Source organism: Drosophila grimshawi, unplaced genomic scaffold (assembly GCF_018153295.1).
Source record: "Drosophila grimshawi isolate 15287-2541.00 unplaced genomic scaffold, ASM1815329v1 contig_311, whole genome shotgun sequence".
In the NCBI taxonomy this organism is placed as follows: domain Eukaryota; kingdom Metazoa; phylum Arthropoda; class Insecta; order Diptera; family Drosophilidae; genus Drosophila; species Drosophila grimshawi.
The window spans coordinates 18,274,162-18,548,940 of record NW_025063098.1 but is presented as its reverse complement, the minus strand read 5'-3'; the positions used below and the strand labels follow the sequence as shown (position 1 = coordinate 18,548,940).

At 39.9% G+C, this 274,779-nt stretch overlaps 47 protein-coding genes and 1 non-coding gene across 69 annotated transcripts in view; 21 read left to right on the top strand and 27 right to left on the bottom strand.

Moving 5' to 3' along the window:
• The window catches only part of LOC6567571 (sodium/calcium exchanger 3), a 44,212-nt gene extending 41,800 nt beyond the window's left edge, over positions 1-2,412 (top strand). For 6 of the 9 annotated variants that reach the window (XM_043215223.1, XM_032740292.2, XM_032740295.2 and 3 more), the window contains 5 exons: positions 123-222; positions 278-400; positions 623-781; positions 846-1,017; positions 1,100-1,494. In XM_043215223.1, coding sequence (XP_043071158.1) covers positions 123-222; positions 278-400; positions 623-781; positions 846-1,017; positions 1,100-1,304 — 759 coding nt within the window. In that variant the 3' untranslated portion in view covers positions 1,305-1,494. Of the gene's footprint in view, positions 1-122; positions 223-277; positions 401-622; positions 782-845; positions 1,018-1,099 lie in introns of all 9 variants that reach the window. The other 3 variants (XM_032740298.2, XM_032740296.2, XM_032740297.2) reach the window with 2 other exon arrangements.
• A 2,124-nt stretch (positions 2,413-4,536) lies between these two features.
• On the top strand, positions 4,537-5,396 carry LOC6567573. Its single transcript, XM_001993760.3, has 2 exons — positions 4,537-4,793; positions 4,882-5,396. Exons 1-2 carry the CDS (start codon positions 4,636-4,638, stop codon positions 5,129-5,131), a joined length of 408 nt encoding a protein of 135 aa, XP_001993796.1. The 5' UTR covers positions 4,537-4,635; the 3' UTR covers positions 5,132-5,396.
• Positions 5,397-6,691: 1,295 nt separating this feature from the next.
• LOC6567574 lies at positions 6,692-7,312 on the top strand. The gene is made up of 3 exons (XM_001993761.2): positions 6,692-6,825; positions 6,880-7,089; positions 7,153-7,312. Exons 1-3 carry the CDS (start codon positions 6,693-6,695, stop codon positions 7,278-7,280), a joined length of 471 nt encoding a protein of 156 aa, XP_001993797.1. The 5' UTR covers position 6,692; the 3' UTR covers positions 7,281-7,312.
• A 375-nt stretch (positions 7,313-7,687) lies between these two features.
• Positions 7,688-8,374, top strand: LOC6567496. Its single transcript, XM_032740013.1, has 2 exons — positions 7,688-8,075; positions 8,143-8,374. The coding sequence occupies exons 1-2, from the start codon at positions 7,739-7,741 to the stop codon at positions 8,199-8,201; spliced, it is 396 nt and encodes a 131-aa protein (XP_032595904.1). The 5' UTR covers positions 7,688-7,738; the 3' UTR covers positions 8,202-8,374.
• A 511-nt stretch (positions 8,375-8,885) lies between these two features.
• Positions 8,886-9,495, top strand: LOC116805758. Its single transcript, XM_032739777.2, has 2 exons — positions 8,886-8,983; positions 9,060-9,495. Exons 1-2 carry the CDS (start codon positions 8,950-8,952, stop codon positions 9,431-9,433), a joined length of 408 nt encoding a protein of 135 aa, XP_032595668.1. The 5' UTR covers positions 8,886-8,949; the 3' UTR covers positions 9,434-9,495.
• A 7,873-nt stretch (positions 9,496-17,368) lies between these two features.
• Positions 17,369-18,034, bottom strand: LOC6567497 (RUS family member 1). Its single transcript, XM_001993763.2, has one exon. It carries the CDS (start codon positions 17,982-17,984, stop codon positions 17,484-17,486), a length of 501 nt encoding a protein of 166 aa, XP_001993799.1. The 5' UTR covers positions 17,985-18,034; the 3' UTR covers positions 17,369-17,483.
• Positions 18,035-18,956: 922 nt separating this feature from the next.
• Positions 18,957-21,916, bottom strand: LOC6567498 (chorion peroxidase). Its single transcript, XM_001993764.3, has 4 exons — positions 21,699-21,916; positions 19,561-21,450; positions 19,327-19,496; positions 18,957-19,272 (listed from the first exon to the last, which is right to left on the bottom strand). Exons 1-4 carry the CDS (start codon positions 21,854-21,856, stop codon positions 18,989-18,991), a joined length of 2,502 nt encoding a protein of 833 aa, XP_001993800.1. The 5' UTR covers positions 21,857-21,916; the 3' UTR covers positions 18,957-18,988.
• Positions 21,917-22,036: 120 nt separating this feature from the next.
• Positions 22,037-26,367, bottom strand: LOC6567499 (nuclear pore complex protein Nup133). The gene is made up of 9 exons (XM_001993765.3): positions 26,101-26,367; positions 25,865-26,042; positions 25,257-25,763; positions 24,881-25,193; positions 24,189-24,816; positions 23,929-24,133; positions 23,200-23,869; positions 22,602-23,143; positions 22,037-22,537 (listed from the first exon to the last, which is right to left on the bottom strand). The coding sequence occupies exons 1-9, from the start codon at positions 26,268-26,270 to the stop codon at positions 22,163-22,165; spliced, it is 3,588 nt and encodes a 1,195-aa protein (XP_001993801.1). The 5' UTR covers positions 26,271-26,367; the 3' UTR covers positions 22,037-22,162.
• Positions 26,368-26,665: 298 nt separating this feature from the next.
• Positions 26,666-29,849, top strand: LOC6567500 (wolframin). The gene is made up of 4 exons (XM_001993766.2): positions 26,666-26,856; positions 26,918-27,016; positions 27,071-28,659; positions 28,895-29,849. Exons 1-4 carry the CDS (start codon positions 26,793-26,795, stop codon positions 29,768-29,770), a joined length of 2,628 nt encoding a protein of 875 aa, XP_001993802.1. The 5' UTR covers positions 26,666-26,792; the 3' UTR covers positions 29,771-29,849.
• Positions 29,850-29,915: 66 nt separating this feature from the next.
• On the bottom strand, positions 29,916-30,488 carry LOC6567501. The gene has a single exon (XM_001993767.2). It carries the CDS (start codon positions 30,408-30,410, stop codon positions 29,958-29,960), a length of 453 nt encoding a protein of 150 aa, XP_001993803.1. The 5' UTR covers positions 30,411-30,488; the 3' UTR covers positions 29,916-29,957.
• A 256-nt stretch (positions 30,489-30,744) lies between these two features.
• LOC6567502 (glutamate--cysteine ligase regulatory subunit) lies at positions 30,745-32,111 on the top strand. The gene has a single exon (XM_032740138.1). It carries the CDS (start codon positions 30,901-30,903, stop codon positions 31,825-31,827), a length of 927 nt encoding a protein of 308 aa, XP_032596029.1. The 5' UTR covers positions 30,745-30,900; the 3' UTR covers positions 31,828-32,111.
• Positions 32,112-36,671: 4,560 nt separating this feature from the next.
• Positions 36,672-75,641, bottom strand: LOC6567503. 3 transcript variants are annotated; one of them, XM_032740123.2, is made up of 12 exons: positions 75,480-75,641; positions 69,110-69,282; positions 67,316-67,697; positions 66,471-66,821; positions 57,002-57,381; positions 42,179-42,257; positions 41,640-41,743; positions 41,406-41,543; positions 41,122-41,346; positions 40,811-41,017; positions 39,800-40,010; positions 36,672-39,725 (listed from the first exon to the last, which is right to left on the bottom strand). In XM_032740123.2, exons 1-12 carry the CDS (start codon positions 75,620-75,622, stop codon positions 37,205-37,207), a joined length of 4,914 nt encoding a protein of 1,637 aa, XP_032596014.1. In that variant the 5' UTR covers positions 75,623-75,641; the 3' UTR covers positions 36,672-37,204. The 3 variants fall into 3 exon arrangements, with proteins under 3 accessions (XP_032596014.1, XP_032596013.2, XP_032596012.2); XM_032740122.2 differs by lacking the exons at positions 57,002-57,381; positions 66,471-66,821; positions 67,316-67,697; positions 69,110-69,282; positions 75,480-75,641 and adding exons at positions 42,384-42,992; positions 45,357-46,102; XM_032740121.2 differs by lacking the exons at positions 57,002-57,381; positions 66,471-66,821; positions 67,316-67,697; positions 69,110-69,282; positions 75,480-75,641 and adding exons at positions 42,384-42,992; positions 44,161-44,384.
• Positions 75,642-96,473: 20,832 nt separating this feature from the next.
• On the top strand, positions 96,474-97,732 carry LOC6567395 (protein FAM50 homolog). Its single transcript, XM_001993772.2, has one exon. The coding sequence runs from the start codon at positions 96,595-96,597 to the stop codon at positions 97,678-97,680; it is 1,086 nt and encodes a 361-aa protein (XP_001993808.1). The 5' UTR covers positions 96,474-96,594; the 3' UTR covers positions 97,681-97,732.
• A 224-nt stretch (positions 97,733-97,956) lies between these two features.
• On the top strand, positions 97,957-103,711 carry LOC6567396 (N-acetyl-D-glucosamine kinase). Its single transcript, XM_001993773.2, has 5 exons — positions 97,957-98,053; positions 98,731-98,821; positions 101,763-101,973; positions 102,046-102,271; positions 102,461-103,711. The coding sequence occupies exons 2-5, from the start codon at positions 98,796-98,798 to the stop codon at positions 103,045-103,047; spliced, it is 1,050 nt and encodes a 349-aa protein (XP_001993809.1). The 5' UTR covers positions 97,957-98,053; positions 98,731-98,795; the 3' UTR covers positions 103,048-103,711.
• On the bottom strand, positions 99,330-100,868 carry LOC6567397 (serine--tRNA ligase, mitochondrial). The gene has a single exon (XM_001993774.2). It carries the CDS (start codon positions 100,703-100,705, stop codon positions 99,395-99,397), a length of 1,311 nt encoding a protein of 436 aa, XP_001993810.1. The 5' UTR covers positions 100,706-100,868; the 3' UTR covers positions 99,330-99,394.
• On the bottom strand, positions 103,173-108,581 carry LOC6567398 (cytoplasmic FMR1-interacting protein). The gene is made up of 10 exons (XM_001993775.3): positions 108,241-108,581; positions 106,219-108,050; positions 105,982-106,155; positions 105,796-105,914; positions 105,614-105,726; positions 105,333-105,532; positions 104,741-105,276; positions 104,589-104,683; positions 104,123-104,509; positions 103,173-104,058 (listed from the first exon to the last, which is right to left on the bottom strand). The coding sequence occupies exons 1-10, from the start codon at positions 108,445-108,447 to the stop codon at positions 103,846-103,848; spliced, it is 3,876 nt and encodes a 1,291-aa protein (XP_001993811.1). The 5' UTR covers positions 108,448-108,581; the 3' UTR covers positions 103,173-103,845.
• A 183-nt stretch (positions 108,582-108,764) lies between these two features.
• LOC6567399 (39 kDa FK506-binding nuclear protein) lies at positions 108,765-110,415 on the top strand. Its single transcript, XM_001993776.2, has 3 exons — positions 108,765-108,890; positions 109,097-109,315; positions 109,390-110,415. The coding sequence occupies exons 1-3, from the start codon at positions 108,875-108,877 to the stop codon at positions 110,250-110,252; spliced, it is 1,098 nt and encodes a 365-aa protein (XP_001993812.1). The 5' UTR covers positions 108,765-108,874; the 3' UTR covers positions 110,253-110,415.
• On the bottom strand, positions 110,405-111,297 carry LOC6567400 (39S ribosomal protein L9, mitochondrial). The gene is made up of 2 exons (XM_001993777.2): positions 111,194-111,297; positions 110,405-111,131 (listed from the first exon to the last, which is right to left on the bottom strand). Exons 1-2 carry the CDS (start codon positions 111,263-111,265, stop codon positions 110,442-110,444), a joined length of 762 nt encoding a protein of 253 aa, XP_001993813.1. The 5' UTR covers positions 111,266-111,297; the 3' UTR covers positions 110,405-110,441.
• Positions 111,298-111,439: 142 nt separating this feature from the next.
• Positions 111,440-113,170, bottom strand: LOC6567282 (melanization protease 1). 2 transcript variants are annotated; one of them, XM_032739778.2, is made up of 5 exons: positions 112,943-113,170; positions 112,632-112,792; positions 112,357-112,576; positions 111,721-112,296; positions 111,440-111,657 (listed from the first exon to the last, which is right to left on the bottom strand). In XM_032739778.2, the coding sequence occupies exons 1-5, from the start codon at positions 113,052-113,054 to the stop codon at positions 111,509-111,511; spliced, it is 1,218 nt and encodes a 405-aa protein (XP_032595669.1). In that variant the 5' UTR covers positions 113,055-113,170; the 3' UTR covers positions 111,440-111,508. The 2 variants fall into 2 exon arrangements, with proteins under 2 accessions (XP_032595669.1, XP_001993814.1); XM_001993778.3 differs by having other exon boundaries at positions 112,997-113,169.
• Positions 113,171-113,537: 367 nt separating this feature from the next.
• Positions 113,538-115,357, bottom strand: LOC6567283 (melanization protease 1). The gene is made up of 5 exons (XM_001993779.3): positions 115,206-115,357; positions 114,768-114,931; positions 114,466-114,694; positions 113,825-114,394; positions 113,538-113,758 (listed from the first exon to the last, which is right to left on the bottom strand). The coding sequence occupies exons 1-5, from the start codon at positions 115,261-115,263 to the stop codon at positions 113,607-113,609; spliced, it is 1,173 nt and encodes a 390-aa protein (XP_001993815.2). The 5' UTR covers positions 115,264-115,357; the 3' UTR covers positions 113,538-113,606.
• A 12,389-nt stretch (positions 115,358-127,746) lies between these two features.
• LOC6567284 (complexin) lies at positions 127,747-155,537 on the bottom strand. 7 transcript variants are annotated; one of them, XM_032739734.2, is made up of 8 exons: positions 155,522-155,537; positions 154,641-154,810; positions 150,540-150,852; positions 146,961-147,129; positions 142,901-142,915; positions 130,719-130,876; positions 130,261-130,393; positions 127,747-127,839 (listed from the first exon to the last, which is right to left on the bottom strand). In XM_032739734.2, exons 4-8 carry the CDS (start codon positions 147,013-147,015, stop codon positions 127,766-127,768), a joined length of 435 nt encoding a protein of 144 aa, XP_032595625.1. In that variant the 5' UTR covers positions 147,016-147,129; positions 150,540-150,852; positions 154,641-154,810; positions 155,522-155,537; the 3' UTR covers positions 127,747-127,765. The 7 variants fall into 7 exon arrangements, with proteins under 7 accessions (XP_032595625.1, XP_001993816.1, XP_032595626.1 ...); XM_001993780.2 differs by lacking the exons at positions 142,901-142,915; positions 155,522-155,537 and having other exon boundaries at positions 130,719-130,885; positions 154,641-154,807; XM_032739735.1 differs by lacking the exons at positions 142,901-142,915; positions 154,641-154,810; positions 155,522-155,537 and adding an exon at positions 152,272-152,357 and having other exon boundaries at positions 130,719-130,885.
• On the top strand, positions 131,618-134,757 carry LOC6567285. Its single transcript, XM_001993781.3, has 2 exons — positions 131,618-132,733; positions 133,422-134,757. Exons 1-2 carry the CDS (start codon positions 131,854-131,856, stop codon positions 134,312-134,314), a joined length of 1,773 nt encoding a protein of 590 aa, XP_001993817.1. The 5' UTR covers positions 131,618-131,853; the 3' UTR covers positions 134,315-134,757.
• LOC6571687 (ankyrin repeat and SOCS box protein 13) lies at positions 154,358-161,293 on the top strand. Its single transcript, XM_043215224.1, has 5 exons — positions 154,358-154,400; positions 159,047-159,348; positions 159,783-160,028; positions 160,122-160,326; positions 160,423-161,293. Exons 1-5 carry the CDS (start codon positions 154,358-154,360, stop codon positions 160,704-160,706), a joined length of 1,080 nt encoding a protein of 359 aa, XP_043071159.1. The 3' UTR covers positions 160,707-161,293.
• A 641-nt stretch (positions 161,294-161,934) lies between these two features.
• On the bottom strand, positions 161,935-163,550 carry LOC6567287. Its single transcript, XM_001993783.3, has 2 exons — positions 163,298-163,550; positions 161,935-162,962 (listed from the first exon to the last, which is right to left on the bottom strand). The coding sequence occupies exons 1-2, from the start codon at positions 163,512-163,514 to the stop codon at positions 162,004-162,006; spliced, it is 1,176 nt and encodes a 391-aa protein (XP_001993819.1). The 5' UTR covers positions 163,515-163,550; the 3' UTR covers positions 161,935-162,003.
• Positions 163,551-163,760: 210 nt separating this feature from the next.
• On the bottom strand, positions 163,761-165,542 carry LOC6567288 (omega-amidase NIT2). The gene is made up of 5 exons (XM_001993784.3): positions 165,408-165,542; positions 165,003-165,343; positions 164,763-164,943; positions 164,135-164,368; positions 163,761-164,067 (listed from the first exon to the last, which is right to left on the bottom strand). Exons 1-5 carry the CDS (start codon positions 165,415-165,417, stop codon positions 163,970-163,972), a joined length of 864 nt encoding a protein of 287 aa, XP_001993820.1. The 5' UTR covers positions 165,418-165,542; the 3' UTR covers positions 163,761-163,969.
• Positions 165,543-166,402: 860 nt separating this feature from the next.
• Positions 166,403-168,446, bottom strand: LOC6567289 (odorant receptor 82a). Its single transcript, XM_032740251.1, has 6 exons — positions 168,143-168,446; positions 167,843-168,044; positions 166,928-167,267; positions 166,756-166,860; positions 166,536-166,688; positions 166,403-166,453 (listed from the first exon to the last, which is right to left on the bottom strand). The coding sequence occupies exons 1-6, from the start codon at positions 168,444-168,446 to the stop codon at positions 166,403-166,405; spliced, it is 1,155 nt and encodes a 384-aa protein (XP_032596142.1).
• A 1,239-nt stretch (positions 168,447-169,685) lies between these two features.
• Positions 169,686-170,679, bottom strand: LOC6567290 (keratin, type I cytoskeletal 10). The gene is made up of 2 exons (XM_001993786.2): positions 170,610-170,679; positions 169,686-170,537 (listed from the first exon to the last, which is right to left on the bottom strand). The coding sequence occupies exons 1-2, from the start codon at positions 170,622-170,624 to the stop codon at positions 169,689-169,691; spliced, it is 864 nt and encodes a 287-aa protein (XP_001993822.1). The 5' UTR covers positions 170,625-170,679; the 3' UTR covers positions 169,686-169,688.
• Positions 170,680-174,992: 4,313 nt separating this feature from the next.
• LOC6567316 (mediator of RNA polymerase II transcription subunit 15) lies at positions 174,993-176,691 on the top strand. Its single transcript, XM_001993787.2, has 3 exons — positions 174,993-175,064; positions 175,140-175,779; positions 176,389-176,691. The coding sequence occupies exons 1-3, from the start codon at positions 175,050-175,052 to the stop codon at positions 176,598-176,600; spliced, it is 867 nt and encodes a 288-aa protein (XP_001993823.1). The 5' UTR covers positions 174,993-175,049; the 3' UTR covers positions 176,601-176,691.
• A 1,429-nt stretch (positions 176,692-178,120) lies between these two features.
• LOC6567317 (keratin, type I cytoskeletal 10) lies at positions 178,121-179,339 on the bottom strand. The gene is made up of 2 exons (XM_001993788.2): positions 179,302-179,339; positions 178,121-179,236 (listed from the first exon to the last, which is right to left on the bottom strand). Exons 1-2 carry the CDS (start codon positions 179,323-179,325, stop codon positions 178,121-178,123), a joined length of 1,140 nt encoding a protein of 379 aa, XP_001993824.1. The 5' UTR covers positions 179,326-179,339.
• Positions 179,340-180,722: 1,383 nt separating this feature from the next.
• LOC6567318 lies at positions 180,723-181,408 on the bottom strand. Its single transcript, XM_001993789.2, has 2 exons — positions 181,388-181,408; positions 180,723-181,331 (listed from the first exon to the last, which is right to left on the bottom strand). The coding sequence occupies exons 1-2, from the start codon at positions 181,400-181,402 to the stop codon at positions 180,723-180,725; spliced, it is 624 nt and encodes a 207-aa protein (XP_001993825.1). The 5' UTR covers positions 181,403-181,408.
• Positions 181,409-183,735: 2,327 nt separating this feature from the next.
• LOC6567319 lies at positions 183,736-183,962 on the top strand. The gene has a single exon (XM_032740347.1). It carries the CDS (start codon positions 183,750-183,752, stop codon positions 183,960-183,962), a length of 213 nt encoding a protein of 70 aa, XP_032596238.1. The 5' UTR covers positions 183,736-183,749.
• A 145-nt stretch (positions 183,963-184,107) lies between these two features.
• On the top strand, positions 184,108-185,977 carry LOC6567320 (serine protease snake). Its single transcript, XM_001993791.3, has 5 exons — positions 184,108-184,444; positions 184,561-184,676; positions 184,740-184,849; positions 184,948-185,112; positions 185,499-185,977. Exons 1-5 carry the CDS (start codon positions 184,108-184,110, stop codon positions 185,935-185,937), a joined length of 1,167 nt encoding a protein of 388 aa, XP_001993827.1. The 3' UTR covers positions 185,938-185,977.
• Positions 185,978-186,169: 192 nt separating this feature from the next.
• Positions 186,170-193,674, bottom strand: LOC6567321 (gelsolin). Its single transcript, XM_001993792.3, has 8 exons — positions 193,561-193,674; positions 191,124-191,407; positions 190,476-190,671; positions 189,381-189,455; positions 188,736-188,931; positions 186,965-188,676; positions 186,627-186,752; positions 186,170-186,374 (listed from the first exon to the last, which is right to left on the bottom strand). The coding sequence occupies exons 2-8, from the start codon at positions 191,165-191,167 to the stop codon at positions 186,315-186,317; spliced, it is 2,409 nt and encodes an 802-aa protein (XP_001993828.1). The 5' UTR covers positions 191,168-191,407; positions 193,561-193,674; the 3' UTR covers positions 186,170-186,314.
• A 405-nt stretch (positions 193,675-194,079) lies between these two features.
• On the bottom strand, positions 194,080-196,285 carry LOC116805781 (ATP-dependent RNA helicase abstrakt). Its single transcript, XM_032740095.2, has one exon. The coding sequence runs from the start codon at positions 196,238-196,240 to the stop codon at positions 194,381-194,383; it is 1,860 nt and encodes a 619-aa protein (XP_032595986.1). The 5' UTR covers positions 196,241-196,285; the 3' UTR covers positions 194,080-194,380.
• Positions 196,286-196,557: 272 nt separating this feature from the next.
• LOC6567322 (pre-mRNA-splicing factor RBM22) lies at positions 196,558-198,067 on the top strand. The gene has a single exon (XM_001993793.2). It carries the CDS (start codon positions 196,712-196,714, stop codon positions 197,981-197,983), a length of 1,272 nt encoding a protein of 423 aa, XP_001993829.1. The 5' UTR covers positions 196,558-196,711; the 3' UTR covers positions 197,984-198,067.
• A 263-nt stretch (positions 198,068-198,330) lies between these two features.
• On the bottom strand, positions 198,331-201,350 carry LOC6567323 (protein VAC14 homolog). The gene is made up of 9 exons (XM_001993794.2): positions 201,195-201,350; positions 200,977-201,127; positions 200,652-200,882; positions 200,118-200,583; positions 199,736-200,062; positions 199,396-199,504; positions 199,031-199,327; positions 198,717-198,959; positions 198,331-198,652 (listed from the first exon to the last, which is right to left on the bottom strand). Exons 1-9 carry the CDS (start codon positions 201,290-201,292, stop codon positions 198,511-198,513), a joined length of 2,064 nt encoding a protein of 687 aa, XP_001993830.1. The 5' UTR covers positions 201,293-201,350; the 3' UTR covers positions 198,331-198,510.
• A 161-nt stretch (positions 201,351-201,511) lies between these two features.
• LOC6567348 (protein dalmatian) lies at positions 201,512-205,027 on the bottom strand. The gene is made up of 3 exons (XM_001993795.2): positions 204,165-205,027; positions 202,497-204,109; positions 201,512-202,230 (listed from the first exon to the last, which is right to left on the bottom strand). Exons 1-3 carry the CDS (start codon positions 204,910-204,912, stop codon positions 201,964-201,966), a joined length of 2,628 nt encoding a protein of 875 aa, XP_001993831.2. The 5' UTR covers positions 204,913-205,027; the 3' UTR covers positions 201,512-201,963.
• Positions 202,294-202,458, bottom strand: LOC116805809. The gene has a single exon (XR_004365412.1).
• A 1,147-nt stretch (positions 205,028-206,174) lies between the features above and the next one.
• On the top strand, positions 206,175-209,956 carry LOC6567349 (ubiquitin thioesterase trabid). The gene is made up of 8 exons (XM_001993796.3): positions 206,175-206,432; positions 206,498-207,179; positions 207,731-207,953; positions 208,016-208,742; positions 208,812-209,056; positions 209,125-209,336; positions 209,401-209,549; positions 209,643-209,956. Exons 1-8 carry the CDS (start codon positions 206,305-206,307, stop codon positions 209,719-209,721), a joined length of 2,445 nt encoding a protein of 814 aa, XP_001993832.1. The 5' UTR covers positions 206,175-206,304; the 3' UTR covers positions 209,722-209,956.
• An 815-nt stretch (positions 209,957-210,771) lies between these two features.
• On the top strand, positions 210,772-223,443 carry LOC6567350 (actin-binding LIM protein 3). Of its 4 annotated transcripts, none has more exons than XM_001993797.3 (10): positions 210,772-211,310; positions 218,089-219,092; positions 219,346-219,402; positions 219,896-220,446; positions 220,552-220,725; positions 220,800-220,939; positions 221,053-221,141; positions 221,951-222,017; positions 222,089-222,330; positions 222,402-223,443. In XM_001993797.3, exons 1-10 carry the CDS (start codon positions 211,307-211,309, stop codon positions 222,513-222,515), a joined length of 2,442 nt encoding a protein of 813 aa, XP_001993833.1. In that variant the 5' UTR covers positions 210,772-211,306; the 3' UTR covers positions 222,516-223,443. The 4 variants fall into 4 exon arrangements, with proteins under 4 accessions (XP_001993833.1, XP_032596265.1, XP_032596263.1 ...); XM_032740372.2 differs by lacking the exon at positions 210,772-211,310 and adding an exon at positions 217,651-217,675; XM_032740374.2 differs by lacking the exon at positions 219,346-219,402.
• A 49-nt stretch (positions 223,444-223,492) lies between these two features.
• LOC6567351 lies at positions 223,493-224,655 on the bottom strand. The gene is made up of 3 exons (XM_001993798.3): positions 224,479-224,655; positions 224,191-224,346; positions 223,493-224,133 (listed from the first exon to the last, which is right to left on the bottom strand). Exons 1-3 carry the CDS (start codon positions 224,599-224,601, stop codon positions 223,666-223,668), a joined length of 747 nt encoding a protein of 248 aa, XP_001993834.1. The 5' UTR covers positions 224,602-224,655; the 3' UTR covers positions 223,493-223,665.
• Positions 224,656-224,826: 171 nt separating this feature from the next.
• On the bottom strand, positions 224,827-225,543 carry LOC6567352 (glutathione S-transferase D1). The gene has a single exon (XM_001993799.2). The coding sequence runs from the start codon at positions 225,535-225,537 to the stop codon at positions 224,899-224,901; it is 639 nt and encodes a 212-aa protein (XP_001993835.1). The 5' UTR covers positions 225,538-225,543; the 3' UTR covers positions 224,827-224,898.
• A 783-nt stretch (positions 225,544-226,326) lies between these two features.
• On the top strand, positions 226,327-230,143 carry LOC6567353 (protein O-GlcNAcase). The gene is made up of 6 exons (XM_001993800.3): positions 226,327-226,647; positions 226,709-227,468; positions 227,526-228,246; positions 228,303-228,388; positions 228,449-228,876; positions 228,946-230,143. Exons 1-6 carry the CDS (start codon positions 226,395-226,397, stop codon positions 229,749-229,751), a joined length of 3,054 nt encoding a protein of 1,017 aa, XP_001993836.2. The 5' UTR covers positions 226,327-226,394; the 3' UTR covers positions 229,752-230,143.
• Positions 230,112-230,918, bottom strand: LOC6567354 (ATP synthase subunit C lysine N-methyltransferase). Its single transcript, XM_001993801.3, has 2 exons — positions 230,542-230,918; positions 230,112-230,483 (listed from the first exon to the last, which is right to left on the bottom strand). The coding sequence occupies exons 1-2, from the start codon at positions 230,807-230,809 to the stop codon at positions 230,137-230,139; spliced, it is 615 nt and encodes a 204-aa protein (XP_001993837.1). The 5' UTR covers positions 230,810-230,918; the 3' UTR covers positions 230,112-230,136.
• Positions 230,919-231,211: 293 nt separating this feature from the next.
• Positions 231,212-238,171, top strand: LOC6567340 (negative elongation factor A). The gene is made up of 7 exons (XM_001993802.3): positions 231,212-231,567; positions 232,386-232,640; positions 232,715-234,295; positions 234,426-235,622; positions 236,560-236,994; positions 237,060-237,215; positions 237,287-238,171. Exons 1-7 carry the CDS (start codon positions 231,358-231,360, stop codon positions 237,416-237,418), a joined length of 3,966 nt encoding a protein of 1,321 aa, XP_001993838.1. The 5' UTR covers positions 231,212-231,357; the 3' UTR covers positions 237,419-238,171.
• A 640-nt stretch (positions 238,172-238,811) lies between these two features.
• LOC6567341 (mycosubtilin synthase subunit C) lies at positions 238,812-246,944 on the bottom strand. The gene is made up of 7 exons (XM_001993803.3): positions 246,652-246,944; positions 241,480-242,575; positions 240,931-241,098; positions 240,102-240,873; positions 239,644-239,734; positions 239,401-239,576; positions 238,812-239,330 (listed from the first exon to the last, which is right to left on the bottom strand). The coding sequence occupies exons 2-7, from the start codon at positions 242,573-242,575 to the stop codon at positions 239,003-239,005; spliced, it is 2,631 nt and encodes an 876-aa protein (XP_001993839.1). The 5' UTR covers positions 246,652-246,944; the 3' UTR covers positions 238,812-239,002.
• Positions 246,945-264,503: 17,559 nt separating this feature from the next.
• Positions 264,504-271,552, top strand: LOC6567342 (growth hormone secretagogue receptor type 1). 2 transcript variants are annotated; one of them, XM_032740014.2, is made up of 4 exons: positions 264,504-265,022; positions 265,613-265,775; positions 265,855-266,035; positions 270,399-271,552. In XM_032740014.2, exons 1-4 carry the CDS (start codon positions 264,933-264,935, stop codon positions 271,369-271,371), a joined length of 1,407 nt encoding a protein of 468 aa, XP_032595905.1. In that variant the 5' UTR covers positions 264,504-264,932; the 3' UTR covers positions 271,372-271,552. The 2 variants fall into 2 exon arrangements, with proteins under 2 accessions (XP_032595905.1, XP_001993840.1); XM_001993804.3 differs by lacking the exon at positions 270,399-271,552 and adding an exon at positions 268,149-269,820.
• Positions 271,553-271,658: 106 nt separating this feature from the next.
• Positions 271,659-274,779, bottom strand: part of LOC6567344 (ras-related protein Rab-1A) — a 3,165-nt gene continuing 44 nt past the window's right edge. The window contains exons 1-5 of the mRNA XM_001993806.3: positions 274,506-274,779; positions 273,293-273,413; positions 273,188-273,235; positions 272,890-273,117; positions 271,659-272,806 (exon numbers count right to left, since the gene is read on the bottom strand). The exon at positions 274,506-274,779 is cut by the window's right edge and continues 44 nt beyond it. Of these exons, the coding sequence (XP_001993842.1) occupies positions 272,609-272,806; positions 272,890-273,117; positions 273,188-273,235; positions 273,293-273,413; positions 274,506-274,528 (618 nt within the window). The 5' untranslated portion in view covers positions 274,529-274,779 and the 3' untranslated portion in view covers positions 271,659-272,608. The remainder of the gene's footprint in view (positions 272,807-272,889; positions 273,118-273,187; positions 273,236-273,292; positions 273,414-274,505) is intronic.

Genomic DNA, 274,779 nt, shown 5'->3' with positions numbered 1-274,779 from the left:
CTGTCTGTCTGTCTGTCTGTCTGCCTGTCTCTCTGTCTGCACATGGGGGCGTATACTTGATATGCATAACAGTACCTTTTAAGGAAAATGGGCTAACGCTAAATGGCAATTGTATTCCATAGGCTACTGTGGACAAGCTCGTAGCCAGGGCCAATGTATCAGCTGTGCTGGGGACCTCCTCCTGGAAGGAACAGTTCAAGGATGCGCTCACCGTGGTGCCAGGTAAGCCGTCATTTAATAGAATTATCCAAAACCCATACGCTACAATCATTTGCAGCTGATGAGAGTGAAATAGATAACGACGATGATGGTGAAGAGGATGTTCCCAAATGCTTCGACTATATCAGCCATTTCGTTTGCCTATTCTGGAAGGTCTTATTTGCATTTGTGCCGCCCACAGGTAATTTTCAAAATAAAATATTAAAAAAATGTCGAAAAGTTTATCATTTTTTTACGTGCTTTTATTATTTTTTCTCTTGAACCTTTTTTATAGTGTTTTATGGAATATTCTTTAAATAATATAAACTAAATTTTCTAACACTAAAAGGAGATTTATAGTGTCATAAATATTTTAACTATTTTTATTTATAACAAACTAAACTTTTATTATTTTTTTTGACAGATATATGCGGTGGTTATGTCACCTTCGTAGTTTCAATCACCGTCATTGGCGCTCTCACTGCCCTTATTGGAGATGCAGCCACCTATTTTGGCTGTGTGCTCAATATCAAGGACTCTGTTACGGCCATTTGCTTTGTGGCCCTGGGCACCAGTATACCAGGTAGCCAGTTAATTGAAGTTAGCTTTAAGCCGTTTAGATACTGATCAGTTTATTTGTGTCTCAGATACATTTGCCAGCATCATTGCCGCCAAGCAGGACGATACCGCCGATAATTGCATCGGAAATGTGACTGGCAGCAATGCGGTCAACGTGTTCCTGGGCATTGGACTGGCGTGGTCCATTGCATCAATCTATCACATGGCCCATGGCACAACCTTCAATGTGGAACCGGGCACGTAAGTTCCATCCAGATGATGATGATGATGATGATATCGTTTCGCCTTATCCACAAACTTACCAATTGTATTCATCCCGTAGCATTGGCTTCGCGGTGGCGCTTTTCTGTTGCCAGGCAATCCTTGCCGTTTGCGTGATGATGTATCGGAGATTTAACAAAAATATTCGTTGCGAACTTGGTGGACCCGTTACTGCGAAATGGATACATGCATCGATTTTGTTCGCCCTGTGGGTTATGTATCTGCTCATGAGCACACTGGAGGCTTACGATGTCATTTTGATTTAAGCAGCTTTCCCCCACACCCTGCAGAATATATATCTATAAAAGAAACAATTTTTTAAAACAATGAAAATACACACACACAACCACAAACACACACACACATTTTTAATAGCTGTAGCGAAGCTGTAACAATAATCAAATTGCATAAGCGAAAGTTTTATTTATAAACAGATTGAGCTATATTATAATAACATATATTTAATGCTATATGCTGTATGTGTAAACAAATATTTATGTATGTTATTATGATATATAAATATTGATATAGTTATGTAAAATTTATGTTAATATTAAAAATTATAATGTTTAATTAGTTTCTAGATGTGGCTTTTTTTAAAGGAGTTTAATTCAATTATATTATATTGATTAGATAATTAATGCTTATATGTAAATACAAGAAAGGCTGCCAGGGCTCAGCAAACAAGCAACGTGATCATTCATAATTATTACATAAATACATGCATACATATATACATATATATATTATGTCATTTACAATATACGATATATACAACATACGATATTTACGATATTTACGAATTGTGTATGTGTTATATCATTCTTAATTGCAATTTAAGTCATTATTATTATTATCATTGTTGTTTGTTATAGCTGTACTTAATATCTATTTATATATATATACATACATATAACTGATAAATTGTCTCTCCATTAATTGTCACAATCAGCCATTGTTAATTTAATACATGTGTAAGCCCTAGAGAACTGCTATTCTTTAAATATAAAACAACAAAAACCAAAACAAATTTCAGCTCACGAGCTAGCTACTTATTACAACAGGAACTATAACTAGTCAACCGCACTTTTAGACAAAAAACAACTGTTTCCACTGCATATGTAGAGAGCAAACTAAATTTAAACTCAACTAAAACTAATACACAACACAACTCAAACTCCGACCAATCGAAAAGCGGCACTTTTAGTACGACCATCAGTGTTATTTACACTGCACTACATGAAATCTACTTACTTGAAAGACTTTCTCTTTACTTTGTCACCTATTGAAATGATAGATAATTAAAAAACAACAAGAAGAATTAAAGGATTAAGACATAACACCAAAAGTTTGTTAAACGAATGTATTTTTTGTATGATGTTATTCTATTTTTTAATAAAACAAAAACAAAAAAACATTTTGAATTAATACCAAAATAAAATACCCAATAATCAAAAACTAAATACTTAAACTTAGGATCATAGAACAACAAAAACAACTTTATGGAAAAATGCGCCAAATCTATATACCCAATATGATAAATATCGAATACGATTAAGTTATGAAATAGTCGAGAAATGTATTTAATGAAATTACATCTATCAATTTTTGCTGTAAGATCCGAAAATTAAATTGAATTTTTCAATTATTTCAATTATGTGGTTTTGTTTTCGAATATTTACCCATTCACAAACCGAAAGAAAATATAATACGAACAAGAACGATTTTCCTATGAATTCCGTATATTCAGAATATAAATGCAGTTAACAGGCGACTCAGTAAAGTCGTTCCAGAATCAGGTTAATGTTGTTGAAGCAAATCAAATAGAGTGTAGAAGTGTGGCATAGAATAGTCCAAAAGTAATAATGAAAGCAGATTAAACAATTAATTATGTAGTCTTATCATACATACACTACACATAAGGCATACATTCATATATATATTTGATTAACTCCAAGGCAAAGGCAAATAAAAACGAGTAAAGTGCTTCCGATATAGAATTTAGGTACGTACTTCTATAGAGTTAGAGCAGCATCTAATTTAATGATGATGATGATCGCTGAGCAAGAAAGAGTTCAATAAGCGTATGATATAAACATAACCAATACAGATTTATAATCTAATATTTTTTATTTTTATAATTTTCCCTAATTTACTAATCTTAGTTTTATTTTATATTTCAGTTAATTGGGGCATAAGAAATTTGTAATAGCTAAGCAGAGATATTGAATATTTAATATTGAATATTTAATATATAATTAATCATTTTGATGTTTGTTAAGATGTATTTTGGATTCAAACTTTTCATTACATTTTTATAAAAAAAAAAAATAGTATATACATATATTCTAGCTAATAATAATAATATTAATGACAGCCGCACTTTAAATACAGAATAAAATACGCGATAGTTAAAAATATCTAGTATTAGCATAAAACTAAATAAATAAAAAAAAACGATGTGCCGCTTAAATACAGAAAACCTTTACTACAATTCACAATAAACATAATAATAACTATTCATAGTATTAGTACGCACCAGGGTTCCAAAAATAAACGAGAACAATGAAAATTCCCAGACATAGTCAAAGTCGATGGCCAAATAAAAGAACCCTGGCTAAAGCATCTATATACACACATACTATCCATAATCGTATTTATGCACTTTATTTATAATGAACTTGGTGTTTAGCTACAATATTTACAGTATATAGGATAATTTTTAGGGAATCCCTCAGCATTATTCAGAAAACCCAAGCCCAAAAGTGTTAAGTACATACTTACTACCTATAAGTATATGTATTTCCAAGCATGTTAACCCCAAACAAAATAAAATGAAAATAAAAATTAATAATAAAAAAAAAAAAAAAACAATTACATATGTCTTCAACTCAAAATTGTGCTTTGTAAGTAGAACGTTGTATTCTTTATCTGCGTCTGTTTGGCTCTTATCTGTGGGGTTTGTCACTGGAAACTGGGCGACAATTACCGGGTAACTGCTATTATGCAATCATCGGCAGCTGCAGGCCATCCGAAAAGACAAGTACGACTAAAACACTCGGAGAAAAATGCTAACCTAAACACAATCAAACAAAATCAAGTACAAGTACAGAATATTCATTAAATATATTTTGTCCTTAACTTAAATTCGCATTTCTTGATATTTTTAATAAAAAAAGGAAATTAATATTGACTGAAGAACTTTTAAAATTAACAGCCTTCATACTAAGTTTTCTTTAAAAAAAAACTCACCGCTTTTTCTGTGTGTACGATAACAGAAATCAGTGCTAAAAGCTGGAGGCGGAAGATGAGCGACTCTGACAACGACAGCAACAGCAACAACAACAGCAACAACAATGCAACAATCGAGATAAAGTTGTTTACAGGAATCTGGAAAAATTCAACAAAAAGGCAAACAATAAAAATAAAACAATAAAACTTGCGACGCACTGAAAGCTAATTTCAGTTGAAACAAAGCGAAAGCCAAACCAGACGCCAATTTCAATTGTCCGCAAGCGGAGCAGAGCAGCAGGTCGTCCACTCAGTGGAGTGTTTGTAATCCCTGGTCTCAGACAGACAAATCGTGAGAGGAGGAAAATGTCCTGCGATGAGAGTACTGCGCTGCTGTCGACTCGAAAGCAAATACAAACACAACAACAACAGCTGCAGCAAGGACATCATCAAGAGGCGCACATCATTGTCGTGCCGCTGGGCAAGGATCCAAAGGATTATGAGCCCATTTTCACAACTGCTGAGTAAACGCTTTACTGTCGCATTTCATTAAATAATAACTTCATAACAGAGCCATCCCCCCGCCATTTTTATACACACATTTTTCGACAGCTACTCGTATGGACTGAGTCTGGAAGAACTGCTGCCCTTCGGGCGGGATCCCTGGTGGCAGAAAGTGCGCCGTTTGTGCTTTGGCTGCCTCTGGCTGACATTTACGCTGACCCTTTTAGCATCCTTGTACCTGGCTTATTTCCATGACGATGCCATTATCTGTCGGCAAAATAAACTGATGATTGCCACCACAGTGCCACCTCCACTTGCCCTCGTCAGCAATGTCACCTTACTGATGGCTGCCACCTAAAAGATTGCAGTAATCTCTGCACGAAGTGGAGCTGGAACATTCAACTATGGATGCTGCAATCGCGCGCATTGGATTACATCAGCCATCGGCATAGCTTAGACTCTTTACTTGATTAAGGCTTCCCCCAACACAGCTGGTGACTAACGCGATAAGCTGACTGCGCGCAGAAGGGAGACGAGCTACACGAATTGACTGACATAAGGCTTATCGCGACTTTCGACCTATTTATAAATATTGTAAATATGCAGATCAATTATATACATATGTAGGTATTTAAAGTACATATACGTATTAAAATAATGTTTTTTTAATTTTAATTATGTAATTATCATCGAGCTCCTATTTTCATTAAAATTAAATTTAAAATCTTGTTCATACTTTAACTGTATCTGTTAAGCGTATAAATCATTATTCATTGATAGCATATGCAAGAGTAGATAATAAACATAATGCATATTTATTGGCTTTTCAGTTATTCAGCTGAAAATAAGTTTGTCGAAAAAGTTATTGCATACTTTTGGTCCGCGCACAGGAGAATCGTTTGTTAATACATGCTGCATACTTTTAGGGATGTCAAGAAAATATGGGTTGCTTGTAATAAAAGCTGTTTCTTGGCTACAGATTCTCAAAGTTTATAGTGTGTTGCCCTCACAACGACCAACTCTATCAAACTGCATTGAAAGTTTATGGGCTCACTGAAGGACCCAAACTCTTGGAAAAACTTTACTCGCGGGGTGCTCGGGTATATGTGGAAAATATAAGGTATATTTTGACGTCTTTTGGCCAGTTGGTTGCTCTGGTCAAAAATTGTCTGACACAGCTTGGATCTACAAGGAACTAAAAGTGTTGAAAGCAAATTTCTGTTTAAAAAAGTCCTGTTATATTAAATGTTTTTAGAACTTTAGTCCATTTTATTGTTTTACTTAAATCGACAGGCCAATGACTTTTTGTGACTCAAAGGTCAACCGGATAGTCCTTGAAATGACCAAGTCACGCGCAATTTTTTATGTCTCTAACTTTTACTAACCTACACCCTTTTGTAATTTTTTTTCTCGAATCATGGAAATCCTCGAATACCAATCAATAATTACTTTTCTTTTCAATTAAGATATATGAGTTTTTTAGGATTGTGGTTGAACTACAATTCATCATTTTAAATTGCTCTAATATTGGTTGACAAATTATTCAGACACTTAACCCATTTCAATATATTGTTTCCCATTAATTAATCTTGAGTGTTTATAGTAAAAACAAATGGGATAAAGTTATGATTTTAACGATTTTGTAAATTCAACATATTTTATTTGAATGATTTGATAGTCGATACTAGGGATGCCTGTTTTATTTCCAAAACTAAAAACCACCCCAATATGCATTTTTGTTGCTATGGAAAAATATTTCCAAAGCAAATGCATAATTTGTTTAAGTTCAGTACACAATTCTCATCCACCAGGACAACATCAAAATGGATCCCATAAAGATTATTGGTCGAGTGTATGTTCAATTGATATTCATTCTAAAGATAAATAATGATTTGTATCATGTTCTATAAAGTAAGGAGATGGTTCGCATGGAACACAAATCACGTAGCAGTTATCCCCATGTTTGGACCAAAATTGATGAGAGCGAAAACAATAAGTTCTATCATCAAGATGAGCTGGAGAACCAGCTAAAGCAGAAACTAAAAATAGAAGGTATGCTAATTAAAAGACTTTATGCTACAGCTAAATTCAATTTCGATGTTTTAGATGTGCCAGACAGTAAAGACTCACCCCACGCCATTTCACCGGAAATGCACAAAAACCTTTTGGAAATCTGCCGATGTGGTCGTCCTAGGCGTGGCATCCATCTGGGCAAGTGTCTACAGCGAGCCCTCAATCCGAACATAGGCGAGAAGGATAAGCAGTCAGAAGAAACAGAAGCTTTAACTCCAACTAGTATGCCACGCACTTCAAACTGTAAATTACAACGGCCACCTCCCATTTTATACACTTTGAGCTCTTTATATCTTCTCGTTTTAGCTAGCATTGGTTGGAGAACTGCTTCATATCGTAAACTAGAACAGTCGATGCAGTATGCATCCCCAACACACTCTATGCCCGGTCCGCGCATAACTGCCGCACCATACAATACCATTATCATAGGCTAAGCTATAATTTCCTACTTTTACTTACTACACTGTGCAACAAATTAAACAATATATTCTGCAGCTAAATCACAAATAAATATTTTTCAACATATTTTCGTGCAACTGGGTTTTGCGCTTTGCCAAAATAATAGAAAAATAATATATCCGCATATACAATATTTATTTTGAATATATCTTTTTTCTTCTGCATAGTGTAATCATAATAAACTGGTGATTTCCCAGCACACTTTTAAGCCCGAGCTAATCAGTTTTGTTTGTTATCGCAAAAAACAACTTAATAAACTTTCCGACTGATCGAACTGGATTTACCACAAAATCAGCGATCAAAACCTGTTATATGAAATCATCTGTCTACTTATGTATCAATTTATATAGACTTATAGTTGTGCACTAGCTTGACTTAGTCTTATTGCAACCCCAGAGCCCTTCGCACCCAAATACGGATACATTTTTAAGAGATGCAGTGCAATATGCAATCATTGTTGTTTACGGCATGCGTGATTATCACCAGTGATCTGCTTGTATCGGCCCAAGATGAACTAATATTCTCAGCGACAAGAAGGCCAAGTGTGCCAGTTACGGGGCCACCAGCGCGTCGCAATTGGGTGCTCGTCAACAATATGCCAGTGATGGCAACTGTCTCACCCTTTGTCGACGCACCACAGCCAACAAGAGAGTTCCTCAATTGCTTTGGCAGTTGCCCAACAACTTCAGAGTATAATCCGATCTGTGCCAGCAATCGACAATTGTATCTCAACGAACAGAAGTTTAACTGTGCTCGCTTCTGTGGTGCCGGTAAGTTCTGTTTGCGATATATATATATATATATATATATATTGATGACTCTATTTTACTTATTTAGATATACAAATTGTGCGACGAAGCAGCTGCGAAGGTCTTTTTCCTATGCAACGCGGCTGAAATACATATGTAAAATATATTTATTTTATGATACAAATATGAAATGTTTAAATCTAGCATGACATCAGTTTTTTGAGGTTTAGAAAAAAACAATTTCTTAATTAATAAACAAAAGCGAGGTAGCTGCGAAAGACCAACCATTGGATTCACTCGACACAGCTCGCAAAAAGTGATTACCTACCTTTATAATTCAAAGCAACTCTGTGATTGACATGTGCGTGCGACCTGGCCAAGATTATATATACCCAATGTCATCGGACACGTCTTCTTATGCCTGTGACGTATATACACTGCTACATCTTCCCACCTCATCATTAAAAAAAAACCCAGTGATGATAAGAGCACACATTTTGTCACCACTTTATTTATATATAAATAAACATGTCTAACATGTTCTAGTCGGGAATACTCACCATAAAGTACCCTGTAACTACAGCATCTTAGCACCAGAGTATACGACTGAGATGCTCAAAAAAAAAATTAATGAATAAATAAAAATGAAATATTTTAATCTTAATACATAAGAACAAATAAATAAAATGCCGGCAAAAAATCAAAATTTATAAGTGGTCTTCTCAGACATTTCTTTTTCATACTTTCCTCAGCCGTTTTTATATAGAGAATACGAACATCTTATTACAAAGCCTGATAAGAGACGGTACTCTCTGCTGCTGCGTTTAGTTGTATTTCGAATTTCAAAGCGAACACCCCACAAAGCCCTGCGAAAATTGCGAAATACGCCGTCAAGATGCTGAAATCTTATCAGTTGGTTCTCGGAATAGGTTAGCTTAATTATTATCAGCACTTGTTATTTCATCTGGTATTCGCATATGACATCTCGCATCGATTTTATTGTAGCTCTGGTCTTTGCCTGCTTCAACCTTGAAACTAGTTCTTTTGCACGAAATTTCAACGCTATTCATCACCGTCAAAATTCGACTTATATGAAGCCAGCCGTCAACTATCAGCCTGGACCAGGATTCAATAATACCAGACCCAATTATGGCGCGTACAACTTGCAGCCGCTGCAGAGCAGTCCGCCGCAAGGATTCCAATACCAGTCACCATTAGCTCCACAACCTGGCTCTGGCTACAATAACAATAACAATATCTTCGCTCCTCAGCCAGTCTATGGCGGCGTTTTTCCAAACGGTACTGCACGGTTTAATCAGACTCAGGCTGGTCGGCCGAATGGCACCTATCCCTACATGAATCTCTTTAAATTTTGGTAGACCACCTTTCCTATACCAAAAGTAAAGCACATTAGTTGAATAAATAACACAAATTGAGTTCATTTTTTCAAACAATCAAATTTTATTCAGCAGATAATCCGTTTGTATGAGCATCTGGATTATCTGGATCATCGTTTTTAGTTTGCTTTCCGGTATTCCAGGAACGAATAAATATTATTATAAATGTAGAAGTGTGATGATTGCTTCCGTTCGAATGGGTTTGTTAAGTTAAGGGTGCAGTCTACTCATGTTAATTAAATACTAGGACGACGAATGCGAATATGTATATACATATACATATAATATATATAGAATGTAGATGCCAGTTGGACAGATAATAATGCAGGTATATCAGCCTTGAACGCATGAACTTGTATAAATGATGCACCTTGTAGGAATACAGACGATGATCGTTAAGAGAAACAAAATCTTCCGATGAGGCTCCCTCGCCGCGGTCAAAGTATCCCACGCTGCCGGCAGGAACTCCCACGCCGCAGTCATGAACTCCCACGACGCAGTCAGGAACTCCCACGCCGCTGTCAGGATCTCCCACGCTGCAGTCAGAAACCCCCGCGGCAGTCAGGATGTCCCACGCAGCCGTCAGCTACTTCCACGTCGAAGCTTTGGTTTTCCCACGCAGCTGTCAGGAGGTCCGATCCCTCGCCGAAGTTAGATGATTCCCCCGCCGCCGTCAAGTGACTCCCACGACGCCGTCATCGCTTTTGCCCCTTGCCCTGCTTGAAATCCTTGGAATGTCCCTAGCGCCCTCGCCTAACCGAAGCCCTAACAAATCCCACGATGAAAACAAGCGAATCCCACGTTGATAACATGCAAATCTCCCGCGCCGCCGTCCCAATTTGGTATCCCATGATGCCGCCTATGCGTAGTCCCTCGCTGCCGTCAACTCTCGGTATCCCACGCAGCCGTCAATTCTAGGTAATCCCACGCAGCCGTCAATTCAGTAGAAAATGTGATTCAAGTGATGCCCAAATATTCGAAAGTAACTCGAGAAAATCTTTTTGGAATCCTGAAGAAAACTCTAATCGCCAAACACGTCAAGACGTCTCAGTAGAAAGTTCGAAATCAATGGCCCCATCATCGGCCAGGTAGTAGTAGTAGTGGAGAAGGAGGTGTAGTAGTAGAAGATAAACAAAACCCGAGCAGATTGAGATCCTATCCTATCGCTTTGCCACCAGGCCCATCTCATCATCAAAAGCAGGGAGGAAATGTGTGTTGTAAATTATTGTTGCAAATGCGAAGCGTTGTCCCACAACGAGAACGACAAACTAATCCATTAATGTGTGCGTGTTTGATCCTAGCCAGCGTACGAAGAGCAAAACAAGTGGTTCTGGTCGATTGGTTCGTGCGTGCGTGCGAGCGTGTTGATGAAAATGATGTTTTCTTGAATATGTTAGTAGTAAAGTCGTTGTGCCTTGCAGTAGTAGTAGTAGTAGTAGAGTAGTAGTAGTTCTGCAGATCGGTTGATCTGCCTATATTCTTCCCGACTGGTTACAAATGCCACAAAAGAACGCTCTCAACAAGTGGTTGTGATGAATTGTGACGATACTCTAAGCGATCGAAGTCTCTTTCCAGTTCATATGCAGATTTTGTTTTTGATAATGAAGCGTCGCAAGCCATTACGGATGATTATATGGCCTGAAGTAGATGACCCCACCAAGGAAGCGCTCCGACATCAGAGAAGTCGAAAAATCGCCGAACATGGGAGTTGGTGGATTCATGAACCAGGCGACCAGAGTGTTTGCTCAGGTGAAGATAGTTGTGCCATTTTAACGATGGATATCATTGTGTTTCCGCTGCCTGTAGAGGACCACCAGCAGCGAAAGCCCCAGAAGAAGATCAATACCCAAAGGTCATGGATGGCCCGGCTCAAAGATGGAGTATTTCTCATTCAAATCGCCCGTTCTCGCTCACGTTTCAAAGGGTTGGACATCACACAATGGGGAGTTCGTCCGTCACCATGCCTGGCCTGCTACGTGTCTTAAGCCATACAGATATTTGTACATGTCACAGGTTTTACAATAATCAAAAAAATACAATCGAATCTTACAAAATAACACGCCTTGCGCTTATACAATTTTGACATAGTAGATTTGGAACATGGGTTACAGAGTAGGTGTATGGTACTAATATACATTCTTGATTGCCTAAGGCCCAAAAGGCCAGAAAGGACTGCCGCCTCTGTACATAACAAACTTAGATAGAAAAATAAACAGAAACAAAAAAAAAATAAAATGTTTACATATAGGAGAAGTAGCGCGTATCTCATGGATTCCCTTTGAGATCAACTTGACGTGCAGAAACCGACAGATACGTGTCGTAACTGTCCGTCCAGGTCGGCTAGGCTAGGCTGAAAGTGAGTGACGAAAGTTACCTGAAAAGCGTTACATAACACCAACAACAACAACATGGATTGGATAACGATGACAACGAGGGAATCGATCAGCTATCAGCTGTTAGAAATCGGATGTCTTGAACCTCTCGCGCGCTGTTGGCATGGATTGCCCTGCCTGCCTGCTGTCTGTTTGCCGTCAGCTGCCTCTTGCTGTATATCGTATTGGGTTCCCTTTACGATTTGGATTTAGGACGCTTTGCTTGCCTTACTTGCTGATCTTGTAATGCCAGAAGTTAATCACATGCATGGAGAGCATAGAGCACGTAGCACGTAGCACGGAGCTTGGAGAGCATGGTGTGTGCGTGTGTGTTTGCCTGTCTCAAGTGTGTGTTTGTGTGTGTGGTGTTGTGTGTGTGTGCGTTGCTGCAGTACCACCTCGCAATTGATTCCCTATTGCGGAATGATGAACGTTGCACCAGGAGTTAAGCGCTCAACTGGCAAAAGTGAAGCATAGGTAGCGTTGCGCTGGACTAGCGGCACTGCTAGCTTCTGCTTCATATCGGCATCGAACACTAATCGCATTTGATTCCCTTTGCGATGGATTTGATTTGGTTTGATTTGATTACACACTGTTCTCGATCTGTGCCAAGGCTAAGAAGTGAGAGGATTTGAGTGGATAATTTGCAAACAGAAATGTGTTAAATCAATTGCATTGATAGAAATACCACCGCTGTGTCATCATCTGTGTAACTGTTGCACAGGATATATAGCTGGCTTGCTGTCTGGCTAGATGGATGGATGGATAGCTGTCTGGCTGGTTGGCTGTCTGATTGGTCGTCGTCGGGGATGCTTGAACACTAATCGCATTTGGTTCCCTTTTGCGATAAACGACGAGCATGCTCTATGTGTAAACATACATTCTCTGGTTGCACACACACACAGAAAAACGCCGAGAGTTGAAGAGAGTGGAGTGGAGCGGAGCAGAGTAGAGTAGTAGTAATAGTAGTGGTAGCTTGCGACGACGACGCTTGGATGCCCGTAGCGTACTTGCAGGCAGCTGCCCGATAACAACGACAACACATCAGCTCGCCTCTTAGTGCGGATGCTGGTGTTTGTGTGGTGTGGCGGGTCTCGGTCCAAACGCGTTTGTTTCCCTTTAGCGCGGACCGAGCGCATATTTCTATGCGGTGCAATGCATTACGTGCTGGACTGAGCTGAACCAGCTTGGCTTGGCTTGGTCTGGCGGCCTGGCCTGGCCTGGCCGAGCTAGGCTTGGTGATGCCACAGATTTGATTGATTGATAGATAGAGAAATATAGAGAGAGAGAGAGCAACAGCCGAGGTCGTCTCTGTTTGCTCATCATCAGTGATCGATCGTGAGTTAGTGCTTTGACCGCCGCCGAGTGGTGCAGGGCTGACCTCTTCATGTGGTGCAAAAAGCTTGGCATGCCATATTCATGTTGCAACAGCAGCTAACGTTTTTCTGGAATGTAAAAACGTTAAGTGTACTTTGCAACGGATGATCACTCGTTGTACTCGCGCATTTGCAATTCAGAGCAGCTATCGCTGGCTGGCAGGTGGTGGTGGTGGTGTTGTTGTTGTGGTGCTGTGGCATTACTGTAGGAGATTTCACTACCTGTGGATCAGTGGTTATGGATGGACTTGATGTATCGTTCTTGATTCCCTTTAACGATTTTGCAGTGTGACACACGCTCGTTGCTGATTGCCGCTGCTTGCTTGATGGGAGGAGAAGAGAGAAAAACGTTTCCGTGCCCAGATCGGACCGGAATACGTGATTCGCAGGCAGTGCACAGAGTTATGTAGCAGAGAGAGATAAGGAAATGTCTCGCACGATGTCATGTGACCGTCTTTTCGCATTTATGTTTAGCTGTAAAACAGGTTTAAGCAAGTCAAGGCGTATTCAGTGTTTGGCTGACCTTTAACGTTTATCGAGATATTCGACCGTTTCTCACAAAATCGATGCGATCAGATCAGATCAATTGCGAGCGATGTTAACAAGTGTCGTGTTGTTGTTGTTATTGCTTTCAAGTTGGCATTTGATTCCCATTGCCTCAAGAAATTTTGCTACATGTACTCGGGGGTCATTTGCAGTGTCTTGTGAACTGTAATAGATATATTATCCTTAGAGAAAAATAACTGTAAACTGGTTGGGAATGGAAAGAGTGGGAGTAAAATTCAGTAGAAAACTTCCTTCCTAGGGGAGTTCCAAGTATTGGAGGATTGGATGTCTGCGCCGAGACGTTCTCTAGTTGTCTAGTTAAGCTATTGGCAGGCACATTCAACTGCGGTCATTTTTATATAGCTACAAGATACGAAAAGAAATATGTTTTTTGTTCCAGGCATATCGAATAATTTACATGAATATTTTATCGATTGGGGGGATGCCTCTCTCTTAAATGGCGCTTCCTCGCTGCCTATCAATATTTTCCGATCAAAGAATTTCCAATATGCGCAGGCACCGCTCAACTGCATCATATTGCTATAAAAATAGGGGAAAAACGAAGAAAGAAAATATGGCAAAGCTCATATAATTTACGTAAGTTTCCTAGGATCCTCGAGAACATTATGCCATTAGCCCATGATAATAAATCCACCTCTCGTTGTCGATTCGAGTTAGTTATTTGGGCAAGTAGCCAGATCTCATCAATGTTTTGTCTTAAACCCATATGTATGTACGGACATATCTTATGCATCTAGAAGAATATAGAATTTCCAGATTGAAGGTGATATATAAAGAGTTACTTTATGCGACGCGATCTCCGTGAATGTTTCTGAATATAGTTTCATTATTGCAGCTCTTTTCAATAGTAGATTAGACGACAATTGTGTGCATCATTTACTTGTGCCTCTAGTATCTTTCTTTGGCTCACAATAGCAACGTGCTAGTGCTAAAAGACAATATGAAACAGAAAACAAACAATATTGTCCAAAGTTAAGTATTAACAAATTAAGTTACGCTTTCGTTTTCGTTTGAGTAGAGTTTCTATCTTGACTCGTATCCCTTTTGCGTGTGTTCTGATATTGGTCGAGTTCTCTAAAATTGCAAAAATATGAAGAGAGAAAAGAATGCTGGATTCGATATCTCGATCCGATCTCGCTTGTTTCTTGATCTCTTTCTTGCTGATGCGCGCAGGCACCGCTCAACTGCGTCGCATCGCTAAAAAATATAAACAAAAAATTGTCTTTGTCCTAAGCTACAGGGTATAACTTTACGTGAGGAGTTCGTTCTCAGTGTGTGTCGTTGATCGATCATCCCATCCAAGTTCCCATCACCCCGACTGGGCGAGGGCGTTGTAAATTAAGAATGTATGCTTCGTGGGCTTCCTTTGGATTATGAGCCAGACGCTCACAGGCACCGTTCAACTGTGATGCATCGCTACAAAAAGATTGAAGCCCACGTATTTATGCAATAAAGAGAATATCAAACTTGTAAGCTTGTTCCTTCAAAACGGGGATGTGCTTGCTTGCTGCGAGTAGACAGACAGTAGATGAATTCCAAGGTATTGCCTAAAGACCTTCCAAACAGATTTCATCTAGCAATCTCTAGAAATGTGTGCAGCAACTGTTTCGCTAAAATCATACATAGATGTGTTTTATACATAAAAAAAAAACAAACAAAAAAACAATATCGAGAATCTGGAGCTCTAAAAAGAAAGCATCCTCTCCGCATTCCTTTTTGGTAGGTAGTATACTGTAATTCAAGCGTTAATTAACGAGCAAAATTCCAATACGGCTTACGTGCCACCCGCCGATAAAAATGAAGTGGAGTGGAGACGACAAAAGGACGTAAACGTAGATGATGTCGACGAAGTTGCTGATCAAATTATTAAGCTTAGAAAAATTCCACAGCGTCGCGCAGGCACATTCAACTGCGAAATTGTTGCTGCTGCTGCTGATGTTGTTTGTTGATTTCATTCTCCTTTTCTGTTGCTGTAAATCTGTTTTGAAAAAGTAATTGGTTTTTGCGTTCGCAGCTGATATACGAATACCGCGTGTATGCAGAAGAGATGTCTGTGTGGATGGATAGGTTGGTTGGTTGGGTGCCGTCAGCAAAACAACTGCTAACCGCATTTTATGTAGAGTAGAGTAGGTAGAGTGATTGTGGTGGTGGTGGTTGGTAGTAGTAGTAGTAGTTGGCACAGGCATTTTTAAAGCGCACACACGTTTGCTGTTGAGCTGAAGCTGCTGCTGCTGCTGCCGCGCGCAATTTCCGCCTTGTCCCCAAATTTATATTTGTCAGCACTGCACTGCATCTGGCATTTCATATTATTTGTTCATTTTTTTCTTTTTTTGATTGAGACTTGGTGGTTTTTGCTGCTGCTGCTGCTGCCGCTGCTAAACTGCTGCTTCGGCGAACTGTGTAGGATATGTCGGCTGGCGTTGCAAACTCGCTGCCTATTTGTGTGTGGTGTTGCAGAAGACGGACAGACGTGAAGACTCACTCAGTGGATATTATTTAAAAACATAAAATCTTTGATGGCGACGATCGACATGTCGCAATTGGATGATGTGAAGAAGGATTATCGATCATTTCATTGTGTTTCGATATCATCATGATGATGTTCTGTTCTTGATGGATGCTGTTTGTGGCTGCTGTTATTGCTGTTTGCCAAATGTTCCGTTCCTCCTCATCGTTGCCATTAACGTTTCGAGGAGCAGGAAAACTGCAAAACAAATTCTGTTATAGAAAAATTTATAAATACGACAAGGGGATGTGTGTTGTGGTGATTCGAGTAAATAATAAAGGCAACACTGATTCAAAAATTACATTTAGTTTTATTTATGTTAACATACAATTTTCAGTTCTGTGTATTTTTGTTTTTCAAGTTCTTTTTTATATATACAATGCTCGCTTTTTGCGACTACAATCTAATGATGTTAATGATAATCAAAAAAAGTTCTTCTATTATTAATTCTTGAGTCTCTTTCGATTCAATATGAATCACTGTATTTTTCGTTTCTTTGCTGATTAAATATTTCATACAATGACGAAAATAGAAATAGCAGACATGGTTATCCAAGGTTTATCCGCTTATGCACGTATGCATACACGTACGAAAGCAACAAACAAAGGCAAAATGCATACATACATATAAATGCATGAATGTACATGCGCGAGAGTGAGTCACTTGCCACAGAAAATAACGTTGTCACTCTCGCACCAGCGGCCATCTGCGCATGTAGATATACACAACACATGCAAGATGGCGTCGCTTACATATCTACACACACACACATATCTACGTACGTGCTTTTCGTCATTGTGAAATCTTTTTCACTATGAAATATTTAATTTGTCTACTTTCAGCAAAAAGACAAACTAAAAAAATGAACTATAGCGTTAGAAGTTAATAATGATAAATTTACAAACCGAGTGTGAATTTTTTCCGGAACCAAAGGCTTCTTTTTTCTGGTGAGCGTTGATAGACAGAGACAGCGTCAGCGCCATTGACTCACACCACCCGCTTTATACGAAGGCCATTTGCTCATCCTGATCATTTATCACACTCTTCTTCACAGCCTCTTCACATTTTTCTTTACAATTACGTTTTGCGACTGCAAATGAGAAATTTCTTGCGTAATAAAACTAATTTAACAAACAAATCAAAATAGGAAATGAGAAAGAAACAGTTATGCTCAAATATTGAAGTGTCAAAATACGGTTGTCTCTTTCAGGCTAACTGCTGACAGCAATTGCGCAGCTGCTTTGTTTGTTGCTGTTGTAATTGTTGCTGCTCCCATTGTTCGTTCCGTTGTTGTTGTTGCTTTTGCTGCTGCTCAAACTGCTCAGAAAATTATCGAGGCCACTCAGTTCGTTTCTCCACAAATTATTTTCAATATTGCGTCGCTCAAATTCGGCAGTCTTTTCCGCATTACCATCACAATTATTATGCTGATATTTTTCATCCGCATCACTCGCACAATGCGTTCTGCCATGTGGTGTTAATTTTGTTTGTATGTCGAGCCAACGACTGAATCGTTCCTGTTGTTTCCTGCGCAATTCGTGCTCGGCATGAAAAAGCGCCGTTGACAAAATGGCGTTGACACGTAGGCTGCCAGAGCCACGCATTTTACGGCGCATTTGTACACGTTTCATGCGAAAATTACGCACCCAATATGTTAACGTTTTGGGCTGATCGATGCCGTCAACAGCAGACTCATCGTAATAAGCAACCATTTTCGTATGACGCTATATTAAATGACTTTCTTCAGTATATACACACACAAACACACCTTTGCTGCTCCTCAAACGTTGACATGCGCGCACACAATCTGGTTGTGTAACATTCCAGACACTGAACTTATTGTTAGACTAGCACGTCTACACGGCGCGACTTTTCAAAGGCAAATGGTGGAAAATGCGAGAATGACGCTGTATTTATGACTGCGCTCGCAGCAGCGAAACGTATTGCTACGCGACGCGAGCAAATGTAGTACCTGCGTTAATCCCTTTTATGAACAGCTGCAAACGTCGAGGGTAGCAAAACCGAGTTCACAAGAAACTTGTTACTAGGTAAAAACCCTATGTGCGAGCAATTTCGTTTATTGCTACCTGAATGTTTCTTTTCAAAGAATAAGTAAATTGCACCCTATAAAATTATGCAGCAGGCAGAATTACTCTCATTTTGAAGAGCTGCCAACTCATGAAAATGAACATGGTGAAAAGCAGATTAACGAAGACTCTTGCTTATCGATAGAAATTCGAGCAAGTTCGTGCATGTTCGTTATTTATTGAACTGTCTGTCAACTGAATTGTTGGTTTAGGAGAATGGGCTCCAATTCAAATGTATATGACAATTAAGTAAGTACCAGAAGGGAAACGATTTAAAGTACAGTTTACTCAAGTCTTTGAAAATTTTCGCTATGGCTGCGCTGATATTTGGAGATGAATGTCGATTCGAATGTCTTGCATTTTTATTTACCTTCTGAGTTTTTGTGCAAAAAAAGCAGTTTCAAATCCTGGCACAACCTATCGAAAAATCAGTTCAGCGTCCCTCTCAGAGCTCCAACTATCGATATGTGACAGAGTCAGTAGCGCGCCAACAAACAGCCCTGTTCTTGGCTTTAATTACACAAACGGATATCCGATTCAAGCTATCATATACATCATATCATGTATAAGTAATTTTGATAGTTGCAAGTTGTGGATCGATCGGGGGTATTTATTATTTATAAATGTAGCTACAGTCTTTCATGATTGATCGTTGCTTTTATATTATTATTATGCATCAGCCGCACCAATGACATTGCCTGACTAAAGCCCGCCCTGTGCAGTTGGGGCTCCATTATCGCCTCCGACCAGGGCTGAAAGTCAAATTGAAAGCCCTCCAAATTCGTGCAGTTTACATGGCGATTGTCATCTCCTTGCTGGCGTTCCATAAGATGTGGACGCACCTGTTGAATGTTATCGGAATTGCGACAAATGATGGCAGCCAAGCTGCTCTTGTAGATTTCATCCAGTTGTGCTGTGTGATATATAATTTTTAGAAACTACAGGGTATATTTTTTATCTTGCCTACTTTTTGTGAATCTCTGTGGTCCTATTTTACGCTCATACCAAAAGGAATCGCCAAGTTTGAGGCGTATAAATTGATCAGAAACCAAACAGCTGAGCAGCGGACCAAAGATGGCGCCCTCTAGCGGCGGCTCACTGAGTGCACCCGTATAGAGGTCCACATCCTGTGGCGAACTGAGGTGTGAAAACGAATTGAAATAAATAAATATACATGTAAGACATTAAGGGAATTACTCACGCATATATTTGTCTGATGGACTCCAGAGTTGAGTTGTCGACGGCTCGTGCCATCTGCTCCCAGGTATCCACTGGTGGCAGACGACAGTGGCGCCTGAAAACCGGATATGCGGGAATACCCTGATCGCGACCTCGTTGAATATTCAGCGAAACCAAGTCCAGGCCACAAATGGGCAGCCGGTCCTCGGTAGTGCCCTCGAATAACTTCTGGGTGATCTCCAGCGAAAAGAAGGGATCCACACGGAGCACCGGCGTATTCGAGGCTGTCTGCAGGGCGTGATCGATGCCATGGCGTACCCACAGCGAGAACGGATTGAAGAGCATCTTGTGCAGCTCAATGGACTCGGGTGTGCTGTGGTCCCTGGACACATTGAACAGACCCGGCAGCAGCGTGTGGGCAAATCGGAAAGCGGCCGCCGCAAAGCAATTGGCAATGTTGGGATTCACCTCTGGATCGTATGTGTCCGGTGCGTGTGGCTGTCCACGGGCAGGCAGCAAACCCTTCGCCTCGCTCAGATTGCGACCCAGGAGCACGGGCAAAAATTCATTGTAGGTAATATGGGCTATTTGGGCGGCGAGTATTTTCCGGGCCTCCTGATAGACATGCTCATCATCCCAGTCTGGATTAATCGCGTTCAATCCACGTGCCAGATAATTGTGATGCCTTGCCCACAGCAGATGCATGGAGGTGAGCAGCAGATTCTCATTGGCCCGATCATCGCCCGACTCGAAACAGTATTTACCCTGACGCGTCATCTGGAGACGATTGCAGCCATCCTCCGGATTCGAGGAGATGGGCAACAGTTCCCTCCCATCATCGGTGAGAAACATGCGCAGCGTACCATTGATGTAGCTCCTCAGCTGGCGCTGCCGCTGCTCCAAATTGCCATAGACAACCGAGCCATCAATGAAAGCCGTCGCCTGATTGAACTGTTCACGTGGTCCAAATCTTCCAGTTGGAGCTGGAGCTGAGCGCACAAAATTCATGCAGCTCAGATTGTACTGCTTGTAGTATGGATCATCCGCGAGTATCTGGACGGGAAAGCATTCCGGATGCTGTTGTTGCGTCTTGGCCACACAGCAATCAATGGATTCACCCTCCTGCGAGGTGGTCAGCGACGTGGCCGTAATATCATGGTCCAGGAACTGTCCAAAAACCGCTAGCATCACAGTGAAATTCGAATCTGTTTCGTAGCTGGTACGATGAATGCTCAACGAGACTTGACGCGCCGGCGGCAATTTACCCACATGACTAATCCGTGGCGCTGCAATGCCATCGGCATAGTCTGGTGCCACCATGCGGCGATAGGGCACCATGGAGGCGCCATAGGTGCGCGGATGCAGCTTGTTGTTGCAGACACCTGTGCTCCGCCTGAAACGCTCATTGAAATCACAATCCAAACGGAGCACGGTGGGATCCAAAAGCACTATGGGTGGACCAAGTCCAATATTGCTGCGTCCCGGCTGCTTGGTATAGTTAAATCTCTGGGCAATGTTAAGCGTCGCATGGTTCTCCACATAGCCACGACGCGCCAACTTGCGGGCCTCCGGATTGGTGCTCAGCGAACGATAGTGCCGAAATTGGGGCGTATCAAAGGCACTCGGCTGCAGTCCCTCCTCGAGTATCTCACGATCGCCCAGCGCCTTGATGCCCGCACTCACCGCCTGGGCACCTTCATTGGGATCCAGCGTCGCTTGGCGCAGCGCCCAATCCGTCTCCGGCTCATCGGGTATGGGTTTCTTGATGGCGGCCAGTGTCTGCCACAACGACGGCGCATCCGTTTCGTTCGTGGCAAAAAAGTAGCTGGGACCATCATCATCGCCACTGCTTCCAGTGTAGCCACTGCCACTTAACCACAGCGCCAGGAGCAAGGCGGCAATTACAATCACGCTGTGATCAAAGAAATGAAATTAATTTGTGGCTTAGCGATTTAAGCAGCTATCAAATGACAAACTCCACCACAGAGATTAACTGTGTGCCACCCATATACATTTTTTCTTATGAGAGAAACTTAATATAGTAAATCCGATGTGGCAACAAAACATATATATAAATATATGTGTGTAAGAAAAGGGAAAGCACTTCGAACACGAATTCCAAAAAGAAACTCAGTTATTTAATTATCTCCTTGGACTCACATAAATGTGATGGTGATGCAGCACTGGAACTGTTTCATTTTGGAGCGTCGGGCTCGCGGTGAGACACCGCCCGGAAAGACATAGCTGGGCCCCTGGTAGGGCGGCAAAACAACGTAGCCGGAGCTGCTGGCGGTCAGCGGCGTTGTTTCGTCCGTCATGATCAAAACACAACTGATGCGACGGCAGGTCGGAGTGCAGCCGCTGGTTAAAGCCAGTGACAACACTTGGCGGGCTTCTGCTCCACTCGCCACACTCGAGATACTTTCGCTAGCAGAAATAGCAAACAGCAACTACAAACAGCAACTACAAACAGCAACTGCAAACAGCAACAAAGCAACTTAGTTTATAATATTTTATAATGCGTGCGACAGCAGGCAACAAAGCTGACAACTGTCCAAGACAAGAGACAAAGTTCAGTCGTTGGTTGTTAATCTAAGAGTATGTTTTAATAATTCTCCACATTTTTACAGCTCCATGTCTTCTGTTTGTTTGAACAAATCGCCGACATACTCGTAGGCGAGTTTCAGTAAATATTGAAATGTCTGCTGTTGCGGCAGATCGCCCAGTTCCATGCTCTCCAAAAAATCCTCCATGGGCGGCAGGAAGCCGTCGGTATCTTGGCCAATTAGCTGGGAGATTTCGATGATTTTAAAGAACAGCAGATTGTGTATATAATTAACCGCATTGTTGGCATCGTAATCTGTCCAGTTGTCGCGTCGAATGGCTGCACACCAAATCTTGTGTCGCAAGTCATATGCCTGATCCACGTAGTTGAGCAACTCCAAGGCCTTGCGGAACTCGACTTCGGTCGCTGAGTCGTTCTCCTCCGCAATGAACAACTGCAACGCAAAACCAGTCTTAACAAGTTATATATTATGATCGATGTAAATCGAGATTACTCACATTAATGATTTCCTCCACTTTGAGCACCTTTTGATCGTTGGCATCAAAGCCAAAACTTTGCAGCACATTGTGAGCCAAATAGGATTGGTATTCAATGATAGCCAGTTCGGAATTGATTTTCTCGACTTGTGCCGACAAATCGGCATCAGGCGCCGCAAGTGCAGACAATTTTGAGAGCGATAACATAGATTTTTTGCGTGCCACAAATTCCGATTCACCTTGGGCCAGATCGAAGAGCACTTTGGCGGCGCGCTCATGGTTGCCGTTGAATATGAGCTGAATCCAACCGAGTGATGGATGATCGCGCATGAATTGCGCCAATGCCGGCTGGTTTGACTTGAATCGTTCAAATACCTCACCATGTCGATTCTGACGCAAATGCCAATTGATGGCAAACTGTGAGAAATCGTGCTCCTCGTATTTGCGTGTGAATTCATCCAGTCGTTCATTATCCTGCGTCTCATCGCAGATGACCACCAGACTCTGAAAGTCCAAATACTTTTCGGCTAGCCGAGATGCGCACTCGTACTGCTGATCCTTAACTGCAAGGGGAGCAATCAATGGATATGCTTTTGGCTCATGTTTCTGAACTACTCACTTAGTACTGAGATTAGTTCGCGTCGCTGGGATTCGAACTGTTGCTGCAGCACCTGAAACTTTTCCGTGCCGCGCACACTATCCAGATAGTTCTTGCGTCCCTCCAGCACCATGTCCATCAGTTCCAGTATCTGCTGATAGAGCACATGCTTCAGCTCCGACTCGGTGACGCATTGCGCCCCATAACGCACCGTGATGTCGATGAGGCGGACGAGCGAATCGTGGCAACCAGCGCTGCCCACTGTCGCTGTCCAGGGCTGATTCTCGCATGAATTGGCGGGCGGCTTAAAGCTACTAGCATTCTGCTCCCGATGTCTCAGCACTGGCCCCAGTGTGCCGAGCACAATAGTGTTGATGTCGGCTATAAACTGGGCCACCATTGCTGTGGTGCGATCTTGGGATGCAATCCGATCGTCGGCCATGTCTGCGAGTGCCATATAGATGCACTGAAACTTGCACAGCTTCACGTAGAATATATCCTGGGCGGTCAGGCTCTCATAGGGCTTCTCATCCCAGTGGGCGACAGTGAAATCGATGACCTCATCAATCAGTTTGGGCATTTTAGATTGCAGCGCCCGCAAAGCTGTGGCAGCCACAATCTTTTCGCTTATATCGGCCAGAATGTAGGATGTATGCTTGAGCACATTACTGCCACAGGGTATGGCATTCAACTGTAAAAATTAAGAATATTAGATATTTATATATATTAAGGATATATCAAAGTGTAAACCTTCTCCCAGAGTGCACTAAAGTGCAGAAAATCAATAAAGTGCTGGAAGGCGATGCCCTTGTCGCGCAGCTGATGGATGATCTGCATTGAGTGGGAGCTGCCCAGCGCATATCGCTCGCCATCGTACTCCTCAATGGCTGACTGCCAGCGCGGATCCCCGATGGGCAGATCCTCAGCCAAATCTTCGGCAATAGTGATGACAATTCTGAAAATTATTATTAAATCCATGTCTTTGGTATTAACGTAAATAAATATTTAACCTGTCCAGCTTGTAGGCATCCAGGGGAGCACCCTTTGGATCGCTCTCTGCAATGCTATCCATTACATCGGCGAGAACTGTTTTGACCATTTGATTGTTGCGTTTCAGGCGATACAAGAATGCGGCCTTAAGTTGGCCGACACCATTGTTGAAATCCGCATAGACCTCATCCGGATCCAGCTGATACATGGGCAAGCAATTGGAGTTTTCCTGCGACATACTTTGATTGGCCACATTGAAACTGGCATCGAACGGAAAATATACATCGCTCGGGTTCAGGTTGCTCAGGTTCATCATATCGAAGGGTTCAAAGTTGCCCGGCGTGATGCCGACGAGGCCATGTGTGCGGCTGAAGAAAAGCGGTATTCGATTGCACATGGCGGCGCTAAGGATGCGATCCTCATGCAAATGGAACTCCACCTTCTCCATTTCATTTTCGCCGGTTGGCAATAAATTTACCAAGCCCAGCGGATAAACCACTTTCGGCGTATACAGATACAAATTCGAGGCACCAACCATGATGCGCACGCTGAGGCATTCCTGCACCGTTTTGGCACTGTAGAACTTTTGCAGCTTGAGCGGCGTCAAGCAATCCAGCAGCATGCGTTCTGGACCAGCGCTGGCCACCACTACAAAAAAAACAATCAAATTAGTCTCTGATTAGGAAAGAGTTGTTGCTAGTTGTAAGCTTACTTATGGCGTAGTTCATCTGGGGCGCATGCCCATGATTGACTGCACCCACTAGCATATAGTGATAGTTATTGGCCACATGATAGTCCATGAAATGCAATTCGACATCGACGTTCTCGTTGGGCGTGCGCACATTCCAGAAATTCAAGAGTAGCATCTCACGCATTTTACGCAACAGCTCCACCTCCTCGTAGATTAGCTGCTCGGTGTTGCCCTTGTTGGAGAGAAGCCAACGCTGGAGTCCGCGATCTGAGAGCACGGTGACAATACTTTCGCCATTCTTTGTGTTGCTCTCACAGCACATGCCAACTAATAACTACACGAGGAGCAGACGAACATTAATTGGCTGCTGATGATGCAAAAGAATTATGTTTCTCACCTGATCCCTATCGCCACCGTTGTTCATACCGATTAGCATGGATGCCACTCGCTTGCCAAAGCCGCCCAGTAAACTAGTCGCTGGCTTAATGGTCTTGTGGTGCAGCGTATAGCGACCCTTGCTGAGGCCCACGCGCAGGAACACCAACGTACACGTGGAGGTGACAGCAAGATAACCCTGCTGCGTGGGCAAATTCAACAGCTGGACAAACTCCTGCCCCGTCAGTATGGACAGATCCACCGAATTGTTATCGTGCGCTATCGATGCCCAGTAGCGTACGTCTCCAGTCGCAGAGACCGCAATGCAGGAAGCCATCGCTTGACTGTCCTCCGTCTGGAAAACGCTAACCAATTCGCTCTTGTGCCCAATATCGCTGTGGGGCAGCGTCAGCTCGCGACATTGTGCCGACGTCGCTCCTCGTTTACCCAGCCGGGGCGGCGAGTTTGCCTGGCCAGCGCCGCTTTTATTTCTGTACTGCCAAATCAGTAAGCGACGACCTTGAACAACCTGATATACAACAAGGACATTCATACAAATAAACCCATATAAACTAATTGAATACTTTACACAATTAGATGAACAACAGAATATGTGTTGATATTGCTTACCCATGCGTAGCCATTTTGTGCAATCTTGGCTGAAACCGTGTTGCCCATGGTTCCAGTAAAAGTCAACGCTTCGTTTACGGCAACTGGCAGAGGATTGCCAAAGATCTCGACGACATTGTAATCTGATCGGATGCCCGGTATGGACTGTGATGTGGAGCGTCCCGACAAGCTAAGGCGACTACAGAAGTATATGCATTTATTATTGAAAATAGTAAAGGATTTATTGCATATCTCACCTATTACTCAGCCCAGTTTTCTTTAAGGCTCCTGGCGAGGCGCCTAGATTAGGGTTCCCTCCAAAAAACGATTTGCGTGTGCTGTCTGCCGTTGCCGACGTGCTGAAGCGACGCAGGTTTGGTGACTCCCTCGCTTTGTTAAACAACTGCTTCTGCATGTTTCGATCCATTTTGACTTAAATAAGTTAAGCAATTCGAATTATAAACAAAAAAAACACATGTACACTGAACAAATTACGCCGGGTAGCGATTGTCGCGAGCTATCGATAACTGCAACTGATAACTAGCAAGCGATAGTTCTCAACGATAACAGTCGAGCGCGCTTGCAAATTGAAGCCAGTGTTGTCAAAATTTAAATAAATGCGATTGGCAAAATGCGTGCGCAAGAAGGCAAAAAATTAAATAAAAAGCTTAATTCTGAATGACTTGATTTGGACTAACAATATGCTCTGGTTACACCCATAAAGTAATTTTTGCAAACATTTCCCAACATAGCTATTTCAAAGCCAAAATGCCAACACTGATAGAATCCATTTGAACGAATAAGTTCCTTCGTTCGTTCGTTCATTCGTTCCTTTTGAGTTTGGTCGTTGCACAGAATGAACTCCAAATGATTTGGTGCAACTCTAAATTGCACTCTAAAGCGTAAACAATCAGCAGAATCAGCAGCCTTTTGCAATTTGTTGCTCTCGATGGCCACCTGGACACAAAACGCACCGACAGGTGTCAGCAAAAGGCGGCGCTGGAATCTCGAAGGTAATCCAAGCTGTTTTAGCTATTTATAGAGCTCTTTGTGTATGTTTCGTGTGTTTTGCAGACCGAGCCTCACTGAACAAATTGAAGGAACACATTGCCGAAGAGGGATGCCCTCAAGTGCAGTATGATTTGGGCAAGAAGCTGCTGGAGAATGCCATCGGTATGTAAATGTCAAGCAGAAAGAATTCATTTGACATCTCTAACCTACACACAGAGCCCAACGTAGCCAATGAGAGCCAGAAGGCGGTGCATTGGCTGGTCAGCGCTGCTCAGCAGGGACACGAGGAGGCACAGCGTCTGCTGCGCAAATGCTACAATGCCGGCAATGGCATTACAGCCGAGAATGCGGATGAGGTGCGGAGCTGTCTGGCCATGACGCCCGGCGAGCGCGCAGCCCGCAAAGCGGCCCGTGAACTCTTCGCTTGCCTGTCGAATGGCAATGAGCATATTACGCCCAAGCAGCTGGAGCGAAAGATGCGACGCATTTATAATTTGCAACGGAAGCGTAGGCGTCGTGGCGCTGGTGCTGCGGATGCTGCTTACTCCTCGTCCAACACGGATGAGGAGAGCAGCGAGTGCGAGAGAGAGGCACTCGAGGATGCTGCGACCATTGGGCGAGCGAATGTGGAGCGACGTCGCTTCATTACCGAGGCGCATCTCGTCTCGGCTGCCTCCAATTACAGTGCCGGACGCATGCCGCAAGTTAATGAGACACTGACGCTGTCCGTGCCACATCCACAGAGTCTCGATCATGTGCCATGTTTCTATCGCCTGATCTTTCATCCGTTGGTCTTCTTCACGCTACTTTATCATCGCTTGATCAATTTGGTTGTCGCCCTGCCCGCCATGCTGCCGCTCAGCGTGCGCTGCAGCCTGCTGGTGTTGCTCTCCTGGTGGAGCACCATCGAGGACAGTGAACGTCATATGTTGCCCATTATTGGCTATTATTTGAGTTTGAGCGTCATGCTGTGGGCCACGTGCCGCATGCTGAAGACCAAGCAACAGTTCGTGGACTTTCGCATCTGGTCCGGTTTGTTTCTCCGATACGGGGACCACAACATTGAGGCGGAGATCTCGGAGCAGCGTTTCCTGCGCAACAATATGAAACCGTATTTGTATTACTTTTGTGCCTTCATCTGCAATCTGATTGTCTACCCACTGGTCACCGATGCCTGGCTGCCTCACTCGGAGCTGACAATTATCTCGGGTGCCTGCACCTTCATTTCCCTCGGCGTCTTCATGTACTCCTCATCCCAATTGCTTCCCGATTGGCTGATCGTTGTCTCCTTTGCCGTCAATGTGCTCGCCAAATATCCATATGAACTGGATGAGGTTGTGTCCACCCACTGGCGTTTCCTGGATTTGCGTGTGCCCACCTTCTCCTCCTTTGTCATTGGCAACGGCATCGAATTCTGCCTGAACTGTCGCACGGCCCTCTACCTGCTGATACCCATCCTGCTCGTGTTGGTGGCCAAGCGTTCCAGCTGGCATGGCGTCTACACCTATCTGATACCACACTGCGTCACGCTCAGCTGGCTGCAGGTGTGCATTGTCACCTCCCAGAGTGCCACAGTCTTTGGAGCCATGCGTGCCGCTTTGGGTTTGGCTGGCATCGTCCTTTTCCTGCCCCTCTTTGGCATTGTGGCGCTGCTTGTTCCCGTGTTCGTTGCCATCGATAGCATCGGTCTGACCAGCGAGCATCTGCGCTGGGGCACCACTGCCATCGTTTGCGCTCTGGTGGTGCTCCTCTCCTGCGTCATGGCTGTCAACCGTGCCACCCAGAAGTACATCACCATGTTGCAAGTAAGTTCGACAGATTATAATTGATAATTATTAAATTGATATCTACAAATGATGCAGCTTACTCAGGAAATATTTAGTTATTTTATTCCAATAATTGCTGTTATTTTTAAACATTTCTAAAAGTCTCTTTTCGCAAGCTATAAGTTGGAATAGTCTAGATTTGAAACAAACCCAAAAAACGAAATTTTTAATTTTAAAATATTCTAACTAAATATTTATTAACTTCTGCTTCCAGCTGCTTATTGGCCTGACCACGGCCTGTCTGCTGGTCTTTCCCTACATGACGTCTAGTTTCAAGGATACGCCACGCTTTAATGCCATGCCCACCGTTCTGTCCAGCCCAACTGTCGGCATGCACTCCATGCCAGATGCGCTGCAATGGGAACGCTTCTACGAGCTGTGCGCGCATCCCGTGCAGGAGCAGCCAAATAAGATTAAAGCCCAACTGCGTTGCTCCCATCTCAATGGCATGTATGTGTCGTGGGAGGGCAGGGTGAAGCATGTGCAGATTGCACGCGTCTCGAATATGCTGGAGGATATCGTCGCCAACTATCTGCCCACATGGCTGGGCAAACTGTTGCGCTGTGTGCACGGAGAGAACATTGCCCAGCGCTTCAAATGTGATCCGCAGCAGGAGACGCACTGCGTCGAATGGCAACGTGTGATTAAGACGCTCAGTGCTCAAATGGGCCAGTGTACGCTGCAGCGCTGGAATCGCTACGAATACGAGCTGCTCGTCCAGGTGGCTGCCACAGGGAGTCTGCTCGGTCGCTCTGTCGCTTCGGATGTGGTGCTGCGTGCCCACCATGACTTTGGCAACTTTACACAGTTGCTGCATCGAGGCGATCGCGTTCTATTCTATGGCACATTGCACAATTCCCGCCAACTGGCGAACAATGTGCGGGAGCACTATGTCCTCGGCTCCAGTGCGCCACCTCAGGTGGAGCTAAAGACGATTGAGTGTGTGGACTGCAAATCGCCCGATTTGGGCACAGTTAGCATTCACCGGACTGTGTTGACGTCTCCAGTGGATGCACGCATGCAGGATCTGATGCGAGGCATTAAATATCTCCTAAATGCACTGCTCAGTCCCTTGATTACATTCAAATAGATGCCTCTAGCTCCTCAAAATGATATTACTTAAGAAATACAAATACAGATACAGTTTAATTGTTAAAACTACAGTTTAATTCAATTTGATTGACTTCACTTAATCGATGAGAATAATTGAATTATCTTTGGATTTAAGTTTAGCTAATAAGGGATGCTTGCTTTCATAAGTTATCCGGGAGCAAATCCTAGTTAAGAAGCTCATCCATCTGCAGCGCAAGGAGCTCATCACTCTCGAAGTTGGGCAGATCAGTGTGGGAAATGGGAAATGCTGAATCATTGATATATTCGTTTGGCGACGGTGTTCTTGATAAGAAATTCGATTTGTTCTCCACATCTAAGTGCAAGTCAATCTTGCACGTAACCAAGAATTGGGCGGATATGTTGATGTCCACCGAATTTGTGGGATGAAACTCGCAAGGCTCAGAGCAAGCAAATAGTTTGGGCGAATTAATCAGCAACTGAACGCCAGCTAATAAAAGTTTGCGATGTGTTGGATTGTCGATGCCCAGCATTATGAGATCACTGTTGATGATTTGTTGACACTGCTCAATGGTAATGTAGCCGCGCTCTAGAAAGCAATGCATATACTTCTCCATGGTGAGAAAAACAAGCCATTCGCGCACCTGTTTGGAACACATTATTTCTGCTGAAATTAACGATCGATAATTTTTTTGGTTTGCCAACTGTCCCGTTGCAGGAGGCGCGCAATTCAATTTTCCGATAGTTTGTTCTGCGATAAAATGAGCTAGTTCCAGTGTTGATAATCGCTCTTTCATTAATAACAAAATTCATTCTAAGAATTGTCGCTAAGGTACCAAAAATGGTTAAGAGTTTACTCAATTATTAATAATTAAAATTGACTTAACTAAATGAATTTATTTGATTTGCCATGCAAAGAATTTGACGATGTTTATGGTTTCGAAACGTATCGATGATGCGATATATCGATTGTTTTGATGCAGCACTAGTGCAAGGCGTATTTAAGTGCCGTTGCTCACGATGTTCGAGGCAAAATAGAAACACTGGCCGACGAGTGCGATTGTCGGGGCCATATTCATAAGTCACAAGTCGTCACTTATCTACTGGATTACAACTGGAAAAGCGGGCGGAGATATAAGCAACAGCAGTATGATACCAACAATAACGAAAAACTACCAGAACGTGGTAATTAGTACGGGCAACATCATCAACAACGAACTGGGCCAACGCCAATCGAACGAGGAGCTCTACGATGGCCTGCAAAAAACGCTGCACGATGACCCAAAATCATCGACGTCCGACAGCGTTGTGGTCGAAATTGACAAGCTGCATGGCCGCGTGCTGTGCGCGACACAGGAGCTAAACAGCAAACTGACGGAGAATGGACGCAATGAGATTAGCATCGGTGCAAAGATATTCCTTAACAAGAACTCCACGGAGAGTGTGAATGAAGCGCTGGAAGCGCTGCTTAACATACTCAATGTGACACATGTGGACAACGTGGTGTTGGCCTATCATCCGAACGTTGCCAGCGCAACGCCATTGGCCACAACAACGCCACGTTCGCCCTGTGCAGAGGCAGCCGCCGCCGCCGCCGCGGTTAGTAGTGGAGGTGCCCCCAGCAGCAACAGCAGCAGCGTCACCGATTCGGCCAACAGCTGGAGTGCACGTAATGGTGACCAGGGCATCTCCGACCTGAAGATACTCTATAAGGGCCTTGAGCGGTATGCGCTCAAACAACAAATCAAACAGTTGGGCATTGCGGATCTGGATGCCAAAGCGCTCGCCGAGATATACAAAACATCGGAGGTGGCGCCATCCATCGCACAAGTGAATCTGGCCGCCTGCTGTGTGGTCCCCGTGGAATTGCAGGAATTCTGTCGTGATCATGAGCTGGTCCTCAACACACACAGTGATCCCGAACTGTTGCTGCCCGAGGAACGGTTCTCCTTCCTGGCGCCCGGCTATACAATCGATTGGTCACTGCGCTACCAGGTCTATGTCCGTTGTCGTGGTGTTCTCACTGCCAAGGGTTACATTGTTGGTGCCTCCAAGCCGAGCCGAGCCAATAATTGAGCACGTAAATCGCGCTGGCCATCAAAAGCTGAGCTGAATTTTCTAGTGTATAGTTTATGCACATATACATTATATGTGTGTAGTGGCTGTATATGTCTGTATGTATGTATGTGCTACTGTACTTATTGTTTGTTATACAAAACCCTAGATGAGAACAGAAAGTCACCCGTAATTAATTATACTACATATATTTAATGTGCGCTCTTTGAAACGATTTGATTGTGAACAGTTTTTTTCTGCTATACTATTTTTTCGAGAGAAAATAAACAGTCTCTGAAACAAACTAATTACATTGTTAATGACTATTCGCCTATTCCTATTCCCATTATCGACCATTTTCAGCTTGTGGTCAGCATGCATGGTAAGTATAAATAATTGAGGCGGAATTTTGTAACCGGTTTGTGTGCGGCCTGTAAATCAAGTATACGTCAGTTAGTTGATGTACCACATGTAATATATATTCATATATATATATATATATATCTATACAAAACGATGAATACTCGCTAAGAGCTATTTCGGTGTAGAAATTAATTAATGCATTTAAATTTAAAAAAACAAATGATAATATCAAGTAAACGGCCTACAACCGGTTTTTCGTCGCAGAGGATGGAGGGGGGGATGATGGAGGGTGTCTCCAGGCACGACCACAAATCTCTAATTTCTTTGATTAGTGTTTCAAAAATTTATGTTGACATATAAAAAGATGAACGATTAAAATTTGTTAATTTTAGATTAAGTAAGAATGCCAATTTAAATTTAAACAATCAATGCTATAAATATCGAGAGAACACTGTAGCATACCAAAAAAACAAACATGTATTTATGTATGTACATAAGAAACAACAACAACGACAACACTTTAGCATTTGTGAGTAATTTAGTATAATCGATCGCTTCACTTGATCTCTGCTTTCTTTGAAAGTCAGACATGAGCCATGCCTAGGCATATGTCTGGAATAGTTTGACTGCAGAGAGAATCACGTGGCTGAGCTGATACTGTTGGCTTGTCATTAATTTAAATTAATAATCGTAATCGCGCGATTTGTTTATTGCAGTGGCACAGCGGGATTAGGCATGCAGCACAGCACATACAAGTGCAGGAATTTTGAATATATTGCCCACTTGATGCTATCTTGCTGCGGCAGGAAGTGCAAATGAGAAAATATTTCAAGTGTCTCCGAATATGAATACGTAACGTATAATAATAACAATCTTTCAAATGATTTATTTGTACCTTAATCAGTAACAAGCACTTGAACTTTATGGCCATGCCATATATATAAGCATGAGTGTAGCACATTTTATCTGTCGTTATAGCTTCCCAGAAATGTACCCAAATATATACGCATATACATACATGTACATGTGCATGTATTTATGTGCGGCATTTAATTTGTAATTAGGCACAAGTGGACAAGTCATTTGACCAATCAAGCAAAAGCCTTTATTGGCTTTGGTAAATATGCAAATTATTATTGTCCACTTGTGGTGAAATTCAGTTAATTAAAAGATATGCAGCAGTACACATACAAATCCACCTACGAACATTTCTCTATTATTAAATATCCCGCAAACAAAACAAAAAAAACTCGAAAAATATGTGTGTGTCTGAAAACAAAACGAATATCGAAAACAATCATCGGCAGCAGAACAGCGACTGCGAAGTCGTCGTGACTTGCGTTTCTAGCCATTAGGTGTGAGCGAGATAGGCATATAGCGTGCGAATGAGTCAGACAACATAAATACATACACGCACACACTAACACATAGTGATCTTCCTGTGCATCTTTGTGTGGGTGTATGTGTGTTCCAGTTTAGTTCCAGTCGAAGGGTCTGGAAAACGTTTGGGGCAATTTCGTCACTGTTGTTCGATGGAAACAATGACGCACGATGACAAGTGAAAAAGTTCCCAAGGAAATTATTAGATAAAATGCCATGCGTGATGCATAGGGTATTGAGTCTGAAGTGCTATGTATATATATATATATATATATATATATATATATACATATATGTATATGTGCATGTATGTGTGTGTTATCAGCTAATTTGTGATATGAAGTAATTAGTCCCCTATCAGTTCGCAGTTGTGTGTGTGACGATGAGCCACAATTTGAGATTTGCAAACGCATAAGGTGAATTTCATTTCAATCAATTCTAGATTAAATGTCTGTCGACATCTCAACGAGCGTATGCATATTATTATTATTGATGATGTTAAGAATATTCTTACTAAGTATTAATATTGATTATGTGATTAGTATTACACAAATTATATATACATGAATGTAAATCACACACAAATCACTCATAAAAAATTATATGGGCTGGAATAAGAATCTAGTAGTAAATCACTGCTAAATCAAAATCACCCTAATATATAAATAAATAAAAAGAATCATTTTCTAAATAATTACCTAATAATTAATTAATAAATATTCCATTTCAATATTTTTCCTACTTCTATTTCCTATTCGAAATTTTCAGAAACGCAATTTTATTTCGGAGTGTAGAGTTGCGATATAGAATCTTGACAAATCCCTCATGCTTATCTTGAATCTCGAGTCATTTCTCAAACTATTTCGAGACATAAAATTTACCTTAAGCTAACATATACCCCCCCAAGTGGTAATCACACTAACAAATATGGTTGTTTTTGAAATGACACCATAACAGTTGTTAAGTCTTTATTTAAATTAATTGAATAAGTATTCATCTTGTCTGTTTTTTTTTCTGTTTCCTTTTGTATTCACATTTCGATCAATATTATATCTTAGCTAAACCATCTGTTTCTTCTCAGATATAATTTAAATGGCTGTTTTGCGTTTTGCGTTGTTTTTTTCTTTTTCATTTTGTTGTTGTACATAGTTAACAGACACCAAAAATACACACGGAATCGTTTAGGATTGTATTTGTATAACAACATGCAGTTAATGTGGAGTTACACTTGATAAGAACTTTTCTATCTTATACATTATACGCGAATTTACTACGAGTGTGAGTTTTTCTGTGTGTGTAATTTTTTTTGTGGGAATTTTTCTTTAGTCTAAAGACATTTTCATCTATACTACTAACATTTATCATACATTATAATTAGTATGTGTATGTGTATGTGTGTGTGAGTATGCTCGTGTATGCGACCTTTAACATCTTAATTAAATAGTTACAATTAGATTGCGTCATAAACATATATATATATATATATATATCTTCTCACCATATCATATAGCAAATGCATCAAATAATACTCTGTAAAAGTTGGTCTCTCAACGAAACCAAACCCGATCTACTCTTTTATTTTATTTTTTTTGGGGGACGGACGGCGACTTGTTCGACAATTTAATTTACCGATTGTTTAATGCCTCGCACTAAATAACAACAATAACTAAATACACTAACATAATTATTTAATTCGTTGTTTTAGTCAGGTCTGAAATGAGCATTGTTTGGGTAGGCGGAGGGGGGAGGGGCGTGGCTTAAGCTATTTCCTAGCTATGTTCGTTGCCTCTGGGATTTTTTTTTATCGGTAGAACCCATAATAAAAAAGTTTATCAAAAATTTTCCTGACATTTTCAAATCGAATAAATATTTACAATTACAAAAAGCAAACAAAATCTTCTACACATCCTTTTGTTGTTGTGTTGGTCGTAGTCTCATCATAAGTGATTCAAGTATTAATATTATAATTAATTAATGGACTCTTTTTCATTTAATTCTATTATGTTATTTTCTTTTTAATTAACTTTGCCGTCTAATGTAAGTTTTGCTCGTCTATCGTTGTTATGTCCTCTAGCTACATAGAACATCATTTTGAAAGGGGAAAGGGAAAATTTGACGTTTAGCTTACAGTAAAGACATAGATTCGAAGAATTTCAGCTAGTTTACACATACAGTATGTAAGATTACAGGGTATATATGTATATAGATAAGTAATAGACATTTACCACTTTGCACACACATGGATAGCAAAGTTGACTACCGAAATATCGGTAATTTTTTGGGTATTTAGTGTGTCAGTTTTATGGATCGGGTTGAATAACGCTGATATATGCGTATAGCTAGGGGCACGTTTGAACTTACTAGAACAAGCAACGGAATTGTATTTCAAGAACCAAATTCATTCACATGCTTAGCTCAAAACATTTGTGGACTAGTTTTACAAACAACATTTTCGATTGCAAGGTTTTTGCATGTTTTCTACTACAATTGAAATACAACAATGTAATTTTGTTATCTGTGTTTTGTTCTCTGTCTATTTTTTGTTTTTTGTTGTCAACAATTAATTGTGCCAATATATTTTTCAAAAATATTTGCATTCTATTATTCAGTTTTTAGTTTACATCTAGAAAACTATGCGAATTGTTACAGCTAAAATATATATATATATATATATGCTATATAGTATTTGTATAATCCGATTGGAATTGGTAATATATATACATATATATATATATATAATGAAGAACACATACATACACACATCGAGAGAGTTACACTTAAGATTTGTATATTGACATTTGTTCAATTCATAATTTATAATAATTTTTGTTCGATTCAACATTAAGATTGGTTTATTAAAAAATCCGTGCGCCTAAAAATGCCACAAAATACAATCAAAACATTTTGTTTGCTAAACTACAAAAATACATACATATATATCAATAATATATATATATATATATATCGTACAATAAAGTACATAAACTATATTTAATATATGCATTATAATATTGGTGTAATTTGTTGCACTTATAATTAACCGTCTTCTAAAACAACTAACAACAATTATGTCCTCTATTTACATATGTTTGGGTATATATGTATGTGTATCTATGTGTGTGTGTCTGCGTGTGTGTGTTTGTATATAAAGTAAAAACTATTCAAAATATAATACCATTTCATTGCGATTTCATATCATTATCTTTCCATCATATTTTTAACATACATATGTAAGTAATTCAGTCTAATTTGGGGAATTGGTCGTCAAACTTGGCTGGGAACCGCGAAGAGTCCCATAAAGCAAGAACCAAATCAAGAAGCCAACAATATTTGTGTGTGTGTGTGTGTGTGTAGGGGAGTAACGGAAACTTGTTGTTGCAAGAATATTTCATGCACAGTAGTCGCTACTAATTATAAATGCCAAATCTGTTTCTTATTGAAATCGAATTTTTGAATTTCAAATTTCGATTTTTCGAGCAGATATCGTTTAATTTACTACATTATAGGAAAGCAAAGTAGGAATAAGTAATTTCGGAATTCGAATAATATTTTGAAATTATTATAAATCGTATCTTTTATGAGGAATTTCTCAGAATTCAGAAGTGTTCTCATTTTCGAGCGACTACTGTACACAAGCCTATTCTCAAGTTGTAGCTTAAATCAGATGTGATTTGCGATTGGAGTGCTCGATGGCAGCCAGAAGCTCGTGCTTCTGTCGCACATAGAGGCGACCCTTCTTCCAGGGACTCTGCAGCTGGAGCGGCTTAAAGTCGTCGCGCAGACAACGCTCTCGGGCGCCAATGACGGCGACGAGGCAAAAGTTGTCCAGCATATCGGCACTGTAGATGGGTCCTTTGCTGCCCTTCAGCACGGCAGCCATGTTCAGTTGCTTCACCACAAGATTGATCACCTCGCGCGCCGTCGTCTTGGGCGTCACGTGCAACTTGAGACTGGTGCCGCTGGCCAAACCCGTGTTGTAAGCGGTATACACTTGAATGATGCCGGCACCAGTGACGGTGCCGGTGGCGCTCTGCTCTGCATTGAGGCTGGAACAGCTGGCGGTGTCCTCCTCGCTGCTCTGATGCGCCAGACTCTTCGTTGAGGATGCCTTCGAGGTGCTCGCGACCGGTTCGCTGCCCAGTGGCTTCAGCTCCGGCTGGAGAGCCGACAGAGAGCTCTTCAGATAGAGTCCACCCTCGCGAAGATTGGCACTGGATGCCGCCTTCACCTTATACTCCGCAGCTGGTTTGAGTGGCTTGTGCTCCAGATCGGTGGCAAAGGCACCGCTGCCCGTTCTCAGCGACACACTGGAGCCGGCCAGATACGGCACAGAGCTGGAGCTATGCACGGTGATCAGCGGCGTGGGTATCGAGCCAATGTGGGAGACAGTGCGCTTACGCTGCACCGTCGCCGCCTGTGAATGACGCAGTGCATCCGCCAACGTATCATCGGAGCGGGAGGGTGGCAGAGCGAACACACTACTGCTGCCATCTGAAGCCGAATCAGCGACGGAGTAGAAACTGCGTGCGGTGTAAGCGGAGCTGACAGAATCGCCGCTATTCTTGCGCAGCGAGACATCCGAGCAAGTGGAGCCGGCATACTCGCTGCCAGCCACGTGGAGCAACTGTTGTTGCTGCTGCTGCTGCAGCTGCTGCTGTTGTTGTTGCTCCTGTTGGTCTTGTTGTTGTGGTAGCTGTTTATCACCTGCATCCAGCGGCGATGGCTGCGCTAAGCTTGGAGTCACGACACCATGTCCCAGATTCGTTTCGGACTTGGAATGCTCCGGTTTGCCGTGCCTGCTCTTATCCTCATTGGCACCTGGTCCCGGCCAGCTGCCACGGCCCGATTTACTAAACTTGCTGTCGCGCAACGGCAGCTGCAGCAGCTGCTGAGTGGACTCCTCGTGACGCAGCTGGGCAAACTCGAGAATTTCGCGCATGGGCAGAGCTGGCTGGGCGTTCTTATTGCGGGCATAGGCCACCACATCCATCAGCCAGCGGACGCTCTTCCATACCAGCGTCAGGTTCGTGCTCAGATCCTGTAGCGTGGCCAGACGCTCCTTGGCCGCCTGCAGCTCACTGCTGGAGAAGGCCTCACGATGCGAGTGCGTCGCCAGCGCCGTGTCTAACTCCAGGATGCAGGAGAGCCGCGCATACTTGTGCACAATGGCCGGCTGGTAGGTGCGCAGATGGATCATCTCGAAGGCCTGGATGCTCAGGCTGGCGAGATCGTCACGCTGCAGCAGCAACTCCGACTGGCCGGGCACGGCGCACGAGGATTCCACGGATGGACAGACAATGAGGAAGCTAATGTCGCGACTGTGCTCGATGACCTCCACGTCATAGAGGCGATGTGTGGCCGCATCTGTGGACTTAATGCTCATGGCAGCAAGCAGCTTGTGCATCGCCGTACTGAGATCGTATAGGAAGAGTCGTTGCACCTCCGTCGTTGACCTATTCCCATTGCCATCGCCGGCTGTATTAAAATCGAGAGGAAGACGCAGTGGATCGGCGGCGTAGCGGGCCTGATGCAGCACCTGCCACTCCTCGGCGGTAATGTGACTATTCTCGCGCACCTTGCAGTGGGGCAGCACATTGGGCGTCTTCACCGGCACAACCACCTGGATCTGATCCATCGAGCACTGCATCTTGAGGTATCCCAAATACAGACCGGGCTCCAGACGTTGCAGCGCCGCCTGCTGATAATGCAACTGATCGCCAATGCTCGAGATGAGCAGCTCGTTCATGTTGCAATCCTCGTGCAGTGTGCCCAGCTTCTTTTGCAGCTTGCTGACTGGCAGCCAGCGTGAGTTGAGTATGGAGACAGCCTTCTGGCTCTTCACCGATTGAATGCAGGTCAGCACCACAGTGCCCTGGGCATCCCGCAACGGTTTATAATACAGCTGGCCGAGATCACTGATGCCCAGTGCCGATTGCATCTGGCAGACAGCCGACAGCAGCTTGGTACGAAAGTGCACCGGCGATGTTAAATTCCTCTCCATATCCGAGCGCAACGATTTGACATCGTCCCACGTACAGGCCACTTTCATCAGCCAATAGTAGTCCATGTGCAAAGCACTCGGATACGATTCATCGATCTCGATGACGGGCGGAAAGTCCTCGCTGGTCACCAGCACCTTGTCATCGCAGTGCACAATGCACGAGAAGTAAATGCCGCTGTGCAACAGATTGATATATATATAAATATATTATGTATATGTATAAGAATTAAAAGGGATATACTGTCTCACCGTCGCAGCGTCTTCTGGAACTTGGAGGTGACCGAGAATAGCTGCTTGATGGTGGTCTTCTTCTTGGGATTGCGTCGCTGCACGTTGCCCGGATCCAGTGTCAGCTCCGAAACATCTGCAGGTCGAGCCAAACGCACAGCGGTAAACAGATTGTCCAGTATACACTGCCGGCCAGAGAAACGATCCTCGCGATTATCCAAGTCACGCCAAGCTAAGCAGGGAAGTCGAGAAATTAATTATAGAGTTTCAAATTATAGAAAGTAAGTACGAGTGCTAATAGAGACTAGGAGATACCCTAAACTATATACTGAAAATGCTTCCTGATATTAATTAGATCTGAGTATGAGAATATGTTCTGGACCATTCACAAAGTCGACTCGGCTGTTGTTGCTATTCAAGTGTATAAAACTTTATGGGATCCCTCTGCTTGTTACCTTCTTTTGCACAATTTTTAATTTACACTCATTAATTTTGAAGCTGAAATAATTGCAATCGCAGATTATCCATTAAAGTTCACATGAGTACACATAAATAAATCCAAAATTTACTCTAAAGTAACATTAAATTTATTTTAAAAGGCTTCTTAGAAGAAAGAACTTTTAACTTCAATTAAATACTCAAAACATAAAAGCTTCAAATCAAATTCTCGTTGCATTAAATAATAAACGAAGATATATCGGCTATCAATGCATACTCAATGTGGTCAGACATATTTCTATAATAAATATTACAATTACTAACAAGCCAGTTTATCAGGACTATGAATACCACATTTAGATTTAGATTTTATTAAATCCTCAATTGCATTAAGAGCTCTAAATTGCTATTAATTTCTCAGCATCAACATCCTGCAATCAATAATGCAGTATTCACATAGCTGGCAAATTTCAGTGAGTCAAAGAGTCAACATTAAATATTTAAGCCTTGGGCTAAAACAACTGGCTTTCTAAATATTTTAGGGCATCTGCTCGGATCCCTTTTCACCCCTCACGCGCATTTTTTGTTACTCACTTGAGGGCACAACGCTGGCGGGCACTGAATTGCGATAGCCGCCCCAGCCCTTGACATTGCCACAGGCGGCGCGTAGGAAGTAGCGTCGTCCCTGGGTGAGGCCAGCAATGTGACACTGGGCACCCATGGTGCCATGGAAACTAATCCACTCGAGCAGCTCCCGCTCGCCGACCACATTGTTAAAGTCCGCGCGTGTTGACCATTGAACTGTGGCAAATGACGAAACGAACATGTCAACACAACACAAGCTACACATATAAGTGGGCAAGTCTCGTGGGACCACAAAACTGCGCCCGGGCCCGGTGGTTTACCTTTAAATTTTGTGCCAATGGCGCCCTCGAAGGGTTCGAGTATTTGCAAGCTGATGGAATTGTCGCCGGTGACATCGACCACAACGGAGGCGGGCGCATCTGGTGGTCGCGCCTGATCCCAGCCAAGGAGCATGCGTCGCAGCCCCTTGACACGACGCTCCCAGATGCCAATCTGCTTGTCCACCTCGTTGCCCGTGCAACCAGTCACCGATGAGCCCGTATTGCCTGCAACGGAACCACTTAAGAATTTGTCCCAATTATGACTAAAGTGAGTGGCTACAAACCAATTATGATGCTGGATATGGAGGGCCGCGATGTGAAGACGGGCGCACATAGTCCCTCCTGTCCGCTGAGATCGTGGATGCGTGACTCGGCATCTTTGAGCAGGCCGTTCAGCTTGGTGCCAATACTATCAACGGAAACTGCAGACCACAAATTGACAACGATTAGCAATCATATATATATATATATGTATAGTGTATATATCTAGAGCTGTACAATATGCAAATGCCGCTTACACTGTGATCCCTCCAGGGCGCCATGCTGCAGCAGCATTTTTGTCATGGAGCGATTGTTGCTCAACACGGCCACATCCAAAGCTGAGAGCCCATCCGTATTGATGCTGTGGATAAATTGACAGATGTTAGAATTAGGACCAACAGCGCTATAGATATAGATTACTACAGTGATCGATAGATATAAAGATATATATTCAGATATATATAGATATAGATTACTACAACGAGCAAGAAGAAATCTGACTGGGTTTTCCCTTCTGAAGTTGTACAAGAGCACTTTTAAATAATTGATTACATCTCTAAACTATTACAATCATAAAATATAGCCTAGCAAGAAAGAATCTTAATGTTTCTTAGACTAAGATCAAAGAACCAGACAATTAATGACAGATCTCTGAGAAAGCCTTGGTTAGATTAATGGAACTTCTTGGAATAACATTTAATTGAACCTTCAGCCTTCTTCTACTCTACCTTAGAAACCCTACAAACTCAAAGCCCGCATCGCCTATCCTAACTTAAAAGAACATTCCTTAACTCACCTATTGACGTCCACATCGGTGGATTCGAGTATGGTGCGTGCCTTGTCCAGATGTCCCTGTTCGACGGCCGAAAAGAGAGCTGTGAAAGAAGTAAAAGAAACCATTATTAATACCCAAATAATCAGAATTTTATATAGTTAGGAATAAGTTTTCAATGGTAAAGCGAGCAGCGAGCAGCGCAACGATGACGACGACGTGTGCCTACCATGCAAGTGGAGATTGCTTTGGGTGAGCTTGTCTAGCTGGGCCTGGGCCAGCTTCAGCTGCTTCTTGGACATTTTGCTGACACGCGGATGCTGTGTATTCCCAGCGATCTTGGAGCGCAACTGCACCGGCTGTCGATGCACCGAAAGCACATTGCTCGATCTGTTCTCATCGATGGGTGAATGTCCACGTAGGTCAACCTCCTCGTCGGGTGAATCGTGATCCTCGTGCTCGTCGCGCAGCTTAGCATTCTTGGGCTGTGAGTGGCGCGAGATGCGCAATTGTGAACCGGAATTGAGCTGGTTGTTTGGCGGCACTTGCTGCTTCTGCTGCTGTTGCTGCTGCGACTGTGGCAAGAGGAATTCCATCTCTCGCAGATCGTGGCTGTGGCATGAAATGGCAGTGCGTAGCTTGGCTACTGCCGCATGCTGTGTCAGCTGCTCCGACCAGCGAAAGGTGCTGCTTGGCGGCGATAGCAACGCGGCTGGATAGTGACTGGAATAGTTATCCTGATTGTTGTTCTCCTTGCAGTTATTCCCTTGATCCTTAACGCGCAATTGAACCGGCTCAAAGAACTCACTTTCACGCGTTGGCGACGGCAAAATATTGTCTGTGTTTGGGGTAGGTATTGGGTTGGGGAATAGGAAAGGGAATGAGAAATCATAGAAATCGAATTAAATAAAAAGGGATAAATGAAATGCGTTTTAATACAAATGAAAAGTTAAATAGATAGTTTGCATAAGTAAGCATAAGTAATATTTACAAATGTAATTAACCAACTAAAGCCCGATGTAAACGATTTATATTTAGATATATATATATATACATATATATATATATGTAGATTTTTTGTTTGTAGTTATTTATGTGGTGGATATGCTGAATAATTGCAAGCAATTGCAATTAATTAAATATTATTCACAAATCCGCTTAAATTCGTCATTGTTTGCCTGTTGCCTTTTGCTTTGTATGTGGAATGACCAAAAGCCAATTAAATTAATTATGCACAACGATTCAGCGATGTGTTATATAAGTAAATATGTGTGTGTGTGTGTGTATGTGTGTGTGAGTGTGTTACGTGTGTAATGAGTGCGTGCCATGCACTAAAGCATCGCTAGATTAGATCGCAGCCAGGCAGCGTTGCCCTAACCTAAGCGGCCAACCACCTAACTAACTAAACAATCCACCCAACCACACTCAGAAAAAAATATATGTATTAGCATTAGGAAAATCGCCATAGAATTAAATTTTATCCAAAAACTAAAGGTGTTCAACATTTTCAAAATATCATATAAATTAAAATAATTATTTCTTAACTGTTGACTACTTAATGGGGCAATAGATTTCTAAATGATGGATAAATTATAAAAAGTTGAAATGCTTTAGTTATACAAAAACAAACACATTTCTTTAAAGAAAAATATAACTGATACTAAAAATATATTTTGAAAATTATAAACACCTCTAATTTCTTTCTTTCATACTGCTTTATAACTTATAAATTAACAAGACACAGAAATGTAGTCTTCAAAAAAAGACGTGCGATTTTTGGCGATTTTTTGTCTTAAATACCAGGTACATGATATATTTCTCTGAGTGCACCCACCCGCAGCTGTTAATTACTGCCCCTCTGCCCACAAACCATTTAATTAGCTATGAGCGATTTTGGAGGCCAGGTCTTAATTGGCCCACATACATGTACACAAGTACAGCGGGCAGATGTACATGTATGTGGGTGGGCGGATGGAGTGAGTGGATGCTTCGGCTACTCCGCTTACCATCGATGGCATAATGACCGCGAGGCTGCAACTTTTTCGTTGCTGCCGCTGCCGCTGCCCTCGCCGTTGCCGTTGCCGACGCTGGCGTCTTTAGCTGGCAGAATTTGGTGAGCTCGTTGAGCGTGTGAAACGATTTCTGGCGTATGAACTGCCCCGGGGAGCGCAGGCAGCTGCCCATCTGCAGCTTCTGCTGCTGCGGCATGGAGGCGGCTGGACTCTTTTTGTTGTCTTTGTTGTTGTTGTTGTTGCTATCATTGCTGCTGCTGTGGTAGCATCTGCAACATTACATGAACACGTGCGAATAATTTCCAATTTGTGCATTTAAGCTCAAAATAAGCTAACCACAACTACAACTACTACTTGAATCCCTTTCCCTTTCCCCAAATATATATATACATATGTATATATATATATGATATGTGTGTTGTAATTATGAAAGCGTAATTGTAATTTTAGCCATTTAGGTTATTAGTTGGCCATATGACCAAGCTGACGTTACTGATGTCCTTGCTTAGCCATGATATATGGCCATAATCAAAATACGAGCATTCATTTTAATTAATTGAGGAAACTATATTATTTAATTGAGTTTCAGTTTAATCGTGGCTAATACACAAATTGACATTCAAATTGAGTTATTTTTGTGTGTATTGTTTTGCTATTATTTTTATACATTTAGAGAGTTTGGCGGGTAGGCAAAATAGTAATATGCCTTCTTCAATGAGTAACTGAGTGTAAATCCCCCTGCAAGGATATAAAAGGGTATAATCTTAATTGTAAATCGAGCGTTTCTCAGTTTAAGGCGACTCGAAACGAGAGAATACATTATGTTAATCTAAAAGAGCAAAATGTTAACAAGCGCTCCTTTTGATGTCATCAAATTCCAAGGACAACCCTTGAATAAAAACTTATTCTCAGAATCTCAAGCGGTTGAAAACTGGCCTGACTGCCCGGCCCAGAGTTCAGTGACCCAGTTTTGGGCAATCGAAAACAAAATAGAAGCACAATAAAAAAAAACAACTAAAAAACTGGAGGCGGCAATAATAAAAAAAAAAAACAAATCAAAATCAAAATGTTGAAGATTCACAGCCTATAAAATTGAGCACTCGATGGGAAATCCACGCTTATTTATCACTGCATAAATATGAATAGAATGGGTATTCACATTATTGGAATGGGTATTCACAAACACCTACGACTGTTTAAATAGGGCATCGGTTTCCTGATGGTTGCCGTTCGCATGCGTGTTGTGCCATAGATGCCTTGGTGGGCGTGCCGTGTGATATCGGCCAGAACTGGATCACAGCTGGTCACATTTGGTGACTCACTGGTCAGGGTGCGCTCCAGATCCGAGTCGAGTGTGGCTTGTGGCGCCAGCTGCGACCGCTGACACAAGCTCTCCGGTATTTGCAACAGCTTGCACGCCTTGCGCGGCAACGTTGCACCCACTGGCAGCGAGGACATCAGCTGCTCAATGCCCAGCACCTGATCCGCAGCAGAATGTGACTGCTGCTGCATGGTCTGCTTGCGCAGTGGCACAAATTTGCCCTTCACTTTGGTCGTAACGACGGCAACGGCTTCGATTTCGTGCCAAAAACGCAACGCTTTCACTGCCTTCGATTTGTCGAGCCGTCTGCTGCTGCTGCTGCTGTGGCAGTTGCTGCTGCTGCTGTTGATGTTGCGACTGCGCGAATGCAAATGGGCGCGCAGCTTAAAGGGTGACTGCAGCGGCAGCGCGGGGCTGTGCAGTTTGCTCTTGAGACGCCGCAGCGAGGCACGCACCGAATGCGAGCGACGCAGAGACGGCAACTCATCCTCCTCATCAACATCATCATCATCATCATCATCAAAATGAGGGCCGTTCTCTCTGCTGTTCTCCGATTGCTGCTTCTGCTCCTTGAGCTTGGTATAAGTGCTCAATGCTCTGCGTCGCTCCATTTATCGTTCTTCTCTGTCCTTTTTTTTTTTTGGTTTATTGCTTTTTTTATATAATGAATTTCATGTTTTCAAAAATCACACGTTTTATTTAGTAGTTTATTGCAGGATTCTCTGTTGTGCGCGTCACTCTTTCAAAATGCAAACTGAGACAGCATCGAGATGTGATTCCATTCCCAACCACCCGTAGGGGTCGTACACTGTTCTCTCTCTCTCTCTCTCTTTGGCCCTGTCTCTCTCTCTCTCTCCGATCTGTTTTTGGCTCAACCTTTTACACTTGGAAAAAACAGAAAATGTTGTACTCAAATAATGTAAAATATTCTTAGATCAGAGAATGATATTCTTAATTTCAAGTTTGTTTTTGTAGTCTCGAAAGATGTGCAATTTGAGTCTGTATTTGATAACTTGCAGTGAGATATTATTTTTGTAATATATAGATTTCGAAATCAAGCACAAATTGAGGTGACCATGTTGCTATGAATTCTTCTCCTTAAATTTAGAGCTCTGCTTCTCTGAGTGTATAACTTAGCTATGTACAGCGCTGTACATAAATTTCAGCCAGAGGGTTAACATCAGTTAGGTAGCTCAATCCAGTCTCTCTCTCTCATTTCTCTCTCTCTCTCTCTCGCTCCTTCTCTCTTTCTCTTTTTTCATCCCTAATTGAGTTTCCGCTCAGGCAATGTGTTTCAGGGACTTGATCTTCGTTCTGCATGCCGATCTTCGTTCTCGCATTTTCAAATTTATATTTAGACCAGATCAAGTACTCGAGTACCTGCGTTCGCTCCTTTTCAAAGGAATTCCTGTTTTGGGCAACGTCGTCTGTCTGCGCCTCGAACGCGTTAAACCATTACGACGGCATTTCCGAAATCGTAAACCAAACAAATCAGTTGCCTGCCCGCCAGCCTGTTAAATTGTTCTTCTTGTAGGGTTTGTTGTAGGTGTTCTTGTAGGGTTTGTTGTAGGTGTTGTTGTAGGAGTTGTTGTTGTCGTTGTTGTCCTCAAGTTGTGCGTTGATTTATTGAGCGTGCCGTGCTCTGTCAACAGCTGTGCAGACTGGATTGGGAAACATTCGACTCACTGTAATGGCAATTTGGTAATTGGCATTCAAGGTGGATGGTGCAAATTTGAAGTGAGTTTTTCCCAGCCGCCTAATTAGACCCAAGCCATACAAACGATGGCTAATTGGAATGATTTAAATTTATGTTATCCTTGCAGATGGCGCAATATCGATTACACAGAGTTTGTTTGTTTTATTTGAAGCTATATTGACAAAGGTTACATTATTAATAACATTTGTGTTTGCTGTAGTTTCAATTCAATTACTTTGTTTTCTTTGAAATTGAAGCTATTATTTTTTGCACGTGCATTTTACTGGTAGTTAGCGAGCGCAATTTATTTATATATATTCCACTGAACCACAGACCACAGACAATTGTTTGTTTTATCAATATCAGTTTATCTAATCTAAATATATAATACAGTTTGTCCGGGGACTGTCTGAATGATTGATGACAAATTCAACCTCAAAGCTGTCCAAGCGACGCGGTTGAAATTTGAATTAAGGCTTTCATTTAGAATGTGTCCGAATATTGGAAAAAATGAAACTCCAATTCCTCACTAAGCAAAAATAAATATTTTTTATACCCTTTTTTATATCTTCTTGAAGAAAATAAACAGACAAGTCGATCTAGCCATGTCCGTCTGTATCTTCAAATATTGAAATAACTTCAAGTTTAATTTATGTGATCAATAACTCTATCCAACTCAAAAATATGTTAAATATGTAATTTGGCAATTTAACTGAAATCTGTGCTTAAGTTGATTTAATATATGCAGCTGCTGTGGACAGGGTATTTTCTAGTCTTTCTCGACTAGAGCATTCTTACTTGCACAATTCCCGAAACTCATTCACATTTCCAACAACTCATTCACACATTGCTGTCTATTTCCCATAATTTGGTGCCTTTTTTAACAGTTCCCAAACCGGTTGCCCTGAATACATGGGTTTGTCAAATGGGTCCATTCACTTGCTAATTTTGGACATTGTCTCATCGTCTAGCATGCTTAACTACTAACTGACTAACTAAACAGACAACAACTAATAAATGTATGTTTAGGCAATAATATGTTTAGCACAAAATGAATTGATGCGGCACATTTTTTTTTTTAATCCACATGCTTTTGTCCGAGGTCAGTGATGGCTGCCATCAGCATGAATGTGAATTCGAGCTCGAAAATTGTGGTTGTGACGCATTCGGTTGGATCGTTTTGGATCTAATAAGCGGAGCAGAGTCAACAACTGAATCACGAGTTGCATAGAAATCAACGAACATGAGATGTTCACAAACTGATTATATGAATAATTTACGATAATTAAGATCTGAAACGAGGCAAGCTGACCTTGAAGCTAATAAGTCAGACAAAAAAAATGGGGGACCTTAACTGAAATAATTTATACCTAACCCATAATAACCTCATCGAAACTTTTTTCATTAGAAATATGATTTTGTATAAGCTTTGCAGAAAATAAAAGATATGATGTAAGTGGACTTTCCTGGAAATGCAACCTGGATTTTATATTCCATATGGTAGTTATTTTGAGGGTAATTTTGACTTTATGTGCGATTTGTTTTTGTATTAGCTGAAGTTTTAAAGAGCTTTTATCAGCTTTGCTCTTAGTTTGTTGTTTATGGTTTATGGTTTAACGCGAAATATGGTCAAAAATTAATATTGTTATAAAAAAAAAGGGCAGTTAATTAGTTAAGCTCGTTTACAGCTTAGCCGCCCGCTCCACAAAAGGCCATAACTCTAAACTCAGTGTCGCCGTCCCGACACGTTCCTAATAAAGCCTAAGCCATTCGACAGATATTATCACAGTCAACTTGACCCGCACCAAGAAGCAAGAACCAAGAACCTCAAGCCCTACAAAGCTGTCAATTGCGAGCGTGCAATAAATAAAAATTACTGGTCCATAACGTTATAGAGATACAAGTTTTTGTCTAGTCGAGAGAGCGCTGGACTAGCCAGATACCCATCAGACTGGCAAAATGGAAATATGTATACAATATAACAACATATCACCTATATAAACTGCTATATATAGTATTAAAGTTGTTTGATGACCTCATTTTATTATTCAGGTCAAGTGTTCATTTTATATACTCCTAAGTATATTTAAACCTATTTACAAGGTGAACATTCCTTAAAATTTCCCAAGAAAAGTGATCCTTTTTAATTTGTATTTCAATTATACAATTGTTGTGAAATCTTCACAAAATATAGATAAAATGCTTGGAATGACAATATAAAGCGCATTTTATTATATTAATGATTTTTGACTCATTTCAATCAATTTTGAGTTGGACATAGAGCAATTTGCCTTATTTAATTTATGTTCTGCCAAATGTCATCCATTTCTTGTGTGTCATCTTACAGGGTATGGTGTAAGAAAGCCCTTTTCTCTATTCTTGATAAGTTTGCAATTGCACGATAATAAAATTTATGAAGCTACGCAGCGCTAAATTGCCAGAGCCCTACATAAATCAGAGCAGCGACTCGCCTGCTAGTCAGAGGTCAACTCATGGCGGGGGCGTGCCCAACCCGGGAGGGGGTGGTGGGGGTGTGGTATGGTGCACACAAAAACAACTTAATCCACTTAATAGAGGCGACAACAGACACTGTCAGGCAGCCGCAGTCTGGCGACGATTGCAGGTCCTTGTGCTGGCCACTCAGGCGTAAGCGCACACACATACACACACACACATAGAAAAAGGGGCACCGCACGGAGACGCCTACATTTTATCGGAGGGTGTCCCATCTGACGGTGTCGGGTCGCATTAAGTTATGCCGATTTTATCTGACATTTCGTGCTGTCATAATTGTCAAATCTACCACACATTAAAACCCACGGACGAGCGACGACTTCATTTAAATAAATTTGTCGCATCCTCAATAAAATCACACCCAAAATGGCAACAAGTCTGAAAGCACTCTCTCTCAGTTCACTGGCTACGGACACTCTGTCTCCGACTGCCAGCAAAAAGCATATTTTATGTCTTTTGTAAAATATAAAATCGCATTATGAGTGCGGCTGCGGATAGCCACCCTCTCTCGCTACATCCCTCCTCCCACAACCCCTTCACCAAACCATTGCGTACTCCAGCGGAAATGCCAATTGAATTTAAGTAACCAGACATTATGAATATCTCAATATTGTGGAGCATTCCGTTGCAAGTTAAATAGCAAGACTAGAGGGGGGTGGGGGGCAGAGAGAGAGAGAGAGAGAGAGGGGTGGGGTTCAGTGATAAATCATTTTCTTTTTGCTTGACCTTTGCCGCACAATCAGTCGCGTCGTCTTGGTCGTATTTAATGGCACTCTGTTTACTTCTCTGTTGGTTTACTCGATTCTATTGGTTTACACTGCCAAATCACAGAACTGATGTATTCATATTAATCAGATATGCAAATTACTGATTCGTCACCCCAACCCAAAATGGAAATGCACCAATGAAAACATTGGAGAAAATTAAAGACGAAAAAGGCGTATGTAAATTGCTAAAGATTAAATACCCTTGCTAGTTGTAGTTAACTTAAGTAAACTTGATCGATGAGTCGGTGTCTTAAGGATTTATGGATTATAAATAATAATAATTTTATAAAAAGATTAAATGAATATATAAAAAAATCAATGTTATGATACAGCTGGGAATAATAAAATATAAAATGGTACATCATTTACTGCAAGGATTGGGAAAAATCCATAAAAAGCCCAAGCAGATCACAAAACAATTTTAAAAGATTAATAATAAGGAAAGTAAAAAGCTAAGGGGGAGTGAGAAAGAAAATATTGTATAGATAGACAAGTCTCTAAAAGAACTCCCTGGTTATAGTATAATAAAGTATATTCATGAATATCCAGTCTATATGTCTATATAATGAGTCCAATTTCAGACATGGCTTTATAAATTCAGTTCATGATACTGTTAAGCCTGATATATATAGATATATCAACATACATATATATATATAATAAGCTGCACGACATATTCATAATGTCCCTTGTAAGGGCATCCAAATTGATTGCCGAAATGGCAATAAACGTTTTGACCGGGTCACTTGGCCATTGCCAACATTCGCTTCCTCAACCACCTCCCCCATTTAGAACTTCTTTGGAAAAAAAAAAAACAAACCCAAAACCAATAAGCCAGCGTTAAAAATTATGCAAATCGCGCCCGATTTGCAAAAAGTAACTTTTTGCTTTTTTGGATTTACTCTACAGCTGAGTGCTGTTGGGTCAAGGCACAAATCTGACTGTCAAAATAAAAAAAGAAAAAAGGATTTGGGTTTTTTGCTGTTGACTCTAATTGAAAAGTTGAGGTTCGAGGGTGTGTGTCTGTTTGCGTGGGCAGTGTTGGGGTGTTTGGGGGGTTTGGTCGCAAACTATTAACTTGGCTATTAGGAGTAAGAAACGTGTAGATGAGGCTATAAAACGCCCGGATTTCAATTTGCAAGCCTAAAGAAAGATCAGAATATAGATTTACATATATTTTGTGTTTGTTTGTTAGAGTATTATTGTATATATTAACTTTGCTAAGCTGGATGGGTCGGTCTTAGCGACTTTGCTTCGGCATTTACAAACTATCAGTTTTAAGTAAGCTAATTTGTTTGACACAAAGTCTTTGTCTTTGTGCTGACCTAGTTTTCTAAATGGATAGATGTAAAAAATAATAAATGTTATAATTGAATCCGCAATTAGCTAAAAAAAAGTTACTAAGTTGTGACAAATATTGTGACTACGTCATGATGCTCTTTGTAAATCTCTATTTGGATTAAAGCAACTTATTTGGGTCACAATCGCAGCAACATATGCGCACATGACGGTGGAAGGGTTAGAAGGGGGGGTGGCGGATTAAACCCCTTTGACCTTTGGGAGCATTAAGTTCAAACGTCGCACAAGTTTCTTTTTACAGCGATAGCATTTGACATATGTATCTACCACTATTTTGCTGTCCATTTGCATGCATGTGTGTTTCGGTGTATTTGTGTGTGTGTGTATGTGTGTGTGTGTGTGTGTATAGCTCAAAATCCGGATATATGGGCCGCCATGTGGGCGCTACGTGCTAATGGCGCACTTTGAGGCCGCCCAGCAAACGTGACAAACCGAAACTTCAATTCTCGAAACGATTGAAGAGAAAACCGAAAATCACATCAAGAATAGAAACAAATAAACAACTGTTCAGTTAATAGATACCCTGCACTCACATATAAATGTATGTACGTAATTGTGATTATCAAATATTATACTACATTAATATATATAATGACACAGTTTTTATAACCTTCGAGACTACCATCTACTCAAAGAGAAATTGAAAAATATATTCAAATGGATTATAGGGCGATTCAGGCGAGAAAGTCTGAATTATCAGATATACATATTTTTATTTTTATTTACGAACTGTCAGAGTACAATCAGGTAATTGAATAGATAATAGGGACTTAACTAGTTGTCTTCATATACGAGGAAAGTTATTCAAAGCTTAACCTCTTATATACAACTCAGATATACCCTTTTTATACAATTTGTATAGTTATAGGGTATAACAAAGCATTTCATTTGCATTGTTCAATTTAAAAGATTTTTGATTGATTCGACGCGCTTATCTTTGACTTGGCTTTGTAAACCGATTTCTTAGAAAACAACCTTTGGCTTACACACCGCTATCGAATGAGGTAACCAAAGACGGGGCCAAAGGTCACACTGAAAGCGGCTGAGGTTGGCTTTTCCCTAACTAGATTTGCATGGCTCGATGTTGATTTAAAAACAACAAGCAGAGTAAAAGTAATCGGTACATTCGACTTTAAGACATTTCAGACAACAAACGGGCATTTCTTGGAACTAGATTGTCACCAAAAATATACACACTGTGTGGGCACACAATTCGTTCTAAAATGAACATAACTTCAGTTGCGACAAACGACAACTTTAATAGGCGTTAAACTGTAGGAAAGACTACTATTTAACATTGTTGAGTTCATGAAATTACGAGAATTGTATGTGAGTTGCTTGCTATGTGAAATATCTTCGTTTCTCTCAACCAAATGTTGGGGAATGTGTCTCAAAGTGCAGCGTGGAAATGCCGGGAAAGGTCATCTTCAGTTGAGCTCTTATTGAAAAATTCTCTGTGCACAAATGAAATTTTCCGAGCAATTCGCCTTTGCTTATTGAGCAATGCACAATATTCACTTGGCCGGAAAGTTTCTCTTATTGACTGAGAACTTAAGCAGGAGTTTAGTTCTTTATGCATGACTGATTTTAAATAATTCAAGGAGTGCTTGAATTTGAAATGAGATATTTAGTTATTCTTATAATTTAGCGATTACACATAAATGGTTAAAGCACAATTTTATTTTAATTAGCAAAATCAACATAACAATATTAATGAGACTTTTCTTGCTTTGCATAATAACATTAACAATAATAATCACAAATATATATGTACATACAAATATATATACGGCAACTGGGTTACGTTATCGAAATTGAGCAAAACTTTTGCTTATCAATTCGAGACTAACAAGTTGCTCAAATTGTATAAAAGTCCCCCTTGCCACGATAAGCAAAAACACAGTAGAAACAAGAAAACAAACAAGAAACTGACTTGAAAACAATTTTCAGGTAATGTGCCACAACAAATTTGTGATGAATTCGCTTTTAATCAAACATTTAAAAGTTTTTTAGTATACAAAATAAAATTAAACTAAAAGAGAGAAACAGTAGCAAAACAAAACTTTGACTTGTGTATGGGCTTAATTGGATGGTTCTAAGTGCATTTAAGTGCAGGTCAAAGGATGGCAAAAGGGAAGCGGAGGGGTTGGGGTGCGTGGGTCTGTCGAAGCGTTAAGCTGTACGCCAAAGTTTTCTCTCATTTATTTTTCCTAGGAGCTACGTGAAACTTACAAACGGCATAAAAAATAAGAATGTTATGGAAACGAAAGAGCATTCAACTCAAGTTACCCTATAAACAGATTTGATATATTTTATATTCATTCGTAATGTGAGTTATTATCGACTTATTGAATTAAATTTCAATGATATAGATTCTTAATCACTTTATTTTTTATTAGTTTATTGTATGGTATAATTAGTACCTATTTAAATGCGTATTAAAAATAATTAGCTTTGTGAAAAAAACCTGTTAAACGTTTTTGAGAACGTATATACGTATATATATGTGTACAAACACATATAGACACAAATACCCTAATAAGTGCATTTCCTGTTTTACAGGGCATAAATAAAATATTGTAAATTCGTTTAAGAAGTTTTTGGACGTATTTTGGCAAACAAGTCCATGGGGGCAGCATTGTAATATTAATGTTCGGACAGGTCAGCCAGAACTAGTCGTGGAGCGTGGCTGCCAATTTAAGGCTGTCAGGTGCAGCCGCAAACAACAACAAAAAAAAACTAAAAGGGAACACATTTCTGAGGCGACTTTCTGGAAATGTGAATAAACTTTTCAAAACAAAAAACAATCAAGAAAAAAAAGCATGTTAAAAAATCGTCTTTGCGGTGAAAATGCTGCAATAGTTCAAGTTTTTCATGGCATTGCATATTTTAGCCACAAAGTTGCACACAATGTACTTATTTTCAATATGTGTATTTGTGTGTGTGTGTTGGAGTGTGTGTTATGCTTTTGCTTACCTGTTCATTGTGAGGTGCACTTAAAATTGCAACACAAACAACTTTGATGAAAACGACGAAGCGGCGACTACAAAACTGCGAAGACAACAACAACAGCAATGAAGAATAGCGTAAAAACAAAGTGATCAACGCGCAAAGCTTTTTAACCCAGCTTGCGGGCGGCATATCTGTGTGTGTGTGTGTGTGAGTGCGAAGGAGATGCAACTATAAAGTCTGCCCTGCGATTTGTTGTAATTATGCTGCCTTTGCCTCTGCCTCTGCCTCAGTCGTCAGCGTAGTCGCCACGATAGACACGTGAGTAAATTATTTGCAGTCAAGCGGATTTCGCGCACATTGAACGAAAGACAAACGCAAAAGCAAAAGTTCACTTTCGCTACTGCAGTTGCATATTTGTTGCAGCTGTTGTTCGAAGGTACTCGTGCAAATAATAACAAAAGTTGGACACGCAATGCAATTACAGTTAGATATGCCTCTGCTTGCTGTAAATTGCTGTTTTACTGGCACGTAATATTTAATTAAAATTGCAACGATCTGCAAATGCCAGTAGCAGAAGCACAAGCAGAGGCAGATGCAGAGGCAGCAACAACGGTAGTCAATTTCTTTTGCCTCGCGGCTGTTTGCTGTTATTGTTGTTGCTGCTGTTGTTGTTTCAACGTTTCTTTTTTAAACGAAAGCGACTCGTTTAGTTTCTGACACTGAGACAGTTCGCAAACACAGAGAAACACATCAATTTTTCGTTAAATTTTTGCTCACTCTCCGTTTGTCGTTCGCTCTGCGCAAACTCTCAGGCGTCGGCGTCGACGCAGGTAACTTTAGTTGTTGCTCTTTAGCTCTCTGTCTCTCTCTGAGACACACACAGATACGCACACATGCGCAGCTGCAAACAGGTAGTCGAAGACACTCACACAAACTCAACGAAGCAGAAACACAACGCAAGGCGTCGCGTTTTTTATTGCTTGCTTTTTCTTTTTTTCTTTTCTTTTCTTTTTTTTTTTGCCAATCGACTCAGAATTTCTGAAGCAATTTGCTTAACATAAGCCAGTTGAACTTTAATAAATAACTTTTTATAAACTTTAATAAACACTTTGCACAATTTGAATGCACTTTGATTTTCTTATTTGATTTCGTAACTGTTACCGAAGTCGACGCGCAGCGCACTGCGCTCTCAACAAAAGTCGCTAGTCAACTGAAATTGAAGTTGTTGCGCTTGCAACGAAAGCGACGGCGATAGCAACGGCATCAGCGACGGCTCAGCCAGAGCGTCAACGTCTTGGACGACTGAGCGAGCGTAATGGCCGTCAATGGTCAGCACTTCACAGTTAGACTATGCCGCTCTCAGCAGCGTTGGCGTTGACGCTGGCGTTGGCGCCGTCGCTGTCGCTGTCGCCAATTCGAGAACTTTGTTTAGCGATAAATAAATGCCGACGATCGTTCCTTCCTTAAAAGCTTTTCAGTTTTCGCAAAGCGAAGATGTCATTTCCCAGCGGAAGTGGCTGATAATGATAATCAATATGAAAATGAGTTGGATGCGGTTGAGGGGGGTTTAAAATTTGCAATTTAAGCAATAAAAAATGGAAATGAAATCAATTCGAATTACTTTTTTATTGTTATTTATTTATTTAATTTATTAAAATTCGCTTGCGCGGTCAATTGAGAAGTGGAATATTCCATGTTATTTAAGTCACTAAAATGCTTTCAGCCGTTTTTAAATAAAATACATTTGTCATTTTTTTGCACCCGTTTCGGTTGAAATGTTTCGAAATATAACTGTTATTATTATTATTATTGTTATTATTGGCAGTGATAATGTTTTTATAATCATGCATTTTGTTGCAGCTTTATATTATGCGTTCTGATTTAATTTAAATTTATTGCAACCCACGCACCCTCTTCCCGCCTTATCACACTGCGACCCCAGTAAGCCTCTGGGGACTGTGGAGCTGATTGGGGAAATAAAACGTTTTTATGCGGCATCAGGAGTCCAAGCAAAAGTGCGCATTTGAATTTAAAACATGCCGCCGCAGCTGCAAAAATAAATAAACCAACGGTTCGCCACCGATGGTGTTGATGATGATGATGATGAAAGTGCTGCTGCTGCTGCTGCTGCTATTCTCGCTGGTGGCAATAAGATCTTTGCCTTATCAATAAGACAACCGGTGCAACTAAAGGGGGAGTACAGTCAATCTAGGCAACTTTACTTACTATTAATGATTCTGGTCAGCTTGTTGCGTCGCGTTGACGACGGACTCAGCATGCTCTCCCGGCGACTGCTGCCGGCACTCATGCTCCCATTGCCGCCGCCGCCACCGCTGCCGCCGCTGCCTGGATGAGAATGTGCCGTTAGGTCGCCATAATTGACATTCAGCTGGGCGTGCACCTGTGCCGAGGCAGCCGTTGCTGCCGCAATGCTGCTGCACGTCGAGTACAGGCTGCTCGCCGAGGGACGTTTGCTGAAGGGTGTCGGCGCTGCTGTGGCGGCGGTGCGTGGTATATCCAGCGAGGGGCGTGGCAGCTCACTAAACACTATCTCCGCGAAGGAGTCAATGCTGGCCGAACGCTGCAGAGCGCTGCTATCCTTGCGCCTGCAATTACAAGAGTCAAAGAATACACTTAAAAAAAGAAGGCGTGCTTTTCAAATAAAAAAGTTAAAATTAATTGTTAATTTTTTCTTAACAAGCATTAATTCGTTTAATTTCGAATGTATTTTTTACATATAAGCTAGGCCGTTTTGCTTTAAAGGGAAAAAAGTTCTAGCTAAACTTAAATTTTTTTTAGTGTAGTAGTAGTACTTGCTCTCAAAGACCGTGCTAGGCTTGAGTGTGGGGCAGTCACTTTGATTGCAACAAGTTTGTTGCAAACTTATAAACTATTGCAATTACTTCAGCTTCACGCTACCCTGGACATTTTAATGACCATTAAGTGTCGCCAGTCCGCTTCACCGTCGTCGCGGTCACTGGCCGGCCTAGTTACCATTAACTTGGCCATTACCATAATGTGGACGCTGTTTTATGGCTCGTCGCTGGTAAAGAGAAAGCCTTGGGATCTACTTTTGCTGCTGCTGCTGCGGCTGCCAGCTGGTGCTAATGCCTTGACTAATATGGTGCTAGCTGCTGTTCTGGCTGTTACTGCCACATCCATTGACGTGTTCATTCTGACCAACACTTTCTTTCAGTCTGTTTGCCACTGCACGCTTCTAACATGGACAGCTTTATGACTTGCACTCGTACGAAGTGTAATTGTGTGTCCCCAAAAACCAGAGACACAAGTTTGTAGACATAAACTGCAATTCAGTGGCTCTTAATGGATTAATTTTGACTGCTGTTTGTCTGCGGATTATGAAGATGAAGTGGTCAACTGGTCATTGCCCCCAATTGTCTAGCAAAAGCAATGGTGCCAAAAATAATTCTTGCTTATTTGCAGAAAAAATAATAATTTTGACACGCAAGACTTTGATAATAATTATGACTATATCATTTTGATATAATTATTAAGTTGCTAAAAAAATAGTATTTGTACTACATTTAAAAGATAATAAATAAATAAATATTAAATTTAAACTTCAGAACGGATATTTTTTCTAGTTTCTTACATCAAAAAATATAAATAAATTATATTTGCTTGATTTGTATTATTTGTAGAAACTTCTACTATTTTAAATATGTAAATATTTTGTTCTGCTAGAAAAAGTTAGTTTCTTTTCATTGTTTAATAACTAACTGGCAAAAATAAGTCTGCGGCTTCGATAAATTAATTGACTGGTAAATTATCTCAATTTACTCCACAACTCACAACAGAACACCTTTCTACCTGCCAGAATGCTTTAAATATTTATTTCGGTTATTATAATCAGCTCAATAATAATCCGTCATTTGAGTTAATTATACTAAATTGACTTAAATGTGTTTTTGATGGCTAAAACTATTTCGAAGCTCCACAGCAACTCCTATTAGATGTCTATTCCTTACAGTCTCATTTACTTAACTGGCTTATCAATCATATTTGGAATATTCCTATTGGCAACAGAAAACTCTGCGTTGAAGGCAAAAGCAAGTGCTTTAAATTGCTCTTAAATATTTGTGAGTAATTTTGAATTGCAAGCAAAGAACCGATGTCATATGTCGCACTCTCTGACATTTCAGCACATTATTTGTATTAAGTTAATAGTATTAACTGTTTCAACATTATGGAAATCGTGCATAATTCAATAGACTTCATGGCAGGTAAAACACATGCTTTGCTCGCACAGACTGAGTAATTATATTTCAGCGTTTACATATTTTGGCTGGGAATTTAGCTATAATCGTCAAAGGAGCCGCCGCATTTGGGTTTGCAGAGTTTGTGACCTTATGCCAAATTCGCGGCCATAAAACATCACTCAACTTAAATTGTCCTTCAAAACATGCACCACATGTCGTATGCGCAACATTTTCAATTATAACCACAAAATGCTGTTTGCAATTAGAACTCTGGCTGTAATCCCCCTCTGCACGCGCACTGCACCCCTCTGCCTATGCCACACCCACATTAATCAAGTTTAAATCTACATGCATATGTGTGGTTCTGGATGAAGTGGGTGTTTGCACACACATGCTAATTGCGTTAATTTGAAACGTAAATAAACGCACAAATCTCAACCCCATCCAGACAGTAACGCAGTCAAATTGAGTGCTTCTGGGAAACATAAGGATTAAATGTACTCAGCAGAAGGAGATGCAGGCCAGGCTTACGATGCGGTGGAGCAGGCACTTACCAATAGAGATGGGTGAGTAGTTTTGCCAAGAAATCAATCAAGATATATATAAAAAAAAATGTTTATGCATTTATCACAATGAAATTTAGTTATTAAATATTATTGCTAACGAAAACAATCAAAAAATGTTTCTATTAAATATTTTGTGTAAGTTTTATAAATGATTTCTTTAAGTCTTTGCTATATAAAATTATTTTTTAAATATGTTAATGAAGATTAATTGACTGCATGCATTTGCAAATTGTTCAAGAATTGTATATGTATTAGCCTGTTTATATTATAATATATATCGTTTGTTGAGCCCTGACTAGAATGGAGCCTGTATTATCAAATGCGTACCCAGAGAGAAGCAGAGGACGCCACTCCCCCTTTGAATCTCAACTTTACATAGACGCAAAGTGGAATAAAAAAAAAATAAAATTTTAATTAATGAGAAAATTTCAATTCGAAGAAAGTCAGCACTCGCATTAAAAGCTGAGTACACCCTTGACTCTGATTATTATTTGCTGTCTGTCTTTTAATGATTTCTGGGTTGTTGGCATAAACCTAATACATTTCAAGCTACTCATTTTAAAAACATAGCAACACGAGTTCAAGTTACCCGCACTTTGCCCATATGCCTCATCATCTGTGATTAGTGTTCATCTTTAATACTTAATACCCTAATCAAATTCAACTTATTAACATTTTTCCCACTCTCGTCACGCTGCCATCTCTAGTTTCCTGCACACTGCAAAAAAAAAAAAAGAAAACAAAAAACAATTAAGTCAACTCTCAATTAGACACATACATGTGGAATAATTTGCCAACAGCTAAATACGCTTAATCAACGCAAATTCAATGAAATTACAACGCTTGCAAGCAGCATACGAAGCCCCTCGTCTCTCCACACCCTCTCTAGTGCCCTAACCACATCATCAAGCGACCCTCCTGTGGCGGGGCGGAGGGGGATTGTGTGAAAAAGTTGTCCTCATCATTGTGATTGTCGTGTTTCTCCTTTAGTTTAGTTGAGTTGAGTGGAGCGAGAGACTTCGCTTGCCACACACAGAACTTGCTACACAACACTTGCCACTTTCATGGCAGCGACTTTCAGTCATCTGTAGTTGTCAACTTGATGCTGTGAGCTTGTGTGTGTGTGTGTGTGTGTGAGTGTGTGTGTGTGTGTGTCTGTGAGTGTGTGTGTGTGTGTGTCTTGTGTGTATGAGTGACAAGCGGAAAAGTCTGCAATGCAGATGAGTTTATGGCAGGCAGCAAGTTGAGCAGCAGCAATGTCAATAGTAATCATTGTTATTAATTTAGGTGTGTGTTTGTCTTTGTGTGTCAGTTTACTCTACCAGGGCACTTTGACTGGTATGTAACTAACTGCCAACTAGCAATAAATCAACATGAGTAACAGTCAACAAAACACAAGTCAAAACTATTTTGGTAGGGACTGTACGACAGCTGATTTTCCTGTCAAATAACTTTTGTTTTTGTTGTGCAAATAGTTAGTTCATATTTTGATATATAGTTTTAAACGTTACGTGACATTTGACCTTTCAGAGGGAGTATTTAACTAACTAAATAACTAGGTGAAACTAACTTTTCAGACTTGATTGTGACAACACTCAAGATTTGTATGGCACAAAAGTAAAATACCATAAATAAAATAATGTAAAAAACTGTAAAGTTACTAATCAAATTAAATGGATTCCATTTTGTTAAACATAACTTATACTCCCCACTCATCAACTGTTTTACTAAAGGGTATTTGTGAATTCATTTGGTTCGCTTGACATTGGGCAAAAACATTAACATGCCACTTCAGTTGACAAGGTTAGCTTCATTTGCCAACAAGTAAGGTGCATGTAAACGTGGCAAATCTTTCTACATTTGTAGACTATGACTTACTATGTGTGTGAGTGTGTGTTAACTTAGTGTGTGTGTGTGTGTGTGTGTGATAGTATGTTGAGTGTTTTTCTATGACAGGCAGGACAGGCAACTGACTGCTGCTGCCTCATTTGCAAGTTAGGCAAATTCCCATTTGAGCTGACAACCTGCAACTGATTTCCTGGGGCTCAATTGTTACCATATTGTGCCACACACTCTCTATAAAATACACAGAAACACACTCGCACACACATTGACACTCATTGCTGGCATTTTCTTAGCACACTTGAGCGTAAAATTCTCAAGAAATATGTGGCATCCAACTCCTGCCCTGCCCATTTTTACCACAACCACCCCCTCACACAGCCCAGTGTCAACCCCTTGCGATGCTTTTAAAACGATTTTGGCGGCGCTGTCAACTTAGTGTTAGAATTTCGCTGACTAATGCTGGCAACAATAAAGCTCCACATAGACGCCATGCAAATGAAAGGGGCTTGTCGCATGCCTTGCCTTATAAAATGAGCAAAGACTCAGTCCTCGGAATGGGACTTGAATGTGAATTGTTCTTTAATATGGCATTAATGATTTAAAGTTCAACGGGAGAGAAGAAAACAATTGAAAGGAAACAGGTAACATATGGTTACATTCGATTTACGGAATGTAGTTCATAAAGCTATAAAAAATCATGTTTTAAAAGTCTGTCAAAAAATACGATTATTATACAAACCAACCAAATATACTATATTCTACACCACATTGTTGTTGTCGGTTTGTTTCATTAGCATCAGCTGTTATGAAAAGGTATATTTTTCATTTGTCAAATTTTATATGGCAGTTGAAAAATGTGCCCACTCCCAATTCCTGGCAACTGTTCACATTTTATATCACATCCCATAGCCGTACATATTCTATCCATTTTCTCCATTTTGGCAACATGTGGCATCATCGTTGAGCCGCATAGGCTCTCTCGTCGCTTGTAATCACATGAAGCACATTTCGAGCAGTCGTCGAACCCAGAAGTGAGCTCTTCCCATTGTGTTCTTTCATTTTCAGTGAAGACATCGCACTACAGCAACTCATCAACAGCAGCAACAGCAGCAACATCAAACGACACAACATGAACTGACGGAAAATGATTCAAAAACAAGTAAGATTGATGGTGTGTGTGGGGTCCGACCAGGAGATACCCTGCGCATGGCATTCAAGTTTCGTTAATTGTTATTCAATTATAGTTAATTATAGTTTATCTAATTTTTGTGCTTGTACGAAAAATTAAAGCAGCTACCACAACACAACTATCTTTAGAAATTATATAAAGTTTCTAACTCAGCCCGGTGAAATAACCACCCGAAGTTGTATTTTTGATTGTATCAAAATATATAAAATTAAATTAATTTTGTTAGCTCGTATAAAATTGTCAGGAGTGCTTCAATTTGCGACAACGCAAAAACTTTATATTTCCGATAATAGTAAACTTTTGAAATGCCATCAAATAAATTCGATAAATAATTAGAGTGAAAATGTGTTTGTTTAATCAAACAAAGTTGTTTCGGATCAGCATAAAAGTTAAATGGATTTGCAGTCAGCTTGAATCTTTCACCTTATGAAGAGTAAGAGTGAGGATTCCAAATTGACAATTACCATGATAAGGTATAAGTCTGGAGTTATAAATTAATCATTGAAAATTTATAATAGTATTTTAATGACGACATAGTTTCTATAAAATATTTTCACTTAAGTTACTCAACTAAATATTTTGATTATTCTTATTGGAATATAGATGACATATGTTGAAAACTTTAAGCCACCCATTTGACACCTGGACTTAAAACAGAGTATTTAAAAATGGCGGCGTTGTCAGGGGCAATGGCGGCAACAAATTGTAACCGACATCGACGACATGAACTGTTGCCTTTTTTGCGCTTTTTTTTATATTTTGCTCTACGCAGGGCAATTTATAAAATTTTACAGTACATAACTCTAGCTGCCATTGACAGAGGCAAGAGAGGCGGTGCCACGCCAACACTTTGACTAGCTAATGAGCTTGCTCTACACACAGTGTGTGTGTGTTTGTGTGTGTGGCACAGGACGTATGCGCAATTTTTATTTATGCTTCCCGTTTGCTGAACTGTCAGTCTTCGGCTGTCTCCCAGCTAGCTGCAGACCTCAACACGCACAAAACTTGATCCACAGCGAAAGAACAAGAAATCCAAGTTAAGCCAAGCCAACGCGCTAAGGCGCTAAGGAGCTAAGGAGCTGTGGCTGTTGCTCCGGTGACTGCGGCAGGACACTGTTTTATTGGCTGGCTGCGTTTGTCCTTCGGCGCTTGGAAATACTTTTTGCCAGCGTGGCTCATGAATAATGCATTCACAATTACGCTCGTGAGTGCTGTACAAGTGCACAGCGCAAAAATAGCCAAACTAAAATTAAATTCGATTTGACCTCGATTCGAGCATTTGCAATGCTTGCAAGCCATTCTTAATAGATGGCGATTATGAGCACAAAAAGCTATACAAAATAAACAATTATTTGAATTTATAGACTGGAATTAAATATGAAGATTTCGATTTACAGTTGAGATTTCCATTGAAAAGAAGTTGATTGAAGTACTTCATTAATTCAGAAATAACACATTTAACATTTAATATTATATAATTTATTATGTAAGTTTAACTAGTTTTCAATTCACAATAAATAACTAATTATTAATCGTAAGCGTTACTCTTTTAAATAGCTCGAATTACTTTCCATCTTTTTCTCTCAGTGTCAAGTGTCGGTGCAAAGTCAAACGAGACGAGCTCAGCTAAAAGAAAAAACTCAGCTATACTCGACTCTTTATCTTGTGCAGTTACCAAATTGTTGTGGTTGTTGCTATTGTTATGCCAATTGTAGCTGCTGTTGTTTTGTTTTATTTATTTTTACTGATTGTTTAACTTGGAAAGCAAGTTGTGTATATTTAGCAATGCATGCAGCACTGCAGACAAAACAAACAAAGTCCAATCTAAAGCCAAATTGGGTAAAACACCCTTAAACTAAGATCGCACTCCGACCATTGTTTGAAAATATCAAAGTTTAAATTCATAAAACGTTCCTTGGAGCATTGCAACCGGTGACGTCAACATGCAAAATAATATCTCACAAAACGATATAAGCTAACTAATAATAAACTGAACTCAGCTTTGCAATCTTATATATTTGTTATATATTTGTTAATTTGCATTCATTTTGGATTTGGGACTGCGAGATGTGTGCGTTTGTGGCAGTTACAAATTAAAATTGTAGACACTTAATACTGCCCCACCCACTTCTACTTCACCTTCTCCTCCGGCTGTCAAAAACAGTTAGCACCGCAGCTAACAACTTTTAGTTCATTTGGCACTGACCACAACCTAAATAAATAAGTTGCACAAGCAGAAATATTGGGAGCACGTTTCTCAATTCACATTTCAAATGCAATTTCGGGTGCTTACAAAAAATGAATAATTCAGCGAATGAATTCAAGTTCAAAGTGTTTTCTGATTAAGCTAGGAGGGTCCAGCGAGCGTATAATATATTGCAAACCTAACAAACCCAAAATCTGTGGGAAAAGCGCTTGAGACAAGCTTAAATTATTTTCACACAATTTGTTACGATGTGAGGAAATGAAATGCTAACGCAAGGCAGAATGCCATTAATGTTTAAATTCCCAAAAAAAAAAAAATTGTTTAAAGAAAATCGTCTCAGAAAATCATAAAGAAAAAAACTACAAATATTAATTTTTTCGCAACAAATTTTATAATTCGCTTTTCAAATTTTTATTGAGTAAAAATTTTTGCCCAAAAACCCACCATCCACAATCCAATTTTGAAACAACAACAAATAAAAGCATTTTTTATCCACTTTCTTTATTTCTTTTTAAGAAATGTTTTCATCTGAATTGAAGCCATTCAAAACAATAATAAATTAATATTTGCACATCCTGCTTATGAGCAAAATACAAATTATGATTGATTATACATCTTGTGAAAATATGAATTTATTAATAATTTTAATGGCTTCAATTCTGATGGATTGGTACTTAAATCAAGTATATTTTTGCACAACAAACCAAAACCATAGAAACTTTAATAAAATTCATCAAAAATAAATAATCAGTAGATAATTCACTTGAAGTACTTTTTACATGTCGGTTTAACTTTTGTGAATAATGATTTTGTTATGATTGAATTGCCAAGTTTTTATATTTTAAGCATTTATAATCCTTTAAAAGAGCTCTTGGCTATTGAAGCCGGATTCTTTTGAATTTTCATGAATTCGTGTTAATTAGTTAGATTTATTACTCATATTTTGTAATATTTTTTATTCACTTCCAGAGTTATGGGTTAAATGAGCTTTGTCGTAAAACTGCAGCACGAAACGCAGTTAATTAGCTAAATCTACGAGAACAGGGGAGGGTTGATGGGGACATGTTTTTAGTCTGCCAACAGCAGGAGCAAACTGCCGTGACAGGAACTCCTGTCCTGCCCAAATGCAAAAGCTAAATGAAGATAAATGCGGGCCCTCGAGAGACGCTGGCACATGTTATCGGACTCTGGAGCTCCCATACCATTCCTACTGCCTGCCTGTGACTTTGCCTGTGACTCGTCCTTGCAAATCTCACGTACTCGCATATGTCCGGCAATTTGGTAGACACACATGCAACTGCTGGCCGTTGGTTGTGGCAAAGATCAACTTTGCAACTTTTGCGGCAGGAATGAAATTAACTAATTGCCAAAGCGTTGGCTGCCAGTCGAGCTGATAGGGTGACTGAGACAGAGTTGACAAACTGACGGACATGACATACGCATGCACTCAGAGAAAAGCTTTTCACATTCAAGTATAATAAATTTGCCACCATTTTGTTCTTATATTTTTAGGTGCTGTACGCTCTTAAATATTCCTATTGCGTAGAATTTTCAATCCTGATTTTGACAATACTTTGTGTACTTGTTTTGAGTACAAAATGAGTTCATTATTTTTTTATTTTTTATTTTTTGCACAATGTAGATAAACACACATAGATTACATACGTACCTTTCCCAGGATAGACGGCGAGGCGCCTCTTCGCCCTGAGGCGCCTCCATATAGACACTGGGTTGCAGATTGGATCTGGCTGTAATGGCGCTTGATTGATGCAGCAATTTGGCCAGACGCGTGAAGGTCGTCTGTGCTCCCGAGGCGCTGCTGCTGCTGCCACTGCCACTGCCACTGCCACCAGCATCGGCCATTGCAAAGTCGTGCAGATGCTGGTGCGGATGCTGATGGTCCCTTGACAGTGGCGTCGTTGCCTCCGAGCATGCCGTGGCACGTTTTTTCGCCGCCAGGCGGCAAGGATGATAGCCACGCGACGATGGCGAGGAGGCGAGCCCGTGCGGTGCGGGTATCCTGCGTCAAATTGTAAAGTCAAGTGATTACACAACACAATACAACACAACAGACAACATATAACACATAACACATGACACACAGTAGAACACACTTGATAACAGACACGCAACTTACTGTCATATGTCACGTATGAGCAAGCGTGCACTGAGAGAACTTTTGGGCGGGGTTCTAACAATAAAACCAAAAATTACTGCTTTGTTGCTGGTTGCTTTTATTTGACATTTAAATTAAAATAATTGATGGATGAAATGGAATGGTTTTTAATTAGTGTAAAGTTTTACGAATTTTATAATTTTATTGTGAAATTTGTAACGCATTGAAGTAGACAGCTCCAACTCCATATATATTCTTGATCAACAGCTCGAGTTGTATCGATATAGCCATATAGTTGCCATAGGAATGATCAGTGAAGTTCAACTGCATTAGCAACCCGCACAATTTCTCTCAGTGCATGCAAGTTTAGCTTAGCTTCACATATTTTTCTGGCTTACCTGAGTAGCAGCGAGCCATCCGCATGGCACTCAAAGTCGTCGGATAGATGAAACAGTGAGCTATCTGCAACATGTTGCTGATATTGATGTTGCATTACAGCAGCATGTGCCGCATGTGCGTGCGGCGAGCTGCCTGACGATTTTCGGCGGTAAATCAGCGACGAATCATCTTTGGGTAAATTCAATGATTTCACCATCAATGTGTTGTTGTTGTTGTTTGTTAAATTGCTATTGTTGTTGTTGTGGCCAGAACCAGAACCACTACCACCAACACCAGCACCACTGCCACCACCGCCACCACCGCCACTTCCTCGTGTCAGCAGGGACCACCGATGGCCACTGGCGCTGCCACTGCGACTTTTACAGCCCAACAGGCGCTCATCTGTGGGGAGAACAATTTTTTGGGATAAAACGACTATTGTTAGTGACCATCATTATGGCATATATATGTTAGTCAGTGTGTGTTTGTGTAGTCTGCTGCACTTTAACAGCACTTTTTCAATTAAATTAAATTTAAAGTCAAGTTGAAAACATGTCAAATGGCCTTAATTAAGTTTGCCATGGTCAAAGTGGTATTAATTAGGTCACACATGACAACAGAACATCTTGAGTCTCTTACGCTGGCATATAACTTCTATTTGTGGGCACTGTGGCCACGCCTATTTTGTCACGTTGTGCTCTCTAATCAGCAAAATAACTATAGTATACATTTCAGCGCTGCATATGTGGCACTTACGACAACTCATGTGTTTGTTGCTTTTGCATGTTTGTGTAAGAATCCATAAATAATAATCACGTTATTCAGTTTTTGATGACAGCTAAACGTTCACGACGAGGATTCCCTGACACAAATTTGTATTTTTCCCTTTATTTACCTTTGTGTTAAAATGCTGAATGACCTGCAGTCTGACAGAGCACGGACGGAATGCTGATTGCTGTTTTAAAAAAATGTTTACAATCTGTGCGGTTTTTCTGCATTCCGGTGAGATAACTCGAATGACAGACAGACAGGCAGATGCTATAAAAAATGAGCGAATGCCAAAGCGAAAAATAAAAACAATCTCTAGCTTATACAGATGACACAGGTTTATGCATATCAAAAACATTGGGCAATCAATTTAGCAACATTCGAAAAAAAAAAATATAAGGGATAAAGCTAAATAAATTAAATGTGCAAAATCTGTCGAAATGCCAGTGGTTCTACCTTGATTCAAATCTATGAATTTATAAAATGAACTAATAGCTTAAAGCTTAAAAATCTATTCCATTTTCACTGCTTACGAGGAGCAGAAGACCAAAAATGCTATTGCTCTGTTTAAGTTCGTAGCAGTAGCAAAAGTAAAGGAATATTTGTATTGCAATTGCTGCTTCGGAGTTTTAAATATAAATATTGGTTAAATGCTGTGTTATGATAAAAAAAATATCAAAATTCCCAAAGAGAAAATAAAAAAATGGAATTGAAAAAATGAATCGAATTAAGTTGAAAAAAAAGAACACACGAAAAATGAATATTTGTTTTTTCAGTTAAAGCTGCTTATTTAAAGTTGAACTTAAATTTAAAAATGCATTTTAGTTGAATGTAGTTTACGTGCCACGACGTGTGTAGAGGACTACACGGATGTCCTTGCAATCCAATTATAGTTGGAATATAGTGTAAACTCCGTTATAAAAACAAACGCAGCTGGCGGTGTTAACTGTTTGTGTAGCAAGCCCAGTGGCTTAGTTATAAATATATATATATAAATATTGTATATATATTTATATATATATTGCAGATGTAGATTCATTACGCACCTAAATGAAATGTGTGCTTATCCGTGTGCAGCGAGACCAGCGGAAGTCCTGGGACAATGATGGCTGGCAGCGTTCGGGAACGCAACAATGGCGGCGGCAATTTGCGGCTGCCGCTGCGCGATTGTGCCCCGCTGCTCCCCACACCACCGCCTCCTCCTGCGCTTTGCTGTGCTCTGCAATTGGAAAGAGAGAGAGAGAGAGAGAGGAATAGCGCGAGTGAGAACGAGATTGAGGGAAAGACAGAGAGAGAGAGAGAGGGAAATAATAAGTTAATGCAATTATTTATTGAAGTCAACAGAGAGTTCCAACAAGCAAATGAAATTACTTGGCAGATACACTTAGAGAATAGTTTTGTTCTTAAAATTGTAAGTAAGGGTTGTTTATTAATATTTTTTGAATATGTAAGAGCCCTTCTTGACTATAAATAATCGATCATTAAACAAGAAACATTCTTAAGTAAAATATCAAGTATTCATTACAAGCCTTTTTATATTTACATACTTTTTTTATTTATATACTTTCTTACATTGAATAGGAATAAAATATTTGTTTTCCATGTAATTAAGTTCTTGATTTGATAAATATCTGGTTATGCTTGAATTATGCAACTGTTTTTAAATGAGAACAGTCGTCGAATCGTTGTCGAAATTATTAAATTCCAAGTATTGTAATGTATTGTATTTAAATTAAGAATGCCTGACTATTGACATCGTTTATACTTGATTTACTGCTCAGTGTAGCAGTAAATAGTTGCACTGCCCCCTCTAACCCCTCAACTCAGTTTACTTCCATTTCCGTGAAATTTGCTTGATATTTCAAAGGGGTCGAGTTGTGGGTTATGTGTTGGATCTGTCAGCGCTGTGAAGTGCATTTGATTGTTACCAGCAAAATGATTTTCTTACTCACACACACTAGCTGGAGCTGGCACATTTATATGCATACCAAATGCGCACTTGTCAGCGACACAAGGCCTCCTGCACTCCTTAAACCCTTACCGCCTCCCTCCGCCCATATCACAGTTGTATGTTGTCATTCCTTTCACAAATTGTTCAACTTGACGTATGATTGAATTTCTGGTACTCGATGCTGCTGGTGCTGCTGCCTCTGTCGCTACCAACTGTGCAGTTTGACAAGTACCAGCTGACTTGTATGATATAGAGCTGGCACGCCTACAACGCCCACTCTCTGAACAATTACACGCATCCGCTGCAAACTGCCAGCAGCATTTCATAGTTTTTCAATTCATTTCATACTTTGCCCCAAAAGAGCAAAATTAAACTGCCAGTTAAAAGTTAAAAGAAAATAATGAAATTACAAAAAAGTAATTTATATTTCATTTTTAAGTTTGATTACAAAATAATAAAATAACATTTTAAAATGTACATATAAAATATTAATACTTTTTCTGGGCCAATTAATTTTATAGCATAGACTCAAAATTCACAATTTTGCTTGTAATGAAGTCACAGCTTTCAGGATATATATTTTTTCTTATTTATCGCAATAAGCAGACAATATATATATCTTTTATAGCCAAATCAATTCTTCACTTTTTATGGGGCATCAATTTTTATTGACAGCTTTTTCTATAACCAATAATCTTTTAAAAGTTGTCCATATATTGCGAGTAGAATATGGTAGGGAGATTTCTTTCCTTTCGAAAAACTTAACATTCACTAAGGCAAGCGAAAATTTAAAAGAGCTCAAACTAAAGTTGATATATGCATATCTCTTTTAATACGTAACCCATATCGAAAATTGGCAGCCAACATCTCCCAGAGAAACGAACACGAATTGAGCACATTATTGACGAGAAGAAACTTTTTGCCACCCGCAGGCTTCGTGATAGTTGCACGGCTTAAAGTGGCGCCCCAGTGCGGCATCAAGCTTTATTGCAGTCCCAGTCCCCACCCACCACCACTTGACATTCTGTTTTGGCACTGCACAAAAGTTACAGTCGCATTCATTATACATATACATTCTTTTTTTTGTTGTCAGCTAAGCATTTTATGTACGTCCTTGCAGAAGCAGCAGCAGCAGCAGCAGCAGCAGCGGAAACAAAAATGCCAAATAACTGCTGCAGCATCACATACTCACACACACTCACACACACCCACTTAAGCACACACGCGCACACACAATAAATAAATGTTAGAACTTTACACAATACCTTTAACGCCAAGCCTGGCTTTTGTTTATAGCCGCATTATTTTGATGAGGTCGCCGGCGAAAAGGGTTCTGCATTCAAGTGCGTTAGGCAACCCATTACCCTCAATAAGGCAGGCTCAAATAGAGGCATCCGCGAACATCCGCCAAGCCCCCACCGATCAAGGACAAGCTGTTACTTGGGCACAGCAGGCGGCGCCCCGGATCTGACAGGAAGTTAGGCAGCCAGGTCGTCGTCAGGTCGTCGTCCGCCTCGACTTTTTGGTAAGTTGCCCATTTTTGTGCGCCCACCACCCCCAGCCCCACATCCACATTGTCGCCTCTGTTGAGGCAGTCGCATAACTCAAAGCGGATCTACATAATTGACTCGCAGCCGTAACCCGTACATTACCCAACAACAGTAACAACAACAATAACGAGCACTTGGCACTTGGCACTTGCCACCTTCTTGTGTTCTGCAGCAGCAACGTTAACAAGTTCCCTCAAATTACCGTAAAATTCTTTAAGAATGCCGTGACATAAAAGTTTAAACAAAAAAAAATACATATATATATATGCTTGATTGTGGAATGATTTTGTAACTTGCCAGACAGACAGGTAGAAGATACGACTGAGGAATACTTTAACAGTCTATGTGAAGATACTACAGATTAAAGATTACATATGGCAGAGTACGTAGATCTGGAGAAGATCAATTTGAAGTCAAGAAAAAGCTGTTCACATTAAAAACGAAATCTGCATCTTAAAACATTGAAATTTGTACAAAAATCAAGACCAGCATTCTCTATTAATAGTTATGATGCCATTTACCACCTACCTAAAGATATACACAACAGTCTGAAAAATGTATTACTATGACTCATTTCACCACTCTGCCCATTTCTTAATAATCTTAAATCTCTTTTTTATGCACACATTATTATGTCTGTGGTAATAAATATAAATGTTTGTTAAGGCCTTGCCACATTAAACAAAAACATTACCCAGACACTTACATTGGAAAAATATGCGACTCATTTATCAAAATAAAAAATACTCTGACCACACATAAGTTAAAATGTGTAACTGGCAAATGCGTGCTGAGCAAAGGTCAAGGACGTCATAGGTGTCACTCAAAAGTTGTCAGGCTCGGAATTGTGTTCAAAACAAGGAATCACAACTAGCGAACAACATTCGGTGCCACAAAATGAGAACATCGAAAAACGTTTTCAAAGTCTGGTTAAAGTTTTGGGTCGAGTAGTTGAATTTTTTTCTTCTTCTGAAAATCGCACACGTACACAAATATTTAATGAGCAGACCGCAAACGGAAGAAAAATTGCCAGCTGAAACATGTCTGCCCAAAATTACGTATACGCACTGTGCTGTGCTCTGTAATCTATCTCATGCCGATGTGTGTGCGCCTGTTTCTCGGTTGTGTAATTGCATTTCGAGCTGTGTTTACATGTGCGTGCATAATTGAAGCAAATGTTGCTCGTATAATCAAATCAACAGAATGTTGGGATAGGCGAAAACTGAACGGCTGCCGCTCGTTTTAACTCTTTGGGAGGCAGTTGCTTTTTTTTGTTGCTTTGATGATGTGACCACGCCCTTTTCCCACATTCCTTGTATTTAGCTCAAGTTTTATAATGAAATTAAGTGGCGTCGCGACGGCTGACTGAAAGTGGGTAACCGGCACAGGGGCCGAACAAGTGCTGCTTAATGATTTTGACAACAAAAAAATCACACAAAAAACTTTAAGAATTTTAACAAGCGTTGCTTTTCTTGCCTCCATTTTCATCCCCGTTTTCTGCAATTTGGTTGCGCCTAATTGAGTTTACTGCTACTATATATAAATATATATACACATACTTATATACATTATTCTGTTTACACCCCCAACTCTGAGCAGCATAAAAAACATTTTCATTAGAGCGATGCAGCGAGGCAAAAGCATTTCAAAAATTTGGACCAAACATAAAGCAGCGTAAAACAGGCGGCGAAACGGCAACAACAACGCATATAATAAATACTGAGAATTAAGTGTAGAGAGAGAAAGAGCGAGAGTGAGAGAGACAGAGGAAGAGAGAGAGACAGAGAGAGAGAGTGGAGGAATGAGAATGAGGACGGCGGTTGAAAGTGAGCAATGTTTTGCTCAAGAGATGATTTTTGGAGCGTTCTAAGTTTTTCTACACACTGCATGACAGTTTATATATATATATATATACACTTAGAAAAATCAGGTGCACATATTGTCAACATTTGGGCAACGAGGAAAATTCTAAACAAAACATGGTTTAATTTAAGTAAAATATAAAAAATATGTATTCAATAAAACGAAAACAGTTTATATGAGAAATTGAAATTTGTATTAAAAAACAACAACAAAAAAATTTTAAGTATAAAATAAAACGTGTTAAGTAAGAAACAACAACAACTGATTATTTTGAAGTGTAGAATTATTTATACTTATTGAAAAGTCTTCAATAGTATGTTTTAATATAAACAGTCGAAAATAAAACAATTTCCTCTCAGCCTTAGTTTAAAGCAACGATTTTTTTTTGTGTGAGTCAGGAGTGAGCAATGGCTGCAGCTTGTGCGGCACATAGCTGCTGCATCTGCTACAGATCCTATTTTATCTGCAGCTTTGTTTTTGCATTTACCACAAGCAGCTTAGACGCTACTTGCAGCAATCTTGCCAAACTACCTTCAAGTGTCCCGTGGCTTCTAAGAATTGCCTCAAGCAGTATCCGCAATTCACCTGCCACAAACACCCATACACAGAATGCGTGCTGCAGGCGATTGACAAAGCAATATCCGTATATGTACGTATATATATATATATATATACATATATATAAATGCATATATCTGTAAGAAAATTGCCAAATAGCAATCGAGGATTGCGGGTGGCTAAAGAGCGACCCATAAAAGTAGACAAATCCTGTCCGGAGACAGCATAAAATGTTTGCAATGCAATTTTTTTTATACTTTACTTTGACTATCTCAAAGTGCATAACATTTTTATTCATTTTATTCAAAGTAGTAGGTAGCATCTTCTTTTTTTATTTTTATCTATATTGCATTTTAAATATGCAAGGACAGTGGATCCCTTATGAAGTGCTGAAGTCTGCAATTCCTCTGGCATTAATTCCATAGTTGAGTCGTTAAAATAGACGAGATGCCATTTGGCTTGTAAGTGGGATGAAGCTCTAAGACGTATATAATCCCAATTGAACGATCTATACTGTTCATGACAATTACATATATTAAGCATTAAAAACAAGTAAGAATAGTCTAGTGAGCTCGATTATGAGATTCCCTGAACCCAGTTGATAAATATATTCAAGATATTCTCCAATTTAAAGAGTTTTGATTTCTGATTTTGATGAAATTGGCCTTTAAATGGTGGCTTTTATTGCTAACGAGAATCGATTTGTATCGATATTCGCGAAACGTGGTAGTTATCGATGAAATAAAATAAACTTGACATGTGCATGAAAATAATATTTAAAGTTTAAAGTCTTGAAGTCTCTAAGATCCGCGAGTTTATACAGACGGATCCTGATCAAGAATATCTATATAAATTGTGTGGGATATGATTCCTCCTGCGTGTTACATACAATTACACAAACCCATTAAACAATTTTTAATGGTTTCAGGTAATAAAAGTCAGGGTGTCAAATCGTATCAATATTGTTTCACATAAAAAAACAGTTTTCTCTGTAATTTTAACGTCATGGCGCATTCTACAATTAATTCTGTCCGCGTTTAATTTAAGTCATGAAAAGATACGAGAATTGTGTATGCGTCAAACATCAACATCCGCAACAACCGAGCATGGAACAATGGACAACGTTGTGCAACTTTAAAGTAATGCAAAAGGCAAACTCAAACTTTCGTTAAACTTAAATGGTTTTTTAATTGCTACAAATCCTTCAGTCGCGATGGCAACACAGGGGCAGGAAGGAGAAAAGCTGAAAAGGCGCCACAGCAAATGCGATAAATTCAATATACTTGAATTGAGCGGCTTAATAAGGAAAATCCTTGCAAAGTCTCAAGTTGCGAATGGCGGTGGAAATAGGCAAAAGCAAAAGGCGATAAGGCAAATGCAATGATAGCAAAACATAAAAGTAACAGTAAATTTATCTCAAACTTCTGCGATGGTAAGTGAAAATCCAAGAGAATTGATGGATGGAGATGGTAGTTTAAACATTTTTCAACTTACTGTCGCTCCTTGCGCTGTTGCCGCTTCTTCTTGAATGCCTTTTTCACGCGCAGCAAGAGGAATGCGGCTCGATCCACGGAGAGGGTGGTGCCGCTCTTCTTTGTGGCCGACGCCGCAGCGCTGCCAGCGCCAACTTCATCCATGGTTTGGTTTTTGTTGTTGTTGTTTCGTTAAATCCTCGTTGTTTGCTGTTGCTGCTGCTGTTGCTGCTGCTGTTGCTGCTGCTGTTGCTGATGCTGCTGACCTTTGTATGTTGCTGTGTATTTAAATTGAAATGTCAATGGACGCTGGCGTGTTGAGGTTATGCAGCAGCCAGCAGCTTGCTGACGTCACAAGCACAGTCGCTGCCTCAGCCGGCAGCGCTGTCAGCGACATTTGAATGCGCTTTGCGTTGTCTTCGCTGCGGTTGCTGTTGTTGTTTTTGTTGTTGTTATTGCTTTTCACTTTAACTTGCTTTTCGTGAGTGCTTTTGTTGTTGCTGTTGTTGCCGTTATTCCCTTTTAAGCAAGCATTGTATTTGCTACACTTTCGTTTTATTATTTGTACTATTATCAAATACCGCTGTGCGTTGTCTGGCGTAAAGTAATATGAATACAAGCACACACACACACACACACACGCATACACATACTTATGTGCATATGTATAAAATACATGCGCGTGCCCTTGTCACACATACATATGTACATATTTCCCATTCCCGTCGTGTCGTGTTTGCTATGCAAATAATATTTTGTCTGTTCGTCGTTGGAGACAAACAATAACAAACCCCAAGCACTCGCACACACACACAGACACACACAAACACACACACACACACACACACACAGACAGACACACACATTCGCATAACACGTCTTACACTTTCTTATTCTTTAATGGCCGCCAGGCGACGCCTGAAATGCTGCCACACTTTTTTTTATTTAACAGTCAGCTTACAGCACTTACAGCATCCATCGTTCTCTCTCTCTAGCTCTCTCCCTCTAGCTCACTCTTACTCTCTGCCTCCGTCTCTCTTTTGCACACATGGGCACATGTTAATATGCGTTTATGTGATATTGTTTTATTTATGATTTCTTATTGCTGCTTAGCTCGTTGCAAATTTACGATTTTACGCATTAACATAAGCAACTTTTTTATGAAGCGAGACCAAAAACGTTAACCGGAGTCAGCCTTGCCGGCACAGGAGCACAGCACAGAAGCAGAGGAGCACCATAGCAGGGACCTAAGGCCACTTGTCATGTGGCGCATTTTATTATGGAAAATACGAAAAATTGAAATTCATGCAGTCGCTTTCCCTACTCACTTACTACTGACAAATTCATGGATTGCCTTTTATCCACACTTTGAGAATTGTGTTCGTTATGGCTGCTGTTGTTATTGTTGTTGTTACTGTGGATTTTGTCAGGTATATGAGAACGTGACCAAAACTTTTTCTACGGCATTTCTAATTTCAACAGTTGAACAGTTGACAGACATCCTGTCAACTGTCAACTCCACACTGACGCCTCAGTATTAACCCACCGGCAACCAATCCAAAGACGCGTCGTGCCTTCCTCAGTAGATCAATTACGGATTAGCTGTCAATTTCATTTGTGTGTCAAAAGTAATCCATGCCAAGCTTATATGCCAAATTGAAATACCACCTCCTTGACTGACATCCTCACAATCGCCCCGCTTATGTCCTTTTTTCATTGGAGTGGATTTTGAGAACATTTTAAGCACATTTACACACACACACACACGCACACACACTTTCATATGATTGGGGTCTGTCTCTCACCTGACTGGCAGTTGCCTTGATAAAAGATAAGCAATTGCTGCCCAACTAAGCTGCTTTTGCTTGCGTACACTCTGAGATAAAATGCAGATCATTGTAACCACATTTATCAACCAAAATCCTTGTTTAAAAATCAAACAATGTTTTTTTCTTGTCAACACCAAACTGAAGACGAGTCTTGTTATTTTAAGAAAAACAAGATTGCTTGAAGATATTTAATTTTTTCTTTAATTTAATAAATGGTTATAATAAGCATTTTACATTTCTAGAATTAATTTTTTTATTTTTGAAAAATTTACATTCAAAAAGGATTTAAACTTTTTTGAATATATTCAATAATGAATTTTACTTTAAGTAAACTGTTGGAAGTTTTTTTGCTATTCTACTAGAGTTTCGAAGGGCACTTTTGTCTGAGTGTAGACAGCCCAGAAGGGCGATTTAGTTCTAGGTTTTTGGCGAGTTAACTTAATATTGACTTACGGACATTTGCTTCACACAATTGAAAACTATTTACAGCCACAGAACAACGGGGAGGCAATGGTTGGATTTTCACTAAAGGTGACCACCGAAAGATGAACGCCCTTGACCAATTTAACGCCTCCCCCACGAATTGCAGCAGCAACCATCCCACCCCCTGGGAAAAAACAATCCCAAAAATCAAAGAAACTCTGAACTCAGCACAAAATCCAACTTAATTCTTATCTGACAATGCGACGAACAGATAGTCTAGTGATAAATGACTGCCTCAATTTGGGTCACTTGATACAAGCCCAAGCAAGTTTGGCAACTTGGAGAGGGGGTGGGGGGAGGTCAGACGGCTGCCTGATAAGGTAAACATTGATGAGCTAGTTAACTGAAATAATTGTTTGCCACTGGCAGCTGTCTTCTACTTAGTCGAGATAAATTAACTTATTTTGTAAATCACTCAGCGTGCGAGTGATGATGATGGGACATAAAATTGAATAACCAAGCTAGAAAACTCAAGATGCTCAATGGCAACTGAATTGATGGATTACAATTAGTAGTTGAAGCTAAGAATGAACTTGATTGAGGACTCTGATGCAACTTTTGTAATTCTTTGAATTTCAATTTGTACAGTTCATTAACATAAATATATTCAAATACTATATTCGATTTATGTATTATTTGATGTTTATTTGATTTATTTGCCAACTTAAATGTATGGATTCTGACAGTTTAAAATATCAAATATATATATCATCGTTGTATTTCCTTAATAAGGAAATTTACTTGATAGGAAACTCAATAAGGAAGTTTATTTTTCTACTTATATGTAGACATTTAAAATACGAATAAATCTCTTCTTTGGAAGGTACTTGTTATACAAATACGATATTAGATATCTTATGAAAACTATATTTTAATATGCGTTAAGCACACGAATAAGTAATTTTTCAGGCTCTTCTTTCTCTTCACATGTAAAACTGTTTGCAAATTTAGAAGTTTCCTGATTAACAGTTTCAAATTAAAAAAAAAAAAACGAAATCTGAAATGCGCTTTAACCTACAAATTTACTTAATATGCACATTTAACAATTTGTACTTTACAAGTAGCAGCAATTTTCACATTTCATCTGGAGAAACTCCAAGTGCAACAGAAGCACTTGAAACTAAACGGAAACTAAACTTAAAACGAGCTTTTAATTTGAGTAAACTTCTGCTACTCATTACTTGCTTAATTGGCTTCATAAAAATCAGCAATGAGTATTTGCAAGTATTTACGTACATACATTTATTGATCAATTATCACACTATTGCACACTACCTTAAATAAAGGACATCAACACGTTTTAAGTGCACATAACATTATTTTACAACCGAATTTTAGTGAGTCGTGTAAATTCCACTGAAATGGCTGAACTGTTGAGTATCTGGCTAATTGGTGGGTTTTGTCGAGTCATGCCGAATTGAATCGTGTTCTTTGATATTTTCCCATTAACTATATGGCTGGCACCTTGCACAAAGGCAACGCTTAGTGTAATTGACATTTACTTTATGTAGCTGAAGCGCGTATTGAGTTAATTGAATGTCATGCCAGGCCAAGCTCTGCCAAGTTCTGCCCATCCATGCCAAGTTAAACAGCCGCTGGCCGCTTGCCTGTCGTTTACAGTTCACTGCAATTCTCTCTCTCTCTCTCTCTCTCTCTCTCTCTCTCTCTCTATCTCTGACTGTCTCTCTCACGCTTGTTAGTCATTTCCAGCAGTCACGCCCAATGATCCAATGATGGGGAGGGATTGGCCAGGCAGGCTGGCGGGCAGGCAGTCATATAAATTGCGCAAAATGACATTAAAGTCAATCATTTTGGGCTCACAATCAGACCACACAGGGCAGGAATTGTTTGGTGCCGCCGCAGTTGATTTATTTGCCATTAGGCCGAAGTCTGTGGTGGGCAACAAACACAGAAAGGATGCCACAATTAAACAATAATTTTCAGCAGACAAACACAGCAAGAAAAGTGTCGTACTTCCAGAAAGTAAACCCTGTTCTAGTACATACTTGATAAACGAACAATTTACTAAAAGTGAGAGCAAAAAATGGAAGCCGAAACAGGAAAAATGTAAAGCAAATAAAAAAAACTCTTACAAATATTGCGTACAGCACCTTTTCCTTTATACTTTAACAATAGAAACAAAGAAAACAAAAAAGGTGAAAATTTAGTAGAATCATAACTTGAAGTAGGCTTGATCTGAATGTGTTTTCAGCAATCCTTGCTGGTCCTTGTTGGACCATATTACAATTGAATACCCACAGGAGTATTATGTCCTTTATTTTATTGTTTTCTTTCATTCTTAATTTTTAATCTAATTTCTCCCTTTCGATTTTATATAATTTACTTTGTAACTTAAATTTAAATTTAATTTTAAGCGCTTTTAGGAAAATGTGCACCGTTTTTAGTAAACGTTAAAAAAATTGAGGTTTTCTATTCATTTTTTAGTCCATAAATTCATGAATAAAAAACTTCAAGTTTGTTTGAAAAAAAAACTCATTAAACTATTCGACCAGATTATTTTCTAGTTTATTAAACTACGAATTTCTCTTTGTGCAATTAGAGAAGAAGAGAAAGAGAGAGAGAGAAAGAGAGAGAGAGAGTGAGAGGGTGAGTTAGTTCACCCAGCTAACAAAGGACCGCTCAAAAGTCACACAAGCGAATAAAGTGAATCGTTTTGACGGTTTGTCTTTTAGCTGGGGAACAACTTGAAAAGCGCCGAGGCATGAAAATACGTGCTTTTATTAAGGATCAAGGACTCTCATATATCTTTATGGACTACTTTAAAGCCCAAACGCGTGCTGTTCAGTTTTTGGTTTATCTTTTTGTTTTTTTTTTTCCGGGGGGTCAGGTAACTTTTTAGACGATGTTTAGCATAATTTTACTTGGCCAGCTCGCGCTTAACAAAATACATGTTTTGTTTTTGTCATTTTCCACAACAACTTTAACAGCGGATAAGAAAAAAATCTGCTGCAGGCGGCGGCATCCTGCCATATTGTCCGGCGCCACCAAAAAAAAAAAAAAAAAACGGAAATGAGTGCAAATTTATGCAGAAAGTAATTAAAGAACCTTTATCCACTCGGCTGTTCGGTGAGTTCCCTTTCCACCTTGTTTCACCAGCTGCTAGTCACTTTTGGCACTCTTGTTTTGCAAGCCTGCCGGCATTTCACAAAAGAAGGGGGCGTTGTCCGCCCTTTTAGATGCCCTATTACGATTTGGGGTTCCCATAAAAAGCTATTTTAATGAAGTTGCAACATAAAAGCTGCACAGTCACCAACAACACCCTTTGACATTTGGCCCCAAGATATGCTGCTCAATGATTCTACTAGTTTTTCGCTCTTGCTCCATGCCATAATTACTCAGCTCTTATTCTGCCAGACGGCTTGCTTGCATATCCAAACAGAATAGACCTTAAGCTTTACTAAACCAATATTCATTCTCAGCCTCATCAAAATCCGACTGCTATTCGCATTTACTTGCCAGCTCCAAAAGGCACAAACACTTTTATGGCTTTAATACGCCCAGCCTGCTCTGTGCGGGCTTAAAAGCAAACGGAGAACAGCCAAAAAAAAAAAAAAACAAACTGCAACCAATAACACGCCTCAGGGCTTTACGTGCAAAATGTGGTCGGGGAAGGGGCTGGTTCGGTAGCGGTAACTGTACTGGCCACCCACTTAATTTCAAGACTAATTGTCAACATGCGGCCTTTGGGCACTTGTTAAACGCAATGGGCGTGGCTTGCCAGCTTAAGTTGCCAGCAAAATCAACAGGACGAGGTAAATACTTGGCTTATAAAATATATACACAAGTTCGTGAGGGCTAAGCCAGATCAAGGAACTATTTTAGTTTTATGTTTCAGTATTTCTAGAGTAAACAATGAGTTCAGTAAACTGTTGAGTTTGCTGAAGATTAGCTTAAAATATAACTATAGAAAATATTAAGAAAGAAAGAAGTAATTTATTTATTTGTGATATTTTTAAAAAGTAACTTACAAATTTAAAGTTTTTGTAAAATTCAAAACATCTTCGTTTTTTTTGCGAGCTTTGACCATAATACTTCTTTGTGCGGTATTTTTTAATCGTTGGCCATAAAATATGACAAAAAAGACTGACAAGAATCATAAGCATTGGGATTATCTGTAAAGCAACCATTCTGTGCGTGTACGGTTTTTAACTAATTTTTTAAACTTGATCACCATTTGGTGGTATCTCAATTGTTTGGCCTTTTGTGTGTCTGGACTTGTGGCTTGCACAATTAACACGCAGCTCATCGCTTCGAACAAAGTGTCCTTTATCTAGGCTGGCTCAGACAACAGATTCGTAGACCAGGCCAAGTGTCCTCTTGCCACTTAATGCTGTTGTCGTTGTTGCCTGCTGGCTGTGTCTGGCCGTATCATGCCAGTTGGCAGTTGCTAGTTGCCAGTTAGCAGTTGCTACTTGGTCGTCACCAGACACCAGGACATTCCACGTCGATTAGATGCCAGGGGCACTTTCAAGCTACTGGTAAGTAAAATGGATAGCCTTATCTTCTCATGACCGACAGTATTAACACTTGACTACATATAATGCCAAGTGTATGGTCCTAGTCGGGGTACCTAGCACACAATGGCGACCATTTTCAAGTATAAATAGCCCCACAGGCAATAACAACAAAATTAGAAAAGGCAACAAAAATATATATAACTAAAAACAAAGCATGCAAAATGAGGCACCACCAACCAACCACGTACCAGAAGCAACCACCAGCCTAGCATCGGGTGGCATAAATAATGCGTGAATATGCGACGTGTTAACAACGCCTCGAGACACAACGGGATCCTTCCTCGCTGTGTGATTCCTATCTATCTATCTCTCTCTTTCTCTCTATGTCTTCTCCTCTCCCTCTCTCTCTCTCTCTCTCTCCTTACCACGCCGTGTACTTATAAACTTAACGGCAACTGAGCATTAAGCATTGTGCGAAAGCAGCCAGACGAAAATGTAACAATAACCAAATAGCGAAACTAACTAAACAGCCAAAACGACAAGTTTTTGTTCTGCTCTGCTAGAAGATACCCTGTACAATATTAAGCACAAGAATGTGAAAAAATTTTAATTATCGGTGAAAAAAAAACTGCTTGAAAAATAAGTATTTACAGAGAAAAATGTATGAGTTTCTTTATTTACTTTGTTATTCATTTATTAGTTTAAAATGTGTGAGTTTTATTATTTTCTTGTTAATTTATTTATTTATTAGTTAAAAATTTATGGGTTTCGCTATTTTCTTTTTTTTCCGATTTTTTTTTTTCAGTTACATTAAAAATTAATAAATGAATTTCGTTCCTTGTTAATTGAATTAATTATTTAGCGAATCCTTGTTGTTGTTTTTCCTTATATATACTTTACATTTTTCGTGAAAAAGAGAGCATTACAAATAAATCTAAATGAGCATTTTGCTTTTGTTCATAAGTTGCTGGGTATTCAAGTAAATCAGAGAAACGTAAGTCAGCTATAGGCTCACACACGCACACACACACAGAGACTTACACACACAGACTGAGGTATTATGAGATTCTTTTTCAGTCTGGTTCGCAACATTTGTTAAAGTTTAAGCTGCCAAGTTTTGTTTTCTTAGCGTCGCCCTTTTTTGTGCAGAGTGAGCGTCGCACTGGAAATTCTATGCCGCCATTGACTGGCATAGAAAATAGCCACACACACACTCACACACATAGCCACACACACACAGATAAGCACACTGACAAGAGTAGTCAACTATGTGTGTTAAAGTTTGTTTTGCTAGTTGGCCGTTTGTTTTTGGCTGGCTGATTCTGCCTTGGCCGTTTGTCTAATGCCAAATAGCTTTTGGGCACAAGACAATTGAGGCACACACACACACACACACACACACACACACACACACACACACGTACATACACACATACATACATGCATACATAACGCTATCTGTGACAAGGGCAGGCAGTGTGTTATTCAACTAAGCGTTAGCCGAGGGACACAAAAAAAAAAGGTTACAGAGATTTCATGCCCCAATGCATAGCAGCAGCTTCCAGCTTACAAAGCGCCACAGCAAACAACAAACACACACACACACACACATGAACACTAACACACACGCAGCATTATGATGAAATGGACCAATAAAATTGCGACAGGCAGCTATCAGAGCAAATGGCAAAGCAGCACTAGTTTTTGTTATCCTTGAACAATTTTCTAGCTCTCCTCAATTTCAAATTTCAGAAGTGCAACCAAACAACAAACAGCAACACTAACAACAACAACAAATAATAATCAACAATGCCAGTTTCGCTTGTTGTTTATTTATTTATTTTATTTTAGTTTTTCATTTCATTTTTCTTCCTTTTTTATTTATTGGCTCTCATTGCTGTATTTGCTGCGACGCCAGGGGCTTTATTTGTATTTTCGTTCAATGAAATTTGCAGAGAGCGCTGCTAATCAACGATGAAATCCATAACTCAATGGATTACAGTGTGTGTGGCTCTATCAATTGAAATAATACACTTTTCCACATGCTGATGGGTGTGCAAATTATGGATTGTACTAAATTACCGCAGGAAGTTAGATGTGCGAGCTTTTCTGACGAGCCATATCCTGCAGACAGTTTCAAGTTGAATAAATTGCAGGGAAATTCCAGCCAGTTGAATTTCCAACGAAATGTATTTGAAGGCACAATAAATTGAATTTCTCGATTTTTTCCCAAAATAGCACAAGCGTATTTTCAATGAATTTTCACATGGATGTTCGTTGGAAACAGAAAATTTACCAACACTATTTTCCACAAAACTACACCACTTGAGAAAAGATAATTGAATTCAATTTCAATTTCCAAATTTTTCCGGTCTCTATGTGGAAGGTAAAAATATAACGGCAATTTTTGATCGCTTTCAGTGAAGTCAGCTTTGAACAAGCATCGTCCATTGATATTTGTGTTATGCTGCAGCATAATCAATAATTCTGGCAAGTTATTCGAAACACACTACTAAAATAGAATAATAAAATACTGAGAACTGCAGCAAGACCGTACCTCAGAGACACCTGAGGAAAGACTTGAATTAGTTCTTGTTATTATTTATTTATTTGTTAAAACTTTAAGAATGCAATTCAAACACAATTGAAGGTGTTTACAAATAATACACTCTTCAATCAGTCGAAATATGCAAAAGGTGATAAATAATTAAACTCGAAAAATACTTGTAGAATTTTTAATTCATTTTATTCGTTAGACGTATTTGGGTAAAACTTATGTAAGTTGGGAGTGAAAACAGATATGGAAATCTCGTCAATTAGTTGGAGCTTATCCTTTTTTGATTAAGTTCCCACAATGCCTTACAGATATAAAATATATATGCGTGTAAATATTGTGAAACTTTGGCATAATCAATATTGTGCAAAGTCACACAGAAAGCAACGAAATTTGTTAATTGAAAACTAATTGGATCACCACTCAACTGTCGACACTCGCCAGCCGACAGGAATTTGCAGAGTGAAAATTTAAGAGTCAACACAATTAAAATGTTCATAAATCTAATATTATGAAATGCCAAATATTGTGCAAACAGGCAAAATCAACAATTGTGGGTTTGTGGTGGACTTGGTCTTGTCTGTGGTTGGCATTTGCCACAACCGCTCGCAACCCGCTCGAAATCCTGCCATTTGCGTCAGCATAATAATTGGCAATATATTTTTCAGTCAATCAAATTTGCATATATGTTTTGATTGTTTGATCAATTGCATATCTCAAAATTGACCAATCAATAGATATTGGGCCATAACTTGAGTAAATGACAAAAACTTGGCTAACAAACAAATTAATTTAGGAGATGGCCAAGCCCAGCATCAAGTTAATGTATATTTATGCTAAGTAACTAAGTTTCACTTTAGTGGACTTTGACATTTCTCGGTTGTGGCCCCGGGCAGACTCATAAATTGTCATGTTAAATACCCGTTTAGTATCAGGCCACCCTTTAGTCTATATATATATATATATATATATATATATATGTATCTGAGTATTTATATTAATATATATCGCGGATATGTATGTCCTAAATGGCTGCAAATCGCTTCGCGTGTACGAGCTTTACGAGCACCGGAATGCCACATACTCGTAAATATATCACGGCAACACTCGGCGTATGCGTGTTGATTGGCACTTTGCCCTATGCCCTGTAGCACAAACTCAGAGGTACACACACACACACACACACATACACCACTTGGTATGCGTTACGATTCGAATGGTTTTTGAAACGCGCCTCAAAGCACGCAATACACAAATTGACAAAGTACACAACAGATACAAATACAGCAGGCAACAAATCAAATCGAGACTGTTCGATGCTGGAATACCCTATCATAAATTTGTAATGCTATCAAAAAAAAAAGTTTAATGTGCTGCAAGACAATAATTTATCATATTATATTGCATATTATTCGCAGGATATCAATTTAATACGCTAAACCAAAAGGCGGGTCCACAGCATACTTAAACCGCTTCGATTAATGATTCCCTTTTGTCCACCGTTCAATTTGAGCTCTGAAAGCTAAAGTTTCAACTAAAGTTTTTATCTAACTTACAAGTGAGACGGGGCTTGGAAATTTTATGTCCAAGTGGACAAACTTTATGGGAGTTGTTATCTGAAACTTGTGCGTTTCTCATAAATATATTCGGCTATTACATTTATTTATTAATATTAACTTTAATACATATATACATACAAAAAATATAACAATTAATAACACATGTAAGTAATAACACTGTTAATGCCTTCTTAAAACAGTTTATTTCACGATATTGTAGCTGGAGAGACTGTTAGACAAAGAGGTCGTTGACTAATCATTAATATTTATTAGTCGGCTCAAAAGTCTTTATTTTTTTTTCGCCTCAAAGTAATTACAAGTTTTCAATAGTTTTTAAGTAACATACACAAGTCCAGTTCAGCTCAGACTTAGTTGAAATTGCTCAAATAAAGTATAAATCAGAAGAGTATCTGCATTTCCATTTCAAACGCAATATACCCTTGTGCAGAGTATAGCTGTGAATGAGGAAATCCCCCCGAATTCGACGTGTAACAGCTACAGCAAAAGATAGAAATTGAGGGAGGTAAGATAGAGGAAGCGGCTCTGTAAACATATATTGGAACACAAACCAAATACGCTTGAATAAACAAATCCTGGCCAAAAAGTTGGCTGGCGCTCTCGCACGCCTGTTGGGCCATGTTTAGTGAAAATAATAAAACAGACTTGACATTAAGCTATTTGAAGTCAAATAGGCCAAACCGAAGGCAAATAATGTAAAAATACTACAAGGGTCCTTTCAGGACCTTGGCAACCAAACTAAATCACTGACTTCACAGGTAAGACCGCCTACAGCCACCATTTCAAGTTCCAACTTCCATCCACCGCCAAGGAGCGCGTTAGATATTTATATGTATATATACGAAATATGATACATGTGTCTGGCAGCTCATTTGCAGAGTCGAAAATGGCTTCAGATTGCCCAAAAACAAAACAGAGAGAAACAAATCAAAGACGCAAAATGCTGGAAGTTGAATAAAAATAATATGAAAACGAAAACAACATAAAGCAGAAAGTAGACAGGCCGGCAAAATAACAACATGAACAAATCAAAGTCCAGAAATGGGACATACACAGAAATAACCGAGACTGGCGAAAATAGGGCGCCTCAGATGGGGAGCAAAGGAGTGGAACCCACAGAGAAATATATAGAGATAAAGAGAGAGAGAGAGAGAGAGAGAGAGAGAGGGAGAGAGAGGGAGTGAAAGAGATGACGAGCGCAACAAAACAATTACGACGAATTTCATTACAAGGACTGTTGTCCTTTGTTTCACTGAACAAAGCCGTCGCCGCAAAACTGCAAATACAAGGAAAATAACACACTGACACACACACACACACACACCCACACACATACAGACACCCACAGACACACACACTTACACACTGACGCGGACAACAAAATTGGGTCTAATTGTAATTTAGATGCAGTCTGCGATGAGATCGATATAGCATTTGGCATTAAATTACCCAACGCAAGTGATGAAAAGGAACTTTACCACATGCGGGCAAATGATGAAGGTTGTTTGTTTAGACGGTTCGATGGAGGGTGGGAGGTGCTGTACTAAATTGTGCTAAATATAACTGCAAAAGAATTTCTTCGATTTAGTGCTTGAAATTTGAAGTACAAATCAATTTAAGGTATTCTTAAATAGTTAAAAATCATTTTTAAATCAAATCCACGAACGAAAGTTAATCAGTTCATCATCAAGTACAAAAAGCCAATTACAAGCATTGTTGTACTTAAAACAAGGACTTTAGTTTAGTTTATAAGACTCAGCCAGATTTATTTTTATTTGAAGATGATGAAAATTACATGAAATGAAAACAACAAAAATCTTTGTTCAAATAATCATGCTTGTTTTGGAAATATTTAAGCCGATTTAAAAAGCTTATCTTAAAATAGTTGGATATTTGGCAATTTCGGCATACATCCAAAGAAAATATCATTTGAATTTAATTCTCTACTCTATGATGTGCAACCTTGACCAAATTTGAGTGCTCAAATTATAAATATTTTTGCTGAGTGTAGTAGTGGGGATTGTGGATTGCCAGTCGTCTGGCACTTGGCCGCTGCAGAGACACTCGACTGTTTGGTTGGGCTGCTATTCGAGTATCATTCATATAGTCATCAGCAGAACACACACACACACACACATACACCTACAGAGACCCACACACACACTTTGACAGACATTTTTGTTGTTGTTTGTTTGGCGGGGGCTGCGCTTTGCGAATGCAAACATTTTGCAGGACCTCGAGAACAAGCCACGTTTGCCGTTGCTTATTAAGCTATTTTAAAACACACACACACACACACATACACACATACAAACTTTCGCAAATACACACACACACTCACATGGGTGGCATACAGTTGCTCAAGGTCACACGTAAACGCACGCGAAGGCGCCAAGAAATCATAGCACACGTTTGGGGGCAACATTTTTGACACTTCATTAGTTAACCCCAATGAATATTTCCGTTATGTATAAATAATGACTCGCGTGATAAAAAAAAAAAAAAACGAATAGTTAAAGAAAAAGAAATAGCATTGAACGCAGTCAGAACTTTTATGATTTGCCTGTGACAGGCAGTCAAATGAAAGTTGATGCAAAAAAATGTCGGCGCCAGGTGGAAAACTTTTCGATGCGGAACAAGAAAAATTATGCCATCAAATGCTATCGGCCACCTTCTTCGATTTGCGTCTGTGAGTATAGGTGTATATAGGAAAGTGCTGGTGTATGTGTAACGCTACATTTACATTCATGATTTACGATCCGAGCTAAGTTGCAAGCTACAATAAACTCCCACAGCAGCACGAACGAAAGCAATTCAAGTTGTGCGTTTGGTGGTTTGGTTTGGTTTGGTTTGGTTCGGTTCGGTTGTTCTGGTAGCTGGTAAGGTTGCCTAGAATGCATCAATCAAGCGTAAATGAAAAAGTTACATTAAGAACTCGAGTCAAACTGAAACTGAAACTGAAACAGATACAGAAACAGACAACGACACAGACAATGCTAACAGCACTCCGATAAGCCCAGAGGATATTATACTAATTGAGTGGTGCGCTCCAATGAGCAACTGACCCAAATGCCAAATGGCAATCTACTCTCAATTCTAAGCAAATAATTTCGGTTGTTATCTCCAAGTACCAGCTGGAAACGAAAGTAGCGTCAACAACTAGACGCCCTTATGAATTGTAATTAACAGACGAAGTCGAATTGCAAACATGCAATTAAAATAAATCAAAATATGTATTTGGATCTGGCCAATAAAATATCACATTAATTACGAATGCATGCCACAAATTGAAGCATACAAACGAGCACACCACATAAATAAGTATATTTACAAATATATATATTACATATATATATATTTTAGCCAATTGGAAACTGCCAACTGGCAACTGGCTCATAAACACTCGTAATTGAAATATTTTATGTCAGCTTGTGCAAATATATTATATTATAAATATAATTATAATTAAGAACTGTGTGTTTGTATTTTAAAGCAACATCCAACATACCAAATATTAACTATAGAAAAGATTTAATGTTGGGTTTCGAGAAAAACTGACTTATCTAGAATTTCATAAAATATATATAAATTTACAAGAAATATCACAATTGTTGTATTATTGTTCAGAACTAACTAACTTTATGACATAAGCCTAAGCTTTATAATTACGAAGTTTTACTGCTGCCAATTAACTTATTGACACATATATATTCTTTATGGTGCTGGTGATTTTATTTGCCAATTCAAAACTTGAATTCTTTTTGTGACAGATGTTTTGAATGCAATGAATTGTACTTGATCTTAGAGCACTAATTTCACTAGCATTTAGGGTGCAAGACCCCAGCTTATTGGCAGGCAATCTTCCAGAATGTGTTCGGGAGTCTCGTCATCTTCAAGACAGTGTTTGCAAGCAGCACCCACCACAATGATAAGCTTGTGCAGATGTTTGCACATCCTTCAGAGAACCTCTTATTATCCAAAGTGGGTTTTTTTTACTCATTCAGACAATCAGTTGTACGTATTTCTCACTCTTTTCTTTTCCCATTTCTTAAGCGACGTTTTATTTGACTGTCTGCTAGCAGCTCTCGGGGATGACTGACTGACCGATATTTGATCCAAATTGAGAGACGAGGGTTAAGCGAAGGGAGTTAGTCAATAAAAGAGAAATAAAGAGCAGTGCAAAAATCAAATCAAACATTGTTGCGTACAATAAACGACTCCTACACACTTCACTTTTCTTCGAATCATACAGTCATTAAATCTGCTTGAAAAAAGTCACGATACTTATGTTATTTATAGAGCAGTGTATTAAATTTTCTGTAAGCGAAGTGAAAAGCTTTGTTTGGAACCTCTATCACCAAGCTTTAAGCAAAAATTCTTATTGAATTATACATGATTTTTTCAGTTTGCATTTTATTGCACGGGAACTCTGACCAATGATGCAGTTATTAAAACTGCTTCAGAAATCTTACAATATTAATTTATCTAAATATCAGTGTGATCAATTAATCAGTAGACAAAGAGATAAAGAGATAAGCCTTGAACAAGGCCTTAAATATATTTTGTTCTGCGTTGGGACTTTCAAACTACCTTTATCAAGTAATGTAAGCCAAAAGCCTTTTAATATAATATATATAAATATATATATATTTAATTTAATTTGGTATTTTATTGCCGAATTTAGTTAGTTAAATTATTCTAGTGTTATCTAAATATTTAATGTTTATTTTTTGATTTTGTGATATTTAATATTTTAATATAATTGATTGAATTGAATTGATCCGTGTATAAAAGCAATCTGACCCAACGCAGTTGGGAAAATATCCAATTTCAAGCATAACAAATAAACTTTCCAACTCAGACATATCAAATTTAAATATTAAAAATATATATTCTGTACTTGAAAAAAGAGAGATAAGCAGCAGTAGTATTTGTAAGTGCGAAAGCCGACTAGTTGATATACAACTATGAGTACCATATTTACATATGTGTTAAGCGCAGAAAGTTAAGGCAAGTGAAATTCGTTTTACGGCACAATGCGATGCGAGTTGTTGGCTTGTGTGTCATGTGACAAAAAAATGCAAGGATATTGCTCTAGCAAGAGCATTCAAGAGCATTACACACTATATGGTTTACTAAATGAATTTGCGTTGGTGTCGTCAGCGTTGTCGATGTTGTTGTTGACGTTGCTGTTGTTATTCTAGTTGCTCGCATTGCCATGAAATGCACAAATTTATTGAGCACATGTCGTATACGTAATATTACGCATAAGCATCTGCAGCAAATCGCCTGACAACCAAGCAACCTTAGCACATCTAGCACAATCGACTCTTTGTTGATATTAATGATGTTATTATTGTTGTTCTTGTTGTTTATTTTGCTTGCCATGGTACGTATGTGGCATTTTGAGTGAGTCAATGATAAATTCTTGCCACAGAATATTTTTAGTTGCACTTTAAAAATGCTTTTGTTGTGGCTGATTTTGTTGTTGTTGGCTTTGTTTCCTAGAGAGCTGACAGGAAGAGCGTCACTAAAAATATATTTATCTAACAAACAAGCACTCGCTAGCCATGGTTGCTAAGTTTGCCAACTGGTGGGCGTGGCAGCACCTCATTGTCTCGACCCAAAAATAAACGCTTGGACCCGTAAAGAGACAACGTTTTCCGTTTTCTCTCGGGTTTACCAATTTAATTAAATGCATAACAGAAGCCACAACAACAACAGCAAAAAAAAAATATAAAAAGGAGCCAACATCCATATATATTTATATACATATATATACATTCAGCGAAATGGCAGCTAACAAATTAATCATACGTCATCTTGTCAGCTTTATGACATTTCTGCATAAATCTTCTGTTGCAAAAGTGCAACCGGGTGTTAATGCTGACATCTGTGTTTATGGGGGTGTTTGTGTGCGTGTGTGTGTATGTGAATGTGTGTGAATGTGTGTATGTGTGTGTGTATGTGTGTGTGTGTGTGTGTATTTGCCACCGGCAAATTGTTTCAAATGTGAGTAATTTGTGTGAAATTGAAAAATGCCAGCGCAGAACGTGAAAAGGGTTTTTGGTTTCGTTGTTGCTTTTGTTTTCGCAGCTATTGACAAATTTCACAGCCGAAGCAAGCTTTTTCTGTGCATAATAAAATGGCGGTAGAAGACCAAAAAATAAATGATGGCAAGACCCGCTTAGGCAAGCTGAAACTTATATACCCTTACAAATACCCTTACTTGTCTATAAATTAAGCTATTCCGACAAAATGTCCCTATGGCAACTATTTTATATGGGCGTCTAATCCGACTGACTACAGACAATTGATGCTGATCATAAATATATATATACTTTATAGTGTCTGCGACATTTCCTTCAATGCGTTACACACTTCACAACAATATCGAAAAGCATTGCGCATCAGGGTATAGAAAAGCACTCGGCTGCTAAGTGGGAACCCGCAAATTCAACAGACGAGTGAAAGTAAATAGCTGCTACGGCAAATAGCTCATTTTTTATGTTTATTTTTATGTTGTTTATAGAAAAGTTTAAATTGTGTCAAGTTTTGTTTTTATGCCGACAAAATGCAAAAACTTTTTTCGGCGCGAGAGAAAAACTGCAAAAAAAAAAATGGAGGCAATCGACGAAATTAGGACAAGACAGAATGAGGAAAGATAAAGCAAAAACCATACATTTTACGACAGTATCATTCTTGTTTTTTTTTTTTTTGGATTTTTTTTTTTTGTGGCTTTTGCGGTTTGTGCAGCTAAGGAAACTGTTTGACAGTTGCCTGGACTTGCTGGATACACGACTAGTCCAATGTAATCCACCCCCATCCGAAAAGCGTTGGGACTGCGACCTAATCGCATTACTCATAAAAAAGGTACTTAATCGATGGCTTTGCCGCGGGCTATATTGTTTTTTAATTAAGTAACTAAGATAGTCCTTATATTTGAGATAGCAGCCACCTAAACTCAGAGCACGATGTGTCCATTTATATTAAATATTCCCGCAGCGCTTTTTGACCGCCAGCCAAAAAATTTGTTTGCCTCTTTTTAAGAATTTTTTTATTGTGGTTCAACGTGATGAAAAAAAGTGGCCAAAAAGTAAAACTCATTTATATAAAACTCGACAAACAATTTATTGCATTTTGCTGGAAGGGAAAAACTGCAAAGTCTTATATAATACAAAAATCACAATGAATTGTAAATTGTCACAACGTTTTTTGTGAAGTTAAAACTAATTTTCTATTATGTAATTGTGTGGTAAAATATCTATTTTTTTTATTTTTATTTTCTAATAAATGATTTAAGGATTGTTGATTTTAATTATTCACTATTCAATTAACTACTATTGAAGACTGATTAAAATAAATATAATTCAGAAGACTTCAATTGCATATTTAACATTCAAAAAGTCATTTATTATGTTTTAAAAACGAAACTTTGTTAAAAATTTCATTGAAATTAGAATGTATAATGAAATGGTTAATGGCCAATTAACGAAGAAACCAAAATTATTTTTTATTTAAATTAATTTAATTGGTATCCATTTAAAAAATAGTTGGAAATTATGCACTTTTTTGTAGTTATCATAAAATGCGGATTGATTAAATATCAGTTAATACAAGATCACAGAAAACTTGGAAAAATGATTAAAATTAGGCTTAGAAATATTATGATAGTTGTTGATAAGCTGTTTCTCAACAATCCTCTCAGAAATATGAATTTAAATATAAAACATACATAATTCCTTAAAGTGAAGCTCGACTGTTGAATAAAGCTATTGCAGAAGCAATATACAGTAAATTTGACTACAAATTTAATTTAATTATGTTGATTTATTTTTTCATAGAAACTGATTTATGAAAATTGTCTTTTAATTAAAAATCAATGTTTTCTTTTTAATTTGGCTGCAGTTAATGACTCGACTCAACAAGCTTCATTTAACAAATGAGCTAGGAAATTAGACTTCCAAATGGAACTCATAATGTGCGTCTCTTTAATTACAGAGTATTTAACCTTGGCCACCAACCAAAATACAAATAATATACATGGCTTATCGATTGGTAGCCGAAGCGGAAAAGAGTGACAGTTTTCAAGTGCCCCAACTTGAACATTATTGAAAGTTTTATGAGCCACTTTGCGAGAGAGAGAGAGAGTGAGATCTCACAACTCAAAACCCTTTCATGCTCAACTATTTACACATCAATCGTAAGCCATAAACAGGAACAGCAGGCAGGAGTAAAATACGTAAAAAATGTTGACAGTAAACCTTGTAGGATAATCCCACGGCAAATCCATTGCCCAAGAAGCTAACATAAAACTTTGTACGCAAAAGCTAAAGTGAAGTGCGTCTGTCAATTGGGCTTGCTGAACTGACACCAAGGAGAGGAGGAGAAAAGCAGGCAGAACAGCTCAAACTAACAACTAAGAACTAAAGTTGACCCAGAATAAAAGTTAGTAGTTTAGTTTGTTTAATTTGGTTTTTTTGGGGGCTCAGGCACATAGTCTGCCTCCCACCACCGACGGCCTGAATTAAAAGCAATAACCAAAAGGTTTCAGTCAACGCTTTAAGCACATTCCCCGTGAGAATTGATCTGACATACGTGTCTGCCCACACACTCACACACCCACACATCTTTTTACTTATACTCGTATATGTCAATGTGTATAATAAGCGATAAATTAATTAATGCTCGATAAAGCCATTGTCGCCATTAATTACTTCACACGAGACGACGTAGCTGAACGTTACTTTAATAGTTTCCTTTTGTTGCTCCCGCACACATTAACCCCCCCCCCCCCTCCTTCCCACTGCCTACACTGCCCCTTCTGCACGGTAATTAGCTGCAACGCCAGCCACTGGGGACTAGGTCGCGGATTGACGCAGGAATGGCTCTTGTTGGATGTGATGTCTAGTTTTATGACAATATTTGTTGCCTGAATAACGACTAGGTCTGAGTCTTGGCCATGAATTAAATGTGTTGCAACAGTTAATGATTTTATTGGCACTTGACTTGGCAGCAGCCACTCCCCTCCTCCAACTCCGACTACAACCATCCATTAGCCAAGCGTCGAGCGAGAATTTATGAGTCAGTCTCATGAATAATGTCAATGTCAAGAACAGTAGTCGGGAACAGATGTTAGATGGGGGCAGTGGAGCGGAGTGGGGAGGGGGAAAGCAATGATCCCCATTCTCAAAGTCAAAGCTGCTAAAATCTGTAAAAGCAAATCAAATGCTTGTGTTGACTAGCATCACAAATCGTTTATATATATATATTTTTTTTTAATGTTTTTTCGCTCATCTTAAATGCCATTTCGATTTTGGGGACTTCCGTTTCCGCTTTGGCTAAGCACCACCCACCCACCGAATGGTGGTACTCTTTGTCCGTAATGTCCTTGCCCATCGTTGAACACTTCTGCATTACAACACGCACACAATCACAACAAGCATACATGTCCTCCTCACACACACACACACACACTCACATACTCAGCCAAAAAGGACACGAGACTCGAGATTGCGTTTACATTTACAAAACTGAATAATGTATACAATTTCTTAATTCTTAATTCGTTGCCTATTAAACTTCACATTTCACTTTCAACTGATTTAAATCAAGTGTAATTCGATTTCAAAACTATTCGCAGCACTTGCTTACGCTTCCTTTTTTGTTTGCCGCGCGCGTCCAATGGGTTCGAAAGTTCCGCTGTAACTGAATCAGTTAACGGCACCTAGCAAAATTTATTTATGTTGGACATCGCACAAAAGCTCGCTAAAGGACTTTAAAAGGACGTTGAAGCTCGCACACATTTCAAATTCGAAGAGTCCGCCTATAATGCTCTGTCGCAAAAGCTGATTGCTATGAAACCGATATTCTGTTCACGGGAACTAGCTCAAAAGTGAAATAAATCATTTATTTGAATATTAAATGTATTCTTCAATAATATAATTACTTATTATTATTACTTTGTTGCTTTACTAATGTTGCATTAAATTTGCAATTAGCTTGCACCTCTTTGTAATTTAGTAACATGTTACCTCAGTGTCAAATAAAAGTATGTTCAATGAGAAACAGCTGTTGTTTGAAAAGAAGAAGAGCAGCTGTCGTGGTAAAAGAAGAAGAAAAGAAAATAAATACAAATACAATACAAGCGTGATTAAATATATAAAATAAAAACACTATTTTGTGGTATTAAAACACACTTCTTCCTGCACAAGCCATGGCCCACTATAAGGGTGCCGCCAGCGAGGCTGGACGAGCAGCGCAGCTGATGAAAAAGCGTGAAATCCAACAACAAGAAATCGAGTTCCGCAAAAAGAAAATTGAGGAGGAGCTGAAGCTGGACAAGATTGAGAATAAGTTTGCGACACACTACGATGCCGTCGAGCAGCAGCTCAAATCGTCGACCATTGGCTTGGTCACCCTGGATGAGATGAAGGCCAAGCAGGAGGACATCGTACGAGAACGTGAAAAGAAGCTGGCCCAAAAAAAGGACGAGAAGGATCGGGAGAAACAACGCGCCCTGGAAGCCATACAGGCGGAAAAGAACAAACAGAAGCGACAGATTCAGGCATTATCATTCAATTTAGATGACGAAGAAGATGAGGATCAGGACAATGAAGATTCCGATAAAGACAAGGAGGAGGAGAACAAGTTCCAGAAACCGCAGCCAGTCAAATGGACCGAATTGCGAACAGATGAGGTACCCCTAAAGAAGAAGAAAATATGCAAAAATCCTGATGTGGACACATCCTTTCTGCCCGATCGTGAGCGTGAGGAGCAAGAGAATCGTCTGCGCGAGCAACTGCGTCAGGAATGGGTTATGCAGCAGGCAGAGCTCAAAGACGAGGATATCTCAATCACATTCAGTTACTGGGATGGCTCCGGTCACCGGCGAAATGTGCTCATGAAAAAGGGCAACTCCATCTATCAGTTCCTCCAGAAGTGCCTGGAACTGCTGCGCAAGGAGTTCATCGAACTGAAGACCGTTATGGCCGATCAGCTAATGTACGTGAAGGAGGATCTGATACTGCCCCATCACTACTCCTTCTACGACTTCATCGTGACCAAGGCTCGCGGCAAATCGGGTCCACTCTTCCAATTTGATGTCCACGATGATGTGCGGATGATTAGCGATGCATCCGTTGAGAAGGAGGAATCGCACGCGGGCAAAGTTCTCCTTCGCTCCTGGTATGAACGCAACAAGCACATATTCCCTGCCAGCCGCTGGGAGCCATATGATCCCACAAAGTCCTACGACAAGTACACAATCAAGGATAAGGATAAGGACAAGAGCAAAAAGTAATTGTTTTCCCTTTTGCCGATTTTTTTTACAAATAAAAAAAAATTAATCGAAATTTGAAATTGTAATTGCAACTGCCGCTTAAAACAATTTATTTTATTATAATTAAATATCGCAAAAATGCTGATATACATTTATTTTAAATATTATTTTATTCCATACCATTTACTCATTTATTTAATCAAAAGTAATTAATCGACAATCGAAACTGTGTTGTTGTGCTTTTACAACACTGCTCATGCTGATGCACATCTGGCCGCTCTAGCGCAAGCCAATCTTTAAATAACAATGCAGCCGTCTCAAAACAAATATATTGTGCGCGGGCCTCAAAGCATTTGGACTTGAACCGCATCAGCAGCAACAACACCGTCAGCGGGTAAGAATCAACTGACAACTGACGGATTGCAAAGCAAATATTTTGAGTGTTCCAATTGTATTGGTATGCGTTGCCACCAACACATCAATAATTTGTGGGTGCGTGTAACAGGGTAGTAGAAATCTAACGGATATATTTATGCTTAAGTGTGTGGGTGGTGGTGGGCGGTGATAGTGCGAAATTTAATGTTAAAATCAAATGAAACGTTGCAAACAATTTTTCTGTATTATAAGTGGGCGAAAGACGACGTGTAAAAAGTGAATGGAATTTGTGTTACAAACTCGTTTCAAGCGCGCACAAATAGTTTTGTTTTTACTGTAATTATTATTATTATTATTTGTTTTTGTCATCACTTTCACCCGTTCGCCTGTTTTGTGCTTGTGTTGCAAGAAATTATTATAAATATTTATGTGGCTAGTCTGCGGTTTGTTTACCATTCAATTTGCCAAAAAAAAAAAAAAAAACCTTTTGTACATTCTTTGATCACATGCAATTCTTGGCTATACTTTAATTTTTTTGCTTAGCTCAGCTGGATTTTGCGGGAGTTCAGCAAACTCGATAAGACTTTATTTGAGGGTAATTCAAGCAGGAGTAGATACTACTATGCAACAAGTAGTTGCGGCTGGCAATCTGTTGGAATGCTTTGTGATTCATTAATTCATTTCTATTTTTTATAGGTTTTTTTTTGTTGCGAATTTTCCATTAACTAATAAAGCTGCGACAAAAAGTTGGAGCAATTAAGATGAGATATTTTGGCGGCATTGAAGGGTAAGTAAGGTCGATAGTTGCTCTTGATACATGAACCCCGATTATATATATATATATTTATAAATAATATTATACACATATCAAGTGCGCAATTGATTAACAACGCGACAGATTATTGTTGTAATTATTATTCGCACTTGACGGATCAACTCAAGCCGGGCTATTTAGCAGATAAAACTATCATATTTATATACTCTTACAGAGAGTATTGTGATTGTCTTGTGGTACATGCAAAATTAGCTTAATATATGGGTCTCCCCGTAGGAGCAGTTAGTTGAATTAATTTCAGCTTTTTTATATTTGTTGGTCGATTTGATCTGCCAAAACTTTGAAAGAGTATTTAATATTCTTCCATTCTTTACTTTTCGTTTAATATATAATTTTGCTTCATTTGTGTTTTTAATACTCTTTAATTCCAACATTAAGCTGATAAACTTCACTTGGCTAGATTTGATTTGCCAAAATTATGGCAAGCGTATTTAATCTTCTTCCGAAATGACACATTTTTGTTTGTTTTTCGTTTAATATATAATTTTGCTTTTTTATTTTATTTTTATTAATCTCTAAACCTAACTAAGTTGACTTGATAAACTTCACCAGCTTTATTTCGGGAACTTTCTTGTTTTTCGTAATTGTTCGCTGGCCATTCATGAATGGCACCAGCACCTCCGGTATCTGTATGGAGTCGTTCCCATTCCCATTCCCAGCGCCCTGATACGACTCAATCAGAGCGATGAGCAGGCGGGGAATCGCAGTTGCGGTGCCATTGATGGTGTGGGCATATGCCAGACTTCCATCGCTGTCGCGTCTGTATTTAATCTGGAGTCGCTTGGCCTGGTAGTCTGTGCAGTTGCTGCAACTGGAAATTTCGCCCCACATCTGGCGACCGGGCATCCAGGCTTCAATGTCATATTTCTGGTATGCCGGGGCTCCCAGCTCGCAGGGCGGCATGTCGAGCAGTCGGAAATTGATGCCCAATTGCTTGAAGAGCGCAATTTCCGTGTTCTTGAATTGCTCGAGGATTTGCTCGGATTGCTCTGGTGTGGCAATCGCAAACATTTCCACCTTGGTGAACTGATGCACCCGATATATGCCCTTCTCCTCGTGCAGTCCCGAGGTCTCCGCCCGATAGCAACGACTCACGGCGGCCACCTTCACTGGGAGTTCCTGCTCCGCCAGCTGCCGCTGGGCAAAGAAACCAGCGAGCGCCATTTCCGATGTGCCCGACAAACATTCGCCCGTGTCCAGCTTATAGACCTGGGTGCGTTCCCCCTCGGTGCGCATGCCACAGGCCTCGATGATATTCCGGGGCAGTATATCCGGAACAGAGATCAGCTTGAAGCCTTGCCTGGTTATTGATTGTAGTGCATACTGTATGATGGCCTGTTCCATCATGGCTAGTTGACCCGTCAGATAGTAGCTCTTGTGTCCCGTATAGTTACCCAGATGATCCATGCGATATAAATTGAGAGCACGCGCCAGATCCGAGAACTCTTTGGCCACGCCCTGCTCGGGCAGCACTCGATGCTTATAATTGGCCAGCTCCAGTGGCTGATTGTCATAGCCAAGCAGACGTGGATGTGTCGCATTAGGCAGCAGTTCCAGTTGTTCCTCCAGTTGCCGGCGTGTCTGCTCCTGATCCTGGCCCGTCTGCCCAGTGCTGTGTAACGCTTGAACCAGTTGCCGGATGAGAGGAATATTGTTCTTGTGATGGCGCATCTCACAGTTCCGCTCCAGCTCATCTAGTTCCGAACTGGTCAAAGCCGGTTCAGCCTCGTCATGTGGCTGACTTATTTTTGTTATTGTTCTTGCTGTTGTGATTAGCCGCTGTTTGGGGCTCTGTTGTAGCAGCAGCAGCTTGCGCACATTTGTCAGCAGCTTCATTTCAATTAAGTTTATGTTTTTCTATTGTTTTAATTAGTTTGGGATGACACTCGCCCTTGGTCCGCCCACAAATCGACACGCACTTTTCAACGTCAATTACCAACAATTAAAAAATTATATTGTGCAATATTAGTTGTGTGCAGCGATATGGCAACGCCGTATTTCTCATACAGACAGCGTTGCCAGCTTCGAGCTGTTTGTGATGACGTCACACACGAGCTATATTTGAATTCTGCCAAGCGCCAAACAGTTTATTAACAAAATAGAAACAGCAAATTTATATTTATCAGCCACGTTTAGCTAATAATACCCACGGGAGATAACAAGCGACAATTTGTTATTGTTATCTCAATTGTGCAGCGTTGGATTGCAGTTCAACATGCTGGCAACTAGCGTGCATAATAACGGCAATTGAATGTGCACACACACACTCATGCACACATAGACGTGGGAGTGAGGGTGGGTGGGTGGTCCGCTGCCGAAAGAAAATCGGAAATATAAAAGTTTATTTATGGCATATGATCTTTGTCATAAGAGCAAGAAATTTGTTTGATTTTGATTAGCATGTGCCAACAATTTGGCTGGCTCTTCCAGGTTAAAATGGCAGCCGCCAATTTGTTGCTTTTAATGCTATCAAGTTTTAAATTGGGTGCCAAAATAAATGCAAGCCTCCTTCTAAAGTTTGAACCAGGGAAATCCAGCTAATACCAGATTGTATTGTATAGAAATGTAGCTTAAATAAATTTAACTATATGTAGTATAAAAATAGCCATAAACTGATAAGAGGCGCCATTCATTGTACCTTTTCTTTAAGTTGATTATTTTTAATGAACGTCACCAAATACAGAATATGCCAGCAGGTCTTCAATTTCAATTGGGCACAATTGAGTCGATTTAATTGAATTACTATTGATAGAGCTGACACACATATTTGTATTGTATTGTCCATTGTTCGTTGGCCTTAGTTCAACAATAAATGTCAACCGGATGCATATTAATAAGTTAACGACCCTTAGAGATTTTGGACATTTACAGAGTATTTTCATGCATATTGCAGCGGAGCAACGCACTCCCGATTGGTTATCTGCGATGAGAGCGGCGAATCTGTTGGCACCACCAGTGGTTTGGGCACAAATCACTGGGGCATCGGCATACCAGAATGTGCACGCCGCATTGTTGATATGATCGAGCGTTGCAAGGATGAGGCCAAAATAGCCAAGGACACACCATTGGCGAGTTTGGGTCTCAGCTTGAGCGGCTGTGAGCAGGTAAGCGGGATTCAGCTGACTTGATTGAGACACATATACATTTGCAATTCCCAATACTCCCACCACAAACAGGTGGCAACCAATCGCGAGTTGGAGCAGGAGTTACGTAACACATTCCCAAATCTGGCTGATAGCTATGTCGTCTCCAGTGATACAATGGGCAGCATGTTCACCGCCTCATCCATTGGCGGCATGGTGTTAATCTCGGGCACTGGCTCCAATTGCCTGCTTCGCAATCCGGATGGGACCACAGCCAATTGCGGTGGTTGGGGCAATTTTCTGGGGGACGAGGGCAGCGGTATGTTCCCATTTAATGTTAACTCGCCATCAGGTCTTTATCAGCTCATGACTGGAATTTGTGAATTCAATGCAAATACCTTGGGATTTGCGATTAGGATTCGCTGATAGCGCTTGATGAACAACTAATCTCTATTGTTATTCTCTGACAGTTCCCATGATTAATCGTTTGTTATTTCTTATCTCTCAGCTTGGTACATATCCTATCGAGCCGTTAAGGTGGTCTTCGATGACATGGATAACCTTGAGAAGTCACCGGCGCCCATCGACAAGACCTGGGCTCTCATCAAAGAGCACTTTAACATAGAGACACGCTACGATATGCTTCCACATTGCTATGCCAAGTTTGATAAGCCCTTCTTTGCCAATCTTTGTAAGAAACTGGCTCTGAGTGCCGAAAACGGGGACAAGCTGTCGCAGTCGCTCTTCCAGGAGGCTGCTGTCCTTTTGGCACGCATGATTAAGGCGCTCTTGCCCAAGGTGCATAAGGATTTGGTCAAGTCCGGTGATCTGAGCGTCGTCTGCGTTGGCTCCGTGTGGAGCAGTTGGAATCTGATGAAGGACGCTTTCACCAGGGAGATCTCGAAGATGAGCATCGATTACAATCTCAAGCTGGTGTGCATCACCAAGAGTAGCGCCTATGGTGCCTGCTATTTGGGTGCCGACAGTGCCAAATTCAATTTGCCACGCAACTATGCCGATAACTTCACGATCCTCCATACCCATCCGGTCAGCTGTCCGGCAAACAATGGTGTCTCAAAGAAGTGCTCTGGCTAGGAAACCAATTTCATCTAAAATCCAGGCATTCCAGAATTTACAGTGCATAAAGAACAAACATTTATACATATCCAATAGTAAAAATATAAATATAACACTTGCCAGAAAGAAGCCCATTTTCTAAATTTAAGGGTTTGTTAGAAATACGTATGAAAATTTTATTCGATAAATTTCATTGTATTAAGATTGTGTATATATGTGTGTGTGTGTTTATGTATCTTGTATCTGTTTACATACGTATATAATGGCGTATGTATTGTCAATTCGGTTTCACATGCATATTTATTTAGTTTTCTTTATATGCGCGCTGGGTAATTGGCTATTTCTCTTTTATTATTAATACTTTTCGTTTTTTTTTTCATTTTTGCCCATCGTCGTGTCAATTCTTTGGCTAATTTGATTCTCGCATTATTAAGCAAAATTAATAGTTTTGTTTGTTTTTTTTTTCACTCAGCACTGCACATACAATATTTGAAATAGTTTATAAAGAGAATGCAATAGATTGTAGCATGGAATTTAGTGGTAAATCTATAAATATATATAGCAATATATATGTCTATGTAATTGCATAATAGAATATACATAGTGTAAAGGATATATATCTCACAACAAAAAAAATAAACAATTGTAATAAAATCGAATGTATTCTCAGGCAGGACACATACAGTTTTTTGTTTTTTCCAAATCCTGCCGTAAATGCCCGCATATTGTGTGTGTGTGTAAATTGAAATTGTAATTCTGGTTAAATATTAACGTTAGTGTCTACTACGATTAGCTTAAATGCAACATGAATGCAAATCAATTGTTCATGCTTTGCCGCAGCTTTTGTGGATCCTGATAGTGTGACGATGAGGATATTACCGATGGATGCTGTGGCGGCGGAAAACAACGCACATGCTCCACATTTGAGCCCTCACCATCGCCGCCCTTCAAATATTTGTTAAGTATTGAGAAAATTTGTGAATTTAATACTTGAAAGCGTCTAATGCGGTCCACCATGCGTTTCAATTGCTGCAATGGATATAATTTTAGATAATTGTTTCTTGATCCCATTCCATTTTATTTGATTACTCACAATGCCCTTTACATCCTCATCTTTACCATCGACGCGCTGTACTCGCAGAATGTGATAGCAAAAGTCGAGAGCTTCGAAGCGACGCTGCTGGCCAAGCAGCACAATCATGACACAACCAGCCCAGTTAAGACCCTCGCCGAAGAGCTCTTCGATGGTGTACTCTGTACCGCGCACGGGAATACAGTAGACAAACTGTAAGGCGGACCATAACCGATGAAATTCGGAACATTCATCCACATGAATGATGCCATTGGCTGGTGGTGGACCACACCATACGGGATCGTCCAAATAGCTCTTGACGCGATTCAAGATAACCTCAAAGATGCTCAGGCCGCAGCAGAGGCGCTCGCGTGTCAACAGATCTCCCTCGCGTGCTATCATTGCTTGCTGTAGATATAAAATAGGTATGCATTATATATGCATTATATATAGAATATCAAGTGATCGAATATAAGCAGCTGTTTACCTTAGCAGTGCCAATTTTCTCCACATTCGACACTATTTGCAAGTTGGCAAACTGAGCCTCAAGACGCTTCTGCTTAGCCTCCGGCTTTTCATTCTCTGCAAGAGAAATATAAAATTAAAATAAAATTTGATTGAAGATCAATTCAGACGCACCTTTGCAGAATGGTCGGGGAAATATGTTTTGGAAGAGCGCTGCGTGAAGCAGGTCGCAGACCTCCTCCTGCGACAGAGCCTGCTCGATCAACAGGCAAAAGATAATGCAGTTGCCAAACTCTCTGAACGATTGAAATAGTTCCGTTTTTGTGTCCGGATATTGCACAATGTCCGTGAGATGAGCCTGATAGTAGCTGAGCACGCCGGGCGAACCGTATTCGCAGCGTGGAAGTTTGCAAGATTTGGGCATGGCAATCATAAGTGTTTTGGTGAACTGCAGCAGTGAGCCCTGTATTAGAGGCTTTACAATATCCTTGAGTATTATATCCATGACAACAGCGATGCCCTGATATCCCAGCAGCCGGCACATGGCATGGAAATGTGGTGATCCCACAAAGCCCGTATACTGCCCATACTGGGTGGTATAAGCGGCATTCAGCTGCTTTGAGCCCCACAGATAGTAGTGGGACATCTGGGGCGGCTTCTCCCGCTGAATGGGCTGCGTTGACGATAAATTGACCTTGGTGCGTATAAAGCTGCAAGAGATGTCACATGATTACTTGGCCAAAAAACAATTGATCGGATGGCTTACCGATTTGTGGCAGCATTATAGCAGTAATTAACAAGAAAATCGTAATTCAATTCGACAAAGACGTGCAATGTGATGCGACCATAGGGCGCGAGGACATTATGATTAGCTTCCTTAACCATGCCATCAAAATTATCCAAAGCCAGATACTTGGTGAGCATTTTGTGACAAATGCGATTAGCCTCCAAAAGACCCTCAAGTTCCTGCAATCAATATTATGTGGCAAATGATATAGCTCAACTTGTGGTTGGGTTTTTGTGGTTTTTTTTATTATTGTTGCTTACCACAATGCCAGTGATGTCATTGCCCTCAAAGCGACTGATGGCCAATTCGATGCTTTTGTGCATATTTGCATTGATGCGTTGCGTAATCAGTTTGTTCAGATCAATGGAACGGCCTAAAATGCACAATTGAATATTACATTAGAAGTTTTTTCTACAATTCGATAGGAATTGTAATTTCTTACCCAATAACTGAACATGTCGTTGTTTCAGCAGTGTCTCATAGCGATTATTGCGTGGATATGATTGAAAATTAAAGCCGAGAACTTCACACTCCAGACGAAAACGTTTGTCCAAGAAAATGCTGTTTATAAAAACGAAGGAAAGAATCTTTAGTTAATGTTTTTATTCGGATAAATGGTTGAGCTCACCTTCCAGCCAGCTGTTTGTAGTGGGCAAAAATCTGTTCACTGAGTTTGTAGACAAATTGGTCAAAGCATAAATTGACCTCGGCCTCGACCTCGTCGTAGAGGAATTGCTTGCGGAAGACAGTGAGCGCATAATGCGCTGAATCGTTGTACAAATCTAATGGATACAACACAAACCTACACGATAAAGAAACAAATTAGAATCCATAATCGATAAGAGTATATGTAGTAAGAACTTACTCCATCATGGAGGGCTCCTTGGTTTGGAGTATGTGATCGGTGAGAATCCAGGGCATTGACATTTCAATGGGGAACTGTATGCGTTTCTCCATGGTGATCAGATCCTTGCACTCCTCGTTATGCGTATGACGCACCAAACACTTGTTCACCTTACGACCCATGGTCATTTCCAGATAGAATTCGCGATACCACAGCTGGGAGAGATCGCAGCACTTCTGCAGGGTGTCGCTCAAGTTGAGCAGGTAGCTCCAATAAAATGAGGTCTTGTGGAACGTGTCAATCTGCATGAGACAGTTGCCGTCGATGTCCTTGCGCAGAGTACGCTTGCCACCACTCTTGTCTGCAATCAGAGACTCCAGCATGGTGCGCACCATATACAGCTGGGTGGACGAGGGGCCAACATTTAGGCGTGGCACATGGATTCGAAATCCGCCATCTGTATCCTTTTTGCCCTTGGACACGGGATCATCGGTGGGCTCATAACCCTTCTGCCAATCAGCGGATGTTTCACGCACCGACATAATGATGCTCCGGATGAGATCCTTCTTATTCTTGAACGCCTTGCGCAGCGGTTCGCGAAGCGTAAGCTGCACAAAATCCTGTAGCTCCGAGTATATGTTGCGTCGAATGGCCTCGCACAAGACCGTCTCAATGCGTGCCATGAGCACTTGGAGGCCCTTGATCATCGCTATGACCTCGATCAGAGCGAACTTCTCCTCCGACGTATAATTGTAACGAGTGGCGCGCTCGTATTCCTCGGCCTCCACGGGGCAATCCTTATTCTGATGATGATCCGTGGGATGCAGCAGCTTCCACGAATAGAGCTCCGTTACGACACTGGTCCACTCGGAGAGCAGCTGGAGGCCGCGCAGTGCCAAATCAGCCGTAATGCGATTCTCGGCATCCGACGGATTCTCCTTGACGGTGGTGGTCACCTCGTTGGTATAGCGCGCCAGCTCGGATATGTATTTGACATGATCCTCGCGTATCTGCGGCAAATGCACCATTAGATCCGCTTGTGGACTGATTGCATTCGAACTGGACAACGGCCATTTGCTCGAATCGAAGTGCTTGCTGCGCTTTATGTAATTAAATGGTGCGATTTGCATATCCCCAAAGAGCGGCACCACCTCCAGATTTTTGAAGATGCGATCAATGCGATCTAAACGGATCTTCTTCTTCTGGTCCAGTTTGTTAATGTTGCAGCCATCACTGTCCATCAGAAATAGACCAAAACCCATGACTTTCACGAGCATATGCTTCTCCTCGGGCGTTAAATACATCTTGGTCTCGAACATATGGACACAGATGTTGACCACATCCGACAGCAGATCCTCATAGCCAACGATCTTCTCCAACGTATCCTTGACGGTGTCACGAATCTTGTTCTGTGTGGCCAAGAACATGGACAGATTCTGCGACTCCTGCAGCGTATGTGAATCGGACATCACTTTGAGGAACTGTGCCGCCCGTCGATACGTGGAATAATCGTTTTTCACGCTAGACTTCATGTTCTTCAGCTCGTCAAGCACGGCAAACATGTTGATGAACTTGCCCAGCGTCAAGAGATACGCCTCCGAAACGAAATCCTTGCGTTTCTCTGCATGACACAATCGTTTCACCTCGCCCGAGAATGCCTCAATTGCTTTGCGTTGGAAGTACATAAAGTTGAGCAGCTTATTCACCTCGGGCGCCAATACTTCCACAGTTTTCTCATAGATCTCGACACGATTGGGCTGCTCATTCGACTTGGGCTGTGGAATGGCACGCGAACAGCAGCGCCAGGTGTAAAGCATAACCGCATGCTTCTGACCCTCATCCAGCAAAACGTTCTGCGAGTTAAGAAGAGCATACATAAATGACATTTTTCCAATTGGAATATATTCATTCTGATACGATAATTTTCATTTGCTAACAAATTTTTTTTGCGAAAGTTGCATATAAAATGTTCTTGATTTTCTCTGCATTTCCTAAACACCAATAATAATAATAATAAAAATAATTATTAAGTGTTTTGCATACCAGATTTGCATGGGTAGTCGCCTCCTCGATGTATTTGGCAATGCCCGTAACGAAACCATTGCGATCCTCAAAGTTCGTATCGAAATTCGCCTTATAGATAATTGAACAGGGCTGGGCCTCAATGCAGGGCTGCTCGTCGGGCAGCGGAATCTCGTCGAGCACTTCCACATTGGAGAGGGCGTCGGCTAGCGTTATCTTCTCGGTCATGTTGCTATATTTGTCATCACTCTAAAACTCTGACAACGGAAGTGCAGATAAAATTTGCACTGAAAGGCGGGGCTCGGCGCACCGTTTCTCAAAAATCAAGATTTTCTCCGTCACAAATACACAAACACAATTCTTTTCTTTTTTTTTGGCCAGTCAACCAGCGACGCATACATGCAGTGTTGCATGAACAATGTCGGCGAGTGTGTGCGAATGTTTAGTCTTAAATGAATATCGGCAGCTATTGTCAAGCATCGATTTATCGATATATTTATGCATTTGCAACAACTCTGGCTCAACGTTCGCGCCGGAATGCCATCACATCTTTTCCAGCACTGCGAGTAGCCGGCGTCAGTCGTGTCTTGTAGACAATTTCTGTTATCCACGTTTTTCTTTCCTTGCTGTGCGAAATCAATATAAGAACCTCAAGATGTCGATGTGGTGGGGTAAGTAATAAATTGCTCACATTTAAATGGTTAGGTGTGCATTTAATAAGCACATGCATTGCCTACAGCAAGCGTCAATTCAGCAGTATTTCCAATTTCACCACGTGTTTGCGCCAAACTTGGCGTACAATAGAATTTTTTATTTGCCTATTCTAAATATGTGCAATGTAAAAGTGCGCTAAATGTATTGCTTTTGATTATTGCAGGATTGAATATGAAACCAAACCGGAAATACACACAAACCATTGTGCAGTCCTTCCATCTCTCGGGCGCCGCTCTTGATGAGGGCGAATCTGCCAAACTCTATCTGACGGCCAACCAAAACAAGTACATTTTGGCCACATTGGACACAAGTAAAAATATTCATCAAGTGCCGCTCGATTTGAACTTCTGCATCGGCGATAAGATTGCATTCCAAACAACTGGTAGATCGAATTTTGTAAAATATAATTTGCAATTTCAATTTACTCACACAAAAACCTTTTAATTTTTTGTTTAGGCAACGCAACAGTTTCGTTGATTGGCTACATGCACGATGCTGAGGATGAGGATTATGACGATGAAGAATATAAGGCACTCGCCAAGGAATTGGAGAAGTCGCAAAAGACTGGCGGAGGCAAGGGGGCAGCCACAAATGACTCGGAATCTGAGGAGGGCAGTGAGGAGGAAGAAGACGACAGCAAGCTGGCTGCTGAATATTCTTCATTCCTCGATGAGGAAGAATCTGGTGACGAGGAAGGTGAGGAAGACGATGATGACGAAGACGAAGAGGATGACGATGATGACGACGATGATGATGAAGATGACTCTGAGGCAGAAGATGCGGCACCTCAACCAAAAAAAGCCAAACTAAATGAAAACAATAAGAAGCCAGCCAAGGAGCAGAATGGTGTGGCCAAGAAAGAGGACAAGCAGCAGCAACAGCAAAAGTCGAAGAAGGATAAAAAAGGTGCCGCCGCACCTGAGATCAAGAAAGAGCAGCCCAAGGGAAAAGATACCAAGCAGCAGCAGCAATCTGGCGGTGAGCGTGCCATAACTGGTGGCGTGAGAGTCCAGGACGTGAGTGCTGGCAGTGGCCCGGAGGCCAAACAGGGCAAACGCGTCTCCGTCTATTACATTGGACGGTTGAAGTCGAACAACAAGACGTTCGACAGCATGCAGAAGGGCAACGGCTTCAAGTTCGCATTGGGTGCCGGCGAGGTGATCAAGGGCTGGGATGTGGGCGTTGTTGGCATGAAGGTGGGCGGCAAGCGGCGCATCACTTGCCCCCCGCACATGGCATATGGGGCACGCGGCCAGCCGCCCACAATTCCCCCCAACTCGACACTCGTCTTTGATGTCGAACTGAAGGCGGTGCACTAATTCCTTTTTTTCTTTCTATCCACAATAAGTACATAACTTAAGCATACAAAAAAAAACAAAAGTTGCATCATTTAGGTTTAAATATCACAGCAGAAGTGCGCATTTGTCTTGTCTGCATATTGAACGTTGATTTAAAAAATAAAACAAATTTATAAAATACAAACAGTTTTTATTAACTATAACATTCACTTAAGCATTCTTCTGAGTTGATTCTGTTTCCGGCTGGCCCACATTGAGCAGTGGTTCCGCTGGCAGCTTCCAGTGCTCGAGGACGTAGGGTAAACGCTCGCTGGGATCGGTGCTCCAGTGATGGATGCGACACCTGAGCGTTGCCTGTTCCAATTTGTTGATCGTTATCGTGCAACAGAATTCCTTGTTCTCCTTTTTAAGGTCGGGTCCCTCGATGCGCTCCTTGGGCAAACGAATGCACTCCTCCTTGCAGTGGAAGCCCGCCTTGCGCAGCGATGCCTTAATGTGCCACGGCTCCAGCACCCAAGGTTCGTCCTTGTTCATAACAACCGCCAGCACGATGGACCCCAGCATATTCACCGTCCGTTGCGCATACGCTGAACTGTGTTGCACTGCCGACTTTTCGGCTTCCGTCTTGGAATACTTGGCAATGGATTCGGGTGTTTTGTAGGTCGCCAATCCGGGCAGCAACAATTTGTTGTACACAAAATTGGGCTTCATGGAGACGATATCGCCTTTGTCGCCAACGCCCTCGACAAAAGTCTTGAGCACCACCTCCATGTTGGGGCGCTTCTTAACCAACGTATCCTCCACCAGCTCGTAGATGAAATGCTTTGCACGCATTCGTCGTGGTTTCTCATTGGTCTTGTGTAACAACGGTTCATATTTGCGCTTCAAGACGAACGTGGTCTGTTGGCAACAACTGCTGTTAGCTACTTTTATATGTGCTTCGATATGCAGGCAATACTTACCCGCACTTGCTGCTGTAAGCTGGGTGCTCGTCTTAGCAAATTTAACTGTGTAACGCAAATGTTTTTCAACATTCTGGCCAATGTCTCCCGGTTATTTCAGTATAATAATAAGCTATCGTTACCGCGTGTTAATCGATTGTGTTATCGAGTCAATAATAACATAGACGCATTAATTGACTCCTGTTAGCGCAAAATGCGATCGCCAACAAAATGCTGCAAATATCGATAAAGGTAACACGATCGATGTACTGTCGATAAATATGTGCGCGCTCAAAACAAGTTTAATAATCGGTTGGTATAAATATGTCCGCAATCCTAAGCTCTAATCGTGGCTTCAATCCATTCAATATAAGCAGAGACAAGTGTGTAAACTCCCGGCCAGCCATCAAGGCCACAGGGTTTTATACCATAAGACACGATGCCGACAAGATAATAATTGCTGCTGCCATACATATCGAGCATAACTAGTGTTAAAAAAATTACAATTGAACATAAATTATAGATTTTACTGCTTAACGTGATATTACCTAATGGGCCACCAGAGTCACCGCGGCACGAATCGATGCCATTCACTCCGCCAGCGCAGATTTGGTTGGCGGTAACAGTTCGATGTAGTTGACTAAAGAAACGATTATGGCATTCTGCTGTCGGCACAGATTCAAGTATCGCCTTCTGTTTGATATTGGGTGTGATGTTGTTTTCAGTGTGACCCCAGCCAGAGATAACCAATTGATGGCCAAGGAATATATTATTCTGTTGCTCCTGTCGCAGGGGCAGGCAAATCGGCGAAATGGTCTGAGTAAAGTTGACCGGCGACTTAAGTCTCAACAGGGCAATGTCGTGCAATTGATCATTGTCGCTGGCGGAATATTGGGAATGCGGAATAATCTCAGAGACAGACACATCCACATGTGGATCGTTGCAGTCAACTTTGCCATTTCTCTCCGTTGTGCAATCCCGATTCATATTCGTATCCCATTCACCCAGACGCACGCCGGTTACCCGAAAATTGAGGGGAATGCCAGAGACGCAATGTGCCGCAGTCAAAACATATTGATTGTTGATCAGGGTGCCGCCACAACGGTGGCTGGTGACATTGTCAGCTAGAACAGACGAACTTAGAGTGACTCATGTGGCAGCTGTGACCGTCCTTTGACACTTACATCTTCTGTACTCGACGAGTGCCAGCCAGGGAAACTCCTGTTTGCCGGCGTTCACACCGCCAAGAATTCGATCTGCAAAGTTGTCACCACAGTTAGGAGCTTGGGGCAGCAAGTTGGAGTTACGCGAGGACAAAGTCTGCTCTGGTTGGCTCTGCTCATCTATTACGGATGGGGGCTGAGCCTGGCGATTATTTTCACTTCGATAGATGGCACAGCAAATCTACAAAAAAAAATATTATTTTATCAACAGATACGTCTGCATATACCCAACTTACCTGCACCTGGCCATCTCTATTGCCGCATTGGCTCCTCTGCAGTAGGGTACGCTCAGAAGCTGTGGGCGACCTTTGGAGCAGCTCAAAGAGATAGTCGCATTCTCGGAGCGGGATGCAGATTCCAATTTGCTCCCCTGGCGTCGTACAGCTGCCAAATATTACTGCAACAAAGACAACGGGGAATACCAACAGATTTAAATACATTAATCAATAATCATTGTTTATTCATAGATTAGACAGGGTCAACTTCACCGCTGATAACCAGTTGTATTCTTAATGTTGTTGTTTTTAACTTGTTTAGCTTTAAGTACATTTCTCTGAATTAACTATAAGCTTCTCTTGTCTTTCTCCTCCCGTCCACACACCTTGTGCGTAGTTTTGGAATATGCTTTGCAGCAATACTAAGATCAGCAGGAATTTCATTCCGATTTATAAATTTAAATATGTTCTCGGATTATTGTCAATTGCGCAGACGAGCGTCTTCTGCTGGCAGTTGAAATCACACTGAGAGCGGCTCGAAAACTTCAACGTACATCTCACCTCATCTGCAATAGGAATTGAGATTAAAGCTTGCACTGATAATGAAAGTCAGACAGAAAGACAAAAACTCACTTGCAGTGATTGTGAATTTGCACTGCAGAAGATTTTCAATATTTTAGTTAACATATCGCGGCAAAATTTACGTAACATTAAAGTATCGATACTGAAAATCAATCGACTGTTATTAGACAGAGTTAATGCTGTGTTAATGCGAAATGAGTCTGCCATTAAAGCAATTTAAACTCCTGACATCGATAAGAAACTCACTAATTCACTATCGATAATATGTTTGCGCTCTAACTAACCTTCCCACTGAAATAAGAAGTAAGCAAGTTATCAAAATACATAATTAAACACCAAAATGAATTGTATTACGAGTGATTTAATAATCATTAGATTAAAATGTCTTTTGCACATGCGAGTAAGTTCAAGTTCTTATGGTCTAATATTGGTTTCAATCCATTCAATATATGCGGAGACAAGAGTGTAAACTCCCGGCCAGCCAGCAAGGCCACAGGGTGTGGGACCAAAAGACACGATCCCGGTCAGAAAATAGTTGCCAAAGCCTTCAGTGATTTCCTCCAAAACTAAAACGAAAGCAAAAACAATAATGATAAGCGATAGACAATCGAACAGATCAGTTGAACAATTACCTAAAGGTCCGCCAGAATCGCCGTTGCACGAATCTATTCCCTCGACTCCACCAGCGCAGAGCTGATTGGGGATAAGTGTGCGTCGGGGGCTATAACGGCGGGCACATGCAGACGCAGAAACAGATTCGATTTGGGCCTTCTGCTTGACAGTGGATGTTGCATTTGTCTCGGTGCGACCCCAGCCGGCGACAATCATTTGCCGACCCAGGAATAAATTATTCTGATGCTCTGGAAGTCGGGGAAGGCAAACCGGCGATATAGATGCAGTGAACGTCACCGCATTTCGGAGACGCAGCAGAGCAATGTCGTGATGCTGATCCTTCTCAGTTACAGGGTATTGGGGATGCGCAATAATCTGAGAGACTGGCACGTCCACATACGGGTCATTGCAATCCCTTCGACCATTTCTCTCCTGGATGCAATCCGGATTCATGGACGTGTCCCACTCGCCCAGACGCACGCCCGTCAAGCGCCAAGTATTGGGAATCGCAAGAGCGCAATGTGCTGCAGTCAGCACATATCGATTGTTGATCAAAGAACCGCCACAGTGGTGTCCAATGACATTGTTAGCTAACAAAAAGAAAAACGAAAATATATATATAATTTCACAGCAATCAAGATGCGAGTGGTTTTTTGATTACGTTTGGTGTATGCGAGGAGTGCCAGCCAGGGGAACTCCTTTTTGTCGGTATCCACACCACCTAGGACGCGATTTCCAAAGTTATCACCACAATTGGGTACTTGGGGTAACAAACTGGAATATCTCGTTGGCATCGCGGGTTCAGGATTAGGTTGTGGTTGCGGTTGCGGTAGATTTCCTGTATTTCCCCAGACTGGCTGGGGTATGTTGCGACTGTTGGCACAGCAAATCTGCAAGAAGAAGCAAAAGAGTCTCTTTAATGGTATCTATAAATAGATGCATGCTTATATCCTAGATACTTACCAGCACCTGGCCACTGCGAAAGCCGCATTGACTGTTCTGCAGTAGAGTGCGTTCAGCTGGGGAAATTGAGCGCTTGTTAACCATTTGGTAGAGATAATCGCATTCCACGAGCCTGATGCAGGTGCCAGATTGTTCCGCTGGCGTCCGACAACGTCCAAATATTTCTGTAACAAAAATAATAGAATCAATGTCAATAAAAATTAAACAAAGAGAGCCATCGTCATTCTCAGAGGAAAAAGCCCCACCGTTATGTTCAAGCAATAAAATTCTAGTCGAATTTCGCTGGATCGAGTTCACTGCTGATAACCAGTTGTCTTGTTATTGCTTTTGGGTTTTTTTTGTTTTTTTTTTTCTCTTTATTTTTTGTTTTCTTATATTTTTCCTAACATAGTTGGGCTATGACCCCAAAGATGGTCCCGATCTTATTTGTGAACTTACCTTGTGCGAAGCTTTGAAATATGCATTGCAGCAATACCACACCCAGCAGGAGATTCATGCCGAATTTACAATTTATATCTACACAGACTTTTATGTTTGGTACTGTTTGAAATGAAGCGCTCGGACGTGCGCGCTCCTATGGCAGTTGAATTACACTGAGAGCGGCTTCAAAAAAGATCAGCTCGATTCTGCTTACGAGCGAACGCCAAGCTGTGGTGAATCAGTTTGAGAGATAGAGACAGGGACTTATCAGGCAGTGGTGCGAAAAGTTGCTGCTCTCTGCCACTGATTAATGCTATATTTACATATATATGTATGTGTGTGTGTGTGTGTGTCTTTGTGTGCCTGTGGATGTATATATGTATATATATATATGCGATAAACAAGAAATGTGTATAAGATGATAAATTGGGAGAGGGATATGTAAACTTCTTCATATTTGCTTTGGCACCCCGTCATTGCCGTTGGCCTCATCAATGCAATTTTCGCTTCAATGGAGCAATGATTTCTCTTCTACTTGAGTTTGACAGGTTTTGGCCCGTTTTAATAGCCATCCACTCGAAAGTGCTTGCCGCATGCTGCTGCAGCCGACAAGTCGATTGAGCGCAAAACTGAAGTTCATTTCTTGTTTATTCTTTATTTCTTCTTATTTTCTGTCTATACACAAATATACACGCACAATACCCATTTACTTGCAAGCAAATGTATACAATGCATATAAATATCGATGTGTTAATTAAGTGTCCATGCACTTAATTAATTAATGTTGAGGCTTAGAATCTTTTCAGCCTTCCAAATATTGTTAAAATTAAATGAAATAAATGCTAAGCGAATAATCGTGTTTCCAAATAAAAATGCCGAATTATTCCAGAGCTGAAACCTTTTTCGCTTCAGTTATGATAAGCTTATGGTTATTTTTTTTATTTATTTTCTTTTGTTTTGACAATCTTTAATTGACGAGATTCGCGTGAATAATAATTTTTAATGAGTTCGAATTAAAACTGGCATTTTTTTATATGGTGAATCTTGATTCATGAATTTGTCAACAACAATCAATTTCAACGTCGACTTAAGATCGACAATCTCAAATCCTGAAAGTGTTCTTCGAAACGAGAACAAAGAAGCTGCAAGCTTAATTCAAAGATATTTATTCGATGAAAAACGGTCTTAATCTAAGTATATACCTATACCATTCATTGTTTAAGAATAACTTTAGCTGAACTACTTTAAGCCCCGAATGTGCTCTTCAAACGGAGACTTTAAAGAAGCGCACTTTGTCTAAGTATAAACATATTCTTGGCCTCAGATCTGCGATCTAACAACTTTTGATACATTTTGTACTTGAAAAAGAATTTCAAGGGAAGCATACTAGTAATATTGTTTCCTGTTCATTATTATTATTTTTTTTTTATTTATGCTTTGCGCTGTTGCCAATATTTAAATAATATTCAATGTATTTGACAGTGGCTGTTTCTGTTTGGATAATTGAGATAAACAATTATTTTGCTGTACGTCAAATTTGATGAGGGTGCTGTCATTTTTGTATATATTTGTATTTTTTTTTATTGGAATAAGATAAAATTGTACCTCTTGCATGTCTCCCGTCATTGCATACATCTACTTTTGTCATCTCTTAGGGTAGCATTATGGCCTTTTATTACGCTGATTGTAAATTAGAATTGTTAATGATTTTATATATAAAATAAGAAATTACTCACAATGGTGACTTACATTTATGAATTTTCTGTAACCGTAAAATGCCAAAAAGATCCAAATGAACGCAATGAAAAATGATATAGTAATATATCCAAAGTTCAGTTCAGGATTCTGGACTTTGTAAGTTACAATTGTTTTCTTGGCATATGGTGGAAAGATAAACTCCAGTATCTTGAATTGTAGTCTACCTAGGTATGTCTCGGGAGTGGGCTGCTTAACATCACTAATTGTACGTTGTACATCTTTCATCTTTCAAATTCAATCCAATATTCGAACTTATTTTGTGTATTTTATGTATTATGCCCTTTTTGATATCAAGACGGTATTACTAACTAAAATGTTGCTCAATAATTCATTGCCTTCTTTGTTTACTATGCTCCATCAAAAGCACAAAATTAAAAAACGAACAATTATCGAAACCACACCGATAAATCGGGTGCATTAAATATTATCCAAATGATTCACTCTGAAACAACAATATTTTCCCGGTTTTTAGAAATAGTTTCCACAATATAATTTCAGAGTCTCTTGTGAAGACAACGCAACACGCATTGCTTAAATGGAAATTCACATTTACTGATAGGCATGAATAATAAACTGGTACAGATTAGCTAATAGAGAGCGTCGCTTAAAGCTGTTAACGGCTGTGCGACAGTCTGACTGTCCGACTGTGGTAGTTTCCCTGATAAATATGCACATGGCAGCAGGCGGGGATTACCTGTGTGCACAGAGGAAAGCCAAAAAACCCAACTACTTAATGCTATTGGCTGACCAGGCGAATTTCAAATGCCCACATTATCGGTTTGAATGGCAGAGGGGGTATATATTGTGTATATATGTAAGTGTGTGCGTAACTGAGTGTGCGGGTGTGCGAGTGTTCTCATGTGAGTGCAAATGAATGCGAAAAGTAAGATGAATGATTTCAATTTGTTACAAGTGCTTTTAACTTTAGATCCTGGTCAGAAGGCAGCCACGTCCGCATCATCTTGTACTCTCGTATGTGTGAGCATGTCTGCTGTTTGAGTGTGTGGTGCGTGTGTGTGTGTATATTTGTGTGTGTGTGTGGGGGGGGGGGGGGGTTCTGTTTATTTAGTGGCGGTTAGTTTGCTGATTTAATGCGGTTCGCCACTTCAGGAAAGAGTGGACGTCGTCAATTTTACCATTTCATTTGACAATGCATTTCATTAGGGGTAATTCCTATTACATTAAAGTGGAACTTTAGCCAGACCACATACAGATGGGGTTTGTTTTTGGCTAATAAACACGACTCTTTACACTTGGCTGACAGCAGAGTGTGTCCATGTGTTCTGGGTGTACGTTGGCTCCATTTATGGGGTATACCTGTTCGGTTTGTATAATTAAAAGCGTTTCGCTGCATTATTTATAAGCAGCAGGACTTACAGGCACCCAGATACAGAGTTCGTATTTAGTTAGGGATTCGTGACAAATGGTTAACCATTTAAGGTCAAATCATTGTTGTTTCGCCAGGCTGCTTTGCCAATATGTATGTTAATGGGTAGACGAAGATAAAACTCACATTAAGTGACAAGCGGAACTAAACGCATTAAAATGTCAACGATGTCAATTTAGGAATCAATTGTTCAGAAACATTGCTGAACTTTTTTAATTAAACGAAATATGCCAGAGCGGGGCTGCGTGAGGGGGAGATTGGCAGCGTAAGGAATAGAGAGCTGCGCACTTTCTGTTATTGATTTGTAGTACGTGTGACACCCCTACTCCTACCCCTACCCAGCCCGACGCCCCTCTTTTTTTGCCGACAAGGTTGCTTGGCAACCCCCACAATCGAATTCTTATGTTTGCCCACTTCGGAACATTGCAGCAAAAATGGAAGAAGACGACAGGCAGCCAGGCTGGCAGCCAGGCAGTTCCTTAAATTCCAAACACTTTGGTATTTGATCTCTAAACAATGCGGCCTCCGCATAATGACAGGCAACATGAAATGCCAACGATGAGTTTTACCAAATACCAAATACCAATAAAAGCGCACAACTTCACTGCAATGAATATTTATTCTGTGTGTGTGTGTGTGTGGGAAAAACTCTTAAGCACTCTGTTTTTCTTTTATTTTCTTTCCTTCTTGTTGTTTTGCATTTTTCCTTTTGATTGAACTCAAATACTTACTTGGCTTATGTAAAAGTCGGGGTTGCCATTAAAGAATGAGAATGAAAAATTTGCATTTAAAAACTCTTTATTGGAAATTAACTCTTTCTATATATTAAAATACAATCCAACAGTAAATACAATACAACATATTAAAATGCAATACAATACAATACCATACAATATAATCCAATGCAATGCAATGCAATACAACGCAGTTGACATACATACATGCATGTATGTATGTATGTGCCTATAAGTAGTTAAGAACGAGGGTCTTAAGTAATGATGATAATCGCATCATCTTTGAAATGCCTGAATATTTATCTTCTTTTTTTTTAAGTATAATAATCGCTAGGATAGTTTTTTAATTGTATTATTCTTTTGGTTTTTTTTTTTTTGTAGTTTTTATTATTTGTTTCTTTTTTTAATAACGCTGAAGTTCTTATTTCGTTTTTATAATATATGGTTTTTATTTAGAATTCTTTTTGGATCTAGTCTTGGGTTGCATCTTATTCTTGACATTCACGACCATCAGGATAGATCTGTTCTGATCAGGATTTAACTGCCAAAAATCTCGTTTGTTATTTTATAAAAGTAAATAACACTTTTTTTTTTATAATTCGTTTGCTTTAAATTTTATTTTTGTTGTCGATCTGCTTATGTCAAAACTATTGTTCGATTTATTTGTTTATTTAAATGTAATTGTAAATGGCCCTATATAACTAATTCTTCTTCTTGGGGTCTTGCCGTCATTTAAAATTAGATTTCGATCAACTATCGTAATATGTATATGTATGTATATTGTATGTATATATTGAATCGCAAATTTATGATTGATTAAGGTATAGAAACTTTAATATATTTCCTTTTTCATTACATTTTTTTTTGTTTTTTTTTGTTGGTTTTTTATTGATTTTTTCTTCGCATATGAATTTGTTGTATATATATTTTTCTTTATTCTTTCATTCATTTACTTGATCATATCAATATATGTATATATGCAAGTATAGTTCATAAAACTTTTAACAATAATTTCAGTCGGTCATTTTGGTATGTAAATTATATATACTTAGACTAAAATTACTTTGCTGCTTTCGATAAAAACTACGTTTGCATTTTCGAAACTTTTGCTTTGCTTTTGTGTATGTTTTTCGTGTTCGTTTTCATTATCATTATTTTCATTTACTTGTAAAATCATTTAATATATATTTTTTTAAATTAAGACACGAAATCGTTTAGGTTTAGATATGATTGTTGTTATTCAAATGATTGATGTAAAATTTCACGTTTTATCCCCCTTAAAAGCTTGGGCGATGGTTTAACAGATCTGAGTTATGAACTAAGAAAATACTCTATGTTCTACGGAATTTGTCGACTGCAGCATCGTAAGCTCGACGAAACTGTTAAAAAAAAGATTGCCATCGTTTTTTGCAGTTATAGCTTTTGAAAGGATATATCTACTTCGGAGGGCCGAAGTGCCGAAATCTCGCTTAAAATTGCCAAACAGTAGTGGGAAGAATCTGGTCTAAAGCTATTTGAAATGCATTTCAATGACAATGATTCAATATAAAGTAAGGTATAAGCTAGTCGATATAAGTGGATATGCTTGAAAGTATTAAAGATGATCAAAGTACATAGTTAGGAAGTGTGTTGAGCAGCTTTTGTTTAACTGTTTCTTTATAATTGATGTATGATGGAAACTCAGTTGTTGTTTGTAACATTCGAGGAACCTTAACCTAATTTTAGACTTCCACTAGGGTCATATTGGAATTTCAGGTACTTTGAAAATCTTATGAATAATTTTGGCAAGTAACGAAAACACTTTAAATCTTCTACAATCTAAATCGAAAAATCGAAAAGAACAGCGCTCATTGGCACACATTGTATATTGAAAGACGTCTTGGTATGCGGTGAGTTTCGTCTACTCTAAATTGCTTTAAACTAATGTCGTTGTTTATTTCAATTCTCTAGTCGCTATAATCTATAGTTGCTATATTCCTTCATCGTTGTACTTAGTAAGTAAACCAAAGTTTTTTTTTGCGCTTTTAATCGAATATATATATAACAAATAGTTACGTTTTTTTTTGTTGATTTTATAACAAAATGCGTCTATATAACTATTTAAATACTTGAACACCGTCTAACGAATAAAAACGCCATTGAACAAATTATGAAATTATAGCATGTAAAATTCTATAACGTTTCTTAATCCCATCTCAAGGAGAGGAGCTCTAATTAAAATTTAGTGCAGCTGCTAATGCGTTCAAAGGGCACATCGTAGGGTTGTACTAATTTCATATATATGTAAGTATAATCGCTTCTTGTGTATGTATCGCACGTAAACCTAGTTCAGACAAAAAGTTATAGTCACCATAGGAAGTCTGATAATGCACGTTAAAGTTTTGAAAATTGCAAACGAAAGCTTCGGGAATAAAGCTATTCGAAGCACTTTACTTGGTTGTTCTTAAACATATGCATTCATCTATGTATATTTGTATATTGTGCATACAGACATACTCTTCTTAACATATACTCGCATTTGGTATATGTTTAGTATGCTTGCATGCATTTTGAAACCGAAACTATCAATGTAGGATCCCCTTCTTTTTTGTTTAATCGTTGAATTTGGGTTTGCTTTTGGTTTTGGATTTGCTTTTCGTTTCGTTCAAAACAAGTTTCTCAATGGGCAACTCTTAAAAGCATCACTGAGGCGTTTTTTCAATTTCGCTGAAAGTATAAAACAAGAATAAATCAGTTTATACGCACACAATCCAAGCAGAAAACTTTTTACAACTTAGTAAAATTGCCTACAAAAGTGACATGTAAAAACATAGGGAAAAAAAAGGAAAAATGAAAGAGTAAAATTTGTTTCGAGTTTTTGATTGCTTTTGTTTTGACTTCACCCTTCACTAGGAGGACAGGACAAATTTTCCCTAAGGGAGTTTGTTTTTTATGTTTATATATTTTTTGTACTTTTTTGTTGTTGTCAATTTAGCTGTGGCTTTTGCAACTTTGTCGTCTGGCTGTGTTTTAGTGATGTGATATGAGGTATGGTCACGACATAGACTACCTACCTGGTCCCAGGATAAATATACTTATGACGTGACTTCTAACAACACAACAGAAAAATGCATATCGAAAGGAAATTTAAGCACCTGAGTATACTTACGTAACACTCATCATCATCTGTCTGGAAAGAGACCCCAATTTGCTACACATAACTCACCTTTGTGAATACCTGAGTATCTTTGATCTGAGTATCTCAGATGCAAAGATGCGAATACGGATGCGTTTTGCATTGGTATACGAGAGTATGTGCTTAGTAATACTTAGTAGAAAACGCAGCACATTCCATTACACAATGTTTAAGAGTAGTAGTAGTAGTAGTAGTAGTAGTAGTAGTAGTAGTAGTAGTAGTAGTAGTAGTAGTAGTATACTTAGCGGTAGAATAGTTAACATAGACGATAGACAGCAGCACCTGCGCTTAGTATTGAGATAAGTAGAGTACATAGGTAGTAGGTATGTTAGGTAGGAAAAAGGAAAGTAACAGGAAGGAGAGACAGTTAGAGATATAGATAGATAGACAGATAGAGAGAGATAGAGAGAGTGAGTGAGTGAGAGAAAGAGATAGAGAGACACAGACACACACATATACGGAAGTTATGGAAGTTAGGAAAAACATTTAGACTAACAGTCATGCCAAATCAAGTTCGCTATACGTAGTATCAGAGAGAGAGAGAGAGAGATAGAGTCGCAGTGTATTGGCAGTTGTTGTTGTAGATGTAGTACATATATGGAGAAAGAGAGAGAGAGAGACAGATAGAGAAGGAGATCATAACCGTAACGCCTGGTGATTGTCTTGCTTTGCCCAGGAATGGAAGAAAAACCCATTGTATTATTTGTGTTTTCTCATATAAGTATATATTTATACATATATATCATGTTTTTATTATTCTTTTTTTTCATTTAATTAAATGTTCAAAGTAACAATATAATTAATCAACTATTAACGATTTCCTTATGTTTCTTGCATTTTTTTTTGTTTTGTTTGGTATTCTTTTCTTGTTTGTTTGTTGTTTTTGTTGTGTATAGAACTGCTTTCACATCTAATAATGACTTGAATGGTATAATTTTCAACATTATTCTCATATTTCGTTTGGGTTTTTTTTTTGATGTTGGTTTAAATTCATTTCCCTATTTTGTTACACATATACATATATATATACATATAGTGATATATATACATGTGTATATGTGTAGGTATGTATATATATTTTTAATAATATTCAATAATAATCTGTTTTGCTATAAACTTTCCGATATACATATACATACATTATCATAACTATATGTAATATTAAACATCAAAACAAAAAATCATCTGAACCATTTAACATTTTCAACATTTATGATTACGTTAAAATCTTCGTTATGATTGAATAATATGTGTTTTTGTATTTTTTTTTGGTATTTTTTTTGTATAATTTTGTATATGTAGTTTGTTGTTGTTTTAAATGTTTTTTTTTGTTTTGTATTTGTATTTTGTTTAAACAATTCAAGTGAACTTCAATATCATATATATGTATTTGAAAGAACGCAATAGAGATATTTTCTATATAGAATCTAGTCAAACATTCGCTATATGTAGTATGTAGTAAGTAGAAAGCGTTTTACTCATTAGATCTAAGAGCTAAGAATTGGATAAAGCATAAGACCTGGGTTCGGTAAAACTAGTAAAATCTGTTTTGGGGGAAATAGTAGTTGTAATAATAGAATAGTAATAGTAGTATATAGTATAATGCTAGGCTCTAGTTGTAGCATTTTGAAGTTTTGTAATGAAAGGATTTAAGCGTTCTTCAAATAGAATCTATGCGCTTTTCATAGGAGCCACTTTAAGGCATTCAATCGTTCAATCGTTCCTAACTTTGTATGGAGCGAGGGGCACTATAGGATTGGATTGCTTTCTTAGATTGACAGAGAGAGGGGCTGCGGTAGCCCGAAACTAAGTTCCATAGTTGTTGCTGATACAAGAAGAAACAGTTCAAGATTGGTTCAGTGCTGATTGAAAGGGACATAAGTAAATTTCTCGGTATTTCTTTTGTTTTCTGTTTAATATTGTATGTGTAGTATGTTGATTGTTCATTATGATACTGTTGATGTAGTATATTATATCATATAAGCTATTGAGTACTTTCTTTCTTTTGTTTGTTTTTCTTTTTTTGTTGCTTTTTTTCTTTTGTGTATATTCTCTATTTATGGTATGCTATGTAGATTGTACATTAATTTCTTTGGTATTTGTTAGATCTGTACATAACACTTTAAACATTTACAACACCATATTTGTTTGGCTATTTAAATGCATGTGAATCTAAATATGAGTAAATGTATGTGTACGTTTGTGTTTATAGATATATATATATATTGACTGTTAACTTATAGTTGATCATTTACAAAAGAAGAGGAAAATTGTTCACAACGTTAAGAAATAATGGTGTATTATAGAAATGTTGTGTGTGGTTATTTCATTATCATTTTTTTTTATGTCTTGGCTCTGTTGTATATTTAGAAAAAAGTATTCTTTATCATATATATATATAGTACATATAAGGTTACTTCTGTAGTAGATGTAGGTTGATGTTGTTCTTGTACTTGTTCTGGTTGTTGTTGTTTTTCTTGTGCTGTTGTAGTTGTTGTTGATGATGATACGAGTGGTATATCATATAAAACACCGAGAGTACATATGTCTGAAAGAGACCAGCGAGTCGTAGTTGTGGTGAAGATATTGTAGAGTTGTTGTTGTTGTTGTTGTTGATGTTGATGTTGTTGTTGTTTTTTTTCGTGTTGTTGCAATGTTGATGTTGTTGTATTATTATTTTCAGATATTTTTATTTTGTAGGCAGAGTAGTAGTAGTAGTAGTGGCGCAGATTAAAGATTCAAAAGAGTGTTTCAAATCAAAAGAAGAAAGAGAGAGAGAGAGAGAGAGACACCAGAGAAAGAGAGAGATATAGAGAATGCAGTGTGATTAAAACATTTATTCATATGTATTTGTATATATATATATATATATAAATATATATATTTATATATAGTATATTGATTAGTAGTTAATATTTAAATGAAAAATAATAATAAACGAGAAGAATTCTAACTTCGGACGAGCCGAGGCACAAAAATGTCCTTTCCAAATGTCCATTCTATGTTTAAATATATTTATAAATAGTATTTGATATTGATATGATTTATAATTGGTTATCTCTATAAGGCATACTACAGGCGGATGTAAAGACGGATTTATTTTTTTTTTATTTATTTATTTTATTTTTTTTGTACATCTTTGGAAAGGGCATGCCGTGGTAGTACAGTGGTACACAGAAAAGAGTGATATAGAAATATTGATAGCACAATACATACGCATACTAAATGCGAGCCGTATTTTTAATCGATAAGCGAAACAAAGGAAATATCATCGATTCTAGGGCAATTAAGCACGAACCCGTGTACAATTAAAATATATATTAAATATATATTTTTTCATTACTTAACGGCTCGCATTTGTATTTGTGTATGTATATAGGTATTTTTGTATTGTATATGTACATTCATGCATACAATGTTGCATTCTGTACCAGATTAATTGGGTTTTTTGTATTTATTAATTTGGTGAAACATCGTATTTTATATATACAATCTGGAGTGGCACTGGTACTGTATATGTATATATGTTTTGTAGGCAGTATATATATATTTATATATACCTACCCTTTTACATAGTGGAGCAGACAACAGATAGAGATATGTATTTATATATACGTGTATATATATATAATGTATTGTGGTATTTATTTATATATTGTTTGATTAAAGGTTCCGTCTTTAAATCCTTGGCATTGTATGTATTTATGGCATTACGTATTTTTTGTATGTAAGTATATATTTTTTTTAATTCTGCATGCGACTATATTTGAAGTGTCATGTTCTTTGGGGCAGGGATTCTTTTTTTTTTGGGTGGGGGGGGGGGGGGGAGGTGTAGGCTTTGGCTTGCAATTGTGTGCGCTTCTCGGTGACAAAAATGTATGCTAAATGTATCACAGCATTATGCTCTCGAACTGCCTAGCTTTGCTTATGAACTATTGTCCTTTGCTAAATGGCTACATATACATATGTGAATATATATAATATATATCTAAGATTGGTTTTTTATTTGTTTTTTTTTTTGTTTTGTTTGTATTTTGATTTTTGTCATACAATATATTGCCTACTGAATAATAGTTTGTTTGTCAACTTAAGCAATAGAAACTCAAACGCAAGTTTTGTAATGTTTAATGTATATAGATTTTAGTTTAGGTAGGTATATAGTAGGTGGTTTACTTACATTTCAGAAGCATCAATCAGTATGTTCAGTAAGTATCTCAAATAGCTTTGAATGTCTCAATTGTTGTGTGTAGTATGTTTTTTTTTGTATAGGAAAGAAACAAAATGTTACAGCTGTTAAAGAAGAGTTCTCTTGAGTTTAAGAAATAAACGATCGTGAATACTTTTTTGGTTTTCATGTTTTTTTTTTTTTTTGTTATTTTTGGAATATTCATTTCGAGTACCAACGACGATTTTAACATTTTCTGCAGTCAATTTTTGCTTTAGCGAATTTTCATGGAAAATTTATTTGAATTGTTTTGGAAATATATCAACAAAAGAAGTTCGAGTAAATCCATTCCTTTCATTTTATACTCGTGTATATTTGTAGGTATGTATGCTTGTTATGTATGTTATTAAAGTCCAAAAAAGATTTTCAGCAACGTATTTCGACGGTTCGACATGATTCAGCAACCTCCATTTTGTTTTTATTTTTTGTTTTTGTTTCTGACTCTGTCTCTGTCGCACCATTCGCATTTTATTTGGTTTTGTTTAGTTTCGATTTTGACTTCGAACTCGAATTTGAATTCGTTTTCGTATTCGAATCGATTTCGTTATCGTTATCGTAATTTCGTAATGCTATCAACTAAACAACGGTTATGTATTGTATATTTGGGGCATTGAGTATATTACATTATCATCGAAGCAAAAGTGATTTGAATATTATTAAAGGCGTTTACTATATTTCGTTTATACATAATTTGGTTTATGCTTTAACTACTTTAAAATTCAATAGGATTTCACCGTCCTGTTTTCATACATATATGTATATATATATATATATATATATATATTGATTTTTTTTGTTTATTTTCATTTTAAATTGCATCATTCATTATCGATTTGTAGTTATTATTACAATTATACTATTAGTGTTATTATTGGTATTATTATTATTATTATTGTTGTTATTAGTATTATCATTATTATTATTATTATTATGACATAATATAATCCTTAATATGCTTCACAAAATCTCAATCTGCGGCGATTTATAGTTTTGCTCGATTTATTGCTGCCGAATTATGAGTTTGGTTTATATGTATGGTAAATAGATTATTATTTGTTTATGCTTTTCCAATATTATGTAGAACGATTCGAACATAATATTTTTTGTAACTTTATATATATCAACGAATTTAAGTTGAAGTGATTTAAATCAATTGCATTTTATAAATGTTTCGTTATGTTTTTTTTCTTCTTTTTTTTTTTTTTGGTGGAATTTCTCTGTTCTTGTTCTTATTATTTTTCGAATTACATTTTATTATTTATATATATATATTTTTTTTCTTTTATGATGACTGACATATCACTGCATGACACATTTTCCCTCTATTTGAGTTTTTAGCTCATTTACTTGCGTTTCTATTTGATTTTTCAGTTCTGTAAAAAGAAATTGAGTATGGAAACAGCAATAAATAAGCATATTTTGTAGAGTAGACTACAAATGTTATGTATGTTCAACTGGTATGTATATGTATTTTTATGGATGCTCATGTTAACTAACATAACGCTACGCAACGAATTGTCACGTCACGCAACGCAACGTAACGTAAAGTATTTGAGTGCAACTGTTAACTGTACGTTAGCCATATATATTTGTTCTAAATGAAAATAAGGTATAAGTATTATTATTTTTATTTTTTTGCTTTTGATGCGTGGAATCAAAGGGACATCACTCAAAATGCAATACAGCAGGTGGAGCGGGGGAAATGTAATAAATAAATTCGTTTTCTTCTTGCCAAAATGAAAATATCAAATGTTACAATCATAAATGTTCAATCAATCAATGTCTGTAATGTAATGTTAACGTTTTTAGAGTACCCATGTAAATAGTAGTAGTTAACAGAAAGTACATGTGAAGTTAGAAAGTAATTAACAGATAGACAAGAGTAGATAAAGTAGATTTAGAGTCATTGTAAGTCGTGAATGGAAAATTAGATAGCGATAGTTGAGCATGTGATATAAAGAGTAATTGAGTAATTGAGTGTGTGTGTTAAAGTCGAGGTGAAATACACATACATAGACAGCATATGCAATATATATATTTTACATAGTCCTTCAAGCATTATGTAAAATACATATACTACACATGGATTGAAGAGAAAACAGAGAGTAAACAGTTTGCAAGAGGGAAAAAGTTTTGTGTATATGTACGAGAGTTGTTGTTTAGATAATTTTTCTATGTTTATTTTTGTTATTACATAGTTTGGCAAACACAGTTAGGAAAGTTCTTCGGCAAGTTTATATAGGAAATATTATTTTGTTATGCGTGTTTAGTTTTCATATGTAATTGAGCACACAAGCCATTGAAAATAAAGTTCATTTTTTTTTTTAGTTTAGTTTATATTTAGTTTTTAACGAAATCATACAAAGTTCTATATATTAATTAGTTAGTTAGTGCAGTTGGTGAGTTTGATGTTGTAAAACGAAAAATATAAATTTCTTAATTTTTGTTAAATAATGTAAGTATAATTGAATAATTATTATGACTAATAGCTAGCTAGCTACACCTACACCTGATATATGCAACCCCAAGCTATAATCGAAGTCTGAAAATTACGGGCATCCCCCTAACTATTTAATTATGCATTTTGTTTGGGTTTTCTGCTCTCGTGTGAGAGCTGTTTTTGTTGTGAGTGTTACGGAAACATTTAGTATTGTATTCAATCTGGCTAAACGACAATAAATTCGATTCTTTACAGATAGTTTGAGAGAGAGAGAGAGAGAGAGAGAGATAGACAGAGAGACAGAGAGAGATAAGGAGAGAGATAGAGATAAGTAAGAAGGAGAGAAAGATAGAGATACAGAGAGAGAGATAGAGAGACAATGGTGGAATAGATGAATACATATGCAAAGAGATTGCAATTAGATTACCACACACAAAATGAGTAGATTATACGAATTGTAGCACTTACCTTAGTCTAATACATTATTTAACCTAAATACATTGTGACAATCTTTCAATCGTCCACTAACATCAATCAATCATTTCAATTTGCAACCCAGTTTTGAATACAACACATAATTCGTATAGTAAATACCATTGAAATAAGAAAAACCAATGAAAATATCTAACTAAAAGATGAGTTAAATGAGGAAAAGTATATGAGAAAATGGAGTGCACACTTGATAGGCGTTAAAAGTTGTTTCATTCGTTGCTTTAACTTGATTTCAGAGTTAGTTATATAGAGTTAGCTTATATACGTGATAGTACTAGGTACGATTAGTTAGAGCTTACATTAATTACGCACAGGAAACATAGTACAGATATATGGAGTAGTAGTAGTAGTAGAGAGATAGATGATAGCTTTAGTTAGTAGTTCATAGTTCATAGTTATAGACACGAGCACGAGAAGATTACGACATAAATACACACACACACACACATACACACACAGAGAGAGAGAGAGAGACAGATTTTTACGAGTTCTACGTTCAAGCGTCGTTGTGTGTATTTAAGTATTTATTTTCTTATAGATTGTTTTTATTTGTAGTTGCTATTTGTTTTGTAGCTGTTGTATTTGTTGTTGACAGCCGCTTGATCAGAACTTAAAAAATACATAAGTAAATACATAACTAAAGAGCTCATACAGTTACACACACATATATATATATTTATATAGCACTAGACATATGGACAGTCGCGTCCGACTTGGTGAAACAGATAATAGCATAGATTAAAGACCAGTTGAAGATAGTATATACATATACATACATAGATAGATAGATAGATAATGTATATATGAGTATGAACAACATACACATAAATACAGAATGGTGCAAATTTGATCTCGAACTCACTTGTAAAATCGTCGAGCTCCTCCTGCTCGGCCTCGGCAGCGAGCTCCTCGGGCGTCTTCTTTTTTCGCATCAGCGGATTGGGCTCCTCCTGTGGCATTGCCTCGACAATTTCCTCCTTTTTCTTGATGTTGTACTGTAAGAGTGCCACAGGACAAGAGAGCCACAGAGACATGGATTTATGTTATATATTTTTAGATTGAAAACCTTATGCTTTTCACTCATCATCACTTGGCATTTATCATTATTTGTAACACTTGTATCACTGGGGCATTGTTGACTTGGTCCTTTGTAACTCAATCTGACTCCGTTAGGGAGTCGCTCGTTAAAAGGACTCCCTACTAGAGTCAATTTGAACTGCAGCAGGAAGTTCGGGGGCACACTTTCAAATAACATTGAGGACATTGTTTGAGGACACAACAAAACAGCAGAAGAGCAGAACAAAACAGATTGCCGCTTACCTTATCGCGTATATCCTGTCTCATCTTTTCGCGCTCCTCCTCCATTTTCCGGTGCTTCTCCTTGCGCCGGTCTTCGGCCTCACGTATGGCCTCCTGGCGCTCTCTCTCCTCCTCCTCTGCCTTTTCCTTATCGTCGCCATCATCGCCGCCATCACCTCCTACAGCGCCTGTGTACAGAAGATTCAAAGGATAGAAAACTTAACAATGGACACAAATACTCTTATCATGTGCGTATTATTTTTGAATAGACTTATCTTTGCTTGTATACCGCGAGTATTTACTGTACAGTATACATTAGTTTGTGTCACTTAATTGCTAAAGATTATTCACTGTGCTCGCTCGGAAAGTACCAAAGTACTTGTCTAAAACTGTTAGTCGTTATGTTTAAATGCAATAATATCTTGTCTAAAAATGTTGCTTTAAAAATGAGAATTATTTAAATGGTGATTATTTTTCAATAATCAAGACAATATTAAATATTATATTAGACAATATATTAATAAATGCTATGGTATTTAATATTTCTTTAAAACTCTTTCACTTCAAGTGCTATTTTTATAAGCGACAATATTAAACTAATTGGAGTTAAAGATATTTTTAATATTCTTCATCAATATAATATATGCTAAAAGGCAAATTTCTAAAAGACGTTCCAGTTACCGAGCGATCACTGTAGTAGTATCTATGTATTCACAACAAAATCGGTCATGACCAATTTTAGATTGACATTTTGACACATCGGCGGCATAGATTATACAGCAAAAAATAGACAACGCAAATGGCTGTGTCTGAGTCTGAAGCTGAGACTAAGCTTGAGGTTGGTACTGGTACTGAGAGTGGGACTGGGATTGAGAGTGGAAATGTAGGGCTTATCATGTTGGGTTGGTGGCAACGCGATTAGTTGCAGGGTAGCATTGAAAGCGACGCGACGCATCGGTTTAGTCGGCAAAGTCGGCAGTATCGAAAAGTGTTTGCGGAAGTGGCATTGTGGCAATTTCCGGCGATTTGCATTTGATGTGACCTTTTGCAACAAAGCTGACCTTTAACTGACCAAGGACAGTCACAGTCACACAGAAAGTGAACGCCTAACAGCTAGCTGCAAAAGCATTCAGAGTTCAGAGCTCAAAGAGGCTAGATGTATCGGCAAGTGTTTGTCTTGTTGTTATCGGTTGCATGTGCCGCATGTGGCACCGCGCTCGATGATACAACTCGATTTGGCCAGGAGCTGGAACAGTTGCTAGACAGCACGCGTTCGCCCTGCCAGGACTTTTACGGCTATGTTTGCGCACGCAGCTCAAATGCGGACCAAACTTTGCGACTTCAGCGAGATCAGCAGCGTTTTCAGCAAATGCTCCGCTCTGCTAATCCCGACCAGCTGCTGGCCATGGAGCAGCAGCTGTTGAACTTCTACAAATCCTGCCGAAGTAGTCGTAGCGTGGAAGCACTACGCATATCGCAGCTGTATAAGAGCACTGGCGGTTGGCCAGCTCTCGAGACACGGAGCTCCAATCGGACGCTCAACTGGCTGGGATTGCTGGGTTACTTTCATGAGATGGGTGCTCCATATTTCTTTGATAGCACGATTAGTATGCAGTCGAACAAGCGACTGGTTACACTCCAGCCGGACACGACACGACGTCACACTGTGAGCAAATTTGAGCAACGCATGGCCGATCTCCTGAAAAGCTTCGGTGTGGAGCAGAGTCGGGCGCATGTCGCCTCGCTGGAGGTGCTCAGCCTGGAGCGCAATCGGCGCGAGATTGTCAAGACGGAACGCAGCGACGATCAGGTGCAGTACAGCTATGCGAACTTCAAGAGCAGCACGTTTGGCAATGTCTCCTTGGCTCAACTGGACTGGGATGGCTACTTCAAGCAAATCCTTGGGGGTAAGAGCCTTCGGCCAACGGACGTGATTGTTGTGAAGCAGTTGCCACGACTGGTCGACTATATGCAGCTGTTGCAGAATACTAACATGCATCGTCTGCTCAATTGGATTTGGATAGACTATTTAATGGGTTCGTATACTTAATAATTGGTTTTACATATTACTCATAGTCCACGCTAACGGTCGAGTTTTTATGGCCTGTTGCCAAAGGCTAAAAATTTGATATTGATTTTGTGCAAAAGGGGCGCTTTTTTTCCGTGGCAGAAAATGAGTTAATTGTACAATGTACACGCGAAGGGAAATTTTTTTAGCAAGAGATTGAAAAGTTGCTATGAGCTTTCTATGAACTTTCTATAAAAGTCAATGTCACTTTTAGAGTCACAGTTTAGAATTAACATCTTATGTTTATACGAATAGTTAAGGCTCTTGTTTTGTTTCAAAATCCTCTGTTTTTATTGTAAGGGAAGATAGTGTTGTATATAAAAGTGAATTTGTATACTTAATCAGCATAACGAAGTTTTCACTCATATATCAACTCAGATCTAGAGTCGGGAACTGTTGTGCTGAAGAAGAAGAGTATTGTGTTTTCGGAAGATTTTGTTGTTTATATAAATTGAGCACGATTTTGATAAATATTGCTGAAGAGAGTATGGCTTTTAGGTTTAAGCTGTTAAATTCTGTTATATTAATATATATAATATAGAAGCAACTTAAACTAGAACTTCAAGAAGATTATTGCCAAAAACGTAATCATTTAAAAAACAGTTTTCTGTGTAATATTCATGAAAATTACTCATACGCCCCGTTGTTCATTGCAGATATCGCTGCCACTGACTGCAAGCAGCTGGCGGAGACCTATGCAGGCGATGTCTATGCGCATCTGCTGCTGCGCCTGAGCGTCGATCGGGAGAGGATGACGGAAATGTATGCGGCGATAGGCAGAGCCTACAAGGAGCAGCTGTCGGGCAGCGTTTGGATTGACGAGATCTCCGAGCAGGCCTCGCAGCGTTTTCTCAACCACATCATGCATGTGACCATAAGTGGAGACGAGCGTCTGGATGCTGCCTACCGCGAACTGGACCTGGGCAGAAGGAATTTCTATCGCAATATGGAAAAGTTACGTCGCTTTCAACACAAACGAACGTCGCCCACTTCAGATGAGCTGCAGATGCGTCAGTATGCGCAAATCTTTGAGACAGTAAATGGCCTGTTGCCCAAATTGAATCTGAGCATGCCGCTGAACTATGTGCTGGTTGGGGAGCGTTTTGCACGCAACCTCATCGCCGCTGGCAGCAGTACCCTGACGCCGGGCGCCTGGCGCAGCATCGACTCGGATCGACAATTTGCCCAGTTCCAGCAGTGCAGTAACTCATCGAATCCCAATGAGCTGCTCCTCGCAATCCTTGGCCAGCGCCAGACGGGCAATTGCTACAGACAATGGCTTGGCCAGCAGTCGGCTGCTGCATTTAGGCGACAACTGACGTCTGCCACAACTGGACAACGGTTGCAGTTATCTCTGGAGCGTCTGTACTTTATTGGTAGCCTGCTGGTGGATTGTCGTGAGTTGCAGATTGCGGGTGGCGTCCAGCTGGAGCGCAAGCGGCAATTGCAGCACACACTCTTGCGTAACTCGGCCACATTCAGTGAGGCATTTAATTGTCGACCAGGCGATGCTCTCTACTCACAGCAGCCGCTCTGCAAGATTGCGTGACAAAAACATACAGACAGACTCCAAACACACACACATATAGAACTACCAGAGGGGAAAAACACTACTTGAAAAAGTTGCCAAAGAATTGTGAAGAGAAAGAAAACTTTGTGCGCTGCTTTAATGCATAATAAATTGTAAAGCAGACAATAACTTTTGTATTTGGCGCAGACCTTGAACTTTTTACGAATTACCCTTTCTTTTCCCTGCCTGTGTGTGTTTTTTTGTTGTTTGGTTAAAAATCGATAATTTTACGCCTCATGCCCTGCAATCACGTGCCCAGTACGGAAAATGGGGGGCCGTTACGGTTTTTGATTGATTTTTGCTTAGTTTGTTTTTCTTTTATGCTTTTCCGCAGCATATGCTTGAGTTTTTTTTGTGCTTTGCATGTATGTATTGAGTATTGTATTGAGAGGATAGTAAAATAAAGGGAGAAGTTTAGTTTAGTTATTTTGTAATTGTGACTTACATTTAGCAGAGAGAGTATCAGTTACAGTTGTAGAAATAGACAGAGAGCGAGAGAGAAATATATAGACAAATATATATGAAAATATATATTGAAATGAAATCAAAAAGAAAAAATATAAAAGGCACACAACATCGACAAGTACGAAAGTACGAAAATACGATTTTGTTGTTAACTAAGGCCATACCAATGAAATTCATAATTTCGTGGCGCTTTTAGGCCAATGCTATCTGTCCGTAGTTGTGGCTTTTGTTGAAAACACGCACACGCTAAAATGCAGCCACTGCTGTTGCGACGATGTCGATACGACTGACCACCGCACCGCTAACACCTCACACACACACTGACGCTGACGCTGACGATGAAGCTGACGTTGGCGAATCGTGTCGATTCCGATTGCGATTCCGAGTTTGAGTCCAGAGTCGTCGCTTCTGCTGCAACTAACTGACACAGTGAGCGGTACTGTTGCTGCTGCTGCTGCTGCTACTGCTACTGCGATTTCTGGTTCGGCTTTTAGTTCGTCTTCGTCGCCAGCTGCACTGTCTTCGGCTGTCGTTTCGTGTGTTGGTGTGCCATGCTTTGGTTGCCATGACGCTTAAACTGTAATCGATTGCCAGCACTAACAGTAAAAAACGAAGTGCGAACGCGTCCACGAGCGCACACGAACTGAGCACAGCACACAACTGAAACTGAAACTGAACTGAAACTGAACGGAACTGTTGTCTGCTTTCAGGCGGAGATGCTGCGAATGCTATCTCTCGTCGCTACTTTGTTTGATGAGTGAGCGAACTTCAGTCGCTGGAGTGCAAGCCTGGAGTAGGAGTATTGCCAGCAGTCGCCAGCCTTTTTATGCCCAACTCGCTGCAGTCGCTGCCGCTGTCGCAGTCTCAGTCGCTGCTGTCGCTGCTGCTGTCACAGTCGCAGTCACAGTTGCTGGACCGCGCTGTGATTTTGGATGACCTAAGCGCAGGGGTTGACTCTTTTAACTGTTAACTGTGAGGGAGTCTGCGCAGTTCAAAACTTCAGCATGCTGATAACAACAGCAGCCGCTTTAGCAGTCTCGCTCTAATTATTTGTTGTCGCACTCGGGCAGCGCTGTCGACGTCGACGCAGCTTCCCAACGGCGCAAACGCACTGCAAGCAAAAATTCCCACGCGCTGCTCTTGAGCGCTTTTTCTCAACCATCTGCCGAGCGGGATTTTGGGGGTGGTAAGGGTAGTTAGCGGGGCTGCTACTGACCACATTCTACTGCTGCCGCTTTTGCTGCATGGTGCTAAAGGCAACGCACATTAAATTGAATTTATAGTCATCAATTTGCTGAATAGCAGCGTGAATTAACTTATTTTTTTTTAGGGGTTTCGTTCATCGCTTTGATTTGTGTCGACGACCATTTATTGTTTTTCTTAAATCAGTCCCAAAGTATTTTATAATAAAAATTGATTTCACTCAACACAAAAAGAAATGGTGTCAAATTGTATTTTGCCAAAGAGCCTAAAAGCGGCTCTCCGCTCCCCCACCCCTCCATGCATACGCAACGAGCGGCAAAGCACAAGTCAACCCCCCCAATCACACGCCCACTCGCTCTTGGAGGCCAGTCATGCGAATGTTGCGCTTTTATGAGAGTTTTGTAATTTGCTTTATGAACTTTATGAACTTCCTTTTATGCCATTTGCTTTTTTCCGTTGTTCTTCCTTTGACTTTTTAGCTTTTCTATATTTGTGGCTGCAACTGACTCTGGAGCACCTTTACATACATATGGATATATGTATGTATGTATGTATGTATGTATTTATCTATCTATATATTGGCAAAGTCAGTTTGGAGTTTGCCTTGGAGCCGAACTCTGCGCAACTCAATTAAAAACTAATCAAGCCTATTGTAATATAATTATCATGACAGCATAATTAACACCTCTTGTGCATGCACCCTTCTCCACTGCCCATACACACACATACCCTCTTTGCACCCTTATCAGCATCTTTTCTCCATTTTCTTCATCTATTCTGTGCTCTATACTACATTTTTGCCGGCTATTTTGCATATTTCATTTATTTTCTAATGGACAACCCGTTGGCCATCGATGGACCTTCAAGACTCCTCGGAAGCCATCAATTTGCATGCAGCATTTTCTTGACAGCTCCACCCCTTCCCCTTCCTCAACCCCTACTCCTACCCCATTCTTTGCCCACGCTTGGCAAATGAAAAAACGAAATCACTTTGAATCTATCCTGAGTATACAAATTGGTTGTTCTAAGGACTCTTCTTTTTTCTTTTTCTTTTTCGTTTTTTTTTCCTCTTTTATTTTTCTTATTTTGCGTTAAAAGCTTTACTTTTTTGTGTTGCGTGTCTTGGCCATAATGAGGGTACTTAATACCTAGCCCTGCGGCTGGGCCGTGTTATATAGTTGTAGATGTTTAGATGTATACGTATGTGTATATATGTGTGTGCTTATGTGTTAGCTATATATCATCTGTGTGTGGCAAGAAGTTCTTGGCTAAGTGCTGGGCCCCAGTCATAAGTCTGATATACGATCTAAAGACCGGATAAGTAAGTCGCATGCTGCGTTTTATTGCTTCGACTGCTATTTTGAATACCAACACGTCAGGCGTTGGCAGTTGTAGGTTAAAGGGAAGGGGGGGGGATGGAGATGGGGGATGCGAGTTGGGGTTGGGTGGTGACCTCTGCCGTAATTGTCATAGGCTGACTTGGATGTGGATCTGAATGTGGATGACTGGATGACTGGGCTGGTGACATTTATGCGACTTAATACGCGCACGCTGAGGGAATACTACATTAGAGTTCCATTTCCATTTGTATGGTCACACACACATACACTAGCACACACACGCGCGCTCGCACACACACTTGCACACACACACACACACATCCTTGTGAGCATATGTATATAAAATGGCAAGGAAGCGTCTGCCATTTGTGCGAGTGCCACAGAGCGCTTCAGTTGCCCATCATCCTTTTCGCTCCTTATGTGTGTAATTTTTTCAGCTTGCTCTTTTTTTCTTCTTAATACTTTTTTTTTGCTGTTACTGCTGTTGTTGTTGTTGTTGTGTGGAGTTGGTAAAAAGGCACGAACGTCAAATTATTTTCTTGCTTAATCCGGTTCAAGACCGCTGAGCTTTGTTACAGCTCCTCCCACTCCACCATCTCTTTTCGTAACTCGGCAGCGGCTGCATCCGCATCTGGGTCAGAGCTGGAGACGACAACGACAACGACGCCGACGACGACGCTACAAATGACAGGAAGTGGGCGGTCGCTTTGGTCGCCCGGTCGCCCGGTCGAGCGAGGGCAATCCTTGTGCGTAAGTAGAGACGCTTGGCTTAAGCAGCTGAAAATGCGCGTTGCCTTGCCGCCACTTGCTGTCACAGACCCACTCCGCCCAACTTTTCAGCTGGCAGTTCATCATCAGTCGCCCCTCGCGCGTTGCAAATGATTTCATTGTCATAGTCGCTAATAGCAACTACCATATTCCCGGCGTAATTACATTTTGACAGCCTCAAAGAGCCCGGAATATTTACTTATGGCCCCCTCATACACACACACACACACACACACACACACACACACACCCTCTTGACACTTTTCGACGTGTATCTTTAACTCGTGTAGCTGTACTTGTATCTGTATCTGTATCTGTATCTTTAACTGTAACTGTAGCTGCGTGAGAGTGTGCATAAGTAAGCAGAACAAGAAAAGAAAAGCAATTTTTGTTGGCACGTCGAGGATGAGATACACTTGCCGAAGTTGAGACACACTTGCCGAGAATGAGTTCCACTTGCCGAGAATGAGTTGAACTTGCCCCTTGCTCACATATTAATTTTAATTATTTAAAATTCGAGTGATTTTTTTCTATCTGATATCTATAGGATATCACAATCCAAAGTGATCAATTTTTTCCCCAAATTGATAACAGCCTTGAAGCTTCTGTCAAATATACGAAGCAAACCCAGAGTGTTTTTAAGCTCCTCACATTTACATTTACAAGTATAAATTATTCAGAGAAGAACCCAATTTTCGAATATTTAAACTTATGTAAATGTTAGGAACATAAAATTACTCTAAACTTAATTGGGATACATTGGGATATATAAAGGTTCTTGGAATATATAAAGGTTCTTAATAACGATTCTCATCTCTTGACCGATGGTCTTTATGGTAGCTTTATAATATGGTAGTTCGATCCGATATACTATAATACTGCATACAGCAGTAGATGATAGATAGATGTCAAAATAGTGGCATCAAAATATCATAAATTCCGATAATTCTTATAACGACTGCTAATACTTAAGTAGAATATATAGTATACTTTATGAACGGACATGTCTTCCGCAATGCATTACAGGCCTCACAAAGAAAATAAAAATGCCATCTGCATAGGGTATATATAGAAATGGGCGTGTGCAAGTGTTAAGCTGTTGTCGGCATTGTGTGTTGTACTTGTGGCAAAGTATGCCTCAGATAATGCTCATTCCTTTTACTGAGCTTCCTCAGTTGCTGAGCTGTTCACTTGTTCAGTTGTTCAGTTGCTCAGTTGCTCAGTTGCTCAGTTTGGCTTCTGGGCTCGTCTACATAATGACGCAAGTAAATCTCATTGCCATTTCGCTGGCTGGCTGCACTCAATTCTTTTCTCTAGCACCAGCAATTAGTTGTTAGCCGACAGCACACTCATACAACTACACTCACACCTCGCAGCAGCAGCAGTCCCTACCTACCTACAACATCCTGACCCCACCTCCAACCCCACAGCAGCCGCATCCGCAGCTGTTCATGTCAATGTGAGGAATGTGGCTTCATGTCAGCAAACGCTGGAAATTTGACAAAAATGCTGCCAAGTCTCGCGTTCCCTTTGCCTCTGACAGCTGATAAACTGCATGCAAATATTTTCGGTCGCTACGGAGCACAAATATTTAAAGAATTTTTAATATGCACCATTTATGTGGAACTACCACCTACCCCCACCACAGATCCGCATAACCCAGTCCATAGCATCCCATACACACACACACACAAACACTCTCAGAATTTAATGCGTCATTTTGCGTATAGTTTTGTGGTCTTTGGTGCCCACAGAATTAGTTATGCCACGCGGCACTTAGGACGTGATGAAACGCCAAGATACGGCTGAATACATTCCTCTTAATAACAGTGGTTTCTAAATCAAAGTAGGTTTTTAGTTTAAGAGCGATGTCAAGGTCTTTAATCTCTTTGAAAAAATTGAGAACATTTTCAGTAATTCATTTTCGAATTCAACATAGAAAAAGGTGACTGGTGATTTAAAAATTATGATTCAGCTTGTAGCATAAGGATAGAAAAATATCAACAAAATTTCAATATTAAATTTATAAATAATAATTCCATCTTTAATTTAAATTTGTGTACATAGTTTTTAAAGTGAATATTTCAATAGTAAACCAAACTTATATCTTACGGAGGCTTAAGCATAAGCCTCTCTATTCTTTCTTCTAAGTTAGTGAAAAATATATTTTTTATGATAATATTGATGCTTCCCAAAATCTGCTTTCTATTTTAGTCTGTTATAGTAGGAATATTCTTTGAACTAAAACTTTGATGTATTTTCATACCATTCTACAAATCCAATTAGTGGTACGTATAATCACACAAAGACTTCAGCTGGCAGACTGCATCAGACTTTTAAGGATTACATCTTTGAGCTGTGAACAGCACAGAAATTGTGTAAAGTTCAGAGAGTTTCAATTAATTATACAGTTGCCACTTCATTATTTGTTTGCATTTCCTACAAATTCAAGCTGCCAAAAATCATAGAATTAATTAGTGCGTTTTGCGCTTGTTAGGTCCTTAGAACCTTTGAGGGCAATGTAAGACTTGAAAGTGTATGTAAGTTGCGCTCTCAGCAATTTTAATTACATCAACAATTTTGTGCAGTAAGAAGTGTGGCCTAAGTCAAATTCTCTGGACTGCACTTTAGCTCAAAGTTGCCAACTAAAAAATTACATATTTATTTTTTGCTCTACTTTTTTTTAAGACTATTATTCACGCAGCTGTATAATATACTTTAAGAATTTGATTAATCTTTGCGTTCACTCATTTAATAGTTACGAATTTCTCTTGCGAAACTCTTTCTCAACAATCATTAGAAGCAATTTGTCTATGCACGCAAAGTGGGCGAGCTTTGCTTTAAGAATCTACTCAAGTGTTATTTGAACAGTTTTGGAATCTTTAAGTATCGATTGAGAACCAATTTGTTTTGCAAATTGGAGCATAACAATGTATCCGACCTGGATAATTGAATTTTTACGTTAACCGCAACAAGTTTCCTTTGACGCAAATGTGACAAGCAATTGAGAATTGGCAAAAGTATGCGACATCTGCATTGGGGGATAAGTATATACATCAATTGTAAACATATTGTGGACAGCTGTGACTGTAGTTGTATTTGCTGTTTTTGTATCTGTATCTGTATCTGTATCTATATTTTTGCATTTGTATCTGTCTTGGATGTGACGCGTTGTCTTGACTGTTTGTGGCATGTGTCGCATATGTCAGAATCTGTTTGCTCATCAAAATGGGAATCGAGTTTACAAAATACTAGAGAATCGAGTATTGAGAGTATGTAGAATAGTTTGGAGAATATAGATGGGGGCAGATATATATAAAAGGACCTGCACTCGGCTTCTTTTTTTTTTGTTATTGAAAGCACATTCAGCATTTGTGTTATTGACAGGCTTAGCTAAACTTAAGTGTCGGGTCTAAAGGGTTCAATTTGGGGATTTTGTAGAATAGAATAGCTTAGTATATAGTATACATATAGTGGATAGATAGTTAGATATATATATAGATAGATAGATAGATAGGTAGTTGTGTTTATATACATAGCAATAATATTTACTTATACTTTACCTCATTGTAAATACGTTGTATATATAGTTGTAGAATTTGTTGTTGTAGTTGTAGTTAGAGAGTAGTTATAGTAGAATAGGTAGTAGAAGATGTAAGTTGTTTTTATTGTAGTTAGTATGGTTCCATATATGGTTGTTGGTAGAGTAGAGTACGAAAATTGTTGTAGTTTTTTTTAATTGTTGTTATTGTTGTTGTTGTAGTAATAGTTGGAGTAGTAGTAGTAGTAGTAGTAATAGTAGTAGAAGTAGTTAGTAGTAGTTAGAGAAGAAGTAGAAGTAGAAGTAAAAATTGATATAGAGAAGCATTTTTGTAACAAACAGAAAACCAATAGATCGAAATAAGTAACGCTCAAAAATACGAAACAAAATTTCTAATGCAAAATTAACTGGAAATTGTGGTTAGTAGTTTTTTCTTTTTTTTTTGTTTCTTTTTGTAATGGTTAGTAGATAAAACAAAAACTCAATGCAAACTTTTCACAGTTCTCCAAATTGTTAATTATATTTCAGTATCTATATACTATAACAGATTGTGATGAGGATGAAAAAATCAAACATAGTAATGAAAAAGTTCACCCAATTAACGGAAAGATGCAAAAGGGATTTTCTCGCTGCAACAGATATTATTCAACAGAAAACTAAAAATAAAATTAAAATAGTTCGTTCGCGCAACTTCATCATCAACTTCATGTTGAACAAAAAGTGAAATTTATCTTTTAGTTTGCTTTTTTTCAGTTTAATCATATTCAAATTGATTTTGGATGGCAGCAAAAGTTTTGTTCGCAAAACTTCGTGTATGCATAATTAAGTGAAAGCGCATTTTTGTGTGTGCAACTATTGCAGACTCTTGAATTATATATTTATTTTGGAGAGGGGGAGGGGGGTGGTGCAGCAAGTAAAATAGTTAATAGTAAATAATTATGAATTCGTTGTTGTATTTTAAGTAAGAACTAAAAGGCAATAAAGCCCAATTGTATGTATTTATATCATATCATATATTGAGTACAATCTGTACACGATTGGGGATGCTGATATTATATGTGGGGTGGCTCTAATTTGGAATTTCGCAAGAATCGAATCAAAAATGCATTTTGTGTGTTCATACAAAAGATTAGGAGTACGATTTGGAATGCAAAGAAACGAGATTATATATATATATATATAAATATATTATATAGTAATTGTAATTAGGTAAATTTGTTTGTTTTTTTTTTTTTTTGGAGAAATTACCGCCGCCTGCAGCATCTGTTTAGCGTGTGTGGTCGGTGAGGGGGGGAGAGTAAAGGTAAAGTTTTCCATTAATACTCCACTCTTAACGGTATTATATAGAAAGTAGTTTTAGTTAGTTAGTTGATACGCTTTATGGATAATGCGTTAGACGATTCGGGTGAGAATGCGATTATATAAGTGGATAGCTTGGCAGTTAAGTAAATATATATCAGAGAGAGAGAAATTGAATAAGTTGAAAATGTATTTTAGTAAGTAGAAAGAAAGTAGTTAGTAAATAGTTATTTGTGTGTATTACTGTGTTAGTGTGTGTGTTTTTGAGTTTTGTTTGAAAAGGGACATTAAAGTCGTGTTTTTCGAATGTAAATTGCTGAAGCCCAATGTTTACAAATATATATGTATATATATATGCATGGATAATTCTCTGTACGTAGCTCAAATTTCATTCTTTTTTTTTTCGTGTGTCTTACAATGTGGGCGTGGGAACCGGTGGCGTGACTAGGCGTGGCATTCATACGGTTACAAAATAAGAAGAATCGTTCAAAAAAAAAAAAAAAAGGAAAAACGTAAAATGAAAAATGAAAATGAGAAAAAAATAACCTTATTTGAGGGTAGGCAGTAAGAAATTGTAATAGAAGAAATTGAATTGTGTTTTTTCTTTCTTTCTTTTTATAAGTATATCTTATAAAGGCAATGGCAGCTGTGTTCTCATTGTTGCTGGGCGTTAGGGGCGTGAAAATTGTGGGCATTGTTGTTTGAATATGTGTGTGTGTGTGTGTGTGTGAGTGTGTGGGTGTCGTGGTCGTGAAGTGCATGAAAATTCTAAGGATTGCTGTGCACTTGGGTATCGTTTCGAGGTGTTTGCTGTGTATTATGAGCAGTTTTTTGTTATTTTTCTTATATTATTTTCTTTTTGGGTTTTGTATTCTTGCTATTTTTTTTTTTTTTTTTTGGTGTGTTTGTCAAGCTCTTGTGTGTTTAGTGTGTGTTTTACAATGAGGTAAAGTTCGGCTGTGAAGGTTGTCGAGTAGGAGGAGCGTACAAATATGTACATTTTTATTTTTATTTTTTATTTTCTTTTCTGTTTTTTTTTTATTTATTTTTTGTAATAGGGGCTTTATATGATTTGTGTGTGCACTTAAGCTTAAAGAGAATACAATACAAGTAGTATATGTTACATAAGAATACGTAGTTATTAAATGGAATATGGATGGGATACTAGCTAATGGGAATTCGAGTGGGTCGCATGGATCTGCTTCGAGCCATAACTAAACGATCTTTTGTGTATGCATGTGTGTGTATTGTGCATGTATAAGTGTGTGTGTGTGTGTGTGTGTATGTGAGTGTGTATTAGAAGTTGTTTAAAAAAAAACAAGTGTTTTGTTAGTGCAACGCTAGGCTTACGAGTAAATTAAATAATATTTGGTTTTGGTTTTGTTGAATTTGAATATTCAATTTCAATTTTGAACGAGTCTATTTTATGCAATCTTGTAAAATTTTCTAATTATTTTCAAATTCTTTCATTAGACATGCTTTTTCTTTTTTGGCCAATCAACATAATTTCGGTATCTCCATTCAAAACTGAAACACAAGCGCTAAAATGATAACTAAACGGAATTTGTGCCAGATATATAATAATGTTCGTTATATAAGTTGTATATATCATACATATATTTGCATGTATGCAGGTCGATAAGTAAACTTATTTTCAAAAATTGTTAGCTCATTGCGTGAAATTCGTTTGAGATGTAAATGCAACTTACGCACTTAATGGAAATTCAGCTTAGTTTCACAAACAAAACGCTTACCTGAAAAAGAAGAAACAAGTACAAAGTTTAATATTAGTTATGATAGTTTCCCCTTAATAATATAAACATTTATATTTTGTTTGCTTTGAATATTGAAATATGGAATAGCTTAAGCTTAAAATTAGAAGCTAATTGTTCAAGTTGATATAGATACTTCCAGCTCAATATTATATGTTACTGCTTTATAATTATAAATGGAACAAAATACCAATTTATAAAAGTTAAGAACAAGTTGGAAGAAGATGTAATAATATTTTTCTACTTTCAGACTAAATATATTGAATATTTGAAATATTTTTCAACTTGCAAATCGAAATTATAATGTCCTCCTAAAGAAAGTTTTAGCTTAATTTAAGATCTGATTGTCAAAATTCAACTGTAAATAATTAAGGATATTTGACAGGTTGAAATTATAATTTATTGCTTTATAAATGTCCAAATTAGCTTTCAAGTTTCGAATAAGATGTATAAGCGTTTAATTTAAACAATATGTCGAAGTTAAACATTATTTGCCAAATTATAATTTATGGCTTTGTAAATATTAAATTTCGGTTAAGTTTTGCCCGTTATCAAGTTTGGAATAGTTCAACAATAAATATATAAGGATAATTGGCAAAGTCGAAATGATAATTTATGGCTTTTACTCTGTGCCGACTGTCTGCACGTTTGGAACATTTATTACTAGACCCCCGACAAGTGCGGCAAATCCATATAACTTATTCCCGCATAAGACAGGCAATAGTAATAAAGGCTAACACGACAGCAGCTCAAATAAATTCAACGATTGTGAGCTCACAGCTCACGACAATGGAAACGCATTAGCTAACTTACCCAACCCCAACCCCAATACCATATGTTCCCCACCACCCCCAACCGCCCATATGTTCTCCCAAGACGCACACATAAGATGCAAGAAATGTGTTTTCTTGCCACCCTTCCACAACTCGTGTTTAACTGAGTTGAAATCGTGTCACAGTTGTGCAAATGTAAAATTAAATTCCTAAACAATGTTTCGAATGTGTTTTACATAGTTCGATATTTTTTATATAGTACTTTTTACGACTTTACCATTTGCTTTTTATTTTTATTTCTATCGCATTTTTTTCTACTTTTTTGTCGCATTTTTATGTCAAACTTTGATTGGCTGTTGTGGATATGAAGTATCTGCAGTTTTGTATTCGAGGTAATTGACATAGGTAGATGTGTGTGGATGCTATGTGTGTGCATTATAAGTGGCATATAAATATATATGGTATTTCGATGTGGTTTCTCGATTTTTATGGTCCAAATGCTAATGGCATTTTCATGTTTTCGGTCAGTCTATCAATGCCACAGATTTTGACGGCCTAAGGCCCAATGCCAAACCCGTGCCCAAGCCGAGCCGTAGTCGACAGCAGTGACAAGCACTGTGGCAAGTGGCAAGTGACTGTGGCAGGTGGCAGGTGGGTGAGTGGGTTGGGCTTTTTGCCTAATGATTGAGCTGGCCGTTGATTCTCTTTCTGGTAAGTGGTTCAACTCAATGCCGAGTGCTGTAAATTTAGCATCAATCTACGCAATTAACTGTATCAATTTGTTGAGAACCACTTCCCGACGCATTCGTGCAGAATTTTAGCGCTTGATAAGAAAGACTTCAGCGCCAGCTTCAATTTCAGTGAATCTAACCAAAAAGGGAGAGGTCGTTTCTGGTGTTCAGCGCTTGCAAATTGACTGAGTGCTGCCTATATACATGGATACACTTATATACAGACGCCTAGATACATACATAGATACATAATGTCGTAGGCTATGTAGAGGAGGACTCGTTGTGTGGCATGTCGCATGCTGCCAGTTGATAAGCGTTTTAAATAAAATATTCCAGCGTACGTAGCCACGTTTTTTTGAAAGCATTCAATGATTTTCCAAGCGATTGCACAGCCTGCGATTAAACAATAACAACAACAACAGCAACTACTAGAAGCAGAGAGGTGGGATGCTGGTTTATGGTTGTTGGATGGAGCTGGAGATGGTGATGGAAATCGTGGCTAAAAGCGTTAGCCACTTTCATGTGTGGCAGTTTTCTTGGTTGGCTGTGCAGCAGCTTGAAAATGAATTATGTATGTTTATCGATCGCTTATACCAAAAATACCGTATATCTACTTATGGGTATATCTAGTATATATATATACATATATATATGTATTTATATACATATATGCATGAGCATAATCATAAGATACTTTGCAAGGGTAAATGTATCTTGAGTGACTTTTACTTACCTTTAACGGCACTTAATTGGTTTCCAACCATCTGTTTCGCTATGAACGCCGCCATTTTGTTTTACTATTTTTTCCCCTTTCTGTTTTTTCGGCACTGGCTTTCTGTGTGTGTGTGTGGGTGTGGCAACACTGGCTAGCAAAATGCACTTGCGGTGGCTCTCCCAACTCTCTGCAATGAAGAAAAGCCACATATAAAAATATATGTATAAATATAGCAAAGAGAAAACAAAAAAGACAGCAAATTAAATTGTGCTCAAACAGGACAATGCCCAGGAGAAGAGGACCCCCATCCTGTCCCCTTCCCTTCCACCAGTCGTTTCTTAGCAATACGCATAGTGAACGCCTGTTGACCAAGATGGCCTGTCACCTGTGTCGGGGTCTGATACTTTAAGCCGATTAGCTTAAATGCCGCTGCTGCTTGGCCGCCTCGGCGACTGCCCAAGGAAGCAGCGAAGTTCTTGACAGGTCGCAGTTTACAGTTCGCAATGTACTCTAACTGTCTTTGCACTCGAAAAAAAAACTCTGAGCAAAATGGGAGTTCAACTGGGATTGATTAAATTAGTAGTAAAATGCGTTCTTGACTAGTTTGTTATGGTTTACTTTATAAATACGAACAAAGATAATTGACTTAAGTGCAAAATACCCATTAACAGAATTTGCGTACTTAAAGCAAGTGTAAAACGCTTTAGAGCTTTTTGTGTCACTCAAACGAAATTAGTTTTATTTCGAAAAGATAACAGAATTGATTTGGATTGAGGTAATCAAGCTTTTGCTTTGACAGAATTGATAAGAGAAGAACTTTTATGCATCACTCAAAATAATTTAGTTTTATATATATATTTTATATTTAAAGTAATCAAGTTCTTGCTTTAACAGTATTGATAAGGTAAGAATTTTGTTGCAATATTTAAACTAATTCAGAATCGATATGACTTAAAGTAATCAAATTTAAAAATAGAATGCTCAGCTTTTCTCAGAGTGTACGTACATATAAAGAAGTGTGTGCGTTCTGTGTGGGGAAACATTTCTGAAATTACCACGCAGCTGCTGTACTACACATAATCTAATATTATCTAAGGCGCAGGCACAATAATGTCCTAATGAATGTGGGCAAAGCGAACGAATGAAAAATAAAAATAAAGAAGTAGAAAATTTTCAATTTAGTGAATTTAGCGAGCAGTGCTCAGCGGGACGCAGTCCTTGGGCTTATTTCCATTCCCATTTACATTTTCATCATCTAGTACCAGCGGCTTTATAACCATGTATTAATATTTGCCCAAATTGGGCTAACGAACTTAAGCCGGGGCGTGGCACAGGCACAGGCACAGAGGGGCGTGGCGCAGAGACACTGGGCTAGGCACGGGGCACAGGAACTGGGCAAAAAGCTGCAACAAATTAAAACAACACCAGCTAAACGAGCAGCCAAATTAGTTTGACATAAAAAGTATACGCCTGCCAGGCAGATAGACAGTCGGATATACAGATAGACGGACTGACAGACTGACAGATCTGGCAGGATGTACAGGACGAACAGGACGTACAGCAGTCAGCAGTCAGGACGATATCCCTCTCTCTCTCTCTCTCTCCGTCCAGCGTTTCCTGTGTTTGTGCTTGGGCCAGGCTAATGAATTAAGCTGGCGCTGCAAAGAATTTTCAGCTTTTCATATGCCCTGCGGCCACGCGTCAGCAGAATTGTTTATTGGGCGAACTCCCCCTAAACTTTCACCCCTCAAACTCCCATACTCAAACCGAAGAGAATAACACATTTTTCGTTTACGAAATTCACTTTAAACATACCCTGTGCTTGAAAGGTTTGCCAAAGAGGTAGATAACTGACTGAACAAGACTTCAATTAGATATTGAAGGATTATTAAGGTTATAATTTCATTATTTTTTCATTTAATATGTTTATTCGTTATCAGTATCAAAAAAGCCTGAATTTATCTGTAAGTCATAAAGCCAATGGCACAAAATATTTGTAAATTTGTTGTCATACAAGTTAATAACCAATTTCACACCAATTTTAAACATTCCATCTTAAGTTGGCTATATACATATTTTTCTGTGCCTTTTTTTACTATAATTTTCTAATTGCAGTAGGATCGTCTGATAGATAAACAAACTATTCAACAAACTATTTTCTATAATCGCATCTTATATTTCTGTATGAATTCAAAAAGATACATTGTAAAAGATACAATCTTGTAGTTTGGAGTGTGTATATATTTGAATATTGTATCCATTTTCTAATAATCACAGTTAATTGTTGAATGGAAAGTTATCAAAGAAACTAACCCACCTCCTTTTTAATAAAAAGTCATTACATATAAAATTCGTGTATTTTTGTACTGTTTTCTCCATATTCTAACGACTTATTAAAATCGATTCAGATGAACAGAAAAGTTATATAATAAACTACGCATCTTTTGTCACAACAAGTTATCAAACTATATAATGGTGTATGTATATTTGTGAAATGTTTTTCATATATTCTGAAAAACATATTAACAATCGATTTAGAAAAAAAAAAGAGAAAAGTTATGTAAGAAACTACGCCGCCTCTTTTGTAATAAAAAGTTGCTAAACTAAATATTTAAAAACAACTTTTGTATGGCAAAGTTTAAAGGAACATTTATTTAAAAAAAAAAACACTATGCAGTCAAAAGGAAATTTGCAAGTCGAGGACTCTCTACAAAAAGACTTTGAAAGTTTAGTGCTTGGAAAATACACTTTAATTCCTTGAACAAAAATGCTGCCAACATTGTTGAAACTTTGGCATAGAAAGGGTTTTCTTTGATACACCTGGCTAAAAGTGCTTCCGAGCCGGACCCTATAATGTATGTAAATAAAAGACGCAAATTTATGGGTTTCGTGTTTAGAATTTGATGGGCCAGCTGCTGTTTCAGCCATTGCCTCTCAAGGTGTGCCCACAACGGGCACAGCCAGCAAAACCAAAAGGAATTCACATTCCTTTTACCGTTTGCCGTCGCTGGGGCTATCCAATTACGTTTGAAGTTGTTTTTCTGATATCAAACACAAAAAAATGAATAAAAATGGAAAAAAAAGGTGAAAAGCTAAAGCTAAAGCCAATAAACACGCAAATAAGCCATGTTGAGTAGTGCTCCATTTGACGAGCCGGGGTCGTTTCTATGGTAGCACCTCTAGGGATCATAGTTGGGGTTGGTGTGGGGGAACGTGGGGTCACCACAGTAAATATCAAGTATACGATGCGTAATCCTTTCACACAAAGTCAAACTGTGAAGTAGAAACCTTTGTGGGCTACGCACTATTTGCAAATCGATGCAAATCAAAATCAAAGCATTTCATTATATGAATCTGCATTCCCTCTGGTGAAGATTGGTGGATGCAGAGGCTGGTGGAGGAGGCGTGGCAGCGTTTGTCTGGCTACTTCACGCGTGAAAATGCGCAAAGTTTATGCAAGCATTTGACGTGAATTGCCGAGTTGCGAGTTAGCGAGAGTTTGGAGCATACTTGTCGCATACTTGCAGATACTTTTTGATACTTTAAGATACTTTCGCATACTTGCGCATAGCTTGGCCAGCTGGGCATGAAACTTACCTGGTTCTTCAGTAAATATTCCGTTGAGATTTGCAGCTGCGAATATGCTGGAGTGCGGATATTTGTCTGGTTGTTTGTGTGTGTGTGTGTGTGTGTAATTTTGTATGTATGTGTGAGTGTGTTCTGTGTGTGTATGTGTGTATTTTTGTTGTGACTGCTAACAGTTGTTGTTCGTGCTGTGCCTGTATTCGTTTTTGCTGTAGTTGCTGTTATTGTTGTAGAAGAAGCAAAGTTTTGAAAGTTGTTTGTGTTTTTATTTTTGTTTTTTTAAAGAAATCCACTAAGAAGAGCGAGCATCAGATAGATAGAGTTTCTGCAATGTAAATATAGACAAAACAAACAATTAAATTGCTTATATAAGTGCAGAAAATAACAGTGGGAGAGAGTTGGAAAAGTGTGTTTAATTAGTAGAAATAAAAATCATTATTTTTTCGAATGCAAAACTTTTGCGCTTAAGTCACTTCTTGAGTAACTTTTGAAACTTTCTGGAAAATTGTCGACAAACATCATTACATATAAATGACAATGTTAATCATGACTGATTACATTTTCACATTTAATAAAATTTACAAACATTACAATTTGTAATTTGAATGCAAAACTTTGCAATGTAAGCCTCAACAAATTTATAACAATATGTTAAGAAAATGAAATAAGCTGAGACTATAATCGTCACCTATTTTTTAAATAAATGAATGGTCTTTATAAATCCGCAATGACAATCTTCCATACATTGCCAAAACTTAAAGAGAACTCAATAAATGTGAAATGAGAATTGATTACAATCATTCGTAACTCATTGTTTGCTTAGAAGCCCATTAGCAAATTAAAATCAACTGTGGTTTCCACTTCCCAACGACCACTGTATAAAGATAGATAAAGAACGGCAAGCGACAAAGATAACAAATTGATTTTAATGAGTTTGCTTAGTTGGGTTAGCTCAATAACCATTGACCCCGTCGATAACATAAGAACCTATTGACATTGCAACTAATTTAAACATAGTCACAAGCACAAAAACACACACACACATACCTATTGACTGCCGAGTGTGTCTGTGTGTGTGTGTGTGTGTTGTGTTGTGTTTTCTTTTATTTTTATATTTTCTTCTTTTTTTTTGTTTGTTGTGTGTTTCGTGTTTTGTTGTTTTTATCGATATTTCTTTATTAGGGTTTCTTTTATGTGAGCGTGCACGTAAGTGCCCATTTCGATTTTTGTGGATCGAGGGGGGGATTGGCGGAGGGGGCAGTGGGCAATACACACACGCAGACACACATTCGTGCGTACAGCTAAAAACATTTTTACGTAACACACACAAGCTGCTAACTGATTTAATCAGATTTGTAAGAACTTTGACACTTTTTGGGCCACCGATTACATAAAGCCGCCGTCGCCTTTTGCCATGGGCAACGTTGAATTTAACTCGTTTGCCCCTCGCAACAAATTTAATTGTTTATAATTCAATTAGTTTTGTTTTTGATTGTGGTTCTGCTACTGCTGCCTCTAGTTTTCTTGCAGTGCATTGCAAATACTGTCTGTGAGTGGTTCTCTCTATGTGTGTGTGTGTGTGTGTTTGTGTGCGCCTTTTGTTTTTTTTTCATATTTTATTTTATTTGATTAGAGTGTGAATCCCATGTATATAATATATATATACGCACTCACACACACACACACACACACATAGGCACACACATGTATGTATAGGCGTATGTGCTGGTATTTTATTTAATACTTTTGCTTTGCGGGTGCACTTTGCTTTCGATATAGTATTTTATTCGGCGCTTCTTACTTCATGCTATGTTCGCACTCTTCTGTGTCGCACTGCCGAGTTCCCTACATGGAAAAGTCGGGCCGTTGCGGCGCCGCCGCTGTCGCCCGCCGTAGCAGCTGTATGCGGCTGCGGCGCCAGCGTAGGCGCCAACAGCGGCGTCGCAGCCACAACGGCGCCTAAATTACAACAATAACACAATGAAAGCGCTCAGCTCAGCGCTCAATGCTTGCCAAAGCTTTCGACTGCCGCATGCAAAAAAAAAATATTTCCCCGCTCAATGTTTTGAGTGAATGTGCGGCTAGCTGTGCCGCTCTAACACACTGCACACATTTCGCAAAAAAAAAAAGAAGAAAAAAGAGAGCACATTGAGGAAGGCAAAAGTGCTCAAGGCGCACAGATAACAGCCGCTGGCTGCTATACAAATACACATGCATGCTTAAGTATATGTATGTATATATATATATATATGTATATGTAGAAATGCGAGCATATGTGTGTGTGTGTGTGTGTGTGTGTGTGCGTGTGTACATAATAGCTTTTGGCTTTTTAACTAATAATACATTTAGCTGACTGTCGCTGTTCGTCTACTATTCTGTCTATTACATAATTTTTATACATGCGGCTCTCTGTCGCTCTCGGGTTCGCGTTCGCTCTCTCTCTCTCTCTCTCTTTTCACATACACTCTCTCTCTCTCTTTCTCTCTCTCTCTCTGTCGTTTTGCACGTTTGCTTGACTTTTTGACTTTGAAATTGAAAAAGCGTTGCCTACTTAGCGGCGCAGCGCGCCTGCGCCCCAAAATGAGAGTCACTTCTTTGTGACTAAGTACTACATATGGCCGCATTATGCGTTATTGATTTGTTGTTGTGATTCTAGTACGCCCCAAAAAGAAAAAACCAAAAAAAAAAAACAAAAAAAAAAAAACACCACTGATAAGACCCGAAAACATATGGCATTTATCTGTTAACGAGTTATGTGATGCGAGGCTTTTGCCTTTTTCCATTGTTCGGCTGTCACTTGCCATTAACTCACACACACACACACACACACATAGTGGTAGAGTGGTAGACAAAGCGGCAGCCACAACTTTTGTGGCACAAACGGAAGCGCACAGCTTGAAAGTAGGAAATTGCAAAGTTCTTCCCCTGGCAAGCTGGCTGCTCCTTTCAACATTGAGCCTCTGTGTGCCTCTGTGGTCAGCATTTAGCCATAGACAAGTGCATCAATTGCCTTCAGGGGCACCGAACGTTGAAGAAGAAGAAGCATCAGCAGAGAACTAAAATTCGAAGCTGTCTCTTTGGCTTTGGCCAACAAGAAGAATTCTAATTAGTGTGATATAATTCCAACAAATGCCGGACTTTATTGTTTTGCACTCCATCAATTATAGTTTCTTAACATTTCGCCACTAGCTCAAATCATTGGCTTTCCGCTGTACAGTGTTTACTCACTATATGGAAAGAGTTACAAATTTATAAAATATATTCTTTCTTCTGCAACTAACTTAATTTGAATGATTATAATACTCGACTTTACATGCATCAATTTTTGATATAGGAATTTGAAACGTGTTTTAGTTATTTTTCGAAATTGTTGAAGAGTATGAATTTTACACTTTGATTCTATAAGCATAAGTATTATTATTAATTGATATACAAATAGTAGTTATTAAAAATTAAAAAATTAGATTAGATAAATTTCACTAACAAGAAAAATAAATACAAAAAAAAAAAACAATTCTTATTTCGAAAGTTAGCAGATAAAAGTAGAACCAAGCAAAACTACAAATAACAATTCTTATTTGAGAAAGTTCTAAGCAGCGAGTGACCACTGTACTTGGCTGTCGGTGTGTGTGTGTGTGTTTGTGTTGAAGACTTTGGCTCTGCTTTATATACCAATCAATTATATTTTCTTACTGCGCGTTTCTACTTATTTCTTTTATTTGTTGCTGCTTTTGTTGTTGTGCCACAAATTGCTTATTACATCCACCGACAGCCCTTTTCTACCGCCTCGCCCCACCCTTCGCCCAGTACCTGGTCTATTTCTGCTTGAGATGAATGTCACGTACTTGGCCACAAGTGAATTGCCTCCGCTGGGTAATGAGTGGGCGGCCGGTGTGTGTTGGGGAAGGGAGGGGAGTCGAGTAGAGTGTGGCATCTAACGGAATTGTTACATTGTTTTTAATGCCTCGCATTTCATGGACACGTTTGAGATGTTTGAGAAAAATTGTGCACTTGATTATTGATGGGTCGCTACGGAGTTACGAGCTACGGGCTACGGATTACGGCTTACGGAATACGGAATACGGAATACGGCCTTTAGCTTTAGCTGCTTACCTACAACCGTTGAAGGCACCGTAAGCACTACAGACAACAAACTTATTTTATATATATGTACGCTTAGATATTTATATGTATATATGCAAATATATACTTTCAACTTTGGTCACTTATGCTGGGAAATGCTCGCGGCGCAACAACAACACACGAATTCAGCGTACTTGCCACTGGCATTCACAATGTATACATACCGAAAAATAAAAGCGTGTTGCGAAACTACAACTACAACAACAACAAAACAAGAACCAAAAACTGTTATCCTGTCTACAATTTGTACCGAAAACATGCAAAGAGCACAAGTCAGAGAGAGAGAGAGTGAGAGAGAGCGAGCGCGAGCGCGAGGTGGGTGGGAGTGAGTGGAATGGGCGAGCGACAAAGCTAGCTAGCCGACCCAAACAAAGGAGCGAGCGAGAGTGCGAGAGTGAGAGAACGAGAGAGAGAGAGAGAGCGAGCCCAGTCGAGTGGCTCTCAATTTCAGTTTGTCAGTTTTGACAGTTGACCCCAACAAAGCAGAAAGCTCGAAAGCTTTGCATGTTTTAGCCCAAAAAAAAATAAAGCTGATAGTGCAGCGATGCGATGTGCGACTATTCAATAAGATAAATGTTAAACTGTAGCTGTATGACTGTAATCTGAGATACACATGTGTAAGCCGTGCGCGTGTGTGTCAACTGCCAGGCTATCAGCTGGAAGTTGTTGACTGATTAACAAATGGCTTTATGCGGCTCGGAAACAGGAACCGGCGCTTGCTAATTTTTATATGCCCCTATATGTGTGTGCCTGTCTCTTCCTCTTCCTCTTCCTCTTTCTCTTCCTCTTGTTGTTGTTGTTGTTGATTTTATATATTTTTTATGCTTATGTTCCGCTTGTAAATTTCGTACACATGAACAGGAAGTTTTGGCGCGTACACAGAGCGCTGATAAAACAGACTGACTGTCTGCCCAAAAAAAAGAAAAAAAGTAGAAATGTAAGAAAACTTTAACACAATGTGGCAACACCTGCCTCACACACACACACACACACACTTGCACACACTGGCGTAATTTTGGCAAGAGCGCGCGCGCGCTTTGTGCCTACACACTTTATAGCAGCTCATGTGTGTGTGTGTGTGTTGGTGTGTGTTGGTGTGTGCATGTGTGTGTGCGTGTAAGAGGCGTATAGGTAATTTATATAAATTATTTAATTAAGCCATGTACGTCAGCACGCGGCGCAGAGCCCATTATTTAGATTAAAATCAAACCCATTACGTTTTATGCCACCTGTCTTGTGGGTTTTTCTTCGTCTTTTCCTTATCCTTCCCTCTTTGCTGTACCTCACCCCCCCCCCCCCCACGCATCTCCTTTGTCGATCTACTGGAATTTGCTTAGGCCGTTTTCGCGTCTATTGGTTTTGTTATGATTGTTTTTGGCATTGCCTTTGTCCGCCCTCTTCTCATGGGGGGCCGTCAAGCAAATTGGCCACATTTGGCGCGTGCCAGCCGTTTTCGGCTTTGTTGGTTGTTGGTTGCTTTAATGACTGCTGGGGACTTGCTGCTGACTTGTTTCGACTCCTCTGCTGATTCTGCTGATGCTGATGCGGCATACACTAAGGATGCTCTCCCCCAGGTACTCAACGGAATATAAATACATAAATATACTCAATTTAATCACCGATGCTGTAATGCTCTCAACAAAGTTCCTAAATCGATTGCAATGATGAGGATTATACATAATCAAGTCAAATAGGAATTATATACATTTTTTGTTTTACTCAATCAACGTAAGGATTATAATGAAGACCATAGTAATAAAATGGAAATTTTAATTGGATTTAAAAATGCTAAATCGTTTACTCATTTCATTTTTTCAATTCTGTTTGTGCTATAATAATTCAGTTCAAGATTTGAATACAAACATTAACTTGTTTTTTTTTATTTTTTAAATATACTAAGACTGGCAGAAACTGCTGTAAAATCGTAATCCCAAAAGTATGCTACATTTTATATTGGGAATCAAGTTGTGGAGAGGAAGCCAGGATACTTTAATTAAGCACATAGACTCTGAGTGTATACTGCCATAGAGTGCTTAGTGGAAATTGAAAACATGAAATACTATTGTATTCGCCTTATCATTCAGCGTGACTGGTTTTGATTTGCTTTCATCACGATTATTATATGCCCATTTTCTGCTTGCAAACATTTTTATTGTTTTGGATTGTTGTGGAGAATTGTTGGCTTTGAAATCCACGCTAGCAATCCAATGGCGAAAGCAATGGAGCAATCTCACTTAGGGTGCAAATTGATTTCGTTGATTGCTATAGCAATGAGCACGCTGAATGATAAAGTTAATTTACCCTCACTCCACTGTCAGCTGTGACAGCCATGATATGATATTTAATACACACTGTCCGCTCACATCCCAGATCAGAGACAGAGACAGACAGAGAGAGAGAGAGTGCAGTCGTCAATCAAAGTAAATTCAAGAGCAGCCGACGCCACCGAAGATGACAACTAAACTTCACTTCACCCGCAGACAATGTCGCTTTTCAGGCAAAAGCACAAGCTAAACTAGAGCTTGCGGTCGGGGGTGTAAGTGGGGGTTGGCTTGGAAGTAATGGTGCTATAAGGGTGCGAGTGTGTTCTACACGGTGGAGTGGCTTAATTTAAAATGGTTTCATGTTGTGATTTTGACAAATGATAATTTTTTTAGCATGCGTGTGCTCGTCTCTCTGCGTGTGTGTGTGTGTGGGTGTGTGTGCCTGTCAGGCTCTCTGTGATAGCTTTTGTATTTGGCATGTCATCGCAGCTACAAGTACGATAACTGCCCCAGCTCCATCTCGGTTCGAGTCTGTAATTTTGTAGTGGTCGATGAGTTGGCACAAAGCGCGCGACAGATAAGCGTCACAGAGCACCCAAAGAACCCAGTATCCCTACATGGCGAGAATAAAACATGTAAGAATGCAGCGAATGTGTTTATGTACAAGCGCCAATAGATTTATAATTTTAAAGTTGATCAATATTACATATATCTCTTTTTAAGTCTCTGCCTTTCAAATTGTAACATTTCTTTCTATCGCACATCCTTTGATAATGATATACGCGAAACGAGGTTAATTATCGATGAACTGAAATAAATTTATATTCCAAATTTTAATTCTATAACTCATATAGTCTCTGAGAACCAGATAGACTCGGCTATTGATCCTGATCAAGAAAAGTCGAATATATTCGGTATAATATAGATAATTAAACTATTATAGCAATGCGAACTTAGAATTAATCTATAAACTGCATTCAGCAAATATTTAAAAGATTGACATACATTTCTATATTACTAATAGTATTTCTATTCAATATTCAATAATTTGATTTATTTGGCAATTTAATGTATGAAAGAAGAACAATAGGAAATAAATGCGTATCACTCAGAGAAATAGAAGATTTGGGAACATAAATTGAATTATAGACTAAATATATAAGTCCCTTCGTGCTATCAATCAATAAATCATGCAACAGTCACTAGAAAGAAACTCATTGAATATCATCAGTGGAATTCAAAACTCGAAAATCAAATTTTTATCATATATTTTGCACTTGTCTCAAGTAACTTGTTGTTCAGTTGAGAAAATCAATTTAATTTCATTGAAAGTGTTGATTTGATATCATTTAAAATTAATTTTAGTATGACCTTTTTGTTTCCGTGTAGACCTCAAAACTTCCCACTCCACACAAGCCGAGCCACAAACTTGCAGAGTGTGTCAAAGGGTCGTTAAGTAAGTAAGCTGCCACACACACATACAAAGCGGGAGAGAGAGAGATAAAGAGAGAGAGAGAGAGAGAGAGAGAGAAGGTGGTAGGATGAAAGAGATATATATAGATATAATACACAGAAAAGTTTCAGTTTCAGTTTGAGTACATGAAAAAAAAAACTACGTACATCCTGGCACTGCTGCTATTCCCTGCTGCTCCCTGTTGCTGCTGCTGCGGCTACAGAAAATACAGCCTGGCTATACAAAAGAGTCGTCCTGCAATGGACAGCGACAAGGCAATCAAAAGCCAACAGGCAGCAGGCAGCAATGTTGCAACAATTTATTGATTTAACAAAAAAGACCGAGGATAGGCGAAGAGTGGAGAGACGTTAGGAGAGGAGAGCATCGACAAAGCCATTTGCAATATTAGTGTTGTTTTTGTTGTCGTTGTTGTTGTTAGCAACGTTGCTGGGGGAAATAGGATTGGGAATAGGAATCAAAGCTCAGCCGGCTCAATCGGCTCAGCCGGCATGTGGCCAAAACCAATAAAGCTGGCAAATTGGCCAAATGTGTATATACGGTTAACAGCATGTCCGAAAATATAAACAACAATCAGCAGGAGCAGCAGAAGCAGCAACAGGAGCAACACTTGGACAATAAAATTGCAAACCAATCGCCAGCGATTCCATCGGATTCAACGAACTCTCAGCTGCCCCCCTGGCCAAATTTTGAGGGGCGCATTTTGAAGCAGACGGTGAATACCGTCTGCTTGGACTGGACTCTGTTGGATGATGCGACCGTCTACAGCATTGAAAAGTATCACAGACGTCATGGCTGGCAGCAGGTGCTCTGGAGCAGCAGCAGTCCCCAAGTCATTAGCCAGCTGGAGGAGAACTTTGGCCATCGACTGCGCATCAAAGCGTTGCAGCAACATAAGGATGCCACCCACTACGAGACGTTGGCCATCTCAAAGGATATCATTGTAAAACGTTGATTTCTATAATGAAAACATATAAATTAAGGTTTATGTTGAGGGAAATATTCTAACCGGTATCAGTCAGAGTCGAAATTTTTACATTTGAAATTAGACTTTAATGAAAAGTAGAAATAATTTCTAAGCGGCTAATGCAATATTCATTAATACCTTTTAAATTTTTTGGCGATATGCTGATCTTGAAAGAAATATTGTTTTTATTCTTATGGAAATTACTAAAATGGAAGACCCACAAATAATTATCATTTCCATTTATGAAATTCAAAAAGTTCATTTATTAGTGGATTTGTCATAATATAAAACTCGAATACATTTAAATTTGTACATTTAATTTAAGTTTTATTTATTTTGATTTTTGAAATTTTCATGCCAATAATGTTTGTGGCAGGTTAGAATCAGATTAATAACTTGTATTCCCTCAGGCATGCACCGAGGCTGCGTTGCCGTCGACAAACTGTTTGCATCGCGCCATTCGCAAATCGCAGCAATTTCTGGTGAAGCGCATGTTGCGTCGTCGTCCCAGTCTGGTCGACTATCCCGGTCCTAATGGCTATTTACCATTGGCCAATGCAATTATTCAGGGCGAGATGTGCATAATCGATGTGCTGCTCTCCGCCGGCTGCAGTGTCCATCAGGGCAATCCACAGAATGGAAGAACACCACTACATGTGAGTAGAAATCGCGTGCAATGGGTGGATTGGCCGTGTATTGGGATTGAATTGCAAGCACTCACATTGAAACCATCCACGATGAAATTGCAGCTGGCCTTTTATTGTGGCCATCTGCCCTCGGCCCGCATCCTGCTGAACAAGAAGGCCCAACTGGATGCTAGGGATTGCAATGGGATGACTCCCGCGCACTGTGCCGTGGATGCCAATCAACTGGAAATGGTGAAGTTTGCCCTCGAATCGGGCGCCAATGTGGAGGCGAGAGATGCCTGCGAGTGGACGCTCCTGATGCGAGCAGGTGAACCTTAAAAAAGAAACAGCCCAAGCCGGCTGCTTGTCACTCATAACAAACATATAATTTTGACTGAGCTTCCATTTCCTTTTGCATTGGCAGTGGTCATGGATGCCGGTCTGGAGCTTATCAAGCTTCTGGTTACACACGGCGCCGACTTGTCGGCTTTGGATGGGCTCGGCAAAAGCTGCAGCGGTTTAGCCAAACTTTATCGACGACAGCAGGCCAGGGATTATTTTGACAAGGTGCACACGTTTCGACAAGAAAAGGCGGCAGCGGCAGCAGCAGCAGCAGCAAAAGGAGCAGGAGAAACAACAACAAAAACCGTAGAAACTTTGGCAAACGAAATACAAAAACAACCACAAGCCAGCCGCCAAAAGGATTAAATGCACCGAGTCGCCTAATAGGATGGAATTTCTCCATACACCAGACTTATCAACAACAACAACAATATTCTTCCATGAGACCAAATGTAGCCATCCAGACGCTGACTTCCAAGCAATGAATTTGACGCCAAGGCAAACCTATGCCATCGAATCGGCAGCCTTACATAATCCAAATTTTGATGTGTTTGTCCTGTTTACATTTCCCTCATATCGTGCTGTACGCGGTGTCGAGAGATCGCTCATCAATGCCATCAAGAACTAGGATTATGTTTATCTGCGGCAGTTGAACCAGTCGACTTTTGCAGCAGGAACTCCAGTCGGGGATTGGATCAAAGAAGATCATCTTCTTAAGTCACAGTCACAGAAGAAATATTTTAATTGTTATTTCTTATAGAAATTTATTTGAAGTCACCCTCACTCAGCTATCTAGTGCAACACACTTCCGATCTACTCCGTACACAAGGGAAAAGACTAAAGACTCTTACTTGGTTCACTTATGGAATAAATTGTCCTTCGGGGTCCTTATTTAATTGTATCTGTACCCATGTAAAACGATAAGTAAAATTATTAAAAAGAAATCGAAATTAGAAATATGAATACATTTTTCGGCATGCTTCAATAAAAAGCATACTTTTGGGTTTAAAAAAATGCACTTGAGAAACTCTGCGGAAATGTAACATTTTAAAGCATATTAATGGGGGGAACAGTAAAATCTTTACCATAAACTCATCTTTGAAAATTCAAATTTATTAAACATACCTTAAAGATGAGCTTAATAGTCTGGACTATTTATTTTTGAGAAAAATAACTGTAACGCGGCCATATGTTTGCACATCTTTTAAAGACATAGTTCGTTGGGATAACAAGGACTAACTCTATTGTTTGACACTTAAAGTTAAAAGGGATCCAAACACGTTGACAATTTTAGTCAAAGAGTGAATGGGAGTGGTCTATAAGCTAAATAGCTTTATAGCTACAAAAAAAAGGATGATTTTAGTATCCTTGCATGATGAATAATCGTATCTTTCATAGTGAGAATGAGATATGAGAATTCACAAATATTCATTTTATGGCAGCAAGCTTTATATCAATTTCTGTCAGATATTCAAGGCAGAATCTCAAAGACCAGTTTTATCAATCCTTTGGATGTATCTCGTTAGCTCCGGCTCTTGTCAACATTCACAGCAATCTTAATTCCAAAGCACTCAGATCATGAACACAGAATTAATTCAAGTATGACTGATAATCATTATTTTTTACTAGATACTAGATAGATTTACAGATAGACGTATTAGATTCAAACACAATCTCTGGCAGTGTCCGTTTGAAACCCGCACGAGTACGTATTGAAAAAGTCCGCATTCTCCTTGAGGCCCAAATAGAAAACATGTTCAGCCAGTTCCTTGCCAAATTCACAAAAGTTCTGGGCATAGAGTGTAAAGAAGAGCCGCTTGTTGCTCAAATGATGTTGTCGAAGAATCTCGTTCTCTTGGTCGTAGATCTCGCGATGCTTGGTAGATAATTGTATCCAGTCGCTGTACTCCTGCCATGTATGTCGGAAGCTCTTTAAATAGATCACCGCCAGCATTCTGGCCTCACTCAGCACATTGACATACTGAGGCAACTTGAGACACTCGACATCCTCCCGAAACCGGGTAAAATCTCGTTGACGCTCGGTGATGTTGAACATTGTCATGTAGAGATGGACGGTAAAGGTGGGATAGTAATAAGACATGGGCTTGTGCTGGCTCTGATACAGATACAAGCTCCAATCAAGCATGGTGCGCTGCACTCCGAGCTCATAGCTGGAGTTTCGCTTCCGATGCTGCTCCAAATTGCGCAAATTATGGTCATAGCTCTCTCGATAGATCCTTAGGGCGGCATATTCACGATTCAGATCACCCGCATAGAAATATATACCCGGTGAGGCGAACTTCTCCCTGTAGGTCCTCAATTTGTTGCGGATCGGATTCACATCGTTGTCAAACACCGTTTGAGTTCGCACCAAGAAACTTTGAATTAGATCCCGAAAATCTTGCAGCTCATGCGAGCTGGCCTCCACCAGATCCTTGGTGATGATGTAGCCAAACAGCGGCTTGAAATACTCAAATGTCTCGCGATAGCAATCCATCAGAGATTTACGTGTATTGCATGAGATAAAGAAATCGATGAGCTTCTGTTTCGCCTCAAACTGAACAGGATCGTTTTGTAGCTTGGTCAGCAGCTGGATAAGATCGCTGGTTTGTGGCATGTGACCTGTGGAGTATGTAGACTATAGTTTCAGATACTACCTCAACAAAAAAAAACATATAAATCATAAAAATAGTTTATCTGCATCCCGAAGTGAAGCACAAATATTCAGAATCTAAAAAAAATAGAGTTCTTAAAATATGTAGTTAAAGTACATGGATTAAGCTCATAGATCCCTCTTGATCTCAATGCAAAACTAAACTTTGACCGACAGAAGCAAAATGTTTATCATATCTACAACTTTTGACTATATTTTACTTATTTAAGAATAAATTGTATTTAAAATTGTACTTGAATTTAATGAATCATATTTCTCCGAGCGTATTGTTTGTAATACCTACCCATTATGGAGAAGAGCGGACGATTTCGACTGCAGACATGATCAAAGTAGCTTTCGCAGGCATATTTCTCAGCATTGATGGAATGCTCCATTTGCATGGCCAGATTACCAAGCTCATTGATCCGCAGCTTTGACAGGTTTCGCTCGTACGGAACTTGTGCCTCGAGTCCAGGCACAGCCCAGAGACACAGCACTCCAGCTAGTAGAGCAGTCAACATACTTGTTGTCTACAATTCTTACTTAATTTAAATTTTTAGCCGTAGCTTTTGATGCGCTCCAATCGAACACTGGAATACACTAAGCAAAGGCAGCCTCAGTCGCAGCTCTATCGGGTGGCATCCGCCGTTGCTCAAGCTTTCGACTTGGGCCGATAAGAATGCTCAAGTCGTATCAGTGAATTGCTCTCCCGCTGCTCATTTAACTTAATAATACCCTGGAATTATGTAGTTGTCTGTATAGGCTTGTAGGAGTGTATAAATTTGAGTCAGTTTATTATGTTCTTTCTTCTTGGTTAGTTTATTTAAACTGCGAGAATCGATATAAAAATTTACTGGAAAAACATTACTACAAATCAACTTTAGAGCTGACTGAACAGGGCAGCAGCTAGTCAAGCATTGCCACTTGTTGCATTTTAATTAAGAGTTGTTGTTCATTTTGTAGCCGCAGCCCAGTTTCAATCTGAAGTGTTCGCTTTGGCCAGCTCATAGACATCGGTGCGTCGCTGCTTATAGATGGGAATCTGGCGGCGAACCTCGTCCACCATATTGAAGTCTGTCAGTGAGCAGAGCAAAGTTAAATGGGCAGCTGTTGAATATTTACTCAACACAAGCCAACTTACCAATCTGCTCCACTATGAGCTCACGTCCCTCGCCCGCCTCTCGCTGCACACGTGCCCAGGGATCGACAATCATGGAGTGGCCGTAGGCCACATAGCCGGACATGTTATTGCGGGCAGGTGAACAGGTGACCACAAACAGCTGATTGTCCGTCGCACGGGCCCGTTGCAGCAGCTCCCAGTGCATGGGACCCTGGCAGATGCAGAAGGCCGACGGATACACCAACATGGAGCAGCCTAAGACGAAGCAGAAAATAAATAAGCTGTAAGCTGGCTAGTTGAGAGTGGGTGAACTAAACATACCCTTTACTTAGAAACCGCTATGTGCAAACAAAACTTTACCATAATGACCAATGCAATAGCTGAGGAATCATGCAAGAAGTCATCTTTGGACCTATGTGATATACATATCTGGTTCTACTTACAGCGAAACTACAAATAATGCACCACTTTTTTGAACAACTAAAAGATTTGCTTCATTGAAAAACAAAGATGGGCGAACAAGGCATATTAAAGCAGTCCATCGTTCGGGTCAAGGTATATATATCAGAAACATGCTTTGTCCCCTCCCTCATAGGGTATTAAGAGCTTGAGCAACTGGGACCAGGGGCGACTTACCCATGTCACTTACCCATGTTGCGATAGATGCGCGCCAGCTCCTCGAATCGCTTGTCGTGGCAGATACCAATGCCGACTTTGTGTGGGCCAATTTGCACCACTGTCAGCTCACTGCCCGCCGTCAAAGCAGCTCCCTCGTCAAATTGCACACCACCGCCCTGTGCGGGCTCAATGTCGACGCTGAAAAGATGGATCTGCTCGACCAGCGGCGGGGTCATGCGACGAGCTACTTAATTATATTCGAGGCACTTACCTTGCGATGTCTGCCAATTAGCTGGCCACTGGGCGACCATACTGTGCAAGTATTATAAAGCTTATCCCCCGCATCCCGCTCAATTATGCTGCCCCCAATGATGTAGATGCCCAGCTGTTGGGCTAGTCTTGACAGCTCCTGGCATGTGGGCCCGTCCGGCACACGCTCTGCGTGCTGGCCAAAGTGCTCGACGCCATACGGCCCGTTGAAACTCTCCGGCAAAATGGCCAACTGGAGTTGCGGATTTGCAGCTTTCAGTCGCGTAATGCCCAGCACCGCTTGCCGCACATTCTCTGCCACATCTCCGCCCACGGGCAGCTGCAGCAGACCCAGCGTCAGCTCTGCACAAATGCCAAAAAGGGGTTAATTAACGGTACAACGGATAATGTTCAGCATTATACTTACTGTTGCTCATTGTGTACCCCAGATAAATACAGAGAGAAAGATCGGAGATTGCAGTCGCATCTTAAGCTTATTAGCAACTGACAGCTTTGCTCGGGCGTTTTTCAATTTTATAGCTGGATTTTCCAGTGCATCCAACGGCCAATCAGCGAATCAATTCCCTTGCGGTTTATTATTATTTTCCAATTTAACGATTTTGTTTATTATTATGTGATGCAATTCAATGCCCCATGTTATCAATATAAATAAATACGTAATCAATATATGAAAATATACTCAGGCTTCCCCAGAGATAATTGTTATACGCGGTTTAACCTACACTTGTACTTGAAATAATTTAGTAGCCTTGATTAAGAATATTTGTTAGAATTGATATTATTACTCTGAAATAAATTATTTTAAAAGTGTTGTAAATAACGGGGCAAAATGAAGAGTCAAACGCAATTTCTAATTATGGATTATCTTTATTATGTTGAAGAATTGAAAGCAATTTAGTTTAGGAGAAATCCATTCAAAAAGAGAACACAAAAAGCGATACTTAAGTATTAATCGTTACTATGATATTCAAACATATTTCAACAAAAAACAAGAGAGATCAACTCGAAGATTCAAAGTGTTTGCTGATATGACTAGATCGACTCGGCTGTTGATCCTGATCAAGAATATATATATGCTTTATGGGATCGTACATGCTTCCTTCATTATACATTTTTTAATGGGTTCAGGGTATAATAATTTCAAAGTTTCTAGAATATTAAAACCTTCTATAATGAAATAAGGTATTTTACTGCTGTGCTCTGAAAAAAATAGTTCTATTATCTAATAAAATATATTTATATATATATATAAACTACATATGTAACTCGATTAGTCATGACAAAGCCACAAATTGTATTCCAAGTATAAATCCATTATTCAATACTAAGCCACAAACTATATTGCTACTGAAAAGTGAAATTAATTATTACGCTACTCTTGTTTCTAGTTGGGAGGTCATTTTACTCAATAGACTGAATAAGTGTTATAAACGACATTGCAGCACGACAGATCTGAAAAAAAATCAATTCAAAGTTGCATTTGTCGATACGCCAACAGTAGTTCAATCAGTCAATCAATCAATCAATTAATTACCGATAGAAAATTGGCCAATGAAGCTTCATAGAAGCCTGCCTTGATGAGCATCTGCCGCTGGGAACGATGCATAATGAAAACCAGAGAACGCCGCTGCTTGGGTGCAGCCAAATGCCAGTTGCATGTTTGGACAGCAATGCCAACCTGCAAACTCTAATTAAATATGCAGAATATATAATTGGATAAGTAAAGTGTAAATAAGAGCAAGGCTTTAGCTTGCCTCAACTTTGATGATTTCGCCTCCATAGCAGTACATAAACAGTTGCAACATTATGGAAAACAAAAATGATAAGTAAACGAGCAACGCCATAATTGAGTTCATGTGCTGCAATTAGATAATATATAAGATACTAACCATAGCCAATAAATACATATACTCTTCAAATACACACCGTTACAATCTGATAGATGATAACGCCCACCTGCAGTGAGGTAATGAAGAACTGTCCAAATACAATTGGAGTGTAGATGACTCTTAGCCGCTTGGACAAACTGAGAATGTGCACATGGTAATCCACCGCTTTGACCAGTTGTTGTTGATGTCCCGCCTGGTCAAAGGTCAATTCACGAATTTCCTGCTGCAGCGTCTGGAAATGCGCTCGCAGATTAATGGCAAAAGATATAAAGAGACCGTCAACTGCCGAGGCGTAGAGGACCACAACAATCGTTACAAACATCGTATAAATAAAGCCAACCTCATAGCCGGGAGTGTTCACATCATTGAAGGGAAATCTGAAAGGCAAAAAAAGGTCGAAAGGACGGTAAAGAAAATGCGGAAGTTAAATTAAGGTCAACTTATTGCATTTCTGTAAAGTTGGTATGAGTACTGAGAGACGCGAAGAGTTCAACTTTGGGTTTAGTGACTATTTTGCCGAGAAAAACATCGACTCCTGCTGAGAATTGATAGACAATTTTAAAGGATATATGGGAAGACTGTCTGTCGCCTTTTCATCAGAAGTCTGGCTGGGAAGGCTACTTGCCATGTGGCTGATTTCTGATTATTGCTAAAAATGTTAAGTCAGCAAAAATAGATATTTCTGCTCAACTCAAGTTACCAAATGAATTCTGATGTCATGTCAAAATAGCGTCTGTATAAGCCCAGCGAACCAGAAAAATCAGCTAACAGTATTTTCTATTCTTATAAGACTAAATCATATTTAGTCAACTGTGTAATTAACACTAGAGTGGAGGATTTTGCAGAACTATTGTCCCAATTGCCTACACAGTTTCAGATAGAGATTCGACACGCTGTTTCTGCTCTTTAATGCTAGATGTATAAATAAAATAGCTGGCAAAAGTATGCTTACTTCATGGGCATTGGCAGCTCTCTAGCGTAGACCACTCCACGCCAACTGCTGCTGATAATCTTGACGATGGGTCCGAGCATAAAGTAGAGACCGGTGAAGCCGCATGAAATGCAATAAGCCCGGCCGAGATTTGTGGCCAATTTATTGGCCTGCACCAAGTAGGCGGTATCATCTCCATCTTCTTCTGCCACCTTTTGATGGGCTGTCAAGAGTTGGACGTTTTTTTTTTTTTGTTATTATTGATTTTCTTGATTAAATGCGTTGGCCAAAGTGATAGCGCATAAATTAATCGGGATTTACATTTCAAATAGAGTTGCCTGAAGCTGTGCAGCATTTGCCAAAAGTTTTGCTTGTAGACAAGAAACGTCGAAATCTTGATGACAGTCAGCAAGTTGGTGAACACGACACTCAGACCGGCCGTAATCAGCTCCATGTCATCCCGATTATAAATGACATAATAAAGTAGCGGATACACAGCCGATATCACAAAGAGCAGAGACGCAATATGCTTCAGGCTCAAATGTTTAAATCCATCGCCGGAACTCTCAATGTTGTGGCCCATCAGGCGCAGACAGTTCTCTTGCAATTGGAATAGACGTGACATGACTTGACCAGTCGATTGATGAAGTACTCAGTGGGGATTGGTTCTGCAGTTGCTGCCTTATATTAATATCGGCTCGCATTTTAATTGGCGCTTGTTTGTAATTAATTGTACATTGTTGACATTGTTTGCGGTAGCTCTTGACTTATTTACAGCTAATAACTGTGATTGCCAGGACGCTCTCGTTGAAATGTTGACATCATAAATTATCATGGCTGACACTAATTGGCCGACAGCGGCAACTTCGCCCCACCCCGGGCACCACCATTCCAATTGCTTTAAAGCGAAAGCTTTCAAATCATATTGTCTGCAAAAGCGGTTAAATACAAATTCACTTTTTATATAACTTTTTCATAAATGCTTCGCACTGTGCGCAATCAAACCCTAATCAATGTACTCGTCTCTCTCGCCATACCACAAAAAAAAGGCGGAATAAACACGCAAAAACTTTTCTTTATCTTTCAATTATATTTTGTTATTTTTACGCACTCACTTTTGTGGCTATACCTTTAAGATAGGTATTGCACTTTTGTCATGGATCTTGTCAAGATCTGAAGGCAAAACTACCATAAAGTACATTTATTGAAGAAGTGAATCAGACTGAAGCTAATAAGGCAAATATCAACTGTGTTTTTTTGTTGTCCTTTTTCTTCGAATATAGTATAAAATTTAGAAACATTTAAGGAAAATCTTACAATAACGGAGAAACTGATTCGGAACATGATTATTTATTGAAATTTACATATAATTTCAAATTATCCTATTTTGTTTGATTAAAGGCACTTTGAGTGATTTTTTCTATTTTTGGATAGTGTATTCCATCTGCACCATACCAAAAACAGCCATTTAATCTTCTTTCCATCTTCTTTGTATAAATACATTTTTTTGCTGACTGAGAAAGTAAAACAATTTTTTGTATGTCTTTTGCTAACGTTCACCGAAGGTTTTAAGATTTCATTTGGGACGATCTATCCATGACCTCAAACAGCAACTTGAAGACTTAATTAATATACCGGAGCTGGAGATGCGGATAATCTCCGAAATGCATTAATTATAATTTTAAAAAATGGAATCAGCAAAAATGTGATTAATCTTATTATTAAATATTCGTTGATGTATTAAGCTGAGGATGTTTCCCAATTTGAGTAAAGAAAGCAAATGTTATTTTTAACAACAAATCAAATTTATTAACAAACAATTATTGAGAAATGAGGTATTCTGATTGATACAGTTTAGCTCAACTGTTTAGAAATTGGGTGGCAGGTAAGCATTGCCTGTGTGTCCAGAGACACCGTGTCCAGAGATACCGCCGCCAGAGATACCGCCGCCAGAGATAGCGCCGCCAGAGATAGCGCCGCCAGAGATACCACCGCCCTGGTGGGAGCTGGAATAACTGCCAGAAGATCCAAAGCCAGTGCCTCCGACAGCAGAGCCAGCATCACCGCCACCAAGAGCACCAATGACAGAGGTAACGGGAGCGACACCCTCATCGGTGAGCTGGCTGGTGCCGCCCAGGGAGTCGTATTGAGCCTGGATCTGTTGCTGGGCATGCTGGGCCTCCTCGTTGGTCTTGTACTTGATGAAGAAGACCTCGGGCTTGCTGGTGGAGCTGGCCTGTTCAACAACCTCGGCATGGACATCGGAGCTATCGGTCTTCTTGCTCAGCACATAGATGACGGTCTTATCCTCGTTGACAGCTGGGCTGATCTTGATGGAAGTCTTCTTGTTGGAGCGCTGTGGCGACTTGATGAACACCACATTGTAGTTGCGCTTGGGCACACCGACAGTGATGTGTCGCTCACTGAACTGGTCATCAGATTCCTCGGGTGCGGAGTGAATGAAGAAACGCTTGGAGACAATGGCCTGCTGCTGTTGCCCATGCTGCTGATAGCTGTGGCCACCGACCTGTTGCTGGGCGAAGGCCGGCTGCTGCTGGAAGTGCTGCTGTGCCACCGCATGCTGCTGCTGACCACCCTGGAAGAAGGCAGCGCCACTACCGCTGGCTGTGCTAAATCCACCAGCAACCGCTGAGCCAGGATTGTTGTAGTTGTAGCCCTGAGGAGCAGCTAACGCCACGGCGGCCAAACACAAAACCTACGATGGGAGAGTGGAGAATTATTAATTAGGCTTAGAGTTAGCATTGATAGCTTCACTCCTCATCCTTACAATGAAACCACGCATTTCTGAACTTGGTTGAGCTTGACTGGAGACTAGTTGGTTTGGGTAACTTGGCTGTTCGCTGTGAACTGTATGACTTTGGTGATCTTCGTCAGGCTTTTATACTGGCAGCATTCGACAACTTAATAAGTGAAGTTCAGCAATGATCCACACACAGAGAGAGAGACGCCACATAGCCAAACAAAATAGTTTTCATTTTTTTAAAAAATTTTTGTTTCTTTGGTTATTGTTGTTGTTGCATGTTCATTATTTCTGTTTCACTCTGCTTTCGTCTCATATCTTCCATGCTGCGGGTCTGCGATTTGTCAGTCAGTCAGTCAGTGAGTCGCCCAGTTGTCCATCAAAATCATCATCGCCTTCGTCATCATTTTTGCTTTTCAAAAACTCTCATTAAATGCGGCGACTTGCTTGTAGTTGCTGGAAATACATGGCCAATTAGCGTGATTCCCCCTAGCTGGCAAAGCTTTTTTGGCTTTCGGTCTTTTTGGCTACTTTGTTGTACACTCAGCAGAAAAATATGCCCTAGTTTATTTTATTTAACACCATATCAAAATAATACATTTTTAGTTACACATAAACTTCCATTTACATATAATCTTCCATCTTCGGATTTCTTTGCGAATTCTACAGTTGTACTTAATGATATTATTTTCCAAGTTTCCGAATACATTTCATAAAAGTAAAAACTCTTGTTCGAAAAGAAAAAGTTAGTTAATAGGATTAAAAAAAAACGTATAACAATTTTTAACATTTTTTTTAAGTGTAACGCTTAATTGTTTGCAACAGTCCAAACTTCACAAACCAACTGAGCCAAGATCTCCCCCGATCAGCTGCCATTATGTGGTTGTTTGGCCCTTTGGGGCATGCATCAACACGCGTCGATTAAATGTTATTAAAAGAAGAATTACATAAACACCTAATCAATTTTAGTATGAGTTACAACTAAGAAATTGCCTTCACATTTTCCATGCTAAGACCAATCTCTTAAGCTCTAGTCACATGTATTTTCTGGTTTAATTAATGGCCCGTCGAGTGTCCGAAAATTTGCATGTGTTGTCCGTGTGCGGTGAGAGCTGATCGCTTCTTCACTACCAACTGCAATGATGCCCATTTATCATTGAGGGGCCAATATCTACAATGGCTGTTCAACAACGGTTTGTCCAAGCTGCCTAAGATTAATTTACTTTTGATTATTTCGACAAAGACCTTTGTCAATACATATTGTGTACGAGACTCTGCGGCAATTGTTTGGCTTAAACGTGACGCCCATTCAACTATTTGCGGTCGGTGTAATGAGCCGTTTACTTGAGACGAGCTCGTGCTAGGAGTGGTTGTGGTAAGGCTAGGGGCAGGGGTAGGGCTTTTGGTAACCCAAGATAATGAACATGCAATGCTATACGCTCTTCATTAACGGGCTCCAAAACCCAAGGGTCGGGGCCAAGACCACAAGTTGAAGTTGAAATGGTTGCTATTGCACAATATCATTGCTCTTGACATGCTCAACTTCTGGGAAAATCATCAGTTTTTGAGAGGCTTTAAAAATTATTATTAAAAAAATAAATAAAATAATTAAATACAAATATAAAATATGAAATAACAATATGCACTTCAGTTGTATTTAACTGAAAAGCATTGAAACCATTTAATCTCTTGCAAAGCTTTTCGGCTTGTCTAAAAGCTTTGTCAGCTCCCGTTATTCGATATCGAAACCAAAACGTTGACAATGATAACTTTAAGCTCATGTATTCATTTATAACCGGCTGGTAAACAGTCTGATATAAATGGAGAAAACCGTTTCTGACCTTTGATTAATTTGAATGCAATTCAATTTTTCATATTTATATCACATTATGCAATACTTATGGCTGTTTATAAGCTAAATAAGGCTATTTAATTAGTCATCATTTTTAAACACCTTTCGTCGACATTTTATGCTTCTGATATTATATATATTCATATATATATATCCATAAATTTCATGCATAATATTTTAATGATTTAATTTGTCTTTTATATTAAGCTTTTTGTTGGTAATTGTTTAGTATTGGCGCCAATAGCCTTGACCATGTTAATTTCCTCAACACGCCATCGTCTCAAAAGTGAAAATGATGAGGTTTGCAGATGTGAAAATAAAATAATTTCATCGCACTTATGACTCGGTGGGTGTATGCATTCAAAGTTATATTTCATGAAACAATAATACGCTAATATACCGTTAATGGCATTGCACAACACTATAGACAAAACACACAGAGATTACAATATACAAAAGAATGAGGCGTTACATCAACCTGGAAATGCTGCTGCTGCCATTGTAACGCCTACCTCTCGCATTGCTTATATAACAATCAGCGTTGCGTGAAATTAAAAATATATAAAAATAATATAAAAATATAATTTACAATAAATTCGAGTTGAGTTGGTTAGCATTTGTTGGATTTTGATTAATCTTCACTCGTATATCAAAATATCATCGTCATCATTCATCTGGCTATCTCCGCACAAAAAGGTATGACCCAAATTTCCATAGTCACTGATGGACATTGATTGATTTTTATACAACAAAAAATATCTAAATTAATTTATTGATGGTTATTAAAAACATACTAAACAAATGTTAAGAATAAGTGCTCAGCTCAATGGGGTTTCTCAAATTACCAATATTAGCTTTGTATAGCATTGAATTTATTTGAAATTATATGTTCATATTTCAAATTCGGACATCGTTTTTTAAATTAATGATTTTATTCAAAAATCTTAAACAGTCTTAATTTTTGTAGGGAAGAAAAAAAAATGTTATCTAAAGGTAAAATAGTATATAAATTGAAAACTTTAATGAATATAATAAAAATTGAATAAATAAATAATTATTATTTTCTTATGTACAAATCAGGGTTAATTGTTATCGCCGAGCAGTTAAATAAATAATTGAGCAATAAAGCAACCTTTCATTAAACTAATTGATAGGAGATGGAAAAAGGTTAAATTGAGACTCAGTGAAATTATACTTTTGGCTGTGCGAGTACTTCAAGTATTTTTTTAGTGGGTCTCCCCCCTTTAATGTTTTTTCTTGTCGATTCACCAGAAAATTACATAAAAAACGGATGTATTCGTTGGCTATTTTGAAAAGCAAACGAATAATGATAATATCACACACACACACAGAGCAGAGCACATGGCCCCCGGTGCATTATGTAAGCTGACAGTATCGTATAGCCGTGTATAGTCCAATTAAAATTGCAAGAGATCTGCAAAACTGAACTAGGGGCTTCTATAACTGGGTCAGGCTATTATGACCATCAAAAGCGATTTATCAAAATGGCCAAAGGCTGTGCAATTTGGCGCGTCACTAATGACAATTTTGCGCAGATTTGTGCAAGTTATGTTTAATTATTGAAAAACGCACGCCAATTATGAATACCACCATGATGCGGGTCACAACGCAACATAACTCACAGATCCCCAATACTCTTCAGTGAAATTGTTGCCCCAAAACAATAGATATGTTAATTCACATATGACTTCCGGCGAACTGGTGGCAAACTAACGTTAAGCCCCAAATAATTGTCTGCTCATATGACGCAGGCATTTTCTACCTGAGTGTTTGAATGGAAGTTTGCGTGTGTGGAGAGTGTGAGTGTCTAACCACTACAGACATCATCTCAAGGTTGTTCAAAAAGAAATACAAGCCTAAGTGCTCGAGGCAAATTTGACCGGCTAGAAGATGCCCTAAGCATTGCCCGAATACTTTATTATATAATATATATTCATGTAACAATAATTTAAGCAATATACCATTCCAATAGAAAAAGGTCTTGAGTCGAGCTTTCTATTCCCTGATTAACTTTAAATTTGTAAGCACAATTTTTAAGATTTGAACATTCTTTAAATGCTCCTTATATGCGAAGCTTTATCGATATTTATCGATATTTGCGTTCAACAAAGTTAGTTGTTTAATGCATATCTACTAATCAACATTCAATTTCTATGGATTTTCATGGATGGATCTTCAGCTATCGGTTTTTTGATGAAAATACAAATAAAAATAAAAACAAAATATGCACAATCAAAATAGCTTATGTTTACCTATTTGCAAAGGGTATACAAACAAATCGGGTTTGCCGGCGCTTGTAAGCATTGCTTTTGGCCCTCACTCTTCGTGCGTTTGATGTTTTTGTTTTCAGTTTCAGTTTCATTTGAACTCTGTGTGTCTCCTCATCATCGTCATCATCATCATCATCATCTTCTTCTTTTGCAGCATCAGCGGCATCATTTCTGCTTTTTCGTGATCGACATATTCAAGTCCGCGCCTTATAAGTCTCGCCCGGGCACTGATTAGCATTTAGTTGGTTTCTGTTTGCCAAGCGCACCGGTGCTGCGTGTATCTTGTATATTTTACTAGTCACATTTCGTATTAATTAAACGGAAATGCGCGCGTTTATTGTAAGCTGACAGTTGTTGTTGATACTTTTCTCTCCCAGCCAGTTGTGTAATTTATACCATGTAATTTCTTGTTAGGTTACGTGCCTGTTTTGCATGGCGTTGGCGATGCCACAAGGATATAATTACCAGAACGGTGGCAATCTACAGCTGCCGGGCATCCCACTCATATCTGCTGGTACATCCAGCTTCCAGCAGCAGCCGGCCAGCATCGATGAGCAGCGAATTGTGCAGCAGGCTCTGCAGGCGCCCAAGCTGCAGCAGATTTTCAACCAACAACCACAACAACAGCAAATCTTCCAGCAGCCGCAACAGCAACAGCAACAGCAGTTCTCCAACTATGCCTACAATCAACCGCAAACATATAATCATGGTCAAGCTCCAGTTGTCTCCAAGGATATCTATGTGCATGTGCCGCCAGCAGATGAGCCAGAGGATCGTCATCCACAACCCGCTGTGCCAGTTGGGCCACCACGCAAACATTATCGCATTGTGTTTATTAAGGCGCCCACTCCCAGTGTCAGCAAGGCAACGCTACGTGTCAAACAGGCGCCCATTGAGGAGAAGACCATCATCTATGTGCTGACCAAAAAGCCAGATCCACTCGATCTGCAAACGGCTATTGAGGAGGCACCCAAGCCCATCAGCAAACCGGAGGTCTTCTTCATCAAGTACAAGACGCAGGAGGAAGCAGCTCATGCGCAGCGCACAATACAAGGTAAGAGCCCATCACGGAACGAATAATATGCTTAGTTATGGCCAAGACCTTGGCTTTGCGTATTTGTCAACACGTTTACTACCACTTGAGTTGGAGATTTTGCCCAGCATTTCAGTGGTAAAGGCCAACCTGTATGGCTTAGTCATTCAATCACCAGTTAACCTTTGGGTTTTCTATTTAACAACTCTTCATCTGAATGATTTCTCTAAGGCAGCAAAAAAAAAGTTAGAATTTGGTGCGTAAGCCACAAAATCTTGAATACCACTGACTATAAGTAACACGTGTCTATAAAATTACCAAAGATTTATTCTTGTTGTTAGGGCTGTCTTGTCAACTACTGATATTATAATTATTATAACAACACTTTAAAACTATTAGCCTAACTTTTAAACAGTACTGGCTACTATAAATAGCACTCAGTTCAGACATCCTCGTTCTTTAGCTGCCCCAACAGATCTTCTATAGAGAACTGTTTTAAATATTTATATATCAATGTATATATTTCTATAGCAATGTTAAGCTTTTTGATTAAGTTACATAATTATGTTTTTTTTTTAATTTTTAATTTTATATATATATTTTTTTTATTCAAATTAACTTAACTTTTAGCTCAATACGATCAGCTTGGTGGCACCACACAGGTCTCCGATGAAGGTGTCGCTCCGGTCACATCGGTGATTGGATCGTTGGACAATCAGCGTGGAATTGGAGCTGGTTTAAGTGGAGGCAATGCCAATGGGGGTATAGGTGCTATTAATGGCCTTGGAAGCCTCACGAGTGCCATTTCCAGCAAATATTTGCCCGCCAATTTGCGTGCGTGAAAAGAATATACTGACTGAAATCACAAGAATCATTGTTGTTTGTTTTTTAGGCATAAGTAACTCAAATGTTGTAAATATAATATATAGCTAAATAAACATGTTGTTTCTTAACCCTCCAGCACGATCTCCCTTTCTACGACCTTCCAACGGATCTTTCACAACTTTTCCAATTAACACATTAGTTTCACAAAGGCGACCACCAAAACAAAAACAAAAAACAACAAAACAGGTGAAAAACAAAATAATATCGTGCCTCTGAATTGCCACATCGATTAGCCACATGAGGCAAACCGGTCACATCGATTAGCAATTGATTCGTCTTGCATAATAATATGCATAATACTATTGTGGTGAGGCATGATTATGGATGCAGCAAATAAGTGGCTTGATCAGTTTTTATAGGCTTCGCTATAAAATATTATAAAAGAAACCGATTTCAATAAATATTATTTATGTGATACGGCCTATAATAGCTAATATATGTAACTGTTTTTATTTTCAATATGAGATCTTAGTACGCATATATCATAGAAGGGCAGAAAATGGGGAAAGACCACCTACTGCCGACTCATATCGGCCACAATTTGCTCTTTGTGTTCCCAGCTTATAATTCCCACACAGAATAGATCAATTTACATGAAAGTTATAACTATAGGTATAACTATGCTTGTGAGTTAGTATATTAAAAAAAAAAAAAAACACTCTTCTGCTATATATTCATAAAAGTCCGTAAAGGAAAATTTGGTTTGACGCATTGTTTGATGCAGCAATTTTAGCAAGGCCTAGTTTTTAATGGTTTCTTAAGCTGAAGTTGTTATTGATTGTAGACCGCTTATTTAGTCTTGGCTGGCACGCATCTAATTGAGCAATTAGTAAAGTTCATCTTCGCATGTCTAATAAATTTGAAAAATTGAACATAAAATTAGTTGGTTAATTAACGGATAAGATGTAACTGGCAATCACGGCCATTGTTTGTCAAAAGTTGTAAGCAAGTTGCAATGATAAATATTAAGATGTCCAACATCATTTGTTTGAAGTGTAAATGCTATAATAATATTTATTAGCTTTTGACTACTAACAAGTATTTAAAATCCAAAATGAGTTATGTTTAAGAAGAGTATCCAATATTGATTTAAAAATTAGTAAAAGCTGCGCTTAACGCTTTTAGCTTCAATTCGTTATTTTTTCGGTATCAAAGGGATTTGTTTTTAAGTTGCAGGAATTAGTGTTAATAACAAAAGCTTATAAATAGATATGCTCTATATGATATATGCTATATATAGATATATCGAAAGATAGTAATAGTAAATATATATATATAATATGAGGATTATTCACACATATATATTAAAAATGTTTAATAGGTTCAGCCAAAATAGATACGATTTTTGTTGAGGATAAGATATTTATTTATTTTGAAATGATTATGGCTTTTACAATAAATTAAAATATACTATATTATGGGCCGATTCTTGGAACTCAAAGGAAGATATGCTACTGCATACTGTAATGTAGATCGCTTATTTAGTCTTGGCTGGCACGTAACTCTTCGATGGCACAACGACACCAAAGTTGGAACCCGATGATACCGATGAGGTTTGGATACCTCGGCCCAGACCTCCACCCAGACCTCCACCGAGACCTCCGCCTAGACCGCCGCCCAGACCGCCGCCTAGACCACCGCCCAGACCGCCGCCTAGACCGCCGCCCAGACCGCCGCCCAGACCTCCTCCACTCAGACCGCTGCCCAGACCGCCGCCCAGACCTCCGCCCAGACCTCCTCCACTCAGACCTCCTCCACTCAGACCACCCTGGAAGCCTCCGTTCTGTGATCCAAAGGAGTTGCCCTGTCCAAAGGATCCCACATTCTGACTGATACCGTGGGACTGACCCTGCTGCTGAATATGCTGTGGTACAATGTTGCCAATGTTGCTGAGGGAGCCACCCGAGAAGCTGGTAATGGGAGCAACACCCTCATCCGAGATGTGAGTGGCACCGCCCAAAGCATCATACTGGGCCTGAATCTCCTGCTGAGCACGCTGAGCCTCTTCGGTCGTCTTATACTTGATGAAATAGACCTCGGGCTTGTGGACCTTGGGCTCAGTCTGGCTGAGTTGCAGATGCTGATGGATTTCGTTGATGTCGGGCTTCTTGGACAGCACATAGATGACGGTCTTCTCCTCATTGGTAGCCTGGGCGCGCTTCAGAGCAGCAGCGGTGTGCCTCAGATTCTGTGTGGGCGCCTTGATGAACACAATGCGATAATTCTTGCGAATGGGGGTGTTATCCAAATGAGGTTGGGCGCCAATTTCCTCTGTTTCTTCGGGTGCCGAGTGAATGTAGATATCCTTGGTAACAATCGAGGGACGCTGGGGCTGCTGATAAGGCTGCACATATTGCTGCTGTGGCTGAGGGGGAGGGATATACTGCTGCTGCAGTGGCTGTTGGTAGGCAACCGGTGCCTCAAGGCCTACATTCTGAATGGGCTGCGAGTAGCCCTGCTGCGGCACATTGTATATTCCACTGGTCGAGAGCGGTATCTGGGGGCGCAGATTTCCACCTTGGATGATTGGCTGATTCTGCTGATACTTGTACCCCTGTGGAGCAGCTGCGGCGAGCAGAGCGCTCGACAAGCACTGCAAGTGGAAGGAAAAATGCATTTTATTAAAGCTCCAGGCTCAATGCAGCCAGTCAGTCTTACCACAAGAATTGCAAATTGTTTCATTTTAGTAAAGCGCTGTTGACTTCTCTCGCAGTTTGAACTCAACTGATGCCCTAACCGCTGGTTGACTATGTTTTTATAAGATAGTCCGGCTCTTTGGGAATCGCATTTCATCTCAAGAAACTGGGCGCCAGTATTAAATTATCGAATCTATTGTCGCCAGGTATCGGCCTACCTGTGTCTGTTGTTGCCAAATCACGGAACCATATTCGTAAATATTTATGTGTATACCAGCGATCGCATTAGAGATGCATCTCGTTCGTAGACTGTTATATAACTTGGTCAACTTATGGTATTCAAATTTTGTTATAATCGCAACGCCGCTACGGCATTAATGCAAAATATAATTTTTTAATGTGACATATCGTTCGATCAAATGCTCCCTCAGTTCCAAAAGAAAGTAATTTCTTATGCATTTCGATGAGTTCGTAACAGACCGAAAATCAAAAACCCGATTCCCCCCACTCAAAACGTTTTTTGGCCGCCAAATTAGTAGCTCGTTGATTAGTCCGGAGCAGCCCCTTAACCGGTTGCGTATTCCAAAATCTCAATGCGCATAAATTAGTTAAACTTAATAAGATAACGCAGTGATTTAAAAAAAGGCAAGATGCAAACAAATGTTGGTTATCCAAAGAAAGCAGTTTATGGGTCCATGTTGCTTTTGCCTTATGAATGGCGTTTCTGCTGGGTTTGTTTTAATTTTAGTTTTACACAATCTTTAGTGTCGTTCGCTTTCGAAACATAAACCATAGCATAAGCCGGAGATCTCGAGAGCTGTCATTGTCATTGTCTTTGCCAAGCGGCATTATGTTAATTATTCTAATAAATTTTGGGACAGTAGTTGCCCAAAGATAAAACGCAAATAATAATTACATGATTCAAATTTATTTTTCAATTATAGTAGCAGTTAAATATAACTCATACAGCATTTGGGCGAAGTGATTTTGAATGGAGTTTCTTGATGGATATACAATTTAAGCTGTTGTAACATCAAATTTAAAATCGCCACTAAATGTTCGGATTAATAAACATTTCAAGAATTTTTCAATGTAAGACTTGACACCTACTAACATGATTTTTGTGTAAACAATGCATTATTATTATTATTATTTTAATAATATATTTTAGTCTTGCAACATTTTGCAATTATCCTATTAATATTCACCATAAGCACCTCAGAAAAACTCAACTAATTCGATTTAATCAAATTAATATTTAATTATCGCCGATTAACACTTGCTACAGTCTCGTCCAAAATAGTTGTCGCAGCTCCAGCAATTCAAAAACCAATCAACTTTCTTGCATACTTTTGGCTACCAAAATAAACTCGGGCAATTTTTGTAGAAACTTATTTTATTTGTTAACACTATTTACAGTTAGTGTCTGCAGTTTTGTTATAACTAAAACCTTCGGTTGGGTGGCAAGTACGCGCTAGTCGGTGATAACTCGCTTGTGGCAGATCCTCCGCTTTTTGAGGCAAAGTCCAAAACTGGAGCCGAGGAGCCGGCATTGTGGTTGGTGGAGCGACCGGGCAGTGAATCGTATTGAGCTTGGATGACACGCTGTGCATTCTCCGCATCACTGGGAGTGCGATATTTGACGAAGTGCACCTCAGGCTTGTTGTTGGCCTGCAGCTTCATTTGGTTCAATTTGTTGGCCAAGTCACTCACATCCGCCTGTTTGTTGAGCACATAGATGGCTGTGCGATCGTCGGAGGCAGATGAGGCCAACTGTAGAGCGGCCTGCTCCAGACCGGTGTTCTCCGGACCCTTGATGAACAGCACACGCAAATTTTTTCTCAAGCTATTCGAGAGCTGATCGTTGATCGGGCCATTGTTGAACTCCTGCTCCGGGGCGCTGTACGAGTAGAATTCTTTGTTGAACTCGTTGGGAGCGACTATGGGCTCCGACAACTGAGCAGAGCCACTCTGCTCGGTTTCGTCAATACCACCGCTAGTTTGGGGCGTATAATCATACTGTCCACGGGCAACGGCAAGCAAGCAAATCATCTGTAATGAAGATGATTATATTTCTGGAGAGGATTAGTTTTTTTTTTGGTACTTACAAGAAAAGCGCGCATTTTGTGCTTGGGTTTTGTGGTTTCCACACCGAAAGGCTTTTAGGTTTTTGAGTTGTGTGTGCTGTGCAGCTGCTGAGCTCTTTCTGTGTCTTCCAATTACAACGTTGTCCGATATTTATATTGAAGATTGAGATACAAGTCGAGTTCGAGATGCATCTCAACGATGCAGCGCATGCAAATGCGCCTACATTTCATTATCATTATCTGTGTTGGGCAACTTGATGCTATCTGCCTCCATGTTTCAATTAAAATACCAATCGTTTTTTAATTGGATCATATACATATGTAGCTTTACACTTTTGTAAAAGAAACAAAATAAAACTTACGACTGCAACTGATTTGGTATTTGGTAAGCTGGAAAATGTGTAAATGTATTCAAATTACAATTTAGTCACCAAATATGTGAGTTTGTCGCAACTTGGCCTCTATTGGAATGTCAAGTTGTGTCTGCATTCGACATTTTCTGGATGCAATTAAGAAAAGCTGCCGACAACCAAAGCTTTGATTTGCATTTTGGGAATTTTACGAAATATTACTAAATACTCAATGCATAGCCCTAATTATTGCGCTGACTTCTTGATTTATGCGACGCTAAATGTGTGTATTTTATATAAAGTTTCATAAAGTTAAGCGAAATGGAAAATTCGTAGAGTTTAATAATCATATTTACAAATATATTTTGAACTTTTTAAGTATTGTAATTAATATGTAATATTAATTATATTTTGACCAGTAGCTCAAACTATATTCAAGTTGTGCCTAAGATTATGCAACATTTTTTGTGCCGCAAGGTTTTTAAGGCCGTATCCTAAATGGGGCACACAAGAAAAGTATTGAGTGTACCAGGACTTCAACATATGAATTGATAACTGAAGTAAATAACTATTTATCTAGTATCTAACTCGATTCCATATTTAATCAAAGTATGCCAAAATGTAATTAAAGTTTCACAAAAGTTTACTTGTAGTTTTTTGTAACCATATACAAGATATATATAAAGGTTTTAAAAGAAGACATCATTTCATAAACAAGAAGCAGATCGGCGGCTATTCGAATTCAAAATAAATTTGTGGGCCAATTACTAACATCATATCATAATCCGATCTTATAACTCGTTTTGAGTCGCTGACTTTAATTACCCTGATCTGCAAAATTTGACAAGCAAGATTGCTCCAGTTGAGAGAACTCGACTACGAGATACCCTGAATTCGGCTATAAAAAATATTATAAACCAATTCAAACATAGCTTTCAGTTTTTGTTGGTTCTATTGTTGAACTGAAAGAGATCAAACGCGTGTCTGTCTTTGTGAACGGGAATAATACCCACATAAAGAAATCAATATAAAAATTCGCTTGTTTTTAATTCTATCCTAATGAAATTTGTACAGTTGATCAGCTATATTGAAAGCCTATAACTTTTAGTTTGTGGTATTTATTGCCATTTGAGATGATTCGATATGTATCGTTATTCACGAAGCGAAGGAAGTTATCGATAAAATAAAAGAAACTTAATATTAAGATGGTATACTTTTATTAAAAATTTTAAGAGTCAACTTCTTACTGACAGACAAACAAATACATATTCTCCGTTACCGATCCTGATCAAGAATATCTATGGGTTGGAGTTGCTTCCTTCTACATGTGACATACTTTTCCACAATTTCATCATACCCTTTTACCTATTTTAAATGTGGTCAGGGTAAAATAACAAGTTTCTTTGGAAAGGAAACAAAGCAAAGGAAACAGATGAGAGACAAATGAAAGGGATTTGTGATTGATGTATTTTTTATAGCAGCAATTTAAACCTTTTTTTAATTCAGCGACTAGTAGCCCAGATACTACGTTAATTAACATATTAAAAACCAGTTCAAAGTTTTCGCTTTCACACAAAGAGTAGTAAAATGTAGCTTTAAATAAGTTTTAATAGAAAAAATCTTGCCAAATTATAGATTTTATTGTTTTAAGCATTAAGACACGTGAAACGTTTTCTTAAAAAAAAAATAATCAATATTCAAATATGAAAAGACCGATTTTAGATTATTGTAATAATCAGCGCTTGATTTTATGTCTGGTCTCTGGGATTATGTTAAACAAATGTATTTTTAAACTCGTTTCGTTTTCAAGTTGTTCAAGTTCACAGTTGCAAATTATAATTTCATTATGAAGACAATGATAACTTTTGCTGGCTATAAAAGCCGCCGTCCATTTGCGCTCGTGTTTTAGTTTTGCTGAAAGAATCTGCCAGAATGAAGACTGCTTGCGTAAGTTGAAACACTTTTATAGTTATTAAATCTATATAAAATGAATCATATTTGTTCATACCCAGTTGATTTTGCTGTTCGCTTTGATGGCCCTTGTGTATTCTGCTCCTGCTCCGGCTCCAGCACCTGGCAATGATCCCACTGTATCCGTGCTAAAGTACAGCAATGACCAAGAGCTAGAGTCCATTCAGCGTGCAATTATTGCTCAATATGAGGGTCAATATGGGGGCACCACGCAGATTCATGCTCCACGCACCGCGACCCTCGTCAATCCTCAAACCCTAGGAATACACATATAAACAAACAAAAATAACAATAAATAACAAATTTTGTTTTGAATCTCTGCTGTGACAATTAAATGATAAGGCGAAGAGCTCGACTTAGATCGATAGACGCTGCTTCAGTCCCATTTTGATACTCACTGAGTATATACAACAAAAAAAAATGCGCTACTGTTTGGTACTGCTATCAACTACGCTGTTCTGCTTGGCATATGCAAATAGAGAACCCAAAGATCAGGCGGTGATATTTCCCAGGGATCAGGAAATCCATTTTCCAGGATCAGAGAGCGATCAAGATATCTATTTTCCGGACTCCAAAAAGTTCAAGATACGTGGCTTTCACTGGAACAGTGCGGGTCATCTGCCAAAACCAAATTCAAGGCGATGGCGATCAATGAATGCTTATAGACCAGGTCAACCATTTCCCCCACCCTCAAATGGTCATTACAACAAGAATCGCAAAAACCAACCAAGGGAACAGCAACGTCTCTGTGAGCGCAGTGAGTTTCTCTCTCTCTCTTTCTCTCTCTCTCTCTCTCTCTCTCTCTCTCTCTCTCTCTCTTTCTTTAATATACAATACAATATACAATTTTGGAATACACATATAAACCCATAGAGCACTCAGAGTATATTGAACGCATATTTGCCAACGATAAGGCCGTAAGCGCAGACGCCGATGACGTCGATTTCGATGGACGCGTTCTCGTCCGACCTGGTGAATACCCCCACATGGTACACACAATTTTGAAAGCTGATAAAAAAGGCAGCATTTATTAGACATTTAATTTTCGATAGGCAGCGCTCGGCTTTGAGACGAATTCACAGATAATCAACTATAAATGTGGCGGCAGTCTCATAAGTGAGAATTTTATACTAACTGCGGCCCATTGCACTGATGTGGAAGGGTGAGTTTCTTGATTACCCCAGACAAGGAGGCGAGTGTAACAGGACGAGGGTTCTCTGATTGTGCCTGTGACCCATTTGACATTGTATATATTTTTAGTGAAGTGCCAAAATGGGTGCGCGTCGGTGGACTAAATTTAATGATCGATGAGATAACGGTTGAGCCACAGAATTTTGGAATCGAAAGCATATTCGAGCATCCGGACTACAAAAATGATTTATACTACAATGATATAGCACTTCTAAAACTGGACGGAAATGTAATGTGAGTATTAATATTGATATTAGAAACTAAAAATTTTACTCGATTGAACTCAATGTGTTTTTTTCACTGTTGAAAGCCAAATAATAAAAAAAAATGTCTCAAAAAAAATCACTTTATTATTGTATTCTGATAATAAAAATGACGAGCCTAATCTTTGGGCAATTTAACGTTTCGCACAACACTGTTATAATTTTGGAGCAATCATTAAATGAAGTACAAATAAATAAAAATTTTACTATATGTTGACATATATTGAAATTCTTTAGAGCTATCAAAATTATCGAGAAATGTTGAAAATCACTAGATAAATGATCTGGTTTCTAGTTATAATTTCTATATGCATTATAATGTTTGAATTTAATACGTTGTAATCAAATGCCTTTCAGTCTAACAGAGTTTGTTCGACCCATTCGCCTGTGGTCCAGTGAGGAGATACCCACATCGATTGCCTTCGCCATGGGCTATGGATCGACAAGCTTTGGCAAGGGTATGACATATCGCTTGACCCATTTGAATGCAACTTTGGTGCCCAACAGTGAGTGCGATGAGGATCTACCCGACTTCGAAGAGACCCCATATGGAATAATAGCGAGTCAGATATGCGCACAGGATTTCATTCAGAGTCGCGACACCTGCCAGGGCGACTCGGGTGGTCCGCTTCAGTTGAATTTGCCGGGTCGTCGACGTCGTCATGTCCATTATCATCTTATTGGAATTACCTCCTTCGGCGTCTTCTGCCGCAGCAGCTATCCAAGTGTCTATACACGTGTTTCATCGTATTTGGATTGGATCGAGCAAATCACGTGGGGCATGCCAAGTAGCTGAACCTTACTTTAAGTTAATTAATTATGTATTCAAGCAGAGATCAGCTTTCGGCACTTAGATTATCTAAAAAATAAACTAATAATATTAAAAAATGTTGCAAGCACTGTTTATCAAAAACTATATATTGAAATTAAAAAATCATTTATTTTATTTGGCCTCGATCTTCAAAATCAAATCAGTTTTTTTGTTTAAGTATTTAGTCCTCTTATTTGAAATTAATCACACACAAGCATTATTGTTACTATTTGAGTTAAGAAAAACTTTTCCATTTAATACAAAATTACATTACATTTAATTATTAATTTCTTTTGTATTTTTTTAAGGCAAAAGCGAACGTAAATTTTTGGTCAATTTTGCTGAGTATTCCAACTGAGGGCTTAAACCTCGTTGTTAGCATCCAGAACCTGGCGTTTGATGTCCTCATATGAAGGCAGATTCTAAGAATGCAATTAAAATAATTCATTAAAATAGTTTCAATTTAAAATGTGAATCAATGATGTGTGTTGCAAGTTAATTGAGTGGTGAATAATGTGAATATTTACTAGGTGCTGAAAATACTCACTCACATAAGCAGTGTTTAAGTGTTTTGAGGTCATGCATTGAATCAGCCAGCGGGAGCCAGATTAATTAGCCAGGTGATGATTATTTAGTATGGAATGATTATTGAATGTGCAATACGATCTACTAACCTGCCAGTAGTTGTCCTCCCAGCTGGGGAACATGCGCTTGAAGGCCCTTGGTTCGTTGCCCTGAGACACACGCACAATGTTCAGAGTATCCATCGTGCGAGCAGTGGGCTCAGATTTAATATAGCGCTGTAAATGAAAAATATATAATTTGTATTAATTGTGTGTATAAAAATTGCATATATAAATAGTGATCGGCTGAGCCGGCAACTGAAGCCCGTTGAGTACAAAAATGTAAGAAAATTCGACCGAAGAGAAATGGGTGAAAAACTTTAGATTTTACAAAGAATAATGAAAGAATTGCCGGTTAATACCAGTCAGCTAATAATAATCTATCTCACCTTGGCCATATCCAGAATCTTGCCATTCTCATCGGCAGTGGCGCCGGAGCCAACCCACATGTACAGCTCATCGCCAGCATCGAGAAGCATCACATCATCCGTATCGAGATCTTCCTGCTGGTATTCGGCGACTTCCTCGACCTTGGCGCGTCCAGCACTGGTCAGACGGCAGTGGAAGAGACGTGGCTCAAGCAGTGGTGCTGTCTGATCATCGAGACTGCGATCGTACTGACCCTCACCGTTCAGCTCCTCCCAGAAATCATCGGGCTCGGCACCCTCATCCACAATCTCCATTTCGGCATCCTCCCAGTAGTGGGCAAAGCGTTCCTTGGCTGCCTCCTTCTCGAAGGCGGAGGCACCCAGACCATGCCAGATGTACACCTTGTGTGTTTTGGTCATTGCCAAGGCAAAGGCATCGCCGGAGGCCAAAGAGGAGCTATCTGCGGGCACTTCGCTGGCATGGACATCACTCTCGACTGTGCCGCGAATGCGGAATAGTTGGGCAGAGATCGGGAGTGGTGTGTACGATGTCAAGAGTTTACCCTTGAACATCTTGTAGAAGTGGCGCGGTTCGTGTCCCTGCATGGTGCGCACTAGGATCGCATTGTGCTCCTCGGCGAGAGCCATGCCCTCCTCGAAGGCGCGCTCCTTGACAGCAGCGTTTGCCTTGGCTCCCTGCCAAACATAGACAATGACGCCCTTCTCACCGTTGTTGGCCTCATAGTTATAGCTAAGCACATACGAGCCAAAGCCCAGCAGCGGCAGATGCTCTTCGAAGGGAACGGTGGTGTGCAGGACCTCATTAGTGCCGGCCTTGTTAACATATTGGGTAATCTCGGCAATGCTGTTCTGGCCATGATCGGGCATGAAGCCAATGGCGCGACCGCCGCTCTTCTTCAATTTCTGAACGACGGCATCGATCTCATCCATATCGAGAGACTCATCGGAGCCGATGTTCAAGGCGGAGCGGACGAGACGAGTGTGAGACATGCCAACATCGCGCCAGGTGTCGAAGTACTGCTTGAAGGGCGCAGATTCGGCACCCTCGACAATGCGATGGATCTGCGTCCAGGCTGGGTATTTCTTGATGCGCAGGAACTCCTGCGCCTTGGCCATAGCATCGGATTTCTCCTTTTGTGTTGCACCACGACCCACCCAAACAAAGATGCCGGAGCCGGTGTCCAGGATGAAGCAATCGTTAGTATCGAGCATTGCCTGACGCAGTGGCTTCTGGGCAATGGTGTCCACTTGGACTCTGCCACTGGCATCGGATACTTTGTAGAGAGTGACGGCGGCGGCATCGGTGCGCTCAAAGGCACCATCCTCATCGGCCGTGGACTCTTCGGGCACCTGATCGGGTGATCCAGAGCCGAGCACGTCGAAGAACTGCTGCTTATCCATTTCAGTGCTGAACTCATCGATGATCTGCACACGAGCACGTCCATTGTGATCCTGATCCCTAATCTGGTTGGCAGCACTAATCGCCTTCAGTTTCTCCACACGCTTAGCCTGGGAGCCCACATAGACGTAGATATCATTGCCAGCATCCAGAATGAAGCAGTCACCCTTGTTCATCGATGAAACGGAGAGATTCACCTGGCGGACGCGCACATTGCGCTTTCCCTTCACCTGGAACAGACGCTTCTCGCCCTGAGCATTCGTCTCCACATGCTTGAAACCACTGCCAACTCCTCCCTGCTCATAACGCACACCTGAAACGTTGGAAATCCAGGATTACACACATGTTTAGCTTCGGGCCTGTTTTATTTACCATTCTTGAAGTAGCCCAGGAACAGCTGGGACTCGTGATCCTGCACCTCACGATGCTGGACGGGACCGCCGTTCAGGATATCATCCAATTGCACAGTCAAAATGGCTGCAGCGCCAGCCTCATCTGTGGAAGTTTCGGATCCCAGCCAAAAATGGACATCCCACGAGAGTTCTTTGCTCTTCGGGTTCTCTCGGGTCTGTGAATAGATTTTGAGTGTAAATATATAGTGTATATAGTATATAATGAGTCTTTAATATATATTAATATATTCTTCAATTTTTGTATCCAAATATTCCTCAGCATACACGTTTTAAATTTCCGATAAAGTCTGCTTTTGAAGATCATTTTATAACTCGATTATTTTAGCATTTCAAAAGAAATGCATTGGAAGTTGGATGCATAATATGTTTTCTTACTCGGAACGCATAACTGATATGATTCTGAGTAAGAAAAAATATTCTTTTGAAATGCTAAAAAGATAAGTAATAAATTAATGTTTACATAAAAAATAAATATGTGTATTTATATCATATTTACTTTTTATAAATTATTAATCAAGAAATAATAAACATTATGGATATCAGTATACTGGTACATTCAAAAAAACTGCAAGAATATATATAAATATTATTATTTATTACTTACATTCAAGATAATAAAGGAATCGCCCGTGTAGAATTTGCCATAGTTATTTGGGGGATATGGAACCGGCTCGAAATTCTAGAAATTAACAATAAGTATAAGTAAATATATATTTTTTAATATTCTATTTTGGGAGCCACGCAAACTCAAAATATTTATTGATGGAGGCAGACAAAAGCAGTTCTCGATAAACAAAGTCAAAAAAAACAAAAAACTAAACAAATAGAAAAATGCTTTGCATCTGTCGTTGGAAGTCTATAAATTAAGCTAATGTTTCCGAGCTAATTAACGCTAGCTGGGAACATGCCTCTGTTTACAGTACCACAAACGTACACAACTACAGTAGTGATTCGCTAGAGTAACAAAACATCTGGTGTACATATTGCGTGAGTTCAGCGACTAGAAAATATCATCAGGCACATGAAAATAATTCCTTTATAGCATACAAAGTCGAGTAAATACGTAGATACATATGTGAATACTTGTGTGAGTGTTTCTCAATACATTTGATAACTTTGCATGCCAAATGCCACCAGCGAGTGCCGCATTGGGCGCCACTGGATGAGCAACGCAGTCGTGCGTGGGTGTCGAACTTTCCCCCAAACGATGTAAACATGCAGCTACCTATTTTTACACATCAGGTATAACAATACACTGAGAGAAAATCGATGTTCGTTTTAGATACATTCCGAATACAATTGGTATTATTTCTATGCCTACATTTTCAAGTACGATACGTTCTTAAGTATTCTTGATTTAAGCTGGTTTTGTGCTTTTCTTATGGTGAAGTTAGATACTTAAAATAAGAGCAATAATATCTAAAACCAAGAAATCAAGTTCTAGATTTAAGAATTATGTGGATATGTTAAAAGAGGTCAGCGGTTTTGAAATCGTACCAAATCGTAACCCAGTCTAACATTAAAGAAAGTGTGGCCAAAAACCAGTTTTTACAATCAAAATATTCTTCTCTTAAGATTCAAGACAAATGTTAGTATTCTCTGTATTCTCTGAGTGTACAGTTGACAGGCAATTGGAGCAAAGCGAAATTTCGAGTGTAGTCTTTTGCAGGAAGCATTCAGAATATAATTCGACACTTACCTCGATGCGCCAAATCTCGAGGCCGGGAGAGCGGCCGGCATTTGCAAAAGCTGGATGCATGACGCGTCTGGCTGGCTGTTTGCTGTTACCACCAATGGAGGGCTGAACTGGACCGGTTTGGGCAGGAAACGCGGGACGACTCTGATATGTGGCGGCCGAACACAAACTTGTCGAGATTGCGATAAACACCAGCAAGCTGCAAACCAAATAATGAGTTTCAATAAATGTGCCTCGTTTGTTTTGCTTGTTTGCTTGCGTTTTCAAGTAGCTTCGCTAACTGGAAGTGCGACAATGAAAATTCAAGCCTTTTACAGTCCACAGACTACAGACTAAACTGAACTGTCTCTGTGCTCGACCTTTATGACATGCGTCATGAGTCATGACCATAAAAGGCCACCAAAAATATAGGAGGCAGCCCAATTTGAGCACGTTTAATTATGATGAGAGCTTTCGCAGCCCGGCAAACGAATAATGCGCAGATATCTGATATATATACTTACAAGTTATACGATGATTAATTGGTTTATTTAATGAGAATGCGGCGTATGAGTAATTTGTGTATTCTACTTGCACACTTAGCGTATTTTTTATTTTATCGACTTCTGTTGGGAGCTGTTGTTAGCTGTGCGAACTGCTCGCTTGCATTACCTGCAGATGACTGCCAGATGACTGGCGGCTCCTCGCCTTGCCATTTTGCGGCGCGACGTCAACGACGGCAGCGGCGGAGAAGTGTCTGGGAGAAGGGGGGCTGACGTGGATTGCGAGTGTTTCTGGAACTGAGCACACAGCGTCGCTTTTGTTTATTGTTGTGATAGACCACTTTTTGTGCGTGTGAACGGCTTGTGAACGGGTGAATTGCTTCTATTATTATTATTATTATGTGTTATTCGCCTTTGTTTTTACTGAGATGATTGCCCGCTGAGAGAGCGCAACTGCCAAAGAGAAAGATAAAACGAACACAGAGAAAGAGAGAATGAATCAACAAGTTAGTAGGACATTAGTGTATAAATCATTTTATATCTATATTGTATGTGGATTATATAATAGTTAGGAGGAGTAGAATATTTTTTCTATATCTTTTTATATATATTTAGGATATTAAATAAAATTACAACTTCTTTCTATCGTCGACTACATAAAATATACTGAGCTCTCTCTCTCTCTCACTTCTAACAATTAAAAAATTAAAAGTACTTCCTTAAATATAAAGAACAATACGCTAATTAGTATAATTTTGATCTGGCAAAGTATAAACTTTGTCGATCTAGAGTAAATTAGAGTGAATCTTTTTAATATGTGTGTATTTACTACGATCAGTCATCGGTTTCCTGTACATGTTTCCTCACTTTCCTCTCTTTGGTCTTGCTTAATTAAATTAAAAACTATATATAAGAAATTTGAAAACATGTCCGACTTAACTGAAGTAAATCAACCACAACTAAACGTGAAACTTTAATTTACTAAAAAAAAAAAAGGTTTGATGATATTGAGATAGGAGCAAGCACCATATAGATTTTATTTTATAACAGTCATTGAAGCTGTAAATTAAAGTGCGTCACGCACGTTGTTTTATTTTTTATAATTGTTATAATTTATTTTTAAATTTTTTAAGTAATTAGTTGTGGAGCATGACGACATGACGCGTCTGATATGATATCACGATTAAAGAAATAACGGCGAAGGCAAGCCCTTTTCTTTATGGGTTTTTTTCCATCGTTTTTTTCTTCTTCAACTAGGTCGAAAACATTATAAACAAAAAAAGCTACATATTTATGATTTATGATAAGCGACAACATTCAGATTGTTAATATGCCATTTTTCGTTCAGTTTCGTTTGTGTGCCATTTTCAAGTTCGACTTGTTATTTAGCTCCAAGTCTCGATGTACACACGCCAAGCAATGTGCTTTGAATTTCAAATACCTTTCAATCGACCGACCATTTAGTACAATAGCCTACGCACAACACTCGACAATACGTCACCTGTATGTACGTAGATCATTCATCTTAATTATTAGCTGCTATGAAGACAGACACACATACATACATGTACATACACAAGAGAGGAATTGAAGAATACTCGTTTAAAAACCCATTAAGAATAGTGCTGAAAAACTTGTTAATGCATAAATAAATATTAACTCAAATATATTTATCTAACGAGATAAAAACTACTTTGTTTTAAATATCTAATTATAAATGTGTTAACATAAGATCAACCATATTAGTAAGCAATATCACTTCCTTTTACTGGACTTCGTTTGTGTGTAAATGAAGTGAGTTTAATTTCTCATTAAATCAATTTATTTTTTTTATTATAAAGAGTAGTATTTTAGTTAGATTTGCATATTTTCTATTAGAAATTCATTCAGAAAAACAGCAAGTAATTTATAAAAATTCTACAAACGAAAGAAACATTTTCACAATGGGATTTTCGAGATTTAAAGAAATGCAAAAAACACGAACACTATTCTTAAAAAAAAAAAAAACACGTGACTTAAATCATTAACATATTCTATTTGGAACTTTCAGATTCATTTCAGTTATTCTTTGTGACAAAGTCAAGGCTAGGCCATATATATATTTTAAAATTGTATACTAGTGACAACACTTTTCGTCGACCTTATGTACAGACAGACCTAATAACATATATACATTATTTATATATATTATTATTTCTACAAAAATTGAACAATCTTAAGTACGTTTGCCTGAAGGTCTTAACCCAAGATAAGCCAAGTTCAAAATAAAGTGATAAGCAGATTCAATTGAATGGACTGGCACACTATCGATAATACTACGTATATTATATACATATGTATATATGCCAACAAATTATACAATTGAGCAATTTAATGTTGTGACAAGATGCAATTGCGAGCTTTATAAAAGGTTATTAGTGGGTTTATTAGGTGTTCAATTGGTATCGTTATTTATAATTGCTTTAAACTAAATTCGTTTCAATTGTAAACAGAGAACACTTTTGGCATATGAATGTGCGTCATTTACAACTGCACTATTTACACACACAAAACACACACATACACAGACAGAGTGAGAAGAGTATGCAAATTATATAAACACTTACGCTTATGTGAATAGCTATGAACTGACCACTTCCAGGCTTTGGGAGTGACTGAGACAAGTTGAATTCCAGGTGGCTGTTGGCTACTGATCGCGACAACGCAGCTTGAGACACTGAACGAAACTCGACGATTGTCGCCGCCTTTATAAAAGACCGCTCAAACTCGACTCAAAATCACGCTCTCACTCTCTCTCTCTCTCTGTCCCTCTCTCTCTCTCTCTCTCGCTCTACTCGACTGAGATGCTCCACACAGATGAATGATAAGAGTCAGTTCGACTGATAAGCAACAAAAAGTACCTTTGCAAACAAAACGGTAAATAGAATGGTAAACAAATGAATAACGCATTTCAGAAAGGAAGTGCAAAAGTCATCGATTTACATTAAGCATGGAATTTCCAGCTTTTATTGTTGTTTATAATGTACAGTGAATGCTGGGAAATTGGCACTTGAAGAAAGTTTAATTTTTAAATTTAAAGGGAATTCTATAATATAGTGTATTTAATAAAACATATTTCATTTAAGATTTGTTGACAACACTTTTATTTATTTTTACTTTTATTAGCTTCTTCTATAAAAAAAATGATTAAATTTACAATTTTATAAATTACAATCAGGAACCTTATGGGTTATGAGTAATATGCCGTTTTATTACATAATTGTTTACACTTACAATTAAAGTTTAAACTTTAAATTATTCATTACATTAAACTAGAATTACCGCTGAAACATTGTCGAGCGATCACTTTATATAAAATGCCCAGCTTTCGTTGAAGCTTTTAAATATTGTCCAAGTACTTGGTCTAAGTTAAGCATACAAGTAAATCTAGTAATCGGCAGCCGTGTTGGACAGATAGTCGCGTCTGCCAATGTTGGATGCCTGTTTGCTCTGCACCGCCTCGAGCTTGGGGCATTCGGTGATGCGATGGCCCAATCCACCACAATAACTGCAGCCATGTGAATCGCCCAGATCCAGATGCTGATGCTCTGCTTCGGGCGCCAGTTCATCAAGGAAATCGGGCACCTCCTGTTTGGCCTCGAGCAGCAGATGCTTGAGATCGAGCAGCACAGATTGCTCCGTGATCTTGTTGATCATTGTGGTGGCCAGTCCCTTGGTGTTGGATCGACCCGTACGACCAATGCGATGCACATAGTTCTCAATATCATCGGGCATATCATAGTTAATCACATGCTGCACATTGGGAAAATCGAGACCCTTGGACGCCACATCTGTGGCCACCAGTACATCCTTTTTGCCCATACGATATGCCTCGACGGCCCGAGAACGTTCCTCCTGATCTTTGCCACCGTGTATGGCCACCGCTTCGACACCCTTAAGCAGTAGATACTCGTGTATGCAGTCCACATCCTGTTTCTTCTCGGCAAAAATGAGCACAGGCGGCGCCGTCTTCTGCAGGCAGTCGAGCAGGTAGACAACCTTTGCCTCTTGCTTCACATACTCCACCTGCTGGATGACGTTCATGGAGGCGGCACCGGCACGTCCCACATTGATCGTAACCGGTTTGACAAGAGCCGAGCGGGCAAAATTCTGAATCTTCTTGGGCATTGTGGCGGAGAAGAGAAGCGTCTGTCGCTGACCCTTGAAGAAGGAGAATATGGTGCGCACATCCTCCTCGAAGCCCATGTCAATCATGCGATCCGCCTCGTCCATGCACAAATATCGACACATATCCAATGTCAAGATCTTCTTATCGAGCATATCCATAAGACGACCGGGAGTGGCCACAACAATGTGCACGCCACGTGAGATGACATCGAGGGCTTCGCTGACGGGCAGTCCACCCATGGCCAGGCAGGAGCGTATCTCGGGCATGCCGCACATCTGCAGATGCTTGCTGTAGTGCTGGATGATGTCGTACGTCTGCTTGGCCAGCTCACGCGAGGGGCAAACGATGAGTCCATATGGTCCCTCGTTGCGCTCGAAGGGCAAACGGAATTCCTGCTCCAGTGCAAACATCACAATGGGCAGCACAAAGACCAACGTCTTGCCAGAGCCGGTGAAGGCAATGCCAATCAGATCTCGACCCGATAGCACCGTCGGCAATCCTTGCACCTGAATCGGCGTTGGCTTTTTAATGCCCTTGGCAGCGAGTCCATTCATTATGGCCTTGTGGAATTTCATCTCACGAAAACTTTGGATGGGCGGACTGGGATTCTCGCCCTCAACCAGAATTCTCAGCTCTTTGCGTATCTCCTGGCGTTCCTCCTCCGACATGGCCAGAATGTGGCGTGGCGGCCGCCACGAAGTCTTAATCGGCTCCTCGTACTGTATGCCCTTGGCCAACTCGGCGACGCCCATCAGCGCCTTTTGCTGTGCTATGCTCTCCATGATCTTCTCCTCCTCGCGCAACTGTTTCTCCACGGCGCTCAGCTTTTTGGCTTCGGCAATTTTCTTCAGTTCCGTGTGCTGGTCGAGCAGACTAATGTTGTATTTGCGGCCCCAGGTCTCGGCATCCTGTGCGCCCTGTGTGTCGTCATCGTTTTCATTCTCACTGGAGGATTTTGGCTGGTTTTGTTCCGTTGCCAACTGAACAATGCGACCCAGTTTCATCATGTGCTGCTTCTTGCGCTCCTTGACCGGCACATAGGGCACATAGCTATCCTCCTTCTCCTCGTCATCGGAGGACTTGGATGCACGTCTGTAGCGCTTAACATTTGTTGCCATTGCTATTGTATTTTGTTAATAATGCTTATTGTGTTTGTTTATGTCTATTTTGCAACCAAACGTTTTCGCCCATTGAGCGTTGCCACTTGATTGAAATCGAACCGATAGCCGGTTACTAATTCCGATATATCGACTGACCGACTATCGCGTTAGTTGTGGTGGCTTTTAAAATCCAATACAATCAGCTGATGATAGCAGAAGCCTACTCAAAATGTTATACAAACACAGTTCGCGTTAGTATCGATACCATCTACTTTGTTTGACAATCGCGTGGTAATGGAAAATGTAATATATCGCTTCATCTCTAACAATATATCGATTCAGTCGTTCAGCCATCACTAGCTCAAACAATATTTCGACTCAGTCATTAAATTGAACTTATTCCGAACCAGTCGACACAACTCTTTTACATTGTGCATTGTGCTGTTTTTCTTCTACTGCCGTAAATAATAAATTTTCTTTGTCGAAGCCATGTCGATGTCAAAGACGACAAACACGTACAATCGCCAGAATTGGGAGGATGCCGAATTTCCGATACTCTGCCAGACGTGCCTGGGCGACAATCCGTATGTGCGTATGATTAAGGAGCGTTTCGGCAAGGAATGCAAAATTTGCACACGACCATTTACAATATTCCGCTGGTGTCCTGGCGCAAGGATGCGTTTCAAAAAGACGGAAGTGTGTCAGACATGCGCTCGCCTCAAGAACGTGTGTCAAACGTGCCTGCTCGACCTGGAGTTCGGTCTGCCCATCCAAGTGCGCGACGCCGCCCTCAAAGTGGCCGACAATATGCCCCAAAGTGATGTTAACAAGGAGTACTACATTCAGAACATTGATGCCCAGCTTGCCGATGGCGATGGCACCGAGGCAGCTGGCGCCGTTGGTCGCTCGCTGGCGGCCAACGAGATGCTATCGAAATTGGCGCGCACAGCACCGTATTACAAACGGAATCGTCCCCACATCTGCTCCTTCTGGGTGAAGGGTGAGTGCAAGCGTGGCGAGGAGTGTCCATATCGCCACGACAAGCCCAACGAGCCCGATGATCCGCTGTGCGAGCAGAACATCAAGGATCGCTACTATGGACGCAACGATCCGGTGGCTGAGAAGATCATGAAGCGGGCTGCCTCGTTGCCGACGTTGGAACCGCCAGAGGATCGCAATATCACCACATTATATGTAGGCAATCTGCCCGAAGAGATCACCGAGCCAGAGATACGGGATCAATTCTATCAATATGGCGAGATACGTTCGATTGCGCTGGTGCCGCGCCAGCAATGCTCCTTTGTGCAGTACACAAAACGCAGCGCTGCCGAATTGGCCGCCGAGCGCACATTCAACAAACTGGTCATCCATGGCCGCAAGGTCAGCATTAAATGGGCGCATTCGCAGGCGAAGCAGGGAACCGCCGCCAAAACGGATCGACGCTTTGATGTGGCTGGGATTCCGCCGCCCAGCGCCAAGCCGAATGATTATTTCAATCTGCGACAGGAGCAAATCAATGTGATGCCAGCTGGCATGAAACTGCATCAGTTGCCAACCAATCTGGTGCCAGCGTCCGCCTATCAAATGTACGCCCAACCGACCTATGCAGCACCATACAGCGGCCTGGGCGCTGCTCCAACGAGCTCGGTCCCAAATGGTGCCACTACCTCTGGTGTGAATCTCGATGTGATTCCACCGCCACCCGGTCAAATGGCGTATCCCAGCCAGGATGCCAGTCGCATGGGTGCGCTAAAAAAATGAAATATTTAGATTAAAGTATGTGATATGTAAATATACAAGCACATATATCTAAAATCGCTAATAAATTGTACAATTTTCTATATATTTATATATGTAAGTGCGGACAAGCAATGGCAAAAGCGATTTATTCTAAACAACAAATCAATTTTAATAAAATCAAATCGAACAGAACAAGAAAGAAAGAATCAATCAGTCCAAATTATATAAATATAGAAATGGATCGATGATTCCTATATGTTATAGCGATTCGACCCAACTGACTTCGAGTTGTGTAAGTATTAGATGCACTGAACAAACTGATATATATAATAGCTGATAAAAAAAAGTACAAATACTAAATCGGATCAATGCATTAAGCATTTTGTGACAAACTCAACATATCCTCTTTTAAGGTAATATATATTTACAAATATCTGAGATACACACTCACATTTACATTTATATTAAGCATTGGAAATTACACTTTATGCCTAAAAATAATTTGCCTAATCACAGACATAACATACTGGAATTTGAATACAAAATCATTATATACTATCCGGCGTGATAACGGTGCGTTTGCGCTGAATTACGCGCTGAACTCGATGAGCCTTTTGCCGCTCAATAAAATGTGCTCGCAGCGCTGCAAAATCAATACCGCTCTTGTACTGCAGAGAATTGCGCTCATCTCTAAAAAATAAAAAAGGAAAATCAATCAGAAGTCTTTAAGTTTGCAGAGTTGCAGTTGTCTTACGTGGGTAACTGGCCCCAATAGTTGGGCACACATTGCAGGCGATTTCGCAGCGTATTAAATGCCTCCGTTTGCGGCAACAACATGAGAATTCCAAATAAGGCATGAGCCAAATACTGTGCATCAGCGCAATTATTTGATTTTGACACTAGGGTCAGACGCAGTGCAGCAAATATGGGCGATTCAATGAGCTGCACCAGCTTATCCAATTCGCCAAGTAATTCAAGCGTGATTTCCACATCAGCGCTAGAGGCGAATGAGAAGATTCATTACTATTTATTAAGTAAAAGATAAAACTGCAGCAACTGCAAACTTACAATAGGATGACCAATTCGGAGACATGCTGATAGCACTGGGTTAGCAGGCAGAGCGTTAGTGTGGACACCGGACAGTGCACCCAACTCTTGTAGAGGCATTGGAATAGATCAGCGGACTTCTCATTGGATATATCACGCAAGCTGGTGCGCAGCTCAACAAGCTCCGTCGAGGTAACCAGTATAATATTTAGGAGGCGAACAAGAGTCGAGGCGAATTTCAGATTGGGCACCTCCTCTGCAATGATCTCGGCAAAGGTGCGATAGATGTACTCAGCATTGAGCAGAACACAAAGTTTTCTAACGAACAAGAAAATTTTAATTTAGTAATTAAATATGATTTCAAATAAATGCTATGAGAACATTACCTTATAATGAGACTAGCTCTATTCTCTAAAATAAGCTTTTCCTCGCTGAACAGATTCAGCAAGCTCAACAAAAATTTGCGATAATGCGTCTTGTTAAAGTCATCGAGATCTGCAGGATTCAAAGAAATTATAAAATAGATGAAAGCAGAAAAAATATTTAGAAATTATAGTTGTTATTAGATGACTTCAATCTAATATTATGTTTCATAACTTTTCTGATAGAGGAACTACTTTGAGTACTTTCTTATAATCGATTTTCAAGTATTTAAATCTTACATTTACTTTTGTATATAAAAATGAAACTTCTAAAATTGATAATTATTAGCAATTTAATTCCTACCTTTTTTATCTTGCGAACTTAAAATCTCTGCGAGTACACATAGACTTTTTAGGACCACCTCATCGGAATTATCGGCGAGTGTTGATAGCAGATTGTTGTTCAGACTGCTGGCGTGGACAGACATCTCGTTGGGGAAATTGATGAATAGATGATGGATCCATTTGAGCACGGCAATCTTTGTGTGCATCGAGTTGTGCGTGAGATACTGGGACAGCACCTCCATTATGGAACGCAAATCAATTTTGGACATATTTTGTGATTTGAGTTCCTTGGATGAGACAAGCTGCATCATCGAGTTATTTACGAACACAGCGCACTCCTTAATGCCTGGTTGATTTGGAAATGAAGTTAAGCCATTAATACTATATAATGAAGCACTCACTGCGCTTGGACTCCACGTTGTACTCGAGGCATGGTAGAATGGCTGTAAAAATGCCACTCGCATGTGGCAGGACATCGGGGCCAAAGATTTGAACAAACTCCCGTATCCAGGAGATAGCAATCGATTTGATCAGTTCGTTTAGTGACTGGGCGTGTGTGATCAATATGTTGATAGTTTCCTCCATTCGCACCGACGACGAATCGTTGCGTATGGACTTTAGAAACTGACTGATTGTATTCTCGCACATGCGCTGTATCTCCACCGTTTTATCCTCGAGCATCACAAAAAGGCCGTCCAGAATTTCGGTCAGATAGTTGACCATATTGATGTCCGGCACCGCATTCAGTATGGATATCCACGAGATGACATATTGTCGAGCAAATGGGTCCTTAACGTACATTCGCTCGCGTAGCAATGGTATAAATGCCTCCAGATTGAATGTCTCACAAGATTCAGTGACAATGTCCTGCAAAATACAAATATAAATTGTTTATACAGTTATAGAACAGGGATAGAAAGGGGACGGGTGCAAACCTTTAGCAGACGATCCAGTAGCTCGCTGCCATCTTTCACCATTTGATCGGAGTCGGTAACCAGGCGCGAGAGAGCGGCAAACAATTCGGGAAAGTATGGTATGATCGCCGATCTCGCCACCTTGACCACATTGTACAAAGATTCGCAGGCGAAGTAACGGACGTTAAAAGCCTGATCTGACAGGCAGTTCATAATGGGCGTTATCAGCTCATTCACATATTTATCCGAGTCCTAAGCAAAAATATAAAATCAGAAAACTCCCACAATTATCAGTTTACGTGTTTCTATGACTAATGGAATTTCGTTTTTTTTTTTTTTTGTTTACCTTGCCCAACCCTAATCCCGTTGCAGCGAGGCCGATGAGCGCACCCTTTCGGCGATTTGGATCACGGGATGTGGCATAGTCAGTGGAGAGTACCTCGATTAGCTTTCGGATTTGCACAGTATTGTTTTTATTATTAAACTCAATGACCATTCTGCAAGAAAATGTATAAAACAAAATTACCAGCAACTTTCAGAGGAGCCAAGCATGGGCGTATTCACTTTTCAATCTCCTGGGAGGCGATTTTTCGCTTGTCGTAGGCTTTATCGCCCAGCGCCTTGGCACAGGATTCACTTAAGGGCGCATAAGACGGCTCCATTGCAAAATTTTGATTTAAAATTAGTATTTAGATTGTTCGCTTGAACCGCGGTGTTGCCACTATGTCAGCTACAGCTGATTGGCCAGTGCTGCCACCTATTTATTATTATTTATGCACAAGCCAAGAACTATCGGAAACTTTATACCCTGTAAAAAATGTGGAATAATAAATATCAAACGATTTACCATTATTGTAAAATAGACCTAAAAGCAACAAGTCTAAAATTGTTGGAGTTCTTTTTATGATAGATGCATAAATATGTACATACACCCAGCATAAAACAAAATGGGAGTTATTTACAAGACTTTGTGCAATCTAAAGTTATAGCTATACCAATTATACATTTTTAGAAGCATATTCTCAGAAAAATGTTATTTCTATTTCTGATTTAAATTAAATTTTTATTAACTGGGGACGAATCAATTGTCATCGTAATCGAATGCTTGTGTACATAATGTTAATATTAATCTCTCTATATTCACACCACATCTTATGTATGATAATGTGATAAATGTAAAGACATAATTGAAACGAAATTTAAATTCATACTCGAAATTTTGTTTTAAATCTAAGCTTAAGCTTAACCTAATACTCAGGTCTTAACGATTAAACAAAAAAAAAATAGAGAAAAGGAAAACAAATGAAATAAACGCCAGCGTTTGGACGCGGGGCTATTCAACTATCAGTGGAAACTTCTCCACCTCTGCACACTCCTGGTTAAAGCTGGTGATGAACTGCTTCAGCTTAGCCTCATGCACCACATCCTTCCGTGGTCGTTTCTGTGGAGGCATCGCCTTCGCCGGTGAATCCGAACTCTTCTCCTTAGAGTCCTGCTCGTTGTCCTCGCTATCTGATTCGCCGCTCTCGATGAACAGGACGTGAACGCGTGGTTTTCGCTTTCGCTTCACCCGTTCCCGAACATAGGTGCGTCGTGGTTTCTGGAAGAGAATTAAATGAGGGTTTGTTTGGGTAGATCGGACAGAGATAATTGTGATTTGTGACTTGTGCGAGCTGCTTACTACCGTACAAAGATGAGCTTGAATCTTTACGGCCCTGTTGGCTCAATCGAAAGCAATAACTTTTTCGATTTACACTTAATCTGGCGCAATGGTTAAACTATGACGTGTCAACTGGGTAAAAGAACGTCATTGTGTGTCCAGCGCAAAATGGAAAGGAGTCATCTGGAACTTCACTTGGAACTCACCTTTTCGTCAAATGTTGTGTCTGGTTCGTCTATGTCTTTGAATAACGACACTGACTCATCTATACTGGGACGACAAGGCGCCGGCGTACCAATCATGGTGGAGCAGAACATCTCTTTAATGTTGCGCTGCCTGGGCTGATGTGCCTCCAGATCATCGTAGTCGTAGTGCATGGGTGTCTTGGAGACTTGTGGCAATTCTTTGTCGGCTGGTCGCAGACGATTTAGCCGCTGCAGCTTCTCGTACAGCGTGACATCTTGATTCTGACCATGGCTGCTGGTAGGTTGCTCATCATCATCATCAAGGAAGTCCTCGAAACCAAAGAGATTGGAATTTTTTTGTCGTTGCAGCAGCGCCGGTCGCGAGCTCAAATTTCCTGGACTGATATTCTCGATGGAGTGCTCGAAATGAACTTGATTTCTGACCATCGATTCTCTTGTCGGAGTCTTGGGATCTGGCACATTTTTCTTCCATGAAGGCAGCATAACCACTTCCAGTATATTGATGTCCTTTAAGGGACTGCGATGTTGAAGCGTACGTCGAGGATTCGGCAATTGCACAAAGTTCTCCAAATTTTCATTCTCTTGGCCCTCGCTTGGTACCATTGATGTCATAGGAAGTTCAACGATTGTCTCCTTTGCTGGCGGCACATTTTCACCATTGGAATCATTGGAAGCTAAATTGACACTTTGTTCGTTCGCGTCCGGTAAAATAGTCTCCTCCTCAATCGGCTCGGGTTCGGGCTCAGGCTCTAGCGCATCTGGCACATAGACCAGAGGGCGGCTCCTTATAAAGTCACTGGAATACGATGGCAGCTGGGATGTGTTCAAACCAAATACAAATGTATTGGGCATGCGCAACTCGTCGGGTACACGCCATGGCGAAGAAGAGCCAGCTGCTGCTGCTGTTCGTCGATCGTTGTTCGACTTATCTAGATCGATTGGTGAAAATGTTGATGTTGAGTGCGTAATACTTTTTCGATTCATTGGCGTGCTGATGAACTTCTTGGCTATGTCCAGCAGATCCCGACGTCTGTCGAGGGACTCGTGTGTGTTTTGCTTGTTCTTTGTTTGATTTAGTAGCATTGAGCGCGCCAAAGGGCTGTAAGCGCCCTCGGGCAGAGCTTGCTTTGGTGGTTGGGCAGCATGCACTTGTGCTGGCATCTCAAGATGTACGAGATCGTTGGGCTCATTCTCATCGTCGTCACTGGAATCAATTTGTAGCTCGTAGATGGGCGACATGGGCTGCTCGATGGGCGGCACAACTGCTTTGACATTCTTAACGTTTTCCTGTTGTTTTTCCCCTATGCTCCGCATCAAACATTGCCTTCTTCGGCCCACGGGGCGCACTTTTTTTCTGACGGGACGCGCACGCATCTTGCCCTTGCAACGCTTCATTACACAGGCTTTGCCATCCTTAACCATTTGTTTGATGATATCGGCAGCGGGATCCTTGACCTCGTTGTCTTCGATTTGGGACTGCGACAGAAACTCATACACATTACGTGTGACCGAGGAACGAGTTCGAGACGGCGGCTGATCTCGGTGAAAAAAGCGTGGTGCACGTGGCTTTGATGCTACAACAGTCGTAACGTTCACCGGAACACCACCTCGAACTAAAAATCAAATACATGTTTATAAATGAACTTATTTTATATAAAATTATCATACCTTTGGCCTGTTTGGTGGGCACGGTGCACATTGTGGAATTGCGAGTGGGCTCCAATGCGCTTGCATCACCAAAATTGTCGGTGGCAATGCTTACCGCAGAAGCACTTGCAGCAGCTCTCAAGGTTTGGCGATTTGTAGTTGTTCTGTTTACAGAATGATTTTGTTGATTTTCCACATTTGCAGCAACAACATTTTCTTGTTGTTTAATGCGTTTAAGGCGCACAACGAATTTTCTATTGCGAAATGTTTGCAATTCCTTGTCGGCAACATTACTGCTTGTGGCTGGGTTTGGAGCACCTCTCAATGCTAGCCTGCTTGAGCGTGTATTCTTTACAGAATGATTTTGTATATTTTGCACCTTTGGCGCAACAATATTATTTTGTTGCTTTCTATTGAACTTTCTATTGCGAAATGTTTGGGATTCTTTTTCGCTAACATTGTTGCTTGCGGTTGGGTTTGAATCACTTTTTAATGATTGCCTGTTTGCAACATGATTATGTTGATTGTGCACCTTTGGCGCAACAATAGTTTCTTGTTGTTTGATGCGTTTAATGCGCACAACAAACTTTCTGATGCGATATCTCGATTGCGAATTGAGCGGAATTTTTGTTTTCGTTGTTGTTTCTGCCTCTGCATTTGCGCAGTTGACGTCGTCGTTTCGTTTGTTCGCAATGCGTAAAGCATTGCGTTTGGGAATTGTTGAAATTTGTGACACTTCACGTGCTTTTGCTCTAGTTGTTTTCAACATTTTGCTTATTAATTCACATTGAGACGTTTGATTTATTTACACGAATAAACAAATATACAAGCAATACGCAGCAGAAATATCTCTCCCGCCATTTTAGTTGTGCTGAACTGTAGGGTTGCAGCTGATTATTAATCGGCGCATTATCGATAAGTCGTGGTACATTTTGCAAGCAGCAGCTGATAGGTGATGTGACGATAAATAAAAAAAATTCGACGTTTAATTAATATGTAACATAACAGCTACGCTACGACGTTTAATTAAAATTAAAAATTTCCAAATTGTGCAGTGTTCGTGCGTGCAAATCAATCGACAGTGCTCTCTGCCACCGTCCAGCAAGGGCAAGTGCACCCATATTTTGTTTTGCTTCCTCAAAAACCAAAAAAAAAAAAAAAAATAGCCCCAACAACGAGTGAAAGTTTTTCTCGCCTTTGTTTTGTAATTGTAATTGTTTTTTTTCCTTGCGACCACATTTCAATCCATTTTTTGAGTCTACATTCCCACGGTATGAGCGCCACTCGTGGCTGACAACAATTTTCGCTCAACTTATTTTCTCGCGTTATATACATATATATATACATATATATAAATCGAGTCGTCCCCCTGAATTGGCCTTGTGTTATTTGCGCCAGGTACCATCAATAAGGCAGAAGAAGAGACAGCATGAAAAAAGAAAGAAAAAAAACTAGCGCGAAACTATTTACATCGCAACCCCAACCCTCATGTCCATCACCCCCCTCACCCACACTTGTGCTACAAACAATTGCAACCAGGCAGCGCAGCGCCCGAAGGCTGCCTGTGACGACAGTGGAAAAGAAGAAAGCACAGTTATCTTCGGTTCGGGCCGAAGATGAAATACCCTCGCTGTCATTTAGCACGCAACACGCTATACACCTATTTCCAATCGAAGCAAATTAACGGTTTTTTTTTATTAAATCATTTTTTTCATACAATAACTTATTTTTCGACCAGTTTTTATCCTTTCAATATTATAATTTTTGCAGTTACACATTTAGAGTTGAAATTGAAAGACGCTTTTGCGTAGGGTATGCATATTAAAGCGCATTTTAGCGAAAATGTTAATATACTCACATAACGCAAGTCTCTCCACATGCCGTTTGGGGTCAAGGCCACAATTTAAGCTCAATTAAATCGCATTGCAAATGCTTTTGATAACTTACTGATATTCAAATCTAATTTATATGTTTGTGTTTTCGTCTTTTTTGTATTTACTGACATTCAAAAAATATCATAAATAAATACAGTTCAAGTCGAACGTTCTGTGGCAAAAGGCAGAAACAGGAGCAACGGAAGGGAAAGGAAAGGAAAGCTGAGCCAAGTCGAAAGCAGTCCGAGTGTAGTCCGAACTAGAGCCACTTTGTTGTCGCGCAAAAGATGTGCGATACCAGCAACAAGCCGCAGAAATGGAAATGTGAAATATGCACCTATGAAAACTATCCATCCTCCCTAAAATGCACAATGTGCCAGGCGTCCAAGCCGCTGCTGAACGAGGATATATTTCGGTAAGCGAACAAACAAATTGATCTCTCACATAGCTTACCACATTCATCTCTATATCCATTTGCAGTCTCAGTCCAGCGCAGACCACACACGAAAACTATATTGCGGAGGGAGCGGCAGCTGGTCTGCCCGTCTGCGAGCCAACATCAACGTGTTTTGCACGCCAGCAGCAGCAGCACCAACCACAACCACAGCAGCAGCATCCGCAGCAGCAACAGGCCAGGCAAAGCAATGTAGCTGACAGCGAGAAATGGCCATGTAAGGTGTGCACCTATCTCAATTGGCCACGCAGCCTGCGCTGCGTTCAGTGCTGCACGAAACGTGGCGGTGCGGCATCAGAGTCGTCTGCCACAGCTGCGGACAGAGATTCCACCGATTGTGTGGATCGGGCTGGTGACGCACTTCAAGCGTTGCGCATCAGTGGTTCCGACACGGAGCTAAATGCACGTGGTGGCTCCATCATTGATGCGGCGGCGGAGAACATTAGCAGCGGCAGGCAACTGATAGGCGCAGCTGCCTCAAATTCGAATAGACGTAACCTCAGTCCGAGCATGGATCAGCAGATCTGCAGTAATTCCACGCATCTCAATAACTTGGCCAACACATCCCATAGCCAACAACCGCAACAGCTGCAGCTGCAGCAACAACAACAGCAGCAGCACACCAACCAGCAGCAGCAGCTGCAGCATCAACAGCAACAACAAAACTCGCAGCAAAAACACTGTTATGTGGCCAAATGGGCTTGCAATGTGAGTGTACCTATTCTTTGCAGGGAATATTCTAATTTATAGGGTATTAAAGAAGAGAACTTCGAGTCACTTAATGTAATGAGTCACTTAAAAACACCTGCAGACAGCTAAATACCTATTTCAATTGTAAAAAGAGTTCACAAAACAATCCATAAGCTATATAGTATTTAAAATAACAAAGTCCATGCAGCCGTGTCTGTATATTTGAAGAACTAATCTCTTCATTGAGTCACTCACTATACTATGTATACTATATATGACTGGTCGAATATTGATTTGAAGTAGAGCAAAAATCGGATAGCCTTCAATGGGTCAATGGCAGAAAGTAACTAGCCTAATATATATTTTATGGATTGAGAATTAACTCGCATTTTGTTTTTAGGATATCGTAGTTAAACTTACTAATTAAAAGACTAATTTTACTAATGGCAAATTGAAAAACTCTTATCAACCGATCGTGTTGTTGCTGAAATTAGAAATATTTCGTATATTTATACTTTTAGTTTTATTTGTAGAACTAATGTGTTTATTTGCTTTTCTTATCTTCACAGTCGTGCACTTACGAGAACTGGCCCAAGAGCCTCAAGTGCTCCATGTGTGGCAAGACGCGCGAAATTAGCGGTTCAGGATCGCAGGGCGATTTGCATGCCTGTGCCAGTATCTCAGGCAGCAACAAACAGTTGAACGTGCAGGAGGAGCAGCAACAGCAGCTGCAGAACACTGACACTGTCAGTGTCAACAACTCGTTCAACAAGAAGCATATTTACCAACTAGGTAGCTGAAAGCCAAGTTAACATTTTGGTATTAATATTAATAATTATACTTATTGCAAACAGGTTCTTCGGAAACCATCAACAACTGTGATACGCTGCAGGAGCGCCAGGAGCGTCGTCAGCGTCAGATCAGGCGTCAGGTCGACTGGCAATGGCTGAACGCCTGCCTGGGCGTAGTCGAGAACAATTACAGTGCCGTCGAAGCGTATTTGTCGTGCGGCGGCAATCCGGCACGTTCGTTGACCAGCAATGAAATTGCAGCGCTGAATCGTAACTCGGCCTTTGATGTTGGGCATACGCTGATCCATTTGGCTATACGTTTTCATCGCGAGGAAATGTTGCCCATGCTCTTGGCACAGATCTCTGGCTCTGGGCCGGGTATTAAGCGTGTGCCGTCTTATGTGGCGCCCGATCTAGCAGCGGATATCCGTCGTCATTTTTCCAATACGCTACGCATCCGAAAATCCGGCCTGCCCTGTCACTATGTGCAGAAACATGCTACCTTTGCGCTGCCCTCGGAAATCGAGGAGCTGCCCATACCCATACAGGAACAGCTGTACGATGAGCTGCTCGATCGCGATGCACAGAAACAGCTTGAGATGCCGCCACCGGCTCTGAACTGGTCGCTGGAAATAACCGCACGTCTCAGCTCGCGTCTGTTGGTGCTGTGGAATCGCAGTGCCGGGGATTGCCTGCTCGACTCGGCCATGCAGGCCACCTGGGGTGTTTTCGATCGCGACAACATACTAAGGCGCGCTTTAGCTGACACCCTGCACCAGTGCGGTCATGTGTAAGTGGAATCATTATTTTTATAATCTGCATCGATTTGTCATTTCTCAATCGTGGTTATTGTCGTTAGTTTCTTTACGCGCTGGAAGGAGTATGAAATGCTGCAGGCGTCAATGCTACACTTTACACTAGAGGAATCACAGTGGGAGGAGGACTGGAGCACGCTGCTATCGTTGGCTAGTCAGCCGGGCTCTTCGCTAGAGCAACTGCATATCTTTGCCCTAGCCCACATCCTACGACGGCCAATCATTGTCTATGGCGTCAAATACGTTAAGAGCTTTCGTGGCGAAGACATTGGCTATGCCCGTTTTGAAGGTGGGTTTCTGATCTTCTGATCTTTGCCGATTCAGATTTAATATTCTAAAATTGTGTACGTTTTATAGGCGTCTATTTACCATTATTCTGGGAACAAAACTTTTGTACAAAATCACCCATTGCGCTGGGTTACACTCGGGGACACTTCAGCGCTCTGGTGCCTATGGAACCATTCTCTCGCATCGATGGGCGTCGCGACGATGCCGAGGATGTTACCTATCTGCCGCTAATGGACTGCGAGCTTAAACTCCTACCCATACACTTTTTATCGCAGTCGGAGGTCAGTTCGAACAACAATTCCCAATTCAAAATCGAACTAACTAAGTATTTTACCTCACTTCCAGGTTGGCAATGAGGAGACCATGATGCGTCAATGGTTGGACGTGTGTGTCACCGAAGGTGGGCTGCTGGTTGCGCAGCAAAAGTTATCCAAACGTCCGTTGCTTGTTGCACAAATGCTAGAAGAGTGGCTGAATCATTACAGACGTATTGCGTAAGTGCTGTAGCTCAATTGATTGATATATAAAACCCACTTATGCAATTCATATATTTATTTCATTTGATTATTATTGATTTACCATTTCAGACAAGTGATAACAGCGCCGTTTGTGCGTCGACCGCAAATTACTCATTATTCGAGCGATGGCGACTCGGATGAGGAGTAGTGGGGAATACAATAGAGCAGGTCAAAGGTCTTCTCAATGGAATTTCGCTTTGGTTAATGAATTGGAAATGGATTGATTGGTTAAAACATATTTATATATATATAAATATTTTAATATGGTAGCAGGCAACAGTTGAAAACGGTTGATTTGACTGCAATACCAGCTCCTATGCACATGCGGTTAGCTAATTGGAAAATATTGAGAAAAACAAAAATCAATATATATATATATATATAAAGAGATATTTATGTATGTACGCATAGTATACACATAACAAATAATAAGTTGTAGTTGCAGGCAGAACTAAAGGTTATGCAGCAGAATACTAAAATACATAAATTGATAATACTTATAAATACATACATACATGCATACATATTTCATATCCGTTTCCACATTAACGCTAGTGGATTTTAGTCAAATTTATTCGCATGCCGTTTGGGGCAGGCAACGAGGCATTGTCAACATTATGGAAATCATAATTCAATATAATACAGTAGTAGATTAAATTACTTAAAAAAAAAAAAGAAAACAAAAACTACAAAAAAAAAAAAACAAGAATCTTTTAAGTAAATTCATTGCCGTAGTGCGAATGGAAATTGAAGAAACAAAATACAACAAACAAAAACAGAGTAAACAAAAAAAAAAACACAGTAAATTATATATGTATATGATTCTTATAATTAACTAAGTATGTATGTACTTTTAAACTATGCAAAATCTCGATGTACTATTAAATTTTAAACTTGTGAAATGCACCAATGTGGGTGGAATATGAATTATGAATTTTATTCTAATTGTAATAGTTTTGTTAGTAATGTTATTATTATTATTATTATATTATTATTCTAATGTCTAAGGAACGCTTATTGTGCAAATGTACACGCAAAACGCATTAAAAACAAAATAAAACATGAGAAAATAAGTTTTTATTCAGAATGCCCGCCGTTCATATCGATAGATACGTCACTGTAATCGATAGTTTGGTTAGCACATCGCTATTTGTATCTGAGATATTCTCTCAGTGCGGCTCATTTTTAAAGATAGTCGTTTTGTTGCTGCCATCGTCGTCGTTTGTCGGTGCTGTTTGTTGGTGCGCGGGGTTTTTTATTTTGTGCTAGCTTTAAATTGGAATACAAATTTGTTAAGCAGCCGTTGCAAGAATTTCAAAAATACCCACAAAGATTTCACTCTAATCTGTCGCTAATTTTTCGACCACAATTTACCATTTGTGAATGCAGAAAAGCCGAATACGCATCGAGTTCGCGTCAAACACATACATACATAAAAAACACACAATATTTAAATTCTGCCACCTACAATTGATATACCCAAAATACACGTGAATTGCGAATGCATACAAGAAAGATACAAATAGAAAAAAATCTAAGCAGAAGAAAAAAAATTGTTAGTGAAGAAGTGTGTGTGTGTTAGTAAAGTAAAGTGAAGTGAGGTGAAGTGAAGGGGAAGGCAGAATAAGTAGTGGTGACCTGTGCGCCTGTAGTTGTTGTCTTTTCCATCCGTGTGTGTTACCCTCCCCCATTTTGCAGGCGCTTGTGTGAAGAGCATAGCAGTATCTCACGCTATGGGTAAGTCTGATTGTAGTTGTGTTGTACACTATGCCGACACTGTGTGCGTGTGCTTGTGTGTGTATGTTTGTGTGCGGTGAGCGCACGAAATTGCGCAAAGGCAAAAGGCCACGACGAGCGCCAAGTGAAAGAGGGTGGCCCAGCGCTCTCTCTTTTTCTCTCTCTTGCGCTCTCTCTGGTTGGCTCTCTTTTTTACTATCTCTGCCCGTCACTCCTGTATGCGTGTTGTGTGTGCTCTCAGATTTTGCTGTGTTCGTTTGAGTGTGTATGTATATATATGTGTGTGTGTGTATATATATATATATAGTATTAGTTTTGATGGTATTATCGCATTAGTAGCGAATTATGGCACCGCCATAAGCAAAAAACCAGTGCCTGCATTTGTTGTTGCCGTAAGTGTAGTTGTCAGTGTGTCCCTATCTGCATATATATGCATTCGCTAATCAATATTGACCAGCTGCTTGTCATCTGAGAGGGCAACTCTGTCACACACACAAACACCCATGCACACACACACTCGAACACGCACACATATGATTGGCGGTCGTCGTCGTCCACTCCCCATTTTGGTTCTCAGCTGCGATGACGTCAGTGTTGTTGTAAGAACAAGTTTTTTTTTACCTTTCGACGACAGCGCCCCAAAAAAATTGAGCCAGTATCGGAAAGAAAGAATCGACGAATCGGAGATTAGCTGACCGCCTTTAAACGCCAAGCTCAAAAATGCATGAGCAGCTCTGCAATTACACACGTTACCGTTAGGGCGTCGGCATTCATTAGACCTGTAAATTTACCGTTCGCTGTTGCGCTGGGAACCAAATGCATCATCAGCAGCAGCAGCTGAGCATTCCTATAAGTAATTCTAGCCGCTTGCCCTTACAGTGACTCCTCGCTCATTGAAAATATGGGAACCGTTAATCGAATTGCGACTGGAATACAACAATTTAGGTATTCGCCTGTAGAAGAATATTGCAAATAGATTATGTAAAAAAAGAGATGGAGAAAAGAAGTGCAATTTTAATAAAAATAATAAATGTTAAATAAAAATATATTAATACATTTTCTTTGGGTTTTACGAGTGCTTGCACCTCTTTAATGAAATTGCACATCTAAATAATAAAATGAATAATAAATAATAAAATGAATCAAAATTGATATTAAAATAAAATAAAAAATAAGTAATTAAGAACATTCATAATATGTTGATTTATCAACAATCATTATTTGTTTGGCACCAGAGAGCATTTTTTATATCGAGTTAACACTTTAGTTGCATTGCCCTTTCTACTTGCTGCTGCCGCTTCAGCTGCTGTTGCTGTTGCTGCTGCTGCTTCTTGGCTTCTTGGTTTCTTCAGCAATTGTCAATGATTAATTACACTTGGCTCTTCGTCCGGTTGTTCTCTGCGGCCGTAATTAAGTTCATGCATGTGTGCTCCTCACTCTTCCATTGAGCACAGCAAAACACTTGTAGTTGTGTGTGCGTGCTCAAAATGCCTAATTGACTGGGGGCACCCTCTTCAACATATTCCCATTCCCATCCCCTCTGCGCAGCCCACCGCACCTTAAATGGAGACAAGTCCATAATAATAATAATGTGCAGTGCTGCTCATTGTTCGTTCAACGATCTCTACGCAAAAGGCTTAACAATAGCCATAGCAACAACAACAACAAAAACAGCGACAACCACAACAGCAACATAAACAACAAATACATCTGCTGAACAACATGAATTCATGACGAGCGCATTGACTTCCAATTGGGCCTCGTTTTTGGTTGTGGTTTTTAGTTTTTAGTTTTCGGTTTTTATTTTTATTTATTTTTTTTTTGGTTTTTAGTTTTCGTTTTTACTAGTTGTGGTTTTTTTACTTTGTTTCCTTTTTCGTTTGCATTGCACACACAAATGAAAACGAAAGGGGCTGCCCCCACCGCCCCACACACACACACACACCCACTTTGGGGGCACTTTTCTCATTTATTTGGTCGTCGTCGTTGATTTGTTCACGTCGCATTTTGCTCGCTCGCTCGTCACTTGTCGTGCATTCGCCTGCATTTCATTTCCTCCCTGCCCAACCCCTGGGAGACGGGGGATACGGGAGATACTGGTACGGGTATGGGTATGAGTACGAGTACGGGTTATATAGGTCAGAGCACTTGCCTCCTAGTCGAAAGAAAGAAAGCGGCTCCGGCTCCGGCTCTGGGACTGGCACTGGGACTGGGACTGGGAGAAGAGAGGAGACATCTCGACGTCCGTTCGACTAATTGAATATGCTATTTTTGTAGACAGCCGCGTCATCAGCGTCATCCACTCGTATTCACGTATTTCGCTGCGCTTTTCTTTTCACTTTTCGTCTAATAAGCATACAGGAAACACTTTCAACTTTGGACGCAACGCATAACAAAATGCCAGTTGTGAAGAGTTCATGACTAAAAAGTACCCTGAACCCCAACATACCAAAATGATTGATGTTTACGTGGAACACAAATCATAAAAAATTAGATGAGCAAAAGTCACAAAAAGTGAAACGTCTTTTTAAGCTAATCAGCTTATTAGCTCTTTTGTCGAATGTTAATGACTACAGGGTACTCTGAACCCAAAACACTTTCGTATTTGTCTATAAATAGAAAATTTCAAATTCAAGCAAATAAATAAATTGCACAAATTTTGTATGTGTTTGTTTGTAAAATGTATTTTTACGTATATATTTTCTGTGCTTGAATAATTCTATATTGTGTAGATAACAATTTAAATTCCTTGAGCTAGATGAAGCTTATATACACATTTGTAAAATTGCTTAGATAATAACGAAACACTTCTATCAGTTTGTAAATCTTTTACAAAAATATATTCACTTCGTAATTCGATTCTATTCTAATTCTATTTGTAGATGTTTATTTTTTTTTGCAGTATTCAGAAAATGATTATCAATTAAAGTTTTATGTTTGCTTTATTCAAGCTTATGATAGTTTCAGCATACCTCAAAGTACGCAAGTTGATTACAGGGTACATCGTTAACCCTAAAAAAATACATTACGTATACGCCAGGTTGAGCATATATAGCATAAAAACACTTGCAAAGCAATTTCAATTTGATGAGTAATTTCGGGAAATATAGATATGCATATGTATTCGTATGTGGCATATATGTATATACATATGTATGTATTTGATTATGTTAGCGCTCTTAGCCACACCATAAATATAAATACGAACAGACATAAGCAGAGCCAGTTGAAGTGTGTGTGTGGGTTTTGAGTGAGAGATGAATGTTTTCATCATTTTGTTTGTTTGTCTGCAACATCTTCAGACCATGCAAACACATCATATATGTACATGGAAATATTATTTGGATGCTGTCTCTACTGCCTTGACCTGCATTATCCTCGACATTATCCTGCCGCAGTCGCAGACTGTCAAGGATTTGACGCACATTCAACTGTCAGGGGAAGCAACAAAAATGGTTTCCCTCTGTTGTGGTTGACATTGGCCTCTTCAGTGTCAGCGAATAGTTTTCCTTTTTCTGTTTTTCACACACACACACATTTTCCGATTCGATTTTCCGATTGGCTTTGTCTTTTGGAGGTTAGGAATGTTGACATTTTGTGGGGCGCGGTTGAAATTAATTAAATATTTGGCCTGCAGTTGACCTCTCGCCAGAGACAAAGAGAGAGAGAGAGAGAAGAACTACTCAGAATATTTAACCTTGGACTTGCCCCCCCTTTTCCCGCTCCATGGAACGAGTTTTTGTATTGCTTTTATTTGTGTGTTTGCTCAAATGCAAATCCAAATTCGAATACGTATTTTGAATGTTATTCTTTTGCGTACAAAACCAGTTTGTGAGGTTTTTTTTTTTTGTTTTGTTTTATTTCGTGTTTGCCTCAACTCCAATTTACTTGAAGTCGCAGACTACTCGGTTTTTAGTGGTTGCTCTTCGACTCTCTGCCGACGACGATGACGACGAGGATGACATCATCCGGCGTGGCGACACTAAAATCGCTGCCGTAATTATAATAAAAATGTGTGCTCAAACTTTTTTTCTTCTTCTCTTATTATTGTACATATATAATTGCCAACTGGAACCGGGTCTGGGTCTGCGTCTGTGTCTGGAGTCGAGGCCCCATCTGTGATGATCTTTCGCATGGAAATGCAAACTGTTTAGAGTTGCAGCCCTGTAATTAGCACAAAAACGCTAATACATACGGGAGGGGTGCAAACCGAGGGGAGGGACACAAGTCAATAATAAACAAAATGCTAAATTCAATAAGCGAAACGTTGAAAAATGTGTGTGATTGCATAATAAACAACGGGGCAGCATGAATAAAAAAAAGATTAATTGAAACGAAACACACACGTATACGTAATACACACACGCACACACACATGTGTGTGCGTGTGTGGTGTGTGTGTGTGTGTGTGTGTGTGTGTGTGTGTGTGATAACTTCGAGTCTCATTCATTGGACATACGTCATCATTCTAATGCGAGTGTAGTTAACGGTTTTGTTGCTGTTTCTCTTCTCTTGCTTATCAATAAATTCTATTTTGGAGGCAAAAGGAAAAAATACAAAAATCCGAAACAGCTGCACAAAAGCAAACAAAAAGAAAAAAAAGCATTGAATAAAAGTCAACAACCAAAAACGAAAAAGTATTACAAAAAAATGAAAAATAATGAGCATATTTCATATAATATCTGATTATGTATTTCCAGGGAAATTATACGTTGAAAAAAGTTTCATATTATTTGTTCACCTGAAAGTTTTGCTATATATATATATATATATATATATATATAGATATTGTTCGCTCTGCTATTGTTGTTTTTGTTTTTATCTCTTAAAACAATCGGGCTCGTCGAGACCGGGGGCTATTTTTTTGGGCCCGGCATAAAGCGGCCTTTTGAAAAGATCAACGCATCCGTCATGGCCGGCAATTTGTTTCGTTTCATTCGACAACATGATGTCGACCTGTTTGTCATATTCCCCCAATGCCCCCTGAGCTTCCTCTACAGAGTCCCCTATTTTATTTGGATAGTTCTATAAAAAAAAAGCTTTTTATTGTGCATTTTGTGATTTTGTCATAATACCATTCTATTTATTATGCTTGATTATTTTTTAGGCAGGTGAAAGCGTTGCGAAAGCAAACATCAAACTAAGATTTCAAGCCACTTTAAAAATTGGGCGCGGTTCTTGCATCGATAATTGGACTTAAAATAAAATACGTACCATTTCTAATCGTTTTGTACGCTTTAAAAATAAATATACAGATCATTATCAACAACAAATAGCATAAACAAACATTTTATTATCTCTCTTATCTAGACATTATTTATAACTGCTTTTCAGTTTGTAACGTTTTTAGTTTACTTAATTTTGGCAATTCAATATGCTTTAGAACCATGAAATCATTTTTTTTTCCTCTTTACTGTTTTATACGCATCTTATTAAGCTTTATTGAAATATCGGAAGTATTTTTAAAACTAAAAACACAGACAGACTCTTTCTGTGTCAAAATCCCTCTGTTTTGCACACACTCTTAAGCAAGTCTTAACTTTTATTAATCCATGAGATTGCTTTAAAAATTTGTATTATACATTATCTAGTCTGGCTTCTTTCTAGATTATTTTTATATTTTATTCCCTGCATTTTGATAGCGAAGCAATCCTTGCAATGTCTCTCTCTCTCTCTCTCTCTTTCTCTCTCTCTCTCTCTCCCTCTTTCGCATTCTTATCGATTATTCTGTTTGCCTTACCTTATTTCCTTTTTTTTACTCTTATCTTTACACCCTTTACTTACGTCTGTGCCACATTTTTTTGTTTAACTTTTTATCTTTATATGTACCTGTAAAAGTGCTTCTATATATATATATTATAAGACAACTGCTGAGCAAGTCAAATAATGAGAAAAATATATAATTACATTTAGAGCGAACCAACTTCACCTTTGTTCTGCCCGCTGTTGCACAGTTGTGCACATATTCTTGATACAACAAGTAGAGCCACTTGTAGTTCTGCTTCTACAGATAGTATATATATATATATATATTTTTGGCAAATGTGTTCCGCCCTTGGCCTTATCAATGATAAGATTAATTGCTTGCCTGTCACGCATGAATCATGCTGAGATACCAGAGTGTGCCAAGACTTATTAGGCATATAAATGAATACATATATGTATATATACACATATAAATATATATATACATATATAATACATAAACTGTCATTTTAGATACAAGTACACAAGCTTAGATACATGACAATAATACTGCAAGATATTTGAGAAATCTGAATACAAAAACACACCACACAACTGGATTATTGAGCTGGGTATTCAAACCGCGCTCAGACGATTACTTACTAGCAAAATGGCACAAGGTTTAAGTATTATTAATATTATCGCATCACATGCATATGACATCAGCAGGCGCCATTGTGGCGTATACGTAAGCTTTGCTGCGTTTGAATGAATGAATGAATTAATGAGTGCTACTACTAAACTGAAAAACAGACTGTTTTCAAAAACAAAAACAATTATTTTACGCCTCTTTGTTCCATAATGTTGTGTTTTACCAACACTCAACATTTAACTAATTTTCACTCTTTCATTTGTATCAAAAAATTTACTCTGCAAAACAAACTGTCCTTTTTAAAAACAAATTAATTTCGCGCTATTAAAATCGATAATGTTGCGCATCGATATCGATTAGCCGTATTTGATTGATTAACCAACACTCAACATGTATTCAACTAACTTGGTCTATCTTTTGTTTTGCTTCGTCTGTTTCCAGGTAAACAAAAAATCTACTGTGCGAAATGCACAAAGAAATGCTCCGGGGAAGTACTGCGCGTGGCCGACAATCATTTCCACAAGGCGTGCTTCCAGTGCTGCCAGTGCAAGAAGTCGCTCGCCCAAGGCGGTTTCTTTACAAAGGATGGCTCCTACTTTTGCATACCGGACTATCAGCGTCTGTATGGCACCAAGTGCGCCACCTGCCAGCAGTATGTGGAGGGCGAGGTGGTCAGCACCATGGGCAAGACGTACCATCAGAAATGCTTCACGTGCAGCAAATGCCAGCAGCCCTTCAAGTCAGGCAGCAAGGTGACCAACACTGGCAAGGAGGTGCTCTGCGAGCATTGTGTCTCCGGCGGCACAGCGCCCGCCTCACCGGCACGCCAATCGGCCGTCACGTCGCCCGCCCCGCCAGCGGAGAGTCCCACACGGGCGACGGCGCATCAGAATGTGACGAGCGGCGTGCTGTCGCATAAGGCGCATCTGAAGGAGGATTACGATCCGAACGATTGCGCCGGCTGCGGTGAGCTGCTGAAGGAGGGCCAGGCGCTGGTCGCCCTGGATCGGCAATGGCACGTGTGGTGTTTCCGTTGCAAGGCATGCAATGCGGTGCTCAATGGCGAGTATATGGGCAAGGATGCGGTGCCGTATTGCGAGAAGTGCTACCAGAAGAGCTTTGGCGTTAAATGCGCCTACTGCAATCGCTTCATCAGTGGCAAGGTGCTGCAGGCTGGCGACAACCATCACTTCCATCCGACGTGCGCACGCTGCACCAAGTGCGGCGATCCGTTTGGCGATGGCGAGGAAATGTACCTGCAGGGCAGCGCCATTTGGCATCCACGCTGCGGTCCAGGTCCATCCGAGTCTGGCATTATACTCAATGGCGGCGGTGGTGTTGGTGGCAGACCAGGCACCACCACATCGGTCACCGGTGGCGCCTCCAATGGCAATTTCACAGACACCGAATGCGACCGCATGAGCTCCAGTGCGCTCAGCGACATGGTATGTGGCCCAGTTCAGGCCAAGCAGACTTACAACTGCTCCTGCTACTAATCTGAATGCTCAGCAAACAAATACACACGCTACAATCACACACATCCACACACACTCTACACATACAACTTGACCTGCCTCTTTGCACATTGCGCAATTTCTTTTGATTTTAATTATGATTTATTTTAAGTTTGTGTTTTTTTTTTTTTTTACAACTTATTTTGAGCTTGCCCTTTGAATTTTTATTTCGTTCGTTTTGCAGTACATCCGTTCCAGAACACCGAGTTTAAATGGTTCACTTTATTCCTCTAGCCGCAAGGTTTGTTTTATAATTTCAAGTACAGTGGTCGCTCGCTAATTGGAATAGCTACAAATAACAAGTGATCAGAAATGAGAAACATGCTCTATTTACTCTATTGGTTTTAACAATTTAGAAATGTGAAATTTTTAGGTATTTTTGAAAATGGGTAAAATTAGGAAATTGATAAAAAAATTGATTTGCATTATTTATTTATTGATTATAAGGTAAAATTTTAATTTAAGTTTAATTCCCTATCTATTTCCTCTCTTTTCAATTCATTCATTTACAATAATCTTTTGTATTCTGTTTATCATTTTAATTTGTTTCAAATAACCTGGCATTTTGAATACAATAACGAAGCATTCGAATAGTTGAGCGATCACTGTATTATTATTTTTGATTTATTTATGATTTAAACGAAAGCTTAAACTAAACCCAAATGCACCGCATGCCGTAATCAATAAGCAATTAATTCCATTTGGAATACTAACATTCTGGATATATTCCACAGCACTATCGCACGGTCAGTCCGGGGCTGATATTGCGCGAATATGGCAGACCGATTGGCGAGGATATATCACGCATCTATACCTATAGCTATCTGACAGACGCGCCCCACTATCTGCGCAAGCCGATCGATCCCTATGACAAGACGCCATTGTCGCCGCATTTCCATCGGCCCGCCTCCTATGCGACAACGAGCAATGCGGGCTCCGTTGCCGGAAGTCGTCCGCCATCACGGCCCCATTCGCGTACGCGCAGTGCCATGAAGGTGCTGGTGGATGCCATACGATCGGAGACGCCACGTCCCAAAAGTCCGGGCATGAACAACGAGGAACCCATTGAGCTGTCGCATTATCCGGCAGCCAAGAAGCCGCCACCAGGCGAACAGCCCAAGATCGAAAGAGATGATTTCCCAGCACCACCCTATCCCTACACGGATCCCGAGCGCCGACGACGCTACAGCGACACCTACAAGGGTGTCCCAGTCTCCGATGATGACGAGGACATCGAAAATGGCAAGCGAACCAACGGAAAGGTCAAGAATGGCGAGGAGCAGACGTAAGTCCACAGTTATTATTATTATACCCTGTAAAAAATGTATATTACAGAGTATCTCCTTGTCAATTTTCGTACATATTTCTAACTGAAACTCTATTTAAACAGACGCCTGCATCGTGAGGCTGAGCAGCTGGAGAAACTCAATTCGGGCATTGGTTCGGTCATTGCCAAGGACCTCAAGGAGCATGCCAAGTACAGAAAATGGAAGCAAAACAATCTGGATCCACGCAATGCATCGCGCACGCCCTCAGCCTCCAAGGAGCCGCTCTACAAGTTGAGGTACTATCTAATTGTTTGCAGATTGCCAATAAATCACTATTTGCTAAAGCTGATATTCCAATCTTGGTCAACAGATACGAATCGCCCATTGGTGCATCGCCATCTCGCCATTTGGATCACCAGAAGCCCTTCTATGAGGATGAGATGTTTGATCGATCCACCAGCTATCGCGGCTCCCTGGGCAAATCGCTGGGCAATGCGCCCAGCTACAATGGTAATCATTAATTAATGTGCTTGAGTTAGTTTATAAAAACCTACTCGCAGGAGCGCGTCACGATTATTGCGTTACGTCAATTTGTATTATATCTAGACCAATTACGTTTATAGCCATACATTCCTATCGCTCGCCGCCCAAGCCCGGATACGGATTCAAAACGACCACCTTGCCGCCTTACATACGCAACGGCTACAGCTCCGTAAGTGCTGACTGACACAAATTCTGTTGACTCTGTTGCCTCCCGGTGCCTGTTTGGTGGTCACTTGTCTTGTTGCTAATACTAAATACTACAAATCCTATTAGCTATATCTCATTAAGTACCTAACACTTGTCTTCCCATCTGTTGCTCACTCCCAAAAAAACACATTTGTCTCTTTCTCTCATCCATTGTTCTGCTGCTGCTGATGCTGCTGCTGCTACTAATGCTGCTCCGGCTGATGGCTGTTGGTTTTTTCTTGGGTCTAACATATTTGTTAACATCTCAACTGGTTGGTCTGCTGATTCTATTTGCTACCCCAACTACGTACTTATTTATATGTGTGTTTGCCTATGCTGTTTGTTGCCACACGCACACACACACACACACCACACACCCTAATAACACACGCATCCACACTAACAACTCTACTTTTAACAATCAAAATCATACGTCATCCAACATACATCCAACAAACATACTACACACATCATACAACTGTCGGCTCAGTGGTGAGCGCATTGCGTCATGTACCCAAACCCGGATACGGCTTGGCCCCACGCTCTCACACATTCAGTTCCACAACATCAGCAGCCGCCACGATGCATGGTGCCACTGTAAGAAATGCTTTGGTTGTTGTTGTCTTTCTTCTATTTTTGTTTTCCATTTCTGGAATGCCTAAGCTTAACCACTTGTTTTTTATTAGTCAAGCACGTAATTTATTTGTTTTTTTTTTTCATTTTGGTTTTGGCATGCTTTCTGCTGCCTGCGATTCTTAACTAATTTGATTTGCATTTTCATACCCCAAATAGGACTTTTCTTATGGAGGCCTCGGCGACAAAACGCACAGCACAGATCTAAGCTGCGGCAAATCAGAGGGTAAGCTTTAAATACTTTTTGCCCATACTCCAGCTTCTCTACATAGATCCTTTTGATTGATATTTTTTAAGCTTCGGTCGACTCAATTACTGAGGGCGATAGGCGCGCTTTGATGGGCGGTGATTTGCCCGCCTCGAGCACATATTCGGGCGCTTTGTCGTATCATTATCCGCAGGCTGGACTCATACGACGCAGCCTGCCAAATATGGCGCACTCGATGCTGGTGCACGAACCGGCCAAAATCTATCCGTATCACATATTGCTTATAACGAACTATCGTCTACCATCGGATGTTGATCGCTGCAACCTGGAGGTAAGTGCTGATATATCTTCGTTCCCAATATATATCAATTATTAATACTTGTATGTTCTTCTTTTGTGCAGCGTCATTTGTCAGACATCGAGTTCGAGCACATTTTGCAGTGCGTCCGATCGGAATTCTATCGGCTGCCCCAGTGGAGACGCAACGAGCTGAAGCGACGCGTGAAGCTCTTTTAAATGGTGCACCGCTCTTATCCACAGCGGCTGCTTGCGACGAAACCAAATTGAAAACAAATACCTATACTTTTGAAGGTTCTTCACTATTAAACAATGGCAGCAATAATAACAAAACAGAAAACAAAAGAAAAAAAAACACAGAAGAAAAACTATGCTAATTTCACAGCCAGTTTTTTGAAACACGCTTTAAATATATAGTTGAAACAAAAAAAAAATATAACTAAAAACAAACAACAAAACAAGAAAAGAAAAGGAACGATATAGTTACATTTGAAGTATGGACCGCGCCACTGGCAGTTCCAGTTTATTTTTTTAAGCATTAGTTGCGCTGATAACTATTTAAATTCTATAAGAAAACCAAAAAAAAAAAACAACAACAACAAACAAGCTACAAACTAAGCCTCGGCATGCCGAAGCTTAAATACCCTGGCAGAGAGAGCTACTAGACATAAGCATTTAATAAGTCTGCTATTAAAGTCCGGATATTGTTCGACTCGACTTTAAACTAATTAACTAATTAATCCCAACTGATGGGCCAGTCTATGGTAATGTGACTCTGCAAGGGTGAGGGAATAAAAATGTATACAAATTGCAATTAGTTAAAACACTTTGGCCAGTCAAGGTATTATCTTGCATGAAAGCTTTTTATAAAACTACAGCGGCTAATCCAATGAGAAATGCATCAAAGAATGAGAAATGAATGTACCTACTTACAACAAATTCAACAAGCAACATAATTAGATGTCTGTTTGTGTGTCTATGTGTGTGTATGTGTGTGTGTGCGTGTGTGTGGGTGTGTTGCATTCAATATATACATACGCGCTAAACACTGCAAGTTTTATTTATTAATATATATATTTTATTTATTTAAATAGAATATGTCAAAGAATAAACAAGATATAATAAAGCAGGACAAACCGAAGCAATATCCAAACTTTCTTTTTTTAAATATAAAATGCCTCTTGATTTACCTTATAATATATATATAATTTCGTATTCACAGTAGACATCGTGTGACTGGAATGTCCCGAAGACAAACAAACAAACAAACATATATAAATATTGCGCTAAGTTTCACAGATATCTTTTTTTTCTTGTGTGTTTTCCCGAGATTCTCTATGTGGAGGAGTGTATTGATTATTGGAATGGGCTAGTTTTGCTTTTGGAGCGTGTCATCTGTGCGTAGAGCGTATGTTAATTGGGTCTTCATTACCGTCAGACTGCTGCCAATAATTTGCTTGTGATAGATTTGGCGCGTGACAAAGCCGATATCATCGTAGAAGTCACGCTCGTTCTCCTGCCACTCGGATATGGTGCACTCCAGCGAAGCATAGCCGGCATTGGCGCAATTCTTCGAGACCAAACCAATCATTGGTTCCATGATCTTCTGAAACGGATAGTTCTTGGCAATGGCAAAGCGATAGATCCAGGCTGCATTGTAGACAGCATGATGATTCTTTGCACTTATAGTGGCCACAATTCGACGACGAAACTTATTCTTATAGGTCTCATCGAACGGCGCATTCTCCATAAAGATCTGATAACTAGCCTCGTTTGGTGCACAACGAAAGATGAACGGCTCATAGCATTCGGCAACCAAGGATTGAGAGGGCTTCAACTATTTAAACGAAAGGAAATACATATCATGTTGGTGTAAGTTGTGCTAGTTATTTACCCTCATTAGCTCCGTTGCCTTGGCATAGAAGGAGAAGTAGGTGCTGGTGAAGAGGAAAAACAGACAGCCAGGTATTGTGAGGACGCAGAAGAGCAGCGGCACACCCAGAAATATGAAGAATATGGCCCAAGTGATGACAATAAACTGCAGCGTTATCTGTAATGCAGATGCACAAAATGCACTTGATCAGGTCGAAGGGCGAGGCTTTCTTTCTATACCACAGATGCACCCACGCTCGTAAATAGATAAGTCACGCAGACGTCGGGCTTAGATTTTTGGCTTGCTTACCTCTCGAAAGCAGACCGCAAAGAACGACCTGGATGAGAATGACATGATGTAGTCCCGCATCAGATCCTGGCATTTGAGTTCGTCATCTTCACGGTAATTGCGTATGACGATAAATGGTTGCATTTGGTTCCACTTAAATTAAAAACCTTAAAATCCTAAGCCGAAATTAAAACAAAACAAAAACAGTAGCAAGCAGTGCGACCAGCGTGCAAAAATACCATTAAATACTAATATACACTTTGAATACGTATCGATGCTGCTCGATAATTCATGGCTGCCAATCGATACACACAGCAATCGACTGTATTTCAAATTAAAAATTTCACTTGAAATGAAAGAAAATTGTAATCGATTCAAATCATTTTTTATTAATGAGTAGAATAGAATTTATAATATTGCATTATTGAGCTTAATGCTGGTTCATTGTTTCAATTTTTCCAGCAGAGCCCTCCCTTCAATCAGACCCTTTTCGTTCTCATCCCAGCCTGGAGTCACCTTCTTAGCATTCTCGTACCACCTAGTAACGTTCGGGTATTTGCCAAGATCAAAGTTGGCCATCGCAATAGTGGAGACTGTGGCCAAAATGGAAATATCTGCGATTGTCAATCTATCGCCCGCAACATACTGCTGTCCCTCAAGGAATGCGTTAAGGAAACCCACTGCCTCCTGCAATTTCTTGAGGAGCTCTGGATCTGCTGGCTGCTTCTTTGTGAACTGGGGATAGAAATAGTCTGCAAAGGACTTATAGAGCGTACCCACATCAAAGAATAAACGTTGATTCACAACCGCACGTCCTTTCGGATCCTTGGGATATAAAGCATCGTCCTTGGCATACTTCTCAACCAAATATATTAAAATGGCACGAGATTCGCACAGAGTGAGGCCATTGTCGACGATCGTTGGAATCGCACGTTGTGGATTAATCTTTGCGAATTCGGGTTTCTGGTGCTCCTGTTCAGCAACATTTAATACAGTTTTGTTAAACTGAATATTCAGAGCCTTGCCGATCATTAGGATCGAACGGCAGTCCGATGTGAGAGGCGAATAATATAAATCCATAGTTGATTTCAAGTGTTTCGACTGAACGGTAAACGTTAACTATAGTTGTCCACCAAAAAGTAGAGGTTTATATACGCTTGTGCAAAACTGATAAGCACTTTTTTGTGGTATTATTATCGCTCAATATCGTGATTTGATTTTGCACTGCAATACGATTGTGTTTTGTGAAAGTTCATCGTTACAATCCCCTGGTTTTTTTATGATAACCGAATATTTACTGCAATCAGTAAGCAGACAATGCATAGTGAATATGCTGAAATATCTTTTGTTGATATTATGCAGTATTTAATTTTTTTTAATATTTATAATTAAAAGCAGTGTAAACATAAATTGCTTTTGATAAAAACGCTTTCATTTTGAAAAATGGAAAAGAATGTATAAATGTACATCCGTATGTACTCTCAAACATATAATTGCTGTTATTTAAATATTCTATTTTGTTCATTTTATATTATTTAAAATGAAGAGCGGTGTAAACTTAAATCGCTTTTGACACATATTCTTAAATTTGAAGATTGCATTTCATGTTATTTGATAGAAATTGAATAAAGTTTGAATTCATGTACTTAATGCTGTCAAATATACAATTTATTTACATATATGTACTTATTATATATACTATCTAATATATATACCCTCGAAATTGCATTACAAATAGGCCCGTCGTTACAAATATGCCCATTTACGTTCATCGATACTTATCGATGCCGCACTTGTGCATTGTTTTTTTTGTAAAATTTTGCATGTGCGAAAATTTGGTCACTCTGACAATAGGCGACTTGTGCATTTAGCCGCATTAGCGTTTGCATTCGGAAATTATAATCATTTAACTCGCATTTATCCTGATTCCTGGGAAAATGGAAGACGGCCACATGGGGGAAAAATGTACAACTTTGGAGCATGCAAGCCAAGATCAGCAACGTAATTTTATTTGCGGCGTTATTGAGGGCTTCTACGGCCGGCCTTGGACAACCGAGCAGCGAAAAGATTTGTTTCGCAAACTGAAAAAAATGGGCATGGACTCGTATATGTATGCGCCTAAAGATGACTACAAGCACCGGGCATACTGGCGCGAGCTCTATACAGTCGAAGAGGCCGATCATCTATCAAGTATTTCAATTCTGATTACAATTCTCTTTCGGCTCGTCTTGTAAAATTGAACATATTGCAGGTCTGATTTCATCTGCTAAGGAGGCTGGCATTGTTTTCTACTATGCTCTTTCGCCGGGTCTGGATATGACGTACAGCAGCCAGAAGGAGATTGCAACGCTGAAACGTAAACTGGATCAAGTGTCACAGTTTGGCTGCGAGGCATATGCGCTGCTCTTCGACGACATCGAATCGGAGTTGTCCAAGGCCGACAAGGAAGTGTTCCAGACCTTCGCCAATGCGCATGTCTCGGTAACCAATGAGATTTTCACTCACTTGGGCTGTCCCAAGTTCCTCTTCTGCCCGACGCAGTATTGCGGCACACGTGCCGTCCCAACTGTCGTGGATTCGGAGTACTTGAACACACTGGGCTCCAAGCTGAACAATGTGATTGATATTCTCTGGACGGGCGACAAAGTCATCTCGAAGACGATAACCATTGACTCAATAAGGGAAATCACGGAGATACTGCGTCGTCCGCCTGTCATTTGGGATAATCTGCATGCGAATGATTACGATCAGAAGCGTGTATTCCTTGGACCGTATTCGGGTCGATCGCCGGAGCTGATACCCCATCTGCGTGGTGTTATGACCAATCCGAACTGTGAGTTCTATGGCAATTTCATTGCTGTGCACACGCTCGCCTTCTGGTCACGCTGCAACCTGGACTCGAAGATGAACAGCTCGCTGAGCGCCGATATCAAACTGGAGACTGAAAACGAAGACGATCTGCCCGCAGAATGTCTGTCCAAGAACGTCTATCATCCACGTCTAGCTCTCAAGTAAGAATCAATTTCAGCATCCTCAACTTTGAAATTCACGTAAATCTTTGCCCATAGAAATGCAATTTCTGAGTGGCTGCCGGAGTTCTTTGTGGAGAAGGAGGCGTGGGGACCGATTACAAAGCCGCAGCCGCAAGTTGAAATGGTTATGCCGATTATTCCGATAATACCGTCGCTCAACACGTGCATGAGTCTTACGACGACGACAACAACGTCGACGAATACGCGCACGGTGCCCGAGGTGAACACCACCCAGTTGCAGGCACTGGCCGATGTGTGCAGCACAGTTAGCTCTACAATGGCGCCAATTTCCAATCCAGTGATGAACTCTTTGGTTTCACCGACGAAAGTTGTGACAAACGATGACATTATAAATCCCATACGCACAACTGTTGCATCCAATATTGAGTTGCCAAAGAAGATACCCATTTCCATAATGCCAGTGCCCGTCATGGAGACCAAGAGCGTTGAGGAAACCATTAAGCTGAGCTGCGAGATATTCGAACCGGCCAACAAGGCGGAGCCTCTCAATGAACCCTCCAAAAGCGATCTCACGCCCACATCCGATGACATTCTCATTGATGGGAAGCGCGAGCAGGTGGCGAATTTAAATGTCGACACGATGTTGGATGAAAACTTGAGTCTCAGTCCATTGAGTGGTGCCGGCATCAATGAGCCCATGGAGTGCAGCAGCATTAACTCTCAGATTTCGCCCAAGGAGGCCGTCAAACTGGTTACCGACGATGTTGTTATGGAGGAATCGGGAAACGATGCGAATGTAACCTATTTAAAACCCAGTAAAACCAATTTATACTAATTAAATTCAAATTTCAGAGTATGCATGTGGAAAGTTCATCAGCGTCACCGGAATCCACTGCGGAAATGCACGACGAAGTCGATGATGACCAATTGGGCGCCAAGTAAGCATTGCATCCAACTTAACCAACCACTCATCGATGATGTTCTCTTCTTTTATTTAGATCCACTGCAAGCTGCAATAAGATAACTTTGGATGATTTGAACCTGCTTTGTGATTTATTCTATTTACCCTTTGAGCATGGCAGTCGTGGCCTGAAACTACTCAGCGAGTTTCAATGGCTGAAAGTCAATGCGAATGTGCTGCTCCAGGATCACAGCAGTGGCAGTAGCAGCGACGCTAGCAAGTCCATTAAGCCAGAAGTGAGTGAGTGGATGCAGCGCAGCGAAATTTTCTCCGAGCTTTGTGGCTGCGTGCAGAAGTTGCTGGTGAAGATCGCCTACTGCGAGAACAAGGAGATATGCCACAACTTGTATTCGTATGTGTGGGACATATCGGGTGCACTGTCGCTGCTCAATTGCTACATCAAGTGGCTGTCGATGGCAAAATTTCCGCAGAATACATCCTCATTCACTGAGGGCAGCTACACGTGTATGTCTCAGATTGATGCATTTGTTGCTCACATTGATTGACTCAATTTAATGGTGTTGTCCATTGCAGGGTTTAGCAAAGGCTGGAAAGAGGCTTTCATGTCCGGCGAGCAGGAACCATGGGTGTTTCGCGGTGGCCTCACTGCAGATTTGCAGCGCCTGATGCCTGTTGACTCGGCCAATGATTTGTTCGTTTACAAGTTGCCCGAACAGCCGACCGCAAACTATTATCTACTGAGGCCATATCAGCATCAGGATGAGCAACAAATAAACGCAATCTGCACACGCACCTACATGCAATGGCAGAGTGAACCGGATGGCGATGAAATCCTACTGCCCGCCCAATTCGCTGACATTGTGTCGGACGCTATGGTTGGTGGTCACTTGACTCTGCATCCGGAACTCTGTTTGGTGGCCTATGACAAGAGTAACTCGATTGTTGGCTATGCCTGCGCCGCTTTGGATATTAATTTGTTTAAGCGCAATATGGAATTATGCTGGCTAACTGAGCTGCGCGAGAAATATCCCAAGACTCTGCTGGATGACACCGCAAAGTCGCACAAGCTTGTCTCAAGTTTTGTGGAGCGTTTCCACATGCATGTCGACGAGGTCGTCTGCCCCACCGAGGTCTACGGCACCTTTCCGGCTGTGATAAGCGCCGCAACGTTGCGGGAGGCGGAACAGCATGATAATGGCATAGCCAAGCGACTCCTGACCGTATTGCTTGCCGCATTACGCGCCTGTGGCTGTTTCGGGGTGCACGCCTGCGTGCCACAAGAAGATCGGGAGCAAGTGAATTTCTACACAAAGGTTGGCTTCGTTGACATCTATCGCGATGAGGGCAGTAAGTGCATTTATTTGGGTCGACGCTTCTAGCAGGCAGAACAAATGCTGCAGTTCCTCTGAAATGGCTGCCACAGAATTGATCACTGCCAGGGATGCTTTTTCCTTGCTTCGACATCTGGTTTCCTATTCGTGTATATTCGTCTCAATGCGCATTATTCGTTCTTGATAACTGGCGTTTTTTAAAAATATTTTTTTATTGTATGTATTATTGTGAAGATCTTTTATACGACTTGTCCTTAGTTGCGACCAATCTCAGTCCTGTGTACACCCAATTAATGTGTATGTCGACTGTGCCCCATTATCTAGCATTTAACTTAATTATACGTGCATAGTTTCTCTTTGCCCCACAAGCACTGAAGCAAATAAAAAAAACTCAAGAAACTCGACTTATTAACAATAATAAAATCAACTTTTATTAACTATTGCTTTGTTTGCTGAGATCGTAGAACCAAACTGTGTTAACGCCGTCCTCAATGATGCGTTCGTGCTGCAACTGCGGCAGTGGGAAGCGGCACGCTATGATTTTGGCATTGTGCGGACACTCGGCAATCAGCTTGTACTCCAGATCCTGCATCATTTGCTCCACACCAAATATAACCACATAATTGTAATCCTTGATGTTGAATTTCCAGAGATCACGGCGAAAGAAGCTCGATTGCTTGCTGACGCCATGACGCAGTGCAGCCAGTCGGGAGTAGTAGACCAGCCATGGATTCAACTCCACGCCGTCTGTCTTTAATTCTTTCACATGCTGGGCCGCCGCTAGACAAGATTACATAAGTTCAAAATGTGACTTCGAATGGGCATAAGTTGAACTTACCCACAACGATGCGTCCGTCGCCGGAGCCAATGTCCAGTAGCTTGCCGCTGGCATTACGTGGCAGGAAATGGAGCACGTTTTGTATCTGTTCCGTTGTTGCCGGAACAAAAGGAAGACAGAACTTCCGAAATGCTGGCGCCACAAACGAGGCACAAACAATTGAGAGGCCAATACCAATGCCCCCAGTCACACCGATCAACAGTTTACCACCGGTTGACATGCCAGATTTCTTCACTGATTTTTGAGCACTTTCATTTAGAATTTCCATTGCAAATTCAATAATTCAAAAATATCTTGATATCAACAAAACACAGCTGATCTGCACAACATAGGATTGCGGCACATTATTAGCAAACGCTCAAGTGCTTTATATTATTTGATTATGCGAGTTGAGATGTAATATCAGCAGTGATCGATCGCCTTTGCAAACAAAGTATACTTAATTATAATTTATAACTAATATTCAAAGAAAATAAATTTCAATCGCCTGCGGTCGATTTAAAAAATTACATGCCTGTGCAGGGCTGGAAATTAAATCGATACATTGTCAGTTCGACGTAAAGTATCGAACAGTGTTGCACTATTCAGATTTATTGCCGAGCATCGGAGTATACACTTATATTGGATATGTGGCAACACTTTTTTCAGTCGTAGCTTCCTATTACAATTTTCCACGGGTTTTTCGTGTGTGTTTTGTCGACGAAAACTAAAATTAAATCGGATTTTAAGTGAATTTCGTGCTGCACTAAAGTGGTTAAACGTTAGACGTGTGAAGTTTTATGTGCACCGTGTGTGTGAGTGGGTGCAAGCGTAAAAATGGCGAACGTAAGGGACAGCGACACATCATTGTGGCTGCATAATAAACTGGGCACCTCAAACGATTCGTGGATAAACGGCTCAATATGCTCGCAATTGAACAAAGAGGTTTTGCGCAACATCAAAGAGTGTTTTCCCGATCTGCAGACACAGGTCAAACTGAAATTACTGCTTAGTTTTCTGCACATACCCCGACGTATGGTCGAAGAGGTAAATCTACAAATCTTGTTGGTGTAAAATACAACATGAAAGAAAAAAAGTACACTACCATGTACACACATACACTGACACCAACACGCACATGCACGAACACGCGCATACGTAAACGTACACGGATACAGACACACACACGCGCATACACACACATGCATGCATGCTACGTTGGTGAACAAACGCCAGGTTTTCTTTAATAATAACCATTGGGAATGGACACAAATCGTTTAATAAGCGTTTAATGCAAAATGTCAAAATGTGTATTCTATTAAACAAAATTATAAATTGATGGTATACAAACAAGTGTTAAGCGGATTTTGTTTTTTGTGCTCGCTGAAGAAATAAGAAATATTTCCCGCCACTTCTGCGCGAACGACTTGTGTGCATGTGTGTGTAAGTTTAGTGCTGGTGTTTATTGTGCATGTGTGTGTGTGTGTACGGAGCTTGTGGGCGTTAAGCGGGTGGTCAACACAAATCTGTTGAATACACGCATACAGACATGTGTCGTCATTAATAAACGCAAACACAAAAATAAAAAAAAACGGGAATTACATTGTATATGTTTGTGTGTTTGCGCGTGGACACTGTTAAATGTTAACAGTGCGCTGTTAATGTGCCACATGATGTCAACAATAGACGAAAAACCAGTTTTTACTGCGTGCAGGAATGTTTTGATAAATTACACTTACAATTGGGCATGCCACAATCAAAACATTGCTGTAATGCCAACTGTTAACTAACTGTTAAATGTTTACAGTTTACAGAAACCATTGAATCAATGAATGTTAAAACTGAATTTGATTTTGATTTTGCAGTGGAAAAGCGAATTGGAGGAAGTCATCGAGGTGGCTGGTTTGGACTCTGAACTGTGGGTGTCCATGCTGGCGGAGACAATGAAAACATTTCCGGCAACCAGTTCGCTGAATACAGAAATCTCCGATTACGAGGACACACGGCCCATTTTCACCGATATGGTCAACGATTTGCGCAAATTGGTCACCAAACACTCGGATCTGGGCATGTTGCCTCTCGAGTGTCAGTATCTAAATAAAAACGCATTGATCTCGGTGGTAAGTATATATCCCACAACCCTACCACAAAATTCAAAGCCAGACACTTCATAGTTTTCCCCTTTGTGCAACAGGTTGGCCAGCAGCCGGCGGCAGTGAAGCATTTTACGCTAAAGCGCAAACCGAAGAGCGCCCAGCTGCGCACCGAGCTCCTCCACAAGTCAGCGGATGCGCAATCCTCGCTGAAGAAGACATCGGCGTCAGCAGTACCGTTGCGTTCGCGTGGCATGCCACGCAAAATGACGGACACCACGCCGCTTAAGGGCATCCCCTCCCGTATGCCCACCACGGGCTTTCGCTCATCCAATGTGCCCGGCAATGCGCAGCGTCCCAATCTCAGTCGTACGCCCGCGGGCCGCAAGGATGGCGGCATCAAGATACTCGAATTCACAGAGCAGCCGCTGGGCTATGCGGCAGCGAAGAAGCGCAAACGCGAACAGCAGCTGGAGGAACAGCAAAAGAAGCAGGAACAAAAGCAACAGGCAGCAGCAGCGGCCGCTGCAGCGGCAGCTGCCTCCACCACCAACAACAGCAGTGGCGACAGTCCGACCGCAGATGCGGCGGTGGCCAATGCTGCTGGTGGTGGTGGAGAGATGCCGACCACGCCCACATCATCGGCAAACAATAGTTTTGAGATTAAATTGGAGCCACAGCTGAACCAAAGCAGCGGCAGCTTAGACGAGCAACCCGATGATGACTTTAAGACACCCGACGAATTGGCCAGCAAATCATTGCAGCCCGAAACGCCAGAGACGCCGGAATATGCCGCAGCCACGCTACAGTTTACCACTGCTACGGCTGCAACGGCTGCTGCCACGCCCACACGTCAGGTGGCCATCAAGGCGGAGACTAAAGCGAAGTCAACCAAATCGGTGGCCAAGATAAATAACAACAACAATAATAACAACACCAATAACAATAACAACAACAGTTATCATCAGACGCCGAAACGCATCAAGCAGGAGATTGAGATCAAGAGCGAGGAGATCATTGTGCCGGCGAACATAAAGCTGGAGAAGATCGAACCCACATCGCAGACGACGCCCATCCGCATCGCACAGTCAACAGGAACACATCAGCAGGCCACATCCACGCCACAACAGCAACAGCAGCGCATCATCATCCAACAGCAGCCGGCACAGCGTGCACCGCATTTACTCATCCGTACTCCACCGCAGCAGCAGAAGCGTCTCGTCAACAACAGCAATGCAGCGACTAACAATGCAGTTATGGCCACAACATCCACAGCGACGGCAACGGCCACAACAACTGTGGGCAACACTACTATCAAAATGGAGAAGCTGGACATTAAACCCTTGCTGCGTGTAGCAGCTGCTTCCGGCGGCGCAAGCATCAGCAGTTCCAGCACCAGCAACAACACGACAACCACAACCACCCTATTGACACCGCAACAGCTGCGAAATGCGGCCAATCCGTTGGCCAATCTGCCCAACAACATATCCGTTAAGATTACGTCGGCCAAGGCAAAGGCGGCGGCGGCAGCAGCAGCGGGTACCAGCTGCAGCAGTCAGGCAGCAGCAGGAGCAGCAGCACAGCAGCAACAACAACATCAACAACAACAGCAGCAGCAACCCATATTGATAAACAGCTCCACACCAGTCATACTGGCCTCGTCGCCCAGCACGCAGCGTGCGGTAAGTAGAACCAAGTATAACTTCTTATTATTATAATCTGCACAGCTTGGAGAAGTGTAAGATGATCGTACTAAGTACTAAGTACTAGAGCCTTGTTTGCTGGAAACTAAATCTATTCTATCGTTTACAGAGAGCGCTCGTCGCAGCGAGTTGCAGCAGCACGGCCAGCACAACGACGACCACAATACCGTCGCAAGCAATTAAATCGATGCCGCTTAGTCAGCTGAAGACGGCCACCAACAGTGGTCCGGTCATCATCTCGCAGACCATTATACAACCAGCGAAGCGAGCCCAACAGCAGCAGCAGCAGTCACAGCCAGGAGCAGCCACATCCAGCGCGGCGGCAGCAGCAGCCCAGCAGCAGCAACAACAACAGCAGCAACAACAACAACAGCAGCAGCAATTGCAGCAGCAACAGTTGATTGCATCTCCGTCACAGCCACAAACCACGCAGTACATTCTGGCTGCACCACAGCCGCAACAGCAGCAACAGCAGCAGGCCACGTTGCCAACGCTGACCTCCCTTTCACAAACTCGTCCGGCGTCACAGACAACCACAACGCTTTACCAGGCAGCCGCTGGGGGTGGCGTCAACAGCGTTCAGACGCCCACCAAGATACTGCTAAAGACGACGGGCGCATCGGGTGTGGTGATGACGCCGCTGCGCCAACATCCACAGGCCAACACAGTGGTGTCCACAAATCCACCGCCATTGGTGGCAACAACAGCAGCTGTGGCTGCTGCCGGCCATCAGACGCTCAACATACAAAATGTGCAGTTGCCCAATCGACCGGTGACCATTCAGCCCGCCTCACAGGCGGCCCAGCAGCAGCATATGCAGGCACAGTTGCAGCAACAGCATCCGCAGCACACGATCGTCGCGAATACGACGGCAACACAGCAGCCAAAGTTGTCGCAGGTGTTGATGCAACCGGGTGGCACCATAGCGGGCGGCACATTGAATGTGTCGCCGTCGACGGGCAAAAACAAGACCATCATACTCACCCAGAAGGGCGTCATATTGCGTAACATTGGCGGCGAGATGTACCAGATACCCATCAGCAATGTGGGTGGCTTACCGGCGCTTACCACAGGTGCCACGCTCATGACCACAACGGCGGCCGGTCCGCCCAGCCTGGTCAAGACGACGCCGGCGACGAGTATTCAACCCCACACCATACAGCTGCAACAGCCACAGCAACAGCAGCATCAGCAGGGTGCCCAGGGTGCTGTCAAGCAGATGATGCCCACGCTGATACCAACCAATCCCATTGGCGGACAGCATGTCATCGTGCAGCAACAGACCCCAACGAGTGTCATCGGCAATGTAAGTAGACTTTGTGGCGTTGCTATATAACCATTGCAAGATTAAATGCCAGACCAATGCATATATTAAATACCCTTGCAGAAATGCGACACATGTCAACAACATTGCATTGAATATATATCTTGAATTATTGCTTTTTTAAATACGATATGCACTGGCTAAAAAAAATAATAGCAAATCAATCAAAGAGCAAGACATTAATTGGTTTTTAATATTTTGCTATTTAGTATTCAACCCATAAATTAAAATATCTACTGCTAATGGAATTCTTTTCAATATATTATATACCGATAAATTAAAATAACTACTGCTTCTGGAATTCTTTTCAATATATATATATATATATTTTTTTTTTCCATTTAAAGTGATCAGTAGCAAAAAGTAGAGATCAAAATAATAGCACTACCTATTAACGCATTCTTTATAGAAATCGTTTACCTATTACTATTTATCATAATTATAGCTATTAGTTTTTTGTTTCTAACAAAATTCTCAATAAGTTGAAATAGTTCAACATTTTTTTACACAGTTTGTAAACTGTGTTCTAGTTTGTTGTCTTATTTAATATCATCGTCGTTGCTGATCACACTAATATACCCTGTCCCTTGTAATGTTCGTGTAGCCCTTATCATATAAGTTGTGCGTCTCCTCAAACCAGACATGTCAATCAATTTGAGTTGAGTGCACATCAGGCCATAAAATCGATAAAATACTTGAAGCATCCCAAAGGCAGCCAGGCATGAATTTTAGCATTGAATAAAAAGACAAAATCAGTCACTCAGTGAATTCAGTCGTTTGGAGAGTGGCAATGATTTTACCTGTCTGCAAACTGCTCACTTCAATAGTGTCAAGGGTGTGGGATGCCTTAAGTTCGACATTTAATTAAAATAAGTTGATTAAATTAAATAACGTTTTTTTTTCCTTTTTTTTTTTGTAGTCCACACAGCAAACGATAATACGGCCCGTGATAGCGAACGTAACCGGTGGATTGACCTCGCTGCCGCAGGGCTTGACGCTGATACAGCGCCCTGGCCAGCAGCCGCAGCTGGTGCAGGTGCAGGCGGCGCCGAACAGCACGCAACGGACGATCATAACACAGTCGGCTGCGGCGGCGTCGCAACAGCAGCCGCGCCAGCAGCAGCAGCAACAACAGATACTGGTGCAGCATAAGCCGGCTCTGCAACAGCGTTTGGTTACCTCGACAAGCGCCGCCGGCCAGCAGCTGTTGCAAACGAATAATGCCGCCGCCATTTCACGCACCGTCCAGGTGCAGGTCACCCAGCAACAGCAGCAGCAACAGACGAATGCGCCGGCGGCACAACAGCAGCAGCAGACACAACAGGCGCCACAGCGTCGAGGACTATCGCTTTCGGTAAGGATGGTGCTGGTTACTATGTGTTGCAGATACTAAATACTAATCATCAATCTCATCTCCAGAACGAGCACGTACACAAGGCCCATGAGATGTTCCGCAAAGCGAACCGTGTGTCGCGACCCGACAAGGCGCTCATACTAGGCTTTATGGCGGGTCTGCGCGAGAATCCCCGACCCAATACAGAAAACGTACTGGTCATCAAACTGGGCGAAACAGAGGTGAGTTGTTCAGAGGAGGACGAACGCAGAGTTTCCAGTTGTTAACTTTGTTGTTTATCTATTGTCAACAGGAAAAAGTGCAACAGGAGGATGGCAATACGGCGCTGTGCCTGGTGGAGTCGCATATCCGCCTGGACTACAACACCGGCGAATGGAAGACATTCCAGAACTACAGGCTGATGGATCAGAACGCCGCCTCATAGTCCACAAGGGTCATACGCATTGTACGCAAATAGTTGGGTCCATGAGCAGCGACCTGCGTTGTGTTCTCTGCGTATCCCGCATATGTGTGGCTTCTGGGCTTATGGGCTTGTTTGTTCATTGTCGTCATCGTCAGCGTCGTTGTCTGGTTCTGCATGGACTGCAATTTGCTATCCGCTAATTAGGCTACAAAATCCCGTTACCCCTTACCCCTCCGCCCCACCCACAATTTCCCGCTTTCAACATGCAAATGCTTGAAATAAATCAACTATAAAACAATTAACATTAATTAGTAGCTGTACAGTTTTTAGAATATATATATATGAATGTAGTATATATGCTAGAGCTTAAAACGTTTAGTAATCATGCCACAACACACACACACACATACACACACAAACACATTATTCACACATACACACGGAAACATGCAAGCATGATTAGAAGCACGCTTGACTGGAGACCCATAGATGATATTATGGAGAGGCACCCAGAGAATGGCAATTGCAAATGATCATAGAGACATTCACACATTCACACACTCATACACACGTACACACACACACACATATATGTATGTGCACATTTATATGCAGATAGATACATTTATATCTATGCATACTTAGCATTATGTAATTAGTTTTCAAGTAAAAAAATGTATAATTAATTTAGAAGGAAACATAATAACACTTATTTGGAGCCACTATTAACGCTCACTACTTATATTACAAACAAAAAAACAGAAAACAAGCAAAAACAATAAAAAATAAAAAATATACTTTTTATGAATATTATGAATGTATGTAAAAAAAAAAAACAAAAACATTTAAAAAACAACAAAAAACCCATTGGCAAAAGCAACTGCAGCAAAAAGTTAATTTAATCTTGAGTAATGTGTAATAGACTCTAGAATAAACCAACCATATATATGGCTTTAATGTTTACATCGTTTAACTCAATGGAAAAGTAGGCTGCTATTTATTGCACAATTTATCAACAATAATGATTTTATATGCCCTGCATCCGTAGTGGGGGAAGAATGGGTAAATGTGGGCAGGTGTGAGATATATACTACTTCTAGACCAATATTGTTAACCAGTCAGAGATCTAGTTTTGATTTCTGAATTTTTATAACGACTAAAAGCGATAATTACCGTTTTCCAAAAGCGCTTTTTGGAGTGATGAAACATTTTATGTAAATTTTAGTTAACTATCGATTCTGAAATTAAGAAAACAGTTTGAATATTAGAAAATCTATCAAAGGGTTTGATTGCATCCAGTTTTGAATCGTATTCCCATTTTCGTATACATGATCGACTTAGATCAGGGCACAGGGTATTACTTAGTCATGTAAGCTCGTTTTGCTGAACCAAGTCAAATGACAACTTGTTTTCATTAAATTGAATCGTTTTTTTGATTGTTTTTGTTTAATTGCATTGAATTCTTACAACTAGTCAACATAAACTGATGATATTTCATTAGACAATGCCTATGGTATAATACTACAGGTTAAATCTATATTCTACATGCTATTTATTAAATTCGTTACGAATAGATTCAGGTCTGAGAGCAGTCCTCGTGCAGTTTTATTTGCATCCCACCTCCTTCCAGTGGACGATGGCGCGCTGCTCATCGGGCGCATCCCGGAAGGGTCGGCTGCCATCGGAGCCGACATACTCGTTAACCTGGTAGTTGAGCAGCGTCTTGTAGTGGTAGACATCGGCCAGCTGCTGGGTCAGTGGGCTGGTGTTGGTGGTAAAGATGCCGGCGAATTTCTTCTCACGTGCCACTCGGAGCACTTCGTGCTCCATGTAGTGCATGCAGGCGATATTCTCGCGCGGATTCAGCTTCTCGGCGGTACCCATCATGAATGAGTGGAGTATTTGATTCAGACCCTTCGGCAAATAGTTATCACTGTAAATTCACACTCGATGTTAGTTAGATCAATTAAATGGTCGTGATATCTTGGACGGGGCATTCTTACCGTATGGGACCCTCGCAAAACTCGAGAAATTCAAAGACGATCAGCAGCTTGGATTTGATGTCCACTTCGGGCTCGTTGAGCGCATCAAAGTTCAGAGCGGTGCCAATAATACGCTCCGTATTACGATCGTATACCACAAAGCTCAATTCACGCTCCACCAAAACGTCCCAAATGTCCTGTGGCAGGATAAGTGATGATAAGCATAGGTGTGCCACATGACATGGGTAGAATTTGGGTACTTACATTGAGTATATCGCTGTAATCGCTGCGAAGGACACCTGGCTTGAGCCACTGCTCCAGGTCGGCCTTGTTGTAGAAACTGGACACAATGATGCTGAAAATAAAAAAATATTGAATTAGGCTAAGTGAAAATGTTGAAAAAATATGCGCATAGTTCAGAAGATTATAATTTTTTGAAGAACGACTAAATGCACTGATTTAACGACCTGAAAAGTAGTTCAGTTTTTTTCAAATGTAAGTAAAGTAACTGAAATACACTTTTTAAGCTTTCTAAAAACGAATTCATTTCAAAGGAAAGAGAAAGAGTACATTTTTAAGTGCACTAAATAAAAATTCTTATTGATTTTTGAATCCGATTTTCGAAACTAAAGAAGACTTCAGAAAATTTAGTGACCCATATTTGTTTCACAATTTCATAAACAGGACCTGGAATACACATGTTTCCCTTACTATGTACTTACTCAATCACATCCTGACGATGCTCCAGACGCAGTGGCTCCGCTTCCATTTTGAGATGGGGGCACGCATTCAAAATCTCCTCCTCCAGCTGCACTGAATCATGATTGGCCGCCATCCTTTCGATGATCTCGCCGAGATTCTTGGCCGCTATAAACTCGGAGATGCCAATGTTGTAGCCTTTCTCGCGCAACAGAGTGACGGTGAAGATGGAGTTCAGCGAATTGCCGCCCAGCTCATAGAAGTTGCTGTGTGGCGCCAAGCTGGCGCGTGTGGAGCGACCAATGACACCGCCCACCGTCTCGAAGAGATCACGGGCCGTCAGCTTGAGCTCCTCGGGCACCTGGGTATAGTCAAAGTCGAGCACAATGCTGGAATCACCTTCGTTGTTGTTGGCCGTTTCGTATGTCTTGAGCAGCGCCTGGCGATCGACCTTGCCGTTGACCAGCAGCGGCACCTGCTCCAATATGATGACCTGCGGCGTCATGTAATCAGCCAACTTATCCTTGAGCCTGCCCTCCATCTGCAGTTCCGTCACCATCGGAGCATCGTCGCGCAGCTTGACAAAGGCAAGAATGGCCTGATCCACGTGCCCAGCACGATAGCACAACACAATGGCCTTCTCCACCAGCGGCAACTCGGCGACATTCTTCTCCACCTCGGACAGATCAACACGATGTCCGCGAATCTTTACCTGCGAGTCCGTGCGACCCTCGTACATGATGTTGCCATTCTTCAAGGAACCATAGTCGCCAGTGCGATAGAGACGCGCATATTCTGTGAATGCGTCAGGGTTGAGAATTGGAGGAGTCTTTTAATTATGCGACAGCTTACTCTTCTCCACTGCAAGTGGATTATCCAAAAAGCGTTCGGGATCACGTCCATTAACATAGCCGGCAGCGAGATTCAAGCCCGAGGCGAAAACTTCGCCAATCTCACCGTTCTTGACGGGACGATAATCGGCATCCAATAGATAGATGACAGTATTGGAGACAGGTATGCCTATGAAATATATTTACATTTTATTCTATGCTGTACTATATAAAAAAAAACGCTTAGAGCCAAAACCTTAAGAGAAACAACATTTTAATCCTTTGTCTTTTGAATATATCTTCAAAATTCAACAAAACAAAAATTTTGTAACCTTTGATTATAGTTTAAATGATTATTTACAATTAATTCTATTAAATATCTAACTCATCTTGAACTCTGATATATCGTATTTAAAAACTGTTTCAGCTTATGTAACTAATAGTTAATAAAAGTAATATTTAATTATATTTATTAAAATATATACATATATATTAAATATTAATCACATCAACGGGCTATTCTCAGATTTAGATTGATCTTATCTTAAAGATAATGTGTTTTTTGACTCACCTATGGGCACATTGTCGTACATGCTGAGCTGTTTCTTGCTCTCGCAGGCGAAATAGGTGACATCCCCCATGACCTCTGTGGAGCCGTAGAAATTGTAGAGATGGTGCACCCCCTCATCGAAGTAGTCGAAGAAGCTGCTGGCTAGCGGCACGGCCAGTGGCTCACCTGAACAGACCCAGATCTGTAGATTGTAGAGCAACTTCTGGGCCGCACCGCCACCCTCCATCTTCAGATACATGAGCAGGGAACGGAGCAGGGTGGGCACGAGCACCAGACGCCTGATCTTGTACTTTTCGAGCAGCGCGACAAGACGCTGTGGATCCTTGGTGACCGCCTTGGGCACCACCAGAATGGCCAAACCGCACATCAGCGGACCCCACAGCTCGGCAATCGAGTCCACAAAGGTAAGCGCTGTCTTGAACACACCCACCCGTTCGCTGGATGTGTATGGGAATGTCGACCATTGCCACTGTAGGCGATTCAGGATATTCTCGTGTGGTAGACGCACACCCTTGGGGACACCAGTGCTGCCCGAGGTATAAAGAACGATGGCGATGTGATCGTTGCCACCACGCAGCATCTCCTCGGAGAGCAAATTGGCGCCGCTCAACTGCAGCGATTTGGCATACAGTTCGGTTAGCGATAGTGTGGGTGTGCCCTGGAATTTCTGGGCATCGATATCGTCATCGCGCAACACCAGAATCGGTCGTGCTTCGAGCAGAATGTGATGCACACGATTCGCTGGGAAACTGGGATCAATGGGCAAGTAAGCGCCGCCCGCTTTCCAAATTGCCAGCAATGTGGTGACCAGCGCCTCCGAAGGTTGCATGCAAACGGCCACAATAAAGTCACCATCGCTGTTTGGCTGCAAGAAGCGGCCATGTGTCTCCTCCACCAGGAGACGTGCTGCACGATTTGCACGCTCATTCATCTGGCGATAGCTGCTCTGGCTGGGTGCCAGGCCCTGTCCCTGATAGATGAGCGCCACTTTGTCGGCATTTCGCAGCTGCTGCTCCTCGAAGATGCGATGCAGCGCACGCGGCACATAATCTTGCTGCTGGCCCTTGACAATTGATAGCTGTGGCATCGAACCCATCTTGAAGGAAACATATAAAACAAACAAAAATCCCGAAGGTTAATCGCGTATTTGGAAGCATATTTCAAAGTAAACAAGTTCTACTTGCGATCAATTAAAATGCAAATGAAAAAATAAAAAAACAATTTTTGATTCAAATGAGAGCAAGCACTTGAGATAAAATTCCACTTAATTTGAAAGCAACTATGTAAATTATACGATTAAAATGGTAAATTTATAAATTTATTAGCCAATATTTCGCTAGATAGCTGTATTAAAAAGTTATAACTATTTGAACAAATTATTGATTCCATTCACTTGCTTAAGATGAATACTAAATCCATTATGCAGTAGCCGCTGATCTCGTAAATTATTCCAGCAAAAGTAAGCTGTTAATTTTTATGGATGCTAATGTCTCATAACTTAGACCGATATTACATGTCAGGAAGTGCTAGTAAAGTGGAACACTATATATAAGGTTGTTATTTATGGCGTCTTTTATATGCGAAAATACATTTACAAGACTATGAAATAATCATTAATTCAGAAGTAAGTGATTGACAATTCATAAGTATGACATAAACAAGAAAATGTTATCTCATTTGAACAAAATAACAATTGAAGCTATTAAAGATTGAAAGTTGAAATTGCGCAGAGGAACGGTTATGGTGAAAAACCGTTGTATGCAATTTTATTTGAAATTTTTTAATCAAATTTGTATCAAATTTGTAAAAAAAATTCACGAATGACTTCATTTAAGTGGGCAAATCACTTATAAAGTTGAATATTATTATTAATAAATTATTATGCGATATGCAATTTGTCTGTCAGCATTAATTAGGCTTTTGCAAGTGTGAAATAAATCAAATCACGGCTACAATTATAAGCCATATTAGGAAAATGTGTTGATATTATTTATTATTATTCACGCTTTGGTCAGCTGTAAGACTAAGTTGTTGGTATGTTGGGGGTTATAAGCTGCACTTATACTTCACATAAGTGCTTTAATTCAATTAAAAATCCAACTGAATGTCGTTGAGCATACAACGTCTGGTTGTCCAACTCTCAGGTTAACCAATTCAATTGCTGTCCCTCTCTCTCACTCTCTCACTCTCTCTTTCGGTCTCCATGTCTGTCGCATTGGCTCCAATGTCAACCATCAACGCACGCGTCGCCGTTCAAATCAAATAGTTAAAAGACATCCATTAGCAGAGTGGGCCACAAAGGTAATTACTTGTCGGCTACTTGTCCTCTGTCTTGCTTCATTTCAAATTGAAATTAAAAACTATTTTCATGTACATCTCATTAAAGTCGCTTGAGTTAACTACCGGTAGTCTTGTTGATTATTTCTATATCAATTAAATATGTCGCTGAATTGCATTAAAGCCTTGCCAATTCTGATTCCGCCTTCAGGAGAAAAAACCTTAACTTGTGGAGGCTTTCTGGTTTGTACAAGCGTTCTATGAATTAAACATACGTTATTAATATCCGATGTGCGAAGAAAACACCGCCAATTAATTAGCGTTCCGGGTGGCGAAACAAGTTCGTCAACGAAATTGCACAATTTGTATTGATTTTTGTTTTGTTTTCTTTGTATTCAGCTAAGAAATATTTGGCATAACTTTATAATCGGCTTTGGCCAATGTCTGTAATCTATTAATGGCTTGGCACACATTTTCGATAGTTTATGCCAGTACAGCGGTTAAAGTCCACCTTTATGTATGGATCATATGTATATATACGTAATGTGGCAAAAAGGCAACCAGCCAATTCAATGCACCGAGATTTTCCCAAGCGCGCGCGTTACGTATGCGCCGTGTGGGCCCAATTAGCTGGGCGCGCTGCCACACACTTGAGCAAATTAAATGAATAATGTTAAACACATAAACATATGTACACATACTTCTGTGTTTGTGTATGTGTGTGTATGTATTATAATCATCTGCATACAATGCTCATACATTGCATCGAATCAAAGAGTCGAGTGTATCTTTATGGTGGCATCTCCGTCCATTGTTATTGTTACCGTAGCAGACTTGTTCTTAACCTTTTTGTATTAGTTTGTTGCACATGGTTTTTCACATCATCGATTTAATGTACCGCATCGCATCGCTGCCTCTGTTGATGAGGTGAAATCTAAGCCATAAGACTATTAACTATTAAAGCTCGACTCTGTTCCACTCAACTCTGCTAGGTACTGTTCTGTGCTGTTCTCTTCTGTGCTGCGCTGTGCTGTGCTGTGGTGTGCAGTGCTGTGCAGTGTCCAGCAATCAAGGCGGCTACAGCGGCTACAGGCTGGCTCAATCGAAAAGCATTTACAAAATTAAATCGCTTATTGTGTAGCTTTTGTTGTGGTGCTTATAATTTTCCACGTCAAGGTTGCATTAGAGTTAGATTGTGTTGCAGTGATTTTTGACGCTTTTGGAAAATCGTTCCATAATTATCAGTGCGGCATGTAATTTGTAATTTACATAATTGTTAACTGTGTTTTGTTCTTTTTTTTGTTTTGTTTTGTTTTGTTGTGGTCTTGACGTGTTAAGTTTTTGCTGCCAATGACCAAGCAAGTATTTGTAGAGCAACAACATTGATTAAGGTCAGTTGGGCAGCATTTGTTAAATCTCTGAGTCTGGAATCTGTTTCCGTTGTTATGGTGTGTCTAATTAAATTCGCAATTTACAAAAAATATCAGCTGGTATCTGCTGCTGGACTGTCGAATCAACGTGAGACTCGATGCACAATCATAATCAAAATCATATCGTTGTGATTTATGTTTTTGTTGTTGCTACTGTTGATTTGCTTAATTGAGTAAAAAGTGTCCAATTGAAGGCCTGGCAGGGTGCAACATATGACCTAGGTCTGCTTGGGGGGATCTACACAATAAACACAGGCTTTCAGAATTTCCGATTGTGAGTCAAATTGAATGACAACTCAGAGTGCTAGAGAGGGAGAGAGAGGGAGCTGTGTGTGAATTACAAAAACACACAGTTGCTGTGTATTTCTGCATAAATATAGGTGATAGATAGAACTGACAAGTTGACGTCAATGCTCGTTGGATGTATGTATGCTATATCCATATATATCCATACATCAAATTTAGGTGCAATTAATCTATAAGTGAAACATGTTTCTCTTAACAACAATTGACAAACGACTCAATTCTAATCTAATTACTGTGTTAGCGAGATTTCATTTGTTAATTAGTTAAACGATCACTTGTCACAAACTAACTGTCATAACATTAATCTTGATGTTATTATTCTATATGCTTAGCGATGACTGTTTTCTATGCAGAACTTAAGTGCTTATGCCAAGAGTTGTTGCAACAAGCAACAACCCGCAACAACAACAACAACTTGTTTCAGCTTTCAATTTATGCACTAATGTTTTGCAACTTTACGTCTCTTTGTCATTTATTAATTTTTATGGTTTTGCTTGGTATTCACTTTTATGACGAATGGGTTTTGTCGCTTTAAGCTTAAAGTGTTGCCAGCATTGAGAAAATCGTTAATTAAATTTATCCTTAGGCAGCGCCTTGAATTTTATTTGCCTTTTGTATTTGACGTAAATTCTTTAAAAACAAAAAAACTGCCTGTTGTCAATCGACTTTCATTTCATTTTCGTATATTACAAAGCATTTCCTTGATTTTTATTGAATGTCAATGTCGTCGCATTTTTTTGGCATTTGTATTATGCAACAAACAAGTTTCGTTTAAGTAAGTTATGGGTTCTGAAAGTAATCATACATGATAATATTGCACAACAGGGGCTAAAAATATCGAAATGATCAAAATTAATATCTAGAAATCACGCGTGGGAAAATTGATATTAATTTTTACAATGTGAATTGTCAGATGCAATAAACTATAACACTCTTTATGAATTATGAATATTCAACTAAAATACTTTGCACTATAAATCATAAAAAGTTTCTAGCTTTGTTTAGGTAACTAAAAAGTTTCGTTCTGAAACTTTGTTTAAATATTGGGGAAAATGCGCCTTTTCCATAAATGTCGCTTTAAAATTTTTAAGTTTAGTTGAGAAATCGTTGGTTTTTTATTTTAAATTTAATTTCAATTTTAAAAATTTTGTATACGTACTTTTAATTGTTGAATAATTGTAGGTTTGTAAAATTGATTTTTGATTCTTCTTAACTTTTATTACTTTAAATTGTCAGCGCGCTTTCTATTTTCCAACTTAGTCCTTTCGAAAAATTTAAATACTCGTTTGCTTGTACTTGAATTAGTTTTTCTTGTATTTCTTTTTCTTCAACTATTTTTTTTTTTTGGGGTTTTCCAGCACTTGGCTCACTTCACTTGCGATTCACAGTGCGTTGAAAGGCAACCCGAAAAAATGTACTATGGAACTCGTAAGCGCCGTTCACAGACTAATCAGAATCCCAGCATACGACTAACATTTATATACCACAGAATGGGACGTTCATTGGCAGCGACGCCGGCAGCTACGCCAGCGTTAATCGTTCGCGTCGACGTCGTCGCTCTTGTTCGTCGCAGTTGGCGCAGCTCGAAAAAAAACTAAAACCAGTTCCTGCTCTTAAAGCACCTGCAATTGCCTTTCGCAGATCGCGTTTATCATAAACAGTTTTTTATGCTTATAAAAATATCGTTTTTGGGACTAGGTAGTTAGTTAGCTTTGCCGAGTTCAGTGACGTAGGAAATGAAATTAAATTCCTGGTAATGACAATCGCTAATTGGCAGTGCCAAACGCATCACTGTCAACACACACACACACACACACACACACACACACACAAACACACGCAAGTTTGGATGACTAGCTGTTGTTAGTTGGCTCGTGTGGAAATCCCTCGGCAGACTGTTTTATGACGCACCTGCCCCACAAAGAAAAAACAAAAAAAAAAAAGAACACAGTAGCAAAGCGACGCTTAAACAGAAATCGTAGCTCTCTTTTCAAAGGAATTGCTCATAGCCAATTACAAAATCGTTTACGTGCAATCGAATGCTAAATCAAAACCTATGACTCTAGACTGGAATTGCGCGCAAGCGTATCTCATCGGGGGGAATTATCATTAATGATACCCATAATTTGTAGATCGTATTTGTATACATATGTGCTTGTCATTCACTTCCATTCTTATATGTATTGCTTACAAAACACAAAAAAAAAAAAACAAAATCACAAAATTATATTTCTACACTAGTTGACCTTATATAAATCGATATAGTATTGGAGAATCATTAATTCAATTCTTGTCGCAATCAATCATAAATAAAGGCATATACATATGTATGGATCAATTGTGTGATCTATAAATAATGCACGGATCACACTTCTATATATATGCAGTAGCTTCCTACAATAACCCCGTAAAGAAATCGATATCTACGCATCATAAATAAGCGCTTGAAATCTAAGCCGATTTGATGAAATCTATTCTAATGAGTGGTTGAACTAAATGATTTGAATATCAATGCAAATTTACATATGTATGAGCATATGTTTTGTTAATTTATTGAATTGCTGATTGGGTCACGAAAGCCACGTTTCAACTGTTAGTTATTACCATTACACACGTAAGACTAATTGCACTGAATAAAAATATTAATAAAACTAATCATAATTGCAATTGCTGGAAATCAATCACTTTAAGTTCAGTTTATTAGTCAATAAAATTGTGCAAATTTTCGACAACAAATTGTTCAATAAAGTATTCGCTTCATTCAATTGTGCAAATAAATCACAATTTATAATTAAAACGCCTGTTAAGACTCATTACGTGGAAAGACAATTAATTACTACATAAATTTGTAAATTAATGTATAATTTAATCAAATTCCAATCGAATTCCAATAGAACTTAAATTCCAGATACCAATTTTGTCAATCAATTAATTGTTATTCAGCTAGCCAAGCAAGACGCTACTAACCAATATCACTCAGAAGCCATCTCAACCAATACATAGAACCCAAAAAAAACGGGTTCGTTCAATGACCATAAAAAATACATATACTACTCTAAGCCAGATCGGAATCTCTTGGCCCGCGCGTGGCCTGGTCACGTTTCCAGACTTTGTGTGAATGTGTGTGTGTGTGTGTGTGTTTGTCCAAATCAAGTCTCCAAAAGAAAGTGTGACGCATTTGATTAGGCTTAATTTTTTGCTGTTTTACCAACGAAACCAACTCGATTTAAAGAGATTTCTTTTTTGTTTTCATTGGTGACATAGTAGCCTGTTATGGTGAGACATTTAAAAATTGGTGTGGAATGCTCTGCTTCCGTGCTTCCTTGAACAAACATTCGACAAATAATGCAAAATATAAAAACAACAAATTCGAGTTCAGGTAATGAAGTAATTATTTACTTATTTAATTTATTTTTATTTTATTTTTTTTTTGATTCATCACACATTTTGAAGGTGTTAATTGTACGCTAGATTAGCTGATTATTGTTTTGCAGCTGTGCGCGCTTAATCCGCGCCAAATTCACATTGTTGATTAGTTCCATATATCGCGCATACGTCATGTTGAACAATGACAATGACAATGACAACTGTATATTTTTTATCGGCACGCTATCAATATGGGATACGGGTATTAGCTTTATTGTGTAGCACAGAAATATTGGCGCCATGACCGTCAGCATTTGCTTCGCACTTGCTCAGATTACTTGCAAGAATCCATAGGAATATTTATGTATATATTTATATATATGGTATCCGTTTTTTTTTTCGTTTTTTTTTTTTTTGGCGCCCATTGCGGAAGTGATGTTGTCGTCAGCTTGTGCTGTATGTTCTGATTCAAGTGATTGAAAAACTGTCTGGTGCAATTAAAAAATAATTAGATTGTTGTTCGGCAAATAATCGTTTAATCTAACTGAAATGTTCTAACTCTAATTTAATTGAGCTGATTTGAGTAGTCTGCATCTGCAGGTGTTTGTATATATATGTAAATATGTGGTTGATTAGTGCACTAAAATGAACGTAAACTGTCTCGAAATGTAAATCAAGTAATTGAAATTATCTGTATTGGCACTGACCGCATCGAATTAAGATATATTGACTGCTTTATTAGTCGCTGTAGCTTTGTAGACATGTCCTATTAACATTTATTTTACATTTATTAATCGTTAAACAACTTTCCTTCTCACAAGTAACACACTTAATTTTCCTAGCTATAAATTAGACTGTAAGTGAGAAGTGCACATAAATGCAAATTAATCGATTTGTTGACAAATACATGGCATAAAATACTCGCCTCTTAAAATGATATATGTTTGAGCTTCGTTTTAATATATCGTTAATATATGAAAATGATAAATGCTTAAGTCCTTTAAATTGATCAAAACTAAGCAGACTTATCGGCATGGTTTACCTGTTATATTTATAACCTAAAATAAATGTAAATAAATACGATTTTATGATTTTTTTCCTTCCAAAAATATTATAAAATCCAAAAAAACAAATTTTAAAATAGAAGTTTTATATTATTTCGGTGATTACCACAATACTGTTGAATTCCCAAAAAATAGTACAGCAAGTGAAGACAATTGATTATTGATGAATATAAATAGTTATATACATATATTTATATGAGCATAACTGCAACATGAAAAGGTAATGATTGATTGCATGTCACAAATGCCAAACAATAGCGAAAAATTCAACGTTCTCAATAGTCATCATCATCACCCTGTATTGTAAGCGAGCCAAATCAGCTTTTACGCACGTTTTGTTCAAGCCCAGTTGTCACACCCCGCAGCCGCCTTAACCTGCCTCACTTGTCACGCTCAATTAGCGCAACGTTTTTGTTGTCCGCCATTCACAAAAGCCCCGACGACGATGAATGCTTTACGCGCCAAATTGTCATGAATAGCCGAAAGCTCTCAGACGCTGGCTAGCGAAATGAAAGCTTTTGGCCGTAAGCTTATTGTTTTTAACCGAACGCACAGTTGGCCGCTAGCCGGCAAATTTTGCGGCGCGTATGAAAATTGTTTGCTAGGAAATTTTTCGTGTTTTTAGTCTTTTGGAAAACTTGCCGTCGAGCGGTTGACTGGATCACTTGGAAGACAAGTACAATTTGTAATTGACACATTGGCGCGCTCTCGGCGGCATCTCGTGCAGTTTTTTAGTTTAACGGTACATCGGCGTATGATTGACAGTTGCAAACAGATTACAGACAGCAGACAACAGACAACAGACAACGGTTAGTGGCTGTGACAGCTGCATTGCCGCCTTTCTTTCGGGCCACTTGGCTTTGTCTTAAGCAAGTGCATGCGTGCCTGTGTATGTGTGTGTGTGTGTGTGTGTGTACGTGCGTGTGTGTGCGAGTGTGTGTGTGCGTGTGTGTGTGAGTGCGTGTCTGTTTGTATGATTGTTTTTATCTCATTGCACTTTGTGGCTGGCATTAATTCCAACGTTGTTGTCGCTGTTGCTACTGCTGCTGCTGCTGTTGCACTTAGTTGTTGTTGTCGTGTTAATGTTTCTTAATTACACGCAAAGCATACAAAAAATGTTCAACAACATTTCGTTAAGTGTTGCCGTGTAGTTTGACATGAGAAATTAATGCACATGTCACATGCAGTCTAAAATAACCCACACGTGACAAAAAAAAAAAAAAACTAAAAAACAAAAAAAAAGCGTAAACATTTCAATAAGCAACGCATTCTAGCAAAACTTAAGGTAAGTTTTTCATTCAATTTTGTTTGCATTTTCACTGATAAACCAGCCTTTTAAACTGATAAGCCTCCAATAACAAAGAAGCATAGATATGAAGTATAAACAAATATCCAAGAAATGTAAAAAAAGATATATAGCGCTAAGTGCTCGATTTTATAGCCTTTAGCTAAGTATTGTTCAAGCGCACCTCTCTCGGAGGCTGTCACATTTGTTGATACACAACTCATTAAACTCACGGCTCAACACGGCATTTGCATATATACGTGTTTTAATCACTTTTCCCTGCCCTCCTCATGCCCTCTATATGTGTATATATATCTATTGCTGGGATTCGTGGCTAACGCGTTTTTATGCTAGAATGCTTAAGCATTATTATTAATGCTATGCCTTGATTCTGTTGATAATATTGATTTCAAGATATAAATATAAACATTGACAAATTAATGTTGAATGCGGCTCTGAGTGCGATTCCCATTCCCATTCGCGAATCGCTCTGTCATCATCCTCTCTCGACTCACAGCTTGAAGTAGTTGTTGTTTTAGTTGCCATTTGCTGCACTTGAAATCTGTGGCAGCCTGTTTTTCAAAATCTGCCTCTCCTCGACCACCTTATCAGACCTTGTCACGCACTTCACATTTTTAATACCCTCCTCAGTGGGTGCTTTAACGTTAACATGTACTATGTGACATATTGAAAAGATTTATCTAATTTCGATCAATCATGATGTGTCATACATATGTAGTCTGTATAAGGAAAATTAACCATTAGTTATTGTCGAAATCGCATTTAAATTAAAGTTTACTTCACTTTCTTATTCCAATGTCTTAAAAATTTTATTGTCTGGGCTGCGAATTGTTGGAAGCCAATAAATGAATCAATTAATTTGAAGCCATTTTCATATACATATACTAAATTAAAGCCAATTTATTTCGCATTTCAATCTTAGCTGAGAAGTTTTTATAATAAAATTTATTTAGCGGCTTAAGCGAGTGTTTCGGAGTTGAAACAATATTAAAATGAATTCCGACATTTAGCTCAGAAGTTTATTTTTACGAACTTTCATTTGCTTTTCAAATAAATATATCAACTAATTTGTATAATAAAAAAGAGCAAAGAAACATTTAATCGTTTCCTTCTGGTTTCCAAATTCAGTTCGCTGCTTTTAAATTCAATCGAGTTTTTCGTGTTTGATGCATTTCAATCTTCAAATATTTTACTTATTTCTTTGGTATTTGTTTTCCAAGTAAATGCATTAAAATGCATTTCAACATTTAGCTCAGAAGTTTTTGCAATAAAACGAATTTTTACGAACTTCCAATTAGTTTTCCTCCAAATATGCAAATTAATTTATACAATAAAAAAAACACAGACCATAATTAATTTTAAATCGTTTTCTCCTGGTTTGCAAATTCATTCAAACCCTGACAAGCATTTCGAGCATATGGGCTCAGTGGCGTCGTTATGTCAACCTTGGCATTGACTTGTTGACAACCGAAAAATGTGTATTATCTACTAAATATTAATAAGCACGTGTATTTATAAACCAGCAGTTTTGTTTGCTTAAGAACAGATCGTCATCGTTAACGGCATTCGCGCAACGGGCTTATTAAAAGGCAGTGCTTAAATGCCACATCTGTTAACGCTTTTCAGGCCTTTGTTTACAATAAACACAAAAACGTGGTCATTTATTGTTTATGAGTCTTTTATTTTGGGCCAGGCCAAAATACTTTTGCGACGTCACTCCTGAATATGCAAACGGAATAAAATGGAAAGGAAAGGCGTACGGCATATGAAATATGAAAATTTATTGCGTATACGCCGCGCAGGCCTTTTTTTTGTTGGGCATTTGGTTCAGCATGCACTGCCAGTTGATTGGGGCTTTTTTTTTTTTTTTTGACTGTAGTATGTGATGTCTGTCAGAGATATAGACATGAGTCCCAGTTCCACATCAAATGTCTTCATTTATATAAATGCTGATTTATGCGTTGCTCTTTCATGTTGCGAATTTATCTCTGTTTCGCTTTTTCTGTTTTGTTTTGTTTTTCTTTTCTTTTTTTTTGCTACGTCTCATTTTTTATGCCTAGCGATTTGCCTAATTACGCGCTGGAAAAAAAAACAAGAAAGAAAGATGGCAAAAGACAACAAACATAGGGACTTGGACAAAAGGAGGGGGGATCCGTTTAGTCAGTTGTCCATTTGAATTGCCAGACATGTGTGAGACCTTTCGAATATCTGTGTTTCTGTTTTGTGATTTTTTTTTGTTCGGTTTTTTGGATTTTTGGGGCCGATCGCTTGGACGTCGCCTGAATAAGAAATTTATCATATCATTGTTTTTGTTTTGTATTATTGTTATTGCTGTTGTTTCATGTGAGTCACGAAAGCAAAAGTTGAAACAATAAGTCACAACATTTTCATTGTGAATTTCTTTTAACAAAAATTAAACTCAACTGTCACCGAGTTATGCAAATAAAAGGCGTGCCGTGGGTTTTCTTGTGGGCCCATTAGGGGCGGCATGGGGCGTGGCAATATATAGTTCCATTGCATTCGTTTGCTTAACCCCAAAAAGAAATACCGCTGGCACTCGTTAAACTTTTGTTTTTCATATTATATATTTATTTACCTTACATTTAGCTCGACTTTTTTTCGACGTGCTAAATAATTTTTATGGCTCAGTTTTCGATAGAACTTTTCGCGTTGTGCGTTTTTTATAGCAGGCTAAACAAACAACAATAAAATGATCACCTATATATATATATATATGTTTGTTTTTATGAGTGCCTGATGACGATATGAGCTGTTGAAAGGCATCGGAGGTACTTTCGAATTTTCCCAGCCAGCGAGCGCCTAATTTACTGTCAGCGCAATTATCGATCTTTGATGGGAGGGTTGGGAATTCGTTGTTAGGGGGTGTTAATTGTTCGGCACAACTGTTTTGACTTATTTTGGGGTTCGTTTCCAATTCGATTGAGCCTAATACGCATCGATTGACCCCGAAGGCAATAACAAATTATTATATAATCAACTTTTGGTAGATGCCACTTGGCATTTGTTTACACTCGAATCGGCAGAGACGCCGCCTGACTCAACGAAGGAGTTCTCCTCTTGTGACTATCACATCTGTGTGCTCCAATATCTCCGACAGTGCCGCCATTCAGGCCTCTGTCTGAGTAATTCATTAGACGTATATTGTGCTGAAAGGGGGGCTGCCTGGCTTGGATGGGGGTGGGAATTTGCATAATTATGCAATCACTTTTGGCATACTTACACATTAGGCGCAGACGACTGATAAACAAGCCCACTACCAAACCCACACCCGGGGGCACACTGTGGGAATAGACAAAGGCGCAGACACGGACTAGACCCAATTTGATTAGCACGCGCATAGCGAATGAAGGCCAAGTCGCAGGGCGGTCTTCCACCACTCACACCTACAACTACAATCCGCACCCGCACCCACAGAACAGCGCATCTTTATTAGTTCACACACTCAGAAAAAATATACGCTGAATATACCCAATTAAAATGACATAATATCTTCTAAGAAATTTTCCTTGAGAAAACATTAAGAAAGAAAAAATGTACCATGTTCAACCGAAAAAATTCAGTATATTTAAATCTCTAATTTCTTGGAAATTGTCTTCATAAGATAAAGTTGGGAAGGAAAATATATTCTCAGATCAACATTATTCAGTATTTTGCAAACTCTAATTTCTTAAATTAATCTAATTAAATTAATTATATAGACATTTTTGGTCTGATTGGATATTTGTTGAACTATTTTTCATATTAAATATTTCCTTTATTTAATTCTTTAAAATTGTAATTATAATAAAATTGTTTACTTTTAATTTAACGTCATTTAATTTGTATATTTAATTTTAATTTTAATTTATTTGTTTATTGTATTTTGACTGCATCTTAGAATAAAATATGATTTTTTGCTGGCTCCAAGTCAAGTGTTTTTTTTTCGTCACATTAAATAAATGAATGAATAAATACATTTAAGAAGCAAAAGCAACGGCAAAGCCGAAGAAAAACTTTAAGCTTATGCATAAAACATCTGCAAATTAGAAGCTTGATTTCTAAATTGAAATCTTATCTTCAAATTCAGTTTTCCGAAACACAAAAGCAATTTGTCTGTCAAAAAGAAAACAATCTAAATTATTATTATTATTATTGGGATACCTGCACTGCGACCTACTCGATCTATTGTGCCCAGGAATCTAAATGATATGTCACATTTTTTCCCTGAGTGCACACAGTGGCAGAGTAGTTCTGCTTAGATTCTTTCGATGCTCCGGTGTGCAAAGCGACGTGGGCACTTAATCATCGCCGCGCTCCACAGTTTTGGGGCGTGTGTGTGTGTGAAGGTATTTCAGTGTTTGCCACTTGAGCTTATACTCCTCTTGTGCTTCTTCTCGTTGTTGTTGCTGTTGTTGTTTTTGTTCTTGTTGTTTTTGGCCTTTTGGCTCTTAATTAGAAGTCAAATGTTTGCTGCCGGGCAAGGCCGTTCCAACTGTTTTTTACGCAGTGCGGAATATGTTTGTGTGTTTGTAGTAGCATATATATATATATGTGTGTATGTGTGTATGCGTGTGTGTGTGTGTGTGGTTTTATGATAGATCTTATTGGCCATTTGAATGCAGCTAGATGAGTGCTAACAAATGAGTTATTAAGTTTGTGCCCAGACTCGCAATTCGCTTCGCAACTCTCACATAGCCCAACTGATGAATGACAGCTGGAAATGTGAGGGAATCTAGACCGGGATAAAGTCTGACTCCGGCGATGTTCAGTCTGTTGGAAATATGACTGCTATTTATCAAGTGAAATCTGTATGATTTGTAACTGCTTTTTGCGACAGTCAGATGGTGGCAGAGGCCTTTGACATCTGCCTGCGATTAGGCAAACTGTTGCCTTAGCTAATCTTATCTAATTAAGATTCAACTCTTCAGGATTCATTTAAATTCATCAGTTCAACTAATTAAGGTATCCATTTACATCTAATTATGTATATCGACAACTGCCTAAGCAATTATGTGCTAGAAATTTTCTCTTTTATCCAATTTTGTTAGCAGCAATTGCCGTAATTAGCCGCTATTGTACCTGCTATACATTAATGTGTATATATAAATGTGTATAGCTCTCGATGTGTATAATAAGGCATACTATTTGTGGAGCATATTTCCTTATGTTTATTGATTTAGGTTCTTAAGTGTTGCGTCTGCCATAGCAATCAAAAGTCAATCAACAATAAGACAAAGAAGGGGCTCTGCAAACTTTTTAAGTGTAAAACCAGAATAAACACCAACATTTTTAATACTTTCCTGTTGTGGACATCAAACGTAGGAAATTTCCTTTACTCAGCAGGTGGGTGGTTCATAATCAACTTTGAAAGGTTCAAATTGATGAGACTCCATTCTCATAAATGTTAGATAGGCTATAATCAATAAGGAAAGGAGGTCAAATTACTTAGTATCGATTTTAAATACGTGCACATATTTATTTGAATCTTTGATAGAGTTGAATTGTAAACTATAAGAATTTGGTATTCCAACAAAGTTCTAGATATTCTTGCTTAATTTTGCCAAAAAGAAACACATTTTATACGCTTTATGGGACTTAAAGGAGAATGAACAAGAAACAAATGCATAAGCAAATATCTAGAAGTAAACACTCAAACAGTTTTTCACGCCATGCCTGTAAAATGTATGCATGGTTATTTGTATGAGGCACTTTTGGATTATAATCCACGACAGAGCCGGCAAGGTCTGCTTGTCCTGCTTTTGAGCAATCGCTGACAAATGAGCCACAAGCTAAGTAACAACTTTCTTCGTCATTACGTTCAAATTGTTTCTGGAAGAGAAAAATAAGAAGAAAAAAAATATGTGCAGCCTACGCAATCCTTGAGCGAGACGCCTCGCAGCCACTTGTGTCGCACTCTGATGCCAGCTAACGGCCACGCCCCCGGCGAGAGGCGGCTTTTGTTTGCCAGCCTTTTACGAAATTTAAACTGTAGCTATTTTCGAAACACGTTCTGGTTTGCCTTTGTTTGCTTGCCTCCTTTCGCCCCGCTCCATCCTTTCGGCCCGCGTCGAACTGCCAAAACATTTGCAATTCTAATTGCGAACAGATGCCCGTTTAATTTATAAAACAGCGAAGCTCCCCTCGCACCGCCAAAATTCAATGATCCCCCTGCCCTTGCGACAGCTCGTAATATTTTTGTGAAATGCCATTTGCCATTTCCTTTTTGGGCATATTAACGCGTTTTTCTGGTTTTTATTTTTGCATTGGTAACAAAAGCAGGAAGAACACCCAAATATAATTTTGTTATATTTTCTTATTCGATTAAGCCGAAGCATTCATACACTTTGTCCCCACACAACAATAAGTCCGTGCATTGTGCATGTGCGTAAGATAAGAATGGGATTTATTTCGTTTTTATTAAATACATATTTATTTATATTTATATTTATGAGTTCAACGAAAGAACACTTTGAGTTTGGGATCTTATCGGATTTTTGCATGACAAGTAGCATGATTAAGTCAGGGGCTTATAAAAGCGTAAGTGAAGAGTGAAAGTGATTGGACTGGACGGGGATTGGACTGGGACTGGACGTCACTGGACTTGCTCATCTTGATCTTGGGATGGGTGTTTAAATATAGCCGCCTGTGGTATTAGTGACTTGGGCGCATCTTAAAGTTTTATGATGTAATCTGGCAGAGGCGTCCGTAACGCGCTTGACTCAGACGAGAATTTGTCAAATATTTCGTGGGAAACACAAAGTGTTTAATTTACTGATAAATATTTTATTCCATAATAAATAATAGCATTTTCATGAGGTACTTGGAAACTTGGAAACTGTGCGTGGCCGACAAAAGGCCATAAAAAATGTGGCCAAAATGTGTTCACATTCACGTTCTCCACCATGTTCACTTGTGTCCTGCGGTCATTACAATGTTGATTTTGCATATTACCACAGCGGTGCGTGGTGGTGCGGGTGGCGGTTCACTGAACTCATAAAACCATATTTGGCATGCTCCAAAAGTGAAAGTGGCCAACTAGTAAGCCAATGCAATTAAATTGCAGCTAATAAAAGGCAACAATGACGAGCAATTTGGATGTGTTCCAACATGTCCAACGTGCTCACTATGTCCATGCTGCTGTCCATCTTTAACTTGTCTTTGACTTTTTGCCCGAGACTGTAGCTCAACTTACCGTTCAATTTTCAATCTCCAATTGCACTTAAATTCACACTCTATCAACGCAGAGTCAAGAGTGGCTCTAGCCAAAGTTGAGGGCCAAGTTGTAAGTAAGCCATAAGTGCCAGCCCTTAACTTTAACTGAAGTCAGTTTTAATACCCTGTTCGAGAAATACCTTCTAGTTGTACAGACATCTTAGACTGCAAAATAAATATCAACATATTCTATCGCATCAGCATAAAACTGCTGAATGACTGAGCTGACTGTCCGTCTTCGAACTCAACTCTTGTACATTATGTATAGATCAAGTTTATTTCATTTTAGCCCTCACTCCACGTTGGGAAAATGAAAACTATGGAAACAATAGTTTTGGTATTCTGAAAGATTGATATGAGTATAGGTAAAAAGGCCAAGATTATAAAGTTATCTTATCTGTATAGTCTTTGGTACAGGGTATCTGCTCAACATGCTCTCTTCACTTGAGAACACTTATTTGGTATATTCTTCTTTCTTTTTGTTGTTGCTGTCGCGTAAATTATCAGCAGCAGTGGCAGCAGCAGTGGCAGCAGCAGTGGCAGCAGCAAGTGGCAGTGGCGCTGACGTCAGCAACACGCACTTGACCACGCCCCATCAGCGCTTAATGGGCGTGCACTTGTGTCCCCCCCTCCCCACACCCCCCTGCATCGCCTTTGTCGCGGTGACAAATTAAATGAAATGACAGGCGAAGTGCAACCGTAGCTTCCCTCCAGGAATGTCCCCTCCAAGATTACTGTTAACTGCTGCCACTTGCGTTTTGCGGTTGTCAACTTAACGATCCGCTGCTCAATAATGCGAACGGAAGTGCGGCGAGCGCCATTTTTCAATTTGTGCGCGCCGGAAATGACAAAGAAGTCAAGGGCCACAGCCCTTCAAATGCATTCGCATATCCCCAACATAAATATGCGTGTTGGATGTGGGGCGTGGTTGGGTGTGCTGACAAGTCGAAGCTTATTGCATTTCCCACATGAATTGCGGATCAGGATGTATGTATGTATATAGATTGCGAATCTGTCTGTGTGCGATATTTGATAACTTTGAAGGTCAGGCAAATGTGAAAGGCACATTAGTTATGCACATACACACAGATGCGAACATGGACAAATCTACACATTATTTATGTAAGTGTGTAAGTGTGTAAGTGTGGGTGCATGTGTGGCCAACACGTATTTTCGGATTTTCATATCGAAGCAATTAAAGTGTCTTTAGCGTTTAGCTCGTACAACACCAACGCCAACCGCCCCCTTAACTGATGTTGACTTTTTTCTCTCCACTAGCAGAGTATTTTGTGTTTTTTTTTGTCTGTTTTCAATTTCCACGCAATCGTAAAACAATAGCGAATGCTATCTCGACTATATGGTCGTCTATCTATATATGTATGTGTGTGTGTGTGTGTTTGAATTCTCATAGCAAACAAATAAACAAACATATATGTTGCCAGCTAGCTAGCTAGCTAGCTGGCAGACAGCGACACCAGCTGCCGAGTTTCCCGGCCCAGCCCGCAGCGATGGTCGCATCTTTCAACAATGCCCACTCCCCGCATTCCTGCCGCGGACAGCAGCGATAAAATGCCTGCCTGCGGGGGCAAACACACACACACACACATTCACACACACACAGAGAGAGAGGGCCAATGCCTTATCAATGCCAAGCCACGCTAAATACTTACAATGCGACATGGCTACAAACGAAAGGATACACCATTACATTTCATTCCATTTCATTCATCTCTCTTAGCGGCAAACGCTGCGGATGCTCAACTTTAAGTGAACTTACGCGTTGAAAAGCGCAAAGGCGGGTCGAATTGTCGCTGACTGATAAAGCGAGAGGGCCAAGCACATTAGTTGAACGACCAACCACAAACTGTGCACATATATGAAGATCTGTGTTTGTATATATACATATATATACATATGTCTTTATGGGTGTATGAATAGGTGCACGAGATGATTTCACAAAGTAATGCAAATTATTCCGTTTTTTGATAGCATTATCCAGCAATCAGCTTAAACTCATAGTCAAAAGTGTGGCTGCTATTGGGAAACATAAGAAAGTATGCATAAACTAAAAGAACAAACAATAAAATATGACCTAAAGCAAGTCTGGAGTTTCGCTACTGCTCGAATACACCTCGCTTGCCACAATAACAATAGCATTGCTTGAGAGTTGAACAAACAACCAAACAGTGGCAGTAAATGTAACTCTAACGGGCAAACAGAGACACAGAGCTGGGAGGTGGTCGCACTCACTCCTGGGACTGGTCAATGGGAATGGGAAGGTTGCAGCGGGCTGGACAGAGAATTCACATAAATAAACGCAAGTGGCAGCAGGAGCTGCCGTCGCAGCTGCGAGCAAATATCCTTGACTTGTGAATGTATATCCGGGCATCATCATCAAAGGATGCTGCGTTAAGCGCTCACTGCTGGAATTTGAGGCATGAAAATGTAATTGAAAATAGCAGAGCATAAGGAATATGGCTATCCAGAATATGAGGACGCATATTTTTGTTGAGTTCATGAATTACAATCAATGTCAAAGCTATAAAGCTACAAGCTCAATCAATAGACAACAAATCAGTGGACAGACAGTGCCGCAGGCAAAAGCCTTGCCAAGCCCAAAATAGTTCCTCAGGCAGCTAGCTAACTAATTGACATTCATCGGGCAATTACCAGGACGTTGGCCATGAGCTCTGGCCGTGGAATATGTCAATTTGAGGTTTTTATAAAAGCAATTTTCTACCCCATCAGCCAAGAGCTGCACCACCACAGCCGCCACACAACCACTTTGGTGGCAACGATTGAAAAACAAGCTTTTGGTTTTATGGCGCTTTGTTTTGTTGTTGTTGTTGTTGTGGTTCCACACGAGTGCTGTCCTGGCATGCGAACTAGTTAGATTAATTTAGCCAGAGTCGCAAATACAATTACCAAGTCATTTCAATTTATTTAGCGTATGGCACCCCAAGCAAAAAAAAAAAAGTTGCAATCGAATAAGTGGATCCAAGCAAGGGGAGAAGTAAAGATAACACTATGCTCATTAAAGTCTTGGCTGAAAATCAATTTGCAGCTGTATGTCTTTAATATATTGTTATATTTATTTTTATATGCTTTATTTTATTTTTGTGTTTTACTTTTTTTTTCTTCTTTTTTTTTGGTTTTTCTTTTTAGCCAGCTCTGCGATTTGTCAAAGTGCTATGAAATCCCAGTAACTTGAACCATTATTGAACGATAAATTGATTATATATGCGCGTGTGCTTAGTATATATAATATATATATTTGTATAAATGTCTATTGCTGTGTGTGTGACAACTTTCTTCAGTTGGCTGCTGCTGTTGCTGATTCTTATTGCTGCCTCAAATTGCCATTTCAATGTTAATTTTATTAGGGTGTCAGCTATAAATTGCCTTCAATCTTAAATACCATAAAAAACGTTACACTCACTAACACACACGCACACATATATATACACAAAAACACTTACCCATATCCATATGCACAATCGACATATTCGCATTGTACAGCCGTATATACGATATATGTATATGTATTTTCACAAGAAGGCCAAAAGCGCTCAATTTCCATTATCATCAACAGCTTTGAACCTTATTCAAATCTCAGCTAAATTCCACCCAAATACTTTGGCAAGCCAGAGTCTCTATGTGTGGGTGCGTTAGAGCCCCCACCAAACCCCCTCGTGATATGGGCAGGCCACAAGTTATCCATCAAAGTGCCGCTAGACACACTCGACATCAACACGCTCGCCATGTAAGCAGTTGGGATTTGCTCGTAACCATAAACCGTTTGAGATTTACATGCAGCCGGCCTCAATGCCTGTTTTTGTGGTCGAAACTGTTCTGACTATATACTGAGAGAATTATATTGGAGATAGTTTAATTACCACTTAAATTACATTTCTAAATACTTGATATTTGGAGCGCACTAGAAATAATTTCAACTTAACTCGACTTTTATAATTTCATTCTAAGAAATTTGCATTTTGAATGGGATACTTTTTCTCGCTGTGTGGCAACTTTGGTGGCAGCTGTGCTGTCTATGAAACTTAAACTGTAACTGAGTCTGAGCGACGGCATGTGTTTTGTGTTTGAGTAGTTATAGATGTCCATATTGATAGCTATTTGCCCCCAACCCACCCATTCTACTGGACAACTTCTACAAACTCACTTCAAACTGTGAGCGCTTCATTAGTCTTTCTGGTCGACAAAGTTTTTAAACAATTATGCGAAAACAAAATGGCCAATAGCCACACTGGCCAATTTGGCATTATTGTGCTACACTCTTTGGGCCCTGAGTCAGTCTGACCATCCATCTGATGGCCATTGTCAACATCGTCAACATCATTAAAGTCGCATTTTTAAGCCAAATGTGGCACAAACTGTCTTGTTATGTCATTTTGGGTACATTGAACCCAAACTCCGTACAACAGTTGATGGCTAACAGACCCAGTGCCACAGCTTGTCCAGAACCCAAGACAAACGGAAGTGGCAATAGCAGAACATAACCAATATGGTGTGCACATAATGAATTTATCAAATTAATCAAAATGACGCTGCAAGGAGAGCATCCCAACAAACGGATGTCCTTGTTACTGTCAGGTTCTCTCACTCTCTGTGTGTGTTTGTATTCACTTATTTATGTTTGCCGGTCTGTGTGCATAATCCAATTAAGCATCACAGGACTTGTGCGAAAATGGAGATTTAATAAAGCCATTTGGCTGATGGTCAGTCTCCAGTGATAATCGCCAGTTAGGCAAAAATTGAGACCAGGGCTGTCACGTATACGGAATTGAAAAATAAAATGTGAGTGTGCAATTTAAAATAAATAAGTAAATAATACGTTTTAAATAACAACTTAGCATGATTCACAATAAAAATTTAACATATGGATTTTTTTAAGTTTTTTAATCACTTTTAAGCATTGCTTTAAAAATGTTAAAATTGGTGTATGGGAATCATTACTTTTAATAACGTTCATGATTTTTATAACTTTCTTTTGTAAATGTCTGAAAATAATTGACTAAATATGTAGAATTGTTCTCTAATTCGCAGCACTTTGAAACCCAACTTTGAATATATATAATCTATTAATAATTTAATAATAATCTTTTACTTCTAAAACTACTGTAATTTAAAGTTTTTAAAATGCTCAAAAGTAATCAAAAAATGTTTTATGTTTTTTCAAAAGCAACAGTATTTAAACACGTTTAAGTCCAATAAACTCCCGCATTTTAAGTTCTATGTAAGACTTAACATCATTTCTAATTGTCAGTAAGACAGGACAACCCTGCAAGTAATTAAAAGCACCGCCAGAGTTGCGACAGACGATGTCGAGTGTGTGTGTGGTTGAAGTATGTTTATGTTTACTTGGCGGGGGGTGGTTGTTGTTAATCGCATTGGTCGGATGTTTTAATGTTATGTAAATGACAGGGCCTAATGAACTTTCCATTCATTATCGTTAGTTAGTTAGTTAGTTAGCCAGTTGACTGTCCTCTCTCTCCCTTGTGTTTGCTCATGTCTAGTCTTGGTCAATGTCCGGTTAGATCCGGCCACAGCCGGAGGCTGCTGCTACTTAAATGCTAATCCCAGACACTTTTGCTACTTCAGACAGGACGTAATCCAATTGGCTGCTGCTGCTGCTACTGCTGCTGGCGACGGACACCAACGACAACAGCAATAATAAGGAGGACAACCACAAAGCCCCACTGATTGATTTGTTTAATGTCGCTGCGGGCAAATACAGGAGCTGGCTGAGCAGTAACTGGAACGGGAGCTGTTAGCGACGTCGTAAATTTCAAGAAGCCGTTGGGCAACTTAATTTCATTAGCGCATATTTAAGGGCCGGGCAATTACGACAGCGGCACGTTAACCCCCCGCACCCGCACCCGCACCCGCACCCGCTCCCGCTCCCGCTCCAGCCACCAAACAGCGGGTGGCCCGAAAAACGGTGAATCGCTTCCGCTCGCACTTAATCGCCATCGAGATTCCCCGGGCGATAATGTGCCAAATGTTGCGAGTATAATTCCTAACAATCCGGTTGACGACCCTTGACGCAGGACGACGACATTGTTGAGCGGCAGCCTCGGCGTCGCTGGTGCGTCACAAGCTGTGGCCAGGCGCGGGCAGCAGCCGCGGCTGCTACAACTTTTGCTGCTGCTGCTGCCGCTGCTGCTGCTCCCAACAACAATAACAACAACAACAGCAACATTAGAAACTCCGCCAACACCTCAAGATGAGGTTGATGCAACAGAGTCGTCGACGCAGCACGCTGGGTTATCCCGTGGCGCTGCTAGTAGCAGCCATGGCGCGTACAACACAACTAATAGTATTCATGCCTACGACAACGGCGATAACTACAACAACAACAGCAACAACAACAACAACAACAACATTGATTTCAACAGCAACAGCAACAACAACTCCAGCTATTCCAATGCGAGCGCCAGCGTCGTCGCCCACGCCGATGAAGATGTGGAACAGATGCTTCCACAGATTCCATCGTATATACGCACAACCGCCATGTTCTTCTGCATAATCATCATGCTGCTGGGCGTCATCGGCAATGTGATGGTAAGTCATTGAGCGTTATCTCTTTCAAAAAGCCGTAGCTCAGAAACTTCAATTCTAAATTTACATAAATTGTGACTAAAATGTAACAAGTGCAGCTCTAATCTAGAGACTAGATTGTCCATCCCACATAGAAACTACTGTAAAATTTGCCTTGTTGATGTAGAAGAGGAATCGGTTCACCACTTCTTCTGCCACTGCCCAGTCTTTGGAAGGAGAAGAATTTATTTGCTGGGGTTTCTCTTCCTTCAAGACATTTTGGAACTCTCCGGTACCCAACCCAGGAAATTAAACATGTTTATCCCATCCACAGGATGGATACAGTCGTTGGAATAATATATCTAACGGGAATAGTACACAGTGGTAGCGAAGCATGGCTCATGAGAGTCGTTTTGCACAATTATTCTCTAGCCTAATCTAGAGACTAAGCCAGGATTATATAGGCTTATTTTTGTAAGAAATCCTTTATAATTTTAGTCAGAGTGATTTAAGATCTGACTCTCCAACATCTGAGCTAAGATTAAACATACAAATATCACTTAAACAACAAATAGAAAAGTGTTCCTTATTGCTCTTAACTATTTTATTCTCAGGTGCCCATTGTAATAGTTAAAACGAAAGATATGCGCAATTCCACAAACATTTTCCTTACCAATCTCAGCATTGCCGACTTGCTAGTGCTGCTCGTCTGCACGCCCACCGTTCTCGTCGAGGTCAACACACGTCCAGAGACCTGGGTGCTTGGCCATGAGATGTGTGAGTTTCAATCAGACAGCTGTTTGTTTGTTTGTTTTTTGGCCAACTTAATTAACATTTCCCGTTTTCCTTTCTGCAGGCAAAGCTGTGCCATTTGTCGAGCTGACTGTGGCTCATGCCAGTGTTTTAACCATCTTGGCCATCTCATTCGAGCGCTACTATGCCATCTGTGAGCCATTAAAAGCTGGTTATGTCTGCACCAAGGCTCGTGCGATTCTCATCTGTGTACTGGCCTGGGGCATTGCTGCGCTCTTTACGAGGTAAGTCCAACCCCCTCTCTCGCACTTCTCCATTATCTATCTGTCTATCTATCTATCTATCTCTTTCTTTGTTCGGGCAGTGCAATGAACTGGCCCGTCTTTTGTCTGTCTTTGTACTTGAAGCGCTCGTAAATTAAATTAATATATTAGCATTATTGTTCAAGAATTTTGATTTGGTTGCTACATTTATTTATTATTCTCTTGTGCATGCTTTGGTTATGGTATACGCTTTCGCTCTCTCTTTCCTTCTCCATCTCTCTCTCTCTCACTCTGTCTCTTTCTCGTACTATTATTATTATACATGGACGATAAGACATTATTCTAATTCCATTTACATTTTTGGCTTGTATTTATGCAGTCAAGCATTAAGTTCGTTTCTCATTAATTATAAGTGTCAATCGTGGCTATTTTTAATGATTTGTATTTTGTTTTCCATTTTCACATTTCCTCTGTCCTTTTCTCATACCCTTGCAGAGGTATTATAATTTTGTCACAAAATGAACATCTTATGGAAGGAGGCATTCATCAGGATGACGAGCTTATATTAATTCACACAATTATAAAAAGAAAATTAGACAATATTCCAAATATTAAAAAAAAAATGAAAATTAATAAATTGTTTTTATTTTGTCCTTCGCTTGTAAACTTCTGTAGTCGCTAACTTAAATTAAATATTTAGTCATCATTACATAAAGTGTTACCTATATAAATATGCTTCTAATAGTTGACCAATTATTTATTAACATTGAATTTATATGTTATATGCGTAGCTGCTCTAGAAAGTTACAAATTTAATTGTCGAATTTCTGATCTGCATTAGAAAACTATGTCAAATACGAGATGTGACATCGTAAATATATCGCTCAATGGACAAATGTTTCTGCAAGTGTATTTCAGCTTCGGCATGCCGAAGAAGAGTATTCCTTTATTTTGGTGTTTGTTTTTGACCTTTGTTTGGAATCGACTTCTCCATTTACATGCTAAACATTGGCAGTTAGTGTTACGACTACCCCACAACCTATCTCTATCTCAATATCGCACACACTCTCGCTCTCTCTCCACATTCACTCAGCATCCACTAAGCACGGTATTTGGTTTCTTCTTCATGGTGTATTTTGTCGGTTGTCGTTTGTCGATTGTCGGCTGACGGTTGTCCAGCAGCCTGCCTCAACTTTTGTCCAGCTGTCATTATCAGCGCACTGTCATCTTTAATAAGCAGCAATGTCCGCTATCATTGGGCATTTTCATTTCATTGACACTTTCTTATTGTGCGTCCTTAGGACGGTCAGCGACCCTTTTTAATTTTGTAAATCTTGGTGTGACCATAACAATGAAATAAACAGAACATTCTACCCACTGCGGGGGTTATGTGGAGACGTTGGGTAGGTGGCTGGTAGGCGTTTTTCTTTCGGCGCCGTTTGGCTATTAATTACGCTACCCAAGAAGCTGCCACAAGGCCGCATGCAAACGCCCTCCGGCCAGTTGAGAGGCAGTTGCACATAATTCAGACTCATCCAAGTGGCAACACACTGAGTCCCTGTTGGCCGTTGACTGTTGCCTTGATCTGCGGCCGCGCGCCCATCTGCTACTCGTGTTTGCATACCGTGCCAAGAAAACATTGTCTTGTTAAGTTATGTGTTGGAAATTAAAGTATAAAGACACAATTTAAAGCAATACATTTTCCTATCAGATAAATCAAAAGACTTGAACTGGAAAAGCTATAAAAAATATTAAACACAATGAGAAAACTTCTAATTGGAAATACTATAATTTCGATCTTATTTGATGCAACTGTTAATCTGTTTTAATGCTAATATTTTGCATTCATACTTTGGTTATCTCACAATAATAGTTTTACAACCTTCTTTGCAAATATGCTCGCTTTTTCACTCTATCTGTCTCTCCGTCTCCATATGTGTCTCTCTCTTCCTCTCTCTCTCTCTGTCTGTCTCTGTCTTTTTCTCTGTCTCCAAGCAAATTCATCAATAGAATATTAGTCCACGTCAGAAACAGCCTTCAACATGATTATGTTTCTTGTTTGCTCTTTCTCTCTTTCCCTCAAAACATGCTCTCTCTCTCTCTTTCTCTCTCTCTCTCTCCCGCTCTCTTATAGCCCCATACTGTGGGTGGCAGAGTACAAACTGGTTGAGTATATTGATGGATCATCGGTGCCAGTTTGCCTGACGCAGGCGATTGGCGTATCCACCGTTGGTTTCTTTCTGATGACCATCTCCGTATTCTTCGCGCTACCATTTGTAATGCTGGTCGTCCTCTATGGCATCATTGCACGGAACCTCATATCCAACGAGGGTCCCATGCTGCGCGCCCGTCCCACCAAGCCGGAGCTGAGTCTGAAGGCTCGAAAGCAGGTGGTCCTCATGCTGGGAGCCGTTGTGCTCTCCTTCTTCGTCTGCCTGTTGCCCTTTCGGGTGCTCACGCTCTGGATCATATTGAGCACCGAGCAGACGTTGCACGACATCGGCCTGGTGCGATATTATAGTCTGCTCTACTTCTGTCGCATCATGCTGTACCTCAACTCGGCCATGAATCCCATACTCTACAATCTGATGTCTACCAAGTTTCGCAAGGGTTTCGCTCGACTCTGCCACGATGCAGGCCGGTGGCTGCTGAAGCTGCTAACGCTAGGTCGCTGCAGCCGTAACACAGCAGCGGGAGCAAGAGACTCACGCGGACGCAGCGGCACTGGCTCTACGGGCATCGGTACCAACACGAACTCATCCAATGCGACGACAGCTGGCACCAATTCGAGCATTCTATCACGCTGCTCTAATCGACGTTGCAGCGATGAGATTAGCCGCACACGCTTGAAGATTGAGCTGCAGCTGCCATGTGGCAGCGATCTGGAGGCAATGGCCATGCTGCACAACTCCACGTTGAGGAACAAACAGAGGCGTGAGAGCGATAGCAAGCTGCTCGCCAGCAAGAATCTGCGCCGGCCCAAGCAACAAATCAGTTTCGATGAGGCAGCATTGGGCGGAAACCGCAAGGAAGCTGTAAATCTTGCCTGAAGCAATCGAAAGCCGGAAGAGGAGACGGGTTTCTCCAATGTCAGGCGAAAGTGGAGTCCTATGGGGAAGAGAATGAGCAATCATGAAAAATCGCCTGTAACCCGTTTACACTTTCGCTTCAGTTGGCTTGGAATGTGAAATGTGACTGGCAGCTGATCCTTGGTACAAATTGCGTTTTGAGCGCTTTTTTGTGAGCATAATCGATTCCATTCACCCGTTGACAGTCATTGACAGCGCCAGCTTCTGCTCCTGCTCCAGCAGCAGCTCCTTGGACATTTCCGCACAAAAAAACAATCAATTTTTCGGGCTATTAAACTCGAATGAATGTGCCAAAGATAAATAACAGCAACGACAGCCAAAGAACGACAACAACTATGACTACCACTAGAACTACAACTACAACTAAAGCAACAGCTACAGCAACACTAACAAAATAGTCAGGGCGGAGGTGGGGCAGGCAGGATGAAGGCGGGGTTACGGGTGGCCATTAAACGGTTGGCGCATGTAAAGCAAGGCTAAAATGGAAATGGCTTAATATGCGTTTGGGCAACCGATTTGGGAGGCCATCAAGACGGCGGATAAACATGATTTAGGTGTATTGAAATACAGAGTTTCAGTTCGTTTTACTCTTTCCCTTGCAGTTTGTCGGCCATTTTAGGGGTCCATTCCAAAATGGCTGCCATTACACGAGGCGACCATTCGAAGAAAAAAGTGTTGCCTACTTTGTGGCGGCGCAAATAAAATAAACAATGCACACGTCGCATGCAAACAAACACACACACACACATGCATACATATTTATATAAACATTTATATATATATATCTAATATATATACTATATACTCCTATACACATATATGTACTTATCTTGTATATCCTTAGAGGCGCCGAATTTGTAAGTAAATAAACATTTTTGTATTACAACTGAAGACGTGACTTGAGCAAAAGCGCATAATCGTTATCTGATTTTCGTAAACAATTGTACATATGTATAGTAAAAGCTTTAATCATTTATTAAAATAGTTATTGTCCGTTTTTCCCTTTTTTTCTGAAAAGTTTCAATTGTAGCAATTTCATGTATGTATATATATATATAGTGTAGTAGCAGTCGTTGCCATTTCCGTTTCCGTTGTGGCCCTTTGATTAAGTTGAGTGGTACTTCAAATTGGCAACTTATTTATGTATGTATTGTAGCTGCTGAATAGTTTTTAAAAATTGCTCTTCTTTTATTAGTTTTTTATATTTATGGCTCAAAGTTTGCAGACGAATAGCAACAAAAGCAATAATAAGTATAATTCACTCATTTCTAAACTTATACCTAAAACTCTTGCAGTCCCATCATTGCTATATCCAGCTATAGCGTGGAGCCCTATGGCGATGGAACAGATGCCCCCAGTTGCACCACGGCAGCCGATGGCTTCTGGCCCATCTTCTATTTTGTGGGCACCATAACGCTCTTCTTTTTCCTGCCCTTTGGCATACTGGTGCTCCTGTATGCGGCGATTGCCTACAAGCTGCTGCGTCCCAATAGTGCATTCCATAGACCCACCTCGCCGCAGCCACAGCAGGCGGCAACAACAACTGCAGCAACATCTGCATCAGCTGCAACAACCACAATAACAGGTAGCACCAAAGGCAACAGTCATCAGCAGAGCAATGGAATGCGAAAGCATCGCAAACAGGTGATTTTCATGCTTGTGGCGGTTGTCTCCAGCTTTTTCGTCTGCCTGCTGCCCTTTCGCGCCTTCACACTGTGGGTCATCACTGCCAGCGCAGAGGATGTGGAACGCTTGGGCATTGCTGGCTATTACAATCTGTTATATTTTTCGCGATTCATGTTGTACCTCAACTCGGCCATGAATCCGATACTCTACAACCTGATGTCGTCGAAGTTTCGTAGCGGTTTTTGGCGTCTGCTGCTCAGCTGCTTTGGCCAGCATCCGCATCATCATCATCGCCATCATCATCATCTTCGCTATCCCAATGTGGCTGGACGGAGTATGCGGCAGGCAATTCGCCGACAGGACACCGATCCGGATGAGGGTGTAACTGTGCTGGGCACAGGGAATACGCAGCGGGCACGTCGCACTCTGCGTCGCGAGGCCACATTTCTAATCAATTCCATATCCACATCGTCGGGAACCGAGCGCAACACCTCCTCCTCCAACTGGCGCAGCAACAGTCTCTCCACATCCATTGGACTGGGCGAGCGGGAGCGCGGCGTGCTGGGCGCTGCCATAATTGGCACCACGGCAGCAACTGTGACCACTGCCTGTCTGCAGGAGCGACGCTCGAGCAGAATCTAAACCACATCCAAAAATTATAAATCATAAACAAACAAAGAAAACCAAAAACAATAATGGTATTTAGTTGAATTCTACCAGCATAAATATTGAGTTTGATTCAAGCTTATATATGTATTAGTCCATAGTCATAGTTTATAGATGAAATTTTGTTGTTAAGACTGAAGTACCTCAGAAGAAGTCAATAAACGCTAGAAAAATTCGTTTTTGAAACCAACGTTATTCTTTATGAAACTGTCATCATTAATTTGTTGGAAAATTAATCGTTAATTGTTCTGGGCAAAAAAAAATATGTTCATTAAATTTTTATTAAACGTCTTATCAATTTCCATCAAAATTACACTATTTATGTGCCTAAAACAAATTCTCATCAATTATTGACGCAGAATGCAAAAACACACAAAATTTGTTCTTTTTGTTGTTAAATCTAAAATATGTTTTTTTTTTTGGATTTACATAATAATTACAAGTGACGAGCATTGTCTTTGAAGAAAATTAATATGATTTGAAATATGCTACTAGAATATAGTATATATATATATATAGCGACAGACAGTAGCTTGCAGAATTCGGAACGGTTCGGATTTGGTTCAATGCCAGGCTATAAGAAACACAGTTTTTGTTTGGTTTTTATTTGTGTTTTTGATTTTTGTTTTATGTTTATGCGTATAAGTATTAATAGTAATCGGTATCGGTTTCTGTATCGCTATCGGTATCGGTATCGTTTCGCGCCGCCGTGGTAAGTAACTCTTAATGTTAGATTAGGTTTAGATTAAGTTAATTACTACACCATTGTTTTTGCTTTGCACTACTTATATGAACAGAACTATTGAAAACTGAAGGATAGCCAGAGGGTAGGGTAGTAAGTATTACATATCAGTATCCTGTGTGTTCTGCTTTTCTGTGTGTGTGAATGTATGTATTATGATTAAATTGTGTGTGTGTGGGTGTGTGTATGTGTTCATGGATAAACTTGAACTGGTTTTGCGATCTGTCGCAACATACAAATGGGTTGTTTCTTCTCTCATACTCTTCAATACGCATCATTATTGTTATTATATAATTGTATTTCTGTTTGTTTGTTTTTTTTTTATAATTATGCATTTCTGGATTTATTATTGTTGTGTGTGTATGTGTGTGGGTTTGTTTGTTGCCTTTCTTCTTGTTGTTTCGTTTTAATTTATTATATTTAAATTTTGTTTAATTGTATAATAAAATAATGATTCACAATCAGAGTTATTTAGCAGCAACCAGATCTATTGTTTTCCACTGGGCGTCCCTGATCGATTTTCACTTTGCTAGCGTTATCGGTGGCGCTCGACGGCGGCCCAACACGATTCTTGATCTCCGCCGCCATCGTCATGAATGCCTGTTCCACATTGGTGGCACTCTTCGCCGAAGTTTCAAGGAATGGAATGCCTAACTGATTTGCGTACTCCTGCAATCGAAGAAGAGTGTTTAAATTAAATTCAAGAAATTGTACTTTTATAGGATTTGTATTTATGTTTTAGCTTTACGCACCGCAGCTATTGTATGATCGACAACCTTCTTGGTGGTCAAATCGCTCTTGTTGCCCACCAGCAACTTGTTGACATTTTCGCATGCATATCGCTCGATTTCCTCGAGCCATTGCTTAACATTGTTGAAGGACTCCTGGTCCGTGCAATCGTAAACGACAATGATGCCATGCGCGCCACGATAGTATGATGAGGTGATGGTACGGAAACGCTCCTGGCCTGCAGTATCCCACTAAACCAAATTCAAATAGACGAATGCAATTAGCAAATATGAAATCTATGACTTTGTTGATCAAACTTACAATTTGCAATTTAATCGTTTTGCCATCCAATTCTATGGTTCTAATTTTCTGCAAAAAACAGATTTGTTGAGTCTCAGTTTTATGGCTAATATGCATATTACTTACAAAGTCCACGCCAATTGTGCTGATATAGCTCTCTGTATATGTGTCATCGGCAAATCGGAGCAGCAAACATGACTTTCCAACGCCAGAGTCGCCGATCAACAGCAGTTTGAAAAGATAATCGCTACAAACGAGAGAAGCGAAAGAGAGCGTTACTGAAGGCCTTACAATATATCAGGGGTGTTTAAATACACGTCATATTTGCTTATCTTATCGCATACAAATTTGTGGCAACAGTCATTTGAGGTAAAATTTCGAAGATTAATGCATAAGTGTAATCAGCTTAACACCACACATCAAAGGACCATGATATACAGTGATTAGCAGAACATTTTCAAAAAAACATTTTTTAAAAATGCATTAAATATAAAATTCATAGCTCAAATACATAATGTTTTGAATAGCACATTTTTGAGAAAGCTCATGAAATTAAATATACGAATATAAAAGCAAAAATATATGCGAATCAATGACGGATTGCGTACTGGTCCACCTCCTAAAGCAGTTGCATATTAATTACATGTAAGCTGAGCGGTACACGTCCCGAATTTAAAGTTCAATTCAATGTGGAATAAAACAAAAACATAACACTCAACATAGATGGGAATTTGATTACGTAGCAGAAGCAGCAGCAGAGAACATCAACACACAACAACGACTACATATACGTAAAGCAGTCAAACAACAACAAAATGTACACGCCAGAGGGGGTAGGAGACGCTGGGCAGCAGGTGACTCATCCGCCCCTCGAATCAGCAGCGCAGCGCAACGGAACTGAAACTCAAACTGAGACTGCGACTGAGGCCAAAGACAAGGGCTGACTGAGTGGAATTTAAGCAAACAATAACTAAACAATCAGTCATGAATGTTTTCTCCAATTTAACCAATTCTTATGTATAAAGTCTCGAGCAATTATTATATTTGTATACTATATATTATTATATAGTTTTGGTTTGTATTTCTAGCGCGATGCTCTCATTAAAATCGTATGTTTTTCTTTTGTTGGTCAATGCCAGTGTGCTCTAGTCAAAATACTTGTTTAAAGGGAGTGTGGGGCTGGCGAGTTTAGTCGTCGTGGACGTCGCAAAAATGACGTCGCAGAAAAGAAAAAAAAGTTAGCAGTGCTGGTTATGGAACGCGAAGGGTGCAAGTTTTTTTTTATTATTTTTATTTTGCGTTTCTCAATTACGCGCAATTAATGCATGTGACGACTTACTATTCTGGATTCATAGATGACATTTTTCTTTAGGCTTTTGCTTTTGTTCAAATTTGTGTTTTTTTTTTGCCACGAACAAATAGTCGATTTCGCTGGCTGGGGTATTTAATTGCCTCTTGTTACTTCACTTTTAGCACAAATAGCGCGCACTGTATACTGTTTATATTTCCAAAAAGTTTTGTTTTTCTATCTTATATTGTATTTATTGCAATGATCTTGAGGGAAATTCGATAATTTCCACAAATTCGACAGCCGAGAACGAGAACAATGGCGA

What these genes read in the sequence shown, in the direction of transcription:
- LOC6567573 (XM_001993760.3), top strand. Translation starts at nt 4,636, where the DNA reads ATGTCCTGCGATGAGAGTACTGCGCTGCTGTCGACTCGAAAGCAAATA. An exon ending in CCCATTTTCACAACTGCTGA is followed by an intron (nt 4,794 to 4,881) that starts GTAAACGCTTTA and finishes ATTTTTCGACAG; the next exon opens with CTACTCGTATGGACTGAGTC.
- LOC6567574 (XM_001993761.2), top strand. Translation starts at nt 6,693, where the DNA reads ATGGTTCGCATGGAACACAAATCACGTAGCAGTTATCCCCATGTTTGG. An exon ending in GCAGAAACTAAAAATAGAAG is followed by an intron (nt 6,826 to 6,879) that starts GTATGCTAATTA and finishes TCGATGTTTTAG; the next exon opens with ATGTGCCAGACAGTAAAGAC. An exon ending in TATGCCACGCACTTCAAACT is followed by an intron (nt 7,090 to 7,152) that starts GTAAATTACAAC and finishes TTCTCGTTTTAG; the next exon opens with CTAGCATTGGTTGGAGAACT.
- LOC6567496 (XM_032740013.1), top strand. Translation starts at nt 7,739, where the DNA reads ATGCAGTGCAATATGCAATCATTGTTGTTTACGGCATGCGTGATTATC. An exon ending in TGCTCGCTTCTGTGGTGCCG is followed by an intron (nt 8,076 to 8,142) that starts GTAAGTTCTGTT and finishes TTACTTATTTAG; the next exon opens with ATATACAAATTGTGCGACGA.
- LOC116805758 (XM_032739777.2), top strand. Translation starts at nt 8,950, where the DNA reads ATGCTGAAATCTTATCAGTTGGTTCTCGGAATAG. An exon ending in TCAGTTGGTTCTCGGAATAG is followed by an intron (nt 8,984 to 9,059) that starts GTTAGCTTAATT and finishes ATTTTATTGTAG; the next exon opens with CTCTGGTCTTTGCCTGCTTC.
- LOC6567497 (XM_001993763.2), bottom strand. Translation starts at nt 17,984, where the DNA reads ATGGTTGCTTATTACGATGAGTCTGCTGTTGACGGCATCGATCAGCCC.
- LOC6567498 (XM_001993764.3), bottom strand. Translation starts at nt 21,856, where the DNA reads ATGACGGACGAAACAACGCCGCTGACCGCCAGCAGCTCCGGCTACGTT. An exon ending in TGCATCACCATCACATTTAT is followed by an intron (nt 21,451 to 21,698) that starts GTGAGTCCAAGG and finishes CTTTGATCACAG; the next exon opens with CGTGATTGTAATTGCCGCCT. An exon ending in TCCATCAGACAAATATATGC is followed by an intron (nt 19,497 to 19,560) that starts GTGAGTAATTCC and finishes TTCACACCTCAG; the next exon opens with TTCGCCACAGGATGTGGACC.
- LOC6567499 (XM_001993765.3), bottom strand. Translation starts at nt 26,270, where the DNA reads ATGGATCGAAACATGCAGAAGCAGTTGTTTAACAAAGCGAGGGAGTCA. An exon ending in GATGCCTACAAGCTGGACAG is followed by an intron (nt 24,134 to 24,188) that starts GTTAAATATTTA and finishes AATAATTTTCAG; the next exon opens with AATTGTCATCACTATTGCCG. An exon ending in TTAGTGCACTCTGGGAGAAG is followed by an intron (nt 23,870 to 23,928) that starts GTTTACACTTTG and finishes TAATTTTTACAG; the next exon opens with TTGAATGCCATACCCTGTGG.
- LOC6567500 (XM_001993766.2), top strand. Translation starts at nt 26,793, where the DNA reads ATGGCCACCTGGACACAAAACGCACCGACAGGTGTCAGCAAAAGGCGG. An exon ending in GCGGCGCTGGAATCTCGAAG is followed by an intron (nt 26,857 to 26,917) that starts GTAATCCAAGCT and finishes TGTGTTTTGCAG; the next exon opens with ACCGAGCCTCACTGAACAAA. An exon ending in GCTGCTGGAGAATGCCATCG is followed by an intron (nt 27,017 to 27,070) that starts GTATGTAAATGT and finishes ACCTACACACAG; the next exon opens with AGCCCAACGTAGCCAATGAG.
- LOC6567501 (XM_001993767.2), bottom strand. Translation starts at nt 30,410, where the DNA reads ATGTGTTCCAAACAGGTGCGCGAATGGCTTGTTTTTCTCACCATGGAG.
- LOC6567502 (XM_032740138.1), top strand. Translation starts at nt 30,901, where the DNA reads ATGATACCAACAATAACGAAAAACTACCAGAACGTGGTAATTAGTACG.
- LOC6567503 (XM_032740123.2), bottom strand. Translation starts at nt 75,622, where the DNA reads ATGGATGAAGTTGGCGCTGGCAGCGCTGCGGCGTCGGCCACAAAGAAG. An exon ending in CAACAGCGCAAGGAGCGACA is followed by an intron (nt 69,283 to 75,479) that starts GTAAGTTGAAAA and finishes TTCCAATTGCAG; the next exon opens with AGCACAGCAAAGCGCAGGAG. An exon ending in CGCCAGCGTTGTGCCCTCAA is followed by an intron (nt 40,011 to 40,810) that starts GTGAGTAACAAA and finishes TTCCCTGCTTAG; the next exon opens with CTTGGCGTGACTTGGATAAT.
- LOC6567395 (XM_001993772.2), top strand. Translation starts at nt 96,595, where the DNA reads ATGGCCCACTATAAGGGTGCCGCCAGCGAGGCTGGACGAGCAGCGCAG.
- LOC6567396 (XM_001993773.2), top strand. Translation starts at nt 98,796, where the DNA reads ATGAGATATTTTGGCGGCATTGAAGG. An exon ending in TATTTTGGCGGCATTGAAGG is followed by an intron (nt 98,822 to 101,762) that starts GTAAGTAAGGTC and finishes TGCATATTGCAG; the next exon opens with CGGAGCAACGCACTCCCGAT. An exon ending in TCTGGGGGACGAGGGCAGCG is followed by an intron (nt 102,272 to 102,460) that starts GTATGTTCCCAT and finishes CTTATCTCTCAG; the next exon opens with CTTGGTACATATCCTATCGA.
- LOC6567397 (XM_001993774.2), bottom strand. Translation starts at nt 100,705, where the DNA reads ATGAAGCTGCTGACAAATGTGCGCAAGCTGCTGCTGCTACAACAGAGC.
- LOC6567398 (XM_001993775.3), bottom strand. Translation starts at nt 108,447, where the DNA reads ATGACCGAGAAGATAACGCTAGCCGACGCCCTCTCCAATGTGGAAGTG. An exon ending in CGACTACCCATGCAAATCTG is followed by an intron (nt 108,051 to 108,240) that starts GTATGCAAAACA and finishes CTTAACTCGCAG; the next exon opens with AACGTTTTGCTGGATGAGGG. An exon ending in ATGAGGATGTAAAGGGCATT is followed by an intron (nt 104,059 to 104,122) that starts GTGAGTAATCAA and finishes TATCCATTGCAG; the next exon opens with CAATTGAAACGCATGGTGGA.
- LOC6567399 (XM_001993776.2), top strand. An exon ending in GATTGCATTCCAAACAACTG is followed by an intron (nt 109,316 to 109,389) that starts GTAGATCGAATT and finishes TTTTTTGTTTAG; the next exon opens with GCAACGCAACAGTTTCGTTG.
- LOC6567400 (XM_001993777.2), bottom strand. Translation starts at nt 111,265, where the DNA reads ATGTTGAAAAACATTTGCGTTACACAGTTAAATTTGCTAAGACGAGCA. An exon ending in GCTTACAGCAGCAAGTGCGG is followed by an intron (nt 111,132 to 111,193) that starts GTAAGTATTGCC and finishes TGTTGCCAACAG; the next exon opens with ACCACGTTCGTCTTGAAGCG.
- LOC6567282 (XM_032739778.2), bottom strand. Translation starts at nt 113,054, where the DNA reads ATGAAATTCCTGCTGATCTTAGTATTGCTGCAAAGCATATTCCAAAAC. An exon ending in ATAGAGATGGCCAGGTGCAG is followed by an intron (nt 112,577 to 112,631) that starts GTAAGTTGGGTA and finishes TTTTTTTTGTAG; the next exon opens with ATTTGCTGTGCCATCTATCG. An exon ending in ACTCGTCGAGTACAGAAGAT is followed by an intron (nt 112,297 to 112,356) that starts GTAAGTGTCAAA and finishes CGTCTGTTCTAG; the next exon opens with CTGACAATGTCACCAGCCAC.
- LOC6567283 (XM_001993779.3), bottom strand. Translation starts at nt 115,263, where the DNA reads ATGAATCTCCTGCTGGGTGTGGTATTGCTGCAATGCATATTTCAAAGC. An exon ending in ATTTCAAAGCTTCGCACAAG is followed by an intron (nt 114,932 to 115,205) that starts GTAAGTTCACAA and finishes TTTTTGTTACAG; the next exon opens with AAATATTTGGACGTTGTCGG. An exon ending in ACTCCTCGCATACACCAAAC is followed by an intron (nt 114,395 to 114,465) that starts GTAATCAAAAAA and finishes TCTTTTTGTTAG; the next exon opens with CTAACAATGTCATTGGACAC.
- LOC6567285 (XM_001993781.3), top strand. Translation starts at nt 131,854, where the DNA reads ATGTATCGGCAAGTGTTTGTCTTGTTGTTATCGGTTGCATGTGCCGCA. An exon ending in TTGGATAGACTATTTAATGG is followed by an intron (nt 132,734 to 133,421) that starts GTTCGTATACTT and finishes TGTTCATTGCAG; the next exon opens with ATATCGCTGCCACTGACTGC.
- LOC6567284 (XM_032739734.2), bottom strand. Translation starts at nt 147,015, where the DNA reads ATGGCGGCGTTCATAGCGAAACAGATGGTTGGAAACCAATTAAGTGCC. An exon ending in GACAGGATATACGCGATAAG is followed by an intron (nt 130,394 to 130,718) that starts GTAAGCGGCAAT and finishes GCACTCTTACAG; the next exon opens with TACAACATCAAGAAAAAGGA. An exon ending in GGAGCTCGACGATTTTACAA is followed by an intron (nt 127,840 to 130,260) that starts GTGAGTTCGAGA and finishes TTCTTTTTACAG; the next exon opens with AACTGAAAAATCAAATAGAA.
- LOC6571687 (XM_043215224.1), top strand. Translation starts at nt 154,358, where the DNA reads ATGAATGTCACGTACTTGGCCACAAGTGAATTGCCTCCGCTGG. An exon ending in AAGTGAATTGCCTCCGCTGG is followed by an intron (nt 154,401 to 159,046) that starts GTAATGAGTGGG and finishes ACCAATCGCCAG; the next exon opens with CGATTCCATCGGATTCAACG. An exon ending in CCATCTCAAAGGATATCATT is followed by an intron (nt 159,349 to 159,782) that starts GTAAAACGTTGA and finishes GTATTCCCTCAG; the next exon opens with GCATGCACCGAGGCTGCGTT.
- LOC6567287 (XM_001993783.3), bottom strand. Translation starts at nt 163,514, where the DNA reads ATGTTGACTGCTCTACTAGCTGGAGTGCTGTGTCTCTGGGCTGTGCCT. An exon ending in TCCGCTCTTCTCCATAATGG is followed by an intron (nt 162,963 to 163,297) that starts GTAGGTATTACA and finishes CATACTCCACAG; the next exon opens with GTCACATGCCACAAACCAGC.
- LOC6567288 (XM_001993784.3), bottom strand. An exon ending in TAATTGGCAGACATCGCAAG is followed by an intron (nt 164,944 to 165,002) that starts GTAAGTGCCTCG and finishes CTGGTCGAGCAG; the next exon opens with ATCCATCTTTTCAGCGTCGA. An exon ending in GCTCATAGTGGAGCAGATTG is followed by an intron (nt 164,068 to 164,134) that starts GTAAGTTGGCTT and finishes GCTCACTGACAG; the next exon opens with ACTTCAATATGGTGGACGAG.
- LOC6567289 (XM_032740251.1), bottom strand. Translation starts at nt 168,446, where the DNA reads ATGTCACGTCTATTCCAATTGCAAGAGAACTGTCTGCGCCTGATGGGC. An exon ending in GAGCTGCCAATGCCCATGAA is followed by an intron (nt 167,268 to 167,842) that starts GTAAGCATACTT and finishes TTTGCCTTTCAG; the next exon opens with ATTTCCCTTCAATGATGTGA. An exon ending in CATTGGCCAATTTTCTATCG is followed by an intron (nt 166,454 to 166,535) that starts GTAATTAATTGA and finishes ATTTTTTTTCAG; the next exon opens with ATCTGTCGTGCTGCAATGTC.
- LOC6567316 (XM_001993787.2), top strand. An exon ending in TGCGCAGCGCACAATACAAG is followed by an intron (nt 175,780 to 176,388) that starts GTAAGAGCCCAT and finishes CTTAACTTTTAG; the next exon opens with CTCAATACGATCAGCTTGGT.
- LOC6567317 (XM_001993788.2), bottom strand. Translation starts at nt 179,325, where the DNA reads ATGAAACAATTTGCAATTCTTGTG. An exon ending in AACAATTTGCAATTCTTGTG is followed by an intron (nt 179,237 to 179,301) that starts GTAAGACTGACT and finishes TTCCACTTGCAG; the next exon opens with TGCTTGTCGAGCGCTCTGCT.
- LOC6567319 (XM_032740347.1), top strand. Translation starts at nt 183,750, where the DNA reads ATGGCCCTTGTGTATTCTGCTCCTGCTCCGGCTCCAGCACCTGGCAAT.
- LOC6567320 (XM_001993791.3), top strand. Translation starts at nt 184,108, where the DNA reads ATGCGCTACTGTTTGGTACTGCTATCAACTACGCTGTTCTGCTTGGCA. An exon ending in CATTGCACTGATGTGGAAGG is followed by an intron (nt 184,850 to 184,947) that starts GTGAGTTTCTTG and finishes ATATATTTTTAG; the next exon opens with TGAAGTGCCAAAATGGGTGC. An exon ending in AAACTGGACGGAAATGTAAT is followed by an intron (nt 185,113 to 185,498) that starts GTGAGTATTAAT and finishes AATGCCTTTCAG; the next exon opens with TCTAACAGAGTTTGTTCGAC.
- LOC6567321 (XM_001993792.3), bottom strand. Translation starts at nt 191,167, where the DNA reads ATGGCAAGGCGAGGAGCCGCCAGTCATCTGGCAGTCATCTGCAG. An exon ending in ATTCCTTTATTATCTTGAAT is followed by an intron (nt 188,932 to 189,380) that starts GTAAGTAATAAA and finishes ATCTATTCACAG; the next exon opens with ACCCGAGAGAACCCGAAGAG. An exon ending in AGATTCTGGATATGGCCAAG is followed by an intron (nt 186,753 to 186,964) that starts GTGAGATAGATT and finishes TTTCATTTACAG; the next exon opens with CGCTATATTAAATCTGAGCC.
- LOC116805781 (XM_032740095.2), bottom strand. Translation starts at nt 196,240, where the DNA reads ATGGCAACAAATGTTAAGCGCTACAGACGTGCATCCAAGTCCTCCGAT.
- LOC6567322 (XM_001993793.2), top strand. Translation starts at nt 196,712, where the DNA reads ATGTCGATGTCAAAGACGACAAACACGTACAATCGCCAGAATTGGGAG.
- LOC6567323 (XM_001993794.2), bottom strand. Translation starts at nt 201,292, where the DNA reads ATGGAGCCGTCTTATGCGCCCTTAAGTGAATCCTGTGCCAAGGCGCTG. An exon ending in GCCTCCCAGGAGATTGAAAA is followed by an intron (nt 201,128 to 201,194) that starts GTGAATACGCCC and finishes ATTTTCTTGCAG; the next exon opens with AATGGTCATTGAGTTTAATA. An exon ending in TATTGGGGCCAGTTACCCAC is followed by an intron (nt 198,653 to 198,716) that starts GTAAGACAACTG and finishes TTTATTTTTTAG; the next exon opens with AGATGAGCGCAATTCTCTGC.
- LOC6567348 (XM_001993795.2), bottom strand. Translation starts at nt 204,912, where the DNA reads ATGTTGAAAACAACTAGAGCAAAAGCACGTGAAGTGTCACAAATTTCA. An exon ending in GCCCACCAAACAGGCCAAAG is followed by an intron (nt 204,110 to 204,164) that starts GTATGATAATTT and finishes TTTGATTTTTAG; the next exon opens with TTCGAGGTGGTGTTCCGGTG. An exon ending in ACACAACATTTGACGAAAAG is followed by an intron (nt 202,231 to 202,496) that starts GTGAGTTCCAAG and finishes ATTCTCTTCCAG; the next exon opens with AAACCACGACGCACCTATGT.
- LOC6567349 (XM_001993796.3), top strand. Translation starts at nt 206,305, where the DNA reads ATGTGCGATACCAGCAACAAGCCGCAGAAATGGAAATGTGAAATATGC. An exon ending in TGGCCAAATGGGCTTGCAAT is followed by an intron (nt 207,180 to 207,730) that starts GTGAGTGTACCT and finishes TTATCTTCACAG; the next exon opens with TCGTGCACTTACGAGAACTG. An exon ending in ACTTTTTATCGCAGTCGGAG is followed by an intron (nt 209,337 to 209,400) that starts GTCAGTTCGAAC and finishes CCTCACTTCCAG; the next exon opens with GTTGGCAATGAGGAGACCAT.
- LOC6567350 (XM_032740372.2), top strand. An exon ending in TTTATTCCTCTAGCCGCAAG is followed by an intron (nt 219,403 to 219,895) that starts GTTTGTTTTATA and finishes TATATTCCACAG; the next exon opens with CACTATCGCACGGTCAGTCC. An exon ending in GAGCCGCTCTACAAGTTGAG is followed by an intron (nt 220,726 to 220,799) that starts GTACTATCTAAT and finishes CTTGGTCAACAG; the next exon opens with ATACGAATCGCCCATTGGTG.
- LOC6567351 (XM_001993798.3), bottom strand. Translation starts at nt 224,601, where the DNA reads ATGCAACCATTTATCGTCATACGCAATTACCGTGAAGATGACGAACTC. An exon ending in TTGCGGTCTGCTTTCGAGAG is followed by an intron (nt 224,347 to 224,478) that starts GTAAGCAAGCCA and finishes TCTGCATTACAG; the next exon opens with ATAACGCTGCAGTTTATTGT. An exon ending in AGGCAACGGAGCTAATGAGG is followed by an intron (nt 224,134 to 224,190) that starts GTAAATAACTAG and finishes TCGTTTAAATAG; the next exon opens with TTGAAGCCCTCTCAATCCTT.
- LOC6567352 (XM_001993799.2), bottom strand. Translation starts at nt 225,537, where the DNA reads ATGGATTTATATTATTCGCCTCTCACATCGGACTGCCGTTCGATCCTA.
- LOC6567353 (XM_001993800.3), top strand. Translation starts at nt 226,395, where the DNA reads ATGGAAGACGGCCACATGGGGGAAAAATGTACAACTTTGGAGCATGCA. An exon ending in CATCCACGTCTAGCTCTCAA is followed by an intron (nt 227,469 to 227,525) that starts GTAAGAATCAAT and finishes CTTTGCCCATAG; the next exon opens with AAATGCAATTTCTGAGTGGC. An exon ending in AATCGGGAAACGATGCGAAT is followed by an intron (nt 228,247 to 228,302) that starts GTAACCTATTTA and finishes TTCAAATTTCAG; the next exon opens with AGTATGCATGTGGAAAGTTC.
- LOC6567354 (XM_001993801.3), bottom strand. Translation starts at nt 230,809, where the DNA reads ATGGAAATTCTAAATGAAAGTGCTCAAAAATCAGTGAAGAAATCTGGC. An exon ending in CGACGGACGCATCGTTGTGG is followed by an intron (nt 230,484 to 230,541) that starts GTAAGTTCAACT and finishes AATCTTGTCTAG; the next exon opens with CGGCGGCCCAGCATGTGAAA.
- LOC6567340 (XM_001993802.3), top strand. Translation starts at nt 231,358, where the DNA reads ATGGCGAACGTAAGGGACAGCGACACATCATTGTGGCTGCATAATAAA. An exon ending in CGCCCAGCACGCAGCGTGCG is followed by an intron (nt 234,296 to 234,425) that starts GTAAGTAGAACC and finishes TATCGTTTACAG; the next exon opens with AGAGCGCTCGTCGCAGCGAG. An exon ending in TCAAACTGGGCGAAACAGAG is followed by an intron (nt 237,216 to 237,286) that starts GTGAGTTGTTCA and finishes TATTGTCAACAG; the next exon opens with GAAAAAGTGCAACAGGAGGA.
- LOC6567341 (XM_001993803.3), bottom strand. Translation starts at nt 242,575, where the DNA reads ATGGGTTCGATGCCACAGCTATCAATTGTCAAGGGCCAGCAGCAAGAT. An exon ending in GTACGACAATGTGCCCATAG is followed by an intron (nt 241,099 to 241,479) that starts GTGAGTCAAAAA and finishes TATATTTCATAG; the next exon opens with GCATACCTGTCTCCAATACT. An exon ending in TTTTGCGAGGGTCCCATACG is followed by an intron (nt 239,331 to 239,400) that starts GTAAGAATGCCC and finishes GTGAATTTACAG; the next exon opens with TGATAACTATTTGCCGAAGG.
- LOC6567342 (XM_032740014.2), top strand. Translation starts at nt 264,933, where the DNA reads ATGCTTCCACAGATTCCATCGTATATACGCACAACCGCCATGTTCTTC. An exon ending in GGTGCTTGGCCATGAGATGT is followed by an intron (nt 265,776 to 265,854) that starts GTGAGTTTCAAT and finishes TCCTTTCTGCAG; the next exon opens with GCAAAGCTGTGCCATTTGTC. An exon ending in ATTGCTGCGCTCTTTACGAG is followed by an intron (nt 266,036 to 270,398) that starts GTAAGTCCAACC and finishes AAACTCTTGCAG; the next exon opens with TCCCATCATTGCTATATCCA.